This window comes from Zosterops lateralis, assembly GCF_965231275.1.
Source record: "Zosterops lateralis genome assembly, chromosome: 2".
In the NCBI taxonomy this organism is placed as follows: Eukaryota; Metazoa; Chordata; class Aves; order Passeriformes; family Zosteropidae; genus Zosterops; species Zosterops lateralis.
Window position 1 is genome coordinate 65,731,061 of NC_139763.1, and position 276,902 is coordinate 66,007,962.

The 276,902-nt window shown below is 39.1% G+C and overlaps 5 protein-coding genes across 10 annotated transcripts; 2 read left to right on the top strand and 3 right to left on the bottom strand.

The window, feature by feature from the left end:
- Positions 1–4,250: 4,250 nt before the first annotated feature.
- On the bottom strand, positions 4,251–13,588 carry NHLRC3 (NHL repeat containing 3). The gene is made up of 7 exons (XM_083883579.1): positions 13,481–13,588; positions 12,418–12,567; positions 11,392–11,539; positions 10,698–10,898; positions 9,377–9,468; positions 7,355–7,467; positions 4,251–6,888 (listed from the first exon to the last, which is right to left on the bottom strand). The coding sequence occupies exons 1-7, from the start codon at positions 13,526–13,528 to the stop codon at positions 6,660–6,662; spliced, it is 981 nt and encodes a 326-aa protein (XP_083739705.1). The 5' UTR covers positions 13,529–13,588; the 3' UTR covers positions 4,251–6,659.
- Positions 13,589–13,906: 318 nt separating this feature from the next.
- PROSER1 (proline and serine rich 1) lies at positions 13,907–35,217 on the top strand. Of its 2 annotated transcripts, none has more exons than XM_083855545.1 (13): positions 13,907–14,381; positions 17,482–17,547; positions 18,265–18,333; positions 18,790–18,884; positions 21,112–21,205; positions 21,669–21,779; positions 22,505–22,588; positions 23,447–23,525; positions 25,767–25,862; positions 25,985–26,029; positions 28,295–30,056; positions 30,707–30,854; positions 34,901–35,217. In XM_083855545.1, the coding sequence occupies exons 1-13, from the start codon at positions 14,337–14,339 to the stop codon at positions 34,904–34,906; spliced, it is 2,700 nt and encodes an 899-aa protein (XP_083711671.1). In that variant the 5' UTR covers positions 13,907–14,336; the 3' UTR covers positions 34,907–35,217. The 2 variants fall into 2 exon arrangements, with proteins under 2 accessions (XP_083711671.1, XP_083711670.1); XM_083855544.1 differs by lacking the exon at positions 34,901–35,217 and adding an exon at positions 32,216–34,875.
- Positions 35,218–38,116: 2,899 nt separating this feature from the next.
- On the top strand, positions 38,117–46,717 carry STOML3 (stomatin like 3). Its single transcript, XM_083884746.1, has 7 exons — positions 38,117–38,276; positions 40,984–41,087; positions 41,709–41,781; positions 43,020–43,102; positions 44,809–45,012; positions 45,969–46,103; positions 46,518–46,717. The coding sequence occupies exons 1-7, from the start codon at positions 38,225–38,227 to the stop codon at positions 46,710–46,712; spliced, it is 846 nt and encodes a 281-aa protein (XP_083740872.1). The 5' UTR covers positions 38,117–38,224; the 3' UTR covers positions 46,713–46,717.
- Positions 46,718–48,467: 1,750 nt separating this feature from the next.
- On the bottom strand, positions 48,468–100,621 carry LOC310924128 (complement C4-A-like). Of its 5 annotated transcripts, XM_083885302.1 has the most exons (43): positions 100,578–100,595; positions 98,889–98,953; positions 88,873–88,955; positions 87,306–87,498; positions 86,100–86,280; positions 85,394–85,464; positions 85,007–85,092; positions 84,248–84,330; positions 82,950–83,037; positions 80,430–80,535; positions 80,134–80,257; positions 79,697–79,812; positions 78,774–78,941; positions 77,835–78,032; positions 76,043–76,234; positions 74,580–74,729; positions 74,021–74,147; positions 73,573–73,644; positions 72,507–72,707; positions 71,531–71,642; positions 71,233–71,303; positions 70,111–70,250; positions 69,096–69,308; positions 67,812–67,863; positions 67,267–67,347; positions 65,977–66,180; positions 64,447–64,522; positions 63,883–64,039; positions 62,415–62,510; positions 61,917–62,085; positions 60,791–60,957; positions 60,199–60,357; positions 59,539–59,598; positions 58,995–59,088; positions 58,109–58,277; positions 56,449–56,536; positions 56,098–56,172; positions 55,389–55,497; positions 54,338–54,427; positions 53,882–53,974; positions 53,103–53,186; positions 49,961–50,093; positions 48,468–48,792 (listed from the first exon to the last, which is right to left on the bottom strand). In XM_083885302.1, exons 3-43 carry the CDS (start codon positions 88,935–88,937, stop codon positions 48,654–48,656), a joined length of 5,052 nt encoding a protein of 1,683 aa, XP_083741428.1. In that variant the 5' UTR covers positions 88,938–88,955; positions 98,889–98,953; positions 100,578–100,595; the 3' UTR covers positions 48,468–48,653. The 5 variants fall into 5 exon arrangements, with proteins under 5 accessions (XP_083741428.1, XP_083741429.1, XP_083741427.1 ...); XM_083885303.1 differs by lacking the exon at positions 98,889–98,953 and having other exon boundaries at positions 100,578–100,621; XM_083885301.1 differs by lacking the exon at positions 100,578–100,595 and having other exon boundaries at positions 98,889–99,419.
- Positions 100,622–104,554: 3,933 nt separating this feature from the next.
- On the bottom strand, positions 104,555–223,711 carry FREM2 (FRAS1 related extracellular matrix 2). The gene is made up of 24 exons (XM_083885115.1): positions 218,375–223,711; positions 214,638–214,727; positions 163,476–163,622; positions 161,052–161,282; positions 158,235–158,360; positions 157,092–157,343; positions 143,378–143,527; positions 141,389–141,598; positions 141,002–141,199; positions 138,999–139,163; positions 138,737–138,919; positions 135,254–135,384; positions 134,193–134,351; positions 132,992–133,295; positions 130,929–131,060; positions 129,998–130,329; positions 120,345–120,537; positions 117,983–118,087; positions 116,681–116,808; positions 116,457–116,591; positions 112,035–112,161; positions 111,664–111,851; positions 110,926–111,072; positions 104,555–109,262 (listed from the first exon to the last, which is right to left on the bottom strand). The coding sequence occupies exons 1-24, from the start codon at positions 223,527–223,529 to the stop codon at positions 108,750–108,752; spliced, it is 9,501 nt and encodes a 3,166-aa protein (XP_083741241.1). The 5' UTR covers positions 223,530–223,711; the 3' UTR covers positions 104,555–108,749.
- Between the last annotated feature and the right edge of the window lie 53,191 nt (positions 223,712–276,902).

Consider the following 276,902-nt stretch of genomic DNA (forward strand, 5'->3'; position numbering starts at 1 on the left):
TCAGTAAGACAAATTATTTGACTTTGTGACTGTCGTATTCATATAGTACCTTCACCACTAAAAGCTTAGATATGTGCTATATCTTTTTTCCACACTAATCTCTCCTGCATAATAGACACCACATGTCTCTGCCCATCTGTATCCTCCACCCTATGGTGGCATGCCAGCCATCTGTACATCCTCACCGAGTTCTGAAGCCAAACCTGTTTGCAGCAGCAGCAATAGGGGAAAGGCATGTTCATGCAGAGGCCTGATGTGAAGAAATGCTGATGATACCCCACACAGTAGCTGCATACAGCCAAGGATTTTTACCAGACTTTTCTTCCCCTCTACTATTAGAAAAGCTCTACTCTTTCAAGTTCTGCTTTAGCCTTCCTGAGATTAGAAGGGGGAAGAAGAGGCAGATTTGCCTGTACAATTCCAAATGAGCATGCACTAGGGATTCACATACTGCATTGCAAAGCTTTCTGTTTGATCAGCTGGTACTTTCCTAGTACCACTCATTATTCTCTTTGTTTCCTGGCTGCTGATGAGTTTGGAAAGGGATGTTTTCATAGAATCATCTTTTATGAGCTGGAATAATTTCCTGAATGGCAATATATATTAAAGCTATCACAGTGTATAAAATTTGATTTCTTTTTACTAATTGTACCTGATTTTATATTTATTCATGTTATATTTCTTTTGCTATTTTATTGCTCAGACATTCAATTTCACGATATCCTTCTGCAACTCTTTGCAGCTTTTGTCTTTCCACTCAAGCCTGAGTAGCTTAGTATTGTCAGTAAATTCTGTCCCTGACTCTGCAAATTCATTTCCAGAACATTTATCACTACATTGACCAGGACAGAACTAGTTTTTAACTTAATTTATAATATTTTAATTAATCTTCTATAATTAGCCCTTCTTTTTCATTTCAGACAATTGGACTCCTGGCATGAGATGTTGCTAAAAGCCCTTTTAAGATTGAAGCAAACTTTATTAGCCAGATCACCCTGACATACATGTTCAGAGATCCTTCCAAATACCTGTAATAGATTTCATGGTTGTATATATCCAATACGATACTGTTTCATTATTGTTTATGCCAACTGGCAAGGTACAGTCATCAATTCTTTTGACCTTCTACAGAAATATGACACACAGGGTGGTGGGGGTTTATTTGTTTGTGTGTGTGTGTGTGGTGAATTTTTTTCTTTCTTTGAACTATATTTGCCATTTTTTTCTCTCCTGTGATTCTTACGCAGTTGTAAGCACAAGTTAGTATTTCAGAAATCTCCTGAAAATACTTAATGACCTGAATTAACTGACCACCTGCTAGTAACTTATCAAATTGTTTCAATAAGCCATTTACTGACACCTAAATTCAGCCAGATCTTCTGATTAAGATCCTGTCAAAAAATGTTAACAGCATGAAAAGTTTGCTAAGCACTTCAATAGCAAACACTGATAAAAATTCTGTATCCATTCTGGTCTATTCTTGCACCTTTACACCTTGACCACACAGTCACCCAAATTCTTTGACAACTGTCAGAGACAGTACTTTACTGAGAATTAGTAGCAGGAATAAATTCAGCCTCATCAAATCATGGGGAGATGGTATTACTCCTGTGCAGCACACAGATAGGTTTAGTGCTGGCAGTTCTAATATCCAGACTTCCTGTCGCACAGTAAACATGCTTCTACATTTGTTTGTTTTTATTAAAAAGTGCTATGAAAAAATTTTGAAATTACAGACTTATCAGTTTTCCATTGCAAGTCAAATTTTCCAGTCTATAGAGTTTAGATAAGGAGCAGAGCTAGAGATGACTCAGTCATCATCTGTAAATGACTCCATAGGTGATAAAAAAAAAAAAATAAAAATTGCCATATTAAATCTCTTAAGAAACAGAACACGGTGTTGAAGACAAATTAATCCAGACTAAATATAAAGCCTCCCTTTCATAATGTTTATTGACTACTAGGAAGAATTTAAGTATACAGACTCTAGTTATTCAAGAGATTTCTCAAGTCTTAATTTGTTTGTCAGAGATCCCACCACAGCTGACTGAATTACCAGGCTTATTCCTGTTGTAACTGGGCAGTATTTTCACCTCTGTTTTGCAGATCCACTTATACAATTACATATGGTTTCCTCAGACTTAAAACATGTGATACTATGATAAAGAATGTCTATTCAATATCTTATTTGTATCAGTGTTACTTTGGCTTTAATGCAGTAACAAATCATTCCGTGTGCATAAATTAATATGCTCCTATTTTAAAATTTCATATAAGCATCGTGACTTTGATGTTTTATGAACACTGAAAGACTGAAAGATTCAAATATATTGAATCATTTACCTGAAGAAAAGTCTGCGTTCTAACCTTTTTATGGCAATTACTGGAAAATAGAATTTTTACAGATGCAATCTCCCAAAGGATAGAATAAAATAGTAATACAAAACCAGAGCAAGATTTTTTTTAAACAAAGGCTGAGAAAGGAGGGGTAGAATAAAATTGGTGAATAAGATTAAGTAAGCTTAGCTTTAATCTCACTCAGGGTCACCTCTGTAGGGAAATATACTGGTATTGCTCTCTTGGCATAATTATGCTGCTACAGTTATACTATTATAAATTATTATGTTTCCAAAGCAACGTATCAGTACTAATTCCATTGAAACCAAGGATGTAAGGACTACAAGAATCAATTCACCATATCCAGTTGTCTCTGGACACTGAATTACTGTTTTTTTTTTTCCCTAGGAAAACCATGGAAATAAAAGATGGACATAAATCCAGTAATAACAGGCCAAAAATTCGTGTGATTCTATGATCAGCTCATGCTTAAAGCAGTCTATTTTGAAAAGAGAAAAGAAGTCTGGAGTAATTCATTATCTTTGTTGACTTACTGAAAACGTACAGGAAGCACCAGCTGTTAGGTCTGTCCTCACACCCAGCCCCCCAAGCATCAGCAGGGGTTTGGTGCCCTCTTACGTTGGATACAGGCACTTTGAGTGATTGTGAACACACTTCTGGCTGAAGAAGGCTTCTCGGGATACAAATTGTTAAGAAAGTGAGTGCTGAGATAAGTGATGCTTCAAAAAGGTTAATAACCACTGTAAGGCAGCGAACTTACCCCCAGAGGCAGAGAACTTCCAGCAACTAACAGATCCCCTAATGTACTTTTGTACTGTCCCCTCCAGGTTTTATTGAGGTTGTTCAGCCTCACTAACCTGATCTTGCATAGCACAAACCTGACTCAGGCTTGCTGAGCATCACAAAAAAATCATGAAAAATGGGGTCCTGGCACAGGTTCCTCAGTGAAGATGTTGATGCCCCATCTCTGGAAGTGCTCAAGGTGCAGTTGGGTGATCTGAGCAACCTGATCTAATGCAAAGTTCCCTGCCCATGGCAGAGGGGTTGGAACCAGATGATCCTGAAGGTCTTTTTCAACACAAACCATTCTATGATTCTGTGAAGAGGGAGGACTATATGATCTGGTCTTACCTCCTGGAAACATCATCCAGTTAACAACCTAGATACTTAATTAAAGAAAAGAATCAAAAAAAAAAAAAAAAAAAAAAAAAAAAAAAAAAAAAAAAAAAAAGCCCTGCAGAACTGGGGACATCAAAATACAGGGTACTTCTATTTCCATTAGTTGAATACTCCAGTGATTACTGTTCACACCTAAAAGCTGGCACTTATTACCCAAATTTAGATCTCTGGGCAGTTCTGGCAATCACCTTAGGTTTCTCTCCTATCTAGTCAATACTGCAGTATGTTACTTTTTTTCTTATGCAAGTTTCTAAGCCAAAGAGAACCTTCTTGGTCTTTTAAAAGCTAGATAGACTACTCAGTAAATCTCTTCTGAAAATAAAGCCTGATTTGGTACAAGAAGAGTTCTGTTAAGTTTTTTTTTAATTTCCCTATTAGCATCATAGGGGTATATACTTTAAATGTTTTTTTTAAACTTGGCACTTATGTAACTCATCATTCCATTTTACTAATTACTCAGAGGGAAACATACGACAGATATTTATGCCGTGTTCATACATAAATTAGAATGCAAAAGAGATTGGCCACAGAAACAGTGATCTATAAAGAAAGATAACATGGAACTTTAGATTACATTTAAATGCTGGTATCAGAAATTATTAAATACCTCATTTAAGTGCCAAGGGCCCTGTATTTAGAAGAGTAATCCATTACAATGAAATGTATTTATATTAGTACAGAAATAAAGCACCCAAGACTTTAATAATGGGAAATTATCAATTTATTTTATCAAACTCTCCTACTATATGCATTTCTTCAGAAGTCAGTTCCAAGGCAATATATAAGAAAACATTCAGAGAACTGGCAAGTTAGTGCACAAAATCATTTTTTCAGTCTGGTCACAGACACAGAGATAAAATAGAGTCAAAGCATCTCATAATTATTATTAATAAGCATCCCTTGTCCCTTGTTACCACAGATACCCAAATGCCTAGTGGCAAGGCACATTTTGGCACCTTGGCCTATTTCAGTAAAGCCACACAAAACTGGATGGATGCTCCCGTTTCCTGGGGCTGCAAAAGCTCATGAGAAAGAGCTGAGAGCAGATCCATGCAGCAAACAGAAACTTGTACAAGTAAGTTATTTGTCAACATCCAAAAGTGCACTACATTGCTTTACTGAACACAAAAAACATGTTCCCAGAGAGCTTGGAGTTCTATTTTCAAATAGATGTGACAAAGGAAAAATAAATAAGGAGAGGACATAGTGAAGAAAGATGGGTATGCCTGGACCCCCTACACCAACAAGATATGCTCAAATATCATTATTTTACAGTAAAAGTTTATAAAATAAACCCACCTTGTGTAGACAAGAAATAGCTAAATTGCACACAGAGCAGAGATCCCTGAGCTAGTCAAAAACTAGTTAGAAAAGCCACACAACACACTGTGTGCACATATTCACATAGGTCTAGAGGAAGTACTGCTACTTTTTCAGCAAATAAATATTGCTTACTAGCTCCCATTCAAGACAAGTGATGGATCATATTTACTAGTGTATAACATTGAAGTTCTGCTTCTAAGGCTTGAGTGAGGGCAGCCCCGGTGGGATCTAGTCTTATTGTTGTGGATGTAGCCAACAAGAAGGCATTCACATTTAGTGCATTGACCTCAACTAGTGCTGAAATCAGGCAGTCAGGATTCACAGCTGAGTTACTTTTCAGAGAAAGTATGAATCTGACTTTTTTGAACAGCTTTTCCATCTGCTGACTCACAAATTTGTGATCATAGGTTGAAACCTACCAAATTATGTAGCATTTGCTTTTCGTAATAGTCACTAAAGTAAGTATTTCCCATTAGTACAATTCCATTTCCCATATTCCCTTTCTAAGAAAGTAGAAAAAAAGACCTCTCTTAGCTGGTAACTAGCATTAAAATAATCCACACAGTAGAATAAGTGTGTGGAAACAGCAAAAATCCTCTCAAATGTTTTAAAGAGCTAGAAAATATGGAATGTGGATCCACAGTTTTACATGGTAATCAGTTATCCATAGTCTCATTTCTGCCATGCCATCTTCCCCATCCCATTTTTCCCATACCTGGTTCCCTCTATGCTATGAAGTGAACTTAAAATCTTGTAGCAACATGTAAAGAAAGCACAACCACTTTGTTCTGGGAATGAAAGGCAGGATTTTTTAGGACAGAGCTTAGAGACATCTGCTATAATAGGATGTAAGAAACTTAACTCTACACATTAATGGAGTTGATGAAGTCTGGGTTCTGGAAATAAATTAAAACAGATGCTTTGCTGTTAACTGACAGAGCTTCAATTAAATCAGAAGAAAAATCATATGTCTCCCAGTCCCTACTGCTGATTAAGACTTTCCTAGCAAATTGCAATTTGTTTTTCTTGAGGAACTTACATGACTTGAACCTCAATATGTTCCACTATGAAATCTTATGGAACAGAAAACTCACAGATATAAATCAAATAAGGTTAAGAACTGATTTCGTTAAGAATCAGTACTTGGCTGCTGTGCAAATACTTTTAATTTAGTTTCAAGTGTCTAATTCCAAATTAGCTCATGCTTATTACAGACTTTATGGCTTTAGCTAGAGCTGAAGACAGATTTCAATACTCATGTCATTAACCACCTAAGGCAGATGCCAGTATCAGTACTGACACCAATATCCAGCAGCATCTAATTTAACATTGTGACACATCCTTATAGTCTCTATTGGACAGTATCAGCACAACCATTCAAAAACAAAGTGAAGAAACATTAAAATGAAGTGCTCTTCTCCCAGGAAATAATTTGTAAAACTTCTTTCACACACTTCTGATCATTTCACAACATATACAGGCTAAGTAGAACCCCAAATTGACACCATACATTTAAGACCAACAGTTGTGTTTGCAAAGTTTTATATAATAAAATTAAAATGCTTATCATTTTACAATTGCAACAAAAGTAAAAGCCCCATATCATTACTTAAACAAGTAACAGCTCAAGACCAAGTATTTCTCCAGAACAGCTGAGACAGTCTTAGCTCTAGAGTTCTGGGAGCACTTGTGCAGTTCTGTGCTTGTCTAAGGAAACACAAGCAATAAAGAACTCAAGGAAATGTGGTCATAGGTTTTAAATGTCACGCAGCTTGTGCCATGGCAGTTGTGGGAAACCATCAGCTTAAGGGTACATATTTTTGTACTTGCTGGGCTCCAATCTCTGCAACATAGACTGCTCCACTCCTCATGTCTACATCCACAAGGTGTGGTTTGGTTTCATTAGCCAGCTGAACACTCTGGACCATGACACAGTCCCCAATGGAGCCAACTGGAGGTGCTGCCAGGATTGCCAAACGGTTGATATTCATCTGAGCTACAATCAGGTACTTGTAATCGGCAGTAAACCTGTGGAAGATAAATGGATTTTTCAACTAAGAACTCCATATGACATCTCATTTTAACACAAACAAAACATCTAACAGTCACACTTTTGAAGGCTGTGACTGACAGAATGCACTGTAACATTGGGAATTAAGCTGTAAGCCTTGCTCTTTATATGGCTGCTCACTGAGACACTTTATGTTACAGAAAACTCATTCAAGAAAATCCTTCTTCCTGTAGAAGCTGCAACAGTAAGGCTAATAACAAACCTTTATAGCGAAGCTCCCAGTCCTGCACTCAAATCCACAGGGCTTGTTAAAAAGCCTGTCAAGATGCAACTGTGCAGATCTTTGCATATGTTAGGACACCCAGCACCTTACCACACTGTTTAACTCCTTGTCAGCAGGCATTAAACATCAACATTTTAATTCACCAGTAGGAGTACACCTTAATTATGTAATTGTGTGCTTATAAAATTGTTCAACAATACCTGACAGAATAGGGCCCATCTTCTGAAAAACAGCCACTCCACGACCCAAGCCATTCTCCTGTGGTTTTATCAAAAACTTGGATTCTCTTGTTGTCTCTGTCTGCAACCCATACCTGTTAAAAAGAAAAGTCATGGATGTCAACAAATAGAATAAATTAAATGCATTTGTTTCTTATAAGAGCGAAGTTCCTTGTAGTAAAATTGGAAGAATGTTACTTGGAAGAATGTATACCTTCCCACTGAAAACTAAATCAGTAGATCTGACTTCCAGATATAAACCAAAAATGACCTGTGGTTAACAGACACAAATTATTTTATATTACTTTAACAGAGAAATCAGTGCCTTGTCTTCTTTTTTGTGGCTGTATGATATATTTGGTAGAATTTTTATCCCCACAATGAAGACATATTTCCACCTATTAAATTCTGAAGATCTGTCTAAAGGTGTGTCACTTGCACTTTTTTCCCAGTGGTAGTCTCATTTCATGATCATGATCTGCAAACATTCCTGATATACCTAATACTACTGCAAATAAAGCCATTTAAACATTTAGAACATGTTTAGCTGGTTTTGTCTAACCAGTTTTGTCTGTCCCACCCTGTGTTAACTGGATTCACAAACATTGCAAGCTAGCAATACCACTAGACAGTTCCAATTAAGTCATTTTTTGTACAATCATTGAAGTTTTAGCTGTTGACAAGTCATCAGTCTGGTAAGCAAACTTCATGACTTTTCCAGGGTATCACCAAAATGGAGGCAATAAACATAACCTTAGATCTTTCATCACTGTTTTTAAATGAAGCACTACTACAGCATTCTCTCAGATTTCTTATGAATTAACAACTAATTCTCAGCCTAAACTGAAGATCAACACTACATTGGCAGTAAAATCACAGCTCATCCAGGTCACTGCCTTTGAATGAATAAACTCACTGCTACCCTGCAGCATAAAGTGACCATGTTCCTCCTGTATTTTCTCCCACTCTGCCAGTTTTGGCAGAGAATTGATTTTTATATAGACTTTTTATTCTGATTCAGACAGCATCAGAAGAATAGCTTTAACCAGGGATGTTTTAGTGAAGCAATCTTATTTTCCCTGAAACAGATTAAGAAGCGACTGTGTAATTCCTCCCTAGGACTAGCAGACCAAAAGCCAGACTACAATTAACACCTAGCAGAAGCAGACTCCTGGAATGCCTTGAGCTGCATGTAAAAGAGAATAATGTCCACAACCTAGCTAGAGCCTCACTATCACCTCAAGCTTATTTGGAATTTCCAAATATGAAATTAAAGCCCCCTCAAGTGTAGCAACTGAGGATAACAGATCACCACTTTGTCATCTAGCAGGACTGTCTTTAACAAACACACTTCTATAAACAAGTTTCTTATATATATATATACATATGTTTCTTCTGTGCACAAGTTTTAGGATCAACTACACAGCCAGCCAGCAGGAGAGAGAAAGTAACCACAAAAAAACCAAGAGGAGTAGAGCTGATGTTTCTAGCTCTTATCATTCATCCCACACACATTCACAGCCCAGTTTCCCTGGGTTGTGTATCAAAGCACAGGTATTTACAGCTGGACTCAGTCCTTTGGTATGCACTTTCCCATGGGAGAAGAGCTGTTAATCAAGATCAGGATGGCCTGAGCAGACCGCTGCTTCTACATGAAGAAACAGAAGTGCTTTATTTATTAGAGAACACACTTCTGTAGTTTCACAATGGCAAGCTGTTACAAACTGCAGGAGGAACACTCTGTTGTTGCATGGACATTGACAGTGTAAGTGGTCAGGACCTTGGTGTTAACCTTGGAGTCAGCTGCTTCCATAGAACCTGCAGTATGAAACTTCTGGACTATCACACCAAAAACTGTAACCCCATAAAGTGACACAGATCACAACAGTTTAAATAAATAAAAAAAAATAATAAAAAAAAAAAAGATACATTTTGTTTTGTTCAAATACATATAAACAAGTCTGTTGAAAGATGAAATTAAAAAAAAAATCCTTAATTCTTTACCCGTCCATAAGCATCCACTGTTACACTGTGAGGAATCTTGAACTGACCAATGCCACTTCCATTTGTTCCAGTCAGCCATATCTCTTGGTAGTCTAAACAGTAAGCATCATGAAAAATGAAAATTAAAAAAAAAAAAAAATCACAGTGAGAAAACAAATAAACAAGTTTTTAAGGCATTCTCTTGCAAAGTTACTTTGGGTAATTTATAAAAGGTGAGATTTCTAAACTGTTTAAACACAGTACTCCCAGTACATAAATCTGAGAAGAGCCATGACTACTACAGTGACTACTGAATTGTTCTTAGTGATCTCCAGATTATGGTTACAAAAATGTAGCCAGTAATACACTAGAGCCATAATCCAAGGTTGTGTTAAGCACTAAATTACAAAAACAAACAAACAAAAAAAACCAACCAAACAAAAACAAAACAAACCAAAAACCAAAACAAACAAACAAAAAAACACCAAAACAAACAAACAAACCAAAACAAAAAGGAAAAAAAGTTGGCTGATTATGCTATTCATTTGTTTCCTAAACTGATTTTTAACACTTGTTACCTGGAAGTTTTTACTTTTAACAATTTACCATTTTGCAAACTAGGTATTAGGAAACTATCTACTTTATGACAGCACAATGGAGAAACAGTAGCTCCTTCAGCCTCCACTTACTCCAACTGTGGGCATGTGCAGACTCTTTAGTCACTGCCCTAACTGGGGAGTGTGAGCTAATTAGAATCACAGAACAATTTAAATATAGAAGTCCTCCAGATGACATGACTAGTCCCACCTGCTCCTCAAAGCAGGACTAGCCTTGATACAAAATCCAAATCCGAAGTTAGATCAAGTGGCCCATCAGCTTTTGAGCATCTACAGGAATAGAGAGAGCAAATCATCTTTGGGCCACCCTGTCATTCACTGTCTGACCACCCTTACACTGATTGTTTTTAACAAAAATCAAGCTGCAATTCACTCCTCTTGAATCTTTTGCTGTGTGTTCCTCATTCTTCACTGTAAATCTCCAAGAAACATATGACTGTCTTCTCTATAGCCTCCTTTTACTGACTTGAAGACAGCAATAAGAATCCCCCTTAGCTTTCTTTCTTGGAGACAGAACAAAGTCACTCTCTCAGCTTCTTCTCATGAATGACTAGGAGATTTCTCCTGAAGTGACAAGCAATAAAACAGGATCTGATTCAATAAGGTCTTCAAACTAAAGTTAAATGACAGTTCTGCCTAGTACTCGCTTAAAAATATTCTCAAGCCATGTTATTTAAAATCCAGTTTTCAGGGGTCAACTACTGCAACAGTTTTTTTTTCCATACCATCTGATAGTTTGATCAATCTGTTGTTCATTCCTCCATCTCCATCAACAACATAGATTTCTCCAGTTTCCTCCACAAAGAGGTCTGCTGGTTGATCGAACTGCAGGGGAATCAAACTTGAACCAGCATTACCCGGGGTGCCCAAGACCTGCATAAGTTTACCCAAAGGGCTGTACTGTTTCACTGTGTGTCCGTATTTCCCTGAATCAAAGAGAAAAGAAAGTGCAAAAACGTCTTAACAAAACAAAATGTAAGTATTAAAATTGACTGCAAAGATTGAAAAACTCAAAAGTGATATTAATACATTTAACAGACAAAATTCTATAATGAGATCATGACAGTGGGTTAGCAAATCCACAGGCTATAACAACATTCATCCACTAAATTAGGATTAGTGTATTAGGATCACTAAACCTAGGTCTAGCCAGGCTAAACCTAGGTCTATCAGGCTTTTTTCCACATACTTCTGGGCAGCAGGGAGGACTGCTGGCTGAGCTCAGCAGCTGTAAGCAGACACACAGCACAACTCATGAAACTTCAGACTATTTTGTGCAGCACCTGAAAAGTTTGTTCATGGCAAGAAAAGCACAAATCTATCTCAGAATTGCTTGAGAGACTTAAATAAGTGAGTTATCTAAAGCAATATTCCATTTTCTTCCCCACCGAATATTTCTCATATCACTGCCCTCCATACCTCTTCCAACATCTGTGATCCATATTGAACTTCCTATTGCAGTGTTCCATACAAAGATACCATGAGGCATTTCAACTGTATCATTCCAGGAGTGAAGAAAATAGCCTTCTTCTGAGAACACAAGTACCTTTGGCACATTGTCTCCCCGCTGAAAAGGCAAAAAAAAGTTCTAAAGAAAACCACTGAGTAAGTGATTTTACAGTTTAAAATTCCTCTTTGTGAAGTTTTTGCAATGTTTCATGAATTGAAAAAATGTCCTGACACAGCTGTCTGCTAGAACTCTTTTTCCAGCTAGAAAAGGAAAAAGAGATAAGGGTCTAAATTTAGCATGCAAAACTTTCCAGTCTAGATTTTCACCTTACATCACATGGAGTCCAGCTTTCAGAGCAGCCAAGTGCCTGCAGCCATCCTGGTCTTCAGCTTGAATTGTGATTTTGTGTTCCTGCTGAAAAGTGTGCCCAGTGTAAAGGGCATGAAGAGCTGCAACAGTGCTTATCAGCTGCATGGCACTCAGGTACTCACACCGTGCTTTACAAGAAATTCCCACCATGTCCCATGGAGAGAATGTCTTGTCCACACCCTAGAGATACTCACACATAGAGCTCGGTAGAGGAAATTAACTCCAATTACTCTAACTGGTTGAAAGAGCTGTGTGGTTTTGATTTCATGGGACAAGGCCTCAAAGAATGGAAGACTCATTTGCCCCAGAATCACATTTTATCTTACAGCTGAGGGAACAAGCTGCTGTAACTCAGTTAAGTTGGATCATACATTCATACCACAGAAATGTAATGCTTTAAAAAAACCCCATAAACAAATGTGCTAGAACTGCTTTCAAAAACAGAGACAGCAGAGATATCTCTGCTTATATTTTCTCTGAGTTTGAGACAATAATTATTTATACATATAAAAATATGCAAATATATGTAAATAAACATACACATATATATCCTAATCTGGACAAGATGTATTAACAGCAAAAAAACACAAACACAACACAGAGAGAAATACAGTATTCCCACTCACTTGTCCTACATAGACCAAACCATGGAGAGAGTCAACAGCAACACAAAATGTTTGGCCAGTGAATTGTTCTGGAGATTTAGGCCAGCCTATGTCCAGCTTGTACATCTGTTGCTGTCCATTCTGAGGAAAGACGTACTCTGCTTTTAAAACCTGAGAATACAAAATAAATATATAGTATTCAAATTCCATGAGAGTGGGATCAGGGGAAACAGCAGCTGAAAGTAACTGTGTGCTGAAGCATCATCCATTTATTTATTCAATTAAAATTAACAAGACAGATAAACAGACACAGGCTTGCAGCCTGTTTGTCCTGCAAGTGGGAAAATATCAACAATCTGAAAACTAGCTAATCAAGTCCTTTGGATTGGGGAGCTCTGGAATTAGAAGGCAAAACACACACCCTGAAATTTCTTACACCAGAGTTGCTGTTAATATCTGTAGATCACTCTCCAAAATGAGGAAAATAGCGCAGAAAATGCACCAGATTCAGCCATTTCAACAGGTGAAAATAAGAAAAGTTAAAAAAAATTCAGGTCAAGAAAAAAAACTACACCTTGGAAACGAAGAAGTGTAAAATGCCAGGAGCAGTCAGACTCGGGTCAATGAATACATTTTAAACGACAATGGAAAAAAATAACCTTCCTGTTCTATTTTTCTAGCAGAGAAGGGAAAGCTCAGCACTGCTGGAAGGTCAGCATTGAAAGGGAGCACTCGGCACAGCTCAGAAGTGAGACCTGAAGGCCCAGGGCCCCCCGGCATTTCTGCTCTCGCCCTGCGGGACCAGGGGAGGCACTGGGGCACAGGCCGGGCTGTCATGAAGGGAAACCGCCAGCGACCAAGCAGGGAGAACACCTGTCAGTATCAACTGGGAAATTATTCACCCATAGGGTCATTTTCCTCGCTGGGGCGCAGCATATCCCCTGGAACCCCCTGGGAGGGGCCGCCCGGTGCCACCGCCTCCGCCTGGAACCCCCGAGCGCCGCCCGCAGCCCCCGCCCCGGGCCCTCCCCGGTGTCCGCCCGCACCGGAGGCCGTGGCACGAAGCCCCGTGGCCGCCGCGCACCTGTGAGCCGCCGAGCAGGGCCAGCAGGGCCAGCAGCGCCCCGGCCATGGCAGCCCCAGCGCCGCGGCCGCTCCCGCCCCCCGGGGGCCGGGCCGGTTGCCGTGGCAGCCCCGCGCCCGCCGCCCCGCCCACCTCGCCATGGCGGCCGCTGCTCCCCGCGCCGTGCCGGGCCCGGGCCCGGGGGAGGAGGAGCGGGGGTGGTGCACAGCAGGCGCGGTGGGGCTCCGGGGCAGCGCTCAGCGCTCCGGCACAGCTCCGGGAGCCGGGCCAGGGGCGAGCCCGCCGCCACTTCCCGCCGCTCCCGCGCAGGCACCGATATTGACGCCCGGCGCGGGAAGGGGCCTTCGCTCCGCCGTGATGCCATAGGGACGCGACGGCGGGGAGGCGGGACCGGCCGAGGGGCTGCGCTGTCTGTGGGTTCACGCCGCTCGCCGGGCCGCCTTCCCCGCCTGCCCCGGGCCCGCCCCGGCTCTGCCCGCCGGGATCGCAGGGCGGCGGCGCCGACAACGATGCTCTGCGGGGGCGCCCCGGGCCGCCGTGCAGCCTGCTGAGCGGGGCCGCCCTGCCCTGCCCTGCCCTGCCCTTCCCGCCGCCCTTCTCTTCCCTTCCTGCCGCTGCCGCGACCCCCGCGCCCGCCCTCTCCCACCCGGGACGCGCCGGGAGCTCCCGGGGGCGCCTTTGTCTCCGTGTCCGCCCCTGCAGGGGCGGCAGCGCCCCATCCCCGGGGCCCGGGACAGCTCCGGCCCCCTTCCCTGCCTGCCTTTTTTTTTTTTTTTTTTTTTTTTTTTTTTTTTTTTTTAAGTTAGTACCCTTTCCTCCACACGTTTAAGTGTCGGCCTTGAATGCGATAGTCAAGATGGATAAGAAATCGTTTGAAACCGTGCTGGATGAAATTAGGAAGGTAAATCCTCGTTTTGCGTGCTAGTTTGATCACTTGGTAGTGAACCATAGGACAAGGAGTGATGGCTTCACATTGAAAAGGGGAAGCAATTAGATTAGGTATTAACAAGAAATTCCTTACTGTAAAGGTGTTGAGGCAGTGGAGCAGGTTGCCCAGGGAGGTGGTGGATTCCCCAGTCCTGGCAGAATTCGAGGCCAGGTTGGATAAGGCCTTTGGCAGCCCTGTTAGTGGGAGGTGTCCCTGCAGAGGTGGTTGGGACCTGGATGGTCTTGAGCGCCCATTTGAAATAAACACTTGCATAGGGTTGCTGCAGCATTTTCACTTTCAGGGAAGATGAAGAAAAACAAAGTAGCCAAACATGTTTTATTTGGGGGAAGGGCTGCGTTTGCTTGGCCTGTCCGGAGGCAGTGTGAAGTACCCACCTTTTATACGCTGGTTTAGAAGGTACAATGCACAAATAGGATGTTAGAACACTGATTCCTGAGGTGTGCTGTGTTGTCCTTGTTGGAAGTCACAGCTCAGGAGTGTGTGCACACCTTCTTCCTCTGAGATGTGCATAATGCCTTTTGATGCGTGCTTTGAGCTGTGCTTCTGCATCTCCTGTTTAAAAACTCTTAAAACCTCTCTGAGCAAAGTACTGTTGGGGAGCAGAGGCACAAACCTGGGCTTCCTGGTGACTGGCAGGGCTCTGATCTCTCTCTGCAAGGGGGGCTGCTTTTAACAGGAGAGCTCAAGGTTAGTGGTTTATGTTGGCACACTTCCCTGAATGCTAGAAGGAGAAAAGGAGAGCGAAAAAATCAGAACCTTTGAGATTAAAGTTTCCTATTTTGCCTGGGAAGCAGAAACCTGTGATGATGTATTTTGGTGCAGTTAAACAGAGAGGTTATTTAAGTGTCACAGTGGAACAGTTTACCTCTGGAGCTGTCTTGGTGTGACAATGAAGGGCTTGTTTCAGATGGGATTTCCTTGTGGCAGAACAGCGATCCATAGCATTTTTGTATTAAGTAGAGTTTTTTGATGTGTTGGTTTGTCTAGAAGAGGTGAATTTCCTTTATTTGGACTAGGGTACTGGAGTTGACTTTCAGTTCAGGTTCTCTTCAGCATGAGGCAGTGATGCCTACAATTGCAGTGTTATTATTTTGCAACATATCGAGGTATAAAACCATACTGAGATATGAAACTGTTCAACAGAAACCCCAGGAGTGTCTTTCTTATCACAACTACATTTTTGCTTAAGGTCATGGTCATAAAGTCTACTTTGTAAAACAGCTGAAAACGTGACAGTCTAAGATATTTCAGGATGTGGACTTCCCTCCCAACTTATGAATTGGTGTGGAAAATCTGGGAACCACAAAAAAAAAAAAATCTGAGAACGACTAGGACATGAATGCTTTCTCTGATGATTGATGGTGGGAGGTAGTAATGTTTCAATTATATTACTGCAGTGCAGTCCTTCAGAATATGCTCTGTGATTACTAAAGACTTCAGACAAAAGGGTTTAGACATGTGATTTTAGGCAATTATGTTTCCTCTATGCTATCTGCCTGTATTCCTGTATTCCAGCTTGCTGTTGATCTAAGGGTTAATGCTGTGCTGTGTTGATAATAGTTGTGCTGTTGTGGTGCAACATTCCTTGTTCAAATGCTGATTTTGTGTCTTTGTTACTGTTTTTGTTTAATCTTCATTTCTTGCTCCATGGTAGAATCTTCTTTATTATGTGATTTATAAGTTTGTTGTGTTGGCATGTTCCATTTTCAGTCCTGCAGTTAGCAGGAACAATTATTTAAACGTTTTTGTGTGTAGCTTACTTCTGTTTTTCCCTGTATGTATTTACAAGCGCTTGCAAAATAAACTTTGGGGGTTTTGTTTGTTTGTTTGTTTGTTCCTTCCATAAATATACATAGCAGTGCTTTCTGTTTGTACTTTTGTTATAAAGTCATTAATTTATTGATTTAAGAAGGAAAAATAACATTTGTTTCCATAAAAATAAAAGACATACACTGCTTTTTTCCAAAACACATCAAGAGAAGGAAGGGATAGAAGAAAATATGGGCACGAAGACAGAAATTCTTTCCCCTCTGTGACTTCAGTGTGTCTGGTAGTGTTTGTCTCTTATTGAAGTACAGAAAGGAGGAGGATTGTCTCAGACAGTATCCAAGCAGGTTTCTGTACATCTGTGCTACTCATTCAGTCAGGCTGCAGTGATGGAGACCTTGGTGTCTTTCTGTGTGGAGGGACAGGAGCAAAAAGACAAGGGGTAGAGGTAGGTTCTAGGGCTGTTGGGAGGAAGATAGAAGTGGGTGTGTGGGTACAGCTAAAGCTACTTTGAGAAATACACAAGATCTAGCATTGGAGGGGGGACATGGAAACTATGGAAGAAGGGTGTTTTCACCAGCTTGGGGCAGGAATTCAGCTGTTAGGTGTCTCTTTGGATCTTGTACCTGTCACAGAGGGCTGGGTGTGGGGAAGGAGGAAGTCCTGGCTGTTAGACAGCTCATGTGGTTATCAACACAAGTGTCCTGCCACAAAGTCAAAAGGCCAGTGCTGCACTAAAGTACTGTGCTTTGTTTGTTTGGGATGACTGTGTGTTAAAATTTGAAATGTGTAAGGATAATGATAGTATCCATCTCTGGACCAAGCTTTATTGTGTATTTAATTCTGTCTGTATAGACTCATTATCCAATTCCTTCATAAATTCACCAAAGTAAAATACTTAGTCAGTTAGTTTATAGGGGCCATACAAAGCAAATGCCTGAACTGTATGTCTTGTTTAACTTAAAATTGATGTAAACCACAGGAGCAAAAATAAGAGTGATAATATTCTCTCAGAACAGTTATAAGCAAGAACAACAAAAAAAGCAAAATCAAATAAAAAGATGAGTATTTTTTTTAACATAAGAATTAAATCACATCTTCCTGCTTTTCACTGTTCTCAGTTAACTAAGAAATACACTGTTACTTCAAAATGCTGCAGTGTAATTGATACAAATGTCACTTTGTAGGGGCAGATTTTAGATTAATAGAATAGCAGATGGTTGTGCTATAATTATAATTTTTGAGTCACTAATTATGCATCTTTTTTTTTTCCTATGTCTTTTAGGCTGTATTGACTGAGTACAAATTAAAAGCTATTGAATATGTTCATGGATACTTCTCCAGTGAGCAGGTAAAGTCAACACTATTATGGGTTTAATGGGAGCTATTTTTTTGTGTATTTATCAATACAAACTGATTTTCTCCAGTCATACTGAGGCTGATCATATTAGCTTTTCATATTTATTAATTGAGGAGATTTAATTAATTTTTTATTGTATCAGCATGACATATTAAAAAGAGTTCCAACTTGCTTTGTCATCAAAATCACTACATTTTCATTCTTATTGTGTCTGGAAAATGGTATAAATTTATCGTAATGGAATTTAGGATTGTTTTGTGTGTATTCTCTAAATAGAGATGTAGTGATAATGTATAATATGATAATATGTAGATTTTCTTTTTCCTCTTTCTTTCCCTGCTGGCTTTTTTTGGTGTGTCTTTGGGAATATGCTATTTGGGATCCTGATGGTTGATAAGCTTTTTCAGAGATACTTTTTTTTTTTTAACTTATTCTAATACAGTGGTATTGTTATTCATATATGCTAATATATGTCTAAAAGTATTTTAAATATTTCCATGGAAAATATTAATCTCATAAAATATAATTTTTAGGTGCTACTGAGAAGAAAAAAGGTTAGATGCTGTTAGGCACTGACAATCAGACATCACAGACAGGTGTTTTTTAGCAGTATACCAGTGTGCTACAAAAGTGGAAAGGTCATATTGATGCTGTTAGCATACCTTTTTAATATATCTGAAAGATTAATTGAAGGCCTTACTGTTGCAGGTTGTTGAATTGCTGAGATACTTCTCCTGGGCAGAACCACAGCTTAAGGCAATAAAGGCTTTACAGCATGTAAGTTCTTGTGACGTGATCTTGTGGAATAAATTTGATCTTTTAATGCAATTTTAATTTTATAACACCTACTGCTCAACTGATGAGTCAATATATCTTTTAAAATCTTCAAAGTTTCTTCTTCATCTCCTTCAGTGTTATCAAACTATGAAATGTCGTACTTCTACTTGGGGTATCTTTTCTGACTAAAGTGACTTTTACTTTCCTGTGTATCACAGGAAGAGATGTAACCCTTTGTAACTCTTGTTAACTTTCCTGATTTCTTTGCTTTTGGTGAGTGCTTTTTGGAGCTGCTTTTTCATAATTTAGCATATAGAGTCTCCTTCCCAATGGGAGGGAGAGGTTATTAAAAGTTTACTGAAATATGCCATATGAAGCTGTTAGTGAATTGTATTTTGAGTTTAAAATAATTGTACTACCTTATTTTTACACACTTTTTTCTTTCTTTCTTGTCAGAAAATAGTGGCAGTTCCAGCATCAAAAATGGTTAATATTCTCAACTGCTTCACATTCAGTAAAGATAAACTTATTGCCCTTGAAATCTTAGCTTCGTAAGTATCTCTTCTGCTGTGTTCCTTAACTTGTATTGGTTTAGCTCATGACTGAGGATATACAATTTTAGATACTCCTAGAAGGAAGCACTGTGCCTGGTTAAGGTAAAGCACAAATCCATTACTGATGGGGCTGTTTAAAAGAATAATTAGAAGTAGGCATTGTAGGAGTAGACATAAGGCTGAGAGAATTGGGTTTGTTCAAACTGGAATGAGTTGGGGTGACCTAATTGCAGCCTTCTGGTACCTGAAGGAAGCCTTCAAGAGAGTGGAAATGTAGTGACAGGACAAGGGGAATAGCTTCACACTGAAAGAGAGTGAGTTTAAAATGGATATTAGGAAAAAATTCTTTGCTGTGAGGATGGTGAAGCACTGGCACATGTTGCCCAGAGAAGTTGTGGATGCCTCATCCCTGGAAATGTTCAAGGCCAGGCTGGATGAGGGGCAACCTGGTCTAGTAAAAGGTGCCTCTGCTCACCTGAAGGGGCTTTGGAGCTAGATGATATTTAAGGCCCTTCCAACCAATGACTCTGTGATTGTGGAAAATTCCATAGTTCATTTTGAGCCTTGCTCTTGCTGCTATGTGGGCTTCTGCCTGCTGGAAGACTGCCACTTTGGTGGTGTTTTTACTGTGATCTTCAAATGTTGTAGAGAACAAAGAGGGCCTTAAGCTTATTTCTCTGCTCACTGAAATCTGGAAGCCTTGAGACCGAAAAATTCTGGGAATTGACCCTTTTTTGAAAAGTTCTCTAAATATTACATATGTAGAAATGAGTTAAGTAAATGGATCTCTTAAACTGATGAATTTACTGCCTATAAAAAAAAAGTATAGATATTGTAAATTTATATTTACAGAGAAAATTGGGGTTTTCCTAGTGAACAGAGCTGTTTCAAAGGATCAATTACACATATTTAAAATGAAACAATTCTGCTTGTTTCAGAGTATTTATTTTATAAAATGTTGTTCTCTTTTGGTGTTTTTTTTTTTCTTTAAGCATATCTGTCTTCCCTATGAATACTCTATTACAGCCTGTTTGAACTTCCTGAGGGATATAAATTCATGATACAAATATACATAAAACAATTAAGACTGAGGATACAGAAATGATTTTGCTTTTGGTGTTGAACTTAAGGAAGCCATGTAAGTGCTCCTAGTCTATTTCAGACCAAAACAAAGCAGGGTAGCCTAAGGAAAGCTAGTGGCACATTAGACTAACCTGTTATCTTCTTGTGATGAGACTGGAGCTCTTGGACTCTTCAGCTGCTACACTTCAGCTGATGTGAGGGGAAAGTACCATAACTTCCTTAGCTGTTGAATTTCTACAGCACAAGAGCAAAGTAAGGGAGTCATGATTACAAATCCTAGCCCAAATCTATGTGCTGCTTACTTCATTAATCAGGAATAGTGGACAAAGCTGAAAGCTTATTCACATTTTAATACTGTTCTTTGAGGTGCTTTTCATGGCTTCATTCAATGTTCTGCTGATTTAATTTCTGTCTAATATCCTCCTTTGAGGAGTCCTCCTTTTTGATGCTGTATTGTATTTCCAGTAGTTTGGATGGCAGAAGTAATATTGACAGAGAAGGGCTTGGTAAAATATTGGTCAAAATTTTGAAAAAGTTGGGTAGGATTGGTCTCAGGCATTGGTCTCCATATAGTCACATATTTTGTTATCTGTGGTGTGTCTGGTGTAGTTTTGGGAAGAAGAGAGAAGAGGAGTGCCTTTTGGAACTATATGAAGGCTTTCACTAGCTCTGCAGAACTTAGAGAGATTTACCAGGAATTATTGTTTCATTCTAAAGTAAATTAAATGAAAACTTGTTTTTCTACCAGACTGGCAAGAAGCAGTGGCAAATTGGGTAGCTGTTGGTTTTCTGCTGTGCTAGGAATTGTGTGTTAGTAGTAATTAAAGCTTTCTAATCAACTGTTGTGATGCAAAATTCGTTTTTTCTACATACTTACTAATGCAATAAAGTTTAGCCATCATCATCCATTGTTCTGTATTGATATTTAGTTCTAATACCATGTTTTACTTATAGGTATGAAGTCCCTATTTAAGCCTAGGATTTTTACTTTAATAATAATAGTAATATTATGAGCTGAAATAATTATGGTTTTTAATGTGCTTTTGGGTAGTGGCTAACTAAGTGTGGGTCACTTTTCAGTGGTGCGTTATTTCATTTCTGCAAATGGAATGGCAGTAATTGTCTGTCACTGTCTTTTCAGCAACATTGTTGATGCTCAGAATTATCGTCTTATTGAAGATCTGTTCAGAATTAATATGTCAGAGAAGAAAAGATGCAGAAGAATTCTTGAACAGGTAATCAAGATAAACTAATATCTCTTGTTCTGTTAGGATTCTGTTTGCATCCTTGTGGTCATTGTGGGGTCAGGGCTTAACAAGAGGACTTTTGGGAACTGCTGGTGTAAGACAAGCTGAAACAAGCAACTGAAAAAAGATAAGAGCATGTGCAACAAAAGGAGAAGTTTTTGTCAGGCATTAGGAACCTATAGACAAAAAGGACACAGAATTGCAACCAATGCTGGAGGAAGGTTTGTGTTTGTTTTAGAGAACACCAAGTGCTTAAACCCAAGTTCAGCATAAGCAGAGGGGGTCTGGCAGAAGTTTGAGTTGTTTGGATTATTTGAAGTAAGATTTGAAACGGACTTCAGTTGTTCCATGTAGGTTGATTCGTGCAGTCTAAATGTCATGAAATAGTAACTAGTTTCTTTAGAGCATTGAATTTGATAGCAAATAATGTTCTTTCTTGATTATTTTGCAGGCTTCAAAAGCAGGTTGTAAGGCTCCTCATGCTATGATATCATCCTGTGGCATGATCCCTGGCAATCCTTATCCCAAGGGTAAACCAAGCCGCATTAATGGAATTTTTCCAGTAAGCAAGATCCTTTGCTTTTGCTTTTCACAAATGAACCCTTGATTTAAGATTCATTGTAGTATAACCAAATCTAGAATTCATATACATGGAAGGAGGAGTGGAATCAAACCCAGAGTGTGTTTGTTGGGTTTGTTTGTTTGTTTTATCCCATTCCACATTTATAGGGAACTTGCATTATTTTTATTTGCCTGTTTTTCTATGCTGCTTCAGTTAAAGATTACTTCATAAATAAGATATTGTTCATATAAGGAAAACATTGTAAACTCTAGCAATATTTGGCAGAATCAGGAGGTGTCAAGATGCTTCCTGGTAGGTTGATAAGGTTACCTACTGTGGTCACTGCAGTATTACTGCTAATCTTTGTGAGGCTCTTAAGCATATTAAGCATTTCCTGTGAGCACTTAAGGGACAGCAGAATTAACTGAAATTAATGTTATCGCATCCACAAGTCAAAATGCAGAATTCCATCATCAACATGCACTGTTTAAAATGCCTCTCTTTACAAAAGCTCAGTGTTACAAACCAAGCTATTGGAATGCTCTTACTCACTACTTTACAAGCCTAAAATTGTTGGGTTGGTTTTTTTCCCTTGACAAACATGGTTACTTTCAGAATGTTCAAAACCTCAAATGTGGCTCAGGAAAAAAAATCAAATACAGCAGAAATTGTACAGCCAGATTTGCTTCTAAATTAATGCTTGGTTTAATTTTCTTTTGTTTCAGGGAACTCCTATCAAAAAGGACACAGAAGAATGTACTAATGAAGGAAAGGGAATAGCAGCCCGTATACTTGGACCATCCAAACCAGTATGTCTAAAAAAATAATAAATAAATGAAACTTTAAAAATCCACAAAACACCTACCAGCCAATTCAACAAGGCTTTGTTATAAAATGCTGTTATGTTGCAAGAAGACTGTAGAGCAGCAATTTAATTGAAGCTAAACTTCTGTAATGAATATGAGCTCTAGTTTTTATCTGTAGAGGGGAAGGATTCTCTACTGGATACAATGTATGTGCATTTGAAGACAGAATTTAAGCTACAGTAGCAGAAGAGAAAACTAAAAGCACTTTTAGTAATCCATCATGAGCTGCTCTCTGAGGATTTCTCACATAAACACAGAAAATACCTCCGTCTTTGAAACTTGAATTACAGCAGTGCCTTAGAAAGACAGCACAGCTGATGTGCATTTCAAAATTTTTAAGTATGTGGGACAAACTTTCAGTGAAACTGTTACTACTTTGAAATATTTTCCAAATGTTTTATTATCACTTTTATTATGAGATGTTTCCTACAAATCTGTACTATTTTAAAGGCATAGGTACCTTCAGAAATATTGCTAGTTTTAGATGTGTTAAACCTTTAAAATGAGAAGTCAGTCCAACACTGCAGTGTGTGAACTGCAAGGCAGAAAGGAGCTCTCTTTCCCACCTGTGCTCAGTTTTATATTAAAATCTAAAAGTATACTAATGATGTTTGCTTCACTCTTTTCAGAAAGAGCGAAATACTTGCAGTTACTATGGATATTATGAAAAAAGTTCATATCACATATATTTGTAGTGAAGAATGCCTGTCTGTAGAAGTATCTGAATGTTAGCTTTTTGTCTGAGAAACCTTAGTTAATGCTTTCACTATGGCTTTTTCCATTTGTTTTTTGTTTATGTAGGCTCCATCAACGTACAATCCACACAAACCAGTTCCATACCCCATCCCACCATGTCGGCCACATGCAACTATTGCACCAAGTAAGGTTTCTGTGTGTTCTGGCTTGATGCTATTGTTCATGCATTTGCCTTTTAAATAATGTGTCAAGTGTCAGTTTCTCTGACCATGGTCATATCTGAAATTGGCTTCTGCTCCCTGAACATGCTCTGGCTACTGGTTTCTACCTTTTCTTTCATGACAACAGAATTTATAAAAAGAGGAATATATTGACTTCTTTTTCCCACATCCATAAGAAAAGTTCACAGTCCTGTTCTGATGACAAAACATTTAATTTATGAGAGACATTGTGCACGTTAGACAAGAAAAGGGCTTTGGCTTTGTTGTAATGTTTGGCCAAGGCTTTGGCTTTGGCTTGACAAGTCTGACTTGTTGCTGTAGAACGCAGCTTGGGATATGGTCAGCCATGGCCCTGAATTGAGTGGAACTGTGTAGGAACTGCACAGCTGAAGGGCTGTAATCTGTTTCTCAGTTGCCTTCAGCTTTATCTTTTCTCCATCATAATGGAGAGTAAAGTTTCCTAAAAGAAAAGTAGATTTTAGTCTCAGAAGGGAAATAGTGATTGTCTTTTCCTGCCATTGCTCTATTTCTAGCTTAATACCTTAGGTAAGATTAAGCCTTTGTTTATAAGCTTCCCTCTTTGCTCTGCTGCATCAATTGTTAGACCTGAGACATTTTTGTAAGGGAGCAAGGCAATTGCCCTTTCTTTGGAAGAAAGCTTGGGTTACTTAAGTAGTCAGATTCAGGTCTGGCAGCTGAAAGCCTTTTCTAATCTTGAAATTCTGTACTGCAAAACAAGGTGTGCTCTGCTTAGGATGCTTGCTTTTTGCTGATTTCTGGGAGTTTTTCAGGTAAGATAAGAAAGTGAAGCAGAACTCCTAGCAAGCATGTGGAAGGCTGAGTCATCTAATCAACTTGGTGTCTGCAAGTCTTTTTATAGCCATTTTAGAAAAATGGGCACTTCTAGTGGCTAAACTAAGACTGATTGATTATTTATGCCCAGGAAATTACTTGTTCCCAAGAAACTGTACAGAAAACTTGCAGACTAACTCAAATTTATATTGTATAAATCCTATGCAAAGTTTCTTAAAGCACAAAATTTGGCCTGTGGCAGGATTGAAATATTAGTACGGTTTTAGGATATGAAAGAGCTTTTGAGGTTTCAGGGCCTTACTAGGCTGTAATGTTTTCTTTTTTTAAGAAAGCTCTTGTGACAACAGAACTCATAACTGCTGAAATTATATGTAATGTATGTTTAATGAGATTGCAGATGATGACCTGAAACTATTGAATGTGATGTTTTCAGTCAGTGGCTAGAACGATGAATTGTTTTCTGCCTCTTGAACATTTCTTTCCTGAGTGATGCAGTGATTGTTAGTTGCTTTCCTGATTTTCAGGCAAGAGTTGTTGTGCAAGAAATCTTAACATCAGGTGGAATTACTATGAAAGTATGAAATCAGAAAGGACTTCTGTATGACAAATTAGTGCACTTTCAGTATTGCTCAAGTGCTACCTTTTCCCATGAAGCCCAAGTTCTTATGCTCTTAAACTGTTAATTCAGGGCCACTGTGAAATGTGTTTATGTTCCTGCAATTTAAATTCAGATGTGCTTCATCAGAACTGTATACCAGAGCAATACAACAGTTTGAGTTGCTCCAAAAAATAACAGAGGAAAAAAGGTTTATTAAATATGTTAATTTGTGTAAGAATTTTATATTAAAGTACTTTGCTAACCTACTTGAATTTCTTAACATTAAAAGAAATATTGAAGAATACTAGATTAAGTATTTGACAAGGGATGTTTTTCTCAGAATTTTCTAGCTAGTGTTAAAGGGTCATGGTTACTATCTGTGTTTGGCTCCTTTGTTTGTCCGACTTTAATATTGAAGAAGGAGTTGCAACAGCCTTTAAATTAGGAATAAGAAAGGAACCAATTATGCCGCAGACACTCTGTATCTCTCCTCCCCTTGGAGTTTTTTTCTCCAAAAAATTGAGAAAAAATGGAACTGAAAGGAATTGAAATTGACTTTTTCATGCTCTCTTAAGAGAATTGCCCTTAGTACAATTTGGATCACAATGCATGTCATTTAGGCAGACATCGGCAAAAGCCAACATCCAGCCTGGATAATTAACTGGTCTAGCTTTTTGATGGGGGAATGTCTTATAGTCTTGAAAATATTTTTTTAAAGGAGAAGATGATTACTAGTTCATCTAGATACAAGTTCTTCTGACAACAGGGATGTGTATTGCCTTTGTTATTTTAGGTGCTTACAACAATGCTGGCTTAGTTCCAATGGCCAATGTCATAGCTCCAGGCTTACCAGCTCCTCCACCATACACTGCTAATCAAGCAGTATCAGGTAAAGCATGCATATCTTTTAAAAATATTCATGTTGGTTTTCCTGGTTCATTGCTGGGAGTGGATCATTCACTGCTGGAGTTTCATTTGCCTTTCAATAACAGTCTGCTGTTCTCTGTTTAGAAAATGAGGACCTTTCCTCCCAGGCAAAACCTTCCCAAAATCAAGGTAAATTGCAAATCCACAGGGGGATTTTTGTGTTGACTGTATCTTTGTTATTTGTTCAGAAAATGTTAACAACTTGTTTAGTGGGATCTTCATAAGCTTCTACGTATGCAGCTACTAAGTATGTGGAATAGGATCTCTTGAGAGTGGAGAAAAAAATCATCAGACATTTGTACTTAGAAGCATTGAAACATTAAAGTTCATTATTTTTTGTTAGCTTGTAAAGTTTTTTTATATTCTTCATCATGTAAGTATGAGAAGTGCTAAAAACTAAATGACAATACACTTTGCAATGTCATGCACTTCAATTCTTCAGTAAATCTTTGCAGTTTTTAGAACTCTGGACATCTGTTGAAAAACTCATCGACGTTTTAATTTCATAGATCAGTTGCAATAAGAAGGTAGGAATACAAGAGAGATTTAGAGATTTTTGAATGTCTTATGCCATAGTGTTCAATTCAACTACATCTGCCTGCACTTTCATCTTACCCTGTAAGATCCTGTTCTTTTTACCAAGACAGTGGTGCATTTTTTATTGTTTATATTTGTGTGGTTCTTTTCACATTTAGTACAAAGCATAATAATAAATCCCATTAGGAACTACTTATAAAAAGGCTTTGATAACACTTTGTAAGATTTGACAAATACAAACTGAGAATTTACTGACCATTGAGTCAGTCATATTAACAAATGCTGCAAATAGATAAAATTACTGTGATAAGTTTAGCCACTGGAAATACTCCTAGGGACCAAAAAAAAAAGTTATGTTTTGTCCTTCCTTCTCTATGTCCAGGGATGGTTCTACAGAAATGTTTTGAAGAATCACTTCATTCTTATTTACCCCTCTTTAAGTGTGCATGTATTTTTACAAAGTTAGTTCATATAGCTAAATGAATACAGTTTAAAGAATGGAATATTCTCTTAGGAAGAAAAGTTCAGTAACAACTCTGGGTTCTAGTACAGCTGTATTTCATTAGTGATTATCTTGGCTGTCAGGATTAAATAACTGTGATCTTTAGGACAGTATTGAACTTGGAAATAGAATGAGAAAGGAACAGAATCCAGAGCTGAGCAGCCTGGGCTTTTTTTGAAAGGAGTATGTCAAAGGAAATAGTTTTTTTGCAGATTCACTTGTTTTAGAGTTGCAACATACACACAATGGGAGTTTGTCATATCAGCTTAGGCCCAAGATTTTAAAGAATAATTTTCTGTGTAGAATTACATGTAGAAATCAGGCAAGAGAGACATGTAGGCTGCTAGAGAGTTACGTAGGGTGGTACATTTGACTGGTTGGATGAGTGTCTTGCTTACATTTGAACAGATTGTTCCAAAAGTAACATAAAGCACAAGGGTTGTTTGAGAGGAATGATTTATTAACATATTCATGTTCCACAGGAAAGTAGAGGCAGGCATATTGAGACTCTTGACATGCCAGTGTTCATAAATGCAGCTCCTTTCCATTAACCTCCACCTCCCCATTCACAGTGTGCCCACCCGTTTTCCTGCAGCTTGACTGATGTCTCTAACTTACTTTGTAGGATTGACACAAGCTGATACTTTTAGTGGCAGGTGCTCACCTTTGTTACAGACACCTGACTAAAGACTCCTAGAAATACTTGTTGATAAAGTCAAGCACCAATGTTAGTTTACTACTGTAGTATGATAAATGAATTTAAAAGTGTACCTTCTTAGAATCAAAATCTGAAGGAAACACAGTGAAGAGAATGACGTGATTTTGAAGGAAAGAAAACTACCAGCACCTGAAATCAGCTTTCTTCAGTTGTTGACTAAACTTCTCTGAAATCATGATACATTGAATTAACTGGTTCTGAAGGAAATTCTGACCTTCAGTGAGAGTGGATGCAGAGGAGCCCAGGTGATCTGATGCTGATGGAATATTAGATCTGGTTTGGGTACTGCCAAATGTTAGGGACCAGAGGGAGGGTGTTTACCTGTATCACTTAGATGTTCTTACAGAGTGTATTTGAGTTTCTAACTGTTTTGCATGAGATCATGAAGAGGTAGCAGATGTCACAGAGTGTTTTAAAAAGAAGTGTTAGCCCACATGGTGTACAATTTGTGTGATGTGTTTGTGTGTACCTTTTTGGTTTTTTCATAGGCCCCGCTGTTCATTGTTTATATATAGACATTGTGTGTTAGTTATTGCCTGTGTATCATACTTTTGAAATGCTGTATAAAATGTTTTTGTGTTGATTTCAAACATTTCTGACAGTTTCAAGTATTCTTACTGGTTTTGTTTCTTTGCAGCTTTTTCTGCACAAGCGAATCAGCTCTTTACTCCTCATGGTTCTAATCCTTCAACACCTGCTGCTACTCCAGTCCCTACCCCATCACCTGTCAAGGCAATAAGCCATCCATTAGCACCTGCAACTCCACTCATCTCTGGGATGAACATGTCTACCCCTGTCCTTCCTGTTTTCCCAGGACAGGTCTCCTCTTCCATCCATACATCTCAGCCATCCACCCCGACCCCTACTGTCATCAAATCCCTTTCATTGCCTGGTGTTCCTGTCACATCTGTTCACAGTGCAACCTCTACCCCCACCCCCTCAGTTTTTTCTGGGCTGGCTTCTATCCCTGCTGCTGTTCCTGCTCCTCAAGGTTCTTCCACTCCATGTGCCACCCCTGCACCCACGGAAGCTTTCGCATCTGCTGCTACTCCATTTGCTGGCCTCCCGTTCTCTGCAACCTCTTCAGTTGCTTCTGCTAATAATCCTGCTCCATTGTCATCAGTTTTTGCTGGCCTCCCTTTGTCCTTGCCGCCCAATGCCCAAGGGATTTCTAGTCCTGTTCCATCTACAATTGCTAATTCTCCTGCCACTACCATTCCTGGCTCGCTTAGCTTGCCTAACCCGATTTTGTCTGTCCTAAAGGGATTTCTGACATCAAATGACACTTCATTAATCAATTCATCTGCTTTACCTTCTGCTGTGACAAGTGAGCTTGCTTCTTTATCTGCTCTTGCTAATCAAAGCTCTGACCCTCCTACTTCCTCTGTCAACAAATGTTACACTCCATCAGCCACCCCCAACACACAGCGTTCCTCCACACCTGGGCTGGCTATTTTTCCAGGTCTTCCATCCCCATCTGTAGCCAATTCTAGTTCCACTCCTCCCACATTGCCTGCACAGTCACCTTTAACCACTTCGCCATCGATTATGCCAGTCAACTGTGGCTCATCAGCCTCCCTCTTGCATGGCACAAGCCCTACTAATCCCGACCAGCAGCTCTCATCAGCCCCAGCTGCCACAAGTATCCCAGTTCTGGTCAAAACAGAGCCCATGAGTCCTACCCTGTCGGCCTTCAAAGGTCCTTCTCATTCAGCCAGCCCTTCTCATGGCGCTCTAGGACTGTCAGGGCTCGGACGTGCTTACACCTCAGCAGCTTCAGTGCCCGTCAGCTTACCCAGTTCCCTAAATCCAGTGCTGTCAGGGCTCTCCTCTTTGAGTGCTCCTCTGAACAATTCCAGTTCTCTGGCTTCCATTTCCCTCGCTCCACATGGCTCCTCTGCTCCCATTGCCCCCGTGTTCAATGGACTTCCCCCTTTCACGTCTCTAACCAGTAACTTTGCTTTTACTGGTACCCCAGCACTGACCCCGCCCGTCACCCTCCCGGGGTCCCTGTTGGCCGCTCCGGCTACAAGCGCTTCAGCCGTGTCCGCCCCCCATGTGAGCTCCACCGCTGCCGTACTCTCAGGACTCGCCGCCTCTGCAACAGTCTCCGCTCCACCCTTCTCGCTTAACTTGTCCAGTGCCGTCCCTTCCCTTTTTTCTGTTGCCCAGGGACCTCTGGGATCATCAAACCCATCCTTCCCTGGTTTTCCTGTCTCTAACACACCCTCTGTCACTCCTGCTCTCCCTTCTTTCCCTGGCCTCCAGGCATCTTCTGCAGTAGCAGCAGTTGCACCGTTGCCAGCAGCTGCCACAGCCCCATCTCCGGCTCCAGTCCTGCCAGGGTTTGCCTCGGCCTTTAGCTCAAACTTCAACTCTGCACTTGTGGCACAGGCTGGGTATGTTACTCTTTCTGGAGGAGGTCAGAACTATTTTTCTTGAGCAAAACACTGATTTTATTTTAGGAGTGTAGACAATATTTTCACTTGTGGTTACTAATTACAGATAATTTTAAAGTTACTTCACTACTACATTTCCACTTGTCTTTAGAAGGACAGATAGGATAGTGACTAAATAGGTTGGCCTCAGTAGTCCCTGTTAGGACACTCTAATCCTATGAGGTGCTCAGTGATCTTATTTCACAGATGAGGATACTTTGCACCTCCTAGGCTTTTACAAGAATGGATTCCACGTGGACATCCATTGACACACACAGGTAATAGCAGACAGTATCTTAGATGTTTAAGGAAGTAGTCAGCATAAATTCTTGCCTGTAAAGGGTTTTTTTGTGTGCAGATTGTCAACACAGTTGAGGTACAAAACATTTTGAGTCCCCTTAGGTATGTTCCAGACAATCTTGGTTTGTGTACATATGAATAATTTTTAAGTGGGTAAAGACTAGACTTCAGTTTAGACATTCTGACCTTTATGAGATTTAGAAAAAGAACTGCTTTTGTAATTTATACAGATACAAGCTTATAGAGAGGGAAACAGAATAAAACATGATGCAGATGTTCCTAATAATAGCCTCATTTTGGCATTCTTTCAGCTTGACTTCTGGACTACAGACACCAGGAAATGCAGTTTTTCCTGGTCTTTTATCTCTCCCTGGTATCCCTGGCTTTCCCCAAAGTGCCGCACAATCTTCCTTACAGGAATTGCAGCACAGTGCAGCTGCACAGTCAGCACTACTACAGGTAATGTGCCTATTTGTTGACACTGTTCTGTTTCCAGTGATCTCTTGAGCATGTACTTGCCTGTTAACTCCTTGGGATTAGTTTGAGTCAGTAAATGATTAAAACCCCTAAATTGTGTGAGAACTGATTACAAGGATGATGATAAAAACCAACTTGTACTAACTTCTTACTCAAGGCCAGTGTACAATGCTTCAAGAGTGACATTAAAACATTATCTAAAACTCTTTCTAAAATGGGGAGAAGTAAGGGAAAAGATAATGCAAATTAATTTTTTTTTGCTGAGTTTGTGTTAAATCTAATGAGCTGACCCTACCATTGCAAAATCTGTGCTCAGTTCCAGTCTGGCATTTGAATAACTTAGAGATTTCTGTGGACTATTTGTTGAGAGTTATGTGCCTCTGCACGTGTAATCAGATTGCCTTGAATTTGTCTGTTGTGGTTGTGCCTTTCTCTTGATAGTTCCCAGAAATAGAGTTGTAATATAAGCTTGAAGTGGCTTTGGGTAATGTGTAATTTCATCATTTCTTGTCCGTGAAACAGCTTGTTTCATAAGTTAACTGAAACTATCATCATAAGTTATTTGTAAGTTAACTGAAACTATCGTCAGAGTATGTTTATATGTTTAGCTTGTCTTTTGTTAAAAACAGCCTCTGTAAGAAGGCTTGTAAGAATTTCTTGTAAGAAATTTGTTCTTCTCTACATAATACTAAAAGAGAAAACTGAGTGTAATACTAAAAGAGAGAGTTGAGCTTTCTCTCTTCTGTGACACATCGGTTGTTGAAATGGAGCATGTGTCTAAGTACTGTTCAGAGTACAGCATATTGTCAGATACCTTCCAAATGTCAGGGAGTTGGAAGAAGCAAATTATTTCAACTAGGTCATGCTGCTTTTGCATCTCAGGAGTCTATTTGATTCTGTAGAAATGTATGCAGATTGCATTGAGGGAATATAATTGTTCTTATTTATAAGATCCAGTCACTAAAATTAATGCTTATTTACTTGAGCAATGAAGAGAAGGAAAGTTCAGAGTCACTAAAATATTACAGCTCCTGATTACATTGTGCCTTCTAAATCAGCTGGTGCTTACTCCACTGGACAGTAAACACCATTAACACTTCTTTGTTTGCCCCCTTAATCCAAGTGCTTTTTTCATTCTCTGGTATTTCAGAGCAATAGTTGCACTACAGTTTAACATCTTTGTATAGATGCCTTGCTCATCTCTATTCTTTGCACACTTCAGATTATAATCCATTTGTTTTGGCTTGAGTAGGACTGTATTGTGGCTGAAATTTTGCTTAATTTAGATTTTTCTTTCCTTGATTTAATCAATGCTGTTTCCTAACTTCTTATCTTCCTTAAAGGCGCATTCTGCTTCTGCTCTGGAGAACTATACAGCTCAGCCTGAAGGTTTTGCTAACTATCCATCAACACCAGGAACACCATTTTCATTGCAGACAAGTCTGCCCCAGAGTGGATGGCAGTAAATACCAGGCATTTCTAAAGACTGCAGTGTTTGCTTGACAGAGCCTGATCCTATTCACTTTGAAGGCTGTCTCTGCAATAGTGGGAACATGCTCTGAGCTGGGGAAAGAAAGGGAAAACATGAGGGTAAAATGTTTCCAGGAGGCCATGTCAGATAACAGACTTGATTTGTGGATTGCATTCAATTTGATTCAGGGTTTGATCCTGTGAATTGCTGAGCATCCTTGACTCTCCTTTAATTTAAAGAGTTTAATGTTTGGTGTCTTACAGGATCAGGAGCATTCAAACAGATATTTGTGTAAATAGGACAGTTGACTGTCATACTGAATAGGGAGACCAAGTATACTTAATAGTGTGAATAAGCCCCTATCCTGTTGTTTTGTATGGTATATGTGGTTAATATAGACTGAGATCTAGACTGAAACTAGACAATTAAAGCTGTAGATGACCTTTTGTCTAGAAGCACACTTCTTGTGTGTGCACAAATCAAGGTCAGTTTATGGTTTTTCAGATGTTTTCTTCCTGTGTATGAGGATCTCCTATTAGCATCAGCAGTATGTTAAGGGGAGGGCAGGTCAGAGGTGTGTGGGGCTTTTCTTTTGCTTCGAAATACTGTCATGGGCTTGCTGCTGAATTGAGTACTCCTTTGTCTGAACAAGAAAGCTAGGAAATGATGCTGTACTGTATTTGGGTAGAAGTGGATTATGTTTTACTGGAGTATGGTTTAGCTAGCTGAGAATATGTTTTTCCAAAGTACATGAAAAAAATTTAACTTGCCTCTAAAATAATGTTCCATAATATTCTCCTTGTCCCCAGCACCCCTCTGAATGAAATAATTGAACTGTGGGTAGGCTGCCTATCTGGCACTTTTGACTGCAGACTTATGTGAATGTTTACAGACATGGGGCAAGTTCTTCTCTCCCTTATACTCATAAACAAACTGGTTCTCTATATGCTTTTCAACTTGATGGTGCTTATCTTATCCTGTGAATATAAGTGGGAGCAGAATTTGGACCATGGATATTTTTAGTATTTTTTCCTTGGAAAACATACATGATTTTAAAGGCATATAGCTAAATTAACTGTTACAATGCAGCATATAGAAAGGTCTTGCTTTGTTAGTGAAATTGAGTTGTGCACTCTTCTAATAATGTTAGTATCTGTGGCAATGTGTAACACATCATTGAATATCATCTATTTAAGATATGCTCTTGACCATGGCCTAGAGGAAATAGAGATGAATGATATTCAATCATGTGATTAAAATAAAATGTAGAGATACTACACTGTAGAAATGTTATGCACCTAGAGTTTTACTTTTTTAAAGATTGATTCTGCTGGGAGATGTTGCTAATGTATTTTCTTTCAAGATGTGAACAAACTTTTTTAGAACATTAATGGAAATTACTGTATTGGTTTTTAACATAATTTTTTAAAATAAAAAGTTTACAGTCATGGCAAAAAGGCTTTGCTGACTATTTGCATATTTACCTAAAATATGAATGAATAAACTTGTTTTTACTAAGATACTTCTACTGCTTGATCTTGCTTATCCTGTTTCTTTTTTGTGCAGAATTCTGTCCAAAATTATAAAATTGACTCCTTAAGGAGTGACATTAGAAATAGCCTATTTAATTTTTAGATGAAAAACTTAAATTATTTGACAGTTTAATAATCATACTTAATATATTATGTTAAAGCAAAAAAAAAATACTGTGTTCTTACTTTTTTTAGTTTTTGAAATCTGTTAAATTCTCGTGATTCTCTACTCTGAACTCCTCTTAAAAGTGGTATCTTTGATATTGATATCTTGGCTTAGGAAATCTGTGGAAGCAGTCTCTACCGTCTTTTATTTTACTCTGCTTGTCATTCTTTCCATAACTTGTTCTTTGTAGATTTGCAGATCAGTTGGAGAAAATAAAAATACAAGTATCTTATCAAGAGCAAATTGGCTTTTCTCCTCTAGATGTGAATGTAAAGCAGTTCCATGTCAGTAAGTGTTTTGTAACCTTACTGAGGTGTTGAGTCTGACATCCTATTTTAATCCTAGTTTCCCCATCAAGCAATCAAAGTTTGAACTAATTCACGTCAAAAGCAAATAATACTGTTTTGTCAGAAAAGTAAGCACTTTTTGCCTCTAAATATATCTGTTGAATGGTCACGGGGTATGGGGTTCCTATCTGAGCACTGGACAACTCTGAGAGCTGAAGAGACTCAAGCCTTGTTTCTCCAGATGAAAACAGGTGAGAAATAGTGAAATCCACTATATTAAATGCTCTTCTCCTGAGGCAATGTAGTTATTGGGTGGTGTTCAGCCACTTTACCAGAGAAGAGTGTTTGATGCTCCCATCAGTGTTGGACAAGTGAATAGGTTAAGAAGTGTTCAGTTGTAAAGTTCTTGTGTCTGGAATGGAGTCTCTGGTTCTTACTGAATCCTACTGAATCATACCAAGCTGGATTTTGTAAATGAATTAAATCCTCCAGTGGTTAGAAATAAAATTCCTTTTTTAAAATATTTCTCCTGATGTAAAATTGTTTTTTATTAATTTTTTTTTCCTCTTCAGGAATAAAGTCTGTGTTCTGCATTGCAGCAAACTGCTGTGACCCAGCCTTGGAATTTCGGAAGGGAGTGATTTGTCCTGAATTCTTTCACGCTTACTTGAGCACCATTTTTAGACAGCCGAGGAAGTGTCTGCTCCTGAGGCCAACCACCTTAAACTGAGCTTGTGCCGGGAAAGGGCTCTTGCTCTATGACTTTAATTCTGGACTAACTAACTGATTTTTTTCACTGTTCAAGTTGCCTATTACTGCTCTATTTTGTGTGTATCAGTGGACTGCAAAGATAAGGTGTAGTGAAGTGTTCCTTGAAATAAAACCTTTTTTGCAACTACTAAGAACATACCTGGATTGTGTTTGCAAACAAGTTTCAATGTTTCTTTCAAGTGCTTTAATTGCAGCTGCAGTGAATAGGAGAGAAACAGTATTTTTCTGTCCTTTTCCTCTAGTTTGCAAATAGATGTTGGGAGTTTTCCTGGGCCTGAAAGGAAACTTGCCATAGTATGAATGTTCTGACTTCCTTGTGAATTGCCATCCTTTCTGTATTGGTGGAGGAGCAATAGCTTTGACTCTCTCCCATATTTACTCTAGTGGCTAAAGAGGGGCCTTGGGTCATCTCCAGATCTTCAGCTGTTGAAAGCTGGGGCCATTTTCATGAGGAGGAGCAGCAATATGGGGATGTTCCTACAAGCAACAGGACAATATTGTTAATCGGCTCTGTCCTGCCCTGTCCAGTCTCCTTAATTTTGACCTGGGGAAAAGGAATGCTGAGCCTGAAGCAAGCAGGCAGAACTCAGGAAAAGACAAGCTGAGAAATCTATAGGAACTGGCCAAATCCCAGTGCATGGGAAGGACAGTAGGATGGGCCTGAGAAGGTCAGAAAAAAACAGACCTAAGCCTACTTTGTTTGCAAACCTCATGTGGGGACTGCCTGACAATTCCTTTTTGTACTTTTGGGATTGTCACTGTTTACAAATGGCTGTGGATTAAGTCTCTACAACTGGATGATGAGGTAAGTGGGAGAGACATTGTGCAGGACTGGTGCCATTTGTAAATGTAGCAGTTGTTGCAGAGGGATGTTGGAGTGGTGTTCTTAAAGGTACGCACCTGATCATGCCTGACCTGAGCCCTCATGCTGTTTTGGGAATAGAAGTTGAAGGCTTTAGCTGTACCACAGATATAAAACTGCAGAAGTAGCTGAACTGCAAGCAGCCCTAACCACAGTTGTCTGATGTTGGTTCTAAGTCAGTAAGTTCTGCTGAAGCAGCTTTGAGCTCAGTCTTTGTGGCTGTGCCCTGTGTCACTGGAGTGCACCAGGCTGTTCAGCACCAGTGAACTTGCAGCTTGCCCCAAAGCTCTCGTGTTTAATCTCTGAGTGTTCTATAATACTCTGGGACATGAGTTATCCACATGCCCCAGTATAGCCTCAAGGAGAAAGCATTAAGGTTGCCCTGACTTTGATTTCAAAGTTTTGAAAAGGGAATAAAAGTGCAGCTAAAGTTAAAATGAAAAAACCTAATATTTTAGTGATGTTCCTGAACACAAGCAAAAACACCATCTGCTTTACTCACCTGTATTTACAGTCACGTCAGGGAGTTGTCAATAAACAGGGAGCAATTATGTCTGTTAACTTTTAGTATGTGTTGCTGGTTTATCTGATGGTATGAACAGCTGTTTAAATTGTGGCTTTCAAATGGTTCAGAATTTAGCTATTTTTGATAACTTTGGTTTTGCTCTAGAATGAAAAAAAAAGTTGGGATAGTTTTGCATATTATATTTTGCTTCTGAAATAATTAAACCACATTTCTCTTGTCACTATTCACACATGCTACCCTGCTAGTAAGCATCTATCCTGAAGAGGTGTGATCATACAGCTCTGTGTTTAGAAGTCAAATAATGAGGAAAATGCTACAAATGGCCTAGAATGAATATTGTCACACGTTTGGGAGCATATTGCAATAAGCATGTCAGTTCTTATTTTTCCAGCTGTGCATATGGCTTTCAGTGGGATTTAAAATGTCAGTTCAGGGGTTTCCTCTCTGTGAGACTGAAAAAAGATTCTCTGGAGAACAATCAGCTTTGAACGACCCATCTGGGGCCAGGGTGATTACTGGCAGGGAGGAAGATTTGGGTGAAATGAAGCTGGAGCCATATCTTCACAGATATTCTGGATAACAGATGCCCACATAAAACAGCCCTGTAATTAATGCAGCTATATGTCAAACTCATAAATTACATATGACAAGAACAACTCTTATATTTTAATCAAATAACAAGCAATGACCTTGTCCTTTAAGAGGATTGCCCTTTGCTGCCACAGCCTTCAGAAATGGCTTAGTCTGAAATGCTGTGCCTAGTTTGATTGTCAAGATATTTTGTGAAAAATACTCTTACTTGGGGGACAATTTTAAGGCTTGGGAAGTGAAATGCCTCAGCTGTGATTTTGAGGTTATTCAGCTCAGCAAGGCTCAGCCTGTACTGATAGACAGTGTGAAGAAGGGTGTGGTGAGCTATTCTACACAGTTTGGAGACCTCACCTGGAGTTTTGTTTGTTTATTATGCTGGTGTTTGAGATCTGAGCAGTAGCTGAGCCCTAAAACAGCAGAGGAGCAGCACACAATCTCTGCCTTCTGGTTTATAGCATCTTAAAATTGAGTCCAACTGTTAACTCGGCACTGCCAAGTGCACCACTAAACCACATCCTTAAGTGCCACATCTACATGTTCCTGAAATGCCACCAGGGAGGGGGACTCTACCACTTCTCTGGGTAGTGTGTTCCAGTGTTTGGCAACTCTTTTTGATGAAGTTTTTCCTCATATTTAGTCTAAGCCTCCCCTGGCACAACTTGAGGCCATTTATACTGTTTCTTGTTTCTTGATAGAAGAGACCAATCCTCACTTTGCTACAACCTCCTTTCAGGCAGTTGTAGAGAGTGTTAAGATCTCCCCTGGGCCTCATTTTCTTCAGGCTACACCTCAGCTGCTCCTCACAGGACTTCATCTTCCTGTCTTGTTTGTGGGGTTTTAATCTCTGGTAATGGATTCACAGAATTTGTTTCCAGCCTGTATTTTGTGGGGTCTAAGACCAGCTGGGCCAAGTGCACCCCAGACAGAGGACAGCCACAGAATGACATCCAGTTACATCAGAGACAAAAGACTTGGTGTTTGTAAACATCTTCTCCTCACCAGGGTAACTAATTCCCTGAAGAATCTCGTACAGAGAATTTCCCCTTCTCTCTTCTTGCCTCCCTCTTTGGTATTTTGCATGAGCCCTGCAGTTTCAAGGTACACTGCTGTCTCATCTGAGAGGGGATCAGAGCTTCCCTCTAAGGGATGGATCCCCAAAGAGAGAGACCCAAGGAAATGAACACAGAACATCTAATTGGTAAGTCTTATTTTGTGTGTGACTTTTTTTTTTTTTTTTTTTTTTTTTTTCCCTTCCCCTCAATAATATTAAAAAGGAGCAGAACTAACCAAACAAAAAAAAAGTACATTTGATCTACATTTGATGTGCAACATAGACTGGAGATGAAAACTCAGAATCTGGCACTGTGAGTGACAGAGTAAGTTGCCTCATGCTGCCCTGCCAGGATGCATCAGCATCTACCTTCTGCCAGCATGACCCCATGGATGAAAAAGACTGATTTAGCTATTGGTACACCTCTGTATGGAGGGATGGGCTCGAGAGAAGAAAATAGGATCTAGTTAGGGAAGACAGAAGAATTTTTCAGTCCCTAGTAGAAAGCAGGAAGGTACATGGTGGTTAAAGAGCTGAGTCTACTCCATCTTTTTGTTGCTGTAGGAGACTTGGGAGATTTTTGCCCACACTTGAAAAAAAAGTTTTTCATTTGCTTTCCAAGTGTGAAACCCACAGCATGAGTTTGTTTACCAAGTGTGTTTGTGATGTACTCTAATGAGTGTATCAAGAAAAAATTGAAGTAAATCTTATTCTAGCACCCTGGAGTTTTTCCACAAGTGCTGAGTGATGAGCTCTCACATTTTGTTGTGCATTGCAGTCCTGGTTTGCTCTGGACTAAAGTGTCAAGTGAGGTTTTTGTTGGTTATGACTATTATAATCCATATACAGGGATGGCAAACCTGGGTCAGTGATACATGAGATCGTGACTGGTCCTTCACTGTTGTTTTTTTCTGGAGCCTTCCATTTGTTGTGTGGTTAAATGGTTTGAAATTTTGGGGTAATCATAGAAGATCTGTGGTGGTTTGGGGGAGCTAGGACTTTCATTCAAAGGCCTATTTTCATGTTTTCTTTTTCTAATTATAACCTACATTATTAGCTGGCATCTGGATTTCTATCACAGGTCTTGTGGAAAAGGATTCAATTCAGAATTGTGGAGAAGGATTCAGTTTGTCAAGTTTTGGATGCATGCTTTTTGCCCATGATGGTTAGGGTTGATATTTTGACCCCTAACTTTTATCAGCTACTTGAGTATCAATCTGCTGAGTGCTGGCATTTTTTTCCCATCTATTCTCTCTGTTTGTGGATTGTGTAATTCCCACCAGACATCTTCACAGGGGGCTCAGGTGGATGATGGTAGATGATGTTACAACCCAAAATTGTTTTTGAGGAGGTTCTTAATAACCAAATTTGTCACTGGATAAAAAGATCTTCAGACATTTTCTATAAGCTGGTCATTTATGTGAAATTAAGAGAGAGAGTAAAAATGTTGAGTTCTGCTGAGCAGAACACCCCTTCATGATTAATTTGCTCAGATTTCAGATTAAGAATTATAAATTATGCCTATTCTGTGACTTTCCTTGATCTCTTTCCACTGATTAAAAGACACTTGACTGCTGGTACTTTATGTGCCTGTCATAGCCTGACACACCACTAGTGTAATGTAAAATACACTGTGTAGGGAACATATAGCAGTGAAAGGGTTAAAGATTTTCACACTAAAGCCTAATCATCCTGTTTTTATACACATGGCCTTAAGGTTTGCACAGTATTTTGCTTAGGGAAGCTCCCCAAATCAATTTTACCGCTGATTGCAGAGTGCCTGATGTTACCCCATAAAACAATCAGGGATTTAAAATTGCTGGTTTTTGGGAAGGGTGAAGAGGAAAGCTGGGCTCTCAATGCACCAATTCTGTGCCCAGCTCCTAGGGAGACCTGAACCCGGGCCCTTCTGAATACAGATGTGTTTACCTCTGAGTGATTCAATCTGCATCAGGGGGCTCAGAAGTAGAAGGGGCAGAGCTGCCAGCAGCAGAGGGCTGGATGTAACACCCTGGTGTGCAGCCACCGCTGCCAGCAGGCACAGCCCAGCCTTGCACAGGGACCCAGGAGGGGCAGGGGCTTCAGGAGGGCTGTGTTCCCTATCCTCCTTCCCCGGGGTTGCTGGGGAATGTTTTGATAAACTTATCAGTCCTGCTCTGCCAGCTTGTGCCTTACAGGTCAGGGAGCCCCATGCTGGTTCCTCTTTATCATTTCTGCCTACATGTGAGTTTTATTTGGTATCAGAAATTTCCAGTGCTGCCCTACTACACCTTTGAAATAGCTTACCTTACTACTGCCTTCTCTTCAGACACTAAAATAATGAAATTTATTATATATTTGTTTTAGTTCATTAGAATGAAATTTTGAGCTGAACTCACTGAAACAACTCTAAAAATGCATGGGTATGCATTCTGACAAGAATTAATTTTGAAGTTTATGGTCCAGTGGATGAATATTCCTCAAAATGTTCTTCTAAAGAAGGCAGGAGTTCCCTTGATATGTGTTTCACACAAACTAAACCCTTTGCCCCACCCAACAGTTTCATACTCATGGTTACTCCACCCATTCATTTATTTCTCCTTCACAGCCCCCAGCTTTGGTAATATCTTTCATTTTCCTCTTTTCTCCTGTTGCAGAATACAGTTTCTGAACCTATTTTAACTTTCTGTGCAGAAGGGCCATAAAATTGAATGTTTGGTTAGGTCTTTTATGACGTCGAGTGATGGGAGGGAGGAAGGCGTGAGTTTCTGTGGACTTTGTGGTCCCATATGAGTGCACTGAGCTACATGTACATCCCTGGGATAACTCCTCAATTTTGCATTCAATGATCTTTTCTTCTTTGTATTTTTTATAGCTGACAGGCGGGAAGGAATTGGTGTCTGTGGCTGGATCCTGGTATCCCTTTCATTCCTCCTGGTCCTTATTACCTTTCCTATTTCCATCTGGGCATGCATTAAGGTGAGCTAGCAGGATTTGAGGCACATGAAGAATGCTTTACTATCATTGCTGTTACTTTTTAAATTATTTAGTCTAGACAAGGCACCTCACATTCATGTTTTGGGAATCATAAGAGTTTGTAGCAAAGATGTGCTCTGCAAATGAGATCCACACAGGTCCTTTCAAAAATGTTCTGTGTTGTTACGATTTCCTCACGTAATTTCTTCCAGTCTCAACATTCATCATCAGTTAAACTTCCAGGTAAACATCAGTTGAATGCCAGGCCTTCAGTAGTTGTGATGCACTAAGTGAAGTAGTTTAGATTACCTGATGTGACAGCCCCTCTGCCTACAACTCCTCTGAGTGTGCTGCTGATGTTGAGAGAGCTCTGGGGTGTCCTTTTTAGATCACTGTTAAATCTTTCATATGTGATCTGTTTTGTAACCTGTTTTCAAGGACAGGGGCTGAGTGTTTCCAGCAAATCATGAGTCAAGTAGAAGATGTGAAGAAAGCAATTTGCAGCTTTGTTGCTTCCTATATTATTTGTACTTTCTTCACAATTAATATGGGTGCAAAGATTAAAGGACTGGGGAGTGAGAATAGAATTAGTTGTAAAATTCTAAATTTAAAATATTTTCTTAGGTTGTCAGAGAATATGAACGTGCTGTTGTATTTCGTCTGGGACGTATACTGTCTAAGAAAGCAAAGGGACCAGGTGAATACATGTAGTTTTACTCTGTTAAAGTCCTCTGGGTTTGTTTATGTTGTTACAATGCACTCAGACCACAGAGAGAATTGCAGAGTTTCCATGAAATCCTTCTCCATAGCATAGAGGGGAATGAGAAAGTCCCCTCTACTGCAGTTCCTTTACCTGCAGATTGTTTACTTTTCTAAAGAGAAGATGAGCCACCCTCCTGTCATAGCACAGATGTTTGAGTACCTTGATACCAGGTATGATTTTGCTGCTGAGTAATTTGGACAACAGAAGGATGAGTTCATGCTGCAGATGCTGACAGGGGACTGCAGGGAGGTTTAGATGCAATGTTCAGGTATGCCATAGTGTTTTTTGAGTGACTGTGGCCTCTCCCCCTGCACCTCACTCCCAACACAGCTTGTTGCTGCCACCTCCTTAGCTGTCCTCTGCTCTGAAAATGGTAAATGTGTCAGGACAGGGACTCTCAGCAGCTACACTGAGTCTGTTACAGTCCCCTGGGGCCAGCTTACAAATCACAAACCCAACCCAGCTACATGAGGAGTTTGCATTAGTGTAGTTACCATCTCTGTGCAATGAAATGGGCAAACTGGAAGTTGAAATAACAGGGAAACACCTTTTCAGGTGCTGTTCTTCCTCTTGAATAGTAGTCATGTGGTCCAAAGAGCTTGTACCATGTGGCCTGGTACAGAGCTCTTCTGTGTGGCTCTGGGCACCAAAGCAAGGTGCTGAGATTACATAAGAAGATTAAAAGTTTTGTCCAGTCTCCCTCTCCAGTGATGAAGAGTGGGGACTCCTTCACAGGATTTGTCACATCTTGGGACAATGTTCCTCATATGGTGCAGGAATACGGACCTGGGTGCTGCCTTTCCTGAGGACACATACTGAACCATACATGGCTTGTGATTTAAAAAGGGAAAATTAAAGGCATGGAAGGAATTTTTGGCAAAACTCTCATGGCAGGCTTCAGACAAGTGCTTCAAGCTGCCCATTTCCAGACCAGAGTCCTAGGTCATTAAGCTCTAATGAATTCACAATATTTCTCTGCACTTCTCTCTGTTATTTGAAATGCAAAACATCACCCTTGTCTTGTCTTGTAAGCAGAAAGAACAGCTACGGTGGTAATGCAGGGTGCTATATTCCTTGTCCTGTGAATGTTTCCATCTGTTTATTTTCTCTAGCATACCTGGATCTGGACTTCAGTTTCAGAGGTGTTTCATCTAATAATTTCTATTTTTCAGGAATGATCCTTGTACTTCCATGTACAGACACATTTATCAAGGTTGATCTTAGGACGGTTACCTGTAAGATTCCTCCACAAGAGGTAACTTCTCTAGTGGCCATCTAAGTCAGGAACAAGAGATGCAGCAGACTCATGGCACAATCAAAAATAATGTGCATGTTTTGTACTTCCGCCATGCTGAGCTACCATATGGAATTTAGCTCTTTTGCTGTATATTCTGGATTTCAAGCTGATTACAAAACAACTTACTGCCCAAAGAATTTATGGATGCTCCATCATCCCTGACAGTATTCAAGGCCAGGTTGGAGGGGGCTCTGAGCACCCTGGTCTAGGGGAAGGTGTGCTTGCCCATTGGAATGGGGTTGGAACTGAGTGATCTTTAAGGTCCCTTCCAACCCAAAGCATTCTGTGATTCTCCTAATGAAAATCTGCAGATGCATCATTGAAGGTCAAGCTCGTGTTCAGAACTGTGGTTTCAAAAATAGGGGAAGGGAGTTAAAAGCGCGAATGAGAGACGAGGGGACAAGAGAGGAGCGGGCTACAAAGTTCCCGGGTGTAAATGAATGTCCTAATAGAATTGGATCTGACATGGAGATCACCATTCAGAAGAGCATTCTACATGTGTCTGAAAAGGCAAATTAGCTATGGGTAACAAATCCCATTAAATTAACAGAAATTAGCAGACAACCTTCCACAAAACTCAGGTCCAAGCAAGAATGGATGGAGCAAGCAAGATAAAGCCAAGCAGGATATATCTTCAGGCATTTTGTTGGCAAATTTTGACTGAAAAATTTAATCTGAATAATTACTTGTTGAACCATCCTGTTCTGGTTAAGTTTCAGTTTCGTGTGGCCTCAGCTCCATGACAGAGCAATTATTCTGCTTATGGAGTTGGCACTGCTGTCCCCTTCCCCAAACAAAGAGCAGAGGGAGAAGAGGCAGCTCCAAGACCCTTTGGGCCCCCAGAATTTCCTGGGAGATGTTCCCCAGGAGATGATTTTTGGGCTATCATCTTTCCATAAACAGAAAACCTTTTCTCAGAGTAGTGTGCAGGGGTGTGTGGTGTGAAATGAAAAATGGCTCCCCCAAAATGTGAGGCTGGAAGGAAGATGGTTGCAGAACTTGAGTTGTATAAGGCTTAGCAGCTTTTGGCCAGGCTTCTGCAGCAGTTGGCAAGGTTTTTATGAAGCATTCACTTGCAGGCAAAAGATGCTGAGGAGGGAAGTGGTAGTGGAGCATCATCAGTTCTCAACTGAGGCCAGTTGCCTTCTGAGGCACAGGGAGATTGTCTGGCAAAAGATGACAACTCTTCTATGAATGCTTAGATATTTCTTTCAGTTTCTTCTCACAATTTATTGTACTTTTTTTTTGTGTTTTATTTTGTTGGTGTTTCTTACAAATATATTGTTTAGGGGAAGTAGCACAGATCTTCCAAGCTGCATGAAATGTATAAACTCATTAATGGGCCTTTGTACAGGAAAGGAAGAGGAGAGCCATCATTTATTAATGCAAAAGAAATTAATTCAAATTATGAGATTCGTTTACTATTGAAGCAGCTATTTAGAGGGTATGTAAAGCATTTTCCCCCAGTTTAAACTTTGTTGATGCTGGACAGCTCTCTTGAAGTAATTTCTTGGGGGAATGACAAAGAAATCAAAAGAAATTCCTAGTTTCTTTGAGTTATAACTGCCTTTTACTTACTAAGGGTAAAAAAAAATAAATTCCCTTCCTAGGTAAAGGGAATGCTGTTGGATCTTTCTGTGACTGTGTGCACTTTTCAAATGCAGATTCTCACGAGAGATGCTGTAACTGCCCAGGTGGATGGGGTGGTGAGCTACAGGATCCACAGCGCTGTCCGTGCCGTTGCCAATGTCACTGATGTCCACTTTGCGACCTTGCTTCTGGCACAGACAACCCTGAGAAACCTTCTGGGTACACAGAGCTTGGCTCAGCTGCTGGCAGGTCGTGAAGAGATTGCACACAATATCCAGGTAAATCTGGCACTCAAAATTCACAAGCATGGAGATGGCTTCTGGGGAGTAGCCAATTAGAAATAATCTCTCTTTCTTTCTTTAAAAAGAATAAAATCTCCCTTTGTGGTTTTTTTTTTCAATTATACATCTCATTGCTTAGAGTCAGAAAGAGTTATTCTAAAGGTTTTCCCCAGGCTCTTGTAGCAGAGTTATCTCTATCAAAAAGGAATTGAAATTCTGAAATTATGCAGTGACTTTAAAAATTCAGCTTAGCCCTTGCACAGAGGCAGCTGCAAACATGGAGAAAGAGGTCTGCTGTTGTGGGAAGCTCTGTCTTGAGCAGACCCTTGATTGAGGCAAGACATATCTCCTGTCATTACAACTGAGAGTACAAAATGGAGTTGTTGTATGTTTTATGCCATCTGGTTTCTTTTTCGATTTGGCAGCCAAGGACAGAGCAGAGGAAAAATCCAACACCTGATTTACTAATTTCAGTCAGAGACAAGGCATAGTCAGACCAAAGAGAGACAGTACCCTCTGCAGCCAGGAGAGACAGGGCCATAGTGGTGGTGTGAATTGGAGGAGCCAGAGCACAGGTGAGTTTGCCAGTGCTGCAGGGCTGTCTTGTGTCTCACCCAGAGTGTACTTTTACTATTTTGGGCTGTTTAAGGAAATTGCTGTAGTATTTCTTTGTAAAAGGGAGAAGATTAGTAAGTGCCCACCTAAGGAAAGGATGGGGATCATAATTTAGGAGGCAGGAGAGAAACTACACAGGAGACACTGGTGTTGACCAGCAAGTGTTTCATGAGGCTGTAGTGCCCAATGTGCACACCCCATGCTGGGTGCTGGTGCCCCTGGAGTGTCTCTCTTCCTGCTGTGCAGGTTTGCCCTGTCCTTCTGTCCAAGCAGGGTACACCATGCAGCTTTCTCTCTGCCAGCTCTGTGCTCTTCCTGCTATGTTGTTTGTCCCCAAGGCTACTCTGGACAGTGCCACAGAGCAGTGGGGAGTCAAAGTGGCCCGTGTGGAGATCAGAGACATCCGGATCCCCGTGGCCATGCAGAGGGCAATGGCAGCTGAAGCAGAGGCTGCTCGAGAGACAAAAGCTAAGGTGAGACCCATGACAGTGTCCACTTCCAGGCTTTTATTTCCTTGTCATAGAACCACTGAATTGTTCAGGGTGGATGAGACCTCTCAGATCACCAAGTCCAGCCCTTAAACCAGCACTGTTGAGTCCACCACTAAACCATGTCCCTCAGCACCACATCTACATACCCTTTAAAGGACCACCAGGGTTAGTGACTCCACCACTTCCCTAGGCATCCTCTTCCAATGCTTGACATTGGAATGTCAATTTTTTTTCCTAATATCCAACATGAACCTCCCCTGGGGCAACTTAAAGGCCATTTCCTCTTGTCCTGTGGTTCCAGGAATCCAAGCTAGTTTGTTTTCTCCTCATTCTAAGCTGGATTTTCACCACTGTGGGCAGCGCTTCCATGCCATTTCCTTTTCTGTTCCTTTGCAGGTTGTGGCAGCTGAAGGAGAAATGAATGCATCCAAAGCTCTCCAGAAGGCCTCCATGGTGCTGACTGAGTCCCCAGCAGGTTTGCTGCTGCGTTACCTGCAAACATTAGCAGCTGTGGCAGCAGAGAATAATTCCACCATTATCTTCCCTCTCCCTATGTTTGGGAGTGTGGGGCAGAAAAGTACAGGGCAATAGAGACTGTTCTAGCAAAGGGGTCCCGATTGGCAGAGTTAAAGTAAAAGCATGTTTGGGTCCTCTGTCCCCAAAATAAGTGTAAAATAAGTTTAATAATCACTCACAGCTTCCACATTAAAACTTCATTTGCAAAATTCAGACAATGAGCTGTTCCAGCTTAGACTCACCTGCAAGTAAAATGGAAGAAAATGTGTAAAATGTATGTTAGACCTAATATAAAATTTTAATTACGCTTTCACCACACTTTACAGGGTCTTGAGTGTTGCAATTATTTGGTGATTTGTCTGCTAGGCAAGAACCTCTGAGCTGTTGATGTACTCCACACAGCAGAAGGGTCAGACATTGGTATTTAACTCAAGCCCTGTGGAGCTGAAAGGAAGGATTTGGCTCTTAATATTAGAGGTATTCTTTCATAAATATTGTCAGAATTACTGGATATGGGTATGTCAGTGGAACAGCCTATTCTTTATCTTATATTAATGGAAATTAGTACTTGCTTTACTGACCTCAGCTGTATTTTGCCATATCACTGACATTTATATAAGCTGTGTAATAGAGAATGTATGACCAGGCATTGCAATCACATTCCATAAATGTGAAAGCTGGGACAAACCTTGAGGTTCTCTGTCAATTTAAGTGTGTCTCTTACACCTTCAGTATGTTTCTTATCTTCCTTTACATATGTCATGAAGGAATAATGCAGGTTTTCCTGAAATAAGTTTTCCCTACCCTCCATCCATGCAATGCTTGGCAGCTGAGAGGAAGATGTTGCTGATATCCAGGTACAGCTGATGCTAAGTTTGAGTTTTCAAGGATAGCTCTTCAGTTCACAGTTCAGGCACACAGCAATGAACTGTCTTCTGTGAATCTGAAATTTCTTGTGACTGAGCTGTTTTGGTAGTTGCTGTTACAATGTAATGTCTTGAGCACGAGCATCACTGTTGCCCTTTCTATCAGTCGGGTCATTTGACTCCAAATTAACACCTCACTGTGGATCTACCAATTGTCATATCATTGACACAGACACTTCTTATTTGTACTGCAGGGTAGCACAAGCAGTCCAGCTGGTAAATGTTTGTGCGCAGTAGCTCCTGGCACAAATAGTGGTATGAGCATGTGAGGATGGTGACCTACCCAGTTCTTCTCTGCTTTTGCTGGCAAGCTAAAGAAGCAAAACCTGTAGTAGAAAGTCATCTGCTTATCAGTGTTACCAAAACATTTTTCACAGACTTTTTCTTATCCTCAGAAAAGAGCAGTTTTGAGTTAAACTTTAGAAAAACAGAAGCTTGAAAGACATGTGGCTACAGAGTGCAATTAAAAGCAATTCTGTGCCCAGCCTAACAAGCCTGTGGAAGACTTCTGAGTCCAGCACAGGAAATGCTCAGGGTACCACTTCTAGTTCCAGCTTTAGAAGTGTGTAGAAACCAGCCATGAGGCCAGCAGGGCTCACAATTGCAACCAGAAACCAGCTGATATGTTGAAGCATGAGTGTGGATACCTCTTCTCTTTCATCAGCAGTGTAACACAGGTAAGCCCATGAACTCCTGCTTTTCTTTTTGACCCATGAAAATACCCTGGCCTTTTTTTAAATAATGTTTTTTCCTGCCCAGGACTGTGGGAATTAATCAGGCAATGCACAATGTGTTTTTCTTTTGACTCTCTGCAGGGTAATTGCTCTGTTGTATAATAGCTCAAGGAGACAGAAACTCCTGCTCTCTCTTCCCCAGTGTCAGGTACAATAAACACAATAACTAGTTGAGGAACTGCATTTTTGTTTTATTACTCACACACACATCCACAAGAGGATATCCCAATCAGCAAAACAGCAATGGAAGCAGCCCTGCAATGTTTCCTGTGCCACTGGGATGTACAGGCTTTGCAGGAAGAATTCTGGCAGAGGGCGAGCTGCAGTCCCACAGATGTGGGGGTCAGAGCCATGGTTCAGACATGGCAGAGGCTGTCAGAGGTGCTCAGGAAGTCCTGCAGGTGAGCACAGCTCTGCCGGCGCAGAGTGCTGCGGCACTCACTGGCCTCTGGAATTTTCTCCACCCAGGCTTGTGCATCAAGTAAGTATTGCATCCTGAGTGAAGGTGGGACAGGTAAAGAAGGTTAGTCATTATTCCTGAGATGGAGCAATGGGAAAGGGTAATCCCTGAGCTGCTGCATCCCTCCACTGAGGCATCTCTGAAATAAAGAATTATACTAGCCAAGAAACTCGCCTGAAAATTGCTTTCCCGGCAGGTTAATTGAGCTTTGCACAAAGTTTGGGAAGTGTCAGTGCCAAGCTGGGACAGACTAGGCTGTACTTGTGTTTTGAGTATGTCAGGTAAGCTTGGGCTAAGTTTCTGTTAGAGTTTCCAGGATGACACAAAAGGCCCAAGTGCCCAGTGGGACAGTGAGGGCAAGTTTAGTTCCAACAGTATCGCAAAACGTTTCCTAATTTTCTGTGATAAGAAGCCATGTAACTTCCAGTATTTCATACCTGAACTAGACAAGACTTTGGAGATTAAACCTCTGCTGGGACACTCCAGTCTCTACCAAGCTTCTTTTGAAGCAGGCCACTGACCTAGGCAATCACTTTGGTGTCATATAGAGATGGGAATGGGACTTTTTAAGGTTTTAGAAAGTGGTGCTGAGCTTGATGGAGATCTCATCCCTAGAAGCTTTCAGAAATATTACCTTTCTCCAGTTCTATGCAGGGAAATGAAACATTAAGCTGTCTTCTTCCCTGAATATTTGATAGTGTCATACTAAATTCCTACTCATATAAATTTTTTTTTTCATTAGTGTGACAGTGAGAAATGAGAAGAATATGCTACTGGCATGCGCGATGTAACAGCAACCTCAGGAGGTGCTCTTAGTCATGGTCCCACACATTTCTTCTTCAAGCACAGGAGCTGTTTAAGGCGTCTGCAGTAGATGGACTGGGTAGCTTTTCCCATTCTCCTTTTTTGGTTGTGAGTTTTTAACTCAGGGGAACCAGGGCGCCAGGTTTGATTCTGAGAAGTCTGGGAACCACAGATCCACGAGCTAAATAGATTTAGATTTTAGATCTGATCAGCTCTTCCCCATAGTTTCCCTTCTCCCTATGGAGTGGAACTATGCATTTTAGTAAATCCAACACAATTGGTCCCTGAGAAATTTGGTGCTGCCCTTACTTTCTGGAGGTATTCTAATAGATTGAGTATGCTCTGGGTTTTTGGCTCATGATAACACCTGCTGCTGCCCAGAGACCATTTTGCACTTACTTGTTATTGCAATCAACTGTTTGCCCATCTCTCCCCATGAGGAGGTAGCGTTTTCCAGGGACAATATTTAAGTTGCACATGGAGCGTGACAGGAACTGTCGGTGCTCACCCACTTGGATGCTTTCATCTGCAGCTGTGGGACAAGAATAGAAAACCCATGAACTTTTCTAACAGAGAGAAGAACTGTAGCCCACAGCACACAGCCTGCTGTAATCATTTTCCCCATTGCTAAGCCAAGGTAATATTTCACTTGGGAATTGGGGCTTCACATGTGAATAAATGTCTGTGCTATGGCAAGATATATTTCTCTTAGTGGGACCTGACAAAAAGTGAGCCACCTTTGCCTTAGCTGGTGGGCCTTTGCAGTAATTATTGAAGGAGATGTTTTCCTATAGACCTTAGGACCTTTCAGACCTTATGGAGTTTGTTTAAATCTCAGAGACTGAAGGAAAAGCCAAGGACAATAGAAAGCATGCTATCTTCTATTTCAGAATGCTCAGGTTCAGGGTGGTCTTAAAAGCTAGCATGCTAAATTCAAACATTTTGAGTCTCAACAGTGCAGCAGATAGTATTAAAATCTCACTCTCCTTAGTACACCTGACCTGATCTTTACTGATGCAGCCTTTATGCTATTCCCTCTAAATCTGATACAGAGGACCATCTCCTGGTCATGTCCATTTTAAAGTAACTTAGAAGATTCTGGTCTGGATTCTGGCCCAGAAGTTTATTCATTCAGAATTCCACTGCCCACTACAGAAGCAGGCATCCAAGGCAGATGAGGTGGCTGCTCAGATACTGCAATGGCATGAGAGCTAAAAAGATGCTTATTCATCTGACCAATCTCAGGTCATGAGGAAACTATGTTTTCTACTATCTACCACCTAGCTAAAACTTGCATCACTTTAATATATGTTATCTATACATCTGCATTTTAAGAAAGAATATAAGTCCTGTACGTTTTCTCATGTAACCCTAAAGGACCTTTTTTGCTGTTCCTATGCTACATGGTGTCCTGAATTTTCATTTTGTTCATGGAATGCAGAGATGAGTCAGAACTACTTAAGAAAATGATGATGTTATGCCTCATTTGGTTTAAATTACCAAGGTATTTCTCGGTTCATATGCTTTACAAATGGCCTAATATAATTCAGACAGTGGGATCATAAGCATTTGAGTCATTACCTTAAGTGGTTATTATGTAATTTTTGATTTTAAATCTCAAAAAATAAAAAGTTGAAATGTAATTTTTCAAAGCATACAAGCAGAATTTAAAGAAAACAATTACTTCAAGTTTTAAAATCTGTAGTGGGAAATAATGTTTAAAAGGGGAGGGGGAAGAAGAGGAAAAAAAAAATTCTGTCCTACTTTATGTGGGCTATACTCTTCCCCTAAAGAACTCACAGGACAGCATAAATATCCAGAGCATCCATACACTAATTCTATCAATAACCAAATTAATCTGAGAAGCACACACCTGCAAAATTCTCTTTTGCTGACTCCCAAACACAAATAAGTGTTTCCATCTGTCTTCTGAACCAATTCTTAGCTTCAAAGATTGTTAAGGAAATAATGACGGGGTCCAAAGAATGAGATTTTACCCTACTAATTCCCATCTAAACTTCGGGATGGCAATAGTGGCCAACCTCACTCAAAAGAGTCACAGAGAATACAAGAGATATTAAGTCACTAATTCAGTCACAGGCTGATTTGGGTGCAACACCTATTTTTTTCTCCATCCTCATATGGCTTCATGCCTCCTGCCAGCCTTTCCCAAGCCTGCTGAAAGCCTCCTGATGCTCAGAAGCTGCATCTGGCAGCACAAACCAAAAAGAAATATCAAGTATGAGGGAATGGAAGACATCCTTTCCCTTCAACTCTACATTCAAAGGATGTTTCTCTCAGCCAGCAAAACCCAAAATCTTTCCAGTGCTTGCCTGCAAGTTGTGAGTGCAAATGAATTTGGACCCAGAGTCCTAAAGACTTTAAATCCTGTAGGTGTTTTAATGAGATTAACAAAACTCTCCACCATGATACCATAATCTCCTATGGTCAGTATTTTTGACCACTAGGTACATAATAATTTCCCTCTGTAGAGAAAGCCCTGTGTATGTCAGATGCTCTCTCTGGACTCAGGAAGCATGGACCTTATTTTCCTACAAGAACTAAACTTTGTGCACAGATCATGAGTTGTGTGCCATAGAATACTGTGTGACATTGCCAGACCCCTGGGCAAAGATTGATGGAGTGAGTTAATTATTCTGCTCCAGAGAGAAAAGCTTTCAAAACCTTTGAAGTTCCTTTTTAAAGGCAATCTCTGGCTGCCAAACTCAAAACTGGTGACCACATGATACTACGGCTGCTGGAGTCTGGTGTGTCATCTGACAGCTGCCCCAGAATTACTCTGAAGAGTATCAGTGATCTCTGATGCTGCTGATTAAGTTCACATGGGGGCAGCTGGGATGACAAGCCTGCAAAAGGACATTGTCTAAGAGCTGTGAAAACCTCTACACTAACAACAAAGAAGACTTTCTATTTCTTTAGCACAGTCATTAGATTGAAGTTCCAGAAGTTTTCCTGTCTTCCTTGATCTCAGGCAAGTCACTGTAGACAGCTCTTAGCCTGTTCCACAAGGGTTGCAATTGCTTAATAGTTAGTCGATAATAAGCATTTCTAACCTTCATTTAGTATCAGAACAGAGGTCAGTGGATATGTCCACCCAAGAACAAATAAGGGTCTGTCAACAGTCCATAAATTGAAATAGTTGATGCAGAAGACATAACATCCACACTATGCATGTTTTTTGAGGGTTTATCTTAGACTAGCCCCTGTTTGTAACCATGGACTCAGTAAGTCTGGAATGTGTCTTCTGATTTATCTTCATCTGAAATGGTTGAAGCTCATGTGCTCTGGGATTGCACAATGTGAACAAAAGAATTACCCCAGGGATGAACTAAACAGTAAGGCTTCTGCACCAAACAAGCCCTGCAATAAATTGGCCTTGAAAGCCTGCCTAAGAAATATATCTGACCCTACTTTTCCACAGTAGAAGAAGGCATCTGCATGGCTCATGCTGGCTAACATTATTTATTTAACCTAGTTTTCCTACAGGTGAATGAAAGGAGTAAAACATTTTGATACTTACATGCTTTAAGGATTTTGTGGATTTTGGCTTCATAGTAATCAAAAACATTCTTGTTTGTGCTGTTGAGGATCTCCACCTCATATGCTGCAACAGACAACAACTCTGTGATGCCAGATGGCAATATGAAATTGCATGCAAAGAGTGAATAATAGGTGTGCTTTTACCAAGTGTCTGAACAGAGGCCAGTGTACCTTCTACTCACAAACCATGAAATTATTAATCAAGAGACTTTAGATTTGTATTCCTCTCTTTGTATTTTTTCAAGGAAGCTCCTCTGTGGTTAGGTTTCCACACTTTTTCCTGTCCTTCTGTTAGCATCTAACTTACCAATGGTGTCCAACCAGTTTTCCTTCAGTAGTTTGTCTAACTTTGTCTCCAAAGAAGAGGTCATAAAGGCAAATTAACAAAGGGAAAATTATTCATCTAGCTCTGCAGAAGGAGCTACTGAACTATGACATGTCATGGAGACCCTATTCTTTATTTACATCCTGTAACATGAGGCCTGTAGGGAATTGCAGTACTGCACCATGGGTTTTTTCTAAACCCTGTAGCATTATGTCCACCCCTCCTTCCCCCAGCATCCTGCTGCATCTTTCCAAGGCCTTTACTTCCCACTTCACTGATTACTACAATTGCATGTGCCTTCGTTTGTGTCTCCTCGGCACCATACAGAAACCCTACTCAATTCAGGAGAGGTCTGGGCACATAAAACTACAAGTTTATACTTATTAAAATAAACGATGCTGAAAACAACAGTTGTTGATTCCTTCATGCCTTACCATAATCTGCTGTAGGTTGGTAGCAGACAAAACTAACACGTGTGGTTTGTTCTACCCCTTTACTGAAAGTTGATTTTTGTTTTGGGCAGGGACCTGGAGGGAAGAAAACAAGTGAGACACCCCTATAGGCATGGATATGTAGACAGATGTGGTTTACACATCCATATTCACACAACAATATAACAGAGAATAAAATGGCAGAACAATTTTCTCAGTGGTGTAAGAGTTTTTACATACACACACACATGTGTGCATATATATTGCATTTAGTTATCAAAAGATCTTGGATATCTTAGAAAAAATTGATTTGATAGTGAACATCCTAGACGATGAATGTATCCTGTCTTACACATTAGGATAATTCCGATGGTACTTTCTGGGCTTAACAATTCCCATGTAAATTGTTCCCAGAAGTAACTCTCCTCCTTTAGACCAGCTAGTGCAGTCATTCCTTACCTTCTGCACACTGGCAGACGTTGGCATGGCACAGCTTTGAGAGCATAGGACTGTGCTTGGGGGCACTGTAGAACACACTGCACCTCCTGTCTGTGGGCAGGGAACAAAACAGCTTGTTATGGGAGAGCTCAAGTGGAAAAGCCTGTACAGTGCAGTACAAACTATGTTTGCAGCCCAGCTTTTCCCTGGTGCAGAGAAAGCAGAACACTGAGGGGTCAGACATACGTCAGCAGCTCCCAAAGACCTACAGCTTAGGCACCTAGAGTACATCATTGCCTTTCAAAAGTTTGAGGTTATTTTTGTTCAGTTTGGTTAAATTTTGTTTGGGCATTTTTTAGTTGTTGGGGCTTTTTTATTTTTGTTTTTAGGTTGCACTCTTCCCTCCCTGCATGCCCCCCATTTTTTTTTTTTTTTTTTTTGTTCCTTCTGGAAATCATCCATCTTAAAAGCTTCTTTAGACCATAAAACAACAGTGAACACTGCACTGTTGCAGAAGAAGAAGATAGGATCAACCAATAGTTAGTGGTTTAAACACATTGTAAACTGTCTTGGATCCCTCTGTTATGGCAAAGTAGAGATTTGACCTAATTTTCAAATATTGTTTGCATAACTTTGGCAAATGGGGATGATTTGCATTTAACCTTTCTTTGAATGAAGAACAAGACTGCTTTCCTTGGCAAGCACACTTCAAAAGTCAAACCTCTAAGACTGCCTATCTTAGATGCATAAAGACACAGCCTGACAAAACAAAATGTGAGTGAAAGCTTAAAAGCATTGTGAGAAACAGGAACTCAGGAGATCTAATTTAAAAATCCATGAGTGTAAAAGTTCATATTTTTAGTTCATTAGCAATACTGGACCATTCCTGAGAAGATCTCTGTTTAGATAGTCTGAAGTAACTGGAAGACAGTTATACAAAGCTGGTTATTTTATCACTCAACAAAATTACATGGTTTCACACACTAGATCAAAATCAACTTTCTATAGACTGGAGGGGTTTTTTGAGAGTCTCTCTTTCAAGCACTTACGTATAATTTTTCTGTGCCCTTACCAGGGTTGTAAAAATCATAAAGGATGGCATTTGCTGGCTGAACCAAGCCCATAGGATTGATTTGCTTTGCCCCAAATGATATACAGTCTGGGTCTGGTCCACTTGGGAGCTGGAGGAAAAAGGAAGAACAGTTTTGAATGAAAAAAGTAACTCTCCTTAGTCAATTCCTCAATGTTTGTGCCTATTCTAGTTGTTGAATACTTGTTCTGATGGCATAGCTGAGTTAATACTGGTAGCTGCTTTGGTTGTAGAGGTGAAGCAATTCAAGTGGGTGTAGGGTGGAGTCATTATCCAAAATATTGGGAAATATAAACAGAGACTAGGGGTCCTGCTGTTTAAATTTGTTTGTCACTATATGGATCTTGGTCTTGACATGCAAGATGTCCATGTGGAATTTACAGGACCACCACTTAACACTTCTGTTATGTAAGAAAAGCAACCCTCCTGGCTAGAGAGGGAGAGGATTTCTCTTTTTTTTCTTGGGCCAAAGGCTAAATCTTGAATATGAACTACATCTCCTTGGATGTGGAAAGGTGCAAGATGAAGGTGTGCGTTTCCCTTTTTCCCGTCCTCTGTTCTTTCCACTGAGCTGTTCAATAATAATAAATGACAAAAATTACAGAAAGGTAACTGAGAGTGAAAAATACAAAAAAATATTCTATATGCTATCTGAAATAGCAGGGATTAGAAAATCATTGGGTTTGCTTACCTCACCAAAGTAGAGCAAAATCTTCCCTTCCTTGTACTCAAAGTGCTGAATGTACCTGTCTGAAGCTGTTACCAACTGCAGGAAAACGAAGAAACAAACAAATGAAAACAAACTCCTGGCAGAACAGGAATACCTTTGCTTTTTTTATTCTAAGTTAATTTTTTTCAGTCCTCTTTTTTCCTCCCTAAAGAGGACATTGCCTGAGAGCACGAAACTGAGCAAACTAATTTAGCTAGCTAGCTATCTATCCAAAATCTGTTTTCCCGTGTCTCTTCTATTTTTGGAAAGATTTTGAAAGAAAAAAAATCTAAAGACTTTATAAAAGGTTACATAGAAAAGTGTCTTTCTAACCTGTTCAAGTTCCTTGGTGTCAGGCTCCAACCCACTCAGCAGAGTGAGATCAACCAGGGACATCTTTGGTACTTGGGGACCTGTGGACCTTTATAAGGGAGATGGTCAGCAGTGAACACCTGCACTGAACAGCCAAACAGGTTGCTTTGAAGAGTCTGGCTTTTCAGGCTTGCTAAAGGTGAAGCAAAACATTCCGCTCCATTTAATTATCCTAAGTGGATTTTAATTTGAAAATTAGCTGCCAAATTCATTTAAAAGTCACGAGGTAAAATGAGTCATCTAGTCAAATGGTCATCCAAAACCCAGATGCCTTGCCTGAGTTTTTATATAGGCCTTACTTGGATCTGATAGGCAGAAAAAATCACCTGTAAATGACAGTTCATCCCACCTTAAAAACATTGTTGAAGCCAATGAAATAAACAGCACTGACAAAGTATCTGTTCTCTATTACTTACAAAGTGGAGATAGGAAATGAATTTATCTAAATTTTTCATGGACTAAGTCAAATTTACATCTCTTTGTTGTCTGAGGCAAAAATCTTCATTGCTGTAATTATCCACTAAACTTATGTATTGGATTTCCAATCTTTTGGCTTTCACCATCTCAAAAATCAGGTATTTGTGTCAGTGCTGGAAAATGAAATTGTTCTGCACTCACACAGAGTACCTTGACATGAGATATTTTACACACACTTAGTGGTACTTCAGGAATTTTAATTTTGGCACTCCCCCTTTCCCATAAAGGATTCACTATAGTATAGGGAAGAAGAATGGTGATGTAATTCATGCCTTCAGTTGTTCTCCCATGTCTTAACCACAAGTAATTTCACATTATTATCTAAGCCTCAGCCTAACACTTAGTAGAACAGTGATGCAGAACAGTGGATCTGCTAGCTGATAAATGTTACATAGCAATTAATGGGGAAGATGATGCTTTGGCCAGTATGCAATTCACTGATATATATTAATATATCCCTCATTTTTCATTAACAAGGGAGAATGAAAAATGGGAATTAGGGTAATTTCAGTCCTCCCTGCCATTGCTCATGCTACTGTTTAGAAGAGCGGATAAAACCACTGTCTTCAAGGCTTTGACAAAGGTCTATGGAAAGCCAAAATTCTACTGGGGAGCAAAACCTGCTTCTTCCATCCTGCTCCTCTCTAGAAGAGGAACCCAGGACAGCCACAAATTTGTGTGTCTGAGACCAATACCAGGCTGTAAATGGGAGCAAAGACAATGCTGCATAGGAGGGTTTCTTTCTTTCCTATCTCTGCCTTTGCCAACTTCTTGTCACAAAAGAATATCCCATCTGCCTTCTCTTCACCAGCATCTCTCCAGAAAGTGATGAAACTCTCCTACTGCATTCCAGCTGGATTTTCCTTTTTTAAATAAAGTATTATTTTCAATTATTAGCCTGACAAATGCTTTAGAGTCTCCCCAGAGTTTGATGGGGAAGAATCTGCAGTGGACATTTGAAGTCTATGTAAGCAATGTAAATAAATCTCATCCATTGTATGGAAACTTTTCCTCCTGCCATGGGAGAGAGAACACACACTTACAGTGTATGCAGACTCACTAGATTGGATGCTGAGTTTGTGGATATGAAGAGTGTGACAAAGGAGAATTACAAATGAATGAAGAGCTGATCTAGCAGACCTACCTGACACAGACTTTGTATTGCAAGGATTCTGTTTTGCTGGGAGTGGTCACATCCCTTTTTCTTCTGCTGTGGATATCAAACCAATCTATTTTAGACAGTGTCTCAAACGTGCTGTTGCTTGTAGTAGTCAAGTCCTCATAATCATTGTCCTCATCAGAGTAGTCAGCTTCTGGAGGTGAGAGACATGGTCAGCCATGCACAAATTTGCCTGCACAAGTTTGGCTCCTTTTGGTATAATGATAAATACCAGTGGGCAGTCACGCCATCACAGTGAGTTTTATAATATTTTCTGTACACTGCCTCAGTGTTTCCAATTCATTCAGAGTTATAATTTTAGGGATAACTATAGTAAGAATAACTAACAAACCTAGGTAAGAATGGGGTTTGGGCTATGCATAAATTTGTAAAGGAGAAGACCTCCCTCCAAAAGTTAACAATTCAAACAGAAAAAACAATGCAGACATAGGCAGAGATGATGATGAGCACACACTTCAGGTGATGGAAAACACATTCTTGCTCATCTGAAAGGCCTATGACAGATCTGCCTCAAAGAATTTTAAGCCCACATGGTAGGTGCCTTATTAGCCAGGGATCTGAGCAGGGCTTTCCCCTCTGTGAAGGGAGTTACCTCCCCTTTCTCAAGAACACTTTCTAATGGTATCTGTGTTAAGTACCTGCTGCATCTACAGCCACTCAGTTATTATACTGTTTAAGAATAAGAATAGTAAGCTAAATGAAACAATGACTGGGTAGAGTTCAGAGACTTCTCTTTTTCCCTGATTCATTAATTTGTTCCCACTTTCCAAGCCTGGAAAACTATGAAGCATCATTAGCAGCTGGCCAAATGTGTCACCTTTGAGACCCAGCCCCTGCCCTTTTCACTCACCAGAGTACTTAAGGCTCCCTTCCACTTCCACTGTCAAAATCAAATCATTGCAGGTGTTGTTCTTCAGCTCAGGTGACCAGTACATTTTTAATATCTAAGATGAACACACAAAGAGCAAGCCACTAAAAATATCATATAAATGACAAGGAATTTACCCATTAAGGACTCCAACACATGATGATGGGAGCGTGGAGAGAAAGACCAGACGCCCAGTGGGACAGATTGGTCACAGAGAACTGTCACAGATATAAGAAGGTCCCACATACAACTCACAAATGGTGTGGGACTCCTTCAAGATAACTCTCCATTCCCAAACACAAAGAGGTCTTTCAAATTCTAGCCACCTCTATCACCCTAGACATTTTATGGATTTAATAAAGACAGGAAAATTGACTGTGTCTATGGGAAGGTTTTAGGCCCCAGATTTTAGAATTTTGGAGGTAGGAATACAAAGGTTGAGGCCATGGCAAGTAAGTTTTCCCTTTGGTTTCAAAAAGATTAAAAGAAATCCAACAGGAGTCTGGATTTTGAATTTACAGCTTACACTCATTGTCCCATTTCCTTTGCCTTGTACAGATACTTCGAGTTTTCTTCCAAGTTCAAACTGCAAACCAAGGGAAAAGGAAGATATTTAGTCTGTGTTCACCATTTGATCTATTGTTTTCCTGACACCTTGACAGTCTTCTATGCCTTTAGCCCCCCAAACCTGGGTAGGGAAAACTTTCAGCTATGGAAGGAATTATGAGATCTCATGTCTCAAGATTTTAAATGTACTGAGCTAATGCATCTTACTCTGCTCTTTTAGGGCTCAGTAGATGTATTTTACCAATGTCAGTCCCTCCTTTGTATCCTAGACTTCACATTTTCACAGTTCCAGACACAATGAAGATCAAAATATTCCCCTTCTTCCTCATTCCCTAGAAGGACTCGGGTTCCTGGCTGCTCTTTGCTTTTGGGAGAGATTCATGCCACCAAAGTGCTCAAAGAGGCAGGAAAACATCTCTAAAGTGTGTTGCTAAGCACCTGCTGGTTTTGGGGGTTTTTTAACTTTAAAAAATTCTGTTTTACAGATCAAAGTATTTCAAGGTATGAGAAATCATCTATACCATGGTTGCTTAGCATGACAAAATCTAGGCCAGAGGATTTGATTTCTCCTTTTTGAGGGGAAAAAAAACTCCATTCAAAACAACCAGTGGTTGTATACCTCTAGTTGCTTCTGAAATTCTTCATGGGCATCAGTCAGAACAATGGTGTAGTAATTTTGCCTTCCAGGTGTTCCCAGTCTGACAGTCAGGTCAGTGGAAACAGGGTTCAGTGTCTGGATGCTGTATGCTGACAGAGCTTCTAAGGCCACCACTGTGTCCTAGGTGAGAAAGAAAAACAAAAATCTAGCAGGTATGCCAGGTTATTTCAACAACATGTGAGATGACATTGTCAGTCACCTTGAATTCAGTTTTATGCTTTGAAGTTCTCCTGCATTTGTCTGTTCCTACTTACAGATATTATTCATTTAATTTCCCAGCTTGTTCTTATAGCACTAAAATTGTAAACACATTGGAGTCCTGACCTTAGATTATCCTATTTCTTCATGAGGACAAAGAATTTTTCTCTGTTGGCTTTTAACTCTTTTAATTTGCCCATTGCTAATTAATAATACAAAATGTTTACTGCTTCATACATCAAAGAAGTTGAAAATTAACTGTTATGATGCTTTCAAATCTAAAGGAAAAAGTTTTTAGGGGGCTTTTATTTCCTTCCCTCCCCTTAAGACTCCCCCTGAACTGGTGGTCAGGCACCTGTGTAGAGCAGTATCCTCCACCATAGTTCCTCCTCTCTGTCAGCCACGTGGCAATAGGACTGGCATATTCCATGTCTTCCAGGAGCAAGGTCTGGAGCAGGGCATAGGCAGTGGTTTCCACGGAGACTGCATTGTTGCCATTTCCCCAGTAGCGCTGCTGCTTTGCTGCAAGAATAACTCAGTCCTGAATCCCCTTGGCAGAGACATTTGCCCAAAATCACTATTGTTCTATACAGTGGATACTTCATGTCATGGCACTGTGGAACCACAAGATACAGAGGCTTCTCTGAGAGCAACAAATCAGCTGGGAAGCAAAGATAATGGAAAAGAAAAGCCACAATTTTCAATTTTGATTTCTCCAACCATCACAGTCTAATGATCCCATTGTACAGCCATGTCCATCTGATGGAATGGTAGCGTTGTGTCTGGTGGTCCCTCAGACATAATAGTATTAATTATGGCCACAAATCCAGCCTTGATTAAGGAAAAGCATATTCCCTATGCTTAGACTAGGGCTGTTAAATTTTACTGTGTTTACCAAACACACTGGGAAGTGTATCCAGGATGGTGGTGCAGCCACACATCTGACTGACTCAACAGTCACCACAGCCACACCCCGTGGGGGTGAGTGGTGACATCCATGGGGAGCTGGGACAAAGCACTCAGAACTGGTGGGGGGTTTGAAAGCAGGTGGGCTGGAAGAGAGACATCTTCCCTCTGGACCACAAATCCCATCTGGACTACTCCGGTACGTTGCTATTTTCTTGTACAAAGTTTCTCCTTTCTCATTTGGCTTGGAAAATTTTTTTTCTTTCCAAGGGAAGCAGAAAACACAAATATTTACTGTGGTTTTGTTCCAGTTCCAAAATCAGAGAAGGTCACGATCCAAGCTTCACTATGCTGTCACTATATAGTGATACTATTTTTGAAAATTACATATTAAAATGTCAAATATTGAATATTGAATTATGCAATTTAAATAATTAAATGTATTTCACATGTACATACACAGTTGCATAAAATTAATTTTTCTTCATTTACTTCAGGTTTTTTTTGTTCATTTAAGAGTGTTTCCATTAGGAAAAGTGCTTTTTAGAGGGATTTTTAAGAATGGTTACCAGTACCTTCATCAAAATAAGAACAGCTCCTTAATTTTTCATTCACAAACTGAGCATCTTCACTATCAGACTGCACAAGTGTCAGAGCATAAGCAGTGATGACTGTAGAATAGCAGTCAGTATTTCTTGAAAATTGATTTTTCATGTAAGCCACTGTTCTTCTAATCACTCGTGCCTGTGAAAACAAAATGGATCCATTTGTAAAGATCTCTGAGACCTGCTAACTGTTATTTCTGGCACCAAGAAAGTAGTACTAGGAAATTAGAATACTTCATTGGAGTAATTTTTAAGACAATTATAATAATATTTGCTTAGTGATTAAAGCCATTGATGATGCAGAGCTTAGCTCAAAACACCTTATTTTACATTAGGCCATGACATCTTTTCCTATCCACCCCAGATGTAAGCAGATTTTAAACTCCTCATTTGCAGTTCTCCAAGAGATGGTAGGGTGGATATGCCATTGTGCAATAGCCTGAAGACTTAAAGAGACAGGCTTCCTACCACATCAGGTGATGGGTAGACAGGCAGGGTCTGTTGCAATGCTATGGTTACGAAGGCTGTCATAGCCAAATCCTCTTCTGCTGTCTTAATGCCACCCTGAAAGATGAAATACGAAAAGGAAAAGTTAAATGTGCATGCATACACTTATGATTAAATCTAGAAAAATCACTTTCCATAAAGTCAAGGATTTTCTCTGCAAACCCTCTGACCATGTACCATGTAGCTGTTGCCTTAAATTTTTCTCAGTGATATGTGTCCACCTAAAGTATATCTTCTATGGTTGCATTAACAATGTAAGAGATCAGGAACTCACCATGTCCTTCAGTTGATAATCAAATATTTAGTTATTTATCTTACAGCTATCTACCATTTCTCATTGGAACATGCATGGTTTCAGTTTTCAATCACTAGGAGTGTGGAATTGTTTTTATTTCTGTGCTACTCTCTACACACTAAAGAGCCCTTTACCTTACAGACAGAACTTCTCTCCTGTAAAGGTATTTATACAACAATACTAGACAATTTCTTATCCCTCTCTTTGATAAAGAAAACACAGTGCTCTCATTGGCTCTTTTCTCATGACAGCCCTTGAAATGTATGTAAAATGGAGGATTACATCAGATTGAACACTGGCCAAAAAAACCCAAAACCCTTTGACCAGTCCTTGAGCTACTTGTTTCTTTTTCCCCAGTAGTGCTACATCAACTGTGAAATTAGCTTTGAGGGTGAAAGCCTCACTAGTTATTTGACACAGATCATTAAAAATATTAATGACTGTTTTTTCATATATATATATATATATATATATATATATATATATGGTCACTACATTGCATTTTCAATTAGTTCTGGAAGATGCACATTACTTTCCTAGACTAAATTCATGGGCAGTATAACAATTTTGTGTGTCTGGACAGTTACAGAGGATGTGTAGACCAAGATATGCAATTGGAAATTCTGATTAAGTGTTAACATTTTCTTTTTTCATCATGGCCATGGTGAAATACTGAAATAGGTTATCCAGACAGACTGAGACATACTCAAGACTCAGCTGGACATGGCTTTGCACAGTCTGATCTAAGTAGGACTGTTTTGAGCAGTGTTTGGACTAGATGAGCTCTGGATGCCCCTTCAGAAAAAAGTTACAATTCTACACTCTATTGCCTTTGGCACTAAAGGCTTATATTTTTACCAAACATATGACCCACAGAAGTAATTTTTAAGTGCTCTGTAGGCATAGCTGAAAAAATTGCCTAAGACAGTATAAAAAGATAAAGATGGTGAAGTGCTAGCTATGCATCTGACATAACAGATCTGTTAAATTAATTTTACATTGCAGATTTTGTACCTACATTACAGATTTATTCTCTTCAGGTGCATTTCTTGTTATTCAACAGCTCACGTTATTCCTTCCAGCCCCTAATAGCCCTAAATGCACAACAAATTCTTCTAAATAGGAATGACCTACCTGCATTGACCTGTCCAGTACAGGATGGTGGTCATGGAATGAACCATCTGGCTGCTGTTGATTCACCAAGTAGGAGATAGACTTGCTTATGTGATTGTCTTGGATACTGAAGTATTCTCTACTCCTTGTGAGCACTTTAACAATGAATGCAGTTAACCTACACAAAAGAAAGTTTTCCATATATTTATTTCCATATATGTCCATATATTTAAAGAAGACTATATTGACAGGAAGATAAACATACTAGTTTTATGCACAGACTCATATTCAATGCAGTGCACTCACTGCAACCTAGTGAGTTATTGTTCAACATCAGCTTGAATATTTCTACCCTGTGGCAAATGCAAAATAATTGGCATAAATCTCTTTCACCAAAGACTGAATACGCTCAGAGAATTTGGTGGCTGATTGTTCATGGCAAAAGTACATAGGCAAACCAGATTTTCAAAATCCATTGCCAAAGAAAAACTTATGATGCATCAAATGATAATAGAGGTAAATTGGAAAAAATCCCAGCCAAATAAAACCCCAAAAATAAAACCCCAGGAAAAGAAGATCACTTGCCATACACTACTGGGGGTTCTTTTAAATGTTCCATAGGATCCATCCTCCTTCTGATACTCAAGCAGTCTAGTGTAACCTGCATGAACAAGAGAGCACATAACTGTTCAGAGAACATCTATATTTATTGGGTGCTTTTCTACACCACTTGTATTATAATGGACATGTTTTGTATTGAATGGTGGAAGAGTTCATGGAGGTGTTCACTGGGGCACTAAGGAGGAAATGACTGGGTCAGCAGAATTTGACACAGAAAAATCACTGGGCTTAAAAGGTCCTCTGTCTTGTTTGACTTAATTGAGCCATGAAAATAACCTGAAAACTTCAGATACTTATGGTCACAAAATGTTTTATGTGTAGTGAATATTGGGAAATTATTTCCCATTATTGACAACTTTTCAAGCTCTTGATTTTATGGTGCATTGGATCAAAAAGTATACAAAACATTGTCTATTGGGTCAGACACAGTTTTAGAAATCATGGGTTGTGGCTTCTGATATTGACTGCTACTATTTTGATAAAGTTTGTATCATAGCCACATAACTCATATTTTACACTGATGAACTTCAATAAGAAGCAATAAAAGCATAATGTAGGGACCAAATGATGCTAATAATACCAAATACTTATTAGCAGGATCCCATGTTATCCAGTCCTTTTTTTGGCAGTCTTGGATAAATAGGCAAAGATCTCCATGCAGCAACTGCTAGCATGCTTTTAATTTCTATTTATACACTTGTTTTTTGTTGATGGAATGTGTTTAAGGTCAGCTGTACTTGTTCCAATACTGACAACTCCCTGTGTTAGTTCCTGTGATCTGGGACATTTCCACATACTGAGATCCTGGCTTTGCTGTAAATTTAATACCAGCTTTGGATTACATCTTGGAGTGCTTCCAGAAGCAGGCTTGCAGGTGTCCCCTCCCTAAGGAAACTCCCTCCCTGGCTTGGCCCAAGGCTGCTGAAGTCCTTCTGGCTTATGTAATGATGAATACAGAAGTGGGGAAGGGAAGGTGTCAATATCATGATTAGCACTGGAAGTTTCCTTCGCCACACTCCTCTTGACAGCCACAGACAGGTGTCTACATCCCAACTGGCTATCATAAGCAGCGTCTGTGGGACACTGCTGTCTGTGGGAACCATGGGGAGAAATAAGCATTTTTAGGATGTCATTTATATTGGTTGATTTTGAACACTGGGAGGTAATGAACAACTGGCCTTTGCTATCCATTCACTCTGAAAGGAATTTTCATTGATCAGCTCAGATTTTACTTTCTACTTCTAAATTAGGCAAGAAGGAGGATGGGCTGTCAATGTCAATACCATCCAGTGCCAGATGCTGGCAATTAGTCTCCTAAGCCTTTCTCCCATGTGTCTGTCTGCAGACTGCCAGGGGCATTTCTGTGAGGCTGTGTTAAGACAGCAAGCACTCCTTCAGGAGGCAGCGGCAGCCAGTGTGCAGTGCAAAGGGATAACAAGGATCCCATCCTTTGTCTTCTGGTTGGTTGGTCTTGTTTTGTTTTTTCCAGCCTACCTTTTTCAATCATACTGATGGCTTCCTGCTTCCGTTCGGGGTTAAAGTTCACCCACTGCTCACTGGCATCCAGGTACTCTATGGCATACACTGCAGGGGCCATTTTCACCATCGTTTGCTCTGCACAGCCTGTGGGCACCTGAATCAGCTTCTCAACTCCACTGAGACTCAGACAGTTTCCAACAGACTCATCCATAATGTTCCCTGTTGTAAAAAATACAGGCTGTAATACACATCTTGTTTAAGAGTGATCACCGTCATATGAAGAAAGGTGATCCTAAATACAGGCTGACCCTCCGGCATGGCTTGATAGTCCTCACTACTCAACACTATTCTTAGCTGCCTGAGACTTCATAAAACTCTTTGAAGAAGGGCAAGGATGGGATGCCAGGCCCTGGGAAACCTGGAGAAAGGAGGCTGGCACAGCGAAGGAATATGAAGGAGAATGAGTCCTCAGGCTACTGGAGGCAGGGAAGAAAGGAAAGGGGGAAAGACTGGTGTATCAGGTTTGGGCTGGAGAAGTCTTGTCAAACCAGCCCTGATCCTCCCACAGAAGGATAAAAAGATTATGCATTAATCATGACAAACATTTTATGTGGTTTTTCTTTTCTGTCTGCAATTTTATAACTTTATGTATTCAATGATCCCTTTATTTTAGAACACTGATTTGAAATGGAAGCCAATAACCTTTGTGTCATAAATGCATTATTTTTCTTTTCGGAGGGGGGGGCTGGGGAGGGGTGTGGAGTATTTCTCATTAATAAAAGTACTTGCTAACAGATATTTTTAAAATACGTAAGCATAAGTGTGTATATTTATATACATGTGTGTGTGTACAACTATATTTGATTAAATGAATATATGATTGTACATATCTCCTCTTCAGAAAAATGGAACTCTCCAGAATCTATACACCAGAGTCTGGCATCCTTATTTCTGAAATCTAAAGCAGGTTTCTGCAGCCCTCCACACAGTGTGGGGTTATTAGGGAAGATGAGCTCTTCCCTTCACCTTTGGCTTTCCCATAATGTTAGTCAGAGCACAGTGAGGAAGGATGGATCTCATAAAGCTATTATATCCACTACAACCAAGAAGGAATAATTAGAAAGAGGAAAAGGTACCATTTCAACCCTGGGGATGTTTTGTTTTATGACTTAGTCATGTCACATATTTGAGTCATAACAGAAAAACCAGGAGAAAATGGAGACTTCCTATGCAGGAATGAGCAGCACAAGAGGGCCTGTCCTTTGTCACCTATGGAGAAGCTGTTGACAAAAAAATTACATTTACCTTTCAGGCTAACTAACACGTGGCTATCAGAACCTGGTACCATATTAGATGGTCTGCTCAGGTCCACTGTATGGGACTTCACTGAAAAAAAATAAAAATAGATATCAACATCCAGACTTAAAAAAAAACAAACAAACAAACAAACAAACAAAAAAAAAACAACAACAAAAGAAACCACACCAAACATACTGTAATTTTAGAAAAAAATGTACTTGTCTTTCTAATAGTGATTTAATTTTTAATCTTTGGCAATATTTTAGACTTGAAAAAACCTTTGTTTTTAGTACATTTTTAAGGCCCATTAGTGAACTAAAAAGATACCCAGTTAATAGATAAAGAATAGTACCTTGAAAAACAAAAGTAATATAAATCAATTCTAAAAATTTAGAATTGGGGTGTTTTTTCCTTTCACGAGTCTTTTGCTATGTATTGGATGGTTAACCAAAGGAACACGTGTGCATTATGAAGTATTTCATTGCACCCATATTTCACTCCCCATTCTTACTCCAAATCTCATTTGTATCTAACCCTTCTGGGTAACTTACAGCCACTGTTAATGCAAACGGTCTCTTCTTCTCTCTGTAAAACACCTTCAGCCTGCACAATTGAAGAAAGAAAAGTAAAAACGTTTGCAAGCACTCACACCTGAAATTAAGCCGCAAGAAACCTGCAGGCTCCACCCGAGCACTGGGCCAGCAGGTGGCACAAATTAGTGATTTTGAAGGGAGGGTTCTCTCTAGGTAAAACTGAGCCTTTAAATCAGAATTCCACTTTCCCAATTAAAATACTAATAAACTTTGCTGAATTTTTTGTGCTACTATTGAAAAATTTCCTTGGATGAAATTCCTTTAACCAAAACCAACTCCCAAAAAATTAAACTTCAAAGTTTATTCTCAGCTTTGTGACCCATCAAGTCAAGTTCACAGAGGAATTCATTTTTGTAAGCCTCTCATGTATGAAATTAATGAAATTCTGAGTACATCTTGGGTGTAAAGCTTAAACATTTTTTTCTTTCTGATTCCTCGCATCCCTCTTCCTACCACTTCAGTTTTAATAAAGCTTTTTTAATAGCTATTTTTAGTGTTTTGGTGTAACACCGAACTCTGAGACTGTGTCTATATCTACAAAAGTTATAGCCTTTAACAACAGCAGGTTCCTAGCATCCTCATCCTTACCTACATGGTAATACCTGGCATCAGGGGTGCAAGGATTCATAATTTGCACTTTTTTTGTGGATGGAAAAAAGCCCTCCATGGATGACTTAGGTACCGTAATGAGTCTGTGTTGGCACTTGAAAAGTAATTTTTTTAAAATGGCTTCTCCTTTTTATAATTTTGAAAGAGAGCTAAGGTATTAAATAATCAATACAGCATCTGTGTTTGCATGTTTTGCATATGTTTTACCTATGCAATTGTTGAGTGAAGACTGATCCATTGACCCAAAGGAATAAAATAGGGTTTAACCTTATTACTAGCAGAGAGCATTTCTTTCTCGAAAGTTTGCTAGATGGACATCTTCAATCTTGGCTTCACAAGGAAAAGAGATGAAGCAGGGAGAAGTTAAAGATTCTAAGGCAGGCACTGGTTGAAGAAGTTGTTGCTGTGTCATGGGTAAAGAATGGGTTTTTTTCCATAGAGAACAAACATTTCCACATACCACACAGGGGCCTAATTTTTTTCCCCTCAGTCCTTGCTGAAAAGCAGATTTCCTGAATTGCTTCCAGCCTCATATTTGTACCATTTCACTCCCTCCATGAGAGCTCCACACACAGTGAAGGTCGTATTTGAGGACAATTTGTGAAGTGCCTGCCCTCAATTAGTTATACATACCACAACTTTGAGATTCTTCCTAATGCTATCACTGTGCCCAGAATCCTGGTCGAAAGCCGTAATGGTGATTGGAATTTCTCCCACAGCCAGAGGCACAACTGAGAAGAAGGCTGGTGTGGCTGTGTTCCCCTTAGCCAGCAGGGACAGCTGCACAGCCCTCGCCCTTGTCTCTGCAGTGCACAGCCCCTTCACTGCATCCATCTTCACTGTCACCTGTGGGGACAAGGCCATGCCCAAGATCAGTCGTAGTGCATCACAGGGAAAATACCTCTGATGCCCCTTCCAATGTAAATTGTTCTGTGACCCCATGGTCTGTTAACATTCAGCTATATTGATTAGGGCTCTGAAGGTAAATCAGCTGACATTTCTTCATAGCATTGAACTTGAAACAGAGTTTTGGCCTATCCCTGAACCACAGTGAAGTAAGAAGGATAGTGCATTTTTATACAACGCAGCTGTACACAATTCAATGCAGTTCAGAGAATGCTGGTTGGGAAACGGGAAGAAGTGAAAAAAAAAGTATCAGCCTTTGGATGATGGTGGCCCTGAGCCCAGTGACAACTGTGGCCATATGCAGGACTGCAGAGGAGTCACATGAAGAGAAAAAGTGGCTCTGTGTTGTATGGTCAACTGGATGATGTTAGCTCACTCATACTCATTTGCCTCTGTATTTTGTGTACCTTATGAAGTGTCAGCAAGTGTCAGTGACAGCAACTGAGTATTGTCCAGGGCAGCAGGCAGCAAAAAAGGAACAGATTGCTTCAATGAAGGGGAAGAAGTACCCAAAGACAAAGGATATGACTATGAAAAACGGTGAGTAAAATCTGCTTTATATGTTAAATTTGATTACCAAGTAGAACTGGGTCCTGTCCTTGGGAAAGCTTTCAAGATAGAAGCATTATGTCTGGGCTGTAGGAGACATTGAAGAGTGGCCAGTCATTCACATTAAATTATTACAAAACTATAGATCTTGCTAGCGAGGCATGCAAGGTACATCAGCTGTTGATAACCCTACCTGGAGATCATTGGGCAGGTAGTTGTAAACCACTGCTTTTATTTCCAGTTGCTCATGTCGTCTGACTGAGTACGGTAATCTCAGGGACACAAAAAAGTCTTTGAAAACTGCAAAGGTGTGGGGGTCAGCTACACAGAACCCTGGGGTGAGAAAAATACACACTTAACATCAGCTAATAAGAAGTTAAATGTCTAATCAAAACTCAGTGCCTGGGGTCCCCTGAGATCACAAGCAGGAGAGGAAAACAGGCATAATCAGAACGCATTTAAACTCATCTGTACTAGGGACCTATCTCTAGTTTGCCCCCTGGAGTCACTGCCATGGTTTTTGAGGAGAGATAAAACTTGGCAGAAGTGTTTGGCTGTACGTTTTGTGAGGGAAACGTGGCCCAGGTAAGTTTTTTTTATTATTATTATTATTTTTTAAAATTTTTAAAAAAATTTGATTATGTTTGTTTTTTGTTTTGATTTTGTTTCTTGATTAAAACACAATGACCTTTCCTTGCTTTCTGAAAATAAACTCCATGGCCATCACTCTACCCCTGGATGAGCCTCTCCTTCCAAAGGGGAGTGGGCAATACAAGACAGAGCTTTTGTCCATCCTCATCAACTCTTAGAAGCACCCAGAGGGCAGCACCTGAGAACCTGGGCTCTCTGGTGTCCAGCCTGTGGCTGCTCCTTTACTGGTTTCCTGGTGTTCTTTTCTGCCTTGGAGGCCACAGACATTCATGCTTTGACATGGCCAGAACCTGGTCCCAGAATTATTCACAGAAAAGTGGTGTTACTACTTCTACCCTTCTTGTGGCTTCCTGGCCGTGTGGAAGCTAAAATCAGATGTTTTACCGAGTGGAAAGAATAAAAGACAGCTTTGATTGTATGATCCATCATCCTTGAGACCCTACTTCATGTTGCTTTCATAAATATAAATCTACATTTTTACTTCTAGTTGGGCTTGAACATGGCATAAAACAAAGAAGTAAATATATGATCAAAGCACTTTGTGTTTTTTTCAGTACAGACTGTTTTATTCTGTCAACATAACTTATCTCTCTTTTAAAGAATACACATTCTCTATTTATCCATACAAAGAAATAAACAAATAAAAAAACTCCAATACTTATACCTTTTTCAGGAGATATACTTATTGCCTGAACTTCCCAGGTAGTTATAGAGTCAGGAACAAAGTTTTTTACACTGAAAATACAAAATAAAATGTTTTAGAAGGCATGTATAAAATGCAAACATTGTCATTTGATGAAGTTTGAGTATTGTAAGGGAAAAAACTTATTCCCTCAGTTGTGGAGACAAAGTACTTGCAAATATTCTGAAGTCATCTGCATCAGATGCTACATAAAGCTGATATTTATATATATTTGACAGTACAAATTTAAACACATTCACCTAGTCAGGCAGTATAGTACCTGTGTTTTCCAGGGCTTTCTATTGCTTCTAAACTCCACCACCAGCTCTCAGGAAAATAGCTGCGCAAGCTGACAGAGGTTTCATCAAACAATTCTTCATGTTCATTGTATTCTGCAAAACAGGAGTGAAATTTCTTTTTGGAAGTCTTTGGCTGCTGACCTTACACTGTCTTGCAGAGTCAACTTGTAAGAGAACAAAAAGTTCTCTGAATGAAAAGATTTCATCTGTGTTTCATCTTATACATTAAAGAAAAATGTTGAAAAAAAGAGCAGTAATGACCATAGTTTGTCACTGAACAAAGAGAGAGTTCCCCTTCCCAACTGCAATAACTATATGTCCCCACTGCTCCATACTTGTGACAGACAGAGGATGAAAGGGGAAATCTGAGAGAAATGATAGCAGAAATAACACTCAGAATGGGATCATTTTAGATGCAAAGTAATTTTTTTCTTCTTTTTTGGCAAAATGAGTTGACACAATGTGTGGTCAGAGATAGACTTTAGGGAGAAGAAAAGAGCCAAAGTTATTCTGGCTAAAGTGGACCTTTCTCATGACAGCATTTTGGATGTATTTGGGTGTTATAACAATAGTACCACTAAAAAGAGTCAAAAATCTGAGAGCACTTAAGAGCCCTGAACACAGACAACCACTCCCTTACCTGCTCTGCTCTCTGTGGCCTCTCTGGGGTGTGGGCAGGGGCCACCAGCTCCTCCATAAAAAGCTAGAGGGGCCAGCAGTGGCTAAAGTGACTCCTGCCTTTTCTCACCCCAAGAAGTTATCCCATCCCACTCCCACCTCCCCAGTGTACAGGTGTGAAGATACAAGGCTGCATGGCTGCTGCTGTGTTCCGGCGCTCTCTGAAATGCTGATGTCTACACTTTCTCCCCAGCCCCATAGAACTAAAATGCCCCTTGACCCTCCCCAGCCACCACAAGAAGGGTAAAAGTGGCAGAGCTGTATGCCACTGGTCCTTACGTCGTGCCAAGCCCACTCTGTTCCTCTGATTTGCCTGCCTTCTGAGGGCTGTGGCTTTCTCACAGCAGTCCTGGAACGCCTTCCTGCATTCCTGGGAGCCGGGAACCTTTGCCAGCCTTTTTGCACAAGAAAACCTCATGGGATTTAATTTCATTCCATCTTGGCAGCATTTTAGTAGAGGAGTGTTTTGGTATCTGCTGGCTGCAATAGAATTAAAGCCCAGAATTAGCGCTTCGTACACAAAAATCAGTATGAAGGTTTTCAGTGTGCTCATTCCTGTCATTCTGTCATTAGCATTAGTTTCTATTGCAACAGCCAAGCTTCAGTCTGGGACCCTGAGAACAGTCCATCCTAAAAACAGCCCACAAACACAGGAGGAAAATATAGGCTCTATGGCATCCTAGACATTCTGTTCTAAGCCCTCTCTTTGCAGTCAGACTGAATTAAAAGTTGAATCTTCTTTGCAGGCTGGAATTCTTAATAAAAATAGAAATATCAATGTTCTCGTTCTTGAATAAAGAGTCTGATTTCAAAAGTAAGGAAGAATCCAACTCCAATCCTTCATGCTTTCTGGCAAGAAAATGAGAAAAAAAATTTTTGCACAAACTGACATTTTATACCAAATGCTATACTAACTCTTCTCTTGATTGAAGCACAAAGTACAAAAGTTGGCACTTCAAAAAGATTCAAAGCAGAATGTCAGGAAAAAGACAGGATTTGTAAAACATCTTCTGACCGTACAAATAATTTTGTGACGGGTGACATGACAGGCTATCTAGTGGAAGTGCTTCACATTTGGGATTTTAAAGTGGTGAACTAGTTTCCATTTACAGACATTATTTGGTTTTGGTTTTTCAGCTGTTTTTCTGCATGATGCATCAGGTCACACAGTATAGTACATTCACTTGTGCTAGCTTATGTCATGTAATGCAAGAACTGGGACTGAAAATATCTTGACTTCCTGACTATCCTTCACTATGCCATTACTTCTTGCCCCTAGATCCCAGACACATCCCTTTGCCTCCCTCTGCTAAGATTTTCAGGCCACCCAGAGGAACAGACATACCAATTCCTGACATTTTTTTCTGAAAATCCAAAGATCTCTTCTGTCTTCTGGTGCCCTGGAGGCATTTATATCCTGGGAAGGCAGAACAGAAGTGCTTGGTCACCATGATATGACAAGAACAAGCCTGATCATTCACATCGTTCAAGAAGACCTGTCTTAGGACCCATCTCATTGACAGAAGACCCACAATTTGAGGGAGAGTCCCACAAATCTTCCAGCCCTAGCCAACTGCTGCCTGCCCCAGCTGAGGTGGTCACCAAAGGACCAGCACCCACCATCTGGGATATCTGAGCTGCCAGAACCTGATGGAAGAACAGAAGACGAAAAATCCAGAGGCAAGGAAGATTTTACAGCATCATAATAAAAATGTTTCTAATTATCAAATCAATCAGCTTCCTCAGATCTATAGTGGTCTTACACAAATTTCTAAAGGGCAGATTACACTTACCTTCCCTAATGTTGGATTGAATCGTGTCTGATATAAAAGCCAGACCAACATCAGTAAAAACTTGAATGCTATTTGCACCACCACCCGCAGAACATCCAAGATCATACGAATTCATAGCATTAAATACCTGCCAAATAAAATGGCACAGATGTGCTGCACACGCTCGAAAAGGATTTATATATATATATATATATATCAGAAAAATCTTGTAGCCTTTGATTTGCAGAAGCAAGACAAACTGGTGGTGCAAGCTGCATTTGGAAGCAGATTAAAGCTGAGGGATGTTTTAGTTAAAGAGGGCTTTCATGCCAAGCTTTTTTAAATTTACAGACTTGTCTGCCATAGGATGGAAATCCCCATCTTAAATATACCACGCATCTTATACATGCCATTCATATTAAATAGATCCTAAATTGCAAAAGAAAAAAACATTTTCAATTTTAGCAAAGTGTTGTCTAAGCAATTAATAGCCATTAATTGCATTTTGATCCTCTCATTAGTAATGGAAAAAAATTGCTTGACTAGTAGATGTGATATTTTGTTCTTACAAGTATCTTACCTTTTTGGCTGTAAGCTTATTTTTCTTATTCAGGATAAAAACTGCCTTATCAACCACAGCTAAGGCAACTTTTCCCGCATGGTCCATTTCAATCTGTAAATTGATGTTGTCTGTTGGTTCATACGTGTCTTGTTCTGTTCTCACTTTAATCTACATAGAAAAGATTGAAACAAAAATATCATATTTGTTAATAAGAAATGAAGATTCTTTGGGCCAGGAGTGCTGTCAGCTGTGACTGTCAGCAGTCAGAAGTTGGGAGACATTCCTGTTTTATGAAGTTTTTGCCTGTGATCCTGCATTTTGGAACACATAGTTGCAGATATTTCACACTGAGGGAAATCATGGGGAACTGAAAGATGTCTTGCAGAATACTGGATGCTGGCTTTCAATAATATTTAAGCACCAAGGGAAATTAAAAGTTTGTGTTAGGAGTTTGTGGAACTGGGGCCTTCAATATAATTTTGTTATTTTCCAGTGGAAAGAAAATTACCATGAAAGACAGCAAAAGACTAATTAATGTACAAAAGTAACCAACTTAAACCAATCTGTAATAATATTGCTTGCTTTCTATCACACACTTGAATGTTTTAGCATGACTGAGTAAACACAGATCTTGTTCTGATTTACACACTTTTGCGGTTTAAGAGGAAGTTGCCATGATTATGATTATGAAATAATAGGGAATTATTATTAGAAATGCCTGTGAACATTACTGAATTTTATGCTTGTACAAATGAAGAATTGGTTTGTCTGTTGGAGATGGATGATTTTTTCTTGAAAACTGTTTCTCCCCCAATGGACTATCATATTATTTTTACAAACCAAACATTTTCAGTGGAAAAAATAATTTTAGACAGATGAAAATTTTCAGCAATTGTGTTTTATGTTATTGGGAGAAGTTCCTCTGTCTTGGATTTTTTTTCATTTTACCTTCTAGTTGCAAAATGACGAGGAGGAAGAGGAGGAAGAAGGTAAAAGAAAGGATTAGAGGGCCCTCTATTTTATCCACACTTCATTTTCTAACATAAACTAGCTTTTTAAAGTGCTTTTGCTACCTAATCTCAGTAAATTACTTTTAATACAAATTAGAAAGCTTGAAATATTACTCCAAATTAATATTTTTCCCCCAGTAAATGGCTTTACCTTCTTCCATGTGGTATACATCACTACAAAACCACAAAGTTATAAAGAGATTATTCCCCCTCAACAATTCTGTGGTATTTTGTGGATTTCTAAAATATAGACTCTCAGAGGGGGTGATTTTTTTGTATGAAACTGTGTTTTTCCTCTCTATGAGGCACAACCTGGAAGCTTTTCTAAGCTATACCTTTTGGCATGACTCCTGATGACTCCTTTTCAATACAAATGACACATCTTTCACTTCATAATCCCAAGTCTGCCAGTACCTAATTCTTTAAAAAATTCTGGAATGAAACAACAGACGCCACAAGCTTCGAAAGCACCTTTCCTTCGCAGACATCCACGACATCCACCCACACCGAATCAGCAATGATCTCTTGCTGGCCCTCGTTCCCAATGAAGTAGTAGGCTAAAAACCGAAAGGCAGGCACCATCTTCTCGGTGATTTTAAGGTTTATTACTTTGTTTGAGGATGGGACCCTTCCTAGAAGCTCAGCTTGTCCCTTTGCCACAACCTGCAAGGCAGAAACAAAGAGAAATCAAATACTGTGACTATGCCCCAGAAAGGGCATTAAGTTGCATAATTTTGCTTTTTTTTTTTTTTTTTTTCCTGAGGTAATTTCTGCTTAAAATATATTCTCTTCTAATGGCATTAACAGTTTTGATTGCCAAGTTGTTTACCAGTACCCTGCACTGTGGTGGTGAATCTCTGCTACACTGGACTTGTGGGCCTGGTTTGAACACAAATCTGTCACCCTCCATTCAATCTTACAGCTTTAGAAAGGATACCCAGATAGTAGTTCTAAATTTAGTCTTCTGCAATGACTGGTCATCATACCCAGGAAGGTACCAGCATTATTCTATCTGTAAATCAGTACTGAACCTTTCAGATGGTGTGAAAGAGTTGGAACAGGAGATTTCAGGATAAAGTACCACAGACTGGTCTTTAACTGATTTCAGCCCATCTTTCACTATTTAACACCTTCCTTCCTATATTATGTTAACTCTATTCATGGGTGGTCAGAGGAATGAAAAAACAGGCACAGTGGCAGAACTGAGAGTGCTCTTCCCTGAACAAAATACACAAAGCTTTCCTAACACACAGTGAATGGATTTCAGGCAGAAACAAAGGCATGCTACAGCCTGGCCTGAAATCCTCACTGCCTTTGTTAAGACAACCAAAGTCTGGGAGAGATCCTCACTGCTGAGCTCCAGCAGCATCTGTCACCATCCCTCGCACATGTCCTGCTTGCCTAGCATTACAACTTCCCAAAGCCTGGCAGCACCAATTCCAGCCCTGTGATACATCATCCATTGAAAACAAACCCCAAACCAACTTAAATCCTAGGGATGCAATTATTCCAATATATCAGAGTCCTATTAAAAATAAATGGGAATTGATATATTGGCACTTATCCTGTGAGATTTAGGCTGCCAAGGGAAATTTGGACAAAGAGAGGGAGAAGGGGATTAAACACATTTCACGTTCAACAGATTCACTCCTGGAATGCGCCCACAAACACATTTGTCTCATTCAGCAAAATAATACTACACATTTTACATGCCCCCAAAATAAGTGCAAAAGAATATAAAAAAGGCAGAATCATAAAAATAATTTCTGGAAAGGACTTAGGGAGATCTCTAGTCCAGCTGCTTGCTCTAAAATGAGACATCACCAGGGTAAGAATGGGTGATGTTTACTCTAGTTAAGTGTTGAATTTTTCTAAGGCTGGAAAATCTCTCAACTCTCTGGGGAATCTCCTCCAATATCGCACTCATCACTAGTGAATAGATTTTTCCAAAATGGATCTTCCAGGCCATAGTTTTTAATTAGTACTTTGTTATATTCTGTGGGACCTCCTCGGACATCTTGTCTCCACTTAATTCCTCTTCAAGTAGTTTTAGGTTGCTATTAACTGACTCTTAGGCTCTTCAGCAAACTGAACAAGCCCAGCTCCCTCAGCCTGTCTGGGTGGGTCAGGTGTGCCAGAACACTGATCATCCCCGTTGCCCTTTGCTAGACCCCTTGGTTTTCCCTTGTATCAACAACTAGGTAAATATTCCAAGTGGTATAATCTCTAAAAGAAATCAGTAATATGATACTATTCTGTTTACCATATAATAGAAATAGCCAATGTTTCCACTGCCAGACTGATGAATACCATTCAAGGTGATGGGTAAGTTATCTCCAGGTGCCACAACGGTGTGTGGGATGCTGATGCTGAGGGAGTTTGAGGAAGCAGACTGGTATCTTTCAGCTCTGATACTGACTTCAGGTGATTCTAACCTTTCTTTGCCCTCTTCAGCCTTTACCTGTCAGGGAAGAGAAGGACAGAGTGAGTAAAGTGTCCCACAGGAGACAGTCTATAGTATCACCAATAATTAATATTGTGCTGGGTTATTTGGAAAATGCTGTGAAGTGAGAGGAATAATTGCTGAGACCTCACTAGCAGAATCTGGCACCAAACCCCAGGATTTAATTACTTTATTGTCTCACCCCATTTTTCATCTTGCTGAACTTGGATTTGGTATTTTTCACCCTTGGCTCTTTCTAAATGAGAATCAATGGGTCAAAAATCATGAAGTGATTTTTTTACTCAGGTGAGTTTTTTCCTATTTTATATTGGGCACATAATTGAACCCTCTGAGGGGGCAGATGAATGACTCTCTGCATTGCTTAGGGCCTTTTCCTTCACTTTCTTCTCATAATTTTCTGTCACTTTGTATGGTGATATTCCTTAAAGTCCCATTTCTCTCCCTCATGCCAGAAAAATGCATATCCAAAACACAAAAATGCACCACTATAATCAGTGCATGTACTCCCAAGGTTCTGGTGTACAAGAGTGTTCTTAACTCGAGAAATCACTCAGGCCCCTGCTCTCTCACACATATCTTACATTATTTGGACAAGGATCTGCAGGTGGTGTAAGAAATCACGTTTCACCCTCTGTGCTAATTCAATGAAAACTGATCATCTCCACAGCTGTTTGTAACTGTCTTATGAGCAATTCTCAGTGGGATACTTTTAAACATGGATGTTTGCATTTTCTTTACCTTTATTTCAAGCCCTTGAGCATCTCTGGGGATGTCAAATGTAATGGAGACCTGACCCTCTCTATTGCAGAAGGCAGTCTTCTTCACTGAGGGTTTTCCAGGCCAAGTAACAGTGGCAGAGATAGATAAGAAGGCAGCAGGAGCACCATCAACTAAAGTGGCAGATGCCTATTGTAAAAAAAAAAAAAAAAGAAATCTGTTATTTAAAGGAAATCCTATGTTTAAAAAATGCCCACAAAGAAGAAGCAATTAAAATTTATAATTATAATTTTTATAAACTCAGAAAAAATATAAAACTGTACACACCGGCATTCAAAAATTTAAGCTTTGAAAGAAGCAAGTAACTCACTATGGACTACAGTTAAGGTAAAAATCTGTGAGCACAGTTTACAAAATGCCTCAGATTTCCACTTACCATCTATTTGGTCTAAGCAGGTCCCAGAGATATTTGTCATTAACTATTATAAGGCAAATTTCTGACATTAACTCTTCATAGAAAACTCTAGGAAAATGAAAGTGTGAAGTTTCAAGCCACATAAATGCATTTTTTTAAAAAAGGCAATACCCTGTTTTACTTTTCAGAAATTCAATTTGATGTGGGATCAATTTGTTACAAAATTCTTGTTTCAATCTTTTGATATGGAAGTGAGGACAAGATTATTATGTTTTAAAAAACCCTGTAGTGCAATAGTGCACATTGACTTCTAGAACAGAAAACCAGCATTTTCTGGGTGTTCAGGCTCTGACTATACAGAAATGAGACAAACCAGCCACACAAACAGTAGCTCTGTGTTGGACCTATTCCTGATGTCCTCTGTCCTACAGAGCTCACAGTGAAGATTAGACAAGGAAAGAGGGCAGATATAAGTTCATTGCTGTGGAGGCAGACAGATGCAGACAGACACAGTCAGAACACTACATACCACAACAGAGAAGGGGGCTCCAGGCACAAAATACTTTTTGGTGTTAGACAGATCAACAGCATAAGGAGATCTCACAAACTTCACACTGCTGAGTTCCTCTTCCCTCATCTCACCACCTGTAAATATCAAACAGTATGTGTTGCTGTGGGGGCACTAACTGTGGACTTGCATACCTTGGATATCTAATTTTCTGAAAGATTTTGTTTTCATTTTCAGCTACTGGCGAGAGATAATGTTACGTAATGTCATCTTCTGCAACTCGGAGCTTGAGCAGCTGCTTTCCATCTGAGATTCTTCTAGTTAATTCCCTAGAGCATAAGCAAGCTTTGCAGCAAAGATGGATAAAGTGAGACCAGATTCCCCACATAACAGATTACACCAGAGAAAGGTCAATGTGAACCTTGCAAAGTGTATCAGCTATGCCATACTGTACTCACTTGCAGTTTCCACAGTGGTAACAGCAACATATAAATGAAAACCTTCCAGAGTAGAAATACTTCTTCTCAATTTCTCTTCCAACAGTGATGTACTTAAAGTAACTCTTCCTTTTCCATTTTGGATCTAAAACAAAAGAGGAAAAAAAATATTGGAAAGAGAGACAGCCCTTACTGGTTTGTTGCCATTAGAAATGAAGTGTGGCTTATAGGACCACAGTATTATGGACTTCTAAACTTTCAGAATTTCTGACAATGCTCAGGTAGGATGAATCAGAGCAGTTCCACTGAATACTTACTGATAGCTGTTGCTCCAGGCCTGGAATAAATATTTTGTTCTCGTTTTCATCGATTATGCCAAATCGCACATATGCAGCACCTTGAATCTCTTTCCCATAAGAGTGTCTTTGGAAGGAAGAAAAGTGAGGAGAGGACTCATTATCTTAATTAAAAACAAGCATAAGTCAGACTAATAATTTTGTCCTGAAAAAATATTGGAATATTTGTAGGCATTTCATTTGTAACTAATAGCTTGAAAACAAAATTTAGTCCCAATCTCTTGTAACTCCACCATGAAAACTTACTTATCTTTGTATCAAGTGGTGATTTCAAATACAAAGATATATATAGAGTAAATCACATCAGCAGAATCACATGGGGAGACATCACCTGATAAAATTTGAACCAGAGTCAATTTTTTCTTTTTTTAAAAAAACAAGTTAATGAGAGCTTAAGTTGCTCAGAGTAGTCTTACACAACTCAGCCCATTTAGCTTGGATGAACAGCTGATTCCTTCGTAAGAGACACCTCTTGAGCAGAGGGATCAGAGAATAATTTCAGGGACTGATGTGAAATATTTGGTACCTCTGAAGACCTAAAGCAGGAAGATCCTACCTGCTGATATTCTAACACCTGCACTGGGTAGAGTGCACACCCACTGCCCCGCATCGCTCCTACGGATTTAGGCAGTATGGCATAAAGGTCCTCTTGTAAGTGAAATATTTGCCAGATCAGCATCTGGCTAGGACACCCCTGAACATTTTATAAAGGTCATGGGAGGATAGGGCGTGTTGTTGCACCTGGCTCTGTACTTAAGAAAGCCCAGGCAGATGGCATCTTCCAGCAGCACAGTGTGCATTGTGCTATGTGAGACCTGTCACAGCCATGGTGTTGCCTTTTTGCTTGTGGAAATCCTGCTTCACCTTAATCCTGTAATGGCTTATTTTTGTTTAAACAAGCCTCTTTCAAATTGACCTGATCAGCAGCACTGATCTATACCAATAAAGGCAACGGAGAGGCAGCTCTTATGAAAACTGCATTAAATGCCAGAGCTAATAAATGAGAAACAATAGTCAATTACACCAAGTAACTTCATTACATGCATAGCCAGTTCAGAGAAATAAGTTCAATTATTAGGAATCCCATACACTGATTTTGATGAAAGTCATGCAATCCCGTGTAGCACCATCAGGACCTTTTCCAATAAGGAAAGGAATGGAATCCAGTTATTGTATGCCAGTTTTTCTTCTTGAATAATTATGATATTAATGAGGAGTCAAATATATATGAAGTTCATAAACTCAAAACAGAGTACTGCAATGGCACAGAGGAAAATTTAGAAAGGATTAAACTCCTAAAGCAAGTGATTTGAAATCACTTCGTATCACAGTATCAAGTGGTCATGATTAAAGCTAGCAATTATTCAATAGAACCAAACAAAGAATTGAAGGTGATCAAGAGGAGATAAGAAGAGTTGAGTTTGTTCAGGCAAGCACAAGGAGGTGGATATGTGTTCTGTCTGCTCTCTCAAGGTGTGCTGGGGAACAGAAGGACCAGCATGGTCAAGAACAGCAGGCAGAAGTCCAACAGTTCTCATTCCTTTGAAACTGAATAGATTTCTCCCAACTGTGAAAGAAGGCCAGCTGCTTCCACCTGCCTGTTCTCATTTCATAATGTTTATTCCTCTTTAGAAAAAGAAAAATTCCAAAAGGTATCAAGTTCTAATTTAGTAATTCTTTATCAGGCAGTTTCTTAGCAATTCCACTCTAATGAGACTTGCAAATTCAACAGCCGAAAAATTATTTTTATTAAAAGTATTTTTATGGATTAAATTTTCATTGTCTGCCTTCCTAAGTTTCTCTGTGATTGATGCCATTCTAATTCAGTATGGAACCAGGTGTAATTAATTTTCCACTGAGCCCTGCCCCATGGCCAGTCTGAGAGCTCTGTGGCCATGGCACATCCAGACCAGTGCACTGCTGTTCAGCAATGGACATGTGATGCTGTAGTGATGGTCATGGAAACTCCTCTGACTATTTGTATTTATCTACCTGAAAAACTTTCTGCATAAATCATTACTCTCAAACAAGCACTAGTTTGTTACTTACAGATTTCACTGTGCTTTCAGAGAATTCTGTACCCAAATTTGAATCCAGCTCTACTTGAATTAAGTTACATAGCACATTGGAGCCTTTAGAACATTTCTAAATGTTTAAATGAAAAGTATAACAAAAACCAGGTGATCAGTTTGCCTGGAATCTTGCTTAGCAAAACAGAGGAGAATCCTAAACATTCACCTTTGCTAGCAAACTGAAATATTCAGAAAATTTGGTTCCAGCTTGATCACCATGTCCTGGACCCAAGCAGCACTTGGCACTGGTGTCTCAAGCCAGTGGTGAAAACAGAGAGTGTATGAGATTAGTCAGATCCAAGTCAAGCCAGAAGCTAGTTAACTGTTAATGACAAGAAAAAGGAGGAAATCACAAAAGCCACATCTGCTTTTCTGCCTTCTAAACCAGCCTGGCTCTGAGCACACCTACTTTGCCTCGATATCAAACACAAAGCTTTCATTCCAGATGTGGTAGTATGGATGAAGTGGGATGAGCTTGACTTCAAAACTTGGAAGTTCTGCATGAAAAAAAGAAGACAAAAGTTCATGACATATGAGTTTCAAACATACCTTAAACTCCTGTTGTGGCAACACACTCCAAGACAATGCAGTTGCACTTAGGGGATGTTTCAGTTTGAATTAGCAGTGATCTTCTGAAGCAAATCTCATCATTTTCCCTTATTCTGCATTGCTTCACATAGTGGAGCAGTCTTCAAGTATACAAAATTTATTTATTTACAATGAAAATAAGGCAGAAGATTAACTGCTCATGGGCATGAAGTGCCCTGGATTAGGAGCAGGCTAAACTAAACCCACCCTGAAATGGGTTGAGTGTGGATACAAACTCCTCAGGATCAGCTGTGTCACACTGAATTTGCTCCTAAAAAGCCAAACTATTTGCTCCTTCAGGCATATCAGAGTGACTTTCTCCTGCTTGCAGGTGTTTGGAGAGGAGGCAGTAATCTCCATGATTCTTCGACCTCCACTAGCTCAGGCAAAATCAGTTTTGTTAAACTGAGATTTTCATACAATCTCAAGGTTTTCTTTTGTCTTTAAAGGGAAAAAAACACCAAATCAATGAAACAACAAACCCACATTAATTTTACAAGAAGGTGTAATTTCAGTGTGAATAAATCAAGCCACTTGATCAACCACAAATTGTTACATTTTGTTACTTTTGTTTTCATTTTTTTATTTTATCCAAAGGGCCCTTATTTTCCTCAAAAAAAGGTTATTTGAGAATAGGAACAACTCTAATAAATTTCCAGACTGAATTTTACAAGCCAAAATAGGCAGCTTCTCTTTTTTTTTCCTTTTTTTTTCTTTTTCTTTTTTTTTTTTTTTTAATTTATTTTATTTTCCATCCTGGTCTTCACTGCAAACTAGCCAGAATTGCAATTACTTCAAAATGGAGCTCATTTCACTTATTATGTTTCTGCAGAAGGAAAGCCCTTCCAATGTTTTGTGACAAAATGTTAAAAAAGTGTTTAAAAAGTTACTACAGTAAAAAAACAGTAACAGTTTGCTAAATCTGTATAAAACCAGAGGTTTTTCTTTCACACAAAGGCAGAGTTTTTCTTCTGTGCATCAGAGATAGCAATGATGCACTGAAACACTATGGAAGTCATCCTTAGTTCCTAACTACAGCCAGATTTAACCACTGCAATATATTTTTAACATATAGTGATAACGTCTTATATTCACAATGCAAATTTTATAATAGCTCACCGTATCTTTTAACTTCAAATTCAGTGGAAACATTAGACATTTCATGTTCATGAAACCAGGCTTTGATTTTCCAAGTTCCAGGCCTAAAGTTCAGATTCAGCAGAAAATAGTTAATTACAATTCCTCAGATATTTTATGATGCCAACATATAAACTATCACTGAATTACAATATTTTCCTTGCTTTGATATCATCCCTAACTAATTAATTAATGTGTGGCTTTCTTTTTACTGGGAGGAACCAGAAACATATTTTGAAATGTCCTAGGAAATGCCCAAAATAAGTGTGAGGAAGTGCAAGATAACATATTTGCAAACCACTACCTTTGAAAACTCTGCAGAAACAGAGAACTCATCAAATATTTCCTACAGCTTATCTTCACTGAGATATCAAAATCAACCTAGCATCCCATAAGACCCTGAATATTAACTAAAAGCTTGACTGTTTGAAATCAGAGATAATTAATGACATTTTGCAGACTAGCCCTTTTAGAAAGTGCTCTGTTGAATGCAGCCATGTGCTTGAGCAGATATTAAAGCAGTTTGGTAAATTGTTCTTTACCAGGATACATGTTGCTAATTGCAGCATATTAACAGTAAATTCTGGACTCATCTCTCCAAGATGAGGTGATTAAAGGTAAAAAGGCTCAATATGTGCCCTATGGTGAAAAAAAGGCAATTTTGAAAAGTAATTTGAGAAATTCAGCAGTTAAAAATCCTATTTTATAGGTTTTGATGTGGAAGGCACAGCAGTAACATACTCAGCAATGTCAGGTATATCAAAGTGTGCACCAAACACTGTGTTTATTTTCCGGTCTGACTTTTTAACCACCATTCCATTGGAATTCTGTTGAGACAGAAGAAGCAAACACGAAATTATGCACCAGCTGTCAAACATTTACATGCAAAAGCTCAAGGTCATAGCCTAGTCCTATGGATGAGAAAATGCTTTGCTTACTTTCCTACCTTAATATTCACACATCACACTTCTCCATGCTTCTGATACGGGCCAAAGATAACTACAGATAACTGACTATGTGCAAATACAGATTTCTGGAGAGGAGTCCCAGTCATAATTCTGCTCTTGGATGTTTTGTACAAGTTTTCCATAGCTCCTGTGCTGATGCAGAGTGGTTTTGCATACTTACTTGCACAGCAACCGTAACCGTGTCATGCGTTGGCCTCATAGCATTGTCCAGAATGAAGATCCTGTATCTGACTGTTTAACAGAAGAATAAATATATTCACAAATTTCTTTTTGGCCTTTCTACAAACTAATCACTGCAATCTGTAAACTGAGTTACTGAATTTAAGATAGAACACTTTCTTTTAATGAAAAGAAATCTGAGAAATTTAAAAAAATAATTGCATTCTTCCATAGCCCTCTCATGTTACATGACTAGAAAATATTTGAAGCAAATTTTGCTTCAGGGAACTTCACTCACTTTTGTATTCCTTCTGCAGCTGAGGCCTGAAACCAAACTCAAAACCCTTTTTTACTTCCCTCTTTTGTCAATTAATTAAATTGTAAGTAACAAAGCAGTAATGGTCTTAAAGAGCAAAGGTAACTTATTGCTGGTGTTACAAGCAGAAGCAGTAGGAGTTCAGTTTTTGGCAGATTTCTCATTAATTTCTTTTTCCAAAGGGAAGTAATCATTAACCTTTTTGAACAAAAAGGAGCAGATTTTTTCTGTCTCCCTTAAAAGTGACTCTGGCTCTGGAGGAATTTCTGCAGGGGTTGCTGCAATGTACCCTGCAGAAACCCTGGCTGCTGGAACAACCAGGTCATCATCACTTATCCTGCTCTTGTAACATCCATATTCAACACCTGAAGAGCAGCATTTGTGTTTTAACCTTGGGAATTTGGTGTGTATATGGGCTTATCTGTCTGGATAAAAATGTATCCTTTCTTGGAGGACAGGAGGATGCGAGTGCTCTTGGCAGTCGAATAAAGCTCCTTGCTCTCAGTGACCAGCAGAACATATGGCAGATTGCTCTTCTTGAACAGGTTCTGCTGCAGAGCCCCTGGCTTGATCTGAAGAGAAAAAAAGGGAAAACCCCACAGAGTCAGAGATGAGCCTGGTAACTTTGGGACCACATAGCTGAGGCCCCACAACAGCTGAAGTGCTTAAATAATCTTACTAGCGCCATTCGACAGAAGATTCGCATTTATGTTTCTTACTGGGTGTTATATCTTTCTTACTAAGTGAATATTTCTTTTAAAGCAGAAATACTCTCTAATCCTCCATTTCCACCAAAGAAATACACTTTCTGTTCAGTATCAATAAATCCAGGTGGAGACTTCAAGTATACATGTCTGTTGATTTCCATTTACCATGTATCCTGTAATCCCTATTTATGCTAAAATCTTGATTATGAGATTGCTGCTTTACTTCATGCAGTTTAATGTGATGCTTCTAAACATCACCCTTGACAGTAACCTGATTTGAAAGCTCAGCTCTTAGCTTTGGAAGTAATCAACCAGAGCTAAACTGAATATTGCTGTGTTCTTTTTTCCCAACCAAATAGCCCAGACTAGTGCTACTGAACTAAATCCTGCCAGAATTCAAAGAATAATGCCAGGAGCAAATGATGGACAGGATATAATAGGATATAATGAATTAAATAGGATATAATGAATTAATCAACTTAAAAATCTGCAGAAAGAACAAAGGCTTTGGTCTGAGTGACTACATGTTTTTAAAGGTTTCTCCTGTATTGTAAAATGGCCAGTAGTAACAAAGGCATGAATGCAGTCATAGTTTAAGTGAGGCAGAAAACCCAACAGTGATAAAACAATTAAATGTGTTTAAATTAAATTTCATTTATGTGACAAAATCTTGAGCTTTTGATATGGGCACAAAGGAATATTCACAATCATCACTGAAATTACATTAGACATTGTTTTATTAGCTGGTTGGTTGCTGATGTCACTGGAATTGGTTTTGTCACGCGTCTCTCGGGATCAGTGTTGTCTCAGTTCCAGCCTATTCCAAGTAGAGAATATGTGCTTTTTATCACCAAATAAAAAAATTAAAATCACTGTGATGGCAAACTCACCATTATTTTTTTCATCTCCTGGTAGTCATTATTTTGATTAAGGTTAAAGTAGATCCTCTCTGATAGGAGCTGATTTTTTGTCTCATCTTTGAAGTATGCAGTAACTTGCACAGGGCGCTGTGCCCCGTGAACTTGAACTGTTATTGTCTCATCTGTGCCCAAATGCACCACATTTGGAGCAGTAATAAGAAATCTAAAACAACAGAAAAGCAGATTGTCCAGTATGCTCAGTGAATGTCCAAACAATACAAATTTTAAAGATAAAACAGACTCTCACAAAATAGCTGAGCCTGGGACTTGTGGAGATCACCCAACACAATGCCCTTGTTAGTCAGAGTAGAGGTTAAAAGAAAATAATTTTTTCTGACTGATCTCCAAATTCTGAACTGTCCCATTTAAGCCCTATAAAACATCAATCACTATACACAGATGAGAAAAAACCTGCAATATGGCCCAGGGACTACCAATGCAATTTATAACCCGGTGTAACTCAGAGAAAGCTCTATAAACTCAAATTTCCAAAACAAAATGAGGCCATACATTGAAACGTACTGAAAGGAGAGACCTATATAACCATATGTATAGGGTTACAAGTAGCTGATCTTCCTTGCACTATCACTGTGAAATGTTGGAAATGAGAGAGCATGCAAGGTAAGACCACATCCCCGGGAAGGGCTGAGTTGGAGTTGTTTTGTTTTTTTTTTTTCTCTCTCTTTATTATTTTCCTTCATTCTTAACCCTACTCTGGTGCTTCTTAGTAATTGATTTCATGACCCTTAAAATGTAGATCATTATCCTTGCTCTCAGTTTTTTGAAGTCTATTTTACACAAAACGATGTTACAAAAATCAGAACTGCATGAAGAGCCAAGTCCTGTCTCTTCACCTGTGATGTAATATAGACAAAGAACAGTTCTGAGCCCCAGTCAGGTACTTTCGGAAAATGGTTATTCTGCAGGAGACTTCTAAAATGAAAGGTGAATGATTTTGATATATCAGAATGAGTTGACTGAACTCTCTTTTTTACTTTTCGAAAGAAAAAGGTTTCTTCTTTATTAAATGTATAAAATGAAAGGTGGAGTATAAAAATCAGGGAATAAAGCTGATACTTAATTTCATTCACTCAGTATCTGTGGCTCTAGCAAAAGGTGGCACAAGGCCTGGCTTGTGGGCAATTCTCCACTGAAATAGAGGATAGATACAGAAGAATACTGAAGACCTCCCAGAAGTGAGATCTTTTCTTTCTGCAATATGCAAATCAATTACAGAGGTTTTTTTCCCCAAAATATTTCAGTTCAGTAAATGTCACAAACAACAGATGAGCAAAAAGCAATAAGAGAGTGAACAACATGCTTCAGTGGCACATTTTTAATTATTGGTTCCTGAGAAGATTTCTTCCTTTAAAGGGTAGTTTAAAGCTTTTTACTTCTCACCTACTTAAGGTTACAGAAATTTTTAGCAGTCCAAGAAACTGGCCTTTTTGGTTCTCTATTGAGAGAGAGAATATTTCCTACCTTCACTTTCAAGGGATTTGTTAGCATTTAAGAATTTGTAATAAAATATACTTACGATGGTGCTTGTTGCGTATTGGACAGCAGCAAACAAAAGCTCGTCAAAAATACCAGCCTTTCCATTGGAAAACTCTATCACATCTGCAAAACAAGAGTATCAAAGAGCCACCATCAATCCAGGTGCTGGCTGTAGGAAATGGGCTGACAGCACATTGCAGCAAATAACGCTGCCTATCTTGGTTATTTATTAATAACTTGCAAAACTGTGCAAGCAATAGTGTGGTGCACACAGTAATACCCTACAGAGAAACATCCTGGACTAAGTCACAATTTTATATTTTCTCGTTCATCCATTCTCTTCCCAGTTTCAATGTTTTTACATGACAGCAACTAAAAGTTGAGTGCAGAGAGAAGTTTTCACAAATACTGCAAAGGCATGCCAAAATCAAAAAAAGACATTGTGGCTTAAAACTGCTTTGACTTCATTGAAAATGAAATTGATACCTCTGTCTGAGCTACTCAGCCCAATTTTCCTTTATGGCCACACCACTGGGCTTTCCAGAGGGCAATTAGTCTCATTTTACCATAAACCTGTAAGATGAATCATCAGCTGAAGGCATTCCAGACTGCATCAGACAAAATGCCTTGAAAGATAGGCATTCTCTACTGATAAACAGAAGGGGGAAAAAAGCTTATCTGAGGAATAACTGTTTCTACATAAACCAGTTTTGATGAAAGGTAAACTAAAGAGCTGGAACCCTCATCAGGTCTCATTTTTGCAAACTTTTATTTGACTGTTGTCTTCCAAACACAATTTTGTTGACTCATGAAAATGGAAACATGCCCATCTGATTTACAGGCAGGTCAAATCCCAGAAATGATCACATGGCTACTCCCAGGCTCTGGTGATAAACTGCCCTTCAATGCACCATGGCTAAGTCTGTGTCTTTAATTATTAGCAATGGATGCTTTATATCAGCACTCCCTTATTTGCAAGGTGAATTCATGCTCCCAGTAAAAGCTCATTGCCCACTGTCCTCTCACCCCACCATGTGCCTAAGTGACATCTCCTGCCTTGCTTTTCAAGACAAGGAGATAGTGAAAGAGAAGAAGCTGTCTACAAACCAGCTCACTATTTTACACTTGGTGTGCTACAAGTGTAGTAACTCCCTCTGTGACAAAACCAGAGAGAAAGTACTCTCTGTCCATTGGTGGTCACAGAAAGGCTGGGTAGAAGTAGCTGGCTTCAAACTCACATCAGGAAAAGCCTTGCCTGCTCTAGGCGTAGTTGCTTTTTGGTTTTTTTGGCTTTTTTTGCTCCCCAAGAGACAGTCAATTTCCCTCACCTCTTCTGGTTTTCACTCTCACTTCAGCTGTCAGGAGGGAGGAAAAACTTGAGGAAAATCTTTTTGGAAGATGCTTATAGGAGTTCAGACTTAGGCACCACTAAGAACAGAGTTATTTTCTCTCTGCCTGCCCTCCCCACCCACTATTTCCCTCTCCAGTTATGCATTCACAAAACTGATTTATTTCCAAGCCAGAATCATTTTCCTCAGGGCTTCTGGCTTCCCAAACCCAGGAGAGATGGTGAGGAAGAGAAGAGATTTCCACCATAAAGCTGGTCTGTGCTCAAGGCAAAGACATGCGGAAGAAAAAGTCTTTTTGGAAGCTGGGCTTGTGCTCTCCCTAGGGAGCAGAAGAGTCTTGTTAAACCTGCAGCTGGTAAAATAAGGATTCTCACTCTTGCAAAGATAATGGGGAGAGATAATTAAGAGCAGCAGCGGCTGTGGAGCATGCTAAGGCTCCTGCCCTCTTCAGGGACAGTTCTGCTGCTCTATCCTACACTGCTGCCATCCAGGGTTGGAGCTGATGCAATCATTGAGCAACTCTAGTCACTAAAACAGGACAAGAAACAACTGTGAGTGGGTAATTTGCTTTTCTCTAGACAAATACAAAATAAGAAAAATAACAGCTGCAAGCTCAGTGCCCGTTCCTTGAGAAAGATGGAAGGGAGTTGTTCCAGCTGAAAAGCCAACAATTTCCAGAAAACCACAACACAACCAGCAGGGATTTCTACTCCTGAAGTCACAGGAAAGGCACCTCTGCAGTGTGAGGTTGCATCAAAGTCTTGCTCTGTGCCCATCTTTCTCAGAGGGAAGGTGTTGAAGTGTGCATTTTGGATTTCCTAAAGTTCTGTATGTTTTGTTCTTAATTTCTGTAATGGTTTGTTCCTACAACCCCCCACATTCCCAACTCCCTGTGGCCTGTCCCTAATGATAGACAAGTTTCCACTCCCCTTTTTGTCCCTAAATAGCCCTGCCAATGCCCCCTGGTCTGGGTCACACTCCCTTGCCCCTGCCATTGGCTCTGGGTTCTCCCCTCCCGGGGGACACCCCCGGGTTTCTAAGGGGAAACCAGAAAGCCCAGAGGGGTCTCTCCACGTGGGCATGAGCCTGAAATAAAGTTTCTTCCTTGCCACATGTGAGCCCTCCTTCTTCAGCTGTAACCACCTTTCCTGAGGTTCAGACTCACAAACATTGCATCTTATGGTTCTCTAAAAGAGCAAAGCTAGCTGGTGAAAGCAGCTCAGAAGAAACCATAGGAAGGGGATGGGATTTCCATTGTCCAGGCTGGCTTGTTTGTCAGCGACTGAGGTCTGTTTGCACAGCTATACAAATAGCCATGTATGAACTCACAGCTAGACATTTTCACAGATAACTTTCTAAAGGGGGCCTTGGAAAAGCTGTTGTTTCGCTTTCACTTGTCTTTAATTGGATTTGTACACTTTTGCTTCCTTAAGTGAAGTATGAATAAATATATGTGAATATACAACAGCTGTCCATAGCAATATGCTGCATAACTATTTTATACTTGAATTTAAGGAGGTGTTCTAACTGTTAATAAAGCTTTTTTTTCACCAAAATATAAACTAGTGACTTCAATTAAATAGAATTTTTTCTCACTGTATCTCACAAATACAAAAGAGCAAGCTTATGCATAACCACTTATTTAATGAGAATTAAAATTTCTTATGCTTAATTGTTCTGTCTCTAGGTTGGTATAAACTAACCATTGCACCAGTTTTCTACTATCACAGATTCTTCACAGTGTGATTTGTAGCATATAAACAGTCCAGTACAAAGCCACACTAAAATATAACAGAAGAAACTAAATAAAAGAAAACAATCTTGGTTGAAGGTCTCCAGCACATGCATGAGAGAGAATGCAGAAAATTCCCTCTAAAATAACCCATATGCCTGTTCTTTTCCTAAAGGCAAAGTACTTTCCTGTTTACTCATCAGCCACTTTTCACCTATTGATCCATCAGAGTCCAGTGTGGACTGGGGAAAGCAGAGCCCAGGATTGACGTGTGTGAACCCCAAACCTGGGGAGACAGAACTGCTTTGAGTCTATGCTGTCTCTCCTTTCAGTACCTTCGTTTGAACTTGGTGGGATTTCACAGTGTTTTGAGCATCAGCAGCAGTTTTTGTTCTTTGGCTTGAAAAGCCTTTTTCCCCTTAATCAGCCGAAATCCTAACAAGACCAAACTCTCCTTTCACTTTCGTCCTGCGCTCTTTCACCTCTTCCTGGCAGAAGGGTACAAAGGACAGCTTCACAAAGCCTATTTCACGAATAAGCACCGCAGTGACATCCTCTCTGCCCAGTTACAGGGGGTTGTGACAAACACAAAAGGCAATATTTCACTTCTGACATTTCAGAAAATTAGATTTTGAAATCCTTTTTCCAACAGCAGACCATGAAGTGTGGGTCTAATTGGAAAAGTTCTTCTTAACAGCAGGGTAGCTTCTCTTTAGTGTCAATACAAATTGGAATTGTAAATTAAAACCGTACTCTTTTTTTTTTTTTTTTTTTCTGATCATAATCGAGATCATGAAATCAAAAAGCTGTGTCTGCCTTTGCCATTAAAAAAAAATTAAAGTTCTGCATTTAGTGTTTCTAAGCATTAAAGTCTACTGAAAAAAATCATATATTTAAAGGAGGAAAACAAATATTTCCCTGGGATTTTCTGCTCTCTCTGAGGAGTCTTGATTTCAGGGGGATTAAGCAACCAGCCTTAGTTTTTTCTCATGGGTTTCTCCCTCCCTTCTCTCTCATTCTCTAAATCCTGTGATTTTCTGAATGTCATGTTGAAAAAATAAAAATAAGAATTTGTGAAAAAACACACAAAACCAACACTACTTCTCTAGAATTATTATGTCGTAAAAGCAATGTATGTAAGACTGATGGACTCTTTTAGGTCAAGCAATAATTGCATAACACTATTGACATAATATTTCACCATATTTTAATAATGCATCCTGTTTTTTTGGTAAACCATGTTTTTCAGAATCTCAGTGGTTTGGAACGTTTAAGAAGCCATTGAACTGGTCAGGAAGAGAGGAGATACCTGAGCATGCAAGTGACTCTCTCATCCCAGGTGAAAGAATAGAGCTGCTGGAAATGATGAATAAAATAACTTGGCCTAAATAATACAGAATATTTGGAGTCCTGCCCTTGTACTTAAACATCCTGATACTCTGCCTGGAGGCTTGCTCTCAAGTCCATCCTTTGTGGTTTTCTTCTTTTTTCTCTTTCAATTTCATTATAAAACCCAAAGGAACTCCAATTCATTCTCATCACCAATTGTAACAAATACAAATTACCTAGAAAAATTAATGTATTTCAAATAATTTGATCTTTCTCAACTTCTCCATTCCTCTGGACTGTAATGGGCACAATTGTCTTTCTAGGGAATTCTTTTCCTCTCCTTTTCCTGGGACTAAAAAGTAAGACTAAATCTGAAGAAGCAAAAGGCACCTTGAACATATCAGTGGAAAAAGCTAAAATTTTAAGTAGCTGAGAAGAGTAAGAACAAAGGTTACATATCTAGTTCTGTGGATTTGGAGGCATATTTTGAAATCAAGTAAAGCCAGTCTTTTGCAGGAACATTTTAGAGAAGTAATTTATAACTGACCCTCATTCCTAGGATTCTCTGACTTGCTGCATGGAGACACTCTAAGGCTTCAGACAATTGCACAATTGTACAAGAAAATTTTTTATAGGCACAGCAGAGGAAAAAAGAAATCCCATATAATGTACAACCACAGCTAACCTTGTGCCTATCTGCCACTGGCAGCCTGCCCTGTTCTGATCTGCAAATTAAATCTAAAACATCCACTTCACTCAGTAACTCAGAGGAACATGGGGCACTGTGAAAGGAGAAAGCATCTCCCCTTCCAAGCTGGGAAAAGGCTCAGCTCCCACTTCCACCACACTCAAGCAAGTTCAGGCCAGCTCCACTGGCAGATGGGAAGCTGCCCTACTTTTTCAGTCCCTTGGTTTTAATGTTCAAGGGTGAAATACAAAGAGAAAGGAGGAAAGGGGACAGGATAGAAGGGTCGGGAGAATTTTGTTTTCATTGTAAAGGAGAAGCTGTGCAGTGACAGCAGTTTCAGTGGCAGGAGCTGCAGCACCTCCCCAGGTGGCAGGGCTGGCATCTGCTTTCCTGGTAGAGAGGGGACAAGTCTGGATGACTTTTGTAGCAGCTCAGTGGGACAGTTGTTCAGGTAATGTATGCTGATCTCTTCTTTCTCAGAAATTTAGCCACGGAGCTCTGGCTCTTTGTGACACTGATTTTTAGGCAGCTCTTTGGATGAACAATGTGCTTCTTTGTCTTGTGAGGCACAAGTGCTGTACCTAGCCTGGACACTGGGTAATCACAGGAGGAATCTTTCCTCACAAACCCAGTTTTACTCCAGCAATATAATGCAGAATAAGTCAGCTCAGCTTCCCTCTCAGTGGCTTAGATGCAGAGGGGAATATTGATGCATTCAAAAGGGGACAGACTGGATGTTCCCAAAGCCCTGCTGATGGTCCTAGGGTCAGACACATCCTGCCTAGATTATACAGTTGATGTTAATTGTACCTACAGAAAAAAAGGTGAAGCTATAAAAAATGTGAACAAAAAGGATATTTGCATGTAAGCAGTCAGCACATTTTGGAAGGCACACGGATCTGCCCTTTTTAATATGTGACTACATGTCTCTCTACTTCATGCTGGTTTTGGCTGGGGAAGAGTTAAATTTTTCAGAGTAGCTGGTGTGGGGCTGTGTTTTGGACTTGACCTGAAAGCAGTGTTGATAACGTGGATGGTGGATGTTTTCATTACTGCTGAACACTGCTGACACAGAGCCAAGGCCTTTTCTGGTTCTCACCCACAGCAGGCTGTGGGTGCACAAGGAGCTGAGAGGGGACACACAGGATAGGTGACTCCAACAGACCAGTGGGATATTCCAGACCATAATATATGGTGTCATGCCCAGCATATAAAGCTGAGGGAAGAAGCCAGGGACAATTGGAATGATGGCCTTTGTGTTCCCACTGTCCCATTTTTACTCTTACAATTTTCTCCCCATCCTGATGCAAGGGCAATGAGTGAGCAGTTGTCTGGTGCTTAACTGCTGCCTGGGGTTAAAACACACATACATATTTTTATGACACAACCCCAGGCTATTCATTCTTGATTTTTACTTAACCTCTGAATGAGGAAAGATGAATTTTCAGTCACACCAGGATGTGGTCAAAAAACACATCAGCACTGTTCTGGTTCAGCTTGTGGTCCCAGCAGGATCCTGCTGCTGTGCTGACAGCAGTGCAGCCTGCAGCCCTGCTGTGAAAGGGGGCTGGGGGGACAGAGAGGTTTGGCAGCTGGTGCCATCTACACCTGAGCATGTCTCTTAGCTTTCCTTCTTATCCCTGCACTGGGTGTGACTGTGGGGTCTCTCTCTGGATCAGTGAAGAAATAAATGGCAGCTTTGAAAGAGCCAGTGCCTGTGGCACTCTAAGACTCAGGTAGAAGCCCAGATTTGTGATCTAATTCCCTGGCTGTTTATGCTGTTCCTGGGCTTGGACACCACCTAGCCCTGCACTTGGAGCCCACTGGCCTCTGTCATCTAAATGGTGGAGCAGGTTCCTCCTCAAGGTCACACACACTTGGGGCTGCCAAGGCTGGCCCTTACCAAACAGCTCAGCCTTGGGCTGCAGTGTTCTACCTTGCAGGCTTTTCTCATTCCTTGCTGCCAGCAGTGATGCCTTTTTCATCAATTCCCCCTTCTAGTTCAACCCTTTTCTGGACACCCCCCCCCCCCCCCCCCCCCCCCATCTTGGTACCAGCTGTACCTTGTTGATGAAAATGTGTCTCAAAGAGCTGTTTTTCGGCCTTAAGTCAAGAGCTTATCTTGGGAGAACCAAGATAGGATGGGAGCCCTTGGAATGTGTTTTGCTTTTCTGCCTAGGGAAAGGGCACTAGTGGAAAGTGCCCTTTCCCTAGGCAGAAAGACAAAACACATTCCAAGGGCAGAAAACTAGCCTGATACAATAAGCTACAAATATACATGTAAGAAATACAGAGAATACACAAAGGAAAAAGGAAAAATCAGCACAGCCTCACCAGCAGAAGTTTCTTTATGTCTGGGGCTGACTCCTATTTCACGGGCTTTTGCACTTCTGCCTGAGCAGTGATAAATAAATAAAGATGCAGTCATCAGAGATCATTAAGAATTACAACATAATGTAATGGATCCTTAAACTTTCAAACAGCTCACTTTTCTTTGATGATTTCTGTAAAGCTTCTTGGCTCCAGTAAGTACACTGCAGATGTACATTTAGGCAGCAAGCCCAGCTCCAGTGGCTGTGGAGAAGAGTATTAACTTGTACATTATTCTATAAATACCTGCCAGAAGTTTGCTGTATGCATTCTCCACTGAGGGATCAAAAAGTGTTGACTCACAGTGGCAGCATTAATGCCTCTGACCTGCTTCACATGTGGGATGTCAATATACTTTAGGACATGGAATCATGCAGCCACAATCTGCACAGCCTGCAGCTTTTATATACTGCTGTTACTGCAGCCTGAAGCAGCAAGAAGGGAGATTTGTAACAACACAGTTACAAAAAATGCAATGTTTTCCTTCTATCCTATGGTTAGAGACGTGTATTCCACACCTATGATTATTTTCTATGCGATTATTTGGAAATAGCAGCTTGTATTCTGCAGAATATTCCCATCTCGGTTATGCACCATAAAAGATCCTTTGCCCCTTTAAAAATATTAGCCATGACAGCATCAGGCACAGCTTTCACATCTGTAATTTCCCCCTATCATCTCGCCCCCAGAGTCTTGCTGTGCCTGTTTGCAAAGCTTCCCTTATCCCAGTGACGGATAGGACGGCTCAGGGGGGCTGGAGGGGGTCTGGCACACACGCGCGGAGTCCTGGTGCCATCCAGCGGGCAGCTGAGCTCTGCACCGAGCAGCAGCTTTCCTGAGGGACTGTGCAATGGCCAGCCCTGGGAGAGCCCAGGTTTCCACCTCCCAGACTGGTACGTGGGATAACGGGGAGTCAGCTCCAGATTATCACATCCTCAGGTGGTTCTTTCCAGTGGACAGCTCAGGATGCTCGTACATGAGCTGTGGCTCTGAGCCCTGTGACAGCCAGCGGAGATAAGTGGGTTTTAGAAAGCAGTTTGGGTTACTGAAAGGAGGGTGTCCATCCTGGTTTGTTCCAAGGAGTGCTTAAACACTTGTATGTTAAAAAAGAAGATAAAGTATAATAATTCTCCCCAGACAAGTCCAGGGAACTCACTGGTAGTTCAGAATCAAATGTTATCATTTGAGACACCTCTGGTGGGATTTGTTTTGGAATACTGAGAGTTCCACCTCTTGGCATCACATCACCTTTACTCACCTGTCTCCAAAGCCACCTTGTCTAGATACAAGTCCAGGTTTTTATCCAGCTTGCCTGATCTACCATTTTGCAAAAAAAAAAAAAAAAAAAAAAAAAAAAAAAAAAAAAAAGAACCAGCAAAAGCAGTGCTGTTCAAATCAAAATTTCAAGGTAAATTTTTATAAAGTCAGGGCTCTCAGTTGGCACCACAGTTTGGGGCCAGTCATGAGCACCTTGCTCTGCCCAGCTGCATCAGCCTCATGGCATTAGACTGTGCAAAGCAAGATGAAAGGTTTGTGCTGACCACCACAGTTTACTGCCAAGTACAAGGCTTATCTCATTTGAGCCCTTTCTGGGGTGATTAGTGCACTCAGAAGTTTGACCCCACTGCACGCCTTATGGAGTTTCTGATTTACTGCAACATACTCTTCCCACTCCCTGAGAGTCAAGAGCTTATCTGGGAAAACAAATGCCTTGAAAATGTGGGGGCCCTATTCTCTGTTCCAGCTAAATTCCACTTATAACTACATGGGAGGGTAAAATATTACTTTAAGCCATCTTTAAGATTCTCCTATTTCACAGTAGGCAGAGGACTAACTTCACTTCTAATAGGAATTAGAGTGCCTTAAGGTATTGTGATAAAATACCAGCTGTTTAGGAATGCTAACACCTTTCTGGCAAAGAGGAATAGGCAGAGAGGGTTTTTGTCTTCTCTGTCATAACATGCATCTCTGAGGTTAAAAAACCAGAGAAAAATATACTTTCTGAGGACATTTATTTTATTACTTATTCCTCTTTACAGTCTGCAGATAGCCCTTCTGATGTGGGAGTTACAGTAGAAGTAAAGACTGTGTTAATTATATTTACCATGCTCTTAAAGAATAAATAGCCCTATCTGTAACTGAGATATCTGAAAGTGCCCTCTCTAAGGAGTCAGACAGCCAGGATCCACTATATGGAGCAGTGCAACACCATATAAAAGCAAGATAGTAGGTATAAGGTAGGTGCAGAAGAATGCAGCTATGCACTTAGGAAAACACTCCTCATGCAAATTTAGATAAAGCAAAAGACATTCCTCCCTTTTCTGCAGCCTTGAGAAAGGTGCTATGACTACCTCCCCATCTGCCTGCAAGGGTGACCCACAAACACCATTTATGTGGCTGTGTGCATCCCCCTGCCCTCACTCACAGGGCTTCACTTCTGTCACCTAACACAGAACCACCTCCTGCTTTTCCACTGCAGAGTCCAGAGTGAAAAGGATCTAGGACCTCAGAACACAGCTCTAGGTGGTCAGAAAGAAGCTTATATTTTGTTAGTGGTTACAGAAAAGAAAATAAAGCATTTCTCATACCTTGGAGTTTGGAGAGTCAGCCCGGCCTTGCCAAAGTCCAAGTTTATCTTTAGTTATGGAGATTCCTTAAATGGCAGTAGAGGAAACACGGGTAAAAAAAATTATGCAGAGGAATCTGCTCATACCCATAATGCTGAGCTGTATTTGGAATAACAGAAGACTAAGATACTGGGATAAACTTGTGGAAGAGTTGTGAAATAAGAAATTCCCTTGAGGGTGGTTGGGTGTGGTGTTTGTGGTTGGTTTTTTTTTTTGTTTTTTTTTTTTTTTTTTTTTAGAAAAAGAAATCATAATCAGCCATACAAAAATCTGTGTTAAAAGTCAAGAACAAAAACACAACTGTGGGGCTAGAGCTTAGTTTCTGTCTCTCCACACCGCTCTTTTTTTTTGTGGTGTGAAAGTGAGGATACCCAGGATCTGCCCTAGCAGATTGTTCTCCAACAGTCCTGCATCAGTGGAAAGAGAGGAGGAGATTTTCCCAGAGCAGCTCTGAAGGGAAATGTATACATGTGAATGTACAACTGGTGGTAGAGGAGATAGAATTAAGAATTTAAAAAAGCAGATAGAGACCTTCATTCATTGCAGTCATTAAAGAGACTGGATGAAGTCTTACCTTCCTCATCTCCTTTTTGCTGTGACAGTGACAGTGGTCAGAATTGGCCTAATTTCTGGTTTCCTTGAATACCCTTTAGTAAGCACAATTATTTTAACAGCTGGAGTGCTAATCTTGTAACTAAAGAAAAGCCAGTGAGTAAAGAAATTTAGATAGTTGAGAGGGATTTCACAGATGTGTGCATATGCAGGTTTACATGAGTGTGTGTGTGTGCCTGCCTATATCTGTGCACAGATGTGCACAAGTTTCCAGGGGTTACAAATTTTCTTTGGGCTGTGCAATAGCTGAAAAGAACAGAAGGTGGCACATTTTCAGCATTTTTATCTAGCAAGTAAGTGCAGTAAAGGAAATGAAAGAAGGAGCTACAGTAAAGGGAAAAGGATAGGAGAAAGAAGACAGCTAAACCCAGACCACACCCAATTTGATAAATCTCTGCTGTTAATGATTGTACTGATACCGAAGGCTATTTATGTTCCTAATTTTAGCAGTGTGATTCACTGGTGCTATAAGAGCTGATTTTACTAGACTTTGGAAAATACCTGGTCAGTTCACTACTGTAGTATTTTTATAAAAATTGCAAAATGCAGGTGTGTAATTTTTTTCTGGGTTGTTCTTTTATTCGTTTGGGTTTTTGTTTGGCTTTGTTTCTTTAGTGACAAAATTCACACAGTATGACCAGTTAAGCAAGAACCATATAAGGAAGATAAAAGTGGCCCTGACAGTTTCCCTTTAAATTGCAGATACGTGGCAGATAGCACCAAGCAAAAAAGAAGATTAATTTACATTTGCCAAAAAGTTATGAAGCAAAATCCCAAAAGAAATAAATTAGAAATTACAGAACTGTGTGTCCTGAAGTCATTAAATTAAGACCTTTCTGAATATTTAATTAGGCTTTGTGCAACTCTTACCACAAGCAGTTGTCTGCAGGGGCACCCTCTTTTCCTGCCTGCTTTTCTTTAAAGCAGAGATTTAACTCTCTTTTCCAACCCACCAATCTATGAGAAACAACAGGTTCCCCACACCCTGAGTAGCAGCAGCAGAAAAAGCCCCATTTACAGCCATGATTAGTGACTCACCAGATAGGGAGCTCCTCTTCTTGAGCTCCACTTCCTTCTAATTACTAATTGCCACAGCTCCTTTAATGAGGATCACACTCCTCCAGAGGAGTGGTGAGGGCTGGTCTGAGCAGGACCAAAGTGACCTCTCCTGCCCCAGCTGGGGGTGCCAGGAGCCACCAGGGAGCTGAGGTTCACATCCCATGGGAATAAAACAGCACTTTTGTTGTCCCTTTGACAAATCTTGGACAGCGTCTGACAGCAGACAGCCTTTCTTTGTTTAGCAGCCAAACGCCCTCATTCCCTGGGCAGCTAATTTGCTTTTAACTTCATAACTTCACCAGATGAAAAAGACTCCCTTATTATAATGTCTGGGCACCAGGGAGAGAGGTCTCAGGTGGCCCAGGGGCTGGCAGCATCCCCTGGAAACACATGTTCACTGAGGGAGCCTGCTGCATTCCCTCCCTTGGGAGCACTTCCAGGCCACTCTGCTAACGAGGGACCAAAACCAGCTCACAGCAGTCACTGAAGGGGAGCCCAGAGCCCAGAGCTCAGGAGAAGGGCACAAGGAGAACCCACTGCCATACCTTAGAGGTTTTCTCCCCCACACTGCAGGGTCTTGGGATGCGGAAATTCTGGTGCTGCAGCATCTTGACATAAAGTGAATAGGGGAAGCATGGACTTTGAAAAACTTCTGTCATTTAACTTCTCTTTTTCTCAATGTGTTTGCTTGCTGATCTCCAAACATGAGGTATTTTGAAGGAATGGTTGTGCTTCTCCTTGGCATCCTGCAGCAGACCAGGACTAAGAGGCTCACATGCTGGGGGTATAGATTGCAGCTGCTGGTCCCAGCTACAACTGCTGGTCCCCATCAGGGAGACAGTCCAGAATGCCACCTGTTTGCTTATTTTAGGCTCCAGGAGAGTGTATTAAATCAGTCTCCCTGACCCCAAGGCTCTGGGAGGTGCATTCTCAGGTTTTGACTGTGGGTCTGGCTGCTGTGATTCCTTCTAGGCAAATACACCCTGAATTCTGCTTCCCACCTTGTAATCCTTCATCCTTGCAATCTTATCTGAGGAATTACAAATAATTTTTTTTTTGTATTATATAATACAAAAAAAAAAATAGACATAGTCATAAAATATCTACAATTTAAATATATCAGTATCTATTATATACTATATAAAATGCACAGCTACTACTCTATGTTGTACATGTATGTTTAAAACACGATAAAATCTATATAAAATTTATATAAATAAAAACATATTGTGTGTCTTTGTTTGCGTGTACATGTACAGATGTTGCAATCATGCTTTGAAAACAAACATTTCTCTAGAGAATAGAACTCCCCAGCACTTCTTGAGAAGACTGGGGAAATGCATATTACCACAGCTGACAGTCCCAGATGTGAACTACAGGCAATGCCAAAATGCTGCAAGAGTTTTTTTGAATTGTTGGCCTCACATTTACCATTCAGAGTGATGCTACGGATGTCAAATGCAGTTCCTGAGGAAACTGAAGTTTCCTGGGGGAGAAATATTTCCCTAGCACCCTCATTTTGAGAGCCAAATTGGAAAGGAAACTCCAAGCAGCAGTGTACCAAGTCAAATAGCTTGGACAGAAGCTCTTATGGGTGGTCCTGTTTGAGGGTAGTGTTGCAAGGTAGAGAAATCGCCACAGTTGAGGAGAGTAATAAATGAGTACCTCAACTGTTGCAGGACATGTGCACACAAACAGAAACATAAAGTCTGATAACAGAATATGAACTTCTCAAAAAATCTCTCTAGATATCCAAGTAATTCAAGAAAAAACCCTCAGCTAGACAAAATAGGCATTGAACTGCTCACATGTAGCCAAGCTACATAAAAGCAAGAAGTGGGTTCTGCCTCTGATACTCGTCTTTTTTGAGGTGCCAGCCAGGTTAGTAACAATTAAATTAGCAAAAAAACACATTCAGGGATGCACCTTTTTGGACCTTGCTACTGAAGTTCACCTGAGTTAGGATGTGAGAGGAGTTTAGCTGAAGTGAACATGCTCTGCTAAGCCTTTTGCTGCTGATGTCCTGGAAGATGTGACATACACGAACACATCTCCTGTGCAGCATGGCAATGTTGTGTTTGACATTGCAATCCGTGATGGAAGAAATCTCCTGGGGTGCAAAGGAGCCCTCAGAGTCCTCGTGCAATACTGCACACTGATGCATTAGGGATGTCTGGGATATTAAGGGCAGCATGCAGCACCTCTGCTAAATCCTGGGCAGATGAAAGTTGCTGGGTGTGTGATGGATGGACAGCTGCTGATGTCCATAAAGCCATTACAAGTTTCTCCAGCTCTTTGAGGGTGGATCCAAATCTTTTCTCCTACTAGGAGAGAACGTTTCAAAATCCTGACAACAGAAGGCCAGGAATCCAATCTCCAGAAGACTGCAGAAGGTACACCACTGATGAGGTGGTCTGTGGCACAGCTGTGTCATGAGATGTGGGCACTGGATGACACCTGTGAAGCTGACCTCAACATCGTATTGTCCTCAAAGACAGAGGCGTTTTTAACCCTGAACAATTAGCCAGATTGTACTCCTCCCCTGGTTTCACAGGCCTGAAAATACTGGGGAGCAGTCCCTGTGGGGGATAGTGCAGCTTGCTGCACTGAAATCCAGGTGTCTTGCCAAGAAATGGAAGTAGAGCCCAGCCACATTCCCATGAGTTATTACTTTTAAAGAATTAGGTATTTATGTTTCTCTCTTGCCATGATCATTCTGGTGCCATTAGAAACATAAGAAAAAAAATACATCAGTGAAAGAGACGTTTGAGACCTCAAGAAGTATTATTTTAACCTTTTGGTACAAACAGCAGAGGATAAATGGAGCATGTTTATAAGGTAAATAAAATCATCAACAGTATCTTTTACCTTGGCCCCCAAGCTCCTCAGTCCAGATGCTTTACCTCATTCTGCCCAGATCATATGCCTTCACAGGATATGCACCAGGAAAAGACTATTGGATCCTGCTACTATTTCAAGCAGTCCTCAGCAGGAGGTTTAGGCAGATGTGAGGTGCAGGTAAACCAGCCGTTAGAGAGGCCTAGGGTACTGAAAAATGAAAACTTTCGTTCCTCTTTTACTCCAAGAAAAACAAAATCAGAAAGGCACATTCTGGTATTTGTACTTTAAATTACCAATTCCAAGTCTGGGGCTGGTGGCTCATTGTACAACTGTTAGAGCCTTAGAGTGGCTCTTCTGAGTTGGTTCATCTGCCTCTGGCAGTGCCCAGGAGTGGAGTTGTAGGGAACAGGAAAAGATGAATAACTGATCCTTGTCTTGAATTCTACTGGCCTATATTGTGTCACTCGTGTAACTAGCCATGAAATATGACCTTTCTGAAAGTGAAGGAGGTAAGTGATTGCTTGCATTCACACAGAAGTCATTTGTCAGTGCTTACAAAGGGTGGATGAGAAGGGAAAAGGTCAGAATGGCTTTTCCTTTCTGCACTGTAGTTCTTCAAATGCATCTACATCTATCAGTGATACCTCTGCCAATCGCATGACCTGGCACAAGAAGCAACACCAGCCCTACGGGAACAAGGGAACTGCTCCTTGCAGAGTCACTTTCTCTTGTCAGTGAGATGAGTAAAATAAAGCCTGCCAGCAGCACACAGGAACATGGCAATCCAGCCTACAAAGGACTTGCAGGTATCTAGAGATTTCTGATGTTCTGGAATTGAAAGAGAAATCTCTCTCTGAGCCATGAGTGCAACCACAAAGATTAATAAACAACCCCTGTGCTGAACCCTTCATGACCAGAAAACTATCAATTGAGGAATAAAGCAGTGAGATTTACTGAAAACACAGGAACTTTGTGTTGCTCCACTGATGTGACAAATTAAGTTTTTCTTAACACTGCATTACTGACCTCTCCAGAGCATGATAATCATACATAAACTTTAGATCAGTAACCAAACAGAAGTAGTTTTATTTTTTTCCTGATACAAATGCCAAATATCACAGCCATAGACATCAGCAAAAAGTTGTACCAAATAAATATGACAGCTTGATAACAAATTTAAACACAGTAATTATTGTATAAATGGTTAAACAAATGGTATTATTGCTAGCAGAATAAGCATCTCCAGGGAAAAGAGGATTGAATACATAATCTGGAAATAGATTAAATATATATATATAAAATATACTCAGTTTATTGCTTGGATAGATAAATATTAAAATATTTGTGCACATCACTGGGAACGAGGCACTTATTCAGGTTAGTATAAACAAGGCCACTTTTTAATTAAAAGGATAAATGTTAATAAGCCTCCAAAACATCATGCTGAAATCTGAAACCTTGAAGCTGAAATTAAAAAAAGCAAAAAAGCACATGCTGTTACAGATGTATTTATAGTTCACTGAACTGTAAAAAATCCAATTTCTTAAGAATGGGACAAATCCAGCATGCCTTACTGAAAACATTGGGATTTTTTTCACAGGAAGAAGACTTTGGTATCTGACTCATAAATCTTACTCATGCTTGTCCAACTTTTCAGTGTTTGCTTTGTCCTTCTTTTTGTTATCACCATTTTGCACTATTCTTTTACATATTGTTTCAAAAATATTCATCTGATTATCCCCATCAACCTAAATATTTCACAAGGTTTTAATCAGACACTTTTCAAGGTAGTGATCAAGTTGTTTACTGGGCTAAATATTTGGCTTGTAGAACACATGGGTTTTGATATGATTTTATGAAAACAAGTAATAATTGAAAAAAGATTTTGCCCGCAAGCACCTTTAATGATATTTTGGTCTGGTAAAATTCAAAAGCAGAAAAATAGTTCTACTGATAAACACCTAATTTCTGTATTTTATACATATATTTTAAAAAAAATCATCTCTGATTATACAAAACAGGCATTTCATAAATATTAAAATGTTCTATTATTTACATGTGTCCCATTCTGCTGTAGAATCATTGACTGGTACTATCCAAACATGCAGGTTCTAGGAGAGAAATTCTGCTTTTCTCATAGTGATGTCACACATAGGCACAAAGGCAAATTTGATCTTAGTGCACATTTGCAACTTACTGGTAAACTTACTAAACATAAAAAATATCTGTGGGTTAAGTCTTTGATCAATCTTGCACACAATACATGGATCACAAAACCAGAAACTTCATTACAGAAGCAATTTGATGTCAGGTGAGTGGGGGAAGGCCTAAAGCATTGGGCATGGCTTACAGATAATTGTTTCAGGCTAGAACTCAGATTAATGAAAATAAAAGATGACTGCAAGTGTTTTGTAATGGAGTTTGACCCTTTGGGTACTGCAAACATTCTTCAATTAAGCTGTCAATTAATCACCATCTTCAGAAAACCTAGAAAGGTAGGACAGATTCTGACCTGACTTGTTTTGTGAAAAGCTGATGAAATCCTGTTAACTGAGTGAAGTCATAACAACACAAATCCAGAGAACAGATACCAGCACGAGTCTCTCTGTGGGCTATACCATCAATCACAGCACAGATATTCATAGGCCAGTAGAGCTTCATGTTCTTGAGCCTTATGGCTCACATAACAACTGTGCAGAATTACTAGGTCAGGTCTATCTGTGTTGATTGACCCTCACAGCCAGGCCAGGAAGCCTTCTGGATGTTTTTGTTGTTGTTGTTTTTGTTCAGAGGCAGCATTATGTGTTTACAGGCTGCTTTCAAGTTGAATCCTGCTCTGCAAAGTGATCTCTGCAGCATGATCCCCAGAACACCAAATGCCAAGTGTACTGGGGACTACCTGTACACACCATCACAAGATGGTGGTGGTGGAAGGGAAGAGACATTTTAGCAAGGTCTCAACATCCTAATTCAGATTTTATATAGTTCAACTCTGTTGGGAACTCCACTGACTCCAGTGCTTTTTGACAATCTCATGGACAGTGGGATCAAGTGCACCTTCAGCAAGTTTGCAGATGACACCCAGCTGTGGTGTGGTTGACATGCTGGAGGGACAGGAAGCCATCCAGAGGAACCTGGGCAGGCTTGAGAGGTGAGCCTGAGCAAACGTCACAAAGTTCAACAAGGCCAAGTGCAAGGTCCTGCACCTGGGTCAGGGTAACCCCAAGCACAAACACAGGCTGGCCAGAGAATGGATTAGGATTAGTCCTTCCCTGCTGAGAAGGACTTTGGGATGCTGGGGTATGAGAGGCTAGACATGATGCAGCAATGTGCACTCTCAGGGCCAAAAGCCAAACATATCCTGGGCTGCATCCAAAGCAGTGGGGCCAGCAGGGTGAGGGAGGAGGTTCTGCCCCTCTACTCTGCCCTTGAGACCCCACTGGGAATGATGAATCCAGCTCTGGGGCACCCAACATAGAAGGACATGGACCTGATGGGGCACATCCAAAGGAGTGCCACAAAGATGATCAGAGGGCTGTGGCACCTCCCCTGTGAAGACAGCCTGAGAGAGTTGGGGTTGTTTAGTCTGAGCCAAGAGAATGCTCTGTGGAGAGTTTAGAGCACCTTCTAGTACCTGAAAGGGGCTTACAAGAGAACTATGGAGGGACTTTTCCCAAGGGGATGTAGCAATCAGACAAGTAGTAATGACTTCACTCTGAAAGAGGGTAGGTTTATGTATTAGGAGGAAATTTACTGTGAGGGTGGTGAGACACTGGCAAGGTTGCCCAGGGAAGTTCCAGATGCCTCACGCCTGGAAGTGTTCAAGGTCAGTTTGGATGGAGCTTTAAGTAACGTGGTGTGGTGGAAAGTCTTCCTGTCCATGGCTGTGGGGTTGGACCTAAATGATCCTGAAGGTCCCATCTGACCCAGGCCATTCTAGGACTGCATGACTTAAAGGACTCACGTTAAACACTAGTGTGACAAAAGGGACAGTTTCCTGAAGGTTACACAGCTTTCACAGCCAAGGATTTGACAGGGACAGAACAGGTCCTGTCTGGATAAAAACATCTTTGGGACAGAACAGGTCCTGTCTGGATGAAAACTGACACAGGATACTGCTGATCCAAACTTGTCATGTTACCAACTCAAGAATGCTGAGACAAAATTAGAATTACTCTTGCAGATGTAGTCACTTGTTAAAAAATGCCCAACGATGACCCAGCATGTTTGTCAAAATGTGCTATGATTTGATTCAATCAAATGGTTTTCTTCACTTTTTGTTATTTAGTATGGCAACTAGCTATGTTGGATTCAATATCAAGATTCCTAGGCTCAGTTCAGCAGAACCTTGTCCTCTGCATTTTGAATCTAACTATCATCTTCTCTAGGTACTGAAATACTAACGCTTGCATTTCTCAGCAGTGGACATGCACTAAGATATAAAATTGGCCTTACACCTCCATGATCCATTATAAACTTTAGAGGACATAAGCATCCAGTTTCAGTGAAAACCGAAATTTTTTTCTGGATTTGTTGCATTCTTTGGCTTTATATAAACATAAATTAAAAAAAAAAAATCAGATAAAATAGATGAATAAGAATTTGCAGGAAAGAGTATGTATTGAATCCTGTGACATGCAACTGTTTATAATGCTATGCTGTATAATTTAGCTGTCTTTTGAAAAAGTTCAGTTACATAATAGTAAAAAAAAAAAAAAAAATCACTGGTACAGATTAAGTGAAGTCAAAAACTTACAGGACAGAGGATCCATGCCTAAGGCATTCCATCACCTTTCAAACTATTTGTAGACATTGAGTTCTTTGTGAGAAACAGTACAAAATTTTACAGAAGAGCGTAAGGATCCCTCCTATCAAGTATTATGTGTTTCTGAAGAGAGTGATCTCTCTTACTGCAGACAGGATATGTAGCACCTTTGTTCAGCTGCAATCTCTCTTATTGCAGACAGGATATGTAGCACCTTTGTTCAGCTTATTTTATTCTTTTGAAATGTCATAAAATACAAAACCACAACATAATCTCTCCCTTACAATGCAGTTCCTTGAATTGCTGCTTAAAATTAGTGCATGGTATAGGGACATCAGCATTTCCTTTCGTGCGAAGTGGGAGGTTCGGTTCAGCTTCTTCTGTTGTTGATAACGGCAGTAAAAGCTCAGGATAACAAATTTCAAGTACACCTAGAAACAAATGAACTCCTCATGAGTCACCATTATCTGCTGCTAAAAATGTGCAGTTCAAAAGTTTTTTTGAGGCACTCTGGCAACTCTGGCTTGAATACTGTGGTCTTGGAATCAAACCTCTGAGCTGTCATTGCTGTAATTTTGTGGTAGCATCATTGGTTCGTTGCTGCCTGACTCGTTTGTGCTTTCCTTCTTGTCAGAATTTTGCTTCCATTTCAGCAGCACAATGATAATTGCAATTAAGCAGATAGCAAGGAAAACGGCAGCAGCTCCACCAATGATTGTGAGTATGCTGATTCCTGCACTTTGGTTATCCAGTTCCCTGGGGAGAACACCATTGAGTGCCACCTCCCTTTGAGGCCCCTGTTTCCTGCTGCTGCGATCCAGGGCTATGTGCTGTATGTTTGTTCCTCGGTTGTTCCCTGCTCCAATGTCTTTTGCAAGTTCTGGGGCCTGCTCAACTCCCCTCTTCTGCCTTTTCTGTGTGGATGCTCCTGGGCTCCCAGCACTGAGGAGAGAGTGGTACTGGTGCTCCACACTTCTTTTGCCGATTCCGCGGTTGGCGTTCTCCTTGGAGCGCACAGTGTAGATTGTATGGACATACCACTCCCTGCCCAAAGACACCTGGGAAGAAACAGTTTTTGTATTTAAACACACAGATACTAAATCTGAGCAGTGCTAAATGCAGAGGAAATCAGCCTCTGTTCCAAATGGAATGCCTGGACAAGCACTTTCAAAGGCATGCACAGATAACTCCTGACTACGTGCCAGTGTGCACCAAAAGAGTTGTATTTTCTGCCAAAATTTTCAGAGGATTTAGTTTCCATTCCTCTCCACAGTCAGACTCTGTGGCTACCAAGTACAGATGAAGGAGGCTATGGCCTCAGCATGGTTTTGGTACTATTAGTACCAAAAGTCATACAAGTATCATTAGCTGTGGATGGGCCACAGAAAAGAACCTTCCAAGCACAATCTACCAAGTGATTAGGCCCTGGCTCTAATTCCCTCTAAACATAAGAAGGCAATTTTTTACTGCAAAGATGGTTGAACATTGGAACAGGGAGCCTGTGGAGTCTCCTTCCACAGAGATGTTCAAAAGACAACTGATCACGGTCCAGGGCAACCTGCTCTAGGTGATCCTGCTTTGAGCAGAGTTTTGGGACAGTCAATTTCCACAGGTCGCTGAAAACTTCATCCACTCTGCATGGGTCTCTGCAATCTGTGTGTGAGATGATACTACCTTCCTTCAATTTCTCTCATGTTTCCTGGATACATACCAGATTTGGCTTCCACAAGGTCCAGTAGGCTTGTCTGAATACTGTCCTAAAGCTACTGTTAATTTGAATGGTTGCAGTCCAGTTTTGTCATTTTGAAAAACAGCACATTTTCTATTTTAGTCTTGTTTTTCCAAGTATTTTTCAGGATATACTTTTGTTTCTTCATATTCTTATATTTGGACAGGAAGAGGACCAAAAATCATGGCATTAGAATCCATGGAAATGGATTCTTCACATAAAAAATGAGAACTCATTGTCCCAGGGGGAGATTTGAAACTCTTTTTATACCTTTAAGTAGGCCTTTTTGTTAAATACTCTACTGCTTACAGTGGAACCTTTAATACTGAAGTGGCCAGGAGTAGAATCAAAGTCTCCTCCATATTTTCCTACTAATTTATACACTTGAGTTGTGCATATAGTTTTGCAAATACTAGAGACAAATAGCGAAGAGAGAACTTTTTGGCTGGGTTGTATAGATAACAGGGCTGAATACACACAACTGAAGGATTATATATAATTAATAAATAGTTGCACCCTTTAGTTGTAAATTTTTAGGCTTTCCAGTGCTTCACACTGTGCAAGTTTGAAAGGAAAGAATTGTACAGAAAATGCTGAGTATCAATTTGATGTTGATTAACTTCACTATAAATGCTTACGATTTTTAATTTTTTGGCTTTGAGAAGTGAGACGGGAAGCAGTAAGACAATGCTGTGCAACAAAAATCTTACTAACTTCTTAAAAGAAATGTAGAAGAACAATTTGCATAACTTCTGGTTAGCCTGTGGAATTGTACAAGAGAAAAGCAAGAGTATCCCTACGGAAACACTTTAATAAGTGTTCCAGATTTTATGCCTAGAAGTGTCTAAGCATCTATAATTGTGTTTGACTGTCACTGGAATCAGAATAAATCTTTTTCTTGGTTTCAATTTGATTTACAGTTAACAACAATACTTGTGCAAGTGTTTCTTCCTTGGTTCAGTAATCTTGGTAATAAGCTGCAGAAATCATACCTGAAACAGAGGAGTTGAGTCTACTTTAAATCCATCAGAGCCTGGCTGTTTAACTAATGGAATTGCTTCAGGATCGTCTATTGCAAGTTTTGCATTAAAAAGTACATTTCCAAAGCTTGTGGCTTGTGTCTCTGGCTGAGCTTTGTCCTGCATGGGGGGAAAAAAGGTTTGTGAAACACAGATTTATTTCTTTGAGGAAAAACAGTTTTAGTATTAACTTGCAATGTATAAATTGTGTAGTTTAAACGTACTATTGTCTAAAGAAGCTATGTTTCATTTCATTAACAGACAGTCACATACATTTGTTTAGCATATTATATAATTATCTTACTTAGTGTTAACTCTAAAAGTTGGGCATCAGGTCTGTATTTACCTGGGGTTACTCTATAGTTATTTTCAGGAAGGGAATTAGATCATCCAAGCCAACTTTAGAGGTATTTCTCTTTCCCTATGGACTACAGAGGCAACCTGGATGACTAACTTTGCAGTATACACTAGATTTAGGGTGGCTAAATATGAAACAAATTCCAATCCTTCATTCACTTGCAAGTCTCCTAAAATTCTCTCTGTGGTCCGTGGATACGGACAATGCAGAGAAAAAGTGTATCTTGGGATTCTAACTTAGATCAAACAGTTGGGTTTTGGATAAAAGACAAGTTAGAAAAAAAATATTAAAAAAAGTAATAATAAAAAATATATTTATATATATATGCATCCTCCCAGAATTAGAACACTTACCACAATCTTAAACCTGTACAGAAGGGATGGCGAATCAGCAAGGCAGCCATACTCAGTGTTGGATGGATTATATTTGGGTACATATCCATCAGCTCCTGTGCACAGGAAAACCTTCTCGATGCTACAGTAGAAGGAATCACCCAAATTCTGCACTGGATCCACCATCACTCGACCGTATATGATATCACCTGTGAACAGTGAACACAGTTCACATCCAGTTAGACTGGAACATTTAGCACAGCTCTGAGGCTGAGCTAATAAAGCCTTGTCAAGAAGCTTAATGCAACAAGCACAAACCCTTACTCCTGTCCTGTTTTGACAGCAACAGGATCTTGATAGTGTGGAACAAAATTAAATGTGCATGATCGTACCTTCTGAGAAAGCAACATCACTTTCTTGCCCAAAGCCCATCGAGCCATCAGACAGCCACAGTGTCTTTTTGGAGAGGAGGAACATCTGGGTGTTCAAGCTGAACTCAGCAGCCACTGGGTCACTGACCTAAAACCACAAAAGCATAAGGCTCTTACAAAAAAAAAAAAATTAATGAAAAAAACATAGCATGATCTTAAACTCAAACTCTTAAAGCATGATCTTCTCCCAATGTACATTACTTAACAGCTCTGCACCTCTACATGCAATAATACAGTTTAACAAAAAGATCTCCTGGAACTAGAAATATATTTCTATTTCTTTTATATACAAACAACCTCTGGATTATCTGCATCTGTGATATTTGATAGGATTCTAGGTTAGTTTCTTCCCATTGCATTTTTTCAAATCCCAGCTAAGGAGGTGTCCAGGGCAACTTATGTATGGGGGTAATACGAGGAAAATCTTTCCCTCAATAACTTGTCTCTGACTCATCACAGCCTGTTTTCTCTATCCCATTTTCATTCTTACACACAAGTGCCACCTCTGCTTCTGATCCTCTATCAATAATTGAAAGCACATATTGCTGAGAATTTATTTGCAAGTATCAGTTCTTCTAATGTGCTGCAGGATATATCAGATCATGCATGTGAAAATGCACCAAACCATTTGAACATCTTTTTATGCTAGTATTTATCTTTATATATTTGACACACTTATCTATGGTTCTTCCTCAATTACATAAAAAGTACAAATTTAATCAATACTATCAGCAGCAGTTTTTCATGGGGCCATAAAACAAAAGAGAAAAGGTAAACCTTAAAGGGACATGGCATAATAAAAGGGAAATTATACAGTGAATAGAAGAACTGGGGGAGCCTAAATTTCAGAAGGATGCAAGGAAATGAGGAAACAATGTGGAAGACACATATATCTGAAAAAAAAAAAAAAAGGAAAAAGAAAAAATAACAAGAGGCAACAACAACAAAAAAAAGAGAAGCTAACATATATATATATGTATATTTATGTATATATATACATATAATTGTGTAGACAGGAAGGAAAGGAAACAACAAAGACAACATTCTTGCTGGCTCATGGACAATGGTCCATTTCACAAGAGAGTCCCAAAACTATCAAAGCAACAGGATCTGGTGAGAAGAATGTACAGCTCAAACCTTTTTATAAATGGAGTGCTATTCTTCGGAAAAAAGAGCCTTACCCTCATAGCTTTTGCAAAGGAAAAAAAAAAAAAGATAAAAAAAAATCATTCCCTTGGAATGCTTCTTTCTAAATGCCTGGAAAACAGGCCATTGGGTTGCAGTTCCATAAATACTTGATTAGCACAACTGTTTTCCAGCTGTGTTATTTATGACAGTAGTTTAAGTGTAATTATTTTCATGGACATTTGAGGCATTTTACATAAGAGTTTTTAAAAAATAATCTGCGAGGATCTCCTGGGTGAGAAGATAACTGTCAATTTATTCTGCCTATTTGTACGTTCATCAACTCTGCATATGGACAATGTGGGGACACTGCAGATCACCCATGGGATCAAAGCTCATGTAATACTTGGTACCTCAAGGAACAGAGCACTCTTGTGATTGATCCATTCCAGGGCAACAAGTATCCTGAGTATGGACGGGTTCCTGTCAGGAAATAGTCATACACATTGAAAGAAAGGAGATGATGAAAGGATTTGTATAAAGCAAAGCTTAGAGGTTGAATATTGTTCATTCTCAGGGCATCCCAGAGTGAGACAGTGGTAATACAATCCTCACTACAGTTCCAGGCTACCTGCTTCACTACTCAGGGGCCATGGAGAGAGGAAAAAGGAGACATGCAGATGATACATATTAAAAAGAAATGTTGAACAAGTAGGAAAACATCACATTTTCTTATTGATTCTTAAAATGGTTCCTCACTTTTGACCAGTGAAAACAATTGCAAAGGAAATTAGAAGAAAAAGTTTCTGAGGAAATGAAAAGCCTCATATTAAAAAGCCCAAGAAGATAATTCAGTGTGGGACCTGGAGCATTAGACTAAGAATTGGAGGACACAACTCTTGTCCTGCCTCATTAGTCTTTGCAGTCAAAAGCAATTTTGGTCCACTTGTGACATCTACACTCACTGCTTTCAGGGAGTCACAGAGTTGTTTGGGTTGGAGGGCACATTTAAAGATCATCTCACTCAACCTGTCTGCCATGGGCAGGGACACCTTCCACTAGACCAGGTTGCTCAGAGCCCCATTCAGCTTGGCCTTGAACACTGTCAGGGATGGGGCGTCCATAGCTTCTCTGGGCAACCTGTGCCAGTGCCTCACTGCCCTCATTGTAAAAAATGTCTTTTCATCCAATCTAGACATACCCTTTTTCAGTTGCCCCATATCCTGTCACAGCAGCCCTTGGTAAAAAGTCTGTCTTTCTTACAAGCCCTGTAAGATGTTGGAAAGTCACAACAAGATCTCCTTAGCTCATTCTATTCTTCAGGCTGAACAACCCCAAATCTTCTCAGCCTTTCTTCATAGTGGAGGTGTTTCAGCTCTTGGACCATTTTCCTGGTCCTCCTCTGACCCCCTCTAACAGGTCCATGTCTTTCTAGCACTGGGCACCAGAGGACTGGATGCAGTGGACCTGTGCAAGGTATCAAGTGTTCCCTAGCTTAAGGAATAGCATCCTTCAGTCACATCCTTCAGTATTTTTTTTTTTCATTTGTAAAATGTGGATACCAATGCTTATTCAGTTTTGCAGAATGACTAAAAAATCTTAGTGGTAAAGTGCTATATACTGTCTACTTAATTTGTGCTATTGTACTGCTGCTTTTTTGGGACCTGCTTTGGGACATGGTGTTTCAGTCTGTAATCAGATGGAAAAATTATCAAGGGCCACAGAAAGCCTAAGTCCCTTTTACTAAGAATATCTCAAGAAAAAGAGCTGGTCTTGGCTTGAAAATTGTTGGTGATAAGGATTTAGCTGGCCATAATCTATGACATTGTTGCAACTTTGCACTTTATGCCTATTTTGATTGATGTACCTGAAGCTTCCATATATTGTATTATTAAAACTTCATCTGATATAATAACCCCTACAGTGTCCATTTATTTATTTATTCTAAGGCAGTTCTAATTCTTAGCCATTGCTTTTACTTGTAGGCTACTTCCAGTTAAGAGTTATGTCTCTTCGTAGGCTTCTTTGCCCATTATGCGATAATTTTTGCACATTTTTTGACATTTCTTTGAAATATTAACATCTTATTGTTTATACTAGGATCAGGAAGAAGTTGTGGTTTAGCATTGCTATGAATTGCTTTAGAGTCCCTAGAAGTAGATTAGAAATGCCAGACAAAGGCTGAAGTGCTGAACTAGTATAAATTCCCCTCATCCATTCCATTCAAACTTCTCCAAAATGTTGAAATGCAGTTAGCTCAGAGAAGGCAGGTTTCACATCAGATCATGTATCATCTCTCTTCTTTGCCAGGACTTAATGCCCTATCAGGAATCATCTGTTCTCCTACAGGTGGCATAATGCCAAATGAAAGCATAAAGACTGCATACATTCCCTTGTGTACTCTGGCTAAGTCAACAGAAAAGTGATTGTGTACCCCTGACTGACATGGATTTATTCTGTAAGATGATTTAATAGCATAATCTATACCATTAATGAGCATGAAACCACAGCTACACTGTTCCAGTATTAGCTGTATTGGCTCCGAATAACAGAAATTATGTAACTTCCTCCTTAGACATCCCAAGGTCACACTAGCCCTTTTGATAACCTGGAAAGCTGGTGCTTTATGTTCTCCTAACTATCCAACATGACCCTCAGTTTAAACTGATGTTTTCTACAGTGGAATTAATTTCTCCATAATTTGTTCCCAGCTACAGAGCTCCACAGCTGGGCTTTGAGAAAGGTATGCTGTTTGCCTGTTACCATATGTTCCCATATGATCCAGTCCATATTTCTATAGACTGGATTTGTTTTGGTCACTTTTGTGAGTTTTAAAGCTAAGCATTTTACCAGTGTTGCCAATCTACACCTCCCTCCACAGTCAGTGAAGGAAGTTCTACCTTAGGACTGAATGAATATTCTTATGAAGGTTCCACTTTCAATACCAGAGACCTAACTCTGATTTTGTGTCAGATGAAAACTTTTTGATAAGTTTTATATTTTACTAATTACCTGATAAAACTATTTACTACCAAAGCTAACAGACAAAAAAAGAATTCCCAAATGTTAGTATTGCATCACAGTAACTCTCCCTAAACCAACGGTTATTTAGCAGGAGAGGAGTATGTGCTCTCCCACCAATTTAGGAATGCCTTGTTTATTAGCAAGAAATTCAGTTTCTAGTACTCTTATTACGAGACCAACAAATGGGAATCAAATTAGAAAGGAAACGTGACGAAGATGTCATTGGAACGTTACCTGCTGGAATCGGATGTCCAGATCAAAAGTGATAGGCTCTCTGGGATTGCAGATCACAGGCAGGCTGTACTCCTGATGTGGGGCAGTGGTGCAGGCTATCAGCTTCACTGTGTACATTCCAGAATAGTCTCGAACCTGGACACAGAGAGAGGGGGAGCTGCACCACCCACATCCCAGCTAACAGGCTGGGGTAGTAGAGGACTTAGCGAGGGCTGAAGTTTTACCGCAAAGTCTGAAACGAAGCTCCACTGCTGGACGGGCAGGTTGTAGGTCGGCTCGCTTCGGATGAGGCTGAGGCTAAAAGTGAGGCCCGGCTGGTCAGCTGACATAACCATGGAAGTTAGAGATGAAGCTAGAAACATGCCAAAGAGAGAGATTTGTCACCCTTAGTGTTTCATTGCAAACTCTCAGAGCCTGAAAAACATTCCCAATAATTCATGAACATAATGCCATAGCTGATGTTAATACCTTCACAGGGCACTGGGTTTTATTAACTGAAACTAAAATCAATTACTGTCAATTCAGCTGGGTCTCCTTGGTCTCCTTGGTTCTCGTTCAAGTGTCTATTCAGCAGCTGTTTTGGGCTACACAACGAGAACTGTATGAAGGATAAATTTAAGAGACAGTCAAAATGGTGAGAGTGGGGTAGCAGAGATCTATAATCTCTTCTGTTTTAAACTTAGAATGCCAGCCCAGGTAAACACAACATAATTTCTCTTAGTAATTGAACACTTTTGTCTCCACCTGATAGGCAAAACCAAATACATTAGAGGACAGCTGAGAAAAAATAGAAGCACCATGAAGGACTTTTATGGGTTAAAAACACCTGAGTTAAACTAAAAGAGATTTCCTATTTTTTTTCTCTTCTCACTGTTGTTCAGCAGATTTAATTTAATTAGATATTCTTTTCCATGGCTGGCATTCATGCTCAGATTTATGTCTGTAGACAGACTTACACCTGTAATTATTCTGAATAAACGCAGTGGGGTGGCTTTAAACAGATTAAATTGCAGGAACAGGTCCTCAGCAATAACTAATTGAATGTCAGTGAGAGCGTTATATTAACAGAGTGATACAATGCACACACAAGACTTTTTCTTGCTCTTTGAAAAAGGTATAAATAACCTATAAAAGCTTCAAGTTAGAAAAGAAATTTTAATGCTAAGTACCTAAGGCAATATAAGTAAATAGTAATTATACCTATGGGGTTAAAAACACATATCTATAGATCCCTAATGGACACAGTGGTGTAGGACTTCATCCTCCATATATCAGGTTCTTGATCAAGTGGAACTATTTGCCTTCCATCAGATTAATGTATATTTCAACAAGTTTGACAACCTGAATACAGTCATCAATGACAAGTAAGAAATCTAAAGCAGAGGAAAAGTCTGTATCTGAGGAGCACAGTATATAAAAAAATATCAGCCATCAGAAGCAGAAATAGGAAAAAAAAAAGAATAGTATCAAATTTGTGAAGGGTGTCTTTATTTCTGTAGTACTGCTAAGGGGTAGGTTACACTTACCAGGATGGGACATAACAAACAGCCCATGAAACCGGGCTTCGGTCTTGAAGTTGACAACCAAGCGCCCCTCCTCGCTGATGCGCATGCTGGTCGGGAACAGCGAACCTGCCAGCAAAAAACAACCAACAGGTGTTTGTGTGATTTTTTTTCTTTGGTGACAAAGAAATCACACTCCTGTGACACACCAGACCCACTATTTCATCTACCCTTGCCATGTCACGTGTTTGGCGGGGCCCGCTGGTACTTTTTGGGTTGACTCCAGATTCTTCTCAAACAAGAATTTACACAGCGAGGCCTTGAGTTTTCAGGATGTGATGCAGCTTCCAAAGCATATAGGGAACTTCCCTGCAAAGCCATGCTTTTACATGTTACTATTGACAGCTACTCTAGTAGGCTGAGGAAAATCCACACAGCGGTCTGTGCTTGGGTTCAGGCAGCATGGTCAGCTGCCAGGGGGTTCTGCAGAAGGAAGACTTTTGTTTTCACCAGGTATTCAAGCTGACTCCTAACAATGAAAGCTGTTTCAGAGACACCCTTTATCAGTGTCTTCCTGCCTACTGTGCCAAGGCAGCAACCATCAACATCAGCTGGAGCACCTGTTGGGACTTCCACAGCAATCTGCTCTAGGATGCTGCAATCTGTAAAACTCTTTCTGACAGGCTTTGCATTGCTGGCAATTTTTGGCATGAGTTTGGCACAAAACAGGCCTTACATATTCTAATTTCAGATTACAAGATCTTGTTTACACATCAGAAGTGGTTTACTTCTGTAGCTTGCAGCCAAGACCCTTTTACTCTGGAGTTCTGCAAAGCTTTAGAGTTCAGGCATCTCCTCCAGCGCTCCCTTCCAAACAGCCAGCAATGTATCACCATTCTGCTTGCCAGGAAAAAGACAGAAATAGGAATGTTCCCCCATGAATGTGCTGGAAATCACACCAGTGTGAATGTATGCCACCTGTACAAAATAATCTGTACCAATCATATTTCTTGGTACAATAGAAATAACTATATATTCATATATGAACTAGGGCTTTAGAAAACCCTGACTGCTCTACAGTGTTACTTAGAATTTATGTAGGGCAATGATAAGAATTGAGAGGTATGGAAAGAAACTGGAAACTACTTAACCACTCTCTGCCCAGAAAAACAACTGCTGAAAAAGTACTACCCAAATGAGACTGGGATATGTTGGGGGCTGTTTTGTACTAGTTGTTTTCAAAGGTAAGTGACAATGTTCAGCACTTCCAAAGATGTGGCCATCAGCTTCCTAAGCAGAGAAATTAAAAATATAAAGATGGGAAATGGTGGCATAGATGCACCACATAACTGCTGAGACAGAGGATTAGATCTGGTTGTTATTTGGTGATTAGCACATCACATGTGGCATGTGGCTTATTCTTTAGGCATGGATGATGTGCTTCATCCTTCATGCACTGCAGATTCCCCTTACTGCTCCTCATTTCCTGCTCTTAACATAAGGACAGAAATGGCATAGCAATGACTTCAGTAGCTCATATACAGAGTTAGCAGAAGCAAAAAGTGATTTTAGCTTCCCAGGAGTCCTGAAATAGTGTATGTACGTCATTACAGGTGTTACCTGTATTCTACCTTAGGTTGAGAGAGATAGGAAACACCTGAAGTGTAATGCTGGGAAATATGAAGTAAATTTACATAAAAAGAACAATGCAGCACACAGGTGTAACTATATATTTTAATCTTGCACACATCTGTATGTGACACATCTACAGTGACATCTGTACGTCACTATTTGTAAAAAGTAAGTTAATTTTTTCAAAGGATAAATTCTGCAATGATAGATTTTGATTTGTTGACTACTAGTTATACTCACAAACATTTACTGACAGTATCTAACATATTATAGAATGTCTCAGAGTTTACTACTCTCACACAAAGGACAGGCCCCCATTACACAGCTCTGTTCCTTTTGAATGTTTCGTAACATTTTCAAAATATCAAGTTTCTGAAACTGGTCATTCATAGTCAGAAAAAAGAATGGTATCACAGAAAAGCTTCCATTATTTTCATTAAAGTGCAAACATCTCGTGTGCTAACAGAATTTAGTTACATAATGTACCCTGAAGTTCTGAGTAGATATAAATGTTTTAAATTTTGCACATGTACTTCAAATATAACAGTACAATTGCCTTTCTTTGCAGTAAAAGAGCTGATGTCAACTTCACTCGATTTTCATAAACACTCCAGCAGACATCTGTGAATGCTAGGAAATGACAGACTGCAATTGATAATAAATGAAAGTCTGAAATTTTTTTTTAATATTGGAATGATTGAAAAACCATCCTGCTGTGTGCAGACTATACTCTTAGCAGGAGTTCTTTACCCACCTTGGAGCTCTGCTTCAGGTGGGCTGCCGATCCCATCCTTCCACAGGATGGCAGTGTCATACACAAAAGTCAGCCGGAGCTCTGACTGCAGGTCGAAATGCTGCCAGCCCCCGATGCCCACAGGAGAGTGGAAAACATAAGAGACGTACAAAGGGACTCTCAGCGTGACATAGGACTGCACTAGGTTGAGAACCTACAAAAACCAGAATTGTACATTAGGGTTAGTGATCATGTAAGGCAAATGCAAGAGAAAAGGAAGACAGAACTTGAAATAAATGCTGTGACTCAATCAAATTCTCTCTCTTTGTAAATTACAGGTGAAGTGCAAAACCATGTTTCAGTGGTTTTCAGCTGAGCTTACATAACTTCAAGTTTCATCTTTGTACTTCAAACTGATAAAACACAATCCCCTCGATTTTGACTCATCATTTTTGGTCAGGTTTTTTAAGTATATAAACAACACAGCTACAAATGAAGGCTTTAGAAATTTTTCAAATATGCTTTTGCATTTGCTCTGTGGTTATGCCTTAACCAACTCTTTTGCTTACATTCTTGTCACAACCAACTAAGAAACTCTTCTGGATGATGCTGAAATTGCTCGGATGTCATTGCAAGACTGAGTCCTTAGACTCTACTTAATCCCCTCTGGAACTCTTCCTTTGTGGATGGAAAATAGTTAACATGCAAACACAGAAATCATACTGTACATCACTGTCTGGAGGAGCTAAAAATAAAAAGCAAGCTGATATGGATTTAAAAATAGAGCCTTTATTTATATATTGTACCAAACAAATGTAATTATCTAAGACTTTATACATATTTTCATGAAAAAAGACAAGAAGAATAGTGTTGGTAAACTGTCACCTCTTCAGATAGCTCTTACATGATACATGGATCTAAACCTGTCTGAAGAGACTTTGTGTTTATGTTTGGTTACAAATACTTCATCACTCATGTATGTCTGACTAGAAATGTGCAATCCAGATCCTTATAGACCTGGATTTTCTTAGAAATACATGGGAGGAAAGTCATTGAGATGATCTCCCCATGGGAAACTTTTCAAAGTCATAAAAGCTGTTGAATACTCATTTAGTTCCAACAGAAATTCCATATATAAATTTGCACATCTGAACATTTTCCTGATTAGCTTACATCCTTCTAAAGAGTGTTTTGTACTGTCAAAAATCCCCAGCATTCAAGGAAGCTAAAAAGCTGGGTTCAACAAGCAGCAAGTCAAGTGGCTGAATGACCATCACCTTACAGCTGCTTTACACTTTGCAATGCCTGGCAGAACTTTTACTAATATAATTTACTGCTTGCACTAACTAAATATTTTGACCTAATGAAGGACTTAATTAAGGCAAATGTTCATAGTTGCCACAACTCACTTTCACATGTGACTTTCCTTGATCTGCACTCTGTGTTACCAAAATGTTTTTGATTTACATTGTTTGACTCATTCCATAACACATGCTAGCATTTAGACAGTAGTCATTTGGAAACACACAGTATTCCAGAATCAAAGAATTTTAGAGGTGGAAGGAATCTCAGGAGATCATCCAGTCCAGCCCACCTGCCAAGACAGTGTCACCTAAAGCGGGTTACACAGGAACATGTCCAGGTGGGTTTTGAATGTCTCCAGAAAGGGAGACACCATGATCTCCCTGGGCAGCCTGTTTCAGTGCTCTGCCACCCTCTGTGTTCTTTCTAATGGTGTGGTGGAATGGTTTTTGCTTTAGTTTATGGTCATTGCTCCTTGTCCTGTCACTGGGCACCACTGAAAAGAGTCTGAAAAATAAAACTGGTAGATGAGATGCTACAGTTGTGGATTATATTAATGCTTCTTTGTTGGTTTTACAGAAACAAAATCAAGAACTTCTATTTGGAACAGAAAAAAAAAGTTTTCTCTATATATTGGATGACCAATTAAAGTTAGACAAAAATATTATTTAGTACCACTTAAGTTGCAAGTTTATCTTTGGGATACCTGCATGAGTATCTGAGCAATTATTTTGGACACAGATTCTTTAAATTGTTCCAAATAACAACATGATATTCTCACTTCTATAAAAAAAAAAAAAAAAAAAAGTAGTGATGATGCAGCTCTCAAGTGTCTTATGGTTGCTTTTGATTCAGGGGTAGTCCTAAATTTTTTTCATTTCCTGAAGCAGTATCAAGGACTGAATGAATAAATTTGATTGCACAAAAAATGTGTTAGTATTGTAAGGTCATCCCAGGCAAACTGTGTTGGCTTTTCTCTGTGTGTTTTCTGTTCTATATTTGCATGCTGTAAAGTAAGAATTAGATATTGAAGCCAGGGATCTGAAATTTAGTGTGCTCATAAGAAGAGACAAAAGTATGTGGAAGAGGATTTAATACACATCCATTATTTTCTTAAATAGAAGCATACATAATGCTTCATGATAAAGTAGAGGACTGGAATATCAAAGTGAGAATTTAATGACCTTGAGGATTAGAATAACAGTAGTGAGATGAAATCTTATAGCTTAAAGTATGAGGTAATAGAAACCAGTCACAGGGATTTCTCTAGAAATGAAAGACATTCATTAGATACAATAGAGGGGAAAGAAATGTTGTTATGTGAGTTGATCACATCATAACTATGACCTTCCTACCCTCTCCATGTGCTATGATCCTAAGATAAACTGAGGAATGGGGTGGAAATTAGAAGCATGCATGCCATTATACAGAGCACTAGTGAGAGCTTATCTGGAACAGCTTTGATCATCCATGCTTGAAAAAGTCTAATTTGCATTGTAGACTGCAGAAAAAGAAATCAATATAATCAGAGGAATGGCAAAACTATCTGATGAGAAGAGTCTAAAACAGCCATGCTGTTGAGCCCAGTACAACAAAGGCTGAGAGGGAATAAGAATGCTGTCTATGTACATCAGGAGACTAAGTGCAGAGAAGGGCCACTGATGATGAAAGATAGTGCTGACACGGGAACAAATGGGCATAAGATGGCCATGACAAACAGAGCCTAGAAATCAGAAGAGCTTCCAGCCCTCAGTGTGGTGACATTCCACAAGAATAGTGGGGCCATGAAATCCTGTTAGGTTTTTGACTAAGTTTACTAGTGTTGGAATGACATTATAAAGACATAAGGCAGAGGCCTGGATAGGATAGTCCACAAAACTCCCTCCACCTTATGACACACCAAGCTACAAAACCACCCCTCATTACAAAGCTTTTCTTGGATTTCAATGTATCATTGGCTCTTCATGTGTAGTGTACATAAAGCAGTCTACTAATGAGACTTTTAAGCCATATTTTAGGTTTTCTTGCTTACAATTGATGGGAAGTGTTCCAACACTTCCATAGTGTTAAGAGAGCTCAGCTTATTTGTACTGGTTGAAATCTAGTAGCAGGATCCCTTCTGGGGCAAGTCTGCCAAAGAAACACTGCTCCTTTGACATAATTAGCACTGCTGTGAAGAGAAATCTGAAATCTCTCAATTTCTAGGACTATAGAACTTAAAAAGTTCTTCCGTTTTAGTAAAAACTGCTAAAAAAAAGAGGTGTTTTGCCTCAGGGCATCAGAGCTGCCTGCCTCAGCCTGGGAATTTATTTGTGTACTCATGTGCTTCCATCAGTATTGCTGCCCTTTCGTGTGATTCATGGCATAGATAGGAGAGGAAGGATTTCTTGCTAAAAGCTTGTTGAGTTTTTATGCACACACCCCCTTCTACAGGCACTCATGGATTTACAGGTCTGGAGGAAAATCTACAACAATGATAGTCAGAGAATTACTGAATAAATAATTCTCTCTAACAGTAAATGAAAACTTTTAAGACCCTCTCATTCCTACAAGGGGGAATCTACCCTTAGGTAGACAGAAGAGAAAAATCTCAAGACATGGTATATGAAAGGATCTTTTTGATAAAAATAAAATAAAATAAAATAAAATAAAATAAAATAAAATAAAGAGGAAGTCAACTGCAGAGTAAAGCTGTGTCAAATTGAGCAGACACAGCCCTGCCCCCAAATGAATCAATGGAATGTGTTACACAGATGGAGGAGTTTGACTTCTCCAGCCCTCCTAATAATGCTGTTTAGACAAACATGAGAAAACATTCTTTCCATTGAGTTATCTTTCTTTTCCAGCATTGCATGCAAAGCCTATTGGGAGTAGCCAGCTGTTCATTTTGTATCTCAATGTGACACTGATGAAACCAAAAGGGTAACTTAGAGCTGTTAAGTGTAGGATCAGCTCGACTGCTGTGGAGAGACAGGACAGGTGCTTTATGTATCCATTCATCCTATGCATAGGAGATTTTACTAGTTACACTGACAAAATTACATTCAGTAACATTGATTTTAAAAAATAGTAAGTGTGTGTGAATTTTAGTCTTCTGATACCAGGAGAGAAATACAGACTACAGCTACACCCCAGATGAACTGGGGAAATTTTGTCTTATACTCTATGACAACGCCAGGTTTGGAGAACCTGAGAAGACAGAAGACAAAAACTGTTCCCAGGTGGGAACAGACTCTTACGGATAATATCTGGAAAAAATAAGATAAAACATCATCAAACAGTGCACCTCAAAATTCACATGTGTGAGAGAAGCACATGATTTATACTAAACATTGATCTGAGATGTAGAGCTTCATACTATTTTTTTGTAAGATAAATTATCACAGATCATAAGGTCTGGTTTAGAATACTGACAATTCCCATTTAATACTTAGAAAGTATTAATGGGAGTTTCTATAAGGGTTTTTCTTTTCTTCCCCTTTCAGATGCAATCTGTCAAACTTCATTAAGTAAAATACACAATTATTTTGAGAATCTGTCAAGTAACAATTTGGAATATTTACAATAAAAATATTTTCAATAAAGGGTCTGTGGCATAGACTCTGTTCTACATTTATAGTGTGCTTTATTTAGCTGGCTTACATTTTTCCAGAGGGCAGAGCTTTCCAGTGTATGTGTGTGTGTGTACACTGATAGTACTGATAAAGATTAGAATTATACATTAGAAATAACACAAGTTCATTTTATTTTCTATATCTCAATGATACAGGATTTACCTGAAAATTGTATTTTTATTCTCCAATTTACCCTAAGTCTCATTTTCTATTGGATTTACTTGTTATGTCTGTGAATTTGAGTCACACAAGCTTAACAATGTTATCAATTAACTGTTTACACAACCTCAGTGTGGCAAAAATAAGATTTGGCCCTAAGAAGACACTCAGACAGGTAGGTCATAGGTGAAATGCAAAGCAGGTTTGTTTAAAGAAGTCTGAATGGAGAAGAGAATGCAATACAGCCTTGAAATACCAGTCCCTTGAAAAAATTTAACCTCTTTGTTACACAGCCGGTGCATTTACTTGACAGTTTTGTGGTTTTTTTCTTTACAGCTTACTAAATGCACATGTTTGCAGCCAGAGAAAAACTATTTGTCTTTTAGTGAGGTTTCATGTCAAGGGAACATGAGTTGTAGCGTTTTCTTAAACTTGACTGGGGACACCAAAGTGAATATAAAAATCTGAAAACAGACATTTCTGTCTGTTTGCATTTTACAACATCTAGTGAGATTTCCAGAATAGGTGAGTTTTCATCTTAAAGTATGATTTTGGTAAAACTAGTTCCAATAAAGCTGGAAAATTACTGTTTCTGTGTAATGAGAACCCTCTGCAAGCTGCCTCGCATAAGGTGAAGCAGTACATTAGTGATTTTAAAACCTGTTTGCAGACAGGTTTTTGAAATGCTCAGTGCCATAACTTGTGTAGCATAAATGTGAACTGAACATAGTGGAAGAAAGTAATTTTAAGTTTGGGCCAAAACCAACTGTTTTTTGAAGAGAAAAAAGAGAACTGCTCTGTTATACTCAATGACCATAATTTCAAGGTGTAAAGCTATACATTCAAGCTATACATACATGTTCTTCACCTTCTTATTCCTATAAAAGACTTGGTTAACGAGCTTTTGATAATAAAATTAGTTTGAATGGTAATTTCCTTGCTTCCCTGTTCCAAGTCTGGCAATGGACTGGAACTACGGAAAGCAACATCCATATATAAATACTTGGCCAGAACCACACAGAAACCATCAGATGCCAAACTGCCCAGCTATAGGAAACAGTTACAACAGTAGGAAATGAGATCAAATGATACTTTACACTCCATGAAATAAGTGTAGGTCACTACTGCAATTTACACTTCATTAAAGTACGGTCACTTGCTTGGTTTTCACTGTCTCATTTTTTCCCTCCCTTTCATGAATATCTGTCATTGTTTTAGAACGTGTGTTATGAGAATGTGAGATGCCTGTAGTACTTGACTCTCACAATGTCCTCATGAAGTAAAGCCCAACCTTTGGTAGCTACTTGAAAATACTGGAAGACTGCCCTCAAATAGGTGAGTTCCCCTTTTTTAAGGCCTATACATATTCACATGTAGACACTGAATTTTAGACTGTGACTGCAGGTTGTCCTAAAGGAACCTGCTAATCATCAAAGCTGACCTTAATTTTAACAAGGACAGAACTCTAATCCAAATTAATTAGGTCAATTTAAAGAGGAGCAGGTCTTTAATTTTAAGTAGAAGTTCTTTAAAGTGCACATCTAAGTCCATGTTTAGATACATAAATGCCTAGTTTTTCAGTTGTGGGTAGACCCCAGGAACAAACCGTCAAGCTGTACACTGAAAGGAGTGCTGCATCCAGCTCACACAGGGTTTGCTCATGCACAGAATAATTGAGAAAGAGAGTGGGTCACAATCAAAAGGCCTCAAAGGGAAAAAAAAAAAAAGAAAACTAAGACCTTCTCTGTATGTATTATGACAGTTCATGAGTTCATGGGAACTTGCTAAGACAGCTGCAGCCTTCAGCAAACAGTAGGAGCTGTGCCAGAAGTGCACCAGCTGCAGGTCTCCTACCTCACTTCTTGCTTACTGAAGTTCATCTTCTCCCCCTACCATAGCAGGAGCTCCCATAAAGTGAAGGTCCATGTTGTTTAAGATATTGCCAGTTCTTAGTGTGAAATCTCTCTGTCTGAATCATCATGGCTGTCTTTGTTTGACCATACAGGTACTGGAGAACTAGAATCAAGAAACAAAATCTTGAGCCTAAAGATCTAGCCAAAGTATCTGGTAAATTCAAGATATTAAATTTGCAGTGGTAGCAGGATATGGTAAGAGTGTTTCTGTTATTTATCTGTTCTGTCTGTATAATAGAATTTAGGCTTCCTTTGTCTGCTAAAAAAATGGTGAAAACCATAGCTGCCAGCTTTCCTCTCAACAGAAGAGGATTATTAATTGTTCACTGAAGGAGAAAAAAACAACAATGGCAACAACCACAGAGATAGGGCACTGACTGCCTCCCCTCTCAGTTGGAGGGGGTCATGTGAAGATAAAGACCAAACCTGGAGAAGAATTAAATGGAGGTGGGGAAAACAGGGAGGGCACTGAAGCGCGTACTGGCTGTGGGGCAATGCTTCACTGCTAGAAGTAATTCAGCTTGATATTTCACTTAACACACTGTAACCTTTTTTCCATAACGTAGAAGGCACTAAAGGATGACTTCAGCTGCAGTTTCATGGCTCTCACAGCTCATGTTGATCTCTCTCTGCTTGTAAACGAGAGAGCTTACATAAAGTACCTAATACCTCTGAAGCCGAAGGAAAGTACAGGTCTCTTCTCTGGCTATGTTGCCACTTATGCATGTCCTCCAAAACAGAATATACAGGTTCTTCCAATTTACTAAAACATTGGAATGGTACTTATTTCCTCCTCTGTTTATAAGAACATAGACATAAATAGCACAGTTTTGTTTAGATACATATTTGTCTAAAGCAGCTATTCAGCCTTTTCTCTAAAGGACACAGAAGTATTTGAAATGGAAAGGATTCATACCAGGTCTTCATTCCTTTTCACTGAGGGAGAAGTGGCTTGCATAGTTAGAGATGCTTCAAGTTGTGTGTGCTTATGGTTATGTTGTATGGGAAATAAGAATATATGGTTGCATATTGCCTGGGCTTAAGGAGATAGTCAAAGGAATGATGAGTCGAAGAAATGAAATCATTCTAAGAACAGCAAAGACTGTGGTCATTTTTATCTTGTGGGAATGTGTAAGGTTTACATCCCACACTTGGATGCCTTCCCCTTCCCTCTGACAGGTTCATAGATCTTGTGGAATGCTTGTAGGAGGATCTGCTTTCAGCAGAGGCCAAGCCCAAGCAGAGCATGTACAGTGAGCTTCCAACATGAAGACAGAGACCTTGAACTGGTCTCTGTAACAGAGAAGGAACCAGAACAGATGCCAAAGCACTGAAATGACATATCCATCAAGGCTTTTGTATCCGAGACAGGCAGAAGCTTCATTTTTTTTCTCATCTTCTGATTTAGAGTATATAATCTCTAGTTAAGAGGGGCAGAACGTTAGGATGTTAACCACATGCTGAAGAGATCCAGGTGCAATTTCTTGTCCAGGAAACTGACTGTATGATTACCTCTGAAAACTCATGGAGTAAGGTAGGACTTTAGGCATGTAATTATAAAAAAATCAAAACAAACAAACAAACAAGCAAAATCAGTTTATCTGATTAGTTATCTCCATGTCCTTCAGTGACTATGCTTTTAGTAGTAAATTGGCCCTGTTGTTGCACAGGCTTGTATGTTTCTGTGGGCAATGACACACTTTCCGCATCTGCTTTATGCCACTTAGTAATACAAAAAAAAGAATTTGTGCAAATAATTCTACTGAGGTCTCACAGAAGATGGATCCCCAGCAAAATGTCAAAAGAGAAGAGAAATTATGGCCATTTCACAAAGCAGGCTCATTCTTTTCATAGTGGTTCAACAAGGAATACTAGTTTACTGGGAAAGCGAGTTTGCTGTGAATAAATTTCTTTGATATGAGTCCTTCTTCCAGCCCGTAGGATTGTTCCCCAAATATATTTTTCCATACATAAACTTCATAGTTACAGCTACTGTACTCCAGAGCCTGAGTGGGATCAGACAGGCTTACACAATAATTACACAGGGAAGACCCAGGGATTAATTTCATTGTCACTGCTCCAGAAGAAATCCTGCACCCTTTTCCTTTCACATTACTATGGATTTCTAAAAATTATTTTCCAAAGTACACCTGAAGTTCTCTCCAATCTCTTGCTCTTAATTCCCCAACCAGCTTCATATCTCTGTGCTTTAGTCATTCCATACTGGCAGCATTTTCTGCTTCCTGAACAAGTAATTTTCTACTGGGTAATGCGAGAGCACTATAGAGCTGTCTGCACTGATGTGTTATCCAGTGAACAAAGGATCAGCAAAGCCGAGCTGCTGGCAAGCCACTGGAGTCCATTGTTACCAGCAAGAGGTCTCTCCACAATGTTTTAAAACTGCTTTTTAAGATATACCACAATGAATATTAAATAGCCCAGTGCTATCTATGTGCTAAAAGCAATTCTTCAGAAGGCTTTCATTTTAAGAAAAGACTAAGTTGCCTCACTATACAGTAAAAAGGGGATTGGTTTGCCCCAAAATACTCCAGAACTGTACTGGGAGAAAATCACAACGAATTTCATTCAGAACAAATTAATCTCTTCTTTCGACCAGCATAGATGCATTATAAGGGAAACATTTTATTACAAGGATGCAGCACAAAATCAAGTTCCAGTTCCATACCTGTCCATCTGTCCCAATGGTGCCTCCACAGTCTGTGAGGAGCTCAGACATGTCATAGTAGCTAATGAACTCCCACAAGCAGGCTTCCAGGTTCAGGTTGCGGTAGAAGCGCAGGGTATTGAGGCCTCTGATTGCTGGGCTGTACTGATAGGGAATGGTCTCTCCAATCACATCTGGATTCTTGGTAGCGTCAGTTAAGAAACCATGGTGGGTCTTTACTTCTGTGTAATCCAACAGGTTGGAGCACTTATGGTTCCCAACTCTAGTTCCATCAGGGCTAAGTGTCAGCTCAAAGTTGGAGAGCTCTCTCGTAGAAATAACAGGCAACATGCCTAAAAACATTAATTTTTAGCACTATCACCACATGTCAACTGTCAGACCTACTTATTTTAGACAGACTTTGTCAAACACTAAGCATGTTATGCAGTGCTTTTGTATTTTGTACTTACACCAATTACTGTACTTTAGAATTCAAAGAAAGTTGATATGCTAAGTATGTATGAAAATTTTACCCACAATAACTGCCTGTATACAATGAAAAAGACAAATAAAATATTTCTTAACCTAATTAATATTGAAATGTATTAATATACAACATATTATTAAATAAATAAATAGAGTGAATAGTAATTAAATGGTATATTTCTAAGCACCTCAAAGGAGTTTTACAAAGCTTAGGTCTAGCTCAATTTATGTACATTATGCAGTTAACATGAAAATGTTATTCTTCACATCAGAGACTATGTATCAATAGAGTATCTTATGCACCTTGCTGCAAACTGCACTTATTCATTCATAACATTTTTCTTTGGCCCTACAGTTAAAAGATTACATTATTAACTTGCTATTCAAAATAACCTGACCAATAAAATAGCTCCAATAACAACATATAGTCTAAGTTCTTCTAACTCCACAGCAGATTTTCTCATACCATCAATATGTGGCAATGTGACTGTCAGTTTGATGAGGTTGGCATAGTCAGGATCTTCTGGGCCGGTGTAGCGCAGTTTGGCAGAGAATGGCTCTGCTCCAACTACTCCTGATATACGAGGCTGACAAAGACCTAATGGAAAAAAGAGAAAGCAGCCTTACTTTATGCCTATAGGAAACAATCTATTCTTTCCCTTGAACTATTTTAGATGTACTTTTCTTCCACAGTACAGGTATCCAAAATGACGAGAATTTTCTCGAATGACAGGTAAACACTTTCAGAAGCAAAGTGTTCAGCAACCATGTTCCAGAGGTTTCATCAATGCAAAAGAGGATTCAAACAGAAATAACTACTTGATCAACAGGATCACATTTTCAGAATAAGATGATGATATTGCATCGGTGTCTTTTCAGTTGCTTGTGTCAACCTTACTCACAAAGCCAGTGCCAAGTGCCATACTTTCTTACAGAGGTCTTCAGGAGCATATGTTTTAATTCTTCCAACCATCCTATCTTTTATGGAAGATACATGACCAGTGTTGTTGGTTTTGGCACTGAATTGGAGTATGCAGTGATACGCCCTCACAGAAATTCATGAGTCTCCTGATCCATTAGTAACCAAAGAATAGTTAGAAAGATGGTGTCACAGGATATCTAGAAATATCCTCCTTAGAATATTGAATATGACTCTTAGAATAGAGTCAGCTCCAAAGCTGAATCAAGTTGCTTAAGGCCTTGTTAATTTGAATTTTGAATTTCTCCATGAAAGGAGAATGTGTAATTTATTTTGGTAATCCTTTTCCAGTGTTAGTTCAATGTGTTCCATTATCAGTCCAAGTTTGTAGGACCAGGAAATTATATTTGTAATCATATGATCTGAGATAAATGCAACTTCTAGTTGCATAGTTCAATGCAGAAGTGTTTGCATTTTGGCACTTTGTTTTGTGATGGCCAAAAGATTATAAGGTACTCTAAGTAAGAAAGCAGATATGGAAAATTGAAACAATTTTCTTTGCCCATTTCTGAGGGATTTCAAGAAAAGCAGAGGTGAAGCCCTCCTCTTAGAGAGCTTATTGGTTCTGGAGGACCTCATCTTGCTCAACATCTCCAAGCTAGAAACTTGTCAGGACAAAACAAAATTTCTTTTCTCCACACGACAGCTTTTTGGTTGGTAGTTTTAGTTTCTTTTTCCTCAAATGCAAATAACATTGCTATAGAGACTAAATAGGTGTTTGGGGTTTTTTTGGATTTTTTTGCACAATCTGAATTCCTTTTGAGAGTTTAGTCTATGCACTGGAGGTCAGGCATCTTTAAATTGGAAATATCCAGGATTTTAGCAGGTTGCTTTGATCATTGCACTTCTTTCCTTCCACATCACAAGTTAGCTCAGGTACTGAAGTAATTTATGCATGACAACTCAGTCCTGAGATTAACCTATTTAGCTCTGCTAATTTTTAAGTGTAATCCAAATAATGCACTATTACAATAATAAAGCCAGTCTGTTTCACATAAAAAGAAGGCTGAATAATTATGAATGCTTTGACCAGGCAAAAAAATTGTCCATGCCCTGCTTTTGGGCCCAGTTTCTTTAGTCTTTAGTCAAGGAGAACCTCAGTTCTCACGTGTCCAGTGAGGCCTGAATGCCAAATGAGGTTTTTCTTCTGGCTGGGCTTTCATATGCCACTGCCATATAGATTCTCCAATGTCTCATAGGAGCTGAGACTGAACTGCATCATTACTGCAGTTGAATTCAAAAGTCAACAGAAAGCAGGTTCCACTAATTCCATTGCCCGTTACATGTTGCTCTGATGAACATACCAGTTTTCTATGTGAATTACTATTTAAAGATGTGAAGAATTAGGAGAGAGGAAAAGCTTTTTCTTTATACAATACTTTGCTGTGTCAAGACAGTTTTTGCACCACCTCTATGAACAACAGAAGAAAAGATGTCTCTGTCTGAGACAGTAATGTTAAAGTGCCTGATCATGTAACCAGCTTTTGTTAGGACTGAATTTGGGATCCAAAAGAGACCTGTGAATTTTGCAGCAGGTGATGATGTCTTACCTTCTGATGTGCTTATAGTGACAATAGGGCTCAGAAGCTCAAGACCCTCATTCCCATCTGAATTGACAGCCCGAGCTGCACACTGGACACGAGAACCAGCTTGAAAGTAAATGGAGTCAAGTGTAATCATCTTGGAGGAAGTGAAGAAGGTGTCAAAGTCAACCTCCTTCATGGGGCTGGTCACACCATCGGGGCCAGTGGGGGCACTCACAAGCCACCGGTACCGTGTCAGAGTATTATTGATGTTCTCACTGACACAGATAGAACTGGTCTTCTCAAAGTCTTCATACTTAGGGTTACAAGCCTGCAGAACAAGGCGCACGTGTCAAGAATTTATTTGCTTCATGGAAAAGGAGTTTTAAGTCATCAAGAGTCACAAAACTCAACAACATGGAACTGACAATCTCACTAAATCTCGTAAGAAATCACCTTATTTTGACAGTGATGTATTTAGCTCTGTTAGGGTGGATTAAAAGGTGCACCTAATTATGCTTACTGAAATAAAATATATTATTTTAAATTGATTTATAGGTGAAAATGTGGCATAGTTATGAAGGCACAAACTACACTCCCATGTATTATTTTAATTTTAACTTCTCCCTTTGATCTAATTCTGCAAATACAATTTGCATTTAAAGATTTATTTTCTTTAATTCCTTTTTTACTTAGAAGAATCATTCAACTTGTGACATTCCTGGACAAAAGGAATGTGTGGAAAAACAAACTGAAGATGGACAAAACATCCTTCAAGGTATATGAATATTTATGTAAACTTTTCAGTTGCAAAACTACTAATGAGAAAAATCAAAGAAGCCTGCATTCCTTCAGCACCCATTCTATAGTTGGTGGCACTCATTGAAAACAATGGCTCATCTGTTATTTCAAGTGATTTTAACTCTGCAAATTAAGGCAGGATAATGCAGGAAATACTAAAGTCATGCAATCACAGACAGTGTGAGTATCAATATCAAATTATTCATAGTGAGGAACAAGTGAAACATCTTTCTATGCTTTTTATCCTACTGAAATGGATTCATTATCCAGGCAAATTAGATTAGCTCTAAGGACAATTCTAGCTTGAACTAATATGTGTGACTAATACGTGTGACTCATCACCATATGGATTGATAGTATGTGCATAAAATCCACTGAACAAAATCCATATATTGATTTTGTTCTGTTTTTGCACAGAGATACTCACTGTGATACAGACGACAGGATAGCCAGCAATGGGGCTGGTTTTGTCTTTGGCTTTAGAAGTATCATCATATATCAGTAGAGATGCAACTTGAGGGACAGAGGGAAAGGTGACATCTGCCATGCTGTTCATTTCTTCAATGTAAACAATGGCCTTGGCTGTCTGACAATGAAAAGGACAGAAACAGTTCTCTGTGAAAATTTAAATAAACAACCTGGACCTCGATCAGAATATATCTAGCCTTTGAAACATTGTTCCAAAAGAAATTCTAAAACCTCAACTGGATGAGCTATTGAGAAAGGGTTTAGGCACCGAAAGTATACTGCAGAGTGCAAAAAGAAGAGCTAAAATGGAACTTTTCTTTTCAGAACAGTAAAGATCCCAGACCTCCAACCTTGCCTCCCAGCTTTTTTGCTATCACTTCAGTATTCTGGTAGAGACCCCTATGTCCACTGCATGCTTTAATGTCTGGTGGAAATGGGGTGTTTGTCATCAGCAAAGGTTGTGTCTCTTCTGTCTGGCTCTCTGGAGTCAGACTATACATAGTGTGATATTGATGAAGCAGACAGGGAGTTTCAAGAACATTTTATGCCAAATTAGAGAAATATACTGTTTAAATTACAAGTATGTAAGATATAATGCTAAATAACAAGACTGTGGCTATTTCATCTTACAAAATAAGAATAATATTAACATGATTTTGACAGCAGAAGTCGTATTTCACTTGAAATTGCTCTTTTTACAGCATAAAGGTTATGTTGTATTGCCAGAGAGTGTTTCCAAGAGGACATAAGTTTTTAAGACTGATTATATGAGAAGAATACGTCTGGAACGATATCCTGAAGACTTCAGTCTTTCATTGACTCTATGGCCCCGTCAATGTTATTGCCTTGACAAAAAACTGGTTTGTTTAGGTGTTACTGTGACAGCTGAGATGGCCTTTTTGTCTTTTAATATACAAGCCAAGATGGTGTAAATAAATCTTAAGAGTAAAACGATGAGCCAGAAAGTAAGAGGTCTGTTCACCAGATTTTGTTGTTCAGGACTTTGCACGAACTTTTTACCTGTATTTCTGCAACCATGTTCTCATCAGGCTTCAAGTGAACAGTGAAGGCTTCTCTCATCTCCCTTACTCCATCAAAGAGAACTTCAATCTCCACAAAATGCTGTGTTTCACCCTCCCTGAACTCAATTTCTGAAAACATGAGACAGTTAAAAATAAGTCTGTTGTTCATAACAAGCTATGATTCTAGGCCCACCCATGAGAGATGGCTGGTAGTACTCAGTTCTCAACAGATGCTTGCAAATTTAGTCTAACCAATTTGATGCTATGAATAAAAATAATGAATAGCAGTAGACACATGTGGAAATCACTGAAAATAAGACATAAATCAGGAGACTTGCAAAGCCTAAGATTTAGTCTATAAGAACTTAATGTTTTGAAAATTATCTGTGACTAATTACATAAATATCGGTAACATATATGAATGATCAAAAGACAGAAGAATTATAAATAAATAGCATTGTTAGGTCTTTTTCTAACAAATTTATTAAATACAATGGTATATACCAAAAGTAAGGAACAAAGCTGTAGCTACACAAGAGTATTGTATTTTGAAAATCATTGTCTCTGAAAAAACCTTACTAAGTCAGTGATAAAAACTTCAGTCTTAGCTGATTGTATTTGGTTGGCATGGCAAGGCTTTGGTAGTGGGGAGCTACAGGGGTGGATTCTGCAAGCAGCTGCCAGAAGCATCCTCCATATCTGACAATGCCAGCTGGCTCCGAGATGGACCCACTGCTGGCCAGGCTGAGCCCAGAACTGTCAGTGGTAGTGCCTCTCGGATAACAGGTTAAAGAATAGAAAAAACTGCTGAACCACAGCAACTGGGAAAGAGGAATGAGAATATGTGAGACATCACTCTGCAGGCACCAAGGTCAGTGGGGAATGAGGGGCAGGAGGTGCTCCAGAAGCCAGAGCAGAGATTCTTCTGCAGCCCCTGGTGCAGACCATGGAGGCCCATGGTGGTGCAGAGATCCACTTGCAGCCTGTGGAGCACCCAGGATCAAGCAGTTGGATGCCCAAAGGAGGCTGTGACCCTGGGGGAAGCCTGCACTGGAGCAGGCTCCAGGCAGGACCTGTGGCCCCACGAAAAGAGGAGCCCACAGTGGAGAAGGTTTGCTGGCAGAACTTGTGTGAGACTGACAATGGAGCAGTTCATGAAGAACTGCAGACTATGGGAAGGACCATAGTGAAGGACTGCAGCCTAGGTGGCACCTCGTGGTGGAGCAGGGAAGAGTGTGAGGCAAAAGAAGCATCAGAAATAAAGTGTGATAAACAGATTGCATCCACCATTCCCTCGAACCAGTCAGAGGTAAGGAATTTGGGAGTGAAACTAACCCCAAGAAGAGGGGAGGGGTGGGAGAGGAATGTGTTGTAAGATCTAGTCTTATTTCCCATCACTGTTCTCTGGTTTGATTGGTAATAAATGAAACTAATTTTCCCAAGCTGAGTCTGTTTTCCCCACGCTGATCATTGGTGAGTGATCTTTCCCTGTTCTTATCTCAACCCATGAGCCTTCTGTCATATTTTCTCTCTCCTCTGTAGCTGAGGAGGGGGAGTCATAGAGCAGCTTTGGTGGGTACTTGCTGTCCAGCCAAAATCAACCCACCACACTGACGAAGTTAGGGAGTATTATGATTCTCGACTGTATTAACTACTAAAGAAATAAAAAGTACAGAAACAATTTAACATTTGTTCCTGCAAAGGGTGAGAGTGATAATAACCAAAATAATATGTGCATTTCCAATTTTTTTTTAAAAGAATGTCAAATTCACTTTGAAGATGTACAGAAATAACCAACAGAAATTTAGGACCAGAAGAACTTGCAGAGAGTGATGTTATCACTAGTAAATAGAAACACCAGCATAATCAGAATACACCAGGTGATAAAGAGCTCTGAACTCTAAAGGGACAGGCACAAAAAGGAATAGTGCATTACAGCTGAATTGTACATGGGAAATAAGGCACAGTTAGGTGATAGAGACTGATTAGTGAAGCAAAATGCTAAGAAACACTTTTCCTCTCCAAAACCTTCAAATCAGGACTGGATGCCCTTTCTAAAGGATATATTTTCTCCAACCAAAGTTATTTGGATCAATACAGAAGTAATTTGGGAAAACTGAGAGAATCTTGTAATCCACAGAGAGTCTGATTAAGTGATCTAATGATCCTTCCAATTCCAAGTGTTATTAAGCCAGGGAAATACTCTTATTGGCAATAAATATATGAACTCTTAGCTGTGTGACAGCTAAGAATTTTACTAATTTTAAGTTTGCCACACTTCCTTCCGAAAACCCAGTTAAGGATGTGGGTTTTGTAACTGTGGCTGATTAGGCAGGTACCCTAAATCCACAGGAATTCTAAAACCTGTGGGGAAATTCTGAACATCACAGACCTTTCTCAAAGGCTTGGGGGCAGAGGCTGAGAGCCTCTTGTTCTGCAGTAGCAGGTTTCCCCTGGAAACTGCTCCCATGCACTGTTGGTGCACAGCAGGGAGAAGATAAGCACAACAATGCCTATAGGTAATGTGCATATAGGGTAAGCATCAGCTGACACTAAAAGTTCCTGTGATTTTCAGGAGGAAAAAGCAAAACTCTAAAATGCAGGGGCAAAGTGACTGGAATTAGCAAGTTCTGGGTTGATGATTTTCTTGTGGCTAACAGAAGATACAAAGTTCAGGTATCACTAGTGGCAAATGCCACTCCTATGGAATTTGAAGATATAGCTCAATGTTATTGCTGAATGTTCAAAGGTCATATATTCCAGCTGGACTGGATGCCAAAATAGTTTATCCAAAATCATGAAAACACTCCAGGAATGAATGATTAATCTTAAAACACAGAATAATATCATGTATTATCATAAACTTTAAAATAAAATCATAATGCTACAAACTCCATTAGTCATTGCCTAAAGCAAATAGGTGGGCTATTAATGCAAAGAAGTTTATCAGCTAAGAAATTTCTCATTCTGTTGCATAACTTCTCTCTTCATTCATTAGTAGTGTGGAGCAGCAGGCAGTGAATTCAGAAATACAGAAGGAAAAGTTTAATATTATGAACATAGAAAAATAAAAAGAAATATACATGAATACCTACATACAGCAAATGTCATCATCTTTATGAATTGCTCAAGAAACAACCACATAATCATATCCTATAAGTAGATGTTTCTTCAGAGTAATATTATTACACTCTGAAAATATAACTAAGGTTTAACTCAAGTCTTCCACAATTTCTTGAGCTACAGATGTTTTCAAAGGAGCCATAATTCTTTTGTAAACATCTTCACTGATAATTGATATTCCAACAGCAATTGGCTGTTGTAGACCTTAGGGGATCTGTCCACACTGAATTTGAATAGGAAAATGCATTTTGGGATGTGGTTGCAAACTATTCTAATCACAAAGTTACTTCATTTTTCAAAAATTATGTTACAGTTATTAATGAAAATAAATAGTTGGATGTGCTAAGTATGATCCTACCTTCTGATATAGGGTGATAGTCTTCTCCAGAAGTAGCAGATCCATCCTTTGTATGGACTCTCACAACAGAAACTTTGGAAGTGTCTCCCAGACGAAGCACTGGGATTTTCACAACTGCCACTTGCCTTGTGTCCTTCGGTTCACTCACACTAAATTTGGTCTCACCAAACTTAATAATAGCCTCTGTAATTAGGAGAAAAAAATGGCTTTTGAGCATGCAAATGGGCTTCCAAAAGCCAGCAACAATAAACTATTCTCTTACTGTCTGCATCATCCCGAATCTTTATCAACGTCTCGTTTTGCTCTCCAATAGTGGCACCAAAGGAAGAATCACTTCTTGGAGTGCCAAGAACCAGGCGTAGTTCTTCCTCCTCCTCATGGAAAGTATCATCCACAAGCACTAGTGTGCAAGGCTTCTCCATTTCACCTGCAATCATTCTGAAGGTAGTATCAGGCAGAACTTAAGTGTTCTTTGCTCTAATACAGTACTTCTCTCCAAGCCCAAGGCACCACAGGATGCTCCTGCTGGCCAAGGCATCCACCTTGATTAATGAGCAATTACAGCAGTGAAAGCAGAATTACCCGTCATTATCTTTCTGTGGAAACTCATTAAAGTGGAATCCCCCATTTTGGGACTTCTGTAAGACAAATTTCTATTTTGTATGTCCACTTTACATGTATTAGTGCTTTTGTTTCACCTTAGAAGAAAATGCTTCTTCTCAGTGACCTCTTTTACAGAGTATACACGTAAAAAAGTAAATACTTGCACAAGGAAACAGAGTAATAAAACCTTTCTAATGGCAATACTAAGTACTAATCATCATTCCAATTTTGCACCTATGAATTAATGTGCCCTGACTTACTAGATGTTCAGAAACTTGAACAAGACCTATGAATGGTGTCTGGCACCCAGAATGACTTGGTGGGCTCTTCATTATGAGACTGACTCCTATACCCCAGACAAAAAGAACAGCACAGCAGGAGAGAGATGAGGCCAATTTACTCTATTTTTTCATCATTACACATGCAAATAAGATCAAGGCTCTTCATAATGAAGAACCAGACCAGGATGCTAACTGTGTTCTTTTCCTGAGGTTACCTTTTACCCCCACTATAGAAAATAAATTATCCCTTAGGAGGAGAAAAAAAATGTAAAATACTCATCCTGCTTATTGTTACATGGGAAATATGAAAACTGAAATGAAACTACTGCATATTAACACATAAGCCTAAGAAGCTTATGGAGATAAAATATAATTCTAGTAGACCTCTCTGCTACTCTATATGGCAGAGAGGTCTACTAGAATTACACATATCTATACTTCTTTATAGAGAAATGGTAGGGATACACTCAAAAAGAGAGGAAAGTCACTTCCTAAGTGGCCCAGATCCATTAATTCATACTAGCTGGACTCTTTCTTGGTTGCATAGAAGCAATAGCAAAGGTGTAGAGTACAAGACAGCACTAAAAGCTGAGGCCAGCCCTAAATAAAGACTGAACCATTCACTTTTTCAAGAGAACTATGATACATGTGTACAGAAGTACAAAGGTTGTAAGTTCTGTGATAAGGACATACCAAAGATTTCATGCTGATGACAGAACTTATTTAAGACTTGTAAAAAATATCACATGTGTGTGAACTTCAAAGACTAGAAGACCAAACTGCTTTTTGCACAAGTAGAAGGAATGAGACAATATTCTTTCAACACAGCAACATTTGATTTATTTGCATTTCATCTCTGGTGTGAGATATTAAGTACCTGATATTTGTGGGCGGTCTTAGGAAAGCCTTGGTGGGAGAAAAAATTCAAACAGGAAATAATGAGCTATATACCTGTTGAAAGATCTATTACTCATTTCAGTGCAAGTCAAATGTATTTACCAGGGATCTGCTTAACAAAGAGCAGAACTTCTTAAGTTTTCTTTCTGACAGCAGATCTGTGCTTCTACTGCATTATACCAAACCAGCTTTTGCTATCAAAAAGATCCTGGCACTCAGGCTGAACCTAAATGAAGATATACTCTTTTGGTTCTAACTAATTATCCCTCTAAGTCAGAAGAGAAGAAAATAGAGGGAACATCATCCCATTGTGTATGGAAAAAAATCCAAACCTTTGTTTTCCAGAGTGATCTTTTTGGCACTACTTTATGAGAAGGCACAATTAAAACACAAAAAAACAAACAAAGCAAAGCAACAGAAAGCAAAGCAAAAGAAAAGAAAACATGGTAGATTAAAGGCTTCTAAAATAAGATCAAGAACTTACCAGGAAGGAATGTGATGATGGAACTGTCAATATTAGGACGTTCTTCAAAGTCCATCATCACCTGAGCTGAAGCTTGCCTTGTATAGCACCTCACAGTGGATGTGTATCTGATATCCCCACTCCTGTATATCATGGCAGAAATCTGCCCATCATTTTCATTGGCTATATACACAGACTCTTTAAACTGCATCTTTGGCACTGGGCAGAAAAACCATAGAAAGCACATGTAAAGTGGAACTGCAGAAGTTATCACATCTTCCCTTCCCACCATTTCAGATTTACTTATGTCACACTGCACCAGATATAGAACACAAGCAGCCAGACAGCAAACAACTGAATACATCATCTCCAAAATATGAAAAAGCAAAATACCCCCAAATTACTCACAATCAGACAGTGAGTCATTAATGAAGATGGTGGTCTTGCTGGGTTCTCCAAGGGCAGCATTCATGGGCATCCTCAGCACAAGCTCAAACTTCTCTGTTCCTTCTAACACTGGCTGTCCAAGATCATCCAGAATTATCACACGAAATGTCTGCATATTGACTCCAGGGGAAAAATCCAAATTACGACTGATGCCTACATAATCTACTCCAGCTACCAATGGAAAAGAGATAAAGTAAAAATATCTATGATTAGGCAGTTAATTGTAGGTAAATGTTTTTTCTTTATAATTTTAGTATTTGCCAAATTCTGGCATTCATGTAAAGTAGAACTAAAGTTGGACTACACAATAAAATAAGTCAATATTAATTAACTTTTTTGTTTAATGACAATTTGAGTCACAAAATGAGGATGATTCTGTTCTGTTGTAAACCAACAGTTATTCCAGAAAAACTAATGAAATTTTCTTGAAATGTGAAATGAAAGTAAGCAAAAAGCTGTGAGAGAGACTCTGAGGATGAAGCAAAGTCTTTTGGAAAGAAATTTCATATTATTTTGTAACAAAGATGGTAATTTTAAGATTAATAAAAAAAGGAAAGGAGACAAGGCCAGTGAGCTGACTGGGGGGAAGAACTGCAGCTCAAAGGAGTTGTGTAAAACAGAATGAGTAAGAAACAAAATCAAATTCTGCTCAGAGCATACCAGGTGAGGTCTGCCACCTTACTCTTAAAGGAAGATTGATCTTGGTTTGTTTTCTTCTAATCAAAGCAAACCAATCCATAGCATGTCAATGAGAAGGTGGCAAACAAAACAAGATACTGACTAAAACATGACACTGTTTTGGAATCAAGGCATTAAAGGTACCAAGGACTTTAGGGAAGGACTCAGTTTTAACATTAGTTTTTGGGGAGAATAAACAGCAGAGCAGTTGAAACAAAGCTTTGGGGGCAACACTTCAATTGAAATTGAAATCAGGTTTGGAATTCTGTGAATTTGAAAACATTTGGCCAGATTAAAGGCCATCATCAGATGGGCACTTGCCTAAAAGCCCTACCACTGTACTCCCCTAGAGCTAAGTCTCTAAGGCAAGATTCCAGGACTGACAGCTCAGAGCAACAGAGCCACTGCTGCATTGTGTAAGGCAAAGAAGCAGGTTCATGGTTTTTCAGGCAGCCACCCATGTCAAAGCTTTCATGCTGTGACTAACAGACTAGAGAGATCAAGAGCTGAGCCACTCCCAGCTTTTAATCCTAGAGGTCCTGGCACAATGAATGAAGATCCTTACTGCAAGGAAAGATTTTTTTACTGGAAATAAATTAAATATTCAAAATTTGATAAAGACATCAGATCATAGAAGCAAGTTCAGGACTGAAGCAATCATGTATTTTTTCAGACTTAATAATTTTCTTTTTCATTAGAAAAATACATATATGTTATGTATATAATGCTATGCATATACATATATTCTTCCATAGGAATATCTTAGTTTAAACATTATGATATGTTTGGGGAAAAAAAATAGAGTACGCTAACACTTGATTCTGCAGGAAAAGGTTCTGCTGAAGGATCTAAGAACCACACAGCTGAAGCAATGCTGCTCCTGAATAGGAGAATAGGTAATGATTTCTCATTGCCTGCAGTAAAAATGAGAGAAGCAAACTCAGCACACTGCCAGTGATCCTAACCATGCCCAGAGCATGCTCTTGAGGCAACAATCAATTGCCTTTGTAGCAGTCTTTATATGAGAATTTAAAGGCATTTCCCTTACTGCTAAACTTCATAGCAGCTCTTACTCCTGTTTCTCTGAAATTCTGTAACTATTTAATTTGTTCTAAGAAGAGATCTGCTAAGAGCAAGACATATACAATTTTCATTTTATGTGGTTGAAACTGTACCAAGACCCGCTGAATTAGCACTTGTGAAGTGCCAGCAGTGTGTACCAGCACGTGCAGTGTAGCAGCAGTCTGAAGCCAGAGCAAAGCAATAACTCACCCTCTGCAGTTATTGGCTCAGATTTTCGAGACCTCACCGTAACAGAGGCAGCTTTGGACAGGTCGGTTCCAGTCCTCCAGACACGGACCTCAATGTAGCCAGCACTCTCATCAACAAAGTACTCATCATTTCCAAAGTAGAATGCTGGTTCTGGTGAAAGAGGAATAATGTCCATAAATGCTTCTTTACCTTACATTGAAATTAACTAGAGACCATAAAATCCACATTAAGCAATGGAGATCTGCTCATCTCAGTAAATAAAATAAAACTTCTTTTTTCAAGGTTTAGAATTCTTCTAGCTATTTTTGGCTTCTTTTCAAGTATTGGTTTCTGTGGTTTTAGATAGCAATTGTTATATCAGCACTGTGCTCTTTTTCTTGCCTCCTACATTTTCAACTTTTTGTGTCAGCATATATGAATCTGTGTACAAAATCAAATGTGGTATCTCATTAAACTTATTTAAGTTGACTTCTGCACACAAGCCAGAAGATTCCTTGCATTTTTTACTTTGGTGCAAACATATGAAGGTGAATACAGATAATGAAACTTTAACTTCAATGTTCTCACAGATTCCTGTTGCTAAAACCAGACTGTAACATGACATGTAACTGGAGCTACTCTTGGTAACATTTTCCAGCTAACTAAAGGGGAAAATACTTAATTTTAGTTCTCCCACATCTAGCATTTAAAACAAAATCAATCTTATTTCATGTAAACTGAAATGTGAACAGTCTTTATCTTAATACTAAAGTTCCACAGCTCATAAGAAAGAAGAGCAAAAAGCAAAGGAGATTAAGAGCTATTCCACTTAACAGACACATTGTTTAGCTTCATTTTTTCCTCCCTTTTCCAGTTTCCCTACCACAATAATTTCACAAAGTAAACAGTCTTAAAAACATATCCCAGCTTCACCCTAGGTGTATATCATCTCCCCTTTTCTATCCTTTCCATTCCTGTTTTAAACATGCAAGATTAATCATGCACAGCTGGTGCCTCAGCTTTCCCACTGCACAGTAGAAATCACCTCCCCCAAGTGTAGAAAGACCTACCCAAGTTCTCCTTGGGCTTCATCACAACTTTCTTATGCTGTCTTGTTTATTAGATTTATTAGAATCATGAGGCTACAGTATCACAAATCAGTTTGAAATACCATGTAGCACACAGCCAACTTGAGTCCACTCAGCAAAGATCACAGCAATTGCTCAGTGCTCTGTGAGCAGCACTATGGGTACTACCCCTTCACTAACCATAGAAAAAAAGCAAAAAATTCTAAGAAAAGGACTGGAAAAGGTTATGGTTCTATAGAGGTATGTCTTGCTTACAGAAAATGCATAACTTACTCAAAGGAGAAGACATAAATACTTTTTAATGGTAAGTGAAAGTTGGGACCATCATTTCCACAAGTCAGATTTTTATAAGATTATATGTCCAATGCAAAAGCTATGACTTCTCTTACAATGGAATAAATGTTTTGGAATTGAAGAACCACCACAGTGTATGCAAAAATTTCCTCTGGTAGACTGCTGAACAATGTGAAATAACAACTTAATTAAAACTAACCAGAAATAATAAAAACTTTTACTGAGCTATTACTAAGCCAAAACTTCATCTGAAAAAGCAGCAGCTAATAAGCATTTTGGAACTGTATTCAAGAGTGAAATTGCAAGTTTAGGAGAAAAGAAATTTTTCTTCTGCATTCAAGATTTTCCTGTATTTCACAACTAATAAAATAATAACAAAAAGCCAAACTCCATTAATATTCCTCATCAATAAAAATACTGCAGCTGCCTCCCTACTTGTCTGCTGAAACTGAAATCATGCAACATAGATGGAACTGAATGTATTTACTGAAAAATAGTGCAGATTCATAGACCTGTTTGAGCACAGTCAAAGTCATCAACCTTTACAGGATGAAAGACAAACTCGGAAGAAGTCTAGCTTTGGAAGATGAAAATGTTGTCAGTTCCAATTTAACTTCTTTTTTTTCTTTTAATTCAAGAGTGTGTGTATTTAAACATGTGTGTATTCGTGTGCACAGAGAGACACACATCAATCTTACTTTATTTGCCCACAGAGGCTGGCTTGTCAGTAGCTGTTTTTATACTTGGAACTGCAAAGTTCTTATCTGAAACATTTTTAATGGGTGAACAGGATACACCCTCTGTACCTTTTGTGTAACTACAATTAACTTTGATGAGAATTCTACTTAAAGGGATACTGAAGCACTGGATGTTAGAACTGCAAAGCAATGTGTCATTTCAGACATAAAATGTTCTTCTAAATTCTTAAGATGGACAAAGACTTCCCCAGCCTCTAGACAATAAAAATACTGAATGCCTACTATGACCAAATGGTTATTAATGTGCCAATAGTTAGATAAAGGTGGTTAAAAAAATTTATGAATTCCAATACATTTCTTAAACAGATATGCTTAGAGTTGAGCACACTTTCCCAAGTCTAATCTTGTTCTTATGTCCCAGTGGTTCCGGGACTTGATCTGGACTTGGCTGCACCTCATTTTAAGCACTTTATTGAGAGGTACTCACATGGAGCCTGCTTGCTCTCAGTTTGCAAGGACAAAGATAGGCCATTCCAGGCTTCCCAGCACAATGAGCACACAGAAGGACAGGTGGAATGGCTCACTCGGTGCAATCAGAAAAATCTGAGGACATGTGGAAGCATTCCCTTCTACTTATTGGCTACACAGGGAACTTAGCTGATCTGTCTTAAACTAGATGGAAGGTATAAAATGAAATATTGTTTATTTCTTACAGCATTATCCTAGCACTTCCTTTACTGCTGCTGAAGAAGAATCCTCACATAATATTCATTCCTATAATCACAGCCAAACAAACAAACAAAATAAATAAATACATTAAACCCTCGGCTAGCTTCCCCTGTATTTCAGAGAAGGTTTTTCACACTTTTTGAGGTATGCATGCTCAATGAAAGACACATTCTGCATGCTTACCCATCCTAGGAAACAAATCCTTACAAATGTTTTCTAAATTCATTTCCTGTAAGCTGTGTTAGTAGCTCCCCAGGGGAAGCAGCAAAGCCAAGCTCCTAACAGGGAAAGCATTGTCTATCTCAGGTCACGTCTGGAAAACACTCTGCTCAATGACTGCAGGCTCACTTACAGCAGACCTTTAATCTAGTAATCACTCTGAAGAGAGACTACTGCAAATTTAATGGTTCCTCTTAGAGAAATAAGAGGAAGTTTTCTAAGGGTTTTTTTTGTTCAGAGCCACGGATTTCACTGGCATGAAGTTACAATAATCAGAGGAGAAAGGTTAGGAGATTTAGTCCCAGGTTTCTTGGCACAGAAATGAAAACTTTGCCTTGTCCTTGTATTTACAGAGTCAGAAGCATATCTCAACTACAGCACCAGTAAGTCATCATGCAGGAAAACAGACTTCTCATGTTGTTAGGAACAAATCTAACTTTGAAGGTACATCATCAAATCTAGCACAAAAATGTTTATTTCCAAAGAGGCTTTACCTTTTAAAATTATATCCTCATAAACTGCTTTAGGGAGATATTGCAAAAGAGTAGGTTGTTCATAAAAAAACGCTGTTGGCAGGATATTTGGGACAAACACAAAAGAACAGACTCTTTTGTGCTGACACTTTGGTAAGGCTTAAAACTACAGTGAATTTCAGTGATATATGCTGCCATTGATGCACACAAACACATACATACATATACTCTCAGGAGGAAAGAAATAATAGAAGAAAACAGACATGGCACTCCGACAATTCAGACACTGGAACTAAGAGAAGCAGTCTTTACAAATGAACTTTTGGTTCATCTTTTCCAGGGTTAAGACTATTTATTCGTAAAAGCTTTTGCCTTCCTTCTTTCCATGAACAGTACAAACAAGGCTATGATGTGAACATTATGAGTTGCCAGAGCTGGCAGAAGTCTGTTGTGGTAATACAGAAGGTGCAAACCAGTGCTTTGCAAGCCTTCGAGCATGGTTCTGGTATGGTCTGGAAATGTTAGGGCCAGGCTGAATCCAAAGTAAGGAGCCCTGATGGCTGGCACAGCTAATTGGACACAAAACCAGGCAAACATGGCCAGATTTGGCTGGACCTGATCTGGCTCATACTCAGACAACATATACATCCCTACACAATGCCTACTTGCATTTCAAGATCAAAGCTGGCATTAAAGGACTTATTAGAAGAGTCTGTAACATAACAGATTCCAATGTTACAAACGTGAAGTGTGTGTTGTAGGTAGAGCAGTTAAGAATCAGAGTTCCATTAAATGTAAGAAGGCATGAGCATTTACTGCTTAATAGCAGTAAAGGTTAACTTCTGAAATCTGTCTCATAGATGCACGTTAATAGCAGCAAAAGAAAACCCCAGAGAAACCACCCATGACAAAAACTTCATATTAAGACAATATCAATGAGGACTTTAAAATCTGAAACTAGGTAGCACCATTCTGCAGCTATTTACACACTCTTGAAACTATGCAAGTAACTGAGCTTGCATTTAGCACAATGAATTTAATTTGCCAAGTCATTTATTTTCACGGAATGCTGTAGAAGCAGGGGTCAAGATTACAGCCAAAGCTCAGTTCTGTAGCAGGTACTTATTGTGCAAATGCCAATAGCTTTTTATTTGATGTGGTCAAAACAGATTACTTTTCACATTCATATGTTGCAATCTTAACAGCTTTCATCTTCTTAGCAGTGTTGTCATAACTTTTACAATCAAAAAGTAAATTCCCCTCAGAATCAAAATTGGTAGTTGCAGCCAAATTGCCACAGACATTATCTTAAGCAAATAATATCTGCTTTTCCATTTGTCTCAACAGACCATTTCTGTCTATTGACTTAAAAAGGATTTTTAAAACAATTCTGCAAACACTGTAATAAGTAATAAGATAGATTCAAATTAATGCAATCTTTACCAAACACACTTTGGTTTTGTAAGGAAATTGGAGTTTCTTTTTTAATCCACAGTGGCAGCACCATACATTGATTTGACTGGCTCATCACTTAATTACTCTCATTTTATGCAACTTAACCTAGTAATTTCAGTAGAGTAACATGGTGTGAAGCAGCAACTGCTATGAACAACACTACATATGTCAACATATAACAACATTACGGATTCACATTTAATTTATTTATGATATACACTAATTTAGCATAATACTTTACATTTTAACTCACCTTTTATGTTAAAGTGTATCCATGCTTCAGCTTCTCTAGACACAGTACCATCACAAGCAGCACCTGCCTAGCAGGCTTGGAGTCCATATCTAAACTCTCTGCTACATCAATAAGCAAAACTCAAATGTGAGCAAAGTGGCATTGCTAAAGGAAGCAGACCACAGCTCTAGCTTCAAAACTGAGCATGGCAGTGAGATGGCTACAATGACATCCAATCTCTGGTCACCTGTACTTTCCTTCTTGACAGCCTGCAGTGTTCTTTGCAGCCTGGAGAACAGAGCTAATTCTGATTTTGCTTAATGTCAGGCTGCTGATCATAAATGGTGCAGTAACAGCTCAATGAACTACAGAGTATTCCTGAACAATGGAGAATAAAGACATTTGAGTGTATGAGGACAAGCTGGAGCTCAACTCATTGAGGATGTGTGCCTTTAAAGTGAAAACGAATTTTTTAACAATCAGTTAATCATTATGTATGAGATAATAATGAGCAGTCTTAAATTGTTTCCCAGCTACAAATGGCATATTAGTAGAAAGGCTAATGTGTGCAGTTCACTCTAATAAGTGACTTTCCCATGAAGCAGTTAATTTACCTTTGTTGGTTTGCTAAGAAACATTGCTACCTTTCCAAAACACCAAATTCATATACCGGTGAACTAACCCATACATGAAAATATTTATTAGTAGAGTAATATTGTTCCACACACCTTCAGGATATAACCTACAGACCTTGATATCACTAGAACTATTACATGTGTTGGAGGAGTTTTTCTTATGTTCAGTCTGGGGATAGGGCCAAAAGATTTATCCTGCTGTAAGTACATCAAGCTCCAATCACTTGCCTAAACCATTCCATAATGCAGATACTTGCCTCATTTACTAATGGAAATAAAAATATAAAGACTAACAGATGAAGAAACAGAGACTGGAATTTGGGGATATACCCAAACATGATTGTATTGCCTGGAGCAACCATCTGAATTTCACATATCTTTTTCCTACTGGCTATACCTCCCACAGAGCATGAAACCAACTCAGAATCTTCTACATGCTCTCTTTTTAAAATGAATCAGATTACTTTTATATAACAGGCCTGGGAAATGGGATCAGTAACAAATTCTCAACAAGCTGATGAAACAGGCAGTCAGATAAATGGGAAGGCTTGGCAGTAGCATTTAAATATACCACACACAAGGTTTCTTGCAAGGAGGCCAAGCTTGAAGGTGCTTACAGTCAGTGATTCACACATCAGGTGAAAAATAAGGGCTACAAACAGAAATAGTAAAAAAAGTTCAACAGCATTTTAGAGATCAGGCTAGGTAAAGATACAGTATGCAACCATTTCTGGCTGAGCCGACTTTGGATTTTTGCACTTTTACTATTCAGTCACAATGCTAGTTATGCTGAGTTTGCTTAACCAGTGGAAATAATTTCCTATAGGCTTTTCTGCCCACATACAATCAGAACATACCTAGCTCACCAAGGCTGTAGAAGCAAAGTATGCAAGAGATCCCTTTACTGGAGCTGCTGTTGAGGATGGGACTTGGCAGAGAAGACAGCAGAGGTGAAAACAGAGCACCAGCCAGACTTACCAGACCAAAAAACTAGAGTTATAACAAAAGAAAATATGCTCCACTGTATGTTAAAACTTCTTGAATTTTGTCTCCTTGACTTTTGATCCCATTTGTGTGAGAGAGACAAGTGTGTCCTGACAATGAAGTGACATAGTAACTGAGCTAATCTTTTGAGGATTTGCACGTTCAAAAGGAGAATCCATGGCATTAAAGCCCAATGGGCTACAGTGGTTACAGTTTCTTTAGGGTCTTCAAAGACTAGGAGCAAATCAGCGAAGTCTCTGTATGAGGAGATTCAGAATAAGGAAGATGATTGAAGAAGCCTTAGGAAAACGGAATGTACCAAGACATCCTACTCAACTTGATTATCCAAATCTTCAACCTATAAAGCACTCACTCGGTCACTAAATTCACTCCCTGCAACCATACCCAACAACGAACAGATGATTAATTTAGAATGGTTTGCTAGGCATTCATTACATTTCTAAATAGCATATAATAAATGCAAGATCTACAGTACAAAGACCAGTGCCATCAAAAATATGATATGCTACAGCAGGACATGAGAGTGAAAGCAGTTCAATGTAGTCTTGAGTGAACTGTCATAAACCAATAATGCATTAGGCTCTGGGATGCAACACCAGTTCACATAAGAACACCACTTCATTAAACTCGTTCTAAATTTAGCAGAAGGTATAATTTTTTAATCTCGTGCCTTCTGATTATCAGCTATTTTGTGTGCTTTGAATACAAAATTAAATTTTTTTCTGTATTTCAATGCTCTCCTCAAAATATTACTGCAATTCACATAGGAGTGTAATAATCCATGTGTAAGAAACTCATTTAAAAATGAGCAGTGAAGGCTGAAGAGCTTTGTGCTTCACCAGCTGTATCCCCTACTGTAAAAGAGCCATCCGAAATGGATGTGACAAAGCACTGCCTGGAGGTCATGTTCTGTCCTCCTCACCTATCAGAGGAGACAAAGGTTAGACTATATATCTAGTTATTAAATAAAGATGGGATGAAACCAGCATCTCATAGTAGTTCACATACATATATATACACACACACACTTATAAAATGGGGCACACATACATAATAAATCATAAGCAAAAAATAAGGGTAGAAAGCAAATCATAAATGTGCTTGGTTACTCTATAGAATATCCTACTGCAAGGTATGACAATAATTTATTTCTATGATAGGCAGCACACAGACACTTTCCAAAATCTTTAAGGCTACCATAATAAATTGAACATTTTTCACTCTGTTGAACTGGTGATAATAAGAAGCTATTAGTAAAGAAAACTGGGAGTATAATATGTGTCATAAGCTGGCTGTCATCCACTTTTTCCCTTGATTAGTTGCCAACCTGGCCACCTGCCACAGACTGGGGAAAGGGGAGGGTCATAGAGAGATTTTGTTTAATGGGAGCACAAAAGAAGTTAAAAGCTACACAGAAGTGCCAGAGGCATCAGACTCACAAGCACTGTAAAAACATAAAAGGGAGAAAGTAATCAGAGATGGATGTACACAGTAAAAAAGAACTAGTTCACTATTTTAGACATCTCTAGAGAGTGGTGATGTATAGTTGGCCAAATCATTACTCCAGTCCGTAACATAACAGTGGGCATGCTCTCCCTGTAGTGTTCAGATTTTAATTAAAGTTGGACAAATAACTAGCAGATGTTAACTACCAAGATTAATCAACCACATGTTCAGTTTAAGGTCTGACAGACCTACTGGCAAAGAGAAAAAGACATATTTGACTGCCTGCCTTGGAGGCCAATGGAAATAAGGAGATTCCAATGAGCCTTGTGAGATAAGGATGTTCCTCTGATAAACTATGTTACTAATAAAACACTTATTTATCATAAGCTGTAAATTTGGCTCAGTACACACACTGAGTTAGTTCATACTGCCTGCTTGCTAGAAGCCAATGCAAAGTATATATTTATAGTATAACATTGTAGTGCTGACTTTTCAGCCTATTGATAATAAATATTAATATGTACTTTATTACTCCAAGGAAGCTGGGCAAGTATTAGTGGGTGTCAATTTCCAGAACATGGTCTAAGGATTTTCAAAATTTAATTCAGTGTAAGGAAAGCAATGGCAAGTGTTTTAAAAAAATCTCCAGAAGACTAAATAATTAATCTGTTCTGTTTCACCTCCAACATTCCCTTTCTACATTAGGATACCATCATCCAGTTTACTCATCTGTAAAATATTCCCAGACAACGCTATCCTCTATCATGTGGATGGTATGAGTGATTGATTCTGTTGATCAGGTGTAAAGATATGGTCAGCAACTCTCCAACATAAACCGGAGTCTTTTGCTTTCCCAGCCTTGATGTAGAAATGTCAAGAAGAAGTCTGAGCAGCTTCTTGCCCATCTAATGTGAATGAAGTGGAAGAAATGTATTTAATGTACTTCCTGCTGTGAACAGCATGAGGCTTCAACAATTCCACTGAGGCAGGATGACTGTCTGTCAGCCTGGCTGTAAGGCTGTGTGCTCTCAGGGCAACACTAAATACAGTAGCATGGAATTAAAATCACACAGGGAGAAAGCAACTTACAAAAAACTTGCAGCACACAAAATAATTGCAAGTATTTTTCCCTTAGGTGCAAACTTCCAGCTCTGCATTCACCACACCTCTTCTCTTCAGGTTTCCAAATGTGATTACAAACTGAGTTTTAAATCGCCCACAACAAAAAAACAAGTAAGTAAAAAAAAGTCTAAATTAGCACAGTAGTCAAAATACTGGGACTATGAAAAAGCAGAGCTCTGACTCAAACTTTGTTACAGCATTTTGTACCAGACTTGTTGCATACAACACAGTAACTTTGTTAGTATTGGAACTAAATTACAGGCTCTTCACTCCCTGATGAATACTAACAAAAGACACAGATCTCATTTTTTTTCTCTCTCTCTATGAAATCATTTCAGAGTCACTGCTTCAGCTGGAAGAACAGAAAGCACTTCCAGGCTGATCTAGCTTAGTTGCTAAGTGCCTGAGGATTAAGGCATTTCCATGGAAGAGTAGGGTCTGAGTATTTTTGTCAGTCTTGGACTAAATTCCAGGATTCCTCTGTCCAAGGGGAATGAAAAGTGCACATTAACCTCATCTTCCTTTTCCTAGATGCAGAATATTTATCTATTATGTAAAGTGCCTCCTTCAAATGAGCTTTATGTTGAATTCTGTGCTCTCCAGGCAGTATAGGTTATGTCCTTCATGCCCAGTAGCACTTACAACTTTGTATTTGCAAATTAAATTTCTGCAGTAGGGTTTATCTCTACTGTCATAAATCAATGTATTCGGATGCACCAGGTGTCCCTGCCAACAATTAGCAGGGCTCAACAATTTAGATACTTGTCCTAGGATGGGATGTTTTCTAGGGGTGCATCTCTCTTCATCAACAATAGAGGAACCCTATAATAGCCTATTTGAATCAGATGTCTAAAGTCCTAGAGGCTAACACCAAGTGAGATTAGTGCCATTCCAGAGATGGATGATTTACATAGGTCTTTTCCCTATGCATGATTTTATTCCATGGTTTACAGTTAGTAGCTATCACATCTGACTCAAACAAACCATGTTTTTATTTTTAGTGCCATAACTGTAGTGGCATAAATAACTTTGAATCCAAGATTTCCATATGAAGTTTTTTCTGCTACTTACTGCATTAATTTAATCCTTTTATTTTTTTCTATCTAACTTCAGTACCTATCAGGAAAAGTCCCTTCCAAATTAGGAAATGTCCCAATAGCAGCACCAATTTGAAAATCACCATTCACAATATATAAATATACCGGAGCATGTTCTACATACTACAAGTTTTTTTTCCCCAGATTTTGCTTTGGCAGCACAGCACAACTGTATAATCTTCAATTAAACTTTTGAGTTGCCTGGAATTTAGTGAATACACTGTAGTTAACTAGAGCACACCTCTTACTTTTTTATTGCCATGATCATATAGCAACTACAACATTTTAGTTAGACCCTAAGGGCATTCTCTAGAAATAAAAGACTTGGACGGTAGGTGCTGAAGGTGAGTGTTTCCTAATTAACTCGCATGGAATGCCAGAGGAGATAAGGCAATGTTGCTAGTGCAGACTTGAGTTCCATAGGAAAGATCTCATGTAGTATTATTAAACTTTGACCTTTGCTATTTCTATTGTTTGGCCTGAAGAAGTCAAAGCATAATGTTAATCCAGTCACAATACTTGGAGACATCACTTAATGACACACTGTGACATTTGTCCAAAGAAATTCTGTTAAGTAGAAGATACATTTTAGCAAACAATGAGAAACATCTATCAGCAGATGTGAGAGAGGAGAGACTAAAGTGGACCATAGAATTCAGCATTACAGCATTACTACAGCTGATAGGCTATTATATATGTGCTAAAGCTTCTATTGAACTCTATCTTAGACACCTTCTGAATTGAATCTTACTCTTAAAAGCTAAATAATTTTTATGTTTTTTCACATACCACACTGGTTTAACTAAGTAAAACTAATGTTGTGCACTGCAAACAATAATAACCAATGCTGCTTAAAATCCTCTGCTTATTTATGCAGATTTTCAATCATGACTGCCAGGGTGCTAAATTGCTCACACCTCACATAAATATGTGCTCGTACATATATTTGTGTGTGTGTGTGAATACATAAATAAATCTGTGAGGTGTAATCTATAATTTATCTACCCCTGTAGTCTGTACTCTGCTTTTTATAGAAAAGGCAGTGCAACAGGTATCAGATGAAACAAAACAAAGACTTTTCATGCTTTATATTTTTATGCAAACTAAAAAGAATGTGGTAGGAAATTTTACTGGTAAATGAATTGTCAGTAAGTTTTTGCATGTGCTGGAATTCTTTGTGGGAGTTCTTTGACTGATACAGAAAGCTAAAAAGGAGTTCTGTCACATCATTCCAAATACCACATACACAACATTTCGGGTGTAAAACGAAAAGTGAATGTTTGTGAAAAAGTGTTCCAAACTCATTCTTCAAAGACCCCTTCTATTTCTATATATCAAATATTCTTTACTCCTACCAATAAACATAGATATTTCAGTTGCTAGATAATGGAAATAATACATTCTATTTTCCCAAACACTTCCCCAGCTTTTTAAATAAATCCCAGAGATGATTCTTTGTTAAATTAATTTGTGTAGAAAAGTTTGTAGCTCTGAGACAGCTTGTGCTCATAAATGCAGAAACTTAAAACTGAAAAGTGGTACATAAACTAAATTACTTCTCCTTTTTTCTAATGGCAGTGTTAAAGGAGATTTCTCATGAACTTCCCTAATATTTTGTGTGAGTTTCATAAAATATTAAGTTTTATACTCTGTTGTGACTGGGAGTCACAGAGTCACTGAAGTTGCGTGGTCTAATTTCAGCTCATCTCTGATATTAACTAATGTCTTGGAGGACCACTCTCTCTATACCAAACTCTCCATATATATTTTAAACAGTCAAAACACCTTCAATTTTTGGGTAATCAGCTTCTCCATGAACACACATTTTTAATAGCTACTCTCTAAATACTCTATACTCTGTCTGCTATGTACAAATTTTAAAGTTGATGAATTCATCAAAATTATTCATACAAATCAAACTTTTGTAGAAGCTCCCAAATGAATAAATTTGTGTTTGCTATAACAGCAGAGTCAGATAAAGATATCTATTTTGGCTTGCATTCGATATATGATCTCTTGCTTTACAAGATATGTTTTTTCAACCTCTTGTAGTCATTAATGCTATATGATTACCCCCAAATGCTCCACAGAGAAAACAAAGTCACCTCTGTCAAAGGATTACAGGTGAGAAATTTCAGGCAGACTGAGAATTTATGAGGCAATTAGATGGGTGTGGACTTCCTGCCTTAAAGAGCTGCCTTTTGTATCCTTACCTAGAGAGAAATCACTGTGCTGATAATAATGGTCTGTTTTGGTATCAGACTTGCAAAGGATACTGTACTATCTAATTCCTCCCTTTAGCCTTTAGGAAGTATGATGGTGTCACAATAGAAGGTTTATGGCCTGGCAGGGAGGACTAAGACATCTTATCAGAAGTCCTATCACAGAATTTACAGTTGAGATGTCAGTCTCCAGACTCCATGCATAAATGAGGACAATTGTACCAGGAAGCTTTCATTCTACTTCTAGAAAAAGAGCTGTCACATAAATGCTGAAGCATTAAAGGAGTGGCTTGAGGCAGCAATAATACACTTATTTTTGAAAGCAGTTGCTGATACAGTGTGCTGATTCTACTCTGCCTTAGTCACATCCCTTTTTCTAATCACCACCAGAAGTTCCTCTTTAAAAGCAACATCTTAAAGCTATTAACCAGTTCAACACATGACATAATTCAGTCACTGTTTCCTAACTGAGGCAATTTCTAAAGCAACATTACTCTTATTTGAATATTTGCTTTATTGAAAACACCAGGAGAGCACAAATGGACACTTCCATGCAGAAATTCAAATGCAGCATCAAATCAGAAGTAGTATAGGTTGCCTCTTGGGAGCTGCTAGATGGTTTCTGCCCCATCAGGGCCTCCAATAGGGTCCTCTGCAGCATGACTGAATGGGCCAAAGGTTTTGTGGACACAGCCTCAGAATCACAGAAACAAGACTGCCCAGGGCAAGACGACATCTTGGATTGTGTCTCTTAATGTGACAGAAGAGAAAGGTGCAGCTCCTTGCTCTGGATCACTGCTCGTGTGATTTTCTCAAACAATAAAATAGCAATACTAAATACTTTCAAAAACCCACATAGCTTTCCAACAGTATTTCCTAATCTTAAGATGGAAGACAGATGTGTTTTAACCAGCAGGAAGAAAAACAAAACCCATTTTCTACATGCTGATTTTAAATGTGATGTTATTTGTAGTTTCCATCCTGCATTGGCAGTATCACTTCAATTATATGATATCTTACCATCATCCTTGTCAGGTACAATGGTAATGCGAGTGCTTGGGAATTCTGCACCAATTCTTCCACCCATGGGCATGCTCAGCAAAACATCAAAGGTCTCAGCCTCTTCATACAAGGAATCATCTATGATGACAATGCGACACATTTTTTCTTGTTCGTCTTTGTCAAAACGCAGAATGCTGTTGTGATCCTCTGGCCTGGATATGTAGTCAGAGTAGGAAAGTACAGAGGTTGGGACAGTGCCAGATGCTGTTCCTGTGGCATAAAAGGAAAACAGTCACTATACATACCATGGTTACGATGATCTCCTCACAGAGATGGAAATATATTTTTATTGTCTTTTAAATTCTGTTTACTTTTTGGTGATAAGATGGGCTGTGGATAAGGTCAGATGTCCACGGACCCACTTCTGAGGTCCGTACTACTTCTGAATAGGACACAATGGAAGAGTGTGGTTCTTCAAATCATTTGCACCTTTTCAGTCATAAGGAATATTGTCTATCACAAGAGACACAGACTGACAAAATAGCTCCTCTGAGGATTACCAGCTAACTACCTTGGGATATTTTACCCATACTGAAGATACCAGTGGACTGGAACAGATAGAATTTCATGAAAACAAATTATTTGGATTTCAGATTACTTTGCACAAAATATTTCTTCAGCTCCCCAGATAAAAAAATAGTAATAAAACCACAGGTGTAGAAACCCCATTCCTTGCACATGTATTATTAGTAAGAGAGTGAAAGTCAGAGGAAGGACAAGTATGACAATTAAGCAATATTATTTTGTATAATTTTTTTCAAGATACAAACAAGTGAAGGGTATCCAGGGCAATCACTGGAGTGCTTTCAGTTCCCATCACTTTCAGATATATGGGGCTGCATATAAAAATTGTGCAGAAATGTAAAGAACACAGATCCTCTTCACCTCTCCATGATGATTTTTAAACTGTGTTTAGTCACACCCTTAGACAGATTGCAGAGATGAATTCAATTCCAGTTGAGACTGAAGATATTTAGACGAAAAAGTAATTAAAGAAGTGATAAACAATTTTTTTTTATAAAATAGATGGAATAAATATTTTAAAATTTATGTCTCTTTTCCACTCTTGCCATTTTTTTATTCTGTAGTAAATTCTACTACCTTGTTGTGTGTAGCAGATGACCATCAGTTCCTGACTCACATCTCCACTTCTTCTGACTGGAATAAATAACTCACCAACATCTTCTTCAATAGTATAGGTGGACTGAGGAATAAAGACTGTGGATTCTGCAAAGAAAAGAACCTCATAAAGTCACTTGTACATTGGCTAAGAGCATTTCTGAATATTCTAAAAGTGAAAAAACTATCTTGCTTTTTTGGCAATGCCAAGTAAAACTTGGAGGGTGAGAGAAATAGAGTTTCTTCATGTTTCAGAAAAGGAAAAAAAAATCAGATCCTTAGGTCTGAATTCACAAGTTCTTATTAAGTGGTCTCTAATGTGACTGATTTGTTTATCTAGGGTTAATGGTGCAAGACAGTGTTTGGAGAACTTGCCCACAAAGTCTGTCTTTTTATTATTTCCATGTTATGTAATTATTAACTGTTAACTACAGAAGTATCAATAGCACAGCTCACACACAGGCTGTGGTTCACCAAGGCCATTCTTTAACTTACTGGATCAAGATAACCAGGAAAATAATTTGGCATGGAGGAGCAAGGTTGAGCTCTTGACATCTTACTCTGACTTGGACATTTGATTTGAGTTAGTTGCATGTCTACACTCCTTTTTTACTAAAAAGAGACCCAGTCTATATAGCCAGTGAAGTCTGAGGAGGAATCTCACCCTAAAATGTATCATACAAGAGGATATCAGATCATTTTTCAGGGAAAAAGTCCACTAAGATGCATTCTGAACTCCTTCATTATTTTATGCTCATATAACCAGACTGCTGGGTTTATGCTGTTACTGGGATTCAGGATCATTTTTGTTCTTTTTCTGTCAAAAACTCAAGAACAAAAGGTGGCTACACACATAATTATAAAACACTTTTACAGTTTCGTTAATGTGACAGCAACCAAAACAGAATATAATTCTGTATAATATCAAATTAAGTGATATCAGCTGACTGCACAAAGCAAATTTTTCATAATTTCAGAGTATTTTGGCAAGCAGTATTCTGAAAATTGTCAGGTGACTTCTTTGAAAACATATTCCAGGTTTTATTTCTCCAACTACTACTAGCATGACTTCAGGTCAAAAGCCTGCCTTAAAAATGCTGTAATTCAGGTTTGATAAAATCTAGACTACTCACTATTCTGGCAAGACAAAAATTCAATGTGAAAAATATCAAATCCCTACTTTTTTGTTTTAAAGTAAAGCAAAAGACAGCACTAAAAAAAAAAATCCCATTTAGTTAATTTTATTCTCCCTTTAGAATTTAGTTGGCAAAATAAACGCCTCTAACCTTCCAAAGCATGCAGGAATCTGATTTATTCAGTTTCCTCTCTCTCTCATAATTATTCAACTAGGAGTAAAATGGCACTATAAAAGTTTAACAGACCTTATGAACAACATAAAAGCTTGGAGGAGAACGAGCTACACCATCACATCTAGTACAAAAAACCACATCCCTATGCAATCTATATTTTGAACAAAACATTAACTAATGTCCCATACCCCAAGAGGCTGGTACAGCTTTCTGAACAAACTCACAGTTTTGATTCTAACGCTATGCCATTCAAATCAATGATTTCTTCACTAGAAGCAGAATAAAACTTTGGATGGTTCCTATTCAGTGAGCTTGGTAAACCCTGAGGTTCAAAAGACTGTTAGGAAACATAGTCCTTCCCCTCAAAGTTCTCTCTCTAGTTTTCTTCTAGGTATTCCTTGATTTGCAGCTGTACATTTCTTTTTGCCCTCTGCAACTTAACTTAATGTATAATTAATACAAATTCTCTGGGACTGTAAAAAATTTATCTTAATGCAAGAAATATAATATACACGTTGTTGGCTTAAAGAAGACAGCCAATTGCCTTTAACTGGTCTATCTTACTGATCATAGAAGAGATAAAGAGATTTAACACACTTTCAAGTTATTTCTGTGTTTCATACCTGCTGCTTTTCAAGTTAAGCACTATTTTTCTCAGTGATTAAAAATGGATGTGAGATAAGCTCTGGTTTAACTTGCATTTGTGACTAGGAACTAAGACACCTCTGATAATTTCCATGCCTAACACTCTTCAAATGTTAATTAGGGAAGACTATATAATTCAAGTTGTTATGGTGTCCACTACTTAAAAGGTTTCCTAAGTACAGTTTTGACTACAGCCCATGGGCTCAAGTGTCTGGATGCAGCTGAAAAGATGCAAAGCAACCAGAGCATGCTCTACTTATTTTTATTATTTTTTTAATCAGCTTATTACTTAATTTATATTTAACCATAATTTTATTTGTTCTTGACATAGCGTGTGCTACACTTGGTCTAATGAATTTTTACAATTCCTGAGCTTCTCAGGTTGATGTCAGGGCCTAACTGATGCAAAGAATTTGTTCCAAGACCAAACTTGTGATCAACCAGCCCAGACTTTCCTGTCCCATCCTCTCCCACATGAATTACCATGGCACAGTAAATCAAGTCAGCCTCCTACCAACCCTTCAGACACATTCAGTCTGCAAACACATTTAAGGGAAAATGTGTTATACCTAAAATGAAAACAAACAAACAATGCTCCTAGAAATAACATATCATAAAAAAATGCAGGCATTTAATAAAAACATGCTACCTGAGTAAGCCCCTCATCAAGCACTTAAAGAGATAGAGGACAAATGGCTACCTGATGCTCAAATATCCCAAAATATTCAGGAATATTTTGAGGACAGTCAACCTTTAGTATCCACTGTTACTCACAGCATTTGCCCTCCAGTTTATCTTTTGGTATATGCACATATTGGTAGTAGAGTTCTGGAAAAGTTCTCACCATCTCCTGGATCAATAATTTCCACAGTGGATGCAGCAGGAAATTCCAGAATTGCCATGACAGGCTCAGAGAGAACAATTTGAAAAGCCTCAGAATGTTCATGTTCACCATCACTCAAAATCCGTACTCGCCATGTAGCTAAGGTTTGACCAGGGTTAAACTGCACTTGCTTCTGAGCTTTTCCTCTGAAGTCTTTATCTTTCTTGGCAGTACCATCTTTGGTGCTAATGCCTGTTAAAATCAGAAATTCAGGTCATTATAAACATCACTGGTAATTTTTCTCCCACTGTGTCATCTTTAAAAGACGCAGAAAAATATACTTTTCACAACCTGAGAATATTCAAACTAAATACATTATTCCTGATCAGTTTTATCTTGGTTGTCACACGTAGAGGTGGAAAAACTCTACATTCTCTGAAGTTACATCAAGTTTCCATTTCCCCATAATTCAATTACGGATGACCCAAAAGGACAACAGATCTTCTCTCTCCTTTTAGCCCTCTGGGTTCTCTTCTTTTCTAGAACATCTAAACTGCATCCTGCCTGAAACCCTAGAAAATATTTATTTCTCATAGGAAAAATAAAACCCCCTGGAAAGTTCAGACTTTAAAGGGAAAGCGAAGGAAAACACAGACACAAAGGAAAATATACTGAATAAAAATGAAAGAAGATGCAAAACATGAACCATTGCCCTCATTGCCATTGAAATAAGTATTTAAAAAAAAAAACAAAAAACTATTATCCTCTTATTTCAGTGTTTGCATAATGACAAACATCAGGTTAAAGTGAAGTTGAAGCTGCAAGTCCATGGGAAAAAATTCAAACAACTCAATCCAGAGAGATGGCACAGGCCTTCCAGGCTCAGATTCAGATTGCTCTGAAACAGGATTTCACAGGCATTTCCCTCCCAGTTTAAGGCTTTCTAAAAGACCCTCATGGAAATTAGACAGTATTTCAGAATTGTCTCCAACTCATGTGTTTGGCCTTGTTTAAATCCCACAGTACAGCTGAAATCTTAAAGGCTTTTCTCGGCTTTTCAGAAAAATGCCCTTAAAACTTCCTCCTTCTCTGATTGTTTCTTCCAGCTGCATTATTCAATGTATTGAAACAAATGACCTTTTCCTATAATACTTTCCATACTTTGTTTAGGCTTGTGCCTCATCCTAAGTCATAGCCAATTTTATACAACCTATAAACCTTCAGCCATTTTGGCACTGCACACAGACCAGAAAAGCCAGTAAGAATCTTGACCAGTGTGTTTTATGCTCTTTCCAATTCTATAATTCCATTTGCAGGATTAAGGTAGTTGGAGACAAGTTACTCAAACTGGTTTTGCTGATTTTTCAGTCAGCTCAATACTGAAACTGGCCTTGAATCCAGAGGTAGAAAGTGCTGTAAACACTCTACCTGAAGGATCAGAAGTCACATCAGTATCTGTTATTCAGTACCAGTAATTAATTTAAACAACACATCCTTAACTATGTATTTATCTCTTCCATTCTTTTATCTTTCTTTAAAAGAAATGTATTAACAAAGTTGGTTCACTGTTCAAAACAGAATCTTTTAAGTAAGATCCTGTTGGTTTAGGTTTATATCCCCTAAATCTCATGCCAGAACAGGTGTCCCTACTGCATCTCACTACCTGAAACTCAGACTTCTAATCAGAAAAAGCCCTAAACAGAAACTTGCCAGGTAAATGCTTACATATCTCTGCAAAAAATAGCTTTAAATTGAGTTTTCTCTAAGCAGTGTAAGCTCACCATAGGTTTTGATATGAAACTGTACAAGGATAATGTTCCCCGGTGCAAATGCATTAGAGGAGGAAACAGATCCAGAAGCTAGAAACAAGTGTGAGGTTGCATAATGTGATAACACAACCTTTTTTTCACCCTCCCCAGGCACTGCAAACAGTTTTCAACACCTTCTGTATCAGCCTCAGTTGACTGCCAACATTTTGTGAAGAAAAGGAGCCTAATCCTTGTAGTTGCTGGTCAGAGCAGCTCACAACAACCTTCCTGGAAAATGATATATGTTTATTATTGTCTTTTCAATTGCTACAACTGCATTTTTTCATTATAGGGAAAAGAAGATCCAGGCAGGAAATGTATTCTGTGAAACAAATAAACAGTAGTATCAATCAAATCAAAGAAAGAAGGACCATGTCTTGGGTTGTTTTTTCAAAAATTATTGCAAAAGACAAAAAAAAAAAAACCTAATAAAAAAGGGACAATGTCATTATTTAGCTAAAGAAATCATATACATAGCATATAAAAGATAAAGACACATTCTTTAATAAACAAACATATTCCTTTGAATATAGCTTGATAATCCTGAAACAGCAGTGTTGTGTTGTGTTGATACATTATATCAACAGGCTGGGCAGTGATCTATGGAAGCAACCAATAAGGTTAGAATTGAACTTACTAATAAAAGAGGTTTCTCCCAGGTAACCTCTCCGTTTAAGAACAACATCAAGATACTTGGAGTCTTCATTCACTAAGTAATACTCCTTTTCTAAGGAGATCCATGCCCAGTTTAGGCGAAAATGTTGATTCTTCAGCTTATTGCCTCCTGGAAAACAAAGATATAATTATATCTTTTCTTTTTTGTTAAAGATTACTTTTTCTTTTGAGGTTAATGGAACCTGGCTTGTGTCCTGGCTAAGATACTATCTGGATATCACAATCCAAAGGTTTTAAAGATTTAAAACAAAGGAATTACAAGTAAAGAACTCAACCATAACATTTTTTTTTCTTACATGAATACAAACACAGTACACTAATTTTCTTATTTCTCAAGAGAAAAAGCTCAAGAATTAATAAAAATGTATTTGGGATGCATTCTGTATATCATCCTAATGGATGAGCTTTTTATTGCTCTAGAATTCTGTAAGTCCTATAGGAATAATAAAATAAGCTCAGCTCAGGGATGGCAAATGTTCACTTGGTAATTGTCTTCTGGGAATGCTGGCCTATGTGGGAGATTGTAGTCTGATTTCCTTCCCACAAGGTGCTGCTACAGATCAAGGTTTTCTCAGGTGACAACTACCTTATATGTGCAAGAAATTTCCTTTATAAATTAACACTTCTGTACCCAAGCTGGTGAAAAAAGTAATTCCTCTGAACTACAGAGAGGCATATCTAAGCATTTAAATTAATTCATGGCTTAATTACTGCAAGAAGAGACAAATGAAGGTTGCTTTACCCCTTCCAGTTTCTTCCACTCTTGAAAAATGAGACAGCCACTCCATATGCTTTCACTCTGCTTCAAAGATAAGCCTCTATGTTTCTTTATTGACCTGCCTACTAGAAAAAAGCCAGGAACTATAGCTGTGCAATCTCACACAGAGGCAGAGGTACTGTGTAAATGAAAGGAGGGAAATGGTTACTGGGGTATCTCCCTGCACTCCTCACCCTGCTCCTTTCTGCTCCTGTGATCTCTATTGTTACTGACAAAGGGGAAGGCTGCAAACACACATATCAAAAACTAATGAGCACTAAGGAGAACCAGCAGCTATAGTGTTACAGCAGTAACTACAACAGCACTTACATCAGGTTAGCCGCATGTTATGTCTTCTGTTTCTGGGGACAAATGTAACAGAATACATCTTGTTCTGTAACTTAGTGAGAAAAGCCATTTGTGTGGCACCCTTTAACACACTGCCCAATCTGACCATAATTTAACAGAAGGATAAAAGTTTCTGACATATAAAAAGGATGGAAATTTACTGTCTTTTAAAGGAGAGAGAACACATTTTACCACTAGTGAGAAGAAATACTGCTGCATGTGCTTATTACAAATGAGAATGTCAGATATTTGAAACTGCCCAGGTAAAGGAAAATTTTCTAGCACAGTTTGCGTCCTTTTAGACAAAAGGATAATCTAACCAGAGGATAGAAAGCAAAAGAAAATCTGGCAAAATTTATTCTCTTATCCAAAGAACACAAGGTTAAATGTGCTATGGACAAAGGCACACAATCTACATACAGGTCTCTTGTGAATGAAATTTAGGAAGAAAAGAAGCACAAGAAAGGCAATAAAAAGATTTATTATTGTCTTCATTCCACCTATTTCTTGCTTTCAGCTGTTTCTTTCTATTTTTTTCCATAGAATAAAAAAAAAACCCCAACAACCAAACATAAAAGTATATTTCTTAAGGGAGTTACATCAAGCCTCTATTCTTACAGACCTACTTCTGTCCCTAAAATATACAATCTTCACCTTTTAAAATGTGCAATACCAAACCTATCAGCTTTACAAATTTAAGAAAAGAATACAGGTATTTCAAACTTCCGTGTCTTCATTTTGTGCTTTTTTTTTCACGTTCAGAGGAGATGTTTTCTAATTTATACAAGCCATTTAACAGTCCACTGTCCCATAGAATAAAATTGCTGTTTTTCTTATTATTAGCTACTACTACTACTATTATTATTATTATTAATACAGACCTCTAACAAAACAAAACAAGAAGCATACGATAGACCTTACCTAATTTCAGGTATTTATTTTGGGGCTAGAAATCCTAAACTTCTTTACAGCCAAATCCAGAAAAGAGGCATTTTGTAAGCCTATGACTTAATTTAGGCATTTGTTTTTGAATGAGATTAGCTTTGCCTTGATACATGCAAAAATACGTGTGTTTTTCCTAATCAGCTTTTAAAAACTCCTGTTGTGACCCTTTACCTTGCAGATACTTTTATTACAGCCATTTAATGCTGAGTAAGATGAATTCCCTTCTGCCTAACCTGGATGAAACTACTACAACATAGTAGAGGAGCCAAGCACCACTCAAGCACAAAGCCTGTGAAGAATATTAAGAGTATAACTTTAAGAAATTATAAAATGTCAGAAATAAAACAGCACATGTCACTTTAAATTGATTCACTATTAAAATAAGTATCTGCCCTATAATAATATTTCTATCAGCAGATGGATTGAGCACTGCTCACAAGCACTGCCCTTGGGCACAGTCAGACATTCAGCTGCTGGGCAAATCATTAAGCTACTCCACCCCAGAGACAGTTTTGCTTTTATTCCTCTCCCAGACAAGTGCTGGCAGTACAAATACATCAGAAGTCCAGAGAGGGAAGCCATTACTTATAAAACTACACAAAATGAAGGAGGGGAGTGTTAAAAAAAAGGTTAAATCCAAAGAAACTTTGCGTCAATGAGATGTGGATGGAAAAATGCTGCTAATGTGAGGCATGAAAACTTGTTTCCTGAATTTTGCCAGAGCTCAGAGTGCATTAGTGTAGAGTAAGGTGAGTCACAAGGTGACTTTATCACAGAGGCTTTTGAGGACAAAACCCTCTGAAAAAGTTTGCCTGTATATGACAAGTCAAAGACAGATATAAGCTGGAATTGGTCTTTACAGAAATCCTGTCAGGAAATTGTTTAACTGTCAGAAAACAGTGATGTATTATTATTTTTGCATGGGTCATCAAACGAGAAATTCCTAAAAAGATCAAATCATCTGGAGAAAACAGTTTCAGTTACACAACATGAATAAACGAGGAGCGGGAGGAAGACTTGGTCAGCCAGCTGCTTGAAAGGAAACCATTTAAATTAATATTCCCATTCAAATATTCATCTTTTTAGCCATGCTGCTCAGATATCTCAAAGTTATAAATTCTCCATGAAAAAATACAGATTAGATTGTCACAATTTTCTATCATGGTGCAAAGAACTCAGAGAAGGAAAGAATCAAATCCAGTTTTCTCCATAGATCACAGAGCTATGTAAAGACAGTATAAAAAACAATTCTTACATTAAATTGTGTACCTTGAGCACTGTTGACCTGAGGTGCCATTAAAAATGGCCATTCTGTAAGGAAAGTCTGATTGTAGTTTTGCTGTCCCTAGGAGCTGCCCCAGACCCTAATTCATAAATAAAAGCATGTAACTGCACCTCAGTATTCATTTATTGACACAACAGAAATTGATGCATCTTGATGCAGATACTGACTTCCCTGCTGAGCAGCCATGGCATAAATCAGAGATAAATCAGCAAGAGTGCCTACCCTGCATAACCACAGTCACACAGTCTCACTGTGTGCATGAGATTTGTCTGTACAAACACAGATATCTGAGCCCTGTAGGGCTCCAAGGTACAATGTACCTCCTCTCTCTAGTCACTAGCTAAGGTTGCTTAACCGGGAAAAAAAAAACAACCTATAAATTCCTCCAGAACAAAGAACATACATCAAAACGAAGAAAGAGTGGAAAAAAATAACCAGTAAATAAAGCACTAAGAAAAAATAATTTCTTCAAAATTTTTACTACTGGTCTTTTCTCCTTCCTCTTCTTATTTTGCTTTCTCATCAGACTGCAAAAAGATGTTAATAAGGAGAATCAAAACAACTGTGACATATTAGCAGTCTGTCTACAGTTCAGGAATCACTGTACAGCAATGCAAAACTTATTGACTTGTCTGCATGTCCACATGTCTGCTGCACTCTTTCTTCCTTGGTTCTAAATATTTGACTTTATCTGGTGCCTTCTTCAGACAAGATTACTTTAGCTGGTACTACCCTTGCCCTTCTTTTTGTAATAGGGACATGAAGCATCTAAAAATAGGAACCCACTTCTGAACTTGATTTCAAAAATACAGAGAGAGGAAAGAACAGAGAATTGTCCATTTTGAGACATCTGCTGCATTTTTTAATCTTTGATTAGCCTCTTTTGTGTCAAGTCAGTTAATACACACCAGGATAAAGTTACCTCAACAGGCTTTAAGAAGTAAAATTCACATGAAATGCAGAAATTTTAGTCCCCAGCATCATGACTCCCCATTTATTCATGAAGCTTCCTGTGAACCTCAGCACTTTTCATATCCCCACACTATTTTCCTAGTCATTCATGGAAAGTATAAACCTATTTTTACCTGCCTACAGGAGAAACATATAAATCTTAGTTGACTCTGATAGTCAGGATAAATATATAGATGTTTTCTGCCCAGTTCAAGGCACATAGTCAACAACTCTGATTTGCCATACTGTGTGGTGGTCCCAGTACCTTTCAGCTTCAGGTTAAAAAGGCAAAAGTCTCTAGTAAATATTTTTTTCTGCCAAGCTATTAACCATCCATTGCTGCCTCCAGCAATAAAGTAGACAAGAAATGTTCTGCTCTCAGTGCATTAGGGCAGCACATCATTGGACTAGATGACTTGAAAATGTTCCTTCCAACCCACACTAATCCATGATTCTATTATCAAATGCTATTCCCTCTGCTATGACCATCAGAAAGGGTATATCCTGTAAAACTGCCTTCATTTCATAAGGAAATCGCATAAGTGAAATGCCTAAGTAAACCCAGCACATAACACATGCCACTAGAAAGTTTCGAATTGACTTTAACAACGCATAGGATAACCTAATGACTAGAAAAGCTTTAAAATGTTTCAGCTTTATAAGTGTCTTTTAAGTATACTGAAATAGACCTCAATCGCTAAAACAACTTGCTGAACTCTGCAACCTCCTGCACTCTATCTGCCACTGTAACTCAATATATTTGCAGAACAGCCAAAATGAACCCCCTAAACCAGCCCCTAGTGATTAGGGACTAAAACAATGCTTTCTCTGAACTTCTCATGAGAAAACACACACTTCCCAGCATTATGGACTTAGCTTGCTCAGAGTATAATTGCTGGTATCCAATGAACTGCAGACAGTTTCCATCTTTCAGTAGTTTCTGTAAATCTTTTTTCTGTTTTATGTCTACCCCAAGAAACAAGTTGGAAGGGCCACATTTGCCAGGGCTCAGAATAAGCAAATGGCTGAAGTGATGTAGCAGAAGAAATATCTGAAGAATACCATGTAGCTGCTTTGTTACAAAAAGGAAGGAAGGGGAAGTGAGAGACAAGATATGAATGTCAAGGTTACCTAGTGCATATTAAATTTGAATACTCATAAAATTCAACTAAATGTCACTAAGGATGTCTCCAAGTGCAGTCTGGAGATTCATGCTGGGTTAATTTAAGGAATTCCCAATTCAAGTCTGTGTCCAGTTCTTCTGCAGGAGATTAACTGGGTTCTGATGAAGAGATTAACCTGATTTTAATTAACAAAATCTGTGCAAGCAAATATGCACTGAGTCTTCAGCCAATTAATTTCATAGCTTTAAATTAATTTCAGTATAAATCAGCTCTGTAGAAATTAGTTCACCAAGAGCCAGGATACTGTCACTCTGTTGGCTTTACCAAGAGACTGTGAATTTTCAAAGGAATGAGCAAAGTGGATAAAGAGCAACCCAATCTGAATCATCAAAAAAGATGCTGGAGCACTGTGTGTGTTTGAAAGCCTTTATGCATAAGTACTTTGTTTGTAACAGATTTCTAGGGAATCCAAAAGATCCACTTGCTGTTTTTGGAGTCTGTGACAAGAACTAGCACTGCAGGATGACCACTGGTTCTGAGGAGAAAAGAATCCATAGCAAATAAATTCAACATGTGCAGTGAATAATCATTCCAGGGAAAACACACTATGTATTTGCTCAGGTTCCAGAGCACAGAAACAAAATCAACTGGCTCCTGATCCACAAAAGGTGAAGACAAGAGATCAGCCTTAGAGATCCTTACAAGAGATCTTTCCTAGACAGGATTCATATCATCTAAAGTTATCCTATAAAAGATGTATGTTTAATTAAAGCTAGCCTTCCAGGCACAAGAAATGGAAAGAACTTCACTTTCAGGAATTGCAGGCACATCTTGTATGAACAGCTGGATCACCTTCTAAGAAGATTTAACCCACTCCATTGAATGTAGCGGGACTGTGCTCAACTCACCAGTTGATATGGCTACCTAACCGCAGTTAAGTCATCTTGACAAAAGAGAGTCCTGAGAAAATTCAAAAATACAACTGGTTCTGAACTTTAATATGGCAAACTTGTAAATTTAAACAATTAAAAAGTAATCTTTGGAATATTTGAACATGGCAACAAAAGAAATCTATTTGGTTTAGAAGAACTGTTCTGTTACTATAAAGTTATTTCCAACTAATTGGTATTTTGTGTAGTCACTAACTAACTTTGCATGAGAAAATTAATTTAAATTGCCTTGTATAACAGAGAAAACCCAAACATACCACTCAAGCTGTCATGTCTATCATTAAAAAATGCCCACATTACCTAAAGCACAGTACCTTTTTCCTAAAGATCCACACCCTGCACCTCCCTCTGAAGGAAAAAAACAACACCTGGATTATTTAAGGCTTCATATATGCATGGCCTGCAGCAACAAGTAAATTTATTAGATCTCTGACAACACATTCTTAAAATAAACTTAATAGTTTTCAGTCTCTGCTTACTAATTTGTTTTGTGGCGCCAGACAACTTCTCCCAGGAGGCTCCGCCTGAATTGAAACAAAGTTCATTTCCTCAGCCCACAGAATAACGGGTTTAGCTCAACCATCTTAGTTACTGTCACATGGGGGACTCTTCTTTTGGTTTATAAATTTAAAGTACATGTGTTAGCCCATAGGAAAACTACTCTCATTTAAAGCCTACTCAGATAAAGTGTTACATTTGAGGGTCATGGCACATCCTAAGCCCCAGTCAATATCTGAGTAATAACAGAAAAGTGTACTGCAACCTCACAAATGCAAGACATTACAATAGAACAGGAGTCAGGAAAAATGCAATTACAATCAAAATACTATCTCACTTCATATTTTACTATTTTAAGAAACTCTAATTATTCTAGGAAAAGAATAGACAATTTCCCTTTCATTTGATTACATTTTCATTTAGAACCCACTACTGCAAAGTCCTACATATGTGCCTAATATTTCAATGCTTGCAAAATCATTCTCAGGGTGCATGAGAGGGTATCATCTGAAACTGAGACCTCTAATTTTTCACAATGATTTTTAAATTGATTTTTTGTGTCAAATTGGCAAATTTTCCTTGAAGAAGAAGTAACTGAACTTTTCAACTTTTTTTTTTTCTAGCTGTTGAACACTGTCTTTGCAGAAAATTCCCCTCCATTTCAAATTTTACAGACTTAAGAGGAAAATGTATGCAAGAGGAACTAAAGAGGTTGTTATTATTTGGAAAACCTACTCTAAACAAGTTGAGATAGTGTTTCCATTTTATCAACTGGACTTGCTATAACTCACTGAGCATTGACACAAAAAGCATTCTTTTAACTCTGTGTCAAAGTGATTGAACTGTCTTTTGTTATTAAGAATTTACTTCCAGAGACTTGAATTCTGGTTCCTTTTCTGTTCTGGCAATACAACAAATAAAATGCCCAACTGACTAGAGGAGGAAAAATGTCAGGCAGATTAATTTAACATTTATTTTTAATTCATTTCAGAGTAAATGTACCAGGTAAATATTTAACTTTTAATATTATTTGACTAGAGAAACTCCTTTGTGGTGGCTTTCATTCTTTTTAAGCTATGTCAAACCTATAATCTTTTGCAGGTGACTTAGTCCTGCTCAGCAAGGGCAGATTAAAAAATAGAAAACATATAAAATTGTTGATATAAACAAGAACAGAAAAGGTTCCTTTTGAAGTCACTAACTGTGACTTGAGACAAGTCTTGCAGAGTAGTCAAAGATATTACTTCTGATGAGGAAAGAAATATTTTCTTAATAATGTGCTATTATTTTTATATCATGACAAAATTTTTAGTGCTACTTGAAGTCTATGCTAAGGGGCAGAACTGTATATTCCTATGGCAGTAACTGTAATACATTCTTGTATTATTTTATCTGAAATTCCTATGTTGTAGTCACAACGTATATTGCAAGAAGGGAAAAAAAACCTGGAAGAAGCCAAAGATTCCTTAAAAGATTCAAGGCAAGACATCCAAAATCTGTTTAAGTATTAAAAATATGTGTACAAAAATACTTCAGAAACAAAGCACTGTGAGTTTTCCAAGAGGGAAGCTCAAAAGACATAAAGCAGAAGGATAGGGAACAGAAGTGACTGTGAAATTGTGACTATCTTGATAGAATGTTGCTTCCAACACATAATTTCTTTCTCCCTCTTCTCTGCATAAAATCTTCACTTATAGTTTGAGATGAGTAGCAATTAAATTAAAATCAGCAGTAGAAAAATTGCATCTTTACAATCAAATTTGGTTTTATTAAACAAATGATTTTAACAACTTATGTATGTACGGGTCGCATTTTATTTGGCTTGAAAAGAGATTACTGTTTTAGCTATTTTAGTTGATTTGGCATCCCTCAAGCTTCTGAAAAATCCTTGATGAAGATTTCCACCACTGCTCTCCCACATGTATTGAGAAATTAAAATCCTTCAGCTTTTTCCCAAGGGTCAGGGAGGCAATGTTTTTCTCAAGTCAAGTCAAGTCTGGCTCCCACCAAATCTGCTGGCAATTGCAGAGGCAGGTGAAGGCCTGGGTATATCTCTGGTCTCAAGTTTACATTGCCTTAGAGTTCATACAGAAACGTGCAGAGGTGTGATCACAGCTTGCCAGTCAGCACAAATGTTTATTGCTTTTAAAGAAAGCTGTCTCCCACCCTTTCTTGAAAGAGAGCTGCACAGCGCTCACCTGTTTGGACATGACCTCAGCCTCCCACATGTCCCCTGCTGTAGCTGCTGAGGTTGCTGAGACACAAACCACGGCACTTCCCTGGGCTGCAGCGCTATGGGGGGCACTTGGGAAGTCACTGGGAAAACTCTTGCCTGCAGCAATCTGAACAAAGTTGATGACACAGTGCTGAGCTGTCATCACCTACCTCCCTCCTTTTGGCTGGGAGTGTTAAACTTGTTATTTTAAACTGATCTCATGGCTGTTCAAAATATTTATTTTCTTTCTCCTACTAAATGTGACGGTGCCCTTACTACCTGTTGGGATTTCTGCTTCCTGTAGGATGCAACAACATGACTGAGGTCCATGGAAGCCCATTCCAGGAATGCCACAGAAGCCCCATGGACCACAGGGCAATGAAGAATGGAGGATACAGCAGAGGTTGGAGAACAGGGCAGATGACAAAGCTCACTGGTTGGTCAGTGAGATTAACAGGACATCTCAGATGGAATCAGCCCAGGCAGCCCTATGGCTGCCTAAGTACAGATGGTTACAGAAACCCTTCTAGTCACTGACTGCCATAGAGGTACCTGTAAAAGCCTCTCCCCTGGATATCTTTTTAGAATACTCCTTTCTCTTCTTACCCTAATTCTGGAAGAAAATGGATGCCTTAAGTAGGAGGATTGATTAATAAGAGGTGCATAACTTACAGGATTTTTTTTCTGCTCTATAGGATCAGACAGGTGTGGATATGAATTAACAGCAGAAAATGAGATGGCAAAGGTATCAATCTTCATACAGACAACTGTTTAATATATAAAATGTCGCTTCTGGTCCTGTTTGACACCTCCAGAAAGATGTACAATTCAGCCCATCTGTGAAAGCTGAGTGACCAGTTGGTTGTTTGAAAGCAATACACTGCTGAACCTCCTGTGCAAAACAATCCATGCCACACATTGTAAAGAAAAATATGGCAGTAACTCCTTATTTAGAGATAGGTCTGAAAAGTTATGTGATCCATAATAAAGTTTCAATCATTCTAACTTTTGCACATTTAACTTTACTCATGTTCACACCCTTGCTAAATCAGATCCTTGACTGGTTTCTCTGTGTCAGAGAAGTTCTCCTGCTTTAACTCTACTGGTCAGTCCTATCATGTCACTTGGAAGGGTGGGCTCTAGCCTTAAGCTTTCCAAAGAAGTACCTGCTACATTGCCTATTTAAAAAAAAAAAAAAAAAAAAAAAAAAAAAAAAAAAAAAAAAAAATCACTTGTCTACTTGCTTTCTCCTTCACTGTTACTTATAAGGTTGCATTATGTACGGCTGAGATGGAGTTAATTTTCCCCATGGCAGCCCTCACAGTGGAATGGTGTGCCTTGCAGTGGTATTGATAACCAGTGTTTTTGGTTGCTGCTGAACAGTGCTGGCACAGCATCAGAACTGTCTCTCCAAAACTTTCCATCACCCTGCAGTAGATCATGGCAGGGGGCACAAATAAGACAGCTAATTCAAACTGACCAAAGGGATATTCTCACTAATCTCTGCCTACAAAAGCAGGGGCTTTTTGCTCGTCTCCAACTCCTATGGTGGAACATTCCAAAAACTGTTTAACAGATGAAACCAAATGGTTTTTGACTAAATGGAACGAAATGGAACTAGATGAACTTTAAGGTCCTTTCAAACCCAGAATCATTCTATGATTCTAAAACTGGGTGCTGTACTCCAAAGGAGGTCTCACAATCAGTTGGTTTTTTTATACACTTTAACTCAAATATCTCAAGAGATCATACTGTGACCTTGAAACATCTTTGTCCACACATATCTCTAATCCTTTGGACATGATTCTTACCTCATATTAATAAACTAATATATCTTTTAGATTTCTTAGCTGCTGAGACACAAGCAATACTTCTGTTCTTCACTTCTTCACATACTCCCTGAGTAAGTTCTTGAGAGGATAATGAGGGTAATACAGTCTAACATAACCATGGGAAAGCATTTTTCTTTCCATTTTCTAGTTAATGAGCAACTTTCAAGATAAGTTTGATAAAGGTCATTATGTGAAAGAACATTGGAGGGAAAAGTGTAATGAGTAAGTACTGTCTCAAAACCTACTTGTTCAATGCAGACACATTTGCTCTAGTATGTGCTTACATTAAGAGCCCTAGGTTGTAGCTCTTTTATTGAACAGGTATTTCAATCTACAGTCACCAAGACACGTTAATGTGCTTTTGCACATGAACATGGGGGCAAGACACAATATGTGCATCCTGTTAGAGTGACACAAACAGGCTCCAGTTGAGCAGGTACCTCTTCATGGCACAAAGGATAGTGCCACATGACTCAGCCCTGCCAGAGGCAAAGATTTACCAGATGGATGCTCTGCTGAGCCTCCTCAACCCTGCTGATTCCCGAGATGGTTCATTAAGCTCTGTCTTGAGTAGCTCGCTAAGGGACAATGTTGCTCCATAGACAGAAAATGTCCAGTTTTGTCTACAGTGAAATAAATGAGGGTAGATTTGATCTTGGGTTCTCAGTGTTTTTTGACAGTGCACTCTACAGGTTGTTGGACACATTTGTCTCTCTCTCTCCTATTCATGTATAGCCACAGAAACCATTTCCTTCCCAGTCTGCCATCACATGTCCTTCTTGGGTAAACACAGTAGCTGCTTACGTAGACATACAATACAGGCCAAGCCTTCCAACCTTGCTTCTTATGCTTTCCTTTAACATTATTCAACAACTAAAGATGTGCCAGCCATATCTGTCAGACAAATATCACAGCCACTTTTCACACCAGTCTCCTCAAAGGGCAGTGCTTTCTCTGAGTCACATTTTGATAAGCAGAACAGTTATTTAATTATATATATATATATATATATATATATATATATAAAATGATGATAATATTCCAGATTAACAGTTGAAATTTGATCATATCCCAATATGCTCTATACTCTATTTCAACTTTAAAGTAAACATGCATTCTCTTCTTATATTGTACAGTGCTGAGCGAACCTGGCTTTGTAATATCTAAATTTCTGCTTAAATCAAATCAAATTTGATGATAAAATATGCTCTGTCACTTAGTGTTCTTGAACACCCACTGGTTGCAAAAAAAAAAACAAAAACACAAAACCTACAAACAAAACCCCCCCACAAATCCATATTAATACAATTAACATACTGTGAATCATTCCTGTGAATTCCTGAATGCTCTCTGCAGTCTACTATTCAATATTGTGTACACTTTTTTTGTCTATGGTTGACACACAAATGAACCCCTATAAATAAAGTCAGCAGTAACCAAGTATTCTGTAGAATTTTGTAAAATGTCTCAAAGAATCATAATGTAGCATGACTGAAAGACAAGTAAGTGTGATATTATGCAGCAGATTGCTGCAGATCTGCTTGCAGCAGGAAGCCTCTGAAGAGGGATTTGATCAGGCTGAATTGATGTGCTGAGGCCAACTGAGTGAGATTCAGGTCCTGCACTTGGGTCACAACAGTCCCATGTTGCACTACAGGCTGGGGGCAGAGGGGCTGGAAAACTCAGCAGAAAAGGACCTGGGGGTGATGGTCAACAGCAGCTGAACGTGAGCCAGCTGTGCCCAGGTGGCCAAGAAAGCCAATGGCATCCTGGCCTCAGATCTATCAGAAATAGTGTGGCCAGCAGGACCAGGGCAGGGATTGTGCCCCTGTACTCAGCACTGGTGAGGCCACACCTCAAATCCTGTGTTCAGTTCTGGGCCTCTCACTACAGGAAAGATATTGAGGGGCTGGGGCATGTCCAGAGAAGGGAAACGGAGCTGTGGAAGGGTCCAGAGAGTAAATCATATAAGGAGTGTTTGAGGGAGCTGGGGGTTTAGCCTGGAGAAGGGACTCAGGGGTGACCTTATCACTCCCTACAACTGCCTGAAAGGAGGGTGTAGTAAGGTGGGGGTCGGTTTCTTCTTTCAACCAGTAGTGACAGGACAAAAGGAAATGGCCTCAAACTGTAGCAAGGGAGGTTCAGCTATGACAACAGGAAAAAAAATTTTCAGTGAAAGTGTGATCAGGTATAGGTTGCCTGAGGTGCTGGTGGAGTCACCACCCCTGGAGGTGTTCAAGAAATGACTGGACATGGTACTTAGTTGACATGGTAATGCTCAGTTGAAAGTTGGATTCTATAATCTTGGAGGTCTCTTCCAATCTTAATGATTCTGTGATTTTACAGTTCTATATTTGAATGAATACACAAAATGTTCTGACACTTAGTAGTTAAGAAATCAGCATTATTTGGGTCAATAATAGAACAGTGAAAACTTCCATTACTTTCCCATGAAAACTAAATAGTGTGTCAAGAAAATAGCTTAGAGTGCTTAGAGTTCTTTCAGAGACATACTCAACAAGGTATAAATCTCTTGACTTTAGTAAGTATAATATTTATATGTTCTAACCTATGCCAGAATATTATTATTAACACAGGAGAAGAAAAATTATAAACATGCATGTTTTAGAGAATACTATTTCTACAATTCCCACCATTCCTAATATTTCAGCACTATACTGTAAAACACCAGCAGTGAATTCAAGGCCAGCAGTCATTTCTATGGTTTGAATCTGCCCAACAGCCAGCGTGAAGTGCAATCATCATCAAACAATGTAGTATGAATATAAATTTATAAGTTAACATGAGTTAACAGTATCAGCTATCACCAATGTATTAAGGGTAATTTGTGTGAAATATAGAGAATATAATTCATGCTAAAGAATTTTACATCTGATATGCTCAAATTATTGACACCACATTTTTCAACCATGGAGATTTATATTTTTCATATAAGTTTTAAGAAGAATCCAAATTTCTTCTCAGCAACTATGTATCCTGTACTTTAACAATGTGCATTTCAACTGATGAACTTAATCCAGCTTTGTTTGTTAGATTAATAAAGAAAATTGAGATGCAATACTTTCACAGAATACTCTTTAATATGTTCCTACACTGCAAGTCTCTTTCTCTCTGAATATATATTCCAAAATAAACATATGAATATATAAAATTGTATTTGCATAAATAAGTACCTACAGATACACACACACAGACTTATGTAAAAATGAACTCAGTTAAACTTCATTGAGTACAGTGCCTTCATTCTGTATTCAAAATCAGTCTCATTCTTCAGCTTGTTGAAGTTGAAGCAAACAAAGCAACAACTGCTCATTAAAATAAAGACCTGGCCCACAGTTTTTATGCTTCTCTGCCATCACAGAATATGTAGCATCTGCTTACCAGTGATGTTCACTTCACATCACCTACATAAATGGGAATAAATGTGCTCACAGCACCGTACCCACAGAAATTTAACATTTTTTTAATGTTGAATTGAGGCATTGGGATTTATTTTTCATCTTACAGAGAATTCAAGTCTTCATTCAGGGCTGGAAGAACCTATGCAAATAGGCTGAGGATTAATTCTCTTTGGCTGTTTAAAATAAAACAGTAATATGGATAATAGCCTTAGAGTTATGGATAGTATTTTTCTGGATGAAGCAAAGTAAAATATCCTGCAGATCTCCAGAATAATTTTTTAATGCATTAATGGTTCCATTCTACCTGACTCAATCCCTGTAAAAATTCTACCACTCCAATCCTTGCAAAAAACAATTCCAAGAGCAATTCTTCATGAACCTAGTCCAGGCATGCAGCAGACTCTCACAGCACACAAAAGAGAAATCAGTTAATACATTTTCCCAAGACATATAACTAAAACTTCACATTCTGTCAGTAAACTGAGACTTAGCAGCCTGTTCCGAAGGGAAAAATTCATTCTTTGAAAACAACACAATAACATCAGGCATTCCCTCCTACCTTCAATACTGCAGTTTAAGTTATACTAACTCACTGACGTTTCTTCTCCAGTTAGTCAGGCTTTGACCTGCAGCCCATCAAGGCTTTGGCCTGGACACTACACTGGCTGTGGACACTGCTGGCTCCACACAGCCTGACTCACTAGAAATATCCCAGTAAGTAAAGACACTGTAAAGAGCAATGTTCTGGGAAAAAAAAAAAAAAAAAAAAAAAAAAAAAAAAAAAAAAACACCAAACAAAGGGCTATCCTGAGCAGAAAACTCTTTTTGATGTCTGTCTAATTCTTTTCTCTATTCTCTCCACTGAACTTCTATACTCGTGCTAGCCTTTACTGGAATAACGACACTTACATCTCACTAAGTATGATTATAACTGTGAGCTATATGTAGCTCATAGTTACAATCACAACTCAAATCCTTCCCCTTTTAGGAGTGATCCAGGCTGTGGACCTGCTGGTTCTAGTAACTTCAGTTCCTCCACTGTTCCTGCCAGCAGCAGCTGGAAGCCTTTGTCCACTTTCTCTCCAGAACTCTCTGTGTAGGGAGACATCACTGCACTGAATTACACTCATGCTATGTTAGACAGGGTTTTTTGAAAAGCATTTATTGAGATTTGTTTCACCTAACTTTGGATGAGGTAGATGTCTGCATCCTAAGACAGCTATCCTAAGCATCCATTATATCCAGGGAAGGCTAGTAAGTGGATTTGCATCCTACTGTTTAAGGATGGGTATTCAGGGACATTTGAGACCCTTTAAGGTATCTGAGACATCTGCAGACAGCTGGCAAATATAACATATGATTAACAGGAAACCCATGCCCTTTGGCAGGGTTGGACAGAGGTCAGGCAGGTTGGCTGGAGCCCTCACAGTATACTTGGCTCTATGCTGAGGGGAAGTGAAACATGCCCAACAGTGTCTGTAGAGCTATTCAGCTCATCATAAAGAAGACACTTGCATTGGCTGAATAGTTTTGTAATTCCAAACTGTACCATCTAATTTTTCATGGACCACAATGGGACCTTTGACAACTAGACACATTCAGAAACTTGCCTTTAGTCATCTAACTTCATCTGTCTTCAACCTAGCACAAACTACACATAAAAATTTCCTCAGAGAGGGGAGTATGCAGATTGAAAAACAAGCATGTTACTTGGCATCTGACTCTATTACTTGCAAGCCCAACCTCTTGGCACCATATCTTTGAGATGAATGTGTGGATGTTTGCCTGCATCAAACAGGCAGCCTGAAACAGCAGGGAAACAGGGTGGGACAGGAGCACATCTTAGGGCAGGACGAGTTCTGAGGGGAGACGGTATCCATTTAAGTGTTGGTCTCAGACTGGATTGAACTGACTGAAAATGCATCCCTGAGCCACAGCTTCCTGTATGCACCCAGCAAATGCAGACTAAGCACTGCCTGAGAAATCAAGGACTCCCTGTTCCCCCACAGGCCCTCAGCCCCAGCTCCTGCATTATCCCCTCCCTGGAGCTGGCACAAGTGGTTGTACGGCCATCTAAGGAACTGCTCTAGGGAAATGATCTCTAGTAGAACTAAATGCAGAAAGAAACAGTTTAATTTTCATCTGGGTGTTTTGTTTTCCCTGACCCAGAGTTCATGGCACAACAGTAACAGTGCTTGTGCCAGTGTAAGGGAGGCATCGGCCCAGTGATAAATACCAGGAGTGGAGAGAAAGTGGGACTGCTGTGCTTGGCAGCAGTGCTGTCTTTTGATGCTGGAAGCTGAATGTCATGTTGACATTCCGTGCTGGTATAAATCAGTGTTAGAATGTAAATCTGGCCCTTAACCTGAAAAGCCAGTTTTCCATGTTATTTCCACTACAAAACAACTTCATCCCTAAGTCTGATTCCTAACAGAGAATGAAACTAAGCAACACATGCTTTGATGGTGCCACAAATCACATCACAACATGAAAATGATTCCTGATAGAAACCAGGAGTTGTTGTGGCAACCATTCAAAGAGGTCATAAAAGTTCCTGCCTTACAGTGCCTCCCAAGGTTATTCCTACAGATGACCAGGCTTTCTGTTAAGGCCTATTTCCATCAGACTTACAGGCAGGACACTAATGTGACTGAAGGACAGAGCTTTCTAAAATATTGCAACTGCTCTTTTGATCATTTCTGAGGCACTACCTTGCATCTATCTGCTCACTAGCCACCCCCTTTAAAGGTAAGAAGTCACTCCACAAAATGAAAATTTGATGTCCTAACAGGAAAAACACATATTAAAAAAATCTAACCTTCTACAGAAATAAATTCTCTTAAACTTGTGCTTTATATACACACTGACAGATACCCACCTAAAACCACAAAAACATGCAGCTTATAAAGCATCCACCACAATGAATTTGAAAGTGAATGTAATTTAAAAATAATTTTAAAAAGAAACTAAATGGACAGAAGCCTGGTTTGTTTGACTCACTTGCGCTAACATGTTAAACTTGCAAATCTAGATAAGTATCAGGAAATTAAAAATATATTTTGTTTTCACAGACTTCATTATCTTGAGAAATGTGTTAAGGGAGTCACTTCTAAATGTATCCATAATTGCATCCTATTTACTAAACCATTCTACATCTTGAGTTCACAACAGAATAAAGGACAAGGAATACAGGTCTCATCTGAAAATCAAGATCTGTGTACTATTTCCCCTTTCAGCAATGCTTCAGTTGAGTGTCCCTTCCATATGTACTATATACACATGAAAACTATATATATACAGAGAGGGAGTTCTTACAAGTTTTTTACAAGAGGGACTTTTGATAGACAAGGAGGAATGGCTTTAAACTATAAACCAGTGGGCTTAGATGTGACATCATGAAGAAAATCTTTACTTGAGGGTAGTGAAACTGACACAGGTTGTTCAGAAAAGTAGTGGATGCTCCATCCCTGGAGGTGTTCAAGGCCAGGTTACACAGAGCTCTGAGCAGCCTGGTCTAGTGGAAGGTGTCCCTGCCCATGGCAGGGGCGGTTGGAACTGGACCTTTAGGGTTCCTTCTAACTCCAAAACATTCTAAAACTCTGTGGTTCTATGACTGGCTGTAATAATGTATCAAGAACAGGTTTATTCAGAAACAACTCGGATTGCTTTATGTTTGATGGCAAAAAGAAGGATTATGTCATGGGGAAAGGCTTTTATCATTAATTACAGAAAAAAAAAGGCTATACTTGTTTTTATCACTCTCTCATGGTCACAGTGATGTGAAGTATCTTTAACGTGTCCTTTAGTCAACAGAGAATGCTAAATGATAACCAAACACTCCCATTCATCTGACCAACAGAGACTTTAAAGGGTGTGTCCAGTCTTTTTGTTAAACAGTTTTTGATGACTTCACAGTGAACTTTGACTTATGTTTAAACCAAAAAACCACTCTTTCAAGGGGCTCATTATTCTGGGCTGACCATATTTAAAACACTGTTTTAAGCTCCAGTTCAACTGGCTAGTCAATACTCCTCAGGCATAATAGATTTTGTTTTTCTCATGAAGGTAAAGCCTGTCTGTGCAGGAAACACAGCTTGGGAGCTGGTCTGAGTTTGTGAAATTAACTCCCTTAGGAATAAAGCACAAATCTTCTAATTTGAGTCAGAGTATACACCTTTGATTTCTCTTTAACAAACATAATAATCATGTAACAAATACATTAAAAAACCTCCGAAACTAAGTGCTAGGTTACACTGCACACACAATTCTGCCCCAAGGAAAGGATGAAAGAAAGAACATTTTGTGACAGATGCTAATCATGTTTGCTCATGTACTACTGAAAGGTGTTTGGATACTATAGGAAGGGGTGGGGGGGAATGCAGTAAGAACTAATACAGAAGAGAACAGCCACACCATCAGTCATGTCCCAACACGTTCTTTAAGGCTGCTTCCCTCTCCCAGTGCAATGCTCTGTGCTTTATCAAGAACACACTCTCTTTGCCATCTCCACAGACTCATATCTTAAAAGAACCTGACATTTTTTTCCATCAGGCCAGAGTCTTAAACCTAAAAGCACTACAGTGAATCCTGTCAATGTTAACTATGATTTTCAACAAATAAAATTTTGGAATGTAAAGTAATATTGACAGTACAGGGAGCTATCAATAAACTCTGTCAATAAGATGCAGTTCTACAAATTTCTGCATATGCTATCAAGCAAATATGGTTTTCAAGCTTTATTTCCCAGTTCCCAACACATTTCTGAAGTTTTTTAGTTTATCCATTCTTATTTCAAGACAGCTGAATACCATATTGGACATCTTTTCAGATGTAAATCCTTTAATGCCCTTTCAATGGGTTTTCAAAACCATGTAATTTGTAGAATTTTCAGATATCCATTTCTATTTAATAGTAGATTATTAATCCTCTGCCAGAAAACTCCTGCTAAAATGCAGTCTTCATTCTCCACTCCAACCTGCCTTGTGCTGACAATTGCATGATTTTACCACAAGCAACATCTGTGTACTCCTTATCCAACTGCAGGCATAACATAGGGAAAGGAAAGAGACCAGCTGACCTTATTTGATTGATAAGTGAAAGTAAAGACAGCATGAAAACATTGTGTATCTTGCAAGATGGTCATGAAGCAGTTTCACAAATTGAACCAACTGACAATATGCTGGATGCTTTATTGTATCACATATGTTTTCATTTAACAAAGCCTCTGTCATGATTGACCTTGTAATCTTATCTTATTTCTTGAACTGACAGTTTCAATACCAATAACTTGCATTTTAGAGATTTGTTGGTGTTATTTTTACATTTAGGACTAAAGTCTTTACCAAACAGTCAATTCAGGCACCGAAAAAAACCCGTAAAATTTGCAAAACTTCAAAACGTCAAAATTGGTCTCTAGTAATAAAAATGAGGTTCCTGCAAAAAATAACAGAGAGACTATGACACAAGACATTTCATTTTATACTAGAATTAGCACGAGTAGGTTATTATCAGGCAGCCTGAAAGATTTGGAAGAAAGAGCACTATGAAAGCAATTTATAGCAAGTAACCAGTAAGTTTGTTTTATTGTGGCATTTGTACAAGCAGTACTCTCTATTACTATAAGGAGTTTCCCTTTGGAGCTGATACTTTCCTCCTTCCAGACTACTTTGCTTCCTTTTGCTAAATTGCCCTTAGTGCAACACCAGTCTTAGCCTGTTCTCAGATTGCCTCAGATAAGTAAAGTAGCACACAAGCAGTCATCTCACTGCTACGGACTGGATGCCCTTCAAGACCTCGTCCTCTCACAAAGGGAAGGACTGGCACTATGGAATAGAGGAATATGAAATGAAGATGGGGAGATGGTGCTTCCCACCTGTCCTCCCCAAAGCTGGCCAGACAAGCATTCATGCCAGAAAACTCTCAGAGGGACTTCTCTCTTTCTCCCTGGCAGCTCTCCATGAGCCCTGTTGCTTTCTGTGGGACTTCTCATGGACAAATTGCAATAAATAAAATGCTGCACACTCCAAGGAAAATTGAACTTAGATGCTATAGGCAGATTATAAATTACTAGACAGGTGGAAATTCCATAGCAGATGCAGCTATACATCCAAAGTCTAAAAGGATTCTTGAGTTCAAGTAAACTCATGTAAGAATCAATACAATTCCTATTTTATAAGGCTATGATGCAAAATGCAGAGCATTTAATGTTGCATCTTCATTTCTGGTTTCAGGGCACCAAATCACACTCCAGTATACATGTATTTATTGGACAGGAGCAGCTGGGAATCCTGAGAGATGAGCAAATGGCAAGCCAGAGATTTTGGTATCCAGTTAGTCTTGGATAGGGGCAATACTGTAAAACACTGCAGTGAGTGAGCATATGAAGAAGATTAGCTATACCACTGCAGCTGTTTAAATTGATATATTTAGTTTTAGGCTGCAGCCAGACATTCATTAAAGAAATTAATGAGATGGTATTAGAAGCCTATATACCTTGGCTACTTGTTTTTGCTCCTTTGCTGAAGGCTCCTTCTAGCAATATAAATCAACAGATCTTGCGAGCCTCTCTCATCTACTCCAGCACAAATTAACCAGCTTAACTTAAAGCCTCTTCATCAACAAGTGAATGTAACCGAGGTAAGCATTATGCTGAACCAGAGAAGGACAGAGTTCTGTTGTCTCCTCCCATCCTGTGAGGGATGCAGCCCCTAGCAGTGGTTTAGTAGTGAACAGCTGAAGGACAAGGACATCTTAAACCACCACAGCTGCTTCTGTGATGACTGTCTGAGAGGGCCTCAGTGTTAACTTACTGAGAGTCATACACAGGGCAGGTCATACATATGCCACCACAACCAGCATGCTTACAGATGTCAGAAGGAAAAGAATACTGTATTGATGTGATTTAGATGCCAAAGTGCTGACAACTAATGCAATTTATGGTTATGGAAACCAGACATCAATGCAGGCTGGCTTTGGGGCCGATGGAAAACCTGGATTGTTGTGAAGGAACAGCTAGAGACCAGAAGGCTACCTCTTGGTTCTATTGTGTTTGGATTATTGCAAGATCGGTATATTTAGGCAATTCCTTCTTAAAACAATTAGCTTGATTATGAGGACTGGGAATATATTATTAAAATTATAATTGAGGAAAGGATTTTTTTTAATCGTTCTTTTCCTCTCATAAAGTCAGTGGTAAATTTGCTATTATTACTCAGGAAAGACAGAATAAGATTAACACTGGACATTTTTTCAGATCATACCCTTCCATTCTGGAACATAGTATACAGGCAAGATTCTGCAGCTGTAGGTGTAAATATATCTATGATCTTATCTATAAGACACTAGTGAGCCCTTATGTTAGTGATTTTACTGTCAGTGCTATTTCCTAATTCCCACAGGCATCACTGTTACTTTCCTCTACTGAAAAAAAAGTCTTTTAAACTTCTCACACACTACCAGCAGAGCTCAAGGAGACTCAGTTTTTTGGAAAGGTGTCTCAGCTACCAGCACTTCCTCTGTAGATGACTTATACTTTGAAGCCCTTTGTTAGCCCCCACCTGCTGCCAGCCAGAAAATACACTCAAGTGCTGCAATGAGGTTTCTGCCAGTCGTGAGCTGGCAAGTGTGTGCAGGATTAGGGAAGGGTGCTGCATAGCTCCTGGACATAGACACTCAGTCTTGTGATGACATCTACTGGCTAACCTCAAAGACACTAACCCACCTGTAGGGAAGTTCATTTCAACATTTTCCATTCTTGAACATTTTAGCTACATGAACTATCCTTAGAAAGGCCAGGTAAAAATCAAAAGGAAAACAAGGACTTATCAAGAACTCCTTATCTCTGCTGTTGATGCCTATTCTAACTGCATATCTTACCTTCTCCCATAGAAGAGAAATGCAAAATAGACATGTGATTATATGTATTTGGAATGTTTTGTAGGTACAAATCTTCCCTTACTGTAACAGTTTTTCAGCTTTGCTGGTTTTCAGTCTTACCTTTTTCCCTTCTGTGGTTTGCCCCCTTTTTAGGGGCAAAAAGGACTGTTGTGGTTTAACCCCAGCCAGCAGCCAAGCCCCACACAGCTACTCCTTCACTCTCCCACCAGTGGGATCAGGGAGAAAACCAGAAAGGTAAAATCTGGAGAACTCATGGGTTCAGATAAAGACTGTTTTATAGGGAAAGCAAAAGCCATGCACACAAGCAAAACAAGGAATTAATTGGCTGCTTCCCATGGGCAGGCAGATGTTCAGCCATCTCCATGAGAGCAGGGTCCCATCATGTGTAATGGTGACTTGGGAAGACCAATACCGTGATTCCAAATGTCCCCTCCTTCTTCCCTCTCTTCATATGCTGGAATATCCCTTTGGTCAGTTTGGGCCACCTGTCCTGGCTGTGTCTCCGTCAAAACCTCAATTTCCTTGCCAACGTGGCAGTCCAAAAGGCAGAAAGGCCTGGGTTGTAAGCCCTGCTCAGTACTAACAAAAAACAACTCTATATTAATCAACCCTGTGTTCAGCACCAATACAAAATATGGTCCCATACCAGCCACTGTAAAGAAAATTAACTCTATCCCAGGCAAAACCAGCCCACCAATCAAGATACACGAAGTGTAAAATGCAAACAAATTACATAAAAGAAAAAAAAAATCTAGATTTTTCAAATGGTCTCATTTCTACTTATCCTGGACTTAATTAACTTCAGAAGAGAAAAATAAAAATGTGAAAGAATCAATCAAACTTCGTTTTTAAAGTACACGTACTAAACCTTCCAAAAAGCATCATTCCTCCAGAGGAGATTATTTTCTCCTCTGACATAGCATTCACACTACAATTGAATTCACTCCATTCAAGTCAGTTTAGGCTAAGTTAAAATCTGAAGGCACTCCAGAATGATTCTCCAGCACAAAGGCATTGTGCAAGTAGCTGAGGAGCTACACTAAAGAGAGTTACAATGGAATGTCTGGCCGTGGCAGCCAGCTCAAGGCAAAAGCATTCACCTGACAGATGAAGCAGATTTTGTACACGGGCACAGCACAATCTAAATAAAGATAACTCTAAAATCCTGACTTTCAGAAAAAATATTTAAGTAATTTATCTAAAGAGCTAAATTTGCTATTAGCAGTCTGGTATACCTGTAGAAATGAAGTTCATAAAATTAAATCACACACACACATTTTAACTTATTGAAAGTGAAAATTTACTTATTTTAACATCTTTTGATCACAACATAAACACTAAGATTAAAAATTCAGCCCACTCACTAATCAATATTCCTTCTCAACAATGACCTTTTAAAAGCTTAAGGTAGAAGATACCCCTGGGTAAGAAGAAAGGTATTTCAGACTCTGTCACATGAACAGGAGCATTGCCAGAAGCCAGCTATTACTCTGGAAGCACCCTTCAGTGGTCATTCAGTCAGTTTGTGTAGTTTCTTTTTTCTTTTCTTCCCCCTAGGTAGGACCAATTATTGGACACAGATCTGAGAGCACAGAGGCAGCTCTCTCCGAGGTCAGGAAACAACTACTTAATGTATCCTGCTTTCAACTCTGCTAATGAATGGGTAACTCCTAGGTTAAAAATTATCTTCCAAGGTTTATGTACTTTATGCTAGAAAGGGCAGGAGAAAAAAAAAAAGGGTGAATTGAATCCTCTGCTTGTTGTACGTTTAACCTACATGTGTGAAATGAAATGGCAGTAATCACAAAATGTCAGTTTGCTAACAAATATTTTGATGTGCATGCTAATGCCACCACCTAGGAAAAAAAGAATATTAATGTTAATATAGTTCCTAAGAGGATTTAAGCATAACTTTTTCTAAAAAGACAAAAGCTTTCATGTAATTTCTGTTTCAGTACTTTACAAGATTTACTCCGCATTCCTAACCCTGAGAGATAAAAATGGTGGCAATGGTCAGGTTTTTTTAAAAAAATCAGATAATTATCTCTTAATTTTATAAAGTTGCTTAAAAATCTGCCCCAAATATAGCAAACATCCCATACTTGATCCGGAAGAAAGCACAGTGCCACAAACTGAAGCTTCCTTTTCCAGTGGCCACAGATAAACACACCAAACAAAATAAAATATGGGGAGAGGGAGAGACAATAAAAAAGTTCATTGTTAATGTGCCAGATCTGGGGCAAAACCAACACAATGTCTCATAGTGCAGCCTCACTTCAGGAGGCTGTTAGGAGCTGCTTAGCTATTTACACAGGGGTCGGTTAATTGTGAGCACAGGGCTCATCAAGTGAGCAGGAAATACAATACAAATACCTCCCACTTCAGGATGCTCATGGCTGAGCCTTGAACACCTGCAGAACTATATGGGCTCTTTTTCTGTTTCACAACACCCATGCCCCAAAATCCAGCTTATTTTGTCAGAGAAAGAGAGAGGATGTTATGTTACATAGCCACAAAGATACAATGCACAAGTGATGTATGATTAACAAAGTCCTGCTAAAATACATGTTCTCCATCAACAGCTTAGTGTCACAGCCCAGCTTTTATCATAGGACTTGGCATGTCCCATCAAATGACATGACACAGCCATTTGCAAACAGTCTAGTAGGCTGTGGGCAGGCACCTTGAGCACTTCACATACCTTAGAGCTTTGCAGGTACTAACCCTCTGCCACTTCCCCAAACCACTCCTGGATTCCAAATAAAATGAAAATTCCTTTGCAAGGCCTGCCAATAATAAACAGCACAAACGTGTGTGTCCATCACAGCCCTTCAGAGTTCTACTGAACACATCAAACGCCTATTTCCGACACTTTTCCTTGGGGCAGTCCTGCGCAGGAGTACAAAGGTGAGGTTTCCCCGGCTCTCTATCACGTTTGCTCCAGTAAAACCACTGTTCTGCAGAGTCCCTGTACACTGCTCACCACCCATTTTGGCCATCCTCTCTGAACTCCTCTGTGTAGCTCATTTCTTTGTAGTGTTTGCTGTTTCTCCTGCTAGCTAAAAAATTGAGGCTTTTCAGCCTGCAGCCCATCATAACAGATCTCATCTGTTTTTATTTCTACAGCCCATATCCGTATTTGCAACTCCATGTTTGTTATGTATACAAATTTTTAATAAAATTCCAGGACACTGAAAACGTAGTACAGCAGTTCAGTCAGTATAAACATCACACTTCAGTTCCTTCTAGGTGTGTCTTTTGTTAACAGAGGGAAAAGGTGGGATTCATTTCATCACAAAATACGTGTCTAAACTAAGTTAGATGAAATAAATCCCTTCCTTGAAAGACAGTTTAAAGATGTTGTAGGCTAAACAAGGACAACGAAAAGGAGATTTCCTGCCGATGGGGACTGCAACAGAGGGACTAAGGGTCCTAGCGAAGATTACCAGCCAGGTGAAACATTACTGAAAAAGTGAATAGAGATTTCAATCTCAGCCTGGTCTGGTGCATTTCTCCAACCCCCTATTTTCTCCTCAAGCACAATAGATAAAGATCTTCTAAAGTGAAGACAGAAGGGAGATGAGAAGGTAGGTTTAGAAAAAAAGTATTTTTAAATGTGTCTCTGTGATCACACTGAAGGAACTCAGTTTGAGTTATTTTTGCTTCAATTATTTAAAGTAGGATCAGTTTTCTATTAAAATGAAAAATGCATTTTTAAAAGCCTTCTTAATCAGGTCACTGAAAAAATCCTATCACACAAAGGATACATGTAACTGTATACACTCTTGTGACAAAAGACCAGTCTGCTGACATTTCTCTCACCACAAGAAAAATCAGATGGCATAAAGTTTTAAGACTTAGGAGTGGGTATAGCCAGTGTTCTATTATTTCTTGTAAATTATGAAGTGCTGTTCCAGTAATACAGAGTTACACTTAAGTCTGTATTATTCAAGGTTAAGGTTAAGGGGCCTGGGAAAACCCAGAAAATGGAAAAAATAATAACAGGGGAATTATGAGACATGCTGGGGAGGATGATGTGCAGATACACAAGCAACTCTGTAGGGCATCAGGTCAAGTTTAGCCCAGGGTGGAAGCAATTAGTTGAGCTCACAAAAAACTGTGAGTTTGCTTATATAATTAATCCCGAATTCCTCTCTGAAGTTCTTCTTTACCAGATAAATTTTTCAAAAACATCCAAGTGACTCAGAACCCACTAACTTTTGGTGAAACTTCACACTCATTTCCAGTACAAGGGATTAGTAAAACATCACCAAGATCTGTAGTTATACAGCTATACAGCCAGGTGTCAATTCCACTTCTTGAAGCTCAGAGGTGACAAGCTCAGCAGATTTGACTGCTTCAGTTGCAGAATTCAATTGTCATGAAGACAATAAAATAATTTATATTTCCAGGATAATGAAGAACTCTACCTATCTTGCAAGGGGTTGCACTATTCACAGGTTTAGGTTTACTTTCTTTTTTTTTTATACTTAGCTTTCCCCCTGCTTGATTTAATAATTTCAGATTTTTTTAGACTTTATTTGCTGGCAAACCTTGCTGAGTGACTTCTTCCCTTAAATTGTTCCCCATAAGAACAATGGGGAAAGAAAACAGGAAGATTTCATTCTAAATTTTCATGTATAATCATACTTTTTCTCATAAAACCAAAAGCACCTAAGTGGACAAGTGTTTAATAGCATCACAAATTTCCGTTGAAATGGCTTCCCTTCCTCCTGTCATGCAGGATGTGAAAGCACAAAGCATTCCTTATGTTGGTTGCTTCCTTGGAAGCAGCCTACATGATGACAACACTACTTTCCTAACCCTCTGTAACGGCCATAGAAAACAGTGTGAAATTTCCTTGCAATTGCCTAACAAAAGCTCTAAGCCTCATGCTCAGTGCCTGTATCATACGCCAAAGAATATGGCAGCCAAAAGACAAAACACCTCCTAAGCCTCCAACTCCACACAGGACATCTCTGTTTTAGTTGATGATAACAATCTGATCAGCCACAGCCACAGCTCTTGGCAGCTTAATGCAAACTAACATTCATGGCAGATTACCAAAAAGCTTCAATGAGCTCTACATCCATATGTACAATTTCTAATTATCATGCTTCATTTGTTCCAGGGATGTCTAAAACTGTACTCACTTGGTAGAACACAATCAAAAAGACAGTCTGGGGGAACTACTCTGGTAAAGTAGTCATACATTTGATTACTTATAAAGTTAAAATCTCTTCAAAAAGAGGCATGTGACTGAACAAGAATAGTCATGAACAGAAGCAGTGTGAGATTGGTCAGAATATTAATATTGCAATTTGCACTAGAAGCTCAGCTCCTCTTTAGAGAACCTGCAGCTATTGCTTCATCCGTCTCCACTTTGCCACATCTGCACCCAAACTATGCAATCATCTTGCTAAAACTTATCTCACCCTCTGAGTCTCTTGTATCACTGAATTTCTAGATCATTCTGGCTAAAGCAGACATTGGAGTGCTCTGGATACTGGAACGGATGGAATGGACAGAGAGCGCAGGAGACTTCTGTGTAAGCCAAGAACACCAATGTGTACAGAGACTCTCACAACTTAGGAAAGCAAACACCCCAAAGCAGCTCAGTGCAGTGAGGCCATAAGAACCCATTCTTGTGTTTCAACAAGCTCAACACTGGAAGTCTTGGCAGGGATGGCAACATGCTGTGAATTGACCCCCAGCCCTGCAACATGAACACTCACAAGCAGACCCAGACCACTTGCAGGCTGAAATCTCCACTGGGACCCAGGTCACAGTGCAGAGAAACACACCTCCAGGGAGTGCTAATGGTCAGTCTGCACTCAGGTAAATCTTCCAATCTACTCCATGGAAACCCAGCCAGCTTCATCTAATAAAGGATGTGATGATTAAATGCACACATAATTCTAAATTCTTGTAATATGTCTTACAAAGTATGAGAGATTTCTGACAACAAAAGTAGAAGGCAAAGAGTATTCCCAGTCACACGCTAAAAAAATCTGCTTCAGATATCCTAAAGAAAGACCTTTTCCCTTTTAAAGCAAAACTGTCATGAACACATTTCTGCTTTGGATGATACATCTCTCACTAAAACACTTAAGGCGAAAAAAAAGACACATTAAAAAGTAACCGAATTGTAAAGAGTGACATTTAAACTTGATATTCCAAACGAAGCCTGTGTTTAAAAAAAAAACAAACAAAAAAAGATTCCCAGTTTAGCTTGCATTGTAAGTTATAGAAGAGATATATGTAGTAGCTTAAAGCTGCAGCTGGCAAAGAAAGGGCAGCACAGAAAGAAAAAATTACATAAAAATCACATTCTGATTACTGTAATTCTGTGGGCTCCATAAATCATTACCTTTTTCTCCTGCAGTACCACCAAAAGTACCTTAATTTCATATTACTGAAGGCAAAATTCCTTATACTACTTAAATTAATTTTGCAACAAATTGAACCCTCGGTTTTTTTCTAAGTTGTTGCTGGATGTATAGCACTTGTTTTCAGTCTCTCTTTATTTCTCTGCTAATAACCTTCTCTTTATTCTTTCCCTGTAACTGTTCAAATATGAAAGTCAAGCTTTTTCTCATGTAGTTGCATCTCTACCAACACATCTGCCCATTTCCTCCAAACCATAATTTTCTTGCTTCTATTCTTATTTTATGCTGCATGTTACTCCCTATTATACTTGATATTCATATTCACAATTCTACTTGGTAATCACTATGTCCAAACTTCAATTCCCCCTCAAAAAAGCATTCCACAATTAAGTACATGTTAGCATATGAGATATAAATACATTTTAATATATCCTTCATTTGATATGACAGATACAGGCAATACAAATATTTCTGTAGTAAAAAGAATTGCTGGCACTGTAATGCTCATGCTATTATCCTATTTTTTTAAATATGAAGAACTATTTATAAGAATTATTTCTTTAAAGTGCCAAAGTCAGATTGCATCTATGTCATGCCCAGAGACCAAAGATTGCTGACTTGAAAACAACCCCTTCATGGGTGAACCTGAACTTATCTTACATTGCTAAAACTACATTTATTTAAAACAAATTTTAAAATTGAATTTGTCTGTCTATGCTCATTAAAAAGCAGGATTGCATTTCATAAGATTTCTTTTTTATGTCCTGTATCATACCAACATGAAAATGTCCATAACTGCAACGAAAAATACAGAAACAGTATTTTTCTGATTTCTGAATTAAGAGGATAGTGGATTCAATGATAATTAGACTGCGGTGGTTTAAGTCTGTGTGCAGTCAGGATAGGTTTCTAGGCAGCTTATCCTAACTTGGACAGGCCAGACAAAACAACATATACTTCAAATGAGTGGTGAATAAAAGCTCTTAATGAATTGCATGATACTGTACATTCTGATGCTCATGACCGTATCAGACAGGAAAGTCCTGGCAAATTTTGCCATGGCATCTCTAAGACATTACCCTCCACAGCTGTTTACCCCCTCCTACATCACTGGCAGACCTCTAGCAGCATTAGTGGAGCAGAGTGTGCATCCCTGCCCTAAAACACCCACAGTTCAGCATCTTAATCTTGCAATGCTACAGAGCTGGACTAACTCTGGACTTACTAACATATGCACACCACTCTGCTGACTCTGTGAAGGGGCAGCTACCTCTGGCAAAAGGGGATTTAGTAACTTATTAAACCACCACACCTGTTTCCTCAGTAAATGATAGCCAGAACTTGTTTTTTTCAAATGTGGTCATTACTACATTACTACTATCTTCAAGAAGAGCTTAGGGACAAAACTTGTGACAAGCAGAGTCAGCAAGCTTAGATGTGTTTGTTTAAAGGCAAAAGTGTCGTGCTTTTTTCACTGGAAAAGGGGGTATGTTCAGACCCTTTTCCTCACACAGGCTCCTTTGCTTTGCCAATGTCTCAATGAGCAGAGCAGAACGCTCCCATGCTGTGGAGAAACAGCAGTTTCTACATCATACCCAAACCTTGGCACACAGAAAGGGAACTCTAACCAACAAGAGTTCTCTATTTTTGGTACTACACATTGCCACTGTGCATCCAAATAATCAACTGCAGCATATACAGATATGAGGCACCTAGCTTTAAACAAGTTAGTTAAAAAAAGTTCTCTGGCAGTGACAATGTACAACTCAGTATAAACACCTGCAGAGTGTTTTTGCAGATCAACCTGAATCCCAAGATGTTTTGGCTATAGTGTTATTGGTATCTCATCCAGATGGTAAATTCAGTTCAGGTACAGTCACTATTCCATCTTACAGTTAGTCTGCTGTGATTGACACCCAGAATCTATCAAGAATAGAGGATTTCGGTGTGCTTTGATACAGACCAGAATCATTATGAATATTCAAAATAGTTGTAGAAGTCAGCTTACCAGACTACCTTCTCTACAAGTCCAAAAAGATTACATTTTATTTTCATGCAAAACCAACCTGGTTATCTGCAACAATAATATAATATTTTCAGATACTCTGTTCAAACCAAATCATGTATATTAAGCTATAAAATAGCTTCTTATTATACAGTATGGAAAATTTGAGACACCTCATCATGGCTGCGTATGAAAATATCAAATACAGTAATTTGATGTACAGTATGACATTATGTTAGATTTAAAAAAATGCAACCAAGTACAAACACAAAAAGGAAATATGGCATGCACGTGCATGCACTGTCTCTAGAGATACCTTCAGAAAGAAATCTCCGGAGGGAACACTGCCTTTGTTACGCAAAGGGGATGGCTGGCATCTCTACAGACACTGCATGTCTGAACAGACACACTGCAATTTCTTGTTTCATTATGGCAGTATCTCTGGCTATTGTCTGGACCTGCCTCCACAGCTCCCCTTGAAATCCTTGCAAGGAGAGAAAGGCCTCTTCAGTGCAAACTCAAAGCAAAAGCTGGGTACTCTCAGCTGATTTCTGAAGAAGGCATTCTCTCCTGGGTATAGGCCTGTGAGCTTGGGCTCCTGCCTTCATCCCAGCACAGCAAAGTCACTGACTCAGGCCCAGGTGGGAGATCACCTTGTCTTGACATGTACACCACCAATAACTACCTACAGAAAGCAATAGAGAACATGTATGAATTCTGGAAATCGCATGGCCTTTTCCCTTAAAATTAAGAGGATGCAGTTTGGGGGGGAGGTTGGTTGGTTGTTTGATTGATTTCTTTTTTAAAAATAAAGAAAAACAATCTACTTTTGAAAAATCCTGTGGTGCTGTGGTTCTCCATTAGCCTTTACTCAGTTCTGGGTAATAGGGTTTAGTGGTTTCAGTGGTACTGCTGGGTTTATAGGTGGACTTCATGATCTTAAAATTCTGTTCCAATCTTGATGGTTCTATGATTCTATGAAACACTAAAGCATTTGCCTAATGACTTGGTTCATCATTTAGTGCATGCTTTGCCATCTCAAAAGAAGATTGTTTTGATGATGCACTCATTGCATGAATGCCATATTTAACTTGCTAATCAAATATTTGATGTAAAGGACGCCATTTATTATGGTAGAACATGAGATGTAGCCAGCTGGATCTCTCTACTGCACAAGTTTTATAGGATTGTAATCCCAATACATATAGATGAACAACCCATTATTTCCATGATCTAACTACACATCTCCTACCACACGAAAACTACCATCTTGTGTAAGGTACTTAAAACATTTAACCCACTTTTGATCTAGTGATAATCAACTTGCAGCACAATGTTCCTTCCACAAGAACAATTAAACTACATTTTCATCACTTGTTACCTTCCCAGCTAAATCAATCATCCATAGTAGTGCAACATTCTAAATGAAATGGGAGAGCTTCCCCTATTAAACATTTAAAATTATTTAAACATTTAATTAAAATTATTAGAATATTATTGATTAGAAGACATAAATCTTTATTTTATGTCTGTAATGCTATATCTATGTTTTTTCTCATGTACAGATTTAAATTTTTTTCTCCTAAATAGCACAAACATGTATACAATTTTTCACCTTTTTTACAATTATTTTCTTCTTTTTAATATTTAGATGATTATTACAAAAAGTACAGTCTCTTTCAGCATATTTAAACCTCCAAGAAAAATTTGCATAACTGCTAATGGAGATGTCACACTGGAATATCATTGTACAAATTAAACAGACTTTTATAAACTGTCTTTTCTCTTTTGCTAAGCCACTAGTTAAATATGTGTTATTATTATTTTTAAAAGAGTAGCTGGAAAGCTGTTTGTTCATTCATTGATCAAATCTTCTTAGCCTGAGGAGCCTAAGAATGTAGTTCTAAGATGGTTTTAGGGTGATTATTTATGGGATGCTGGAGATGTCTACCCTGTGGTAGGCAGCAGTTTCCTGTTGCCTCCAGCAGCCAGAGAAGGCCCATCTGAACTGAGTTGGCAGCAGCACAGCTGGACAACTGAGCTGAACCAATACAGCACCTCAAGCCCTCAACTAGGGAGATTCCATTTCTCTCCCATCTCCTCTGGTCTCCACATTCCTAAATGTGTGGTCTCCCTGCTGCTCATCCCTGCCTGCCTGGTAAACCAGTTCAGCATCCTACCACTCACTTAGCCTAAAACCCCACTGGCTTTCTGCCAGAACAGTTGGGTGAATCAACCTAGCATGCTATAAAGTGGTGTGAGATGAGATAGGAAAGGACAAGGGAGGAAGAGGGGGATCTTGCTTGCTTGGCAGCAGTAAGTCATCAAGTCAAATTTGACTGTATCATAGAACCACATTTTAAGGGAGGAACCCAACCACTGTAAACTCTGTAAAGAGATGATGGAGAGAATTAACAAACTCCAAAGGGCTATTTGGCCTGCATAAGACCTAAAACGTTCTCTAGAGACACCTACATTTCTCAGTAAAACTCTGGAGGCATCATGTTTAGTGTTAAGAACCAGGTGGCAAGGATTTTGGATTTCCTCTCCCTCTCCTACTCCTCTCACCTAAACAGCATCTCCTTCATTAACCTAAATTAAAAATTCGAGAAGAAATTAGTTCCAGCTATAAAGCTTTTATCATAGATCAGGCACTTTCAGAATATCCCTTCATACCTCTGTCTTACGTTATTCTTTTAAAGTCTCCTAATTTTAGATAGTTAAATTGAAAGAAAAAATAACATTTTTGAGTTTGCCTCCCAACGCTGATTCTTCTTATTTTACCAGCCATTATGGATATGAATCTCTATGTTCCAGCCTATAATATTCACACAGAGAAGAGAGAGAGAGAAAACAACATCTAGCAGCTGTTTTGCCATGAGCCAAGGTAATAAATGGTAACAGATCTTGTGAGCAGCTGAGAAAGCCTTTTATGTGATTTCCCCAGAATCCTACTGTGAGATGGACTTGCAGTTCTACTTACAGTTGGTGGTTTCTAACCATGCTCCATTTCCATGTGGAAAATGGAAAACAGTCTCTAGCCCTGTCTCAGCTCTCAGTGATTCACATTAATTTGGAAAGGCTCTCTGCATATAAAATTCGTAAGCCACTCACATTTGTGGTAGTTTGTACACTTGAATACTAGAGTTTTACTTCTCCACAAACGAAGTAACAGGGAATAGATTTTTTTTTTTACTGCCACAATACAAGCCCTGGACTTATCTAGCTTGACCCATGATAGTATGAACATAATCAGCATTCTGGGCTGCATTAGGGTGACCTGCCAGCAGGCTGACGTATGTGGTCCTTCCTTTCTACTCACAAAGAGAGACACATGCAGTGTTGGGCCTAGCACTGAGACCAACACATGAGGTGTGTATGGACATACTGGAGCAAGAAAGGCCACAAAAGTGAGTAAGGAACTGAAGCACCTAACTTTTGAGGAGAGATTGAAAGAGCTGTTATTGCTCAGCCTGGGGAAGAGAAGGCTCAGGTGGGAAACACAACAATGCATGAAAGTACCTGATTGGGCAGGTGTAATGAGAGGGAGTCAGGCTCTTCTTGGAGGTGCCCAGAGACAGAACAAGAAACAATGGGGAAAAAAATGATTTAAAAGATGCATTCAAACATGACAATAACATTTTGTTATTATAAGTGTGTCTAGGCTTTTTATCAGATTGTTCAGAGAGAGAGAGAGAGGGTGTGGAAGCCTCTAGCCCTGGAGACACTTCCAACCTGATTGGACTCATTCCTGGACAATGTGCTCTAATTGATGCTGCTCTGCACAGGGGTATCAGACTAAAATATCTCCAGAAATGGCCCCAGCATTCTGTTATTCCATGAATCTATGGCTTGCATGAAGTCACATACCAAGTGTGAAAATTTAGGAATAAAATCTATTTTAGCAACTTCATTTCAAAGCCATTCTTTCTCCACTTAGAGGCACAAACAGAACTGGAAAGTAAGAGATTCTTTTCTATTAATATTATTTATTATGCTCCTAAAAGCTAATATTCAGAATATTCCATAAGTCTTCCTTTAACTTCACAGCTAATATTTTCATTGCATTTTTTGTATGCACATATATATAAATACACATGATCAGGACACTCTAAACTCACGTAAGTATTTTGAAAAACATAGATAAAAGTTCATAAAGAAGTGTTTGCAGTATTTTGCTTTCAATCTTGTAGTCCAGTGCTCAACTCCCTATTTGCTCTAATCATTTCATGTATTAAAGGATTACATATATATAAGATAAAAATTTCTCCTGCACTTCTAAGCATTTTTTTATCTGAATCACAACTTCTTGGTATTTCATTTCATCAAAAATTATCTCTGTATTCTTTACCAACTATTTAGATAAAAGGAATGGCCACTGCAAATTAAAGGGGCTTGCCAAATTTACAGCGAAGAGAAAGATAACACAGTCTTACTTTTATTAATTTCCTTAACTCATTAGAACTCTATTCAGTATCTACTGCATATTTTGCAGCAATTAACTTTATAAAAAAATAAAGTAAAACCAGGAACCATCTCCAAGCTCCAGGAAAGGCAAAATACAGATCTCGAATTTAGGTTTTCTGAGCAATACATAGTTAACATTAAACAAATGCACTGAAATTACTGCATAAACATTTTTAATACTATTCATAACTACATTTTTCCACAACATTAATTTCAGCAAACAAAACCATTTGTGGGAGTTAAAGAACTATGTATGTAGATGCAACTTTTTTTTTCTAATTTCCACTAATAGCCAAGATGTACCATGACATAAATAGAAAAAGGAGCACTTCAGGAGAGCAATCCAACTAATCTGTTATCTTGTTTCTCAGACTGAAATGAATCACCCTTATTCAACCAGCTTAACAGCTCCATTAACTCTAAAGAAATCTCAAAATTACCATTAGATTTGCAACCATACATTTGGACATCTTTTTTAAAACATATGACTCCCATAGTTTTATTTTCCTTCTGAAGTTGAAAAGGCAATATAAAGCAATATCTGTACATTGAGAATATTTTTTGTTAAAATGTAATAAATAAGCAGACTACAAAAACATACGGCTCTTCAGATCTTGCATTTGAAAACCCGAAAACTAAAAGTGCCCAGGGAAGTATGCTACAAGCTGCCTCCAAACTTGGTTAAACCTTGAGAAAAAATAAGAAACTATTAAGAGTATAGGACACTGTACCTGTGCTAGCTTGATCTAGCTAGCACCCAAACATTAGCAATTAAGGGATTGAAATGTGGGTTTTTGAAATGCTTGTTATTTATTTAGTGTGTATAACCACAATGCACAGAAAATTTGTGCCTGGACAAACATATGTTAGAATTCATGCCATGGCTTCTGCTACTCTAAGATATGCAACTAGCTTGAAGTAAAACAAATATGCTAGCACAAGCAATTAATCATGCCTTTGTTCCTCCTGTGTATCCTATTCTATGTCATTTAGCACACAACTTTGTATTTTGGAATGAAGCTGAACAACACTACCCAAAGGGGAATTCTCGGAGGTAATTTATTTGTGGAGGGGAAAAGAAATTATTATATTTTCTTAATTTTAGCAAGAAATAAGGTAAGAACTACTAAACTGTGTATTTAAGAGAAAGATTTTAAAAGAATCCCAGAAAAAGAGATATTTTAAAAAAAAAAAAAAAGGAAGAAAATCTGCATTTACTCATGGACACCACTTTGCACTGAAATCCCACCCCACAGACTTTATTTTACTCTTAATCCTTAAACTTGTGTTTATAAGCTTCTTGACAATCTCTTATCAGTTGTACACTGGAAAGGTGGGTTGGGCCTGAAAGGTGTAGTTTCAGATACTGTGATCAGTGAGAACTGTAAGTTGACCTAAAAAGCATTCAGTAAAAGTGTGAAAATATCTCTTGACCATCTTTCCCCTACCAAATTGTTTTTCATCACAAATTAGAGTCTTTCTGAGGCAGAAGAAACGTGTCTTTTCAAAAATATTTTAAAACTGATTGCTGCTTGAAGCTGTATGCTCTCAGTCTCCCCTCAGTGTTGCTGACTGGATAACAATGTCAATAAGCACTGGTCAGGGTAAGGAACTATTTATGCAAAGCTAAGCACGGAAGGAGGAATACCTGCTTTTTTTCAGGTGGAAAGCCAGTTCAGGCATGTCAAGAATCCAAAAGTCAAGAGTTAACTGTGAGCCATGCTACTCACCAAAGCAACCTCAGCGCTGTGTGGGGGGAAAAAAAAGGAGTGAAGCAGGAAAGAAAGACATCCCATAATCAGAGCAGAAAGTCATCCATATCCCCACATTTGGTATGTGTGACAGCATATACACAGAGAAGCCAGCAGTGTGATGAACGTGACATCTCTGATCTGCTAAACTCTTCTAAGCAAGACACTAATCAGGCAGAGCACATGTTGGATAACCTCTGTGGGAATAATTTTGTTGAGAAGGGGGTAGAAATCTGGCTAGTCTTGTTCTACATTCATTTATGTAAGGATGGAGTTACTTCAATTGATTATGCCAGAATAACCCTGATCTAGCTAAGAACAACAGGATAAACAATGGAATTCTATAAAAATATTGAATTCTATAACATACTATATAAAATTATATTTTAAGAGTATTGGCGCATTATGGGGTTTTGAACATAAAAAATAAATGAAATTTAGCAACTTTAAGGCGTTTTTAACTGTTAAATACAAAAGGTTTTAAAAGTCAATTTGGTCAAATTGTTAGGTTTCCATGTTCTTTTTGGCTGGTTTTTTTCCAAGTGCTGCTTACTTATAGAATTCTTTGTAAAAACTTCCCTGAGGTGAAAAATGTTAAGATAACATAAAGATTAGAAAGATATACTTTACAAGAATGTGTGTAGGTGGGAGAGGGATAAGATTGTATGTCGAAATACTAAACAAATAATAACTACTGACTATATGAAAAGCTATAACAATCCATGGATTTTTAGTTCTGTACCATTCAGGTTTCATTTTATCTTCTTTGAATTCTTGGCTTCTTAGCTATGTGATTTAAAGGTCCTTCTATGACTTTCACAACAGCCCTTCTTAATTTCCTTAAGGATTTTGGAGGAGGGTCAGGGAGGAGTAAGGATTGTTTCTTAAATATAGAATTTGGAAGAACAGAACTGATAAGAATTTTCTGCAAATTATATGTTCTCTTTTCAGTTTTTTCTCACTAAGTTTCCAGGAGAGATTTGCTGCTGTCTCTAGATGCAGACAAAATCAGTAATAGTTGAGAGTTTGTACAAATCCCTGGCCAAAAGAGGCATTTGTAATGATTTAGCTTGATCTTGTATTGAGAGAACATAGGAGTCCATCCAGTAATTTTGTGTCAGATGTAGTTTGACAGGTGGCGTTTTTTTCTTCTGTAAGATATCTGTTCTTGAAGACATCAGAATTTGCCACTTGCCTTGGAAATCTGTTTCCAGTTAAGACCACCTGCTGTTAAAAACCCATCTCTAAGCTGAATTGTTCTGCATTCAAATTCCAACTGCTGATCCTTGTGATGCCACTTCCTAACATGGATGAAACATAGAAATCAAGCATCCAAAAGCTGCCAACAGACCAGAAGCAGCTTAGACTCTTTGTGTAGCAAAATCACCATTACTGTTAAGTTTCATGAAACAAGGCTTCTCAGGAAATTGCACTCCCCAGCTTTTGTGAAACTTGACAAGTTCCACAATCTTTCAAGGAAAACATTACAAACTGTCCAAACTGTCAATTTTATGAAACTCAGCATTTGCTAAATGTTTAAGGTAACTCTTTAATGCATTGCTATGTCAAATAGTGTGGGGAAAAAAGCCTATATTAACTCTTTATAGTAATCTGCATACCTAATTCTCAATCTTACCATATCGATACTCTTTCTGGAGTCATCAAACATGGCCAAAAAAAAAGAAAAAATCCCAAAAAAGCCCACACAAACAAAAACAAAACAAAACAAAAAAAACCCAAACAAAACCACCAAAAACAAAAACAAAAACAAAAACAAAAAAAAAACCAACCAAACAAACAAAAAAAAAAAAACAAAAACAAAAACAAAAACAAAACAAAAAAAAAAAAAAAAAAAACAAAAACAAAAAAAAACAACAAAAAAAACCAAAAAATAAACCTCACAAGTCAAAATTAATACTAGAAAGAAAAAACTACACTAAAATTACTGTGTTTCAAAAGTACTCACAAGGGTATGAAAACCACAAGATTTAAACAAAGAATATATATGTGCTTTACGAAATATTTTTGCTCCAATGTCCACATAATCCATGAAAAGAACAAAATTGAAGAAGTGAAGGAAAAAACAGTATAGAAGCTCTTTTTTTGCCTAAATAATACCTTGCCTGTTGATGAGGAGCTAATCAAGCAAAGCCATGCATGGCCAAATCAGTTTCCATCTGCATTTGCAAAAGAACGTCTCAGCTAGGAAAAGCAGCTTCATCCATCCCAAAGACTTTGCAAACAGTCTTACTAAAAACACAAGTCAAGTCCACAGAAGATTTAGATTTATTCTCTTTTAGCTGTGGAAGCCAAGGGAAGTCTGCTCAACAACAAACAGATGCATCACACGTAAGAGGTGCCCCATTTAAAAGAAGTTTCCCTAGAAGCAGACAGCATCAGAAAATAAGGCAGCCACTTGAGATCTCAGTAATTCAGTAACCAGATATTGATGCAGGGCTCTCTCCTCCTCAGAGGTTAGATGAATCTGGGGACCTCAAAACAATGAATAAGGCCTGGATTATGTTTGTAATTAAGGAAAGTGTAAAAAACCATGACAAATCAGAAGTTGCCTACTTAAGAGTTATTTGTTTAATAGGTAGTTACAGTAGCAATCGAGGGAAGGAAACAATTTTATCGTATGATTTCAAGCAGAGTTCCTATGATTGATGATTATCAAACTACTTTAATAGCAGTAACTACATAGAGACTAACAGTCTAAAACAACATTTGTTTATTACTCAATATGTTGAAAGTTTTACGACTTCAACATTTCAATTTAACGGGTTTGCATTTCTCAGCTGTAGATTCTTTCAAGACTTCTTTCAATTTTCATGCACAGGATTTTAATTTGGATAAATCCAGGACAAAATGCAGACTAAAGAAGTTCTGTCATTTGGATCTTAAATGTACAACACTGCATCATCTATCCCTAAAGAAGAAGCTGAGTATAATGCACTTTGCATCTGTCAGGAAAAAAAAAGTATCAACTAGTTTCCTTTTCACTCAGACCTTATATCTCTGTCCAAAACACTCTCAGTGCAATTCTCTCAGAAGGGATGTATTTGAGCACCCGTTTGAGTACTATTTGTACTCAAATTTGCAGTACTGCATTTGAGTACTACAAATCTTCTATGGTCAGGAAGAGCCAGTCTGAAAGGCATTACTGAGATTAAATAGCATAGATATTGACTGAATTCAGCACAAAGCCCAGGAAAGTCTTTAAATATTATTCAGAATACTGCAGTGTTTGTTTTTTTTTAACTGACTACAGTGTCTCAGGCTCTTGAGTTCACAAGCACTGCCTAAAAAGCAGACATCAGAATAAGAAATCAAATACTTTGAAGGCTGCAAAATAAAAACTTATAGAGCAAAATAATTTTAGGGACCCTGAATAATTTTTAGCTTCTAGCTATGAGAATCTTATCTTGCACAACTTGCTCTTGAACACCATAGCAGTGAGTGAAAAAAAAAATTCTTATAGATTTCAGTACTGGAGGATCAAACCAAAAAACCTGAGGCACAAAGAGCCTCACTGGAGGCACTGGCCTTTGAATTAGGCTTCAGATGTTTCTTTAAAGGTATCCTTACAATTCCCTCTAATTTTTAATGTTATTCCCTAACTACAAAGCTTTAGAGAGGCAGCAAAGTGTGTGGTAGCAGCATTCCTACAGTCTTGAAGAAAACGTGCATTACACAGCAGCAACAGAAGTGCTACTACGCTGGTACTTAACTCAAGAGTTACTGAGATTGGAATCCTGGCAAACATTCAGGGCAATGGTGTATCAAGTTGACTGAATTAATGTTTTACTAATGACTTGAACTTAAACAAGTCAAAATCCTTCTTCAGGAAGGGGAAATTTTTTTTGTGTCTTTTCAAAGAGCTTCCTAAGGGCCTACTGCTAAATTAAATCCTTTCTAGTAATAAGCCCCAAAAAATAATTAGTTGTATCAGTTTAAGAAAAATTAACTGACGGAAACCTTACAGAAAACAAGCCACACTATACACAAGCCACACTAGATCTAGACCAAACCCAAACAATAATCAACACAAGTCAAATTAATTAATTTACTCGAATAGGATTTTCACTTTGCTTGTATCATTCCTGACTTTTAATTTTATAGAATCATCTAATCATCTAGGCTGGAAAAGATCTATGAGTCCAACCACAAACCCAGCACTGCCAAGTCCACAACTAAATCATAACAGCCACATGTCTCTTAAATACCTCCAGGGATGGGGATTCAAGCACTTTCCTAGGCAGCCTGATGAGATTTCCCATGAAAATATTTTTCTAATATCCAACTGATATTGTCATCATTTTTATCCCTACATCCAATGCAGGATAGAGATTTCCCTTAGTCCTTTTTTTCCTCATTAATGTATTAACAGAAACTTTTTTTATTGTTTTTCATGGCCGTAGATAGATTAAGTTCTACTCAGGATTTGGCCCTTCTAATTTTCTCCCTGTGTAACTTCATGTTATCCTTGCACTCCTCCTGATTTGCCTGCTCCCTTCTTCCAAAGGTGATAAGCTATCTTGTTCCCCAAGTTCCAGCCAAACCTCTCTGTTCAGGCAAGCTGGTATTCTTCCGTACTTCTGGTACATGGGGACGTCATAATTCTGCACTTTTAAGATTTTTTTTCTTGAAGAATGTGTGGCTTTCCTGGCCCCTCTGCCTTTCCAGACTGTCTCCTAAGAGACTCTGTCAACCAGGCTCCTAAACAGGCCAAAGTCTGCCCTTCAGAAGTCCAAGGTGGCTGATCCTGTTCCTTTAAACTCATTCATTTTGTGATAGCTGTGCCCAAAATGGCCTCCAACCACCACATCTCCCATCAGTTCTTCCCTGCTCACAATCAGCAGGTCCAGCTGGGCACCTCCCTTGGTTGGCTCCCTGACCAGCTGTGTCAGGAGGTTGTCTTCCATACATTCCAGGCACCTCCTTACACTGCCTCCTCCTTGCTGTACAGGACCTACAGCAGACATGCTACAAACTGTTCTCCCCCAGGAGAACAAGAGCTAGTGAATGTGAGACTTCTCACAGCTGGTCATAAAATATTTCATCTGCCTTTTCATCCTGGCTGGGCACAGTATAACAGACTCTCACCGGGATATCTACCTTGCTGCCCTTTCCTCGATTCCTACCCCTAAATAATCTACCTAACTCTCACCATTGTTAAGCTCTAGTCAACCAAAACATTCCCTAACATACTCAAATGCCAATTATAAATAACAGGTAATATAACTTCAGGAAAAATTTGAGCAGTATCCAGGAAAAATTTAGGCTTGTGAAACAGAAATAATTGTCTTCATTTTTCCAGAAAAAAATACGGAGGTTCACGAGGCAAGAAATGCCCTTATAATATCTACCAAGGAAAACAGAAACTTGCACCAGTGAGAATGTTGTCAATTAAGATGCACAAATTGAGAAACTTTGATGACAAAATATGCCATCATTATATTTTCTCTATTTTTAATTTAATTTTATTCTTAGCATCTTTCCATAGATTAGGACTCACTAACTTCCCTTGTTGAATACTGTTTTTCATGTATCTATTGTTTGTTTCAGGGATGTTTTTGTTTCAGAGATGTTTATCACTCTTTGTGTAAATATCAATCTAATTTTTAAAGAAGTCCAGAAACTTCTGGCATACTTTTTTTTACTACTCAGATGAACCTGATCTCTAGAGGACACTACACAGTTAACTGGCCAGTGAAGTGATAAAAGCTAAACTTTTCCTGAAGGCTGTTTAGACTCCTTTGATTAAAACAAGTTGGGAAATTAAATAAGCTGTGAGGAGGATTTCTTGACAGCAGCCAGTGTCCCTTCTCTAGAGCTCTTGAGAATATCCAAATCAAAAATATTTCCAACTGACTATCAAGATAATTTCACAAGCTTATTATAGTTCACTCTAGGAATTAGCGTCTTTCTGCAGGTTCTCACGTCACTGGCAATCAGTGTTACTGCTGAGAGTTCTCAATTCTTCTACTTAAGCCTAGTGTGTCTCCTTAATCCCTTTAATTCTTGCATTTTGACCTAATTTTACTTCTCGTTGTCATGCTTCTTTTGTTGCTATCTGGGCCTTATTCTATATCACAAGAATATAAAAGCTAAATTGTGGATTATTTTTACGTAACAAGCCTGTTAAGTACTTACAGGGCTACCTTATACCTTCCTTGTCTCTTATCCGACCAGGTCAAATGAAATCAATAGCACTATTCAGCTCAGGAAAACAAGCATGATTGAGATTTAAGTGCTAAACTGGTAAACTTTGTTGTAACTGTATCTGTTCTTTGAAAGTGTGATTAGCCAGCAAGTGATCTAGGTTGGAAACTAGAAAAAATACTATCAACAGGTATTGGTGTTTGAGACATTTCCTTTCTATTCAACCAGCCCAACAGTCCAGGTGCTCATTCTATATGGAAGAAAAGACCATTGGGAATGGAATCAGTATCTGCCCACTCTAAACTCTGATCTAAACCATCAGCCTATGGGTTGTTCTGGAAGGCACGGCTCCTAACTGGGCTGTTTAAGCCATTTTATTCTGTGGAACATAGCAGGTATCACCAGCAAAGGAGAAATATAGTGGAAAAAAGAGAAGTGGAACAAACACCAAAAAAAAAAAAAAAAAAAAAAAAACCAAAAAAAAAAAAAAAAAAAAAAACAAAAAAAAACAAAAAAACAAAAAAAAAAAAAAACCACCTCCCCCTCCACCCAAAAAAAACCCAACAAAAAACACCCCAAAAAAGAGACAGAATTTGTCAGCCCCATAGTAGCAATACTTAGTTAAAAGTGGAACATCCAAGTGCAGGCAATATTCCAAAGAGTAATTAAGAACTCATATACTTGGGCAGCAAACAGAAAATCAATACAAAAGAGACCAGAATGTGACTCTCCTTCACTAATCCAAGGCAATATCTAAACCCACTCCTTCAATTACACTGCTTTGTTTTTTTAAGAAAATTATTTAAAAATCCAGGATGTAGAGAAGAGGGAAAGATTTGTTTTTTGGATAAAATCACCATTTGAACTAAAATAACTAAAGACAAAAAAATCTTTTGTCAAATCACATAGCTACTTTAATTCCTCTAAAAAAAAAAATCTTGTTTCAGCTAGACAAAGCAGACCTTTTCTATGTATATATTTGGAAGATAGTATGATATTCAAGTTAGAAATGGAAAATTCAGTAATTTTCATGATTTAGGCTAAAATACCAGGACAAGGAGACCAGCATATATTGTACAGAAGACAATGAAAATCTTTCCACTGAGATTAGTAAGGCTAACCAGATTTTCTATATGCCCCATATAAGCATCTTCTGCTCCTGTATATTTTCACAGATACTCAATTTTGCTGAGACCTTGCAGCCACAATCACAACAATGTCCCCATGAACTCATTTTTTATTTACGGTAAAGTTTATTTTGATTTTTTTTAAAATATAAACTGTAGTGTCAAACTAACTATTTAAATCCTGTGGTAATACTTACAGTAATAAGTGTGACATGTGGAAAATTGTTTGGGCACCATTCTAGAGTATTTAAAACAGCAGCAACAAGCCTGGCAGTGAACCAGAATCCAATACAGTACTTGGCAAATGATGGCAAACAAACCACCAACATGTGATGCCCCCATTTCTAAGCCAAAGATAAACGTAGTTGATGTGTTTTGCCAAGATTGGTGTGCCCAAATGCCATAAGCGAGGTCAAGCAAGGATGCTGCAAATAATTCCCAATCACATTTTACCAGTTTGCTACTTTAAGAGCTATCAGATATTCAGTCCAAAAGGTCTAATATGACATTATTATTATAGCTCACCCAGGAAAACACATCAGCATTCCAGCTTTGAAAAAGAGCAGTAACAACTGTTATAGTTTAAAGTCAAGGGTGTAATATTATTCTCTCACAAATTAATAAAGCATATCAGAATGGTGATTCCTAAAAAATATTATTTGTTTAGCAAAACAAAGGATGACAGATTAAATATTTGTATTTCACAAACTTTATGGAGATTTTTCTCTCCGCAATGGAACTGCAATTCTTTAGCAGAATTTCTTGTATAAACATATTTGGGTGTTGTGGTGCATTTTGGCTTTACCAAATTTCTGCATGCTTCTGTTATTTGTTTTATAATGGTTTGTCCCTCTACCATGTTAAAACCCCTTTTGGTTTTTCCTTAATTATGGGTCCTGTCCATCACTCTGAAACCCTGCCCAGATGGCTAGAAAGTTCTAGTTGGGGGCCAGGGTGACTGGCAGAGTCCATGCCATTCCCTCCCTTTTTTATGTATGGGATGGTTCTACTGGTTGTCCCCTTGTTCTGGGTAACTCCTCCTCTCTCTGGGATTGGCTCTAGATTGTCCCCTGCCCCCTTCATACACCTCCTGTACTTAACATGAGACTCGAGGAAAAACTCACTTTTATGTGGGCCATCCTCTGGGGGAAATAAAACCTGGATGAAATCCACATGGAAGTCCTCCTTTGTTTCTCACCATCACCACGCTTCAGCCTGAGGCAAAACCCACGAGATGGGAAAGGTACCAAGCTGTACCCCTAAATGTGGTTTGGTGCAAGAGCTAGCCGGGAAAAGCAAACCAAACCCTGCATTTGGGAAAAGTCTATGAAGTTTTCCCATAAATTGGGCTTAAAGGCAACCTTCAGGCAATTGTTTTTGAAAGATTCTTGCTTCAGTGGAGATTTAGCCAAATGTTAGTACAGTAAAATGCAGCACTGTCTTAAGGCATTTAGGGATCTGTAATGAAAAGTTTAAGTGAGATTTAGCTAATGATGTAAATCACCAGTTTTAGTGAGCCTTGGCTTTAAGTCAGAAAAGCTGCCCAAAGAGTCTGAAATAAAACAATTCTTGTTTCCCTAGTGATCCTCGCATTCCTAAACCAGCTATGAGAATCTGTCATTACTTCCCCTTTGAAACCATTCTACCCTTGAGGCAAGGTGTTGCAAGGTATCATAGCAGTCCTAAAGAAGCAGTTTGGAGGACTCCACTTAAGCACTGAAGCAGAGGATGAAGTTAGGTAAGGGACAGGCAGATCATGGTTCAAATTAAAGCTGAACAGGAAATGGGTTTTCCTCTCAAACGACCTGGGTTTGTTTTTCAGAATGCTCCAGACCCAAAAAGCCCACATCAGGGTTATCTCATTTTGTTAATCAAAACAGGAAAATATAATGGAACAGACTGTAAAGCAAAGTATTACTAGTGTGGCACTAGCCTCTTGAAACAAAAAAAATACTAAGGCTCAACACAGAAATTTCTGCCATGGGTGCTGCAGTCCTGTTGAGTTTCCCAAGCTTCAGAAGACATGAGGGGGGAGGAGGGAGAACAAACATAGCAAACTAATGCGATGAGAGCACTAGTCAAGTAACAAGCAGGCCAAGAACAAAGTCTTCTTTTAAAAACATCAGGGAGCAGACCACTGTTTAAAAGAGATAAACATTCCTTCACTGACTTTACATGACCTGATATTGAACATTTCAGAGTTAACCTAAATAGAATAAAGAATTTTTCTTACATGAATCAAAAAAGAACACAATAGCTGCTCTCTAACAGGCAGTCCACATGCTGCCACAGCAGTACTGCTACCCCAGACACTCACTGCTGGTGAATGTGTTTCACCTTGATACTGCCTCTGGAGGCATGGAGGTTGTGCTGGGTTTGAGTTTAGTGCCAGTTTTGGGGTATGTTTGTTTTACACTACACAATCAGCAGAATCTAGCGAAAAAATTGCCTTCAACCAGTTCAACCAGTTTCATATTATTTGAAACAGCACCTTTCATGGGAAAATATCTTCTACAGAATAGTAGCTGGGCATTAAATTCATATTTTTAGTCAATTATTTTGACTTACTGCAGTGACAATAATGAATCTCAGACAAGCAAAGAAGAAAGAGAAGGTAAACAAAGACTTCAGTTTTAACCACATTTTTTGTGCCCAGTTCACATAAGGAGTAAAAATGTCTCAGCCAAGTCATAAGGGATGTAGTGTAAAACTGTAGTGTGCAGTTTTCTAAAGCAGGCAGTAGAGCTCAACACACTGGAGCTAATTTCTGTGTCAACTTTCATTCCATACAGATTAGTGCCATTTTGCACAGCTGAAGCAGCAACTCTATGCAGTGTCATACACACGTACTTTTCTCAAACTTCCAGTATTATTAACTTGCTGCAGAAACTGCAGCTTCTCCTTAAAATTATCAGATATAAGTTAGTCTACAAGTGTGTTTTTCACTTATTAAAAGGCTCAGGCATTTTCAACTGGATTTTTTTTTCCAATCTAGTGAGTCTTTCAACAGTATTAAAACTTATATACAGAAATACATGCAGGAGCTCAACTTTAAGTATAGATTTGCATTTTACCTCCCCATGAGAAATAAAAATCCTGCTTTCCCTGTGTTGGAAGCATTCATCCCTTTATTAATCATTGAATTAAGAATTTAATAATGTAAACATCAAGATTCACCGTCACATGCTTGCACTTGCTAAGAAGAGTTTTTTTCTCCACCTTATTGGAATGTAGAGGCCACTCTTGAGGAATGTGATTCAACTGAGACTATTTTGCAACCTTTGTGAAAAAGAAAATTCCACACTTTCTTCAAGGTTTTGCAAATATGGACTCATAATACTTTTTTTGTGTCAAAAGAGCTCCACATGATTATTTTAAGATTAGAATTCACAACAAAATGAAAAGTAAATTCTTAATATGTACCACATTAGTTTCTTTCAAAGTATCCCACAGTTAACTCAGCAGCGTCTGATGTATTACAGAGTCTTCCTATTCTAAGTAAAGCAGCCGTGCATGGGTTCACCCACTTTATAGCAGACCATCTTGAGGCTAAATCCCTATATAGGAAGCATAAAAATACTTTCTACCTTTAAAAAACATTAATGTGAATAAATAGGTGAATTGTGTCCAATTTATTTTAATTTTGAATTACTCTTATTGAAAATGCCATTTAAAGCTAGAAAATCTTTACAGCCATACATTTGTAGGTAACTGATGCTGACAATAACACTTTCAGTGCTTTAAACCTGAACCAGCTCTTCCTGGTGAAACCTCTAATTTTGGTTTGAATACAGCAGGCCTATGCTCTTGCTTGTTAATTATAGTCCTAAGGGCTTGCTTTCCTTTTTTTAAATGGACTTCCTTTCTCTTCATAATGAGCCCATTTCTCTTCTCTTTAGTTATCATTGCAAAGTTTATTACGAGATAGCCATAATCCCCAAGCTACTCCTCATTTGCCTATACTTTATTTTTCTCCCCTGCCCACTAAGCAAACAACCTTGTTCCAGTCCCATATTCCACGCTCTCAGATCCTAGGTCGTGCTTTGGTATGCAGCATGGCACTCACCTTACTCCCACTGTGAGAAGTGGAGCAGGCAAGGGGCCAAGACCTGGCAGAGGGCTGACCTGCCCCTTTTTCCCTCACCTACCCACCTAGTCTGTCGTTGCCCTAACTTGCTTACCATAAATACTACTGCATGTGAGAAGATAAACAAAATTCCAAATCCACAACAGAGCTCACGCCAGAGTAGTTTGATGACTCCTTGTACTTGGTCTCCAGGCAATTACATGAAATAACAGCCTCAGGCCCCAGTCAGACTATCATTTAAGAGACCAACAAAAGAGCTTCTGCATTTGTTTTCATAAGGCATGGTATAATGAGTATGGCAGATCAGCCACCAAAACACAGACCTAGAGGAAGTCATGCTCTTCTCCTATTTGCAGTTCAGAGACTATGAACAAATATTACAGGACATGTAGAATAATATTTTAAAGGCAACACTACAGGTCTAAGGCAAAAATAACTTTCTAATTCATGTCACATGAAAAGAGCAGGAACTGCTGTTGTATGTTTCCCTTGCTGGGGCATGAAAGCCTAGAAGATATAAAATACTTGGGTTGCAAGATGTGACTTATTTTAGGGGTTTTAAGTTATTTGAAATTACATTAGCTGAAGTATAGGAATGCATATTCATTCATTGAATCATGTTTTGAAATGCTTCTTGATTTGAACCAGATCACTCAAGGACTACCACACAATTCAGTTTAAGTGAAGTCCCACTTATTTAATTTATAGCATTAGGCACTTTAAGGTAGCACAAACCTGTTACTACTGTAAAAATATGGATACAGGAGATGGAAGGCTGAAGCGTGGCTTTCTACAATGGGTGCTGATCACCTGTGCTCCATCTTTCACTAAGCTCTTGTGTGGAGTCTTTTAATATGATTTGGCTTAAAATCAAAAAAAACCCTAAACAATAGCCTTGGTACAACTGAAAGTCTGCCAAAATACATCTGAGTTGCAAAAGACTGGCTTTGAAGTCTTTCTGAGGAGGGTGGAAATAGAAGTAGGTTAAATTGCTGGATTTTTCATCTGTTACAGATTCTAAAGACATTGCTAATAAATTTGAGATGTTTCAGACAGACAACTACTAATGTTTTGATCACAACTTCATCAATTTTAATGTGGCTTTACCATCTTCAAAATCAGAAATACTCTAAAATGCAGCACAGCTCATTTTTCTGTCAAACAAATAGCCTGAGGGAAGCTATTTCCTGGTAAAAACCATCTTACCATCTAGCTAAGTAATGTCTAAGACAATAATGTCACAACTTCCAACGGCTCTAAAAAATTAGCAAGCACCTTGTTATCATGATTCTTTGTATTCTGAAAAATACAATACAATTGCTGTTACAATTGACAGGCTGTTACAACTCTGCCAACTAAAAGCAGATGTAACCAGTGAGCTTGAAAAAAAATCCTTCATATAGAGTCAGAATATATTAGGTGTAATTTGCATTAACTACTATTGTTAAATAGCATGGACACAAGTCCCACAAATGCTGGTCTCTCGAGGGGCAACTCATTTTTAAGAACTGATGTTAAACACCTAACTGAGAGCAAACTTCCATCAGCTTTAATTACTCCCATCACACAAAACCTTAAAAGAATAACTCGAAAGTCACGAACAATGTCACCTTGTGGTGACACCTGTCATAAAAAGGTATTACTATGAAAAGACAGCATCCCATGTTCCATTTTACTTACCTTTAAGCTTCTCTAACCTATCTCAGTGAAAAGAAAACATTTATGGAAAATAAGTCAAGTTGCAAACTCTTATGTCATTACCTGGTTTCTAATGTCACAAAGATTTGCAAAGACATTTCTAAAACTCTCAAAAGGTAGTGTTTCCTCTGTGTTTGTCCAGCACAACAAAGAGTAAAACATGTTTTCAATATCCCACTCCAGCAATGGTAAATGGTGACAAAACTGTCCAGTCTGTGACACCACAAATTCCTGTTTACTCATCTTAATACTCTTAATTGGCTATGCTTCTTGTGAAGCAGTAATACAAGCTGTGTACATGAGCTGATAATCAGCTAACTTGAAACATTCTTTCTAAGGAGTATATTATTAAGCCAACTAATAAAATTCATTGCCAATTACTCATAGAGCTATGTATTACATATTTAAAAAGGTATTGAAGTAACAAAATCTAACCACCTGTTACCACATATAGGAATAGCTACATTTAGGAATATCCACATTAAGTCAGACTTAATAGGGATAGGGAAAAAAAAAAAGCCTGTTGATGCATTTTGTTTACCCTTTAAACTGCTCTTTCTTTGGGCTTTTAAAACAAACAAAAAACCCCATTATATTTCTCTCTCAAATGAGTACACACCAGTATTCTCAATTTTTTAAAATAATTTTCTTTTGCATCCACCACAATCCCAGAAAATAGTATTAGCCAAGAGAATTCACACCAGTTGCCCGACAATGATCTTTGACAAGCCATTGAGGATTCTGTTAAGTACACAGAATCAAAACTTGAACTCTATGCAACAGGTACAGGTTTTGATATGAATGTTTTAATATGAATAGTCTGAGAACTGGAACCTTTAAAAAGGTAGACAACAATAACCATAAATGGAAAGTTTCTCAAGATAAAGACTTAAGAGAATTTATGTGTTAAGATCCTGGACAGGGAATACAAAGGTAAAACTAGAGAGTCCAGGTATCTGAGTAGACTTACAGAATTTCACTTTCTTGCTGGAGTAGGTTGAGGTTTTTCCATTTGATGCAATTAACATTTCATCGTCACCTCTCTTCATAATCATCAGAAATAGTTCAAAATATAGGAAAGCCATTAAAAAAATCACATTCCAGGAGATAACACAGACTTCCCTCAATTAAACTCAATGTTCTTCGACTCCCAAAGCATACTTAAATTCTTTATCTTTAAATAACAAGAAAAGAGATTTTAGGAGTACTCACCACCATCTTCCACCAAAAAATGAAAAATGTCACTGGTGGCATTGTCACCCCCTCGTAAAATGTAGCATATCTTCATATCATCAATATCAGCTGGAAAGAGTCAAGAAAATGTATGCTTTATTTTAAATTATGAAGGTGGGAAACTTTTTTTAGAAAAACTTGATGTAGTAAATAGTTTAGCTTCAACAAGAGAGAAGACCAGGTCCTACAGCAGAACTGAGGAATTTCAGTATTAACAGTGTTGAAGTCTTACAGATATCATTCATTCTCTCTCCCTTCACTTCCCCCTCCCCAGTGCTCTCTTTCTTTTAAGCTGTATTTACAAAAAGAAATGAAATGAAATTTAAAAACATGACTTGACAGTCAGAACTATTTCATATTTATCATTTTCTTAAACAGAGGTGTATCTCCACAAGAATATTGATGTTAATTCTGTCACTCTTCAACCTGTAGAGGACAGTTACAGTGACTGACTATTTTAAGAACCCAAATAGATGCAATTAAAGTAAACAAAAATTACTTCAGTAAGAAAAAAACCTGATGTACAATTTTGAACCAGTAGTTACCACATGATAATTTTTTTTTCTGTATTCCTTGAATAGTGATGAGAAACATTTATATACATAAAAACTAATTTTTGGCACTTTCTTTGAAGGACTGCTGTCGGTAAAAATCCAAGTCTGACTCCTTTTTCAAGAAAAAGTGTTAGAAACTAATCACATTAAAGTGGAGTTCAAGTACCACCCAAGTTCTCCTCTGATGTTAGGGTGGATGCATGAGTAAAAAGAAGCCAAAAGCAATTTCGTTAGAGCTTCACAAAATCTTCAGTTCCAAAAGTAACCAGAGCGCAAACAAGTTAAGAGCATTACCAGCAAATATATGTAACTGAAGAATCTCTTCCATAAATGTTTGAAAGTTAAAGATCAAAAATTCATGGGGCCATAAAGAGGATGCAAACAAATACTTCTTCATGCCAGTGGAGCACATAAACCTTTCATCCAGCAAACACAAAAGTACTCAGCCCTGCTCGTGTGGGTAGCCTTATCAAAACCCATGGTTCCAGCACACATAAAGATAAGCACTTGAACTGGTGTTTGCAGGACCAGGACCACCTCATAAGAAAAAAAGGCTGCCTGCCATCCAAAGACCTTAATTTTGTCAAAATAATTGCAAAGAATGATCTGTTTTCTGTTCCTTAAGAACATGTTTGGAGTCACTTGAGCAAGTCTGTGCTTTCCTTTCACAGCTGATTAGGTTGTGCTAGCTATATCAAAACTTTTCAAGTTTGGAAAGTTTTGCACAATTCACAACTGTGTAACTACAGTGCCTGATAAATTAATTTTATATTGGAATTCTCCAATGTAATTTTGAAATAGATCAATCATAATTTTCTATTTTAAAATAAATGTAATTATCCCCACTAGCATAAAGCAGAAAGTTGTGTTCTAAGCAATTGCTCTGCCCTCTCTTTCAGTTACAGGATTCTGAAAACCAGACTGCTCCCACTGCTTGCACACAATGAATCTTGTTACCCCTACTCCAGGTGGTAAGGCTGCCTGTTCATACAACCACAGCCACAAATCAAATAAATGTGAGTTTGAGTATGGACTTCACAAACTAGCAAGCAGCTTTCAAAATTTTTTGCATGACATCCTGAAGAGCCACATTTGACTTCCAAGTTGTCCCAGTTTTGAGTAGAGATAGGATCAAATGACCTCAAGAGGATCCTTCCAACATAAACTGGAAGACTCTAATGAAGTTTTACAAGCCCTATAAGAACCCACATGTGTTTGATGAAACTGGAACTATTCAGCATTTTGAAAGAAGTGGCACATGACAAGATAAGAGGTCTAAAGAGAGGCGAAGATCAAAGCATAAAAAGAAAGCATGAAACAACAGGTCCAAGAGTCAATGCAGAGGCTTCCCAAAGTCCATTGCAAAATATGCTCTTACACTGGGATCATAATGAATGACAAAAATGGTCTGGTTTATTTCTACCTTGAACATTAGACAATTGTTTGTCTCAGTGCAGCATAAGCATGACCTTGTCAAAGGCCAATATTATTGAAGAAATATGTATTTCTTAAAAATCCTCTTCAATCCAACACAAATTAAGAGTGCTCGTGCTAGTACTGTCAGGGAACCTGTGAAGTTACACCACTCTCTGAGGACCCTCATTAGCTTTAAAACCAACCTTTCCTAAGGGTTGCCTGCTTCTTACCCAGCTTGGGCAGACCCAGGATATTAAAGGTTTCTCTGTTTCATGACATATGGTTGGACAGCCAATTCAAAGCCCAGTAGCATTTTCATTTTAGTCATCAGACAAATGTATGCCTGGCCACATGGCACAGGAGGGAATGGAATATGTACCTCTCCCAAGCGCTCCCTGTCCACAAAAAAACAAAAGGGATATCACTGTTCCTCTACTTTCAAAGAACACCTGTTCAGTAATTCCACATTCTTCAGTGTAAGAGAAAACCCACTAAAACAAGTGATAATCTGTTTATTTGTTCACTCCCTTTCTCATTTGTTTCTCAAAAGGAGAAACAACACTCTTGTGTTTCTCAACACTGACAACACTCTCAATATTACTCACAGTTCACTACTGAAGCCTTACATTTAAGGAACTGTAGTGGACCCCAAAGCTTGGACACAGTTTGGTCTCTTCCTATCCACTTTTTTGTACTAGCACTACAAAACTTAAGACACTTCAGCCATTGGAAAGTTCATTGGGCCTGTTTAAAAGATTTGGTATATCTGACAAAAACATTGCTACCTCCAAGAATGTCACATGGATCTGTACCAGTAAAGGCTTTGTGAAATGAAATGCAGCCTACTGCAAGTGTTCACCTCCAGCCTTTCCACCTACACAACCCAGCCTGGCTGGGCCCCTTTAACTCTGAGTGTCCATGCTTGTTGGGGCTGTTTGCTCATTCCACAGCTGCAGAAGGCTGTAAAAAAAAACTAATTTCATTGTTAGTTAACTAGCCATTAAGTCATTGCAAGGTAACATAGAAAATTCTCCACAGAATAGCTAATGCTCCCATTTCAATTAAAGTTACTTCACAGCCTTGGGTTGAAGCCTTATTTCAGAATATATGACACATGTGGTTTTTGCCCTATTTATATCACCAAATATTTTAGTTCCATGTAAAATGTAAGTACTGCTAACATAATTTTAAAATGTTTACATTACCTTTTAATTTACCACAAACACTTTGTGGTAAAGATCTGTGTAATTAAGGAAACAAATGCACTCATAATAGATTATTTCCCATTGGTGGGGAAATGATTTTGCTTTTACAGTTAGATGTGTACAGTCACAGTGCTCAGACTGTACAGCAACTGATACTCTAGCCATTTGTTAATAATAGCTTGGCCATTCCCATAGCATTTTCTAAATAAAACTGGTTAAAGGAAAGCACTGTCTCTTAAGATGTACAGCCCAATTCTGTTATCCATACTTTTATCACCGTAACTGACAGAAAGTGCAAATCAGTTATTTGGACTAAGCTCTCCAAAGAAATGAAGCTCCTTTAACCAGTGTTTACCCAGCAGACCACATTTCCTGTTTAAAGCTGCCACAGATGTAATAAAAACAAACAAATATAAAAAATCATGAAGCCATTATAAATAAGCTCATTGTTTGAAGGTTTCTCCCATCAATTATTATAGAATTTAGCATAAAAATTAATATTTCCAGTGATCTAAAGAAAGCACACGAAGCATTGTAGTACCTTGGGTGAACTGGCTGATGCTATGGTTGCCTTTCCCCAGGTGAATCAGGAAGCCATGGCGTGGACCCTCTGTGATCCTGATCTTAAGAGTAACATGTAAACTGTCCCTGTCTTCCACTTTGAGCACTTTGTTGGTAATCAGAAACCCAATGTGACCTGTGGCCAGAACACGGAGAGTCTGAGCACCCTTATTTATTACAACTTGAGGTACACTGTTGTCCACAGCCATTATTCGAATCTTCATAGTCTGAGGTTTCCTTGTTTCAAACACAGTGTTGGGGAAAACATAGAAATCAGTATGAGTGCCATCTGTGACAGTGAAAGAGAAACTGTCCTCAACTGATTCCGAGCCATCATGTTTGTAACTGATTAGATTTTCATTCAGATCTTGTTTAGAGAAGGTGGTGACTGGTTTGGAGTTATTGAACATGATCTGGCCATGAACTGGTATTTGAGTGATGACAAATTTTAGCAGTGCATCAGGCGTATCTCTGTCTTCTGCAGTCAGTTCAAATGGGGTTATCAGTTTGTATTCATTTTCACTCACCACCAGGTTATGGATTGTGACAACAGGTTTCTTATTGTCCACATCACTGATAGAAATTCTGAAAGTACGAAACACGGGGTTATAGCCATCAGTCACCTCAAACTCAAAGCTGTCCATTTTCACCTCATCTTCTGAAGTATGAATGTAATAGACTTTATTGCCTGCTAAAAGGAGTTGAGTGAAAGTGGAGATGGGTACCCCAGGCTGATCTGTGCATTCAAGATGACCACGAACAGGTGGCCTGGTAATGGTGAAAACTAAGTTCTCATCTGGACTATTCAAGTCACTGGTACTAAGCAAATCAGTAGTAAGGGTCACCTTCCCTCCTTCCTTCAGAGAAACTCCTTTGCTGATGACATCTGGGAAGACAATATCAATGCTGCCTATTGTCACATAAAAGTACCGGTCAATGAGAGGATTTATTCCATCTGTCACATCAAACTTGATAAGATCACGGACTCCTTGTTGGCCAAAATGCACATATCGAATCAAATTTCTATCTACTTCGTCTTGGGTGAAGTTCATTCCCAGGGTGATATTTTCAGCTCCACCTGAAGGCTTTATTCTCTGTAAGAGACCTTGTCCTGGCCCATAACTTATAATATATGTCAAGGTTTTGTCTTCAGAATCAAGATCAGTAGCCTTCAATATTCTGTTATTAATAGTTCTAGTTTCCCCTATTTCAATCTCCAAACCATCATTTATGGCCATTCTGGGCGTCTCATCATCTACAGGAATAACCATGATGGGTACCATTTTCCTAACGGTGTGTTTACCATCCGTGAGTTGCACCTCAAAACTGTCTGCCCTTGTCTCAGAGTCATCATGTTCGTAGAGAATGTTGGAGCTCTCTGTTATCTGATCCAAGGTGAAGCTCTCCACTAGGACAGTTCCGTTGACCAGCTGGTTCACAATGTGGCCATGCCTGGGAAGCCTGGTGATTGTAAACATTAACTCATCAGCAGGGACATCTGCATCAACTGCATTGAGGATAGGAGTATCAATAACCAGGCTCATGCCTTCCATCACAACAAACTCCCGCAGGAAGATTTCAGGCTCTTCATCATTGATAGGTACAATAACAATAGGGAAGAAGTGTCTCTGGGAAAAGTTAATGCCATCGGAACAGCGCAAAGCAAATCTGTCTTCAACAGGCTCGACACCCTTATGTATACTCTGGACATAATAAATATGCCCTTGACGGAGGTCCTTCAAGGTAAAAGCACTTATAGCTACACCTGCCCTGGATTTTTCAGATCCTGGGGCAGGAGAGATGTTCTCTACATACCCAGACGTGGGCTGAGAAACAATTGTGCATAATATATCATCACTAGGAGTATCCACATCTTCAGCTCTGAGGTGAGCAAGAGTAATGACCCGTTTGTCACCTTCCGTCACCATGAACTGCTCCCCCACAAAAATCTCTGGAGCTTTACTGTCAACAGGAAGAATGGTCACTAAGACTGAAACTCCTTGAACAACATTGCCCCTGACACGCCACTTCTCAGAGAGGTCAGACAAGGTAAGGTTGAAAGCATCCTCCTTGGGCAGAAGGCCTATTTCACCACCAGTGTGAGCATATACCACAGCACCATCCAGCAGATCTCTCTGGGAAAATCTCTCTGCTGGCACTCCTTGAACCAGGATGCTCCCGTGCTGAGGAGGATCCTCTACAATGAAGGTCAACATAAAGTCATCTGTATCCTCATCCGTGCCCTGAATGACATTAGCAGTGATTTCAGCAGCACCATTCTCCAGCACATCCAGGTAGGAACCAAGAGTGCCTGGGGGCAATCGTAGTGTAGGAACCTCATCATCAACTGGGTGCACACTCATTTTCAGTGTGATGGGCACAAAATGGACCCCATCACTCACATCAAGCCTGCAGGTATCACTGCTGGTCTCAGCTCCACCGTGCACATACACCACTCTCCCTTGTCTGATATCCTCCAAGCCAAAGATACCTCCTGGAACCAGGCTGTACCCAGAGAGCTGCAACTGGCCATATCGAGGAGCCTGGGTCAGGATAAATCTGAGACGGGCAAGTTCAGTGTCCGTGTCACTGGCATCTAGCTCAGTTGGACTGAGGACATGGCTGCCTCCCTCAGGCAAAGTGAAGCCAGTATTAGTGATTTCGGGAGGCTGGTTATCCACAGGCTGCAGGTAGATGGTGAAAGTTCCTTTGGCTGCATTGCCAGCCGCATCTTGCACTTGATACTGAAACTGAATCAAATGAGGGGCCACCCCCAGCTCTTCCTGTGGGGGGCGGTACGAGATCTTGTGATGGTTGATCTGGGCTTGGGTGAAGTGCGTAACTTCCACAGAGTGATCCTCAGTCAGCACCAGGGATCCCAGACGTGCTCCATATGCCTCGGGAGGGTGGTTGGAGTCAGTGTCAGTGGGGGGCTGGATTACTGTGTAGCGAAGTTCACGGTCCCCTGAGTCCTGATCTGTGTAACACAAGTGCTTCCTCCGCAGGGGGGTCACCTGCTGCTCTGCAACTATTAAATGCAGGCTGCTGCTACTATGGAGCTCTGGGGCTAATCTGTCTACAGGATGTACCCTGATCACAAAAGTCTGTGGTCCAGAGCGGTTGGGTGGGTCATTATCATCCTGGACTCTAAAGATGAACTGGTCCAACACAACCCCAGGGCCAGGGCTGTGAGCCCCAAAGTGGTAGTAAAAGAGACGCCCTTCCACAATGTCCTGTTGCAGCCACTCTCTCACTGGCTTTTCATAGATGAAGGAACTCCCTGCTACACCTGCCACCTTCCTCCAAGAAAAGCCCTCCTCTTCTTCCTCCTCTTCCCAGCCAGGAGGTGCTTGTGCTTGACGGAGCAGGAGCTGCCCAGCCGTGGGGCCAGACTCCACTGTGAAGAGCAAGATGGCATCCTGCGAGTCAATGTCAGTGGCACTAAGAGCACGGGTGGTGATGGGCACCGTTTCACCCTCAGCCATGGCAAGCCCTGTGTTAGCATTAAGTAGGGGTGGCTGGTCATCAGTGGGCACCAGGGTAATGGGGAAAAGGAACTCAACACGGTGGCGAGAGCCCCCATCTTCCAGCCGCAGCACGAGGTTGTCACTGAGCGGAGACTCGCTGCCGTCGTGCTGGTAAATGACTCTGCCTGCTGCCAGCTCAGCCACTGTAAAATGTTTACGAGGGGCAGCAGCTCCTGGGGTGTCCTCCAGGAGAGTGAGGTGGCCATGCCTCAGCCCTGCCACCACACTCACCCGCACCTGCTCAAGGTCATCCTCATCACTGACCACCAGGTTGGGGCTGGGACCCGGGCCCGAGAGAGGCCTTGACTGCCCCTCATAGAGCACGAGCCCAGTGTTGCGGGTCACCACGGGTGCCAGGGTGTTCATGGGCTTCACCACAATCACGAAGGCAAAGGGTTCTGAGGCAGCACCCTCTGGGTCCAACACTTCCAGTTCAAGCTCAAAGAGCCGCTCCCGATCGGAGTCCTCCGCGGGAGGCTGATAAGCAATGCGCAGCTCCCGCACATCCCGCTGGCTGAAAGAGGTGACAGGTAAGCTCCGGTCGTCCGTGCTGACCATGTGCCCTTGGCCAGGGCCAAAGGGAGAGGTGATGTTGAAGAGCAGTAGATCGGCTGGCGACTCCGCATCCTCAGCCGACAGCATGTCAGGCGTGAGGGCGGTGAGCACGAACTGGTCCACCTCCATCATCAGCATGGCCAGGAAGCTGGGTTTGGGGGCCACGTTCTCGCTGCCGGCGCGGATCCGCACCAGCACCTGGAAGTACTCGCGCTTCAGCAGGGCCCCGCCGCCCGCCGCCTCCCGCAGCTCGGCCACCAGCGGCACCAGGTCGCGGTTCGGGGAGCCGCCGGCCGCCGTGTGCCGGTAGCGCAGCCCCAGCCGCAGGAACTCCTCGCAGTCCCACATCGCGGACGGCATCGGGCCGCCCCCCGCCGCTTCCCCGGCTCCGCCCGCCGCCGCCGGCGGGGAGTTGAGGATCTCCCCGTAGCGGGGCAGCCCGGCCAGCGGCGGCAGCAGCCCCACCCGGCAGCGCTGCCGGCCCGGCTCGAAGGCGAACTCCAGGCTGCGGGCGTCCAGCGGGGTGCTGGTGCCCCGCAGCCGCTCCACGGTGAGGGGCAGGTTGCGGGTGACGATCTCCAGCTGCGTGAAGAGCACCTCCACCTCCAGCACCAGGGGCAGCACCAGGGCGCGGCTGGGCGAGTCGTAGCGCAGCTGCAGGCGGACGCGGTCCCGGGCGGGGCTGCGGCCGCCCAGGTGCCAGTACTGCACCTCGCGGGGCCCGAAGTCGCAGGGGAAGCGCCGCGGGCTGAGGCGGCCCGGCCGCTGCCACAGCGGGTCCTCGTCCAGCACGGTCAGGTGGCACCGGTCGCCCGGCCGCACCTGCAGCACCAGGTCCCGGGCGGGGTCCAGCCAGGCGGAGCGGCCCAGGGGCACCCGCAGCCCGCGGTTGGCCACCACCACCACGGGGTCCGCCTCCGCCGACCACGGCGAGGAGACCACGGTGTCGCTGCCCGGCGGAGGCTCCGCCGCCCCAGCACAGGCGCAGCCGGCCAGCAGCAGCAGCAGCAAGCCGGCCGGTAGCCGCCGCGGCCCGACGGGGAGAGGCTGCATGGTCCTTGCCGGCGGAGCGAAGCGTCGGGAACCTCCGGCAGCGGCCGAATCGCGGCCCCGGTCCTGCGGCCGGCGCGGCGCCGCTCACTCCGCGCTATGAGCGCCCCGCGCTCCGCTCCTGAGGGGAGCCCCGCCGCCCGCAAGCCCCGCCCCGCCCCTCCGAGCAGCCAATGGGTGCCCGTGGGGGGAGAAGTCGCCGTGCGCGATTGGACAAAAGTGAGTGCCAATCATGAAAGTTACGTGAGGGGCAGGTCCCCCACTCTCTCCTTGTCCCTTTCCCGCGGCCGCCCCACAGGTTGAGGCGGCCGGAGAGTCCTGCCCGGCCGGCCCCCGGGAGCAGAACTAAAGCCGGGCTGTTCCCGCTCGCCGCCGGCAGTGCTCGGCGATTCCCGTCCCCTCGGGGTGCCGGGTGAGCGCGGGGCCCAGAGGCAGCAGGAGCGGGGCTGCCTGGGGGCCGGGTCCGGGTGACGGGAACGGGGAGGGGGGCGACAGAAATTCCAGAGGGACAAGGAGACGGGTCAGAGGAGGGCAAGCGGCCCGGGGCTGCTGCCGGCACCGCAGAGAATATTGGATAAATACCCCGGGGGCAGAAGGCATCAGTGGGTACCGGCTGGTGCCCGGTGTCCCTGCCCGGGGCGGCGGGGAATGAAAGGAAGGCTCCCGGCACCTCCGCCACTTGTGCCTGCCGCTAAAAGAGCTTTAACGAGAGCCCGAACTTGGAGTAACTTGCCTTTTAAAATTCCTGCTAGCAGGCTCTGAGCTTAGATGCAGCGTGTCTCACAGTTGCTAACATCCTTTCTTGCTTATGAGATGTGATCCGCACGCTGGTGTAAGAAAGATCACTATGGGATCTTGCTTTCTGTAGGGCAAAACTCCAGTTTGAATTTCGAATTTTGCAATGTGGGCACAGTCGGCCACATTCACATTTAAGTATTCTTTCAAATAAATGATTCAGTATGGTTTTGGGTCGGGAAGACATCAGTAGACATCTACATTCAGTTCTACAACGCTGGATTATTGTAATTTGTGATACATTTTTATGTTATATTACTGACATACCTGTGGAATACTGCTGAAAGCTATTTTATTAAGTAGATCTGTGCAATAGACCTACAAACTTGGGTGCCACTGCAGAGGGTAATAATTCTAGTAGTTAGATATCTAGCGAGTTAAGCAACACTAATACCATTTGTCTACCCATATGAGACATTCACCCTGGATTTCAGTAATCAATGTCTCATTTGTCAGATTCAAAGGAAGATATTTCAATTGAGTCCCAGGCATCAATGACCAATGCATTCTAAATATTAAGTTTTTTGAGATATTTTGCTGCTTCTGAAAAAAAAAAAAAAAGAAATAAAAAAATAGTAAAAGGATGGAATTGCTCCATGTGTCACACAGAAATCTCTTATTTTCTATTGATATAGGGTCTGGTTCTTTGACCTCTGTTATCTCCATCACCAAGTAGTAAATCTCCATGTACAAACAGCAGAAGTCCTCTTTATTTTTAAGAGTTGCTGTCTTGTCAAACAAGTCAGTGAGCTCTTGTGCCACAGTCCAAGTACAAAGTGCAAGACTTGTTTTACTACTTCTTTTCACAGGACAACATAAACAAAAATTCCAGATTGTAGAATTGATGTGAATTTTGAAAGTATTTTCCTTGGCTTATGCCAAGTTGTGTTCAAATTGTACCTGAAGAAAATTCACCTCGGGTAAGTTTTGATGTAATAACGTAGATGTAAATCCAAACTGTTCTCCTACCCATTGTCCCTGAAGTTAGCATGGAAAATCAGAATTGGGCCCAATAACAAGTCCATTGATCTTTTAAAATGAAATTTTAGTAAAAAAAGGAACTGGTATTTGACCAGGTGAAAAAAATATACATATCTTTGCATGAAAGCTTGCAGTTTTGCTACATTACTAAACTTTATTTCCAAGTCTAAATAGAAACAGATATAGAGCATAAAAGACCTCCTCATTTAACAGAGCATTAATAAATAAATGTGTGCTCTGGAAATCTAGTGCTGAATATTTCCTCTGAAATAAATTACCTGTGAGGTTCAGCAGTGTAAATCTGTATTTTAAGACTTTTTTTTATTTTAAAAAGAGTGCAAATATATTCCTTTTTAAAGGAATATATTCTGGGGACATCTGGCTTCTACTTTTGATGATGGAGCACAGATGTATATTTCTTACTTGAAATTTACACAACTCACAATCTCATGTAAAACAAACAGAAGTTTACTGCTCTCCAAGTTTTCATTCAAATGTATGGTTATCAAAGACTGCCCTCTGTTGATAAGGAATAATCTTAACTTCTAAATAGCAGCAATGTCTGATTTTTGTTATTACGTTACTTTTTGTAGCTGTTTTGTAGTGAATGATGTAAACAATTCCAGATACGCTCTTCAAATAAGTTAGTAAAAATTAAATAGTTTTGGTTCTTAAATAGGGGTAAAGGAGGCAAAATATGACATACAAATGTCAGGGATTTTTAACATTTTCCAACAGCGTATTTCATAACTTAAAAGTGCAGAACAATTTGCCATCTCTTGCCGATGTGAATTTACTATCTTGCCAAGGAAATCAGGAGAGCAGGGAGAGAGGATGGAAACAGCAAGTGGGATTCATGGGAGTATTTGGATACTTAATTGGTTGTGTAACTATTACAATTCAACTCTGAAGGCCATGTAAAAGCAAGGTGTACAGTATCTACAGTAGTCTGCTGAAACATAGTAAGAATTTGAAAATTTTAAATCAGCCAGCTGAGAGTGTGTTTCAGTTGCCTGTGTGTTGCTGTACTTAATCAACAACCTTTCTGTTTCTTCCATACTCTTTTTGTTCATTATTTTATTAGTGAATTATTACACAAGTGGCTGTTTATAAACTTTTAGGTTTTTGCCTGGGTATATGCAAGAGTATTGCTAAGCTGTAAATTTCAGTCACCCTTTTCCTGCCAGGTATCTATAGAGGAGAGCCATCCCTAAAATGTCTTCTTACCATCACACTCTGTAAATGGGTCATTGTCCTGAACCTGTTCTCCATTTCTTTCATGACTTCTGTTTCAGTCCAAATATCTGTTGCCATGCAGGCAGAGATGTTTGTGAAAAGTACAACACTGCTAAATCTGGCATCCACAGTTTTTTTCCTATTTCCTATTGCTATGAAGAAAAGTAACTGGTTTCTGTCAGAATAAAGTTGCATTCCTCGACTAGTGAAACTTACACAGTCTGTTCTCAGAATTGTTTTGGGTTGATGCTGGGATGAGTATAATGCTGGTTTGTACATTTCATGTAACAACAGTAAATGTGACCACGTAACCTAACCAGCATTCACTCCAAAACCCAGTCCAAAATCACCTCCCATCTTTCTGAAGTTCTTAGATTTTGTTGTATTAGCTTCTGGTGTTTCTTCTGCTGCTGTACCAGTAATTGTTTTCACCTGTCTGGCACTGGTGCTCTGCCCACCCTCCATGTTTTTATTTTTACTTCAGCCTTGGCTCTTTGAAAACCTACTTTTCAAGTCAACCTTCCCACTTCAAGCTCCTTCCCACTTTAGATCTCATCAGAAGCAATGTGTTTTACTTTATGCTTCTTTTTTCCTCTGCCTTTTAATCACTCTTACTCTTTTTGTTTCAAAGCCAAAATACAACTTCTTTATCTATTAACAAAGTGTTATAGTTATTTACTAGACTAAATAAGTTGTTCCATCAAGCTTCTTTACCTGTAGTTTATATCTTCTACATGGACTGTGAAGTTTTGTGGGGTTTTTTTTTTTTTTTTTTTACTGTGATTACATAATGTATAGCATTATTTTAAATGTACATTGGCACACACAGGCATGTTCTTTGATGTATAAAGAAGGCAAGAAAAAAGACACTATAAGCAACATTGCTGTTTCCAAAAATATTTACAGACCTTGAGACCTAGAGACTCTCTCAGATTGTTCTTGGATAAAATTGGTGAGGGGTTGGAAATGTTGACAGGAAGTGGCCAAGTCACCAGTGACAAGGACAATTTAATCTCAACGTACAATCTGGAATAGGTACTTTTTTGTGGTTATGTATAGTCTTAGATATATTTATATAAATCATAATTATAACTGGAATTGTCTATCAACAAGGAATTATTGGCAAAACATTTAATTCCAGCATAGATATAAAGGAAATTGAGGTGAAACTTTTTGGAGTACAAACTGGCTACAGTTTAATATCTTTGTTAGTGGCAATATTCAGTTTAGTGTTCAGTTTATGATTTTAGGGTTACTCCCTTACAATAAGCAAGGGAAGACTTATACATAAAAGTAAAACCATTTAATAGATTGAACAGAAGCTTCTGTGCAAAAAGTAGAAAAAGCCTTTGACCACATAAGCCTGTCTTATCTTCTGGCCTGCCCTAGAAACAGAGCATTAAGAATATTTTCCCCAAATTAGCTTTCGTATGGTAAATCTGTGAAGTAGTTTGAGAGAGAGCATCTTCTCTCTCAGTTCCTGTAGAATGAAGCTGTGCCTGCTGAAATTTAATTCAGAAGATGATCTTCCTCCATCATGGGTTCCTATGGTTAATCATTTTCTATATGTTTCAAGTTTAGCTGCAAGACCAGTGGTGAGGGGAGACTGTATTGTACCAAGTACTCACATCATGTTCAAGTGGTTCATTCAAAGAGTCAATCCATTTTTCTTTAGAGGAGTGATCTCAGTGGTTGAGAGGCTTTTATAACATAAACATGACATGCTGTCAAAACAATTGCAGCAATATCTAGATGAATGTTACAATCTTTGATGTATATTTTGGATGTCTGCAGTTTTTATGGAAGAAGGTATATTTGTCTGTGAGTGAGCTAATTGATGAAAATAGTGCAGTAATTCTGCAGCTGACAGAGGATTATATTTAGTAAAAATATTTAGAATTATTTGAATTTATCTGAGCCATGATGTTGATTTTTGCCTATTAATAGAACTCTTTTCTATCAACTAAGTATTTTTTACGCACACCTATACTATAAACATGACATAGTGCACATATTATGTAGTATGCAGTCATGTTCCTTGACAAAGGCTGTTAAACTAGGTCCAGAACTTCAGCCAAACAAGCTGTCAGGTATCCTCAAATTAAATGCTTTTAATAATTCAGGATGCTATGGTATTTGCTATAAAATGTAACAAAACTATTTTGAAGAATGATCCTGCCATCTCTGAGTTGACCTTGGATAACTGTTAAAATTGCATATCAAAGGCTGATGAAAGTGCAGTTTAAGATTCCCTTCACTGTAATTTTTTCTATCCTGCTTTATAAAAGAAATTTTACCTAATCTTTGTAGCTTTGGTTGTCATAACAAAACCACCCCACACAGGCAGCTTCATGGTATTATAATTCAAACAGTATCACTGCCATGTATACATTTTCCTGTGACTATAAACTACTGCTCTTAATGTTAGACAGCCACAGGCTGGAAAGTAAATGAGAATTAAGCCTTAAGATTGTGAAGAGGACAAGAACCAGCATCCCTCCTCCCTCTTCATATCCAGGTAGTGATATCAACCACTTACTATGTTTCCTTTCTCCATAGAGAGTTCCCTAAGTTAGCCAACTTTACTCCCATTTTACACACAACTGGAATAAATACATCTTAAAATTTTGGGTCTGATACTGTGAGTTCCATCCAAATAAGCTTCATATTGTCTTCAGTGAGTTTTGCCAAGGTAAGAATCACAGTCAGTTTAAAATATGGTAGATGACAATTTCATTAATAAAAGTCATATGGTTGTAGGTGGCTATTCACCTGGACACATATTAAAAATTGTAATTTTCATAATGTTGCAAGTTGGTTTCCAGACTTTTCTGTAAAATTGTTTCAAACCAGTTCTCTAGGACTTTCAAATGAACTATCAATTAGTGTCAACATATGCTATGAAATAGGAGCTATTCTGGAGCAACAGATATTGAACCACTAGATCAAATTCATTTTGCCTTGCTAGCATTGCAGGTGCTCATTACAGAAAAAACAGTGGCTAGCAAGTAAGAATCCCAATTTCAGGTTACATTGTATTTTAGAGGAAAGATTTTTCAAGGCATTGATAAGTACTTAATGCCTAACTTCAAGCAACATAAACATTAACTGGAAGACATAAACAGCTGGGATTTGTGTTTGGAGAAAGATATTTGCAGCATCACTGAGGTACGGGTCTCTCCAATAATGTGCTGCCCTTAAACAGAACCCTAAAAACCCAACAACTCAGGCACAGGAGCTTCAGATTTCCCATCTCAATTATGTATGTGTTGAGTGTGAGAGGCAGGATATAGCTGCCTGAGCTGAATGATCCTTTGGTACATGCCCCTTTTTAAACTTAAGTTTTGTAGTTTAATGAGTTTATAGCATTTTAGTAAGGAGACAGTCTTTCAAATGGATATTCAATAAGCATATATGAGGTGTGTCATTCCTCACCCCTTTGGACACAGAAAGACTGCATTCAGGCCTTTTTTGATGACTGACTTAGACCTTGCACCTCCCTTCCTCTATTGATAGTATATTGAACCAGTATGTTGTTGTTGTCTATCAACCCCAATAGGAGTAGATTTGAATCACTTATTGCTGCCTTGATATTAAAAATTACGAAATACTAACAGCTGTCAGATACCACTCCTCCTATAATAAGTGAAGTGAGGTGGGGGTTAAAGGCACCTCTTGCTGTGAAAGATGTTTGGAAAGTGCTCATGTCTTTCCATCCGTGTCATGGAAAAGCTTACATTCCTGGTTTAGACTTGGTGCTTAAATCTCAACCTTGCAAAATTGAATGTGATAAAGATCACTACACATTATGAGAGATTCAGAAGCTCTAAGTCTGTTGCCTCCAGGACTTTTGTTTTTAAATTATTAAAAAAAAAATTTGGATGGACTTCCAGAAGTTCTGCCACTTCATATGTTCTTACATTCCTGAAGAAGCCAAATCTGAAGTATTCTCAGGCCAGCTTCTGATGCAGTCCTCTTTAATGCTGTGGTATGGAATGGAATCCGAAGCCCAGGTGTTTTAGCATGATCAAAGGTGCTGTGACCCTTGAGGTTTCTTACTGATTTGTTTACAAGAAAGCAATAATAGTTAACTGTCAGTTTCAAAACATTGCCCACCATTCTGCTGTCTCTGTATAACACAACTTGGTAAGCCAAATTAATCCCTGACAAGTCCAAGAGGACAAGTAGAATTTTTCAGTGAGAGTTTCTGTACATGCTTAATGACTGAACATACAACATGTAAAGCTACCTTTGCCAATTTTAAAAGACCTATAAAATTTGTTTTCTTTCGGAAAAAGGTCAATTAGCAAACATACACTCACCAAATAATGAGGGTCAGAAGCCACCAGTATCTGACCCACCATAAACTTTTTTTACTCTTGCAGCAAAGCAGGTAAACCAAGATCTCCAGCAGGGGCTATGCAACAGCACTGCAAATTGCCTTAGATAGCTAAATCAGTATTTGCAGTTGGATAACCTTAGTGTTTGCAGTGTTTAGGCTATTTCCAACCATATTCAGGGAAGTAAAATTGGCAGCTTTATTTGAAATACTCAGCCGGAAGGTGAGATGTATGTGGTTGGTACACATGCTAGATCCACTGTTCACAGAATATTTTTGAACTGCATCACCATCAGGTGTTTTCTGCTCATTGTATCTCTGTAAACAGTGCCAGGACTTTATGGGAGATGTGTGCTTGACCTACAGCCTTGTGCTTGCCCTGCACCCAAACAAGCACCTTTGTATCTTTGCACCATTGCCAGAAATGGCAATTTTTCCCATTACTTTTTAAGACCTTGGTCTAGTATTTTGCAGTTAGGCTTTAAGAAACAACTTTTTTTTTTTTTCTTTTCTTTTTTTTTTTTTTTTAAGTTAATTTTTTTCTGTCACTTCCACTTAAATTTCTCAAGTCTGTAACTGAGAATTTTCTGATATATTTGTTTCTCCATAACTACACCAGGACTTCTCAGTGATGAAGTTTTCAGCTGAGAAGCAAATGTTTCATTCTCAGATCATAGACCAGGCAGTCCAGAATATTGTAAAGCAACAGAAGCAATAACTAAAATAAATGGTCTGAAAGGAAATAAAGAAAAGGATATATGTGTGTTACCTGCTGAAAACCTCAAAACATATACCTCAAAACAAAAAACTGAATCCCTGCAGATCTCTTTACAAAATAAAGTGTCAGCGATCATAGACCATCCACTATGATTTCATTGTTGTTGCTGGGTTTATATAGAATGTCTAAATAAGATAGTGAGTGGTTTGCCATGAAGATTTTGAGTCTTTGTGGTCTGTTTGTTTTAAGGAAGAGGTAAAGCAGTTGGTGTGTACAAATAAGCTAGTGATTAGAACACCTTCTCCGGAAATACTGGAGGTTGATTTTAGACTTTTGACTATGAAAGAGGACTTAAAATATTCCTCTCAATTACCTGAACTTTCAGCTATGGAACAGTTTTGAGTTTTGTTCTTCCTTTTGAAGCTAGACTAGCAGAGAAGAGAAAGGAAGGGCCAGTTACCATCCCAGCTAATGACTAAAGACTCCACTCCCTTACCTCAGCCCTGAAAATTAGACAAGACACAGGAAAGAAAGAAGAAATATTCTTTGGAGCTTTGCTTGCTGTGTACTTCACAAAAACCATCAATCCTTTTCAAGTGAGTGCACTCCTCCAAGATAGCTGGGAATTTGAATGAATGGAAACATCTCATTGTACCTGACTGCAGATGCCTACAGTGAAGGTTCTTCTGTGCTCATCACTCCAGGCTCCTTTTGTTATCAGTGGAAAGAAAAGCTGCTTTCATTTGCAATTCATCTGACCTACCTTGAGTATCTACTTTAGAATAAGATGAATAATGCTCTGAAAGCATCTCTGTCTCCATTTACTGCAAGAAAAGCCTGGGTGAGTAGGTCAGGTGCAGTACAGGAATGAAAATAGACAGACACTTCTAAAAGAGCATCCTTTTTATCCTGCAAATGGGAACATTGGAGACATGAGGCCGAATTGCTCTTTATCAGTGCTGAGCAATAGAGAGCAGGGAACCTGAAAACATTGCTTCTATCAGAGGCCCTAATGTTTGCATGTCTGTGGTTATTAATATTTTCTCCTATATGCTACAAAGTAGCAATAATAGCACTTAATCTTTGAAAAGGACAATATGTTAGAAATTCTGAAATGCCCTGAAATTACAGTAGTCAAAGTGCATATTTCTTAAGAGAAGCAAAAATTTTTTTACACTAGCTGATGAAACACATTGAAAGACAGTGCATTTCACGTTGTTTTTCCTAATTTGGGGGGTTTTGCAGCACTCGTGATTAGGTGCTACACCATATCTGTATTTCTGCCCATTATTCAGCACAGAAGCTCAATCTCCTGTAAACTATATTTGATATGGAATGGGATAGTCTACTGTACTGACTATCTTGTAGATAATATTACAAGATATTATCTTGTAATAAATACTTTTCCAAGACATGTATAATGAATATGGATGTGAATTTGTACTTTGAATTAAGTGGAAATATATTTTGCAGGAATATTTCACAGGATAAAATGCTCAAAGGTAGACAGCCATGGGCACTTAAAGTGTTCCTTTTTTTTTGTAATATGCAGTAAAATCGCACTGTACCTTTTCTGAACACTTGAAATGCAGTTTCTAACTTACAGAAATTTAATAGTTTAAATATTACGTAGAACATTTGCATGAATCTCTCTAAAGGATTAGATCTTTGTAGTAAAAACTTTTTTTTTTTTTTTTTTTTAATGTTATAGCTCTTTTGGTAAGGATCTTATTTACAAAGCATTGAAGCTTAGAACCTATGACATGGGTCTCTTCCCATGCCAGGTGACTGGATGTGAGGTGACACCCGGTTCAAGGTCTGGCAGCATTCCAAGTATGCTTAAATTCAATGTTTAAACGGTGTTCAATCTGACATCAGTCCATCAGGAAACTTTCTGAAACAACAGCTAAGGAGAGCCAGTGGGTTGTCATTCCTTTGATATATTCTGTAGAAATAGCATCATAAGGGTAGCTTGCTGCTAGACATAACTTTGCTCGGTAGATTATCATGTACACCTGAAAATGAAGCTGTAATATTCAGAGGTCAAAGCCTGCAAGTGCTGTTCAGGAAAGATTGTGATCCAGCCTTATATAAAATAATTGAGTTTTCTGCTTCCATTTTCAAGTTATGACATCACTATATGTTATTATTATTTTATTCAGGATGCATTAATGATAATTTTGGGCTTGGTCTGTGACCTAGACCAGTCTTTAGGATCTCAGTTTCCATAGAAATAAATTAGGTTTAAGCTTGTATATACATTCATGGGTTCAGCCTTTCATCCTCATATTTTTCCAGTGCCTAACCTTGTGAAGAGCCCAGCAGCCTACTTATCTGGAAAAAAAATCAGAAAATGTTAGGAAAAAATAGGACTAAAAAGGATGTCAGGTGGTCAAGTAGTCCACCTTCCTGCCTTAGGGTGGGATTAACTCAACCTAGACCACATACCTATTTGTCTAATCCAACAAAACAGATTGCCTGGGGAGGCCATGCAATCTCTGCTAGTCAATCATAAATAGAGACAGTGCAGATCAAAACCTCTTGCTCTGCCTTGGAGCAACCATGCACAAATGGTGCACTCAAGGAAGGACAAGCTAAATCCCAGAAGATCTTTAATGATACAGTCTAAAGGCTGAGATGTCAGTTAAACTCTTTGATGGGAACAGATCCACCTGACATGGCATAGGAGAGACTGCAGCAATTTAGAAAAAATATGTATTTCTCCCATACAGTCTTTAAAAACATTTATTTACATAAAAGAAACAAAGCCAATACAAAAATAATGTTCTTTTCCATCAGTCCCTTTCAAAATAGTCAATCCATCTGAAAATAAGGGTGTTAATGGAAGGTGTGCTGCTTTGGGAGTGGCTTCTTCTGGCTTTGAATGTATCCATGTGTCCATGAAGGATCAATGTTGCTCTCTAACACTTTGTGTTAGTAGCTCTGTTAGGATTTGTTAAAAGAGAATGCAATTTTATTATTGTGTTTTGCAGAAATGACAACACTCTGCTTGAAGGTGTCTTAGTTTCCTGCTGTTTAAAATATTTTGATATTGGTGCTCAAGGGGCTCTGATTGGGATAATGAGAATACCTCTGTGTTACCACTAGCAGAACTTTTTTGCTGTCTTTATTTAATTGTTATTTCAAGTTATTGGTACATTTTTCCAGTTGCTACCTTTCATACCTACTTCCATTACTTTCCAAAGAGGACTAACAGGAATCTGTGTTTCTGTTCAGAAGCGTACTCCTTGGGTGGTTCTAGGCAGGTCTCTTGTATTAATAAAAGGGCTTTTGCACAGGAAAAAAAAACCAAACAACAAATGGTAAAATACTTGATTTTATATCAACAATGAAAATGAAAATGTCATAGAAGGCACAAGAAATGAAGCCTTACAATTTTTATAAGCAGTAGAAATACAGGACCAACTACACACATGGAGTTATATTCATTAACAGGCAGAATTTTCATATTTTTTCCTTCAAAATCTAAATACATTAATTTGTATTAGTGTCTCCCACTGAAAACACAACCCCAGAGAGAGAAGAGTAAACAAAAGTTTCCTAATCTTGCTAAGATTCAGTGCAAATATGTGGTTCAAGCTGTATTCCAGAAGTGCTGTTTAAGGCTCTTAGATGCATATCTTAGCACTCATGCTGAACTCTTGCATTACAGGCCACCTAAACAATGATAATAAAACAATGTTTTCTGGCTGAAGGGGTCATAAACTTGTCCTATAGTCCTTCCAGGGCTATACTTCCTGAATTTCCTTTAAAGCATCTGAAATGTGCCCAGTATGTGTCCAAAAGGACTACAGGGCTCAGGAGAGAACTGATTTAACTCCCTTCCACCCAAAAGCACACACACAGAACCATCCCCCACTCCACCAATTTCATCTATTTTTATTTAAAGAAATTAATTCTGCCCTACCTAACAAGCAGTCAGGAAGAGAGAGTTAGTGATACCCAAGGCTGATCAGACCACCCTCAGAAATATCTCAGGAAGTGATCTATCTGTTAGATGTTTGTAGTATATGTGTAGCATGTCATGCTGGTAGATATGAACTCTCAGAAAATGTTGATATAAAATCAAATTTGCTTTTTTTGAAAAAGTAAAGTAATAATTAATAATGCTGAGAAATTCAGCTACTTAGGTCTTCATGTCTTCACTGCATGTCCTTTCTCTTCCAGCTTTTTTTGGTTAGATACCTTGAGAGGTATTCAAAATCCTAAGCATAGGTGTCTAGTGCTCTCAGATTCCACACAGAACCTGAGACATCAACCTGGGCTAGTAAATATGTTACAGGACCTATGGAAAAGCAGCTACAGTCTTAGGAAGCACAGAGGCAAGAAAAAAAACACAAAGGCGTCTTAAAAAACACTATTGGGTGTGCTTAGTAGCACCCTTCATATGTCTCAGATCCTCACTTCCTGTGTCCAGTATAATTTATTAGCAGCTCCCTCCTAAACACACACAGGCCAGAATTCTCAGGTGGTGAGCAGTCATTAGCAAATGGGACCAGGGACTGAACTCCACCTCTTCGCTATTGTCAGATTCAGGAGTCAACAACATCACCTTCTGGCCTGATCCCTCCTGCCTCAGTTTATTAAAAAACACCCAAGAAACAGTCTATGGACTCCCCTCTTCACTGTTAAAGCAAAAACGCATCTCAGGTGCCACCCCCCCCCCCCCCCCCCCTGCAGCTCCTTCTCTTTTCCCCTGTGTCTGACTCACAAGAAGTACTTGCTGCTCTCATAGTCTCAACCTCTTGTCTATCCTTTGCTGTAGCACCATGAAGGGCTGCAGCTACTCTGCTGTGCCTCTAGCACAGCGAAATAAGAGCTGCAGACTTTGCCAACTGAGAGAAGCAGAGAAGGAAGCAGCACGGGCATCCCCACATGTGGTCCAATTCAAGTGTGTTCATTGAGATCAGACAGCAGAGCTAATGCCAGGACACAAAGAAGACCTTCTCACATGGAAAGCAGTCCTAATGATATCACATGGAGTTCATTCTGCATGTTCAGGACAAGACTGCTTGGCCTGATGAAAATCAGAAAAATAGTTGAGAACTATTGTAGGTGATTTCAGGAGAGTCCATGATTTGGTAATACCAGAAATGACTAAATATGCCTGACACTTTATTAGAAATAGCTGGAGAGTGTTGAAATCACTCATTTAGATTTGGCTGGACCGTGATCTCTTGATAAATCACAAAGTTGCATGATCAGTGGAGTTGTATGAGGCTTATGTAGGCTGCCAAACATGGAGTGTAAATCAGGTCTGAGCATTGCCTAAAGAAAGTAATCTCTTCAGAGCTGCAACAAGTGTGAATTGAGGAGAGGCCACACAGTAGGGATGAGCATGTTCTACCTCCTGCTGCTGCTCTCAAGGAACAGGTCTGCATGAGCAGAAATGATGGGAGGAAGGGGAGTAATAAACAACAGGACAGGTGGACGGAGGAACATCAGGCACCACAGACATTAACATCTTATTCTTGTTTGTGAAATATTGAAAGTTCTTTGAATTGGGTAGGAAAGGAGAGAGAGGTGGGGCAAAAAAAAAAACAACAAACCCAAAAGAAGTGGCTAAGAATGGACAAGGAAACTTAGGGAAGATAAGGCAGTATGAGATAACAATTTGAATTATTAGTGACTGTTTGTATTCTCTTGTTTCTACCATGCTTTCTGGAGTTAAGTTAAAAATGTCTATTTGCTAGCAGCGGTCTCAAAAGTAGCTGTTGCAATAAAAAATTACATTGTGCCTGTTTTGAGTAGAAATTTTTTTGTGTGTTTTTAAATGCAAAGACAACTACAGCTATTATAGTTTGTCATTAAAGCTGAAAGCTTGTGCTCGCTTTTATTACATGCAGGCCAATCAAAGATAACAGAGCTTAACTCTGACAGGTAATTTGGCAAAGTGAGCATTAGTAGCATGGTTTAGTGCTTTATACCAATTTAGCAAAAGGGTTTGGCTGTTCCTGCCCTCACCTATTTCTGACTTTTCTTCTCAGAAATTCTTAAATTGTCAGGAATGTATAGTAACTAAAATTTATGGTCTATTTATAAGTACAAGAACAAGTGGAAGGCCTGATAACCTTAGCAGTGCCTTTACAGTAGAGTGGAGCTCTGTTCTTTCTCATGTGCACACGCCCAGCAGCCACCCCTAAATATCCTGATGTTTTCACATGCATGTACATAAGTATCCAGTGACAGTAACAGCAGTGAACCAAGATAGACTTTCAGAGTTTTTTCCATTTGGAGCGGGGATGACCTTCAGAAAGCCATCTAATCGTGATCCTGGTAGACATTACAAGCCTTTTTATAAACTCTAAAATACTCCAGTTAGTAATCTCAGGAAATGTAGCTTCGGAGCTTGAGAAGCTTGTTATTTTAGATGAATATATTAATCTTTTGTAACTTCCATGACTTTTCATGTTGGTAATGTGTTCTTAACTTCTTTGCATTTTAGTTATATTATAAGACTCAGAAGTATTAACTGTGGAGCAATGTGATTTACAGACATTTCATTCTACATGAGATATACTTATGATGGGTCCATTCAGCAGACAAGCACAAGGTGCACTCATGATAGAAGGCATGAGACAGACTCACTCACAATGCTGCTGTGAGCTCCTGCAGCAGCAGGTTCAGAGATGCAGGTCCTGCATGAGGCTGGACAGAGTGGGTCAGACTTTTTGGTGCCCTCAAGGCCCTGATGGAAGCTGAGAGAGAACTTTTCTGAAGTTTGCCTGAAGAAACATTGAACCTGCACTGTCCTATATGAGTCATGATGGTAAGAGGTGGAGGGATTTGTCTGGAAGGCCATCAGGTGAGCCAGACTTGCTCTACAAACCATCTTCTGGCTGCTAATGGCCCCTGTGGCACCAGACACATGAAGAGATTGTTTCTGTTTTGTTCTTAGCTGAAAAAGAAGCATTGAAGTAACTAAAGCAGAAAGCAGCAGGGACTGAGAAGTGAGTGAGTATTACCTGAAAGTGATAAAATAAAATGGCAATGTGGAAAGAGCAGAGATTTCCTCCTGTTTGAACAAGGGAGGAATTGGAGCAAAATTTAGATGTGATCAGAAGGGTCTTTAGTAAATGGACCCTGGAAGTGATTCAGGATTCCTGAGCCTCCTCTGTTGTCAGCTTTAAACACTTCTGGTAAAATGTGTCTCTTCTTGATTTATGCAGAAGTTGACAAATGTGCCACTATTAACTAAAAAGGATCCAAAGAGCAAAATTCTGACAATGAACCTTGTGGGTCACTGTAATGCTGCATAATGGATTTTCTGAGGGGGTCAGTTTCTTCTTCTTAAAAAACCCCAAGATTTTCCATTAACATTCCCTCTCTCCTCCCTTTACTCCTCCTGCTAGATTAATAGATGCATAAATCTGCAAAGTCAAACATTCACAAATATGTAAATACCTAGATGAATGTTACTGTTGCAGGAGAAGAAATCTCTGCTGGTGTTGCCACCTGCCCATGTACTTGAAGGTGGATAGCTTATTTTTTCCCCTAATCATAGCAAAAGAGTTGTGGCCAGCCCTGTGTGATCCATATGGAACAGCTGCCCTTACTCCCAGGGAGCAACTTTTTGTACAGGTCAATCATGAATTCATTCAAGAAAACAAGGGCAAATAAATGAAATATTTACAGCTCAAGTGATCTCTCTTTTTCTTCTTTCCTTCAATTTACCTCAGAATTATCCTTGAATGAATCCAATAACTCTGAAAACTGCTATGCTCTTTGATAGACGTGATTCAATACTTAAAATATACTGGTCAAACTCTCCCAAGTCAATTTCTGAAAGTGATGGCAAACAAACCCCCTTTTCTTTTAATTTCTTCATGTCTGATTTCTAGTAGATAATGTTAATCATGTTTTGGCATGAGGTTATGTATTTCTGAAAAGAGCAGAGTTAAAATGCATCATAAGATGGATGACATAGCTGTGTGTGAGGGGGAACATTTTTGTACCTTTGAGAATATACCAACTGGCTTGATAAGTGTATGCTAAAAATCTTGTCAAGCAGGACTGCTGGCTCAAATAAACTTTCTGGTCTCTGATCTCAAATGGAATGTTTTAGTGTGGCACTACATGTTGTTAATTCATGACTAAATATTTAACAAAGACATAAATTGTGGGGTCTTATTTCCTGGGCAGGAGGACATTGCTCCTATCTAAAATTTCCAAATCTTTGAATCAAATTGGATTTAGCAGTTTGCTATAGCTGCTCTGTGAGCAGCTTGATGCTTTTAATCTAGACTACAAGCATTTAAGTTAAATGTTTTCTGTGAAAGATTCAGCACATGCAATCCTCAGTGAAGAGAGTGGGAAGTGATGAGCCTCTCAGAAGTGGGAATGTACACTTTGAGGGATTGTATCTTTATTACTCAATAAAGCTGTAAATTATTTTTACTGACTACTTTTGTGGATTTTCTTACTTTAATCCCAAAATGAAACTATCTGTTCTCAGAAATTTTTCCCTGTTCCCATCAGCAAATTATTAAATTACCTGAAAATCTGAAAAAAGGTAATCAGTACTTAGGAATGAAGAGCTTTTAGGATGTAGCAAATGCTGTTCTCAGTTGTGGACATTCTTATAAGTAGCAAAAAAGAATGCATTAACACATAAAGGGTTTGATTTTTCCTGTTCAAATGTGGATTTATGCATCTCAAAGAGCCACATCCAAAGCAGTTATGCAAGTTCTTTCTATGGCCAGACATTAAGCCAGTTTGTGAAGCTGAGCATGAGATTCACCTCATGTTAAAGCTAAAGTCTACATTTGGCAAAATGAACCTCATTTCAATGTCCTTCACTGATTGTGTTAGGAACTTAAATGTATCAGATACAGATACCCATAATCAGTTAAATCAGTCCCATTCATGCTGCCTTTAAATAATTGTCCTGCAGAAACATTAGGATCCCAGAGCTTTCTCATTTGCATAATGGAATTAATAAAGTAGTCCTGCTGTCCTGCAGAAAGAATGTAGAGAACAAAAATTTTCCTTCAATTTTTCTGATGTACACTTGTAGCAATATATTAACGCTTTTATTTCCTCTTAAATGCTCAGTTATTAGTCTTCAAAGCTAGAAAAATCTTTTCAATTGACTGTAAAAATAAAAAAAAATGACAGTGCTTTATGCAAGTTTTAGAATGAACTGTAAAATTCTAATTTTGGTAAAGAAAGAAAAGAAACATTAGCTCATTCACAACCTTTATTTAATTTAAATTATTATTGTGTTAAGCGTAGACCTCTATTTTATTTGGGAATAATGTTGACTAATGTCCTTCTGTTGAATAATGTCCTTAAATAGTTTGACAGTGAAAATGTAGATAAGCTGGTTTATCTTGTAGAATAGTTTATCTGCCTGAAACACCACTTTTCAGATTAGAAATTCATACACTAAGGCAATTAATACTAGCTAGATGAATTAGAGTCTATCAGTATCAAAACTCTTTCTTCTTAGGGCCAAGGAAAGCTCTAAGAGATCCTGTCCAGGAATGCATCTATTTAGATGACATAAACATATGCATTCTGAGCACAACTGCTGTTTCTCTCTTGCTGATGAATTCACCCTTTTCAATGTAGAAACCTCTCCTCCTTACTACAGGGGTATCTTTTATTCGAGAAAAAGTTACAAATCATTCAAAGTCTCCTTGCTGTTTGCAAGTATACTGACTAGCTCTCTATATTCACCTGTTTATGCTTCTATTGGTAGAGTCCCACATGACTAGATTCTAAATTATGTTCACGCCTATCAACTTTCTTTTCCCCTCATTTTGTATTTGCATTTTGTTTTCTTAACTGTATTCCATTTTCTCCCTGAGGATGGCAGTTGTGTAAGGTTTTTTTTGTTGTATGATGGCTTTTAAATGTTATTTTTAAGACTAGAATTCTGGTTTTTTTCTGATTTTACCAGATTTTATTTTAAGAATGTCAAATAAGTAGTACAAAGTAAGCTATTTTTTCCAAGTACTACTTTTTTCCCATGCCTGCACCCCTCATTCATGCACTTCACAATCATTCTTAGCTTTATGAATAGTATTAATCATTGTGACTTTCTTATTTTCAGAGCTGAAAATAACCCAGCAATGCTTACTTCACTGTCTGACTGTTAACTCAGTAACCTCTTATCATTTGTGAAGAGCTCTCATTCAGTGTTTGCCCTTCTCAGGTATAGGACTTTGGAACTAGGAGACTGTAGTCTCTACAGTTAGAAAATTCCAAGGCTGATTTAATATTAGCAGCACAAGGACCTTCAAACACTTCCTTTCAGTTTGAAGTCCCTCACATTGCTATGATAGATAGATAGATGGCAGAAAATCCCAACAAAATAAGCAAACAAAAAACCCCAACCACAAAGAAAAAAAAAAAAATAGTTGAATTGTTCTGTCTGACTTGCATGCATATGATGGGACTACTGGCATTTACACATTTGTTAGAACTGTACTCTGTAAAGATGTGGTGTACCTTTGTTCTCAGTTATCTTTACCTCAGGATAGGTGATTCTACTTTTTTCACAATGTGCTACCTCTTTTCCCACATCTTAGTCACTGGACCTTTTCCTAAACAGATTTGGACACTGAATGTAAGATTCTGTTATCAGAAATGTTCAATATGTTCTAGTATTACTAACAAGATTTTTTTTTTTTCAAAACTTGGCTGCTGTGGTCCTTGTCTTTCATCACCAAGATTCCCCAGCAAGCAGCAAAAAAGAATCCCTTTATTTAAAAAAAAATTACTATTTTTGTTTAATCATAGTAGTTCTTCCAGTATTGGAAACTATCATTGTATCTTCTGAGGAAAAAAAAATGGTTGCCATCTGAATTTTGGCAAGGTTCTGTGGTGTCTGCTGTCACAACAGCATGATGACATCTGCCTATGTCACCCCTTCCCTAGTGTGACCTGTTAGCACACTTAAACACCTTTTTGCTTGGATACCTTTAGTGAAGCAGTGGGATTCTCTGTGTCAGTACAGCATTTTGCAGCATCTGAATATAGCTAGTTTCTAGGCATTTGCTTGCTTGGGGCAAGAATAGTTAGGCCTAAATTTAAATTATCGCTCTGAATGCCAACTCTTACCATAGATATGTCTTCATGTTACACCCCCATTGAACTCTGCAGAAGGGTGAAGATGCTGTCTGGGAAAGGAACAGTAAGCCAGCTGCCCAAAAGGTCTCAAATATATAGAGAAGCTGATGAGTGCTTTTTGTCATATGCTATTTTGAGAATTACTGTTTAGAGTAAAAGAAAATAAATACAGGGAGCACAACAGTGCTGCCAGGAATGTCACTTCTGGCAAGATGTGTCCATAAGGTCTGTCAGTATTGTTATCAATCTCCCTGAAGCTCAGTAGCAGTAAAGCTAAGTAATTTACCACTTTCAAAATATATTTCTATCAACTGGGAAAAAAACATTCTGATGTTTGCCAGTTGCTAACCTTAGTTTTGTTGTAGTAATAGAGATGTTAAGATCCTTCAGCCAAAACTTATGAAAAGATTTAATCTGTGAGCATGAACACTTCAAGAATGGTCAGATGAAATTTTTGATTTTCCCTGATTAGGGAACATATGGCTGTCTGAAAAGCACACAGGATCTCATGGGAAGGGAAGGGAAGGGAAGGGAAGGGAAGGGAAGGGAAGGGAAGGGAAGGGAAGGGAAGGGAAGGGAAGGGAAGGGAAGGGAAGGGAAGGGAAGGGAAGGGAAGGGAAGGGAAGGGAAGGGAAGGGAAGGGAAGTGATAATGCTGTGTGTTCTGGCCATTCTGATGCAGAGGGTGTGAGCACTTAATGTGCAAACTGTACCAATGCTCTGCCAAAGAAAGTCTTGGCAGGTAAACATTTAAACATTTAGACATCATTTAAACAAGTGTGCTGGACAGAAGACCAGTGAGCTAAATTTTACAGTCAAAAAACATCTTTCTCACTGGAAACTCTTGCTCTAGAGTTTGGTTGGTCTAATACCTTCATAATGCTCCTAGGAGGAGCAGAATTTTAATTGCAGCATGTTTTATGTATAGATTGTGCACAGTAACACTAAACAATTCAGTTATCACTCCTTTCAATTCTCCATATTGGTTTCCTTAACCATGAAAATATAAGAAATTCACCTCTTCCCCAAGCTGGCTGTAGCATTAATGACACACTCAATTGAACTGTGCTTCAAAAGTGCAAAATAGCTTTTTATTTTTAGGAAGGAAAACAAAATCAAAACAAAAAAACCCAAACCAAAACATACAAACAAAAAAAAGTAAAGGCGATTAACTTTCATCAACTTATGAGAAGCAGAGGAAAATGTTCTCTGACTCAGTGTTTTAATGGAGTGCCTGTGACCCAGAGAGGATGTCTGCAGCTCAGTTCCATGAGCCACAGCACACGTTAACTAGGAGTTTGACGATAAGAATATATTACGATCTCTGAAATCTTTTGAAAGTTTTCAGTGTCTGAGATTCAAAATTCCCTAGAACCAGAATATTTCTGGATACAGGAGAACACAGAGGTCATACCTACAAACGTAGATAGCACTGTGTAGCTTTGGAATTTGCCTAGCATTTGACTGTCTGTTGGTAACACATGGATGATGACACACACTCCATTTCTGAAATGGAAATTAAGAAAAAAATTAACATAAGGAGCTATAAGAAATATCTTGTATTTATAAGCATTGGGATCTTGGGATGAAAAGAGATGTGTGTGTAAGAATTGTGTGTAGAAGTGAGTCATCCTCTAAATCCCACATCTTAGCAAGACTTTTGAGGCATTTGATTGTCACACCAAGAAATCATACATGTGCTCTTTGTTTTCCAGGAGTTCTTTACAGATTTTGGAAAGCTTACAAAAGGAGATGCAGTTTTCTAAAGAAATAGCTACACATGCTATAAAACCCACATAGATTCCCTAAAATATAAACAAATTGAAGAACACATTTGAAATCATTTGTTCACTGTAGTTAGAGAAAAAAACGCAAATCCTGACTGACACCAACTATTAACTTTCTGGACTTTCTGTTTGAGATATTTCTGACACAGAACTAACCAGTGGACTACTTTGAAGCTTTTAAAACACTTCATTTTTAACCTTTGCCAATGTGGCTATCTCAAGCAATGCCTTTGATATATCCTAAGTTTTGAGAAAAGCACTTCTCTAGTATAAATTCACACACAAAACTATAGATGAACTGAATGTTCACACCTAATTTTGCAGGCACCAAAGCCTGATAATGAAAAAAAAAGTAACATCTTTAATGAAATGAAGACCACATGTGTCATCTATGATACATAATCTGTGCCTCATTCTCAAAGGAAAAATCTTCAAATTTATTTAAACATATCTAGCATGCAGCCACACAGTAAATGAAACTTTCTAAGAGGCCTTCTTGGTTTTTTACCCTTCTTTTCCATTCTTTTCTGCTTCCTTTCTCTCTACCTTTAGCCAAACCAGTTCTATCTCAGATCTTTGTTTCCAGAGTGTAAATTGAGAAGAATTTCTCATGATCTCTCCTGAAGCGAAATATGACACAATCCATCCAATTCTTGTGCATGCGAATGACCTGCATGGGTTCATCCGTCATGGAAGGAAGATCTTGATTCTATCTCTGTCTGGTCCATCAGCATGAGTTAGTATTGAAATGGTCACTGCTGTATGGTTTTTCCCCATTAATGCATCTTGTCATAGATTGTGCAAATTTATATAATTTCTACAAGGGATTCTGCATTCTTACACCCCTCAGGATGCCCCAGCAACTAGTGAAAGTGAGGAGAAGAAAGCCATATGGCTTCTCCCAGAACTAATCATCTGTCCAGGCATTTTGTTAAGGCTGTCTGTAGGTTTTAGCAGACAGTCTTAGGAAGAGGAGCTCTTCTTAAGGAAGAGAAGCATCTGAGCTTCCCACAGCTGCTGGGGCCTTCACAATAAATTAAGGTCTAACCCAAGCTGTGCTACACTAAGATCCTACAAATTTGTCCTACACAAGGAGAGATAGAAACAAAGATGACTTAGGGAAGTTTCTTTAGTCTGGGAAGAGAAGAATATAAGAACTGTTTTCAACTGTTTTCAAATATATAACAAGATATCACAAAAAAAAAAAAAAAAAAAAAAAAGTGAATAATTTAATCATTTTCCCTCTCCAATGGGAAGATAACAGCTAATGGGCCTATATTGCAGCTGTGGAGAAATAGATATAAAGGGGAGAAAAAAAAATCTAATTTCTAGCACAGAGAAGCACACAAATAGCCTACTAAAGGAGAAAGGAGTTCCTATCATGGTTTTAAAAGTACAGTAGATAAATAAATGCCAGAAATGACACAGGCATGTTCCTTGGGGCTGGGACTGCAATGCCTTTCAGCATTTCTTCCAGATCAGCTGTCTACAAGTCTACAAATAACTAAAAATCAGCAATAAATAGACTGGAAAATAAGCTCTCCTACCACATTTCACACCTGAATCACCCAAAGAAAATGGAACAGTTTTACAGACAGTGAAACATTTTTTTCCTCAGCTAGTTGTACACGGAGTGTTCCCACAGCACCTAATTTGGTCTTTCTTATGACCATTATGTAAACGATGTTACTCTGATTTTAAAATTCGGAAGTAAACTTTTGGACCAAATTCTCTGCTTGTACAAATTGGCCTGACTCCAGTTACACTCATGGACTCATGCTGGATTTTATTTACCATACCAGGGTCTGGCCATTTGACTTAGAGTCTCCCCTTGACTTCCCTGGCCTTTGCATCGAGTCCTTGAGCAGGACTGACTCTTAACTCATAGGCTGCCGGATCCACACAGACAAGTCAAAGTGCTTCAGGATGGCTTGAACTGTGGGAGCATTCATGGCTGTGTCTAATTAAGCAAATACAGGGAGCCAGAAAAAAATGGGCAGGAGCAGTTAAATCCAGGAAGAGGTCAACCCCGTTGGTAATTAGCAGGACAATGGATCAAAGAACTCCACTTAGCACAGGAAATATTGAGCACCTCGTCTTTATAGCTGAATCTGATAAAACTTGGGTTATACATTTTCTACTAAATGAACCGGAGGCAGCTACAAACAGGAGGCTATTGTTTAAACTCTGTGGGAATTTCAGTTGGGTTATTGCATGCTTGATGGGCTACAGAAGAGCAGCCCTTATGCCACATACTGATGTAGGTCTAATGATCTCTTATCTTCACATCCATAGTGGTTACTCCAAAAGCAAAGAAAATGAAAGCCTTTCAAATAGCTTTTCCTCTAAAAAACTTGTGCCTCTGAGTTTTTGTGTGTTTAGTGGATTTTTTGATGTTGTCTTTCTCTTCAGCTTACAAATAAATATACCCAGTGCTTTATTTTAACAGGTTTCTTGTTCTAAAGGAGTAATTCACTGGTTTTATATTACACCCTTCAAGACCTTAATCAGAAAACTCTGTTAGACAGAAAAGGTCAGAAGCAAAAGTGAAAAGATGAAAGGTCTTCAGAACCATTGTTACATTAATCCCTAAAAATTACCTTTTAGCAAATACTGCACTACTCCAGGCCTGTCCCTACTGACACTGCAATTTCAGCTCTTTCCAACAGCTTAATTAAGAGAATAACACACATGTCGTACCTGCTGGAGTCAGTCTGAACCATGTTACCCTTTGAATTTATGCACTGAATTAATAAAGAGAGAACAAAATGATAACCAAACATACAGTGCTCAAAAAAGAAAAAACCTTTTTCTTTGCAGATAGCTACAACATTATGTATTCCTCATTGCTGATTGCAGATGAAAAAAACCTGATTTTAGATTTTCTCTGGAGATGCTGCTATGTTAATCTTTACTGGTGCCTAGAACATAAACTCTTCACACTAATTTCAGAGTCAAAGGACAGGGGTAGTTCTTCCATGGGTAAGTGCAAATACCTGGCATTATGCTCTTCCTCTGACCTTTTCTGAGAAGATACTATCTCTGTCCTAAGAATATAAAGAATAATGTTTTCTTTTTCTTTGCAGACATGTACAACCTTTCATTATTGTTTCCAGCATGTGTCTGGGACCAGAAGCCATCAGAAGTGGATCAGTCATGTTCAGAACAGAAATTGCCTCCATCAGGATCAAATTCACTGTAGAAGATCTGATTTTCTCTTGCTGCTCCTGCTTCCTTGTAGGACAATGTACCAGCACTGAAAGCTGCCTTCCTGGGTATACAGTAAACTGTGTTCTGGACACTTATAAAGGGTAGAGGGATTCAATCTCATTCTCAAATAACTTCATGGAGTGTTTCCACTGCTTCAAATGAAGTTGGATCTGCCTTAGCAGAGTCAGAGCAAAGGTAGTGCTGCAGCAGTGCTCTGACAATACATGGCATATTCACAAGCCCTTGTACTGCTCTAAAGTTCTGATTTTTCATTGTGAAATAACAACTTCCTTTATTTCATGGGCATTAAAGTATAGTGGTGCACAGTTTCTAATCAGCAATTACAAAAAAGAGAAGGGAGAAAAGGAAGGATCAGAAAAGTCAATTACCAGCAAAGGCCTCCATAGCAACTAAACTTACTACTTCTTTTCTTTCTAAGCCTCCTTGTACATGCCATAAGCACAAAGCAGCCAGGCCTCCCTACAGTTCATTGGTGCCAAGTGGATTAGGCTGGCAGAGGCTGTGCTGGTTTAATCCCCTTTAATGCCTTGCACCTTCAGTCTGATGAGCAGCCAGACCCCTTTTCTCCAGCTCCACACTGAGCTCATCAGCAATAATGGCTTATCATTGCCATCAGAAATAGGAAACTGCTTTTCCCTGTTCTCCAGGGTTTCATGCCCCTTAAAAGAGCTGAAGAAAAATACAAGCTTTTGCTGAAGTTTTCTTCCCTCTAACAGCTGAAAGTTGCCTAGTGAAGGGTAGTAACATTTATGCACATTGCACCTGAAAAGTGTAAATGAAAACTTGGCAGTAAAAGGCCAATTCATGGCAAGCCTGTGAAGAATACTTTTCACACCACAGAGAGATGGCATTCGTTCACAACTGGAATGTATCCTGCTGGAATACAACACCAAGTAGTATTTCACAGGCTTTTCTATACTCAGGGTAGAATGGGCTGGATCATACTTGTGTTCTTGGAAGTACCAGGAGAGAAAGGGTATATGCAGGCTGGGGAGGATGGGAGCCCTTGGGTTCACCCACAGAGCATGACCTGGCCATACATCATGAAAAGCACTTTAATGGGACTTTTTATTCCTATTACTGAGACAGATGCAGAAATGGCAAATCATAGGAAGGGCAGAAGAAATTCTGGTAAATCTGGACACTTATCCTCTGCCCAGAGAGGCAGAGAGTGGAGAAGTATAACACTAAGCCTGTTCTGGGGAAAGGGACAAATGTGGTTTGCTATACAGCTGGACTCCTGCAAACCACCATTTCAAAAGCAGTTCAGTGTATTATTTGTCTGTTCTTTTGTGTGCCTTGGAATGTATTGCTGTGCTGGAGAGCAACATTCATTGTAATGTGTGGTAACCATCCTCACTTCTGCTAACCACACAGTGTTCTACATTCAGCTAACTCTGTATTTTGGTATAAGGTCTAATGCCCCAAGACAACATTTCACGCTCCATAGATTGCAGCATCTGTAAAATAATTTCCACATACAAAGCATCAGGAGCCCCTTATGCCAAGCTCTGTCTCATAGCACTGCTCTGAGGGAGCCCAGCCTATGGTTGCTCTCTGGCAATTATTATCAGCTATAGAGGGAAAGGCATGAAAGCAAAAATGCAAAACAGACAGAGGTATCCAAGTGAAACCCGGCTGTATAGAGTAGGAATGTGACAATCTTGGTTTCTTGGTTTAAGTTGTCCTATTATGAATGTTTAGCAAACCTGTTATGAATAACTTAACTTATGGATTACTCAGAAGACAAAAAAATATATATATATTTGTGCATCTCATGAAAAAGACTGACTTAAACAGATGAACTCCTTCTCAAGTAATTTTAAGACATTTGAATGTCTTAATTCCTTTGCCTTTTTTTTCATTGTCAATGGTGCAATGTCAGCCTTTTCACAGGCAGCTATGGAAAGGAAGTGTTACTAAGGTCCCGTTATGCTATGAAAGTATCTTTCTTTGAATTTTTTGTCAGACATTTGGTATTATTATAAAAGGAAATAAATTGATTTATTTACATTTATTTAGATTTTTTATTTAATAGTGTTATTAACATAAGAAAGACTGAGAACCTCTCCAAAACATGCAAAATTTAACAAGTCAAAGTCCTGTTTGCTTTTGCAACAGCACCTTCACCACTCTGACACAGTGAGTTTGACCACTACATTTTTAAACAGTGTTGGCATAAGAGGGATATCGAGCAGATGAATATAAGGCCTGGCTTTTATACTTGCTTTAAAAGTCACTTTCTGTTTTTAAAAATCCTCAAAATGACCTTGAGAGTGAGCATAACACTCATGCCTAAGATTCACCTGCTGGGTATTTCTGTACTGCTGTCAGTGAGTAACATCCCAGGCAATTTCTGGCATCAGAAATATTACCATGTTGTTTATATATCCCACAAACTCTTTGCTATGTTGTTTATTGATGAAGTCAAATATAACCCCAAAGATTTTTCTTGCCTTTGTTTCTTCTAGATCACATCTCCAAAATTGGTTTAATGTGGCAGAAATATCACAGCATAACAATGTAGTGAATTGGTTGTATTGTTTTACAGTTTGCAGCAGAAGAGAAGAAAGCGTCACTGTTTTAGTACACAGATTTTTGTTTTCTGTTTTACATGATAAAGAGTCCAGATAAATACCAAAGAAAAATCAGTGACAAAAAAAAATATGTGCCAGTAATTTGGCTTCTGGATGCCCAGAGCTGCCAGCTTTTCCTGGGTGATCCCTGCTTGTGTGTGCTGTACTTGGCTGACAGCATTAACCTCAGCTACTGCTGAAAGCTTTGTTGAAGAAGAAGCCTGGCAGAATACAAGAGGGAGGCCATGGAGACCAGGCATTTTAAGAAGTGAGAAAATATTAGAAGTGCCATGCTGGGCTTTGGGTGGGGCAGTTCAGCAGCTGTCCTGCACAACACCTGGACTCATGCCAGAGCATTTGGTATGGCCCTGTGCCTTCACTGACTGTAGGGGACAGAGCCATGGTAAACTTGGCTTCACATGAGCTGAAAAGTTGACAGCTGACAGTGGAAATTATGCTGGTAACAGAACAGCCCCATTGAGTTATTGGGCAGTTGTTATTATGACATAATTTTCTTAGTTCTACATGCTTCCCAGCATCTAGTTTTCAGAAGTTCCACAAATATTAGGGTTAGGAGTCAGTTTAGCCAGCTGTAGCTTTTAAGAAATCAGTTTTCTAGGCTAAACCATGGTTATGTTTCCTTTTAAACCACTAGTTATACTGATTATAAGGTACAGTGTATACAGTACATCCAGTTTGGTTTGGTTAATTTGACTTTTAAATGACCTGCTTTTTAGAAATGAAAATTAATCTCAAGAGGAACTTCTCCATTTACTAGATGAAAAGCCAAGGAGAACACATAAATTCACCCTGAAGTAGTGACTGCTCAGCTGAATCCCTGTCCAGGCTGCACTGCTGGTAACAACCACGTCTCCTGTACCTATAAGGGGAGTGTGGAAACATTAACCTCTGCAGACACTGAACATATCCTATTCCTCGAGCTCATTACCCCACAGAGGCTGTCACTTTTGGATGGCGAAAGTCATGTTGCATGGATCCCAACTCAGACACTTGTATTTCACTAATAAAAAAATACAAAGAAAAATACCAAGGTTCTATCTCCTCATGCGAGTTCATAGACTTGAGTGAGGTTACTCTGATTCCCTTGAATGGAATCCATGAATTACGTTGTGCTGTCAGTACATGTTTGGGAGTGAGGCATGCTTGTCTGGTCACCGGATGGTGTCCTTACTTCTCAGAGTGAGAAATGGCAAGGCCAGTCAAGTTCCCCCAGTCTCTAATAAATTTCCCTCATGGAGACTCAGTGTCTTCTATGAGATGGCCTGAGTAAACATCCAGCAGGAAAGAAATCCTATTAACTTCAAACAAATGTGGATGGGATTCTCAGTTTGTATGTGTGACCTATGGCAAACCAAAGTGTTTGTTGCCTCAGCAACTGAGATAAGTTTCTAAGAGAGGACTGAAGGAGTATGTCTGTCTGAAGGACAAATTATCTTGCATCAGCTTTACTTTTCCGGATGAAAAATTCCTGCCCCAAAGGACCTTTGGACATAAAACAACAAGAAGGACATCAAACATGAAATGGATTTCTTTCTGTCTTTATTGAAACGTGATGGCTTCGTTAATAAATCTCTCCTCTGAATGGGAGCTAAGACAAGATGTGTGGTCTGTAATTAACATGATTAGCCAGTTTCCAATCTTCCACAGAGCCTAGAGTTTTTCTGTGGGGCATTTTTATGGAAAGTTCTGTGAACAGTTCGAAGGAAAAACTCAGCAGTGTAGGGTATGGCTGTAACTTTATTATTTTCAGATCTGTCTTTGGGCATTTGGGTCTCAGCCTGTGTAGCATAATTCCCAGCACTTTCCTCAGCTCAGAGTGGAAATAAAATTGAATTATATCTCCTCTGAAAATCAATCACTACTCTACACTCTAAACTATTGTTTCCCAATAAAGCTCTACTATCATAGGAGAAGATATGTTCTTACTGGGAAAAAAGGTTATCATGTGAAGTCAAGGTAAACTCCCTAAAATTGCTAAGTGCTAAAATAAATTTTTATTTTATGTCTCTAAACTGGTTTAAGATATTTGCCCAAATTGCATTTTCTTTAGCACTGTATGGATTGTATTAATGTGTCTCCACATTCCTGGGTTCCCAAAGATCTGAGCAGTCAGATCTTGTGAATGAGACACTGAGCTCCTTCTTCCCAAAGAGTGTGTAGGCATGGCTGTGGGTCACGAAACACAGGGCACTTCAGGCACATTTCTTCATTTGACTAGACATAGCAGCAAATAAAGATAAAATAGGTCAGTTAGGGAGTTGCTGTGAAACAAGATGTGACCAGAGGAAGGCACAGATCTCTCACAAAGGCCTTGCAGTCAGATTCATTCTGTGCATGTGGTCACCATTGGGGCTGTGGCTGGGCGCTGATTTTGTGGAGCAGGAGGCCCTTTACTGATGGGATCCTTTGGACACAAGGCTAAGCAATGCCCCAGAGCTGCTGGCTCCAGGACAGCATGGAACAACTGTTCCCCTTCTCCGTGTTCACCCTGTCAGACAGGACCATGGGTGAGCCAGGTGACCTGCCACAGAGCTGCTGCTGCAGCCTGGGGCACCAGGCAGTGTGGGGGCTTCCAGCTAATGCACAAACAGAAGGGACGGCTGGGCTGTGGGGGAGGTGGAAATGGGAATTAATTGTGAATCTTGAGCTCAGTGTGCATGCATGAATGCTCAGACCTGAATGACTTCCACAACTGCGCTTCGGAACTTGTCAAGTGAGAAAGAGGAGACTTTTCTTCCCCATTTTTCAATATACTTTAATGTTTTTATTATCATCCAACAGCTCAGTTACAGTTTGCTGTTGAAAAGCTTTGCATTGCAGTCATTACAGAGAGCTGGCACCTAAATGTAATAATTAGCCTTATTCAGTAAAATACCTACATTCCACAGAATCACAGATGAGTTGCAAACAAAACCTATCAGTAGTTTTAATCACATAATTCATGCATCTCAGCTTTACTGATAAATCTCCAGAAAAAATTCTTCTGCAAGGAAGGAACATGCTTAAAGTGGAGAGAATAAATGAGAAGACATGTGTTGAAGCAGGCTCTCAATAATTTCTTTATTGCCACATTTTTGCACGATTTTTCCTCAAATAAAATATTTCAGAACGTGTTTCATAAAAGGAAGTGTTTCAGGGAAAAAAAGGACAGTTAAGAAATATTACTTTTTCAGTACCCCCAGAGAACGCAAGAAAAATCTCCCTGGTTCCAGAAATCCATTTGCACAATTTTTCCTTTGTCTGTCCAAGTGCTTAGTTTGGTAAAATTTTACATTTGTTTATGACTTCACACTGAAACAGAGGTGAGGAAGGTGGCAAGCACTCTTGATTAGATTAAATTTTAGAGAAATGGGTTTTCCGCTCCTCAAACTGCTATTTATTAGAATACGTTTTGAATAAAGCTCTCACAACTGTGTTAAAAACTTAAAAATAAAAATAAAAATAAAATAAAAAAAAAAAAAAAAAAATAAAAAAAAAAAAAAAAAAGAAAAAAGAAAGAAAAGAAAAGAAGCTTCTAACTACATAGGCTGTGAACTGAGCTATGGGATGTGGGGTGGCATATGGGACTGTGCTTGTAGGGACATCAGGAGGGAGCTGTATATATAAGGTGCTAACTATGTGTCTTACATCCTGGCTGGTCATTACTAGGGGAACTTGAGCAAACTAAATTTAATAGTCTTACATCAAAGGTAGAAACTCTCAGAAAACCAGTGTATTTTCACCAAGGTCCTTCCCACATTGTCTTTCACCTCTCTCAATCAGACACAGTATAAAACAGAAATTGAGACAGAAAAATACAAATTATTGAGAATTTATGGAAAACCTGTTGGCTTAAGGCAATTGTAGGTTTATGGACCTTGGCTTAAAGTCTCATTGATGATGTGGTGTGAAGAGAGAGAGAAAGTTTCATTTGTATGCCAGACTTCCCTAGGCAGGGTTTGAGGGTAGGACAAAAGCTCTGCTTTCTCTCAAATCTGACAATTAGGTCAGCATGGCTTTATCTTTTAGCTATTCAACCTTTTCCCTCCCTTCCCTTTTCTTCCTTTTTATCTTTCCATTCTAGACTTGACCAAGACTGCCCATGTTTTAAAAACATTATCAGCTTCCATGTGCTGGTACTCCCCAAGGTCTATTCCTTAACGCTGTAGTTTTCAGCACAGCATAAAACTCAGGGCCCAGCCTCTATGAACATGAAACTTCTGGAAACCAAAGCAAAATGATGCCTTGGATTGTCTAAATTACCTGTGAACCAGACACAGAGAGACAAATTCATAAAGTTGATGATAGTGGAACTTGTGCCAATCCAAACACTTTTGCAACACCAAACTAGATTCTGACCTCAACCATTTTGTAGGGGCTGTGTAATTAATTAGCAGGCTGAGAGTAACTGTACCCTGCACTGGCAACTCTAAGCAGTAAAAAAGGCTTCAAGGAGGGCCTCAAATTAAAAGTACAGTTAGTACTCAACGGCTTTTTATTAAAACATTTAAAATTTGTATTATCTTTTTACTGTTTATGAGGCCTTTAGGGTATTCTCTCTCACACTGTTGAAATCTATCACTTTTTTTTTTTTTGAACCTGACTGTTGAATTGTAAAATGAAAGGTTCTGAAACAAGAAAATCATTGGTTTATGTTATATAGTTGAAGAAATTCAGAGAAGCAGGAACCAATCTGTATGAATGTATGTATAATATTTCAAATTGATACACCAGCCTTGCCTCTATTCATCAGCTAACTCAGTTTTTCTTATTCTGGTCTTCTAGCTAATTTAAACCTGTCACAATTCTAGAGCACAGAGAGCAAAGGGAAGGCAAACTGGTGGCACATATGTCAGACCTGACACACATGCCAGAAGAAGACATTTCATATGACATGAAATGTTCTACCAGCTTTGGCTTAAAGCCTCATCCAAGCCTCCTGGTGCCACTCAGTGACAACTACCACCTTGTAATAGTGGAAGCTAATACAAAAATGAATAGAACGTGAATGTACAACAGGATTATTCTTTCAAACTAAGAACCATGTTCTGAGCTAATTACAGTTAACACACAGTGGGAAGGAGAAAAGCACAATTGTATAGAGTTTACTTCCTGATCTGCCCATTCTGGATACCCTCAATTCACAGCTTTTAATTGTGGTAGAGCAATAGGGTAAAGTAACAGGGCAAAATTCACAAAGTCTTTTTCATCAGGTACCAAATGTTCAGTCTTGTCAGAAACCATAGGCCTAGGTGTGTCCATATTGCACTTCTCCTGTGCCATGCATATAGACAGAAAAGAGTAGAGTCTCATCTGCCCCAGTGTCCCAAACATTCAAGCAATAGAGAATTCCATTGCCTTGTGGCGAAGTCTGTGGCCACTAAAAAAGTGGGTGACAGATCAGCTTCATAGCCAGAGATTTTTCTGCTATAGCAGGAGAAATAATACATGTAAAACAGCATCAGCTAACACTTGCTGGGATGTCTGGAGAAGGGAGCTGCTGAGAGGAAATGAAAATCATCAGTGTGCAACGTAAGGTGCATCTATTACATCAATGTACCAGTTCAAAACTTCACATAATTTATTTTATTTTACAGTCAAAAATTGGTCAATTTACACTTTAATAATAATTTCTGGAATGTAATGTTATCATGATTTTATATTTTTTATACCTTGGCAACTTTTTTTAGGGGAAACTAGATTTAATTCTTGGTATTTTAGAATTTTTACAGACTGCTTACAATTTTTATCCATTTTTTAAACACTACAGAAAAAATTATTTTTAAATGCTAGAATTGGCTATATACATTTTTAAGGCTTTTTGGGTTTATTTATTTATTTATTTATTTATATGACCATGTAACTCAATTTCATCTGAATAGCATCCAGATATGAATAAATCTATGCATAAACATAAAACCCAGAAGAAATCCTAACAAAACTGAGCAGATCACACCATGTTTTGTCCAGGTCTCTGGTCTGGACCAGGGCTGTGATAGTGCATGGCTGGACTCCCTTCAGCTCCCACACAAATGGAGACACCGCCAAGGTTTACCATGCTTCTTTCAAATCCCAAAATACCCCTGACAAAAGGATGCCCTAGCTTCCAAAGAAGCATTTTCTTCAACCTTGTATGTGAAAAAAATAGAAGACTTATGTAGCCTCTGATATGGTTGTAAAGTCTTTTACAAACGCTTAGAAATATTTGTTGGCTTTTGCTTACTTAGCTCAAAAACATGATGATGTTTAAATCACAAAATTAATCTCTGGAACTGATACTGAATGAGATACCTTCCTTCTTTTGGTCAGGGGAAAATACTCCATGGAACCTGCACACATTTTGACCTTACCTGAACTTCAGATAAGCAGTCTCACAGTGTGCAAATATGTGCAGTTTCCTGTTATGTGAACTTAAAGGAATTGCTATATGTTTGTTAGCCAAAGTATGCAGTCACTAAGGTGATACATGAATGACATTATTTAACCAAAAGAATGCTTGTCCTGATAGATTGCCAGAGGGGAAAAAATGATATGAACTTAAATCTTTTTAGCAACTATAAAGTTCTGTTTAAAAGCATCTTTCCTAAAATTGTCAGTGTTGGAAAAATACCTTTGCTATTTTTCTTTGTATACCCTCTGTACTTCAGTGGTAATGACCTGTATATTTGCCAGGTGACTGGCACATGGATGACTCTGCTCAAACCTGCTTTCATGAATGGCAGATGAAGGCAGAACTGTAATATTTGTTGCAGGATTAAAGTGTTCAGCATAATGGGCGTAATCACACCAAATTCCAGTGAATTTGTCAACCCAGTGAAAAGGTTAATTGGATGTTACTATAGATTTTGGGACTTTATTTAAAGGACTTTCCAAAAATAAGGGATTATTTTGTACATCTCAGCAGGGAAAGTTGCTGACATAACAGCCCTAAAACTGCCAGATGGTATCAGCCATTCATCATTGCTCAGTCAGACAGAATTAGACCCTGACATTTATATACAACATAGGAAAATGCCAAGATGCCTTGCAGATGAAAATAAGGTTCATCTCAGCATCCCTGATATCACTGAAAACATAAGAATGTTTTTTTCCCTCTGAGCACTCAGATTTGAGGGAGAGGAATTTCAAGGAGGAAAAAAGTGAGTGGATGTATGTAAACAGCTGTGTTATAATCAAGTATTTGCACATCAGGGTCTATCAGCTTCTTTTGCCCCTAGTAATTAATGTGCTGTATGATCCATGTTTCAAACTCTCTCAGCTTTCCATGGCTTTTGTCTCAGTACCTCTTGTAATAGGGTGCTATCACTACTGTGTAGAGGTAATCATCACATCAACAAGCAACAGACAGAAATGAACCATCTAACAAAAGGTTCTTGTATTGTCTGAAGTGGTTGTTTCAAAGCATAACTAGTGAACACAAAAAGTGGGCATGTTTCTGCATCTGATATGCAGCAGTTTATAATGTGTCATGCTCAGAAGGTGACATTAATTCCTCAGTCATCTTCGTGTCTTTCTTTCTTTCTTGCCCTGCTAATTTGCTCCTCCCTTTCCTTATTATCTGTAGCTCTCTGTTTGTTTGCACCAATCTTAGAATTTTGTTGCACAGTTCCCAGCAGTACAAATCTAGCACACAACTGTAGCTCCTACTTGTTTCGATAATATTAATTAAGGTAATATATCTAAATGGTAATCAACTCCAAAAAGGTAATTCTGCCCTTCTGAAAAAATTATACAAGTGATGATATTACTCCCTTGTCAGCTATCTGAGAGCCTCTGTCTTTGTTCTGTTTCTGTTCTTTATGCTTGAAATAAGGACATTTTCTACCTGTATTCCATTGAAAATAAAAATATTAAAAATACTCAAATATGTACAGGTGGTATTCAAACGACTTCAGTTTGTTTGTCTAGAGGTCAAGCTCTTAGTCCAAATCAATTGTCCAAAAGTCAACAGAGAGATAGACCAGCTGCAAAGAGTTGTCCTACTGATCTAAGGTGTTTACCTTAATAGAGGATAAATGGCTCTATAGATATATAAGTCTCTGCTAACTGCAGAGGTTAACTTACAAAGTAGTTTAGACTAGATGCCTATTTCAGTTGATGAAGTTCAGAGAAATAACAGAATATCTCCCTGTGTGTCTCTTTATCTTCTGCCTCTGACACACTGGACTGTGTTACTAAAATCCATCATGGCATTTTCAGGGAAAAAAGTTTTAGAAACTGCATTGGGTTGACAGGGCAAGGTTTTGGCAGTGGGAAGACGCCAGCAGCTCCATCACATCAGACAGAGCCAACTCCTAGCAGCTCCAGGACATTGGCAAAGGCCCAGCCCATCAGTGACAGGGGTTGTGCTTCTGTGAGAATGTATTTAAGGGGAAAGAATTGCTGCAAAACAGCAGATGTAGAGAGAAGTGAGAAAATGGGAGAGGAACAGCCCTGCAAACACCAAGGTCAGTGCAGAGGGAGAAGGAGGTGCTTCTCCCATAGTGCAGATCATGGTGAGGCAGCTGTGTCCCTGCAGTCCATGGGAGGAGCAGAGATCCACCTGCAGACCATGGAGCACCCCACACCAGAGCAGGTGGATGTCCCAAAGGAGGCTGTGACCCACTGGGAAGGTTGTGCTGGAACAGGCTCCTGGCAGGGCCTGCATCTCTGTGGGAAGAGGAGCTGCAGCTGGAGCTGGTTTTCTGGCAGTGACCCCATGGACAGCCCATGCTGGAGCAGCCTGTTCCCAAAGGACTCTTCCACTCTGCGGAAGGGACTCGTGCTGGAACAGGTTGGGAAGAGCTGTAGCCTGTGGGAAAGACCCACACTGGAGTTCATGAAGGACTATTTCCAGTGTGTGGGACCTGCTGATGGAGCAGGGAAGAGTGTGAGGAGAAAGGAAGATCAGAGACAATGTGTGATGAACTGACTGCAGCCCCCATTCCCTGTCCCTCTGTGCAGCTGGGATGGAGAGGTGTACAAGTTGGGAGTGAAGTTGAGCCTGGAAGAAGGGAGGGGGAGGTTTTTTATGTTTGTTCATATTTCTTACTATCAACTTCTCATTATTTGTTATTAAATTGAATTATTTTCCCTGAATTGAGTCTGTTTTGCCTCTGACAGTAATTTCTCTCTAATCTTCCTGTCCTTATCTCCACCTACAAGTTTTTAATCTTATTTTCTACCCCATTCTATTGATGGAAAGGAACTGATAGAGCAGCTTGGTGGGCGCCTGGCAGCCAGCCAAGGTCAACACTCCACATTAACTCAGCTGATACTTTTCCTCTGATAGTGGCCATCCTAAGTGAACCAGCATTTAAGCCAGCATTAATCTTTGGTAGTCACACACTGGTATCTGCTCTCACAGACGTGTGCAAAGAATAAATATTCTTTCAGATATTCTAGTTTTGTTCTGCAGATGAGGAAAATATTTTTCCTTTGCTGATGCTACTTCTATGCTTTTAGAGAGTTATCTCGTCTTTCTGAGTGAAATCTAAGGAGAATTTAAAAAGTATCCAGTAAGGTCAGTGGGTTGCACTTTGTTGTTAAGTGATTTCAGGAAACTACAATACAGTTGGAGAAGCCTGTTATTCCAAAGAAGACCTATTATAAAAGAGCTAAACTGGCTGAACTGAAGGGTTTTTTAGATCGTGTCACCAAACTCAGACTTTTAGTGGTAAAATTGACAATACCCTTCCTTCATTTCTTCTTGAAAAGTTTCCAAATAATTACTTCATAGCCAATATTATGTTTCGCTACTTTATCATTTCATGCTTGTTCTGAAATAATTGCAAAAAGCACACTTTACCATGTATATTATCTGATGAGATGCTTAATAACTGACATGCAAGTGTGGTGCCTAATGCAGGGTAAGCAGGTACTTGCCCGAACGAGATTTCTCTATGTGCTTGCTGAAGAATGGAATGTAGATGGCTCTTTGCTTCCTCCTCGACAGGCTGCAGCTCTCCAATCCTTGCATTTCAGCTCTTTACATGGATGCACACAAGACAGAGCAGGCATAATACACTGCCCTAAGTAACTATGCAGTTAATACCACAAAATCCTGGAACTGAGAGGCTCAGTTTCTGAACACCACATTGCTAGAAAGATATTGAGCAGCTGAAAATTGGTCAGAAGAGTAATATAAAAACAATGAAAAGAGAGAATTCGTTCTCCTGGTGAAATGCCAGGAGAAATTTGAATAGTTTGGCTGAGGAACACTAAGAGTAAGATATGATAAGTGACTCAAAATATCTAAATGTTGCTAATATTATAGGTAGAAGGTTAGTATAGCAATATAGAGAACAACTGAAAGTAAAAGGATGAATTTAAATGAAGAAGCATGTGAGCAGCCAGCTTCAGAATGCTTGTCAATAAGTTCTGCTCAGGTTTTTTGCAGTCTTCAAAAACCACAAAAATAGAGGGAAAAACACAGTGTAGAAATTGTATTTAGTTTATAAATTCTCAAATTAGTAAAATTTCCTAAAAAGAAAAATAAAATAAATCTGGAAACTAAAAATATATGTATCGTATACCCTATACCCCACACAAACTTCATTTAAGTTTATGAAGTCATGTAGGTAAAATCTGAAAAATTAAGAGATAGCAAGTAAGACAGCAGATGAATATAGCATGGAGATATGAGATAGAACTCAGGGCAGAATCAAAGATTTGATTTTCAGAGAAGGCATAATGTGATGAATGGTGCTTCAGGGTGATTGTAGATAAATTAGGTTATCAACCCATTCAGTTTACTTCTAGTGCAGCCTGTCATAAACAAGGTTAGTTTGGCTAGGTCCTACTACAGAGAAGGCACTTTGCCCTTGTGTTCTGTCCAGGAGTCTGACAGAGAAGAAAATCCAGGTGAGGAGGGATAAAACCTGGATTAGGTGACTGATGGCCAAGATGGACAGCACCAGTTAAACCATGTGCATAATGTATATGTTGTTTGTATTTATCAGGATGACTAACTAAACTCTTATGGATAACAAATACATTTATTGATATTAGGACAGTATTATATATTTACTAATCCCAGACAAATTTATTAATTCATAATGATTCTTTAAAAAATAATTTATCTGGGTTGAGGGAATCATAATACTTTAGATCCTATGTCTGGAGATTACCAGAAATCTGCCTACCCCAAGTTCCTAAGACTAATACAAAGAAAGTGACTTTGCATGCTTACATTATTTTAATATCTGTTAGCTAAGATAAAGGTTTTCAACTGTGTGTTTTCAGGCCTTTCTATTGCAAATGTTGGGCAGTCTTTGTTGCCACCTTCTGGTTTTAGCAAATATGGATAACTCCACAAGTGCTGAGCCACATACTGTAGCTGTCAATTGACGTGTTACCAAATCTTACCGAATCTCCATGTTCGTTGTGCATGTAATGCAGCAGTGGGTTTTGCTTAGTCATCCCTTCTCCCCAGGACAGAAAATGCCCTTTTCACCTCAGAAATACAGGGAACCAGAGAGGAAAAACCCCATGATCTAAAAATCTTAGCAGTCAGAATATATGAAGAGTTTAAGCTTTACTAACTCTTTTAAGCTCTGAAATGCATCTGTGTGACAAAAATCTGTGGTTATCCTTGCAAACAAGCATTTACATGTATTAGAAGCAAATAATTATTCTATTTTTGCATGTCTGTATGTAAACAATATTTTCTTAACACAGAGTTTATTTTGAAGATAATATTTAAGCAGATAAGCTAAAAATGTTGTATTTAATCAAATGTAACTGCAATTGTGTCTACCTCTTGCATGAAGGCTCTAATCTGAGCAGCAGTACAGTACATACTCGAAGTACTTGAAGCCTAGAGTTCTGATCTAAAACCACTTTATGCTGTGCATCTGGAGGACTGGAAGCAGAATGCCACTTCCTGCCCTGCTCTGTGTGGACATGGAGTTATGCCAAATCTATCAACTGCTAACCTGTTTTTCTATTGAAGACAAAACTTAGTACAATCGTGATTCAGCTCCCAGGACAGACTAAGCTTGATTCACTGAATGGGGCATTGCTGCTGATTATTACTGTTCTGTCAGCTACTCACTAGAGTGCTTACACAGTCCAGACAAGACTTACTATAAAATTCAGACAAGCAACACCAGACAAGCAGTGCCAGACAAGCAACAAAGCGAGTTGCTCCTTTTGTCCACCTGAGCCTTCTCCAAACAATGCAGCTAATACTTTCAATTCTTAGAAATTATGTGGAGGCTTCTCTATTATAACACTACAGTACGTTTAAAACTGTTCCATTTTTTTTTTCTGGTTTTAGAGGATTACCTCCTATGCACAGCAAAAAAATTCTCCATGTCTCAGTAAGTATGAATGAAAATAATGATTTTTTAGAGATAACAGTGTGGGATTTAAGCAATATAGTACAAAGTACAGAACTATAAACAAAGATAGATAAGAGTTTTAAAATTCTTGTACCTAGTTAGAGTTTGTGTACACTTAGAGTGGAGTTTACTCTCATTTACCCCACCATCTTAAAGTTAGGTATCTGGTCAAAGTTGAATACCTTTCCTTAGTTCTTTGGGACTGAACTAAAGATCTCTGTAGGGCAGTTTACTTCATCCTAAAGTACATGTTCAGAGCACAAGGTATCTCACATGTTTACATCAGCAATACAGTGCAAAAGCCCATATAGCAAACCTTTGATAGACATCTGGATTTCATATGGATAGAGGAGGAGGCTATAGGATTTACACTGAAAATTACTGTGTTTTTCATTTAAGACCTGATATTACTTTATAAATAAAAATTGCTTAATTTAGGCCCTTAAACTATGCAAGGTTTTGGTATTGTTTTTTGGGGATTGCTTTGTTGGGTTTGTTTTGTTGTTTGTATTTTTTGTTTGTTTGTTTGTTTTGTTTTGGTTTGGTTGGGTTTGTTGTTTTTTTTTTTTTTTTTTTTTTTTTAAATGAGGAATATATGTCAGGTTCTCTGTCAGGGTCATATGTAATATTTTTGCTGTAGGTTAGTGTACTTTTTGCACTTCGAGTTTCCTTATGTGTGGCAGGAGAATGTATGTGTGTACATTCAGAATAAAGCCATAGTCCTAAGACTTATCAGATATTTGTCTTCTTCTGCTTTGGCCTTGGTGCATTCACAGAGTTGTGCCTTAGTCTCTTTGTATAGACTTCCATGCAAAGATAGACATCTCCCTTCCTAATACCATGAGAATTAGATCAGATGTTTTATACTATTCATTTTCATTTTAGAGCCTGTGCTCAGATACAGCTCATCAGTCACGAGTGTGGAGAGAGGCAGTCACAGAAAGGTAAGAACACATCCACAGTATTACTATAAGGTAGTATGGGGAACTCTGCTTTCTTTACTCCAGGCCTATAGGAGGATTTTTTTCCCTTCCATTATTACTGATATTTTTATATTTCTATCCAACATCTCCCTTCTCCCAAATGTCACTGTGCTCTCCTGTGGCCTGTGCAAGCAGCATCTGCAATGATGATGCTGTTGGGATGTGTTATGCTACATTTACCAGGCTATTGGTGGAAGGATTTTCACAACACCCTTGGGTGTTATCTCATCTGATGATCACTGTGGGCAGAGCATCTCTGTGTTGTTTCCAGAAAGTTTAGCTCCCACTGTCCAAGCCCAGTGGAGCTGACATGAATGTGAACAGAGGATGTGTCCAGAACCTAAGGATGACTGACTGAGCAGTCTGACCTGAAATGACAGGAAGGACAAGAAAATGTACAGAAATACCATCTAAATGGGGAGAAAAATGTGTCACTAGAGAAACCATGTGCTGACTCCTAAAAATATCACTTGGTTTGTAGCATTCATTAGAGTACAGGATTAGACAGACGAATGAAATGTTACCAAAAAATACTACATCTGCATATGATGTGGAAGTTCCTTTGATCCTATGGCTTTCCAAAACTCAGATGTTGCGAAACTGTAGTTAATTTGATCCACTCTCTGCAGCTAAAGAAATATCTTTGTTTCAGAAAAAAATAGCACTTTGTAACTTTCCAAAACTATCACGGAAATATGTAAAGCAAATGTGTTTAAATTACCCGTCCTTATGTTGAGTCATGTCACGTTAAAAGTACCTCTTGTGTTACAAAGGAGTCTTGAGTAACATAGGCCTCCTTGTGTTTGTTTCTGCATACTTCTTCCAGAACTGTCAAACTGAGTTTCCCCGTTTTTTGTACACCACAGCCTAACCCTTGAGAGGAGAGGGCTTTGAGAGCTGTCTAGTGCTTACACTGACCTTTCTCTATTACAGCCTGCTTTTTTTTCCTAAAAACATGGGTTGAAAAACAACCCCACAGAGCCATCTTGCAGTATAATACATTATATCTGTGCTATTGTTTGATGACTGAGGTTACAAACGATGCTGATACCCTCATGAGAAACAAGAGATGAAAATCCAGACAGCAGCGTCTCAGGGAATTCTTGTCTGGGAACTTAATGTCTGAACACACTGAGCTGGAAGGAATTCGTTGTGAGTGGCCATGAATGCCCATATGAGCCTCTCTACCTACGGGGAGAGTGTATGAAAAACTTACTAGTTCTGGGGTCAAGACACGAATGAGAAAAGAAAAGCAGGTCAAGAATAGGCTTGGTAGGTAGGAGATAGATGGCTCATTATTTCACTGGCCATATCCACCATTCAGTGAAGTTCTTGGGACAGAAGTGAAACCCACCAAAAGTATGTTCCAGCTGGGGAATTTCCACAGATGGAGTTATTTCGTTAATACAGACAGAGGCTGAAAATCTGGTTTGGTTGCAGAATAGTGGGGACAGCTAAGTCTCCATGCTTATTGTTGAAGGAAAGGAGGGGTACATTGAGCTTTTGCAATCTTGCCACACCAGGAGTGGAATGTGGCCTAAAGACATTGAAATTATTTGCTAATATTAATATTTTTGTTTGCAAGGCATGAGGATATATCCTTTATTTGAGGATTATAAAGTTGAAGTGAAAGCTGCAAAAACATTTCTTTATTTGAAAGGAAAACTTTTAACCATAATTTTGTCTCCTACTTTATAATTAAGTAATTACTCCAATTTAAACTAATTGCTTATCCATCCCTCCATGATATCCCTAAGTGCATCAGTTTCTAGGTTGTTCAAAAGGAACAAAGCAATGCCACATGCTTTTTTGGAAAAGATATATCCTAAAGGGTGTAATTCTAGTGGGTTTTCCACCTTGTGAAGCCATACCAGCAGAGTGAGTATAAAAGGCTACTCAAATGCAAATAGTCTTTTAGAAAAGAAATAGAAGAACCAGGTGACCAGGGAAGTGGCTTCTGGAAAAGTTTTCCTAAAAAGCAGACACACAGAGGTGTACTGCTGGCATCTGCATAATGAAATGTACAAAGCAATTAGTCATATTAGTCTGCAAATCATACAGAAATTTGCAGACTGATATGAAATTGTATTTTCCTGTGAGGCTTTTCCTGCTTTTGAATCCTCTGATATTCCACAAAGGTGCATGCCTGAGAATATATTTTCTGGCATTCCTGAGGATCTGGAACAGAAGCGGGATGAGCTGTAAGAAAAATGAACTGTTGGTTCGAAGTCCTTCTTCAGAAACACCTCCTTAATAACAACATACAAAAGAAACTGTGGTGTTATGGGAGTCACCAGTTTCACATCAAATTCCCAAATGTTTAACTTAGTGGCTCTAAGTCCTTTTGATTTCCCCTGGCATGCTGTGGGAGTACTTCCAGGAGGTTGAATTCTCGGCTGAATGGCTGAAAAGAGATCAGACTGGGATAACAGAAATGTGATTTGTTAGTATGAGGTTTTCATTGCTTGTCACAAATGAAGTTTTAGGGCTTTAAAACCTAGAGATAAAAGATATTATAATTTTATTCAGTCAAATGAAATGGAGATCAAAAAACTAACAGTTAACAGAGATAGTTAACACATTACTTAAAAAAATATTAACTCACATAAAAAAAGTTCTATTTTATCCCACAGCAATGTTGTTAGCTGAAGTATGTTGTTTAAATTTTTTTCTGGTTTTTTGAATCAGGAATAACATGAAACGTCTATACCTTCCTTCAGTGAAACTGCTGGTGTCTGTCTTTATTTATTTTGTATCTCCTTACTTTAAAAATGCACTGCATATACCAAATTCCTTTTAGAATTTAGTGAGAGTGATGATACTGTGACAAAAATCTATGAGCCAAAATTTGAACATGAGTTTCTTGACTGAATTTCTGTGTTGTTGAAGGGTCAGAAATAACCTTGGAACTAACAGAGTTGGGCCAGCTTACACCAGCAATAACTGGGTACCTTTCCTGTAGTCAGGCAGGGCAATATGTTAGGTTTCTTAAAGGAGCAGCAATGCCAAAAGAGGGAATATGCTGCTGCCAGCACTGATTTAATTGTCTGCTATAGCTGCTGCTGTTCTGCTGCAGAATTATGTCTCAGCCCAGGGCTTGTGTCAGATTATGGCAAAAACAGAGCTTGAGCATGGGCTAATTACTCTCCTGTCACTGTAGTACATAAAATTGCCTTGCAATTTTGAAGTATCTTTGCAAGATGAAACTCCAACACTTTACTGCTTCTCCTGCTGTGTTACAGCTCTCAGGTCTGACTGTTCTCAGGTTTAATTGTAGAGTTTGAATGCTGTGGTGTGGGCAGACATGAACTCTACCACCTGTCCTCAGTGCTGGATGAATGAGTTTTGATACTGATTTCCACAATAACAAGCAGAAATTTCAGGCAAAGTATGGTAAGCAAGCCATTTGAGGCAATGGATGGTTTCAGGTAATGTATTTTCCATCTTTCCAGACTGTTCTGAATTGTAAGAGCCCTGGGGATTGGGGCTTAAAGTGGATTTTGGATTTTTGGATTCTGCTTAAAATGTGGCTATAACATGTCACACAGGTGACTTGGTACATGTGTGACAGATATTCTTCAGTGAGGAATGGGGTCTCTCAGCTACTGCTGTTACCATGTTCTTTACACTTCCAGCAATCAGAACACTCAACTTTGTCCAGTCTATCTTGCATCTTTCAGCAAATCCTCTCTCCTCTTTCCCATAATTCTTCCTTTCCAAGGACGGCCCCAGCCTTTTTTACTTGAAGCAAATTTTGATTTTCCCGCCCCTGCTTGAAGCTGTGAGATGGCCACAGCTGTACTCAGCTATTGAACTTTGCAGAGTTGCTGAGGTTATGGGTGCAGGCTCAGTGATGAATGAGCATGAGGTACAGGTTTCAGGTACTGGATTTTACTCAGTCAGCTGAGAGTGTGGGCAGAACAGGCTTCTGTCTCTGCTCAGCTTTGTACACAACCCCAAATTCTACCTCTCTGATGGAAAGAGAGACTCCTATGAAGGGTAAAGTGCAGGCAGGAGGGAAGAAAGAAAAGGGAAAGAGTGCAATAAGGCCAGATGAGGAATTATTTTGGAAGAGATAAAAGAAGGAGTAAGACATAGGTGAAATCACGAGATATTTTTTCAGAGATTTTAAGACAAAAGCAAATCTCAAATATAATAGACATTTGAAATTTGAGTTGCATCTGAGGCAGGCACTACTGAAGAAGGAACAAAGGAATAGAACAAAGAGAGAGGATATATGAAAAGTCTGTAAGAACAATCTCTTGTGGAAAGAGAATTGGGAGAATATTTCTGCTCATATATCCTAGAAAAAGAGTCATATTTCAGTGTAGCATGATCAATTTAATTTTTTAAACCTAATTATCTAATATATTTAGGCTTTATACAGCTGAATTTCCATGAGGTCAATGTAAATTTAGGTACCAAATATCTCTGCCTGTGATCTTATTTACTTCATGTGCTATTTTGCTATAATCCAAAGTTTGCAATCCCATTCAACACATCTCTAGATGCTATGACTTTGGCAAATGGATGAGAACATACTTTGAAACCCATGAAAAAAATATTGATTATATTTATGGACTACTAAAGAAATAACTCCATAGGGGTAGATATTCGTAGCATAGGGTAGGGCAGCATCTCAAGAGCAATTGTTAGTTATACAAATCAGACAGAACATGTCACCTCCATCACAAATGCATAATCCCAGCCTCAGATCCTAGTCTAAAGTGCTCTCACATTTCCAAAACATAAAACATCAAGTGGAAAGGAACAACAACAGAAACAACTCTTGATTGCAGAGGAAAAAACCTTTCATAACTGGATTTAACCAGGGATCAACCAGGCTTTACATTGCACTTGAATATGGCATTAGGAGAGTAACAATGAGTCATGCCAAGGCCTGTTTCAGGCTGCAAATCCCATGGTCATAAAGGAAATAAGCCTTTCCCTATTCCTGTGCATTTAATAAATCTGAGGAATGCAGGAGGATGTCTCAGAAATCATAGTCTTCTTTTGAAGGAAGAAATAAGATAAAAATAAAGGTATATGCTTTGACAGAAAAAGGAATTTAAACATATGGAAAATTGATTATATAAAACTGGGAAAGCTTGCAACTAGCATCCTTCTCTCCTAGCAGTTTTTGCCCTAAAATAGAACAGATTACATGAAAGGTTATGGCAGTGCTTGACAGCTACAGCAGTGATATAGGATCTCACCTATTTTCTGTCAAATAATGAACATTCTTGTCAATTTAATGTGATGACTGAATAATTCCACTACAAACATCAGTAATCAAGGAGTAAGTCATTTTGACTATAGCTCTAAAACAATTAATAGTTTGGACACTACTGTGTATGTAAAGTCTGAATAATTACAACAAAATCACATATCTAGTATAATGCAGTGTATATTTTGAATTAAGCGTAGTCTGAAACCAAAATAAAGACTTGGCACCTTGGCAAGACATTAATATAAATGACACATAAAGTTCCGTAAAGCATTTATTTTACAGTTTAGATAATTTTACAATTAAATATTTGCCATGCCCATATTTATAAAATTCTACCTTAAAAAAAAAAAAAAAAAAAAAAAAAAAAAAAAAAAAAAAGTCAATTTAGATGAAAGGAAAAGCATTAAATTCTGTAAATGGCTTTTAGTAGCAATCCAATACACGTTATTATGCTGAACTGATTCAAGGCCAACTGTGCCTTGCAGTGATACAAATGGGTCTCACCTCAGCATTTTCAGAGAAGCTGGTACTACCATACTTAATTAAACAAGGTGCTTCTGGAAAAGGCCATGATTCGCTACAAGTCCTGAAGGCAAATGAGTACAGGGAACCCACACATGATTAAGGAGCATTGTTGCACCCAGATATTTAGTAATAGCTTCATTGTTGCACCCAGATGTTTATATCTTGGTGATAAAATTGTGACTTTACTTCTAACCCCATGTCACATTTGGACTTAGTCATTGGATATTTTAGTGTTTTCTTTCCTCTCTGGGTCTTTTTTAACCAGATCAGTGTTCTGGTCACTGCATGGCAGCATCATCATTCATTTTAACAGAAGTCAACAGGGGTGTGTGGACAGCTTCTGGCAGCAACAACATGTTTTTCATCTTCAGATTTAAAAAGGAACTAGTGAAGTCTGACATTTCCAAATTTAGTAGGGCTTTATTCTTAAGGTCTAGGGTTAGAAAAGAGCTGGAGAATTGGGTGGCAATGAATATGCATGTACAAAACAGAGGAGTGTTACATGACAGAGAAATGGCATAAACCACACTTTAGGATGAGCTTCCTCCACACTGCTAGCTGTCAATGCCTGTCACTGACACAAGGTACTCTAGGGTAACTGAGAGAGAAAAATCCTGTATCTGCTTCCAATGGCCTGGCCAAGCCATATGATCTCATCTCCAGTACACTGTTTGCAAAGGTAGAACTATGTACAGGTCTGCAAAACTCTTTGTCCCCTTCTACAAGTGTAGACAACAGGAAGTTACATGGAGACACTTAAAACAAAAGCAAAACACTGAGTTTATCTTTCGTTTCATGGATGAGCAGTTATTTATAGCACAGATATACATAGTTGAAAACTTGTAGATTGCTGAATGAAAGTCTAATAGGGAAAAAAGCCCTCACCTTTCTTTTATAATGTCAAAGGGCAGATTTCAAGGCTTATGTACCTGGACTGATTCCCAGACCCTAGAAGACCTCTGAAATATGGCTTCCTCCACTCTCCTGTTAATTTTTTTCTGCCTAGAATGTGTAAGATGCAGAAAGCACCAAGTTATCCCACCTTACAGCAGTATCTAACTGCAGTAGGGAATGTGGCACTGGCGATACTGGGGTCAGATTCAGCTTCCAGGACCTGACTAGGCTGCTCCCTTCCTTGGCTGTGGAAATCTGTGTCCTGGGTAGCACAGTGCCTACAGCTGCAGACCAACTAAACCTCCTCTTTCCTCCTGCACACAAAAAGACTCACTTCTCCCCCAAAAAAGCAGCCTCACTACTTCCAGTTCAAACTGAAATGCAGCTTTGGGACAATATGCTTCTCCAAGCTAGCTCACTGAAAGACAAGCTATGAATTTCAGAAATGGTAATACCACTTAAAATAGAGAGGAACAATTTTTTGAGGATATATTTAATCATAGAGTCTGTTAGCAAGGAAATTTTTAAAGAATTCAAGAGAAAATAATACTGTGTTTGATACTGTGTCTTCAGAACCAATAATCTTTTTCCAAGCAAATAATCTTTTTCCAAGCTTCAGGTGAAAGTTGTTTCTCTTATATTCTGATAAGGCAATTCCTGTGAAGTTAGGCTTCCTGGTGATCACACACACCAGCTGCACTCTGTCACAGGGCTTCTCATGAAGAAAATTTCTGACATTTCACCTCTGTAGCAACCAGCTGCAGACTTATGGCTTCATGTTTGGCATGGACTGAAAAAACCCCAAAGGCTATGGTCCATGCTTTGTATTTCACTTTACTTAAAATATTCCAGGGAACAGAGAATATGTTGAGTAGAGTCTGAAATAAGAATGGAAGATTTGCATTTGCCATTAGAGCTTTAGGCAAATTTAAAAATAAAGTTTTTTAATTGCAAAATGTGTTTTTGTTACAGACATTGGAGAAATCTGCTCAATATTGCTGTATGAATTTTGTAGGGAAAAATAAACAAACCACCCAGATGTAATGTCTGGCTCTTTCTAGGAGGGAGATTTCTTAAGGGCAAGAACACCTGCAGGCTGTTCCAAATCTCTGGTAAGATGATTAAAATCACTGTCTGTGACAAAGGTTATGCTGTACAGGAGCACAGCAAGGAGAGATCATTTTGTGTAATGTTCTGGTTTGCACTGGCAGTGAAATTTTGGATCATGACTGTACAGAGGCAAGTATCAGTGGCCCTTGCTGCAAATGATTTCTAACTATTAAAATGGTGTATGTTTTCCTGTGGTATCCTGAATTATGGCTCTTTAATGCATTCCTCTTATGCACAAACTAATTTTGCCAGATCCTGCAGGTCTGGTCTGTTTATGCCACCTTAGGTGTAGCTTTGTGAAAAGGCTTTGTTTAAATGACAAAGAGAGCTGAGTTACTCTAAGGTAGATACTCTGATTTCTGTCTGAAACACAAATAAGACCACTTTAGAAGCTCTTCTCTATTAATCTCCTATCTTTGGATCTCATCTTCTCTGATGGTCCTCTTCCCTGAGACACGACCTCCTTTGAGAGCCAGTAAAAGTCTCCATAAATAGAGCTGCAGCAAAACATTTGAAATTTCTGGAATCCAGCTCTTTGGAGGCAAAAGCACACATTCAGTCAAAGGAAACGGAACAGTGAGATCTAGCTGTGATAAACCATCAAAACCCGGTTTTCAGATACAGTCTTTGTAAATACCCTCCATCCACAGAACAAAGACAGTGTTAGTGATAGTAATACGTGCCTGAAATCCAACACTGTCAAGGTTTTTTCCTCCTTGTTTCTCCCCAGCACTGATAAGTTGGTGTGCATTCCTGTACAATCTGCTTGGAAGATTCAAATTACACAGTGTTTGCTAAACCTGACACTTGGCCAAAGAAGTACTTAACAGAACTAATACAGGGATCAGTGATCAAATGACAGGGTCTTGAAAAAGTGTCATTATCTATTTGGTGAGTGACAATTTAAGCCTCAGTTTGCTGCTGGTCTCTTTTGAAGAACTGAGGCTCCAAAAACATAGTTCATAACTTGACCATATCCTAAGAGCTGTTAATTAATTGTTCATACAGGCATGAGATTTAAAAATACCGCCCTCCTTCAAGTTAAATACAAAAAAAAAAAGTCTCCATTCCTTTGAAGCAAGGAAGTGTGTGACTAACAGAAAGATAGTGTTACTATGACATGGTGATAAGAAAAGGTCACCAGTGCAGAATCCATATAATGTGTAGGAAATTTTATGAGAAATAAACATTTTGATCTTGAAGAAAAGATTGACTCTGGGTAGCAAATGTGGCTCTATAATACTGCCCTTTGTTTTCTCACCAAGATCAGAAAAGGAATGAATTTATGATCAGTCAAAATGCAGGAAGAACCTGTAATTCTCTGCCATTCACTCACAATGATTAGAATCTGCTTTGGGCAACCGACTTCCAATCACAGGATATTTCTGTATATATGGAAGCAAGGAATATTTCTCTGTAAACTCCAGCCATTCAGATTTTTTGTAGTTTCAAATCACACACAACCCTAAAACTAAGCCAGAGAAAGCATAGTTCAACCTACCCAGCAGGTTTCCTGCTAAGCTGCAGGAGGAAAAAACTTAGCTGTCCAATAAGCAGTGCTTTCCCTTCTGAGTTCCACTTAAATCTAAACCAGGAGAGATTTTTTCATGGATGTTTTGGTGTTGGGGTTGGTTTTGTTTTTTAATTTTGGGTGGGTTTTTTTGCTGGTGTGGGGGAATCTAGAAGAGGTAGAGAAAATATTCAACTGAAATCAGCATACCTCTTTCTTAAGAGCCTACAAATGCTGGCATGACAAGCTTGCAGTGTGATGTGCTCCTTGTATCTGCAGATACTCCTTTATCTCAGTTGCTGAAATTTGTCATTGCTCTGATCCTCCTAGAAATGTGGAGAGCAGGCTGAGGGATTGCCTCCCTCACCTCCTGTCATCAGCACAGATTTGTAGACCCTCATCTGCCTATCAAAGAGCTGTCTCTCTCATACCCAAGACAGAAAGCTGCCTTGGACAACAAGCCAGATGCATTTTAGTTTTTTTTTCTCTTCCTCTCATGCAGCTCTTTAGGTTACCTGCTTAAAACGTGATGTAGGCATCAGATTTATTATTTGATTTATAATATTTTTCCCTCTAGGAAGTATTTTCATTGTGCTATTTTGTGGCATTTTGAATATGGCACATGTGAACCTTAAATAATATAACCAGTGCCCTGTCTCCACAGTGCCCCATTGCAGAGCATGGGGAAACAATACAGAAAAGCTTTCAGTTTTCTTAAAATAATTTCACTTCAGTGGTGCAATACCTATTTTAGTCAGATCAGAGGCTACCCCTGCTCTGGATGTCAGCTCAGGGGTGTCAGCTCAGGCTGCCCCTACTTGGTCAGAGGCTGGGAGTGCAAAACACAGAGAGATACTTCCCTCTGCTGGGCATGTTTATAAACCGGTGCAAAATAAATGTTAAAAAATAAACATGTAGTCTCCTTCTGTGTTTGACCCTGCAAGGTCCAGGTAAATAAGCTCAGCGTTTATCCTTGTGCATCTAAATGCACATGTTCCCACATGCCTCTGGAGGCACCTGCCTTTCTCCATTGGCTGCACAAGGAACCAAGCTCACTAACATTATCTCTTGTAGTTGGAAGCCTCATGTAGGTAGCAAGCACCATCCTATTACTCACAAATACTTTAGCTGGAGGTCAGCTTCATCAGAAACTCCAAGCCCATATAAATCATTGAAAAACTTTACTGGTTCATACGATTATTTGCAAACATAGGGTGGACATCAAAATTGTCTCAGAAATATTAAGCCCTGTGCTCTAGATTACTGCATTGAGGGGAATACTGGGAAACTGGGCCATGATTTGTAGGACATGTCATAGGCTATGAGGAAAAAGTGTTCCAAGGTTGGATTTTATACAATTTCCAAATCACTGTTGGAAAACTAAAGCAAACTGTTCTCTCTGGGCCTCCTGTCTATTTGGCAGGCAATTGATTCATATGTGAACTAGGATGGGGTAATTCAGCATTTAGTCAGGTGTTAGGTATGGATATTTTCTTGAATGGCAGTTATTCCTGTGCAGAAGGAAAACAGTTAAGGGGTATAAAAAGTGTTTGCAAGGAAACAACTGCTTAAAGACTGAAGGGGTTTTCAGATCACTGTATAATTTTGGCATATTTTTTCCAGCAGAATAATTTACATTGCTGTTCATGTAAGAAGAGTTTGGATGACATAGCAGTTTAGCAGCTGGGCTTCACTGTATTTCTCTATACTCAATGAATTTTTTTTTCATGTTGTAAGTTTATTTCATAAAGGTTGTATTTTCCAGACTGACTGAGGATTTTGATATAGTATAAGGATTTACATCTTTATGAGTGCTCAAGAACTTCTATTGCTGATCATTTTGTAGAGAAGCTGAGTATGCTTCAGCAATTTATATTATGGTCCACAGATGGAAGAAATATGCAGGCAATAGAAAGGAATCAGACTCTCCATTTTATGTTGATTACTCAGCTAGTCCTATAACCCAACAACATTCTGGAATCCAGATTGATTACTTTATGATCATTGCTTCACAAATTAAAGCACTACCCTAAAATAGCATTGATTTTTATCATGTCTATTCATTTTGCCTTTATTACAACATTATCTGTCAACGAAAAATGTTCTGTTTTATTGGGTTACACGTACAGTTCAGGCTTTATTTCATTATGCTATATTCAGAAAAAACATTATCCTCACTGTTTGTAGGAAGCTATTTGTCATTTCAATATCACACACAAGTTCTCACTTTCCTAAAAGTATTGACCTGCAGTTCTGCTGGATGACTGTTGGTTTCCTTCCCCACAGATTGCTTCAGTCATCAAGCCGCAATTACTTAACATAATCACATTAAAAATCAGGTTCCCTGCTTGTCTTAGACACTAATACATGGATCTGATCCTTTTGTGTCTGTTTATTGAAAACTGTAGTGTTTCCCAACCTTTGACTTTCTATAATCACAGTCAAATTGAGATAAATTTATAAACTCATCTCAATTGCTAGGCAATTATTAATTTTTATTTACTCATGTACTTGCTCTATGATAATATCAGATAGCGACAAGATGGCTCGAATTCCCACTTAATCAAGGTGTGTAATAATGAACCCAGTCAGGTTGGCTTGCCCAGTAGCTCTTGTATGGTCTTGACATATAAATATGAATAGCAGAAGAGTTGGGATGTATGGCACCTTAACTATCAGAGAAAAGGGCATATGATTGTGTAAGGCAGCAGATTGGTTCTCACAAAATATTTGCACAAGGGGAAGAAGCTTGTGGTGGGGTAATTTTAGTTTTAGAAGAAAAACTGCTGCAAATAAGGAATTGTAAGTCCAAGATGCTATTAATTCTCTCTCACTTCGTAACCAACCAAACTCAGGACTCTCCACTCCTCCAGCTAAGCATTTTATTCCTGTCATCTCTCTAACAGGCTACCTGTGTGTAAGACTACAGCACTCTATGCAACTGGAATGAAGTAAAATCCACCTGCTAATGCTTGACTTGGTGTTTTCACTATTATAACACATCCTTTGACTTTTATTATCAAGAAACATTGGATTTTGCATTAATTATAAGCGGTTTGCCTTGTGTTTTTAAGGTGCTTTTACCAAATTGTAGTCTTCCACTTCTCAGCATTCACTATTTTCAAGTGAGCCACAATGGGGACATTTAATTCTGAATAGATTCTTGTCAGCATGCTGGAAATAAACACAGGAAAGCATCCTCTTTTAAATCCTCCTCTTCTTCCCAATATCCTTGAACTTAATAGAATCTCATCATAAACATTTTAAATATATTCTCTCTTATTGTGCTGTATTGAGACTGAATAGCCTGTAAAATATAAAAAGACAGAGAAGGAAGCATTAATTAAAGGTACCCCAAAATATTATACTTTTCATTTCAGCAGTAGTTCTGAACTGCAGCAAATACAGATCAGAAATTAGCTGCCATCATACACTACAAAACTGGCAGATTCTCTCTCTTGACAAATGGAAATAATCTCTCTCTGTTCTGACAAGTTTAGCAAATTAGAATTAATTAAACTCCCTACCTTCAATTTCTAAACTAGTCAGAAACATTTATTTAGGTAAAGTACAGCTTATGTATGCAGGAATAAATACAAAGCAGTGAAAACAATGACCTGAATTAGTCCTGAGAGTTCAGGTATATTCTATGTCATTCTATAGAAGACATATCTAGACTTTAATAAAGAAAAGAGAAGTTGAAAATACTTTTCACAAATAATGAATTAATTCAATGCTTTAGAACTCTGTAAAAAATTTCCAAGGCTCATACAAGGTTCATATCTGAGTTTTTCAAATTAGTTTATTGGTAACGTGATAAAATTCCTGTGTTTTATTTCACTGATTAACTCCTTCTGAGTCTGGCAGATCTTTCCTAGGAAGGTAAAGTTTGATTGCATTCCTTGAGTAATGTAATTACACGAGATTAGATTAGATTTTAGATGCCAGCATCCTACCTTGCAACGTGGAGAGCTGCATTAAGCAGATTTCAGTTCCTTCACAGAATTGTCTTCTATGTCTCATGTCAACATAAAACACACAT

Excerpts from the sequence above, each read along its gene's own strand:
- STOML3 (XM_083884746.1), top strand. The coding sequence starts at position 38,225 with ATGGATCCCCAAAGAGAGAGACCCAAGGAAATGAACACAGAACATCTA. Across the intron at positions 38,277-40,983 it reads GAACACAGAACATCTAATTG|CTGACAGGCGGGAAGGAATT; the intron begins GTAAGTCTTATT and ends TATTTTTTATAG. Across the intron at positions 46,104-46,517 it reads CTCGAGAGACAAAAGCTAAG|GTTGTGGCAGCTGAAGGAGA; the intron begins GTGAGACCCATG and ends GTTCCTTTGCAG.
- FREM2 (XM_083885115.1), bottom strand. The coding sequence starts at position 223,529 with ATGCAGCCTCTCCCCGTCGGGCCGCGGCGGCTACCGGCCGGCTTGCTG. Across the intron at positions 138,920-138,998 it reads GATTCGGGATGATGCAGACA|AGGCTATTATTAAGTTTGGT; the intron begins GTAAGAGAATAG and ends TCCTAATTACAG. Across the intron at positions 118,088-120,344 it reads ACCTGAAGCAGAGCTCCAAG|GTTCGCTGTTCCCGACCAGC; the intron begins GTGGGTAAAGAA and ends TTTTGCTGGCAG.
- LOC310924128 (XM_083885303.1), bottom strand. The coding sequence starts at position 88,937 with ATGGAAAGGCTGGTATTTTTGACGAGCTTTTGTTTGCTGCTGTCCAAT. Across the intron at positions 79,813-80,133 it reads TACCACTGTGGAAACTGCAA|GTGGTGAGATGAGGGAAGAG; the intron begins GTGAGTACAGTA and ends TGATATTTACAG. Across the intron at positions 67,864-69,095 it reads GGAAGAATCTCAAAGTTGTG|GCTGAAGGTGTTTTACAGAG; the intron begins GTATGTATAACT and ends TCAATTGTGCAG.
- NHLRC3 (XM_083883579.1), bottom strand. The coding sequence starts at position 13,528 with ATGGCCGGGGCGCTGCTGGCCCTGCTGGCCCTGCTCGGCGGCTCACAG. Across the intron at positions 9,469-10,697 it reads ATTGATCAAACTATCAGATG|ACTACCAAGAGATATGGCTG; the intron begins GTATGGAAAAAA and ends CTTACTGTTTAG. Across the intron at positions 6,889-7,354 it reads GATGGGCCCTATTCTGTCAG|GTTTACTGCCGATTACAAGT; the intron begins GTATTGTTGAAC and ends TATCTTCCACAG.
- PROSER1 (XM_083855544.1), top strand. The coding sequence starts at position 14,337 with ATGGATAAGAAATCGTTTGAAACCGTGCTGGATGAAATTAGGAAG. Across the intron at positions 18,334-18,789 it reads CAATAAAGGCTTTACAGCAT|AAAATAGTGGCAGTTCCAGC; the intron begins GTAAGTTCTTGT and ends CTTTCTTGTCAG. Across the intron at positions 30,855-32,215 it reads CACAGTCAGCACTACTACAG|GCGCATTCTGCTTCTGCTCT; the intron begins GTAATGTGCCTA and ends TCTTCCTTAAAG.